Genomic DNA, 288,358 nt, shown 5'->3' with positions numbered 1-288,358 from the left:
CACATCCAGTTTGGCATGCAGAAATATTTTTGTTTAACTTTATATGTATTATTTCTTTTTTTGGTCACATGACTGTGGAAATATGTACTTGCCTTTGATAATTACTATTTCATGAGGAAAAAAATGTATCTACATGAAAATTACTGAAAAGATAGCAAAAACACCATAAATTGAATTCAAATTCTATGTACATTGGAGTCAATGTACTGAAATTTCACCTGGGGGTATTTCATAAAGCTGTTCTTAAAGTTACGAACGACTTAAGAATGACTGGTAATCAGTTATTGAAATTCTGATAAGTATAGCACATCAGAACTGATCACCAGTCATTCTTAAGTCGTTCGTAACTTTAAGAACAGCTTTATGAAACACCCCCCCCCCCCCCCCCCGATTATGTATCTCTAACTAAAGCTCAGAGACAATTTCTATGTTAAACATAGAAATTGTCTCTGAGCTTTTGGCAGAAAAATGAAATGAAACAATGGTAATAGGAGATGAAATCTACAACTTCTGCAGGCAACTGTGATGAAAAAAAAGACATAGCTTACATACATATATGCAAGAAGCATCTCAGGTGGGAAATGAACTGCACGGAGAAGGGTATGGAGCGATAAATTTCCATTTTTCTGTTTAGGTTGTGGAAAGGTACTGTCATTTATTGAATTAGCAGTACGGACTGACAAGCTCATAATACATTACACAAGAGTGTGCTGCACAATTTCAAGCCATGAACTGGAGGTGAGCGACACCATGCAGGAAAAAAAGAAGTGGGGGAGGGGGAGGAGGGGGTACTGTTCTGAGATGGAAGCACGGAGAGAGATAGAGAGAGTGTGTGTGTGTTCGTCTAATAGATGAGGTGTTTTTATGGAGGGGGTCACCTTTTGCTCATATGTGGTAAGAATGGGGGGGGGCATAACAGCCAATGCATCACCTAAAAGCTGCTTCATTACTAATGATAATTCTGACAGGAGATACATTGATGCACTCAGGAGTAACAAATAGGTATGCTCTGCTCGGTTTTAATGACTGACTACTTGAAGATGTCCACGTTCTCAGCAATGTCTCCGGGGAGGCGGTCGCTTAGAAACCGTTTTTTTTTTTCCTCCATTGACAGTGACATTGAACTCCGACTTTCACCTGCTGCAATAAAGTTCTGAAGAGAAGTGCTACATTTTTGGCTACAATGAGTAAATTTTGGAATAAGCGCATAGCTATGACTGGTAAATATGCAATGAAGTAGCTCCATTTGATCAGATTTAGCAAAATTGTGCATTTATTTGAAAATTATTCTTTCTCATTTAAGTGTCTATAGTTGGTTGGCCCATACGAATTTCATCTTTGGAACTACCAACATTACACATTATTACATTCACTGCTGATCATTCAAATTTCCTAATTACCATCAAGAGAATTACCAGTACAAAGGAGAGGAGTTCTATACACCTTCACTAAAAATCAAAATATCTGAACAGACACAAAGTGACTGAATGCCAAATAACCTATTTCAGATGTTGAGAAAAGAATGTTTGAATACTTGTTGGTGCTAATGGAGTTTGTTGGGTTTTTTTTTTCTCTCTACAAAAATGTAACATGTAGAATGTTCAACAAATGTCTGTGGGACAAAATACAGACGGTTATCTTAATGGGTCAAGAACACAACATGCTTCTTGTCTTTTGACAGTTACGAGGGCAAAGTGGCAAGAATAATAGCAAAAACAGGTGCATAATGTTGCATGGAATTTCACCTACTTGCAATTTGTTTGAAAAACACTTTCAGAACTGCCCTTCAGCACTATTAAAGGCAAAACATAGTTTTCAGAAGGGCTCAAAATTCATCTTATACCATTTGGAATTTGCTTGCAATATATTAAAAGGTTCTACTAAGAAACTTGTCTGGCTGATACAATTTGCCAGGATATCGAGATGTTTTGGAGTATTTTGAGATCAAAAGCACTTGTAAAATAATTTGGATTGAGGTATGTGACTATTTTTCCTGAAGAGTTCTCCCCGTTTATTAGTGGGTAGGTAGAACGTCATGTGATGATCAATCGTGCCCTAACAATAGTATCAGCAAACTGCATGTGATTTTCTCTTACACATGCTCAGAAGATAGATGGATAGTGCTGTGGCCCAATTTGTTGATCGTATCGATTATGATTACAAATCATCACATAGCAACCACAACTGGATATGTTCTCAGACTGCAATATTGTCAGTGAACCTTTTTAGTCAATATTTTTCACTTTCATCTTTACCCAACCAAAACTGTGTTATTAATTGCAGAATTATTTCACACATTTCTTATGCATTATGTGTCCATTTCTAAGCAAAAAGAATCAAGAGTTTCTACAGATGGACAGGAATTATTTTTACCTTTATTTTAAAATACCACTAAGCAAAAGGAAAGACTCCATGCAGAAGGGCAGGCATTTTTGCACTATTCCATATTCTATTCCCATTGCACTGAACAGGATCATATCACATACATTCATGATAGATCCTGCCCACAGACTATGCCCATACCTGGTGACACATCTTTAAAGGGATGGTATAGTATTGGTTGAGATGAGGACTCAGCTTTTAATCATTTGTGAGACACGTAGAAACCACAGTATAGAATATCAAAGAGCATATGATTCTATTAAAGAGGAATTCAGTTTATTTGATGAAAATGGATTTTGAAATGGCTGAGATATCTCCAAAAAAGTAAAACAAAGCAATCCTAATGAAAAGGTGGGTCCCATTCTCTATTAGGATTGGGTTTTGTTTTTTGTTTTGTTTTTTTGGCAATACCTCAATCATTTCAAAACCAATTTCCATCAAATAAACCTTTAATTGCTTTTAGAATTATATGTTCTTTCATATTTCATTTTAAGAGGTTTCTCATTATCTCACATAAAAAGCTGGAAACCTCAAGCCCCATTTCAACCAAACCTATACCACATCTTTAAAGGCAAACGGAAGGAAGAAGGTTAAATTTCATAGTGTTTTGACACCTGGTATGTCGCAGACCACATAAAAAAAAAACAGCTGGCTGACTTTATTACACTGTACTCGGCCTACAATTTTTAATCAAGGAAGCTAAAGAGGATTTCAGCTGGCCATCAGGTTGGTTAACTCAACACACTTGATTCAAATTACCGTAAAATGGAGTAAATAAATCAATATCAATGATATCTTCACCTGAAGACATTGGAATGATGAGTCTGATGCATTAAAAGAAAAAGAATAGCCAGAAATACTAGAATGAATAAAGCAAAAATCATATACATACTGTCAAAATGATATAATTTACAACTGGAAATGAAAGATCAATTTCCTTAATGAAAGCTATGTTGTGCCTTATGATATAAGATAAGCAGTGGTGTCTTGATTCAAAATGTGAAATATGTATCCATGCAGCTGTGGCACTTTTATCAACCATTCTAAAAACCCCAATTTTGTCACAGGTGGGAAGGCTTGCGCTGAGGGGCTAACCGACACCTTTAAACAGACACCGTGGCGTAAACCTGCCAGAGTCGGTGTCACTGACACAGTTGTACGCAGGAACCAGCGCTGATGGGGGGGGGGGGGGGGGGGGGGGGGGACTCGATAGGGAGATAATTCTCTCAAATTAATCCATAATTCAGTCATTCTCTTTCCTTAACTGGCCGTGCCACTCTTCGCTGGCATCCTGTATGCAGTGTCATTCCTCCGGCCCCACTTTCTCCGTCTTCCTCCCTGTATCTACTCTACTGGTCCCCCCCCCCCCCCCCCCCCCCCCCCCCCCCCCCCCCCCATCCCTCCCTCTCTTCTTCTCTTTCCTCTCATTGTCGGAATTCTGTCCATTTCTTCTGTCTTTCTTTCTTCTCTCTCTCTGGTGCTTTACTGTAAAATTCCCCTGTGGTTACAGGTAATCTAACTTGGCCCCGTATTCCTTACACACAGACATGTACCAATCATGGACATCTCTCTCTCTCTCAATCTGTCGATCTCTCCCTCTCCCTCCATCTACCATGCATTCTGGATGTCTCTCTCTCTCGCTCTGTGAATTTTATGCGCTATATAATCTACCGTAAACATTATAATATGTCTCACCAAAATTCACAAATTGGAATTAAAAAACACACAAAAATATTAACTATGATTGTGATACATGTGAAGTGTATTACATACATTTCTCTGTTCAGTACTGTATGTACTCCACAATCACTAATCCATTAACCACTCGTGAAATTGTCAGGAAGTCCCAATTCACAAAAAAAAAATAGATTTGCTAAATATATGGCACTTTGCTACATGGTATATGTTTTTCTCTCTCCCTCTCTTTCAATCGCTCACTTTGTATCATTCTGCATTGCAACAGTGGTACATGAATTGTCATCTCCTCATATTTATCTCTTCATCTCTTCTTCTCTCCCTCTCTCCCCTCTCTCTCTCTCTCTCTCTTTCTCTCTCGCATTCTCATGTAATTCAAGTACTAGCTAATAGATGGTCATACACACATACTGACACTCACACACACACAGACAAACACCAGATACAAACATACTCATCATCATAATTATACACTTAAACATCGGTGACATTTTATAACCCTTTCTTCGAACTCAGCGGGGCCTCTACCACGCACCTGCTAATCCAAAGTCATAATACGATGGGGCAGAGTTCACTCAGTCAGCCGTTGAAGAAGCTGCCACGATGCGACAGCTGTTTGACTTGTAAGTGGATGTTTAATTTACATCATACACATAATACATGAACTCAGCATCCAGGTTACAATAGAGAAAAACATGGCATTACAAGTCAAATGGTTCTCTTCTCATTAATGATATCAATTTTCACACCTATACCCCTGAAGACACTGTTATATTTTGACTGTTTGTTCAATAGCAGAAAATATTCACTTCAATCAATTAATTTTTCATCTCCATGGCAAAGGACATCATTTTTGACCCCATTTGTATATTCAGTGTTAGTCACAAATTGACACAAATTGTTCAATTGACTGACTACTACCACACAGTGCCATATGTATAAAACACAGCCTATGGTTCATGGCTAGTCATATGAGAATATAAAGGCAGGTATGCCAACCATGTAAACAGCATAGCAATGTGTTCTAAAGGCTGTGAAGGGATATTTGAGGTGGAAAACAGTATTTTTACCTTTCCTGCAATACATACAATGCAGTAATACAATTTGAGAATGGAAAAAAAATCCATGAAACCTCCATTTTTTATGGGGGTGCAAAAAGAGTACAAAATACTGCAAAACATAACAATTAGCATCTCTGATATATCTCTGATAAGCAGAAATTTTTGCAGTATTGAAATATTTGTGCATTTCGCACAACCAGAAACTAGCCCGAAAATAATAATCATTTGAAACAAACTGTTAACAAGTTTGACACAGGAAGTGAAAACTGCATTGTGGGTTTACAAGAACTGCTGTTGTGTCCTCATTACATGTGTGAGATAGTTGACCAGAATACAGCCTAGCATTACTGACTGTCGCAGCACATTTCAACAGTTCATCTGCAATGTTCTTGCTGAACATTCCATGTGATATTGATTTGTATTGACCTTCCGGACCCACATTTTTGATGTGATCGAGAAACATGCACGTAGCTCAGTGAGCTCACACTGAAGATTAAACTCTATTTAATAGAGCACAGGCTGTTTTATTCTCACAGGCTGAAAGAAGTTGTGACAGATACATCAGGAAGTTAACTTGCCCATAAATGTCCTTATCAGATGATCAACTTAGGCCCACACATTGGGCCGCAGACAGGCAAGCAATTTGAGCGTAGCTTAAAAGCCGCCAAAGAATTGTAACAATGCTTCTGGACCAGGTCTGCATAGCATTATTGATTTGCTTTAAACCATTGTGAGTTGGCTAATCGCAGCCATGCTGAGCTCGGAAAGTTGATACTAATGGACAGAAGGATGACGTCAGCGGGACTTCGATGAGAGAGAGTGCGCTAAAAGGAGTTCACACCTCCAACAAAACACTTGGAGTACTAGCTAGCCACTTTTATGTGTGTGTGTGTGTGTGTGTGTACTATGATGTTGAGCCAAAGGCTATTTTCATTGACCATTTCTGTACCAGGGACTTTGGACAGTGTGTACAAGGTTATTGGGTTTTCTGTGCCAATCAGCACTCAGTGCACACAAAGGGTTAAACTGGTCTCGCTTCAACCAAGACTCGATTCTCTCAAACCTCAAACATCCACTTTAACCCGTTGAGGACGGTTTGATTTTGCTACAACATGCATTTCCCATAGACGCTTGCCTGAGTATACTCGGGACTCGTCCTCAACGGGTTAAACACATGAAATTCATGAACACAAGAACACACACACACACACACACACACACAAACAAACATACAGCCAGAAAATTATTTCATCATCAAGGCCTCGAACTTGGGGTCAACAGTAGGCCTACACATGTACACCATCGCTTCCTTCGTCCGAAACCAAGGACAACTGAATTGTCTTCAAAATGAAAGAGGAAAAATACCTTCAAACAACAACTACATCAGGACCATAAATCAAACTATTTAACCCATCTACGGCCAGTGTTGCCTTGGTGTCCATCAGATACATGTACAAACATTATGTCTGGTTGGCTTTCAATGAAAACATGACTTCACTATTAAAGGCACATGGTCCCGGTGGTTTAGTCAAAGTTTCCTATAGAGACCTACGCTATCGACTCCTCTTTAGCGCTTACGCTGTGACCCACTTCCCCGAGTCCGAAGAAGTCCGATCCACTGTAGTCAGTGGTCCGATCACAGTTCGGCTCATGATTCGGCTGAGGGGGATGACAGCTTTAGCAAACTTCTTTTGTGATGTCATAATAAGAAGCACGTATGCATGCACCCTGGCATTACTACAGACTGCGTGGTGCGCAGAGAAGACAACGAAGGCAACATTACCTAGCAACACCTACGCGCTTTACTCTTGATGACAGCTCAACTTCGGCAATCTTCGTGTTAATGCTAACGGTGATCGGCAGTATCATCAACAGCGCCCTCTACACTACCAGGACTATGCACCTTTAATCGTTGATGGCAGGCAAAAGTACGAAACACCTTAAAACATCTTAAAACATCTTGTATTCAGGATAAGCAATGACATTGTTAGATCATAAATTATGCTATAATAATGTACTAGGTCCAACATATACTATGCAGCAGGTGATGCTTTATGTCTTGATGGGAGTATGTAAAATCCCATAATCATTAAAATTAGAGGTGTGTTATATTAATCCTATGAAGAATACAGATCTTGGTGGGCTATGGGTTAAGAGCTCATTTATGATTTGCCTCTATGGGTGGGACAGCCTTCTTTACTAGCTCACCCACACCCCTGCACAAATACTATGCACATAAGATGAGTACTATCTTTTTTCCTCAGATCTCCTTGCAAGGCAATTAGGTAATTATCTTGAAGCTTTAAGGTTGTATGATGGTATATGGGCCAGCGAAATGGAATTCATATCAAACCGCCACTATCCATTAACCGATTTATTAGTTATGATAATGTTCTTTGACAGCATCTTCTTGTGTTAAATAAGAAGTTAAGAGTGAGTTACAGAATTAGCAATTTAGATGATTTTGCAACTATGGTAGACAAAAGCATGTGACCAAAATACAAGGGTTCATATGAAAGACAGCTTTTTTATAATTCTATCTATTGAAATATTAGCCATTAATGATTGAAAATATGATAAAAAGACACAATGTTAAATGACAGAAATGTGCAGGGTTGGTCTTTTGTTTTAGTTTTTTTGTTTTATTTTTTTTTTCTGAGGGGGGCTTGATAGGATAATGGAACAGACAAAATAAAAGATGAAAAAAGAAATGACTTGACCTCAGTCCATCATTAGCAAAAGTGCCCTTGGCAAAGGGGACTTCTATGGACAGGAATGACAGCCCAAACACACACTCACACATCAAAATGCGTCATGTGCTGTAGTGCATGACAAATTAAAAAACTGACAAAGACTATAGGTCAAAGAAGAGTAGGGGTGGGGCAGAATGAGACTGGAAAAGGTTTGACAAATGCACGCCAGCAGCGTAATTACAACAGGCTGAGTAAAAGGTCGTACATGGATAAAAAGCTGATCACATCGCGACAAATGTACTCGCCAGGGTAACCGACATTGATGACTTAATGATAGAAGTGCTGTTTGTTTTACCTTTAAATTACCAACAAAATTTCCTACCACCCTCGAGCCTGCTATTTCATAGAAGCACCATTAATGTGAATGGACAGGTAGCCAGTGGTAATGGAATGGTAAACTGAAGATTGTATCTCCTGCCCCCCCCAACAAAAAAAAAAAACTACAACAACATATATATATATATACATATATATATATATGTATATACCTATATATATATTATATCACAAAGCCTAGATTAAAAATGCCTTGAGCTGAAGAGCTGGGAGTTGCAAATATTTCTCAAATTTTGTTCTGTCAAAAGCAGTATTGGCAGCATAAGGTCCCACATAATGATTGATAGGGGAGCCATGTAGTTATTAGCAGTGCTCATTTGACTGCGACATGAACACTGTCACTTGAACACGAAACATGTGTAGCGATAGACGCATGGCACGTTCCACCAATTTATTGATTGCTACGTATAGATGAACATATCAGCTCTCATCCATGCCAAACGGATCTTTTATCGTGCATTGCGAGTGACTCCATTATATATTACTGCCACAAAAATGGATGAGTTGCAGCATTTCCTGACACATTTACTGGTCCAAACTCCCACGCTTTCATGCTTTAAAAAAAAAAAAAATCATTTCTTGTCTTCCATCAATACACTGAAGCTTTTGATTGCTTCTCTGAGGTGGCTGTACACTACATGGTATATGAATTGTTTTTTCTCCTTTTTTTTCTGTGTGTGTTTTTTTTTTTGTCATTCATAGATGACATGTACACCACTCCTGATATTCTACAATGCATCATATTTCCTCAGTAATCATGAAGTCATCTTTTCTCAACCACCTGTTTTTGTTCTCAATTAACTCATGCCAGGGGGGCAAGGACTCTGACGAACAAACAAGCAAACAAAAAAAAATGACAAAAACAGCCACTCCACTATCATTCTCATTACTAGATAAGTCTGGGCTTGCTCATTAATCTTCCAGGTACTAGATGAGTATCATTAAATTGTCACTAGATTATAACCATTTGCACTTATTGTGCTGGTAAACAATTAAACATATACAATAAATCTTTAAAAAAAGAAATGCTGTATTCTAAAACTGATTTGTCATTTCTGATGTACCCATATCAAGTACACAGGTGTAGATGTGCCTTCTCATCCCCCCCCCCCCCCACCCCCTCCCTTTCAGAAAGAGAGAAATATTGCAGTGGCAGATCCAGGGGGAGTGCGCCAGGTACACACACCCCCCTTTCATTTTGTTAAAACAAAAGAAATAAAAAGAAGGAGCACATGTGCCCCCACCTTTGATTTTGTAAAGGTGCCCCCCCTCCCTTTACAGAATCCCTGGATCCACCCCTGTATTGAAGAGTTGAAACTGATAGGACTTTTAGGGGACAATAGAAACAGAATACACATTTTGCATCGTGACACAAAAATCAATTTCATTTGCTCCCCACCATTTACACAACAACAACAAAAAAAAAACAAAAACAAAAACAAACAAAAACAAAAAACAAAAAACAAACACAAAATACTCAGCTGCAAATAAAGCATTTTGAACCAGTATGCTGTGCTTGCCTAATGTAGGATAGGAGCATGACCCCCGGCCCCCCGAGTGTGGAGTGTGCAGTCCTATGTCTTCGCTGCCGTTCATGCACATAGCACACTTAAAATGATCACGCATGTTTGTTTTTGTTTTTTGTTTTTTTTTAAGAAAATCAAGCTGGCCCAATTTTCGAGGGTTAGTGATTTTATAGTGGCCACACACAAGATTTAACAAATTTTTTCATTGCATTTCAAAAGAGGGATTACAAAAAAAAAATCATTTTATGTTCAGTACGTGTTAACAAGCCTAATCAGAATGCATGGACCAGCAGTGGTTAGTTGCGTGAAGGACATTAGCGCAGAATCCTTTTTCTCACTGAAATCCTGAAAACAATCCTATATGACAATGATCTTGTCTACAGGTAGTACAGCTTCTACTCATTCCTTCCGTATCATGAGATTTTGGTAGAGAACATAACATCCACCTCACCATACAGTTAGAAAGAGAGGGACACTTATTGATAACTAAGGGTGCATTCGAGCGCTCTAAAGTGAACCAAAGCGAACTCAACCAGAGCGTATCGTACTGAACTGTGCCAGATATGGAACGTTCGAGCGCTCTGTTGAGAAAGCGTACCTCACGACTTATTTTTAGAAAAGGTCACACATTTTTGTAGCAAGAATGTCATTCACCTGGCACTTGAACTACTTACAGCTGTCCTGAACAAAGAGAAAGATGTCTTTGCATTGTGACGTATGCGCATGATACGCGCATGCTTTACAGCGAACTTTTGGTACGCTTTTGGTACGCTTTTGGAGCACATTGGGAAGTGGTCCACTTTTGGCTCGGTACAGTACGGTACTCTCTAAAAAATATAGAGTGAAAATATTCACTCTTAAAGGAGTGAATACAAAAAAGAGTGAATTTAGAGTGAAAATGGAGTGAATTTCAAGAGAAAATGTTCATTTTCACTCATTTTGGAGTGACCTCGGGATAACTCGAAGATTTTGGAGTGATCCCTGAGGTCACTCTAAAACGAGTGAATGAACATTTTCACTCTAAATTCACTCCAATTTCACTCTAAATTCACTCTTTTTTGTATTTACTCCTTCAAGAGTGAATATTTGCACTCCATTGTTGTTAGAGAGTACAGTACACTTTAGGAGCGTTCGAGCGCTCCTCTGGCGTGGGTACGGTACGGTACAGTTCGCTTTAGGAGAGCGCTCAAACGCACCCTAACACTGCTTACTCAAGGAAGTACAATTAATTTCTCAGGTACTGCATGCATGCACAGATGGAGCTGATTGCAAAGATGGATTTAGCATATATGAGTCTGCAGATATGAGCAGGGTATCTGCACATACAATTGTATCTGCTGCATCAAATGTTACATTAACCCCATTCATGAATTCAGAGATCATAAAAGGAAGAAAACAATGCATGTGAAGCCGACTTTGACAAAACAAATTTTCCAGTTGTCTAATTTTGAATGAATTCTTTGAAAAAAAAAAAAAATTTCCTTGTAATGAAGTAGGACAAAGAAATTATATTTTGCTTTAGTAATGAACAAGGACATATTATGAATTGATTTAAAGCTTTTACACATGGAAAATTCATATGTTTCAAAATAATATATATTTTCCTGACATTACACATATGTGGCTTTCATGATGATGTATCACATGTAACCCTGCCATATTCTGCCATGAAAGATATATAAAATCTTCAAAATAATGAAGATTTCTTGGTATTGCAGGCATAATAACCATCACACAGTAAGTACAGCTTGTTCAAATTAAGCCATTGAAGACTAGTCCCAAGTATAGGTCTCTATGGGAATATGTGTGTTTAGTAAAATAAGCTGGTCTGCATTGCGTTAAAAAAACATTATCACATACCCATTACAAAAGAAGAATTTTATAAACTTTTCATACAAAGCTTAAAGATTTCTGGGAATATCCATCCTTTAATCCATTGGAGACTAGTCCAAAGTATACTCGGGCAAGTGACTATGGGAAATGCATGTTGTTATAGCAAAATCAGCCTGTCCTCAGTGGGTTAATTAAAGGAAACCAGAGGGTTCTGTTCAATCACCCAGCTATTGGAAGTCATGCTCCTGATTTGCAAATTGTGTATTTACACAGCTATCCGGATCTGCATGATAATGATTTTATTGTGTTTGCATGATCCCTTTAAAGTTGGGGCTGAAAAGTGCTCTTTGATGTAAATCCAGTCCAGCCCCATCATAAAGATCAAAGTTCCCTGTTTTTCAGAGTGTTGAGCATGCTAGAAATCATGCCCCATGGGAGTCATTTCCATTACACGTTTATAATTTCAACAATTTTTAATGCATGTTTTATGCTCTTTTAATGACAATTTAATGTGTTTACAGAGACTCCATCTGTATTTGATTAAAAAACAGGCTTTCAAGGTACACCATTTAACTTGTAGATTGTCATTGGAAAACAGACATTATGCCGGCGATTCTGTCCCATTAATGAGGCGAGCGGTAAGTGGTGGTTTATTCAGTCTGAAGTGCTGAGCTGAAGTAGGAAAGCTGAAAATAATATCCCATTTCATTACACACTGTAGGTGTGGTTCATTATTTTTAGCATGTAAATGGTATACTCATCTTTAAAGTACAGTGACACAAGTTCAAGCTAAATTGGATAAATAGATATTTAAAAAAAGAAATCATACAGAATGGAAGGAGCTTCAGTAAAATTTATTAAAAAAACAAAGCAGCAAACTTCAAAGTTCTGAATACTCTCATGACATTAATGATAGTTCTCACAATTACATGCAATTAAGTAGAGGCGGTGTTGTTATCACCTCCAACACCCCTTTTGCTGCGTACACAGAAATATTATGAAAAGTGTATGTCTGATAAAAATGTACCAACTAAATCCCTTTCCATCCCACCCCTCCCCCCCCCCCCCCAGTCATCATCACTCACTTATCACTGGACAAAAATAATCTAGTCATATAATGACACATATATATTTAAAAAAAAAGATTTATGAGCAAGTTTTAGAAACATTCACTACCATATCGTAATACATCATATTACTTAAATTGTGGTTGCAACCTATATCACTGCCTTGTATGAGATCATGTGAGTGTATAACTTTGTTTTTATTATTTTGTAACACAATTGATAAACCTTCGATCATTCTATTTGTTAAATAAGTGCTAGCATAGTGACATCATTAATCTGATGGGCATCAAGGAAACATGCAATTTGGAAGACATACAACTAGTACAGATTTTCAGTCAATTTCATCAGATGACAACAATGGATTCTATTTAGTAAAAATATTTTAGTTACAAACAAGCAAATTACGACTTCAAGGAACTCTGAAAAGTGAACGTACTGTCTAATTATATCTCTTTCATTTCATATATCAAATGGAAGATACAATATATGAATTACATTGTTGGGTCTGGTTTAAAGGATCTACTTGTCTTTTAGAAGTTTATTGTAAATTGGCAATATGACTCCAATGTTTCATTATGTCTCTTTTACATGCTATGAACTGTAATTTCTGAATCCTATTTTTCCTCGATGTCTCAATACATCTTTGTTATCTGTAATAACAATAATTTCTGTAATGTCTTTCAGAGGCAAAAGCTCCACTTTATTAAATGCTAAATTGTCATCATGAATCTTGTACTGTGACATGCTTACTGCAAGCTGTCATTTTACAATCTATTCCTTTTCAAACTCCCAATGAATAACTTTTCAATCTAGTTTCTTTTTCAGAATGTAATGACTATGTTTTCCGCAGGGATGAGCAAACAGACCTAGATATGGAACTACAGGCAGATGTAGGCTGCTTTTAGGCATATATTCGTATATATTAACAACATGACTCTAATGTCACTACACGTCCCCTACTATTACGGAGCACTGTCATTTAAGAATCCACTTCTTTTTGCAGTCCCATTAAATTCTTTGTGCATTTTGTGTGTGTGTTGTTTTTGCTTTTTGCTTTTTCATCTGACTACATTTTGGGGGGAAGTTGCCCCGAGGCCAAAAGGGTCTTCTGTTTTAGGTTAATGTTGGATTGCCAACACGAATCCGGGGGCTGTGATATGTCTAGCCATACCGAATGGAGCTGTCAGTTTACAACCCATTACTCTTTATGTTCCCAACTGATTCTTGGTTTATGAAGGCACATATCTCTAAGATCAGGGAGAATTACACAAAATGGCCGTCTCTTCCTGCCAGTAACAATAAATTAATTTCAATTCCTCTTTCTTTCTTTCTTTTTGAACAACTAGGACATAATTGTGTTCCACAATGTACTGCTCCATGCATTTATACAAGTTTATATCTTGTCCGTCTCTCTTATATTCATGCATCAAAATATTACCAGTCATTTAAACTTGTTTCTTTGTTTGCTATGTTTTTACTCTCTGTCCAAAAAAAAAAGAAGAAGAAAGCAGAAATGAAAATTAAATCAATGGCAAGAAGAATACGGAAGCCAGTGGAAGTCCCATAGTTGCTAGATGAAGCCGTTAGCTTGTGATAGCGTATTCCCTGAAGCTCCCAGACATGCAGGTCTTGTTTTGTTTTTGTTTTTAACAAAAGTATGAATTGAAGAACTAGGCGAGGTTGCTGCCCCCCCCCCCCTCCCCCCACTCTGCAAGTACACCCAACCAACCTTTAGGCTGTAAAGATGATCAATAATAACTACATTTCATGATTACAAAAACATGAGTACACTTCTTAAAAAAATGCAAGTCCACTACAACCCTGGATCTTTTTAGCATTCTCACCCAACTATCACTCCTAAACATTTTAATCAAATTAACATTCTGCAGCCCAAGAAAATTCTTAGCTATTAGAGCAATAAGCCATTGTTTAAACATGAGTGTTCCCATTACATCAATAAGATGGAATTTACAATTCTTTGGTTTCTATCATGATTACTAAACATGAGGCCTGCAGCAGCCCTGAAACATGGACAATTCCCAGGTATCCAAGGTGCCTGTGGGAAAAAGTTCAAAAGCTGCTATACAAATATAATTTGTAAGCATTTCATAATTTCAGATGAGAAGCCAGTAGGGAGCAGTGGAAATATTCTCTGAATATCTTTTTCAAAATAGTTTTGACAAATGAAGAGGAAATGTTCACACTTTTTTATTTTTCTCACATATATCCCTGATAGTGACTTGACAAACCAAAACAATAGTCTTTCTTTCTTCTCTTTTTTTGAATGAACCTTGATATAGGATCATCACATAATCTTTATGTATTTTATGTCTCTACTTTTCAGAATTTAGATGAATAATGACAATGAAAGCAAGAGATATGGTTTGTCCGCCGTAGAATATCTTAACCCATTGAGGAGTCCCGAGTATACTCGGGCAAGTGTATGGGGAAACATGTGTTGTAGTAAAATCAGCCTGTCCTCAACGGGTTAACATTAACGATGTCGGAATTTCAGAGTCTGGGTGTTTGTTCCAAGTTCATTGCGTCACTGTCGGCATCCAAGGATAGCCTGGTGGTTGTGTCACTGCCAGGAAAGCAGTAGATGACAGGTTCAATTCCGCTTGGTTCCTTTCTCTGATATCTTTGTCAAAATGTAGATCAGCAGTGGCGATCTTACAAATTTCATTTAAGTACAGCGGCAAGACAAACTGAAGAACAATCATACTACAATAATGATAATGTTCAATCTTTGGAATCCAGCCTTTAAATTTGCATTTTTATGTGTTGAATCATCCAAACATTATTCTTCTATCTTGAATACTACACAATGACAAGCAATTACTCCTCACTTTCTAAAACTCTTTCTCTCTTTTTCAATCTCTCTATATCTGTCAAAAAGAGAGAGCTCTTATAACTACATGTAATTCCGACCTTCAATATCTCTACACACTGTGCAAAGAGAGGATAGAGCGAGATAGAAAGAGAGGGGGGCGAGAGGTTTATGATGTGTCATTTTGTATGTACACAGCAGTACAACAGAACATAAATGATTGTCATGATTAGCCGTCATTCGAATGTAAATCAACTCCGACAATCTCTCTGAAATTTGCCCTTTCCTTGAATACATTTCGCATATCATCACCTCCCTGGCAATGCTGCCATATAACAGCAGTGTCCTTCGCGAGCAAATGCGCATTGGTTATGAATCTCATTCTTTTTCTAAATGTGAGCGTACACAGTATTTATGTGGCCTTTTATGTAATGTCTTGATACATATGAGTATTATCATGACTTTATCAATATAGCTATCAACTTATCATCATCATTATCTATTATTATTCTTATAATTATTTAATTGATTCATTCTCTCCTTTGCCTACCTTGTCATGCAATTTTTATCATTCTTATTTTTATCATTCTTGCCAATATATTGTTATTATTGTTATTATCATTATTGTCAGTACTGTCAATATTACTTACAATATTCAGAATTATTGCAATCATCATTATAATAATTACATTATAATCATCATTATTCCTAGAGTGGTAATTTCTGCAACTACCACTGTTTCTACCAATCATCTATCTGTATCTCAGAACAACCCAGGGTCAGTGGCAATTTCCGTGAATTGTTATTTTCATTGTCACAGTAGGTAATCACCATCCAAATCCCTTGAATACACATATAACACTTCACTTGAGGCTCTGGAGGTTACTTACAATAAATCTTATTTGTCTCAACTTATTACCCACTTTTATACCAAGAAATAGTGCAATTTAATGAAGGACAAAATATAGCAGTCACATGTCCAAGCATGCATTGTCTCTCTTTCTTTTTTATCAGAGAAAGACAGCCTTACATTTTATTTTCTCTTTTTTTTCTTGCAATGTTAGCCTTAGTTTCACCCTTTCACATGCTTTCTCTTCAAATAACAATATTCGGACATACTGTTCATATTCTATGAAATTCAAAATGCAATTCACAGTCTTTTATTACTTGCTAGGTGAGCAAATGAAGAAAACATACAAGATAATGATTCTACTCAATGCATAGCACAGAGAGTGTTCAAGAAGCCATATTTTCAAACAACTCAAAAAATAAAATGGTGAATCCAGGAGAAAGGTTTTGTAGATAGCAGCCACATAAACCCCAATGTTGCAGTCATCTGTCTGGAGAACATCTACGTGGAAAGATTCACTATCAACTGCCTCATCATGTATATCAAGGGCAAATCTGAAATGGCTGACGCCATGACGATATAATTCAATCTGATCAACTGGGCATTAGTCACAGCCAACAGCCGCTAATGCTGCTCATACATGATATCACCTTTGACAGAGTTGTCATACACATCTCAAACCCTCATTTATATTAATGCAGCTTATCAACTCTTTTGCATGTATAGTCATTCAAAATGGAAGTGACCCATGGTAATTTCATTATGTTTTCCAAAAAAAAAGAGAACTATATACCGATAGTTTACATCAGAGAGAAATATGAGGAAATGGCTCTCATGACAGCTCTTCAAGGATGTCAGTTTCATAGTAAAAGGTCATTGTCAATCATTCTACTGCATCTATCATGTTTCAAAATGACAAGTTTATTTGCAAACAAGAAATAGTACACAATCTGCACCTAATGTACAGTATCAGATATCATCATCACTCATACAGATCTCCTATTTCACTACTCAGATTGACCTAGTTTCCTCAACACAACTGAAAAAAAAAATCAACAAATTGTATACCACTCAAGATAAACTGGAATTCATACTGAAATTAGTCCTGGTTAATGGAGATAGCCAACACAGTGTGTGAGAGAAAGGAAAAAAAAGCGAGAGAAAGTCTACAAACACTTCTCTTACTTTACTGCTAAGTTTGACTCATTTTTCCTCAGTTTGCCTTGCAATTTGTTATAAACTCACTCTCTTCAAATGAATAAAAAACTAAAGAACAAATAATAGACAAACATAAGTGGAGAAAATCCCACACAAGATATTAACCCGTTGAGTATACTCGCACAGGGGTGTATGGGAAATGAGTGTTGTAGTAAAATCACCCCGTCATCAACGGGTTAAAATTCATACTAAAATTAGTCCTATAAAGTAATGGACACCAATATAAGCAAGAGAGAGAGCGTGTGTGTGTGTGTGTGTGTGTGTGTGTGTGTGTGTGTCTACAAACACAACATCCCCATCCCCTCAGTCACAGGGGTTTTCACCTAAAAATCAATAGGTGGAGAGAGAGCCCCAGATCAATAATTGATGTGAAGACACTGTTGATTGTCGGCCTTGACAAAAGCCAGCCAATGCAAGGGGGGCAGCTGAACACCTCTCCATTGTACGTCATTATAGCGGTTTACAATACGGCCGAACATTGTGCAACATGCAATGCGGTTAAGGTTTACACGATTCCCAAGCTGTTGGTTGTACAGATGTGTTCTACATGTGTTCATAGGTTATATGTGACAGCTAGCATCCTCACTTGAAGGTTAGACTGGTGGCTATAGGATAGGTACCGGTATTAATCTAGAGTATTCAATTCTTTTTTTTTTAATCTCTAGGACAAGGTTAAAGCCAAACCATGAAGTTAGCGGAAAGAAACGGGGGCATGAAATAGCTCAGGAGTGATGTGGTTCAACAGCTCTAGATAAGATATATGCGGAAGCACAGGAAAAGCTTAATGACCATTATAGACAACACTCCAGTTTCAAATGCCTACTCTGAAAAAAAAAAAATGTATACAAAGAATTAGACAATGGTGAGGTCGCAAACAATAAGAGGACTTAATGTCTAGGACACAGCTAATGGCATATTAATTCAGAATGGTCCTATTGTAAGTTTTGATGCCCCAAATGGATTGCAAGTGTTATCTCAAATCGTGTTGCACTTGTAGTGGGCTCATTGCAAGGTCATGTACCTTTGAGGCATTGACTGACGATCTTAGGGTAGAAAATCAACCTTTTACAGCAACAAAGCACGATGAAGGTGACATCTTTTCCGGTAGAAATCAGGCAATTATGTACACTATATTCATGTGACTCTCTGTTTTCATATTTGTTGTTCACTGTAAAATTTTCCATGCATGCACCAAGGTAGTGGTCTCTTTGAACAAGTTTCCGTGATTTTACTGAAGAGCTACTTGAACATAGCAATATCAGAACTATAAATATCTGGTACATATCATTTTAAGGGCACTCAGAGTTTTAGGTTTCTAATTCCCACACATCATACAACCCTCTCACGGGGCGGATCCAGGAATTCTGTACATGGGGGGGGGGGGGGGGGGGGGTGCAACTAATATTTCTGGTGCCACTTCTGGGTTTCATTTCATCTTTTTTTCTTTTTATTTCTTTTGTTTTTAATGAAAAATAAAGGGGGGGGGCGTTCGCCGGGCGCGCCCCCTCTGGATTCACCACTGCTCTCAGATGTTGCAGAGCTACAATTGTAGCTAGGAGAGTGAAGATGTTCATGTAGGATCATTAGGTTTGGAGGGGATTTCACTTCCAGGAAGTTTACTGTTAAAAACATTATGTAGAGTTAGCAGACTTTTGGACTATAATGACAATAATCATTAATCATTAATAAACCAGAGCATCATCATCACCACCAACAACAACTAATGTTGATAATAACATTGATCATGATATAAAGTCAGTATCTACACATAATCATGACCTACATAAGATTGCCTTGGATGTACATCACAAACATTGCTCTTCCACACAAATCTTTCATTATACACATCATGTATATTACCCAAGCAACATCATGAACCTCAGGGTTTATTCAACCCTTTGGCCCGAATTCACGAAGGTGGTACAAATGAAACCATGGTTTAAACCATGGACAAAAATCATGGAGCGCCAAGTGTCGCACGGAATATTTCGTTACGAAATCAGTCATTTCGTCGATGAAATGATTATTTTGTGACGAAATGACATTTTGTAACTAAATGAACATTTCTTCCACGAAATGACAATTTCGTTAATGAAACGGTCATTTTGTCGACGAAATGACCAATTTCGTAACGAAATATTCCGTGCGACACTTGGTTCTCCACAGTTTTTGTCCATGGTTTAAACCATGGTTTCATTTGTACCACCTTCGTGAATTCGGGCCTTAATGTGTCAAAGAATCAAATGGGCACCACACATTCCACACACATACCTATGTACAGGAGATGATATGGCATGCAAAGGGTTAAACCAGGGCCATAGGAGACACAAGGAGTAACACAACTTGTCCAGGGACATTTGCACCAGGCAGGATTTCAACTAGGGCTATCCTCTTTTTGAACTCAGAGTCTAATTACTCTGTGACAGTGTCTAACACCATGATAGGCCAAGATGACCTTCCTAGGGAACCTACAGTGTAATTCTCCAACCATTACTGTGCTCAAGTTGCATTTGATAATAAATGATAGTAAAATCAGTTTTCAGGCTGTTTGCAAGGTTAAAATAAGGTTCAAAATAAAACAAAGAATTAGAAAGCTGTCAAACGTTGACACTTCACATTTGCCTTCACTAACAGTGATTTTCATCATGACCATCACACTACACAAAGTAGTTTAGATCACAGGCTATTCCAAGACTACCATGGTTTGATGTAAACAATACACAGTGAAGGAGATTTGAATATGAAGATCAAAGTGAGGATTTATGTGCAAGATAGTGTAAGAGCAGCCTGTGAGATAAAGATTTTATCCTCCTCATCACCTCCATTGGCTCAAGTGGCTGCGATCCATACCACTGATTGGGTGGGAACATGCGAAAATTTGACTTTCTTATTTTAGAGCCGATTTAGAAGAAGCCATATTATTGCTCCGCTTGTATAATTCTACTTTATATAATCAAAACCCAACTTGCATAAGATGCTGAATTGTACTTTTAGTATAGTTTGAACTTTGTCAAACTGAGTCAAACTCACCATCTTTCTTGTAGAATGTGATCTCCACTTGGCACTCCTCGCCCTTCTCCAGGGCATTTTTGATTTGATTTATTCCTTCCTCGCTGGTGTTCTCGCCGTACAAGAATTCGCAGGAGCACGACTTCTGCATGAGCTCGGCCCGGGAGAACCCGGAGAGCTCCCCAAAGCCGTCATTGCAAAAAATAATGGCACACCCCTCCACCTGAGCATTTCCAATGATAAAGTTCCGATCTGGAAAGGGGGGAAGAAAATGGGGGGTGGGGGAGGGAGGTAAGATGAGAGGAACATATCAAGATGACGAGATTACGAGGCGGAGGGCGGAATCTGAGCCCCGTGAAAATGAAAAGTGACAGCTTTGGGGAGGCTTTGATCGAAAAGCTCCCCATTGCTGTGAGTGCAGGTACTGTGACGAGGTCAACAGAGTATTTGATATACTTCTCAATCAATCACTGCTGATTGACTGCATAAAAATGCACAGACTGCTTTGGAACATTTCCTCACATACAGAGTGTGATGCGGCCGGAATTTAAATGAGATTTAAATGATGCAGCCATAGCCTACTTAGCTCAATTCAAGCCAACCACATCAAACATAATTATCCCAAAATCAAAACAAAGCAAAAATGAACTGGTAGACTTCAAAATATTCTTACGAAAGGTGCATTTAAAAATCTCAGAGTTCAATTTATTTTTGACATTCGTGACTTTGTATGAAATTTTGTGAAGTATTGTCACACTGATTTATTTATAAATACACCTAGTGGTAGTCTTTCAGACAAAACAGAGTATATAGGGGACTGAAGTGAAAGGTCAATGGCTTGAAATAGTGCCACTTTTATCTGTCAAAACAATTAAAAGTCTTACTACTGTGAGTGAATAGTCTACTGTCTATCTTTAAGCTCTATATTTGTGAAATAAACTTCGTACTTTCAAATGCAGAATTATCTATAGATAAAATACATTCCAGGGCATGTACGCTGCAAAATCTGAAAAACAGTCCCTGAGACTACTACTCTTGGAACACAATCATTATGCTTGCAATTCTGGTAAATGGTTGTGCATTATGTAGACATAAATTCTGCACATAACTGAATTATATCATGTGAGATATTACAAGTCATTATCCAAAGTTCTTTTAGAAATGCTTTCCATCTCTTGTCAAGTGTAGTAAGTTTCCTTTTCTGCATATCAAAGAAATATTCACATTTATGAGAAACTTGATAATGGCAGTTCTTCCCTCTATCAACTAATAATGGAGAAATGTATCATTACTGAGACAAAATGACATAATCATTTTCTTTTAAGCAAAACATGTCTTTTGGATTCATTTGATTATGTATTTTGCATACTTTGCATCTTATGTTTATATAATATCAAGCTCACAAGAATCTATTATGATTTTATAGCAGAGCTTCATTTTGAAAAATAATTATGTGGATTTTATTTTGCAATGAATTATAGTGTGTGGAGTATATCATGTAATTACTCATATGACTTAATGCACCTGTAATTCACATCTTCTATGAACAAATATCATAATTCATCATGCAAATATGAAAGTCTAAAAAGTTCATGATAAGTCCCAAATCATGAAGAAAGAAACCCAAACGCACTACTCTGGACAATCATAAGGCAGTATATGATATTTTGGTAAGCTATTACTATGCAAATCACTCTAGAAATTCTATCCATTCAAGGACTGGAATGATATATTACCATATATACCTAGAACATATTCTGATCCTTTTGATTATATGTCATATTATACACCTTCTCATGGAATGAGGCCAAGGAACTGTTGCCAATGAAATCTTCCAAAGAAAACTAACATATTACCAGCTGAGTAGACTAAAACATAACAATCTTGGATTGCATCTGTCCTCTCTCTACAGGGGTATAAATTTCCCTTTGAGGACCACAAGGAGATGAATAGGGCCTACTGTATTACATTTTCTTACTTTTTACTAGTTCTTCATTGATAACATAACTATTGGTGATTTTGATCTCTATTTCCTCTCAAAACATATCTACAGAGTAAAAAATAAACCAAAGCATAGGAATACGGTTTTGAAAAAAATATATGTGGCATACTATTATGCACAAAAAGGACTTGGTATATAACCAGTATCATGTAAGTCTTGTTTTGACATTTGCTGTCAATGCTATTCCACAATAAACAATATTATGGTCACCGTAAAAGTTATTCACAGTAATGCCAAACAAAGATCATCACTGACACTGTTCTATATCCTGTATAGGCTCATAAACAAACGGCTGATGCTTACACCTATAGTATGAATGATTACTATGGGTTGTCAATTCACTTTCCCCTGACCAAGCTAGCAGTAAAAACATGAATTTAAGGTATCAGTATTACTTCGTCATATCGTAAGTCCGTTCTCTTGAAAAGAACTAATGCGATAAGTGCCTTCAAACGCTGGAATTTGATGGAACTGGCTAATGTGGGAATTAGCTGTGTTTCAAGTCAAGCACGAGAGATCAACCCGCAGGCTGGCGTGGCGGTGGGGCTTCTCGCATCCCGCTGCTGCACGTGCGTCGTCACATCACAGGGGTGATAGTGTACTCGTATTATACATAATAGATCTATATGTTGCACGGAATTGTCAACTCTCTAAAATACGAACAACACAGCGCGGTTTATACTCACTTTGCCCGTCAAATTTCCTGATGATCGTGTCAATAAATGTGTTCTGTGGGGCAACATGACCCCTCCGGACAGGCATGATGTATTTTACTTATCTGTGAGACATTTTCCAGTAACAATCCATGGGGTAAAAATCCAATAAGGGGAAACCAGGGCTGTTATCTACTCGCAAGGCGTCGCATTTCGATAGTACGTCGGTTGTCCATGTCATATCGTCTGCTACCGTACATGATGCGCGCAATAATAGCAGGGCAGCTTCATTCCTGTGTTTTCCGGTGCGTGTGCGTCATCTCTCTGCGAGTGCCGCAGTTTCTAGGTCCATGGAAGAAAAACGCACACGGTCTGCGACCGCCTCACTCTCACGAGCAAGAGGAGGACAGTACTCTAGAATTCGAAGAGAAAGTCTTCCTTTGTTCTCCGCCTTCGCGCCGGGGTCGGTCAATGGAAATTCTGCATGACGATTCCGTCGTGTCGGAGTGGCGCTTTCCAAAATCGATAACGCTTTGTCGTTGATCGCAGCCATACTATCACGTTCTACACAGGAGAGATAGTTTAATTTTTTTATTTGTTTAGCTTTTAATCACGCACACTCGCTCACATCAGCTGGTAAATATTAATGACACGGTTAATTGCTGGAGAGTTCCCAATATCAATCAATCTAAATAGATGACGTCAGCTTGCTTCTGTAGGCGGTTTACTGTTTTGTTTTGTTTTCTTTTTCCTTTGCAGACAAACGTCACACTTTCTCATCACTGGAATCCTCTATGTGTTATTAAATGAGTTATTGTTTGTTTTATAATCGAACAAATTACACACAAGTTGTTTGAAATATAAAGATGCTAGCATTTTTATACAGAGAAATTGGCAAGCAAGAAGGCATAGCGATCATGTCATATGAATCAGTATTACGTAATAACCCTCTGACGTACGGATGCCGCAGAAAAAAATGATAATTAAAACATGACCTCTACTCGTGTCTGTCTCTAGCTCTATCCAGCTCCCTCTCCTTCTCTCTCCTCTTCCTTCTTCTCTCCTCTCTCCAAGATATTTTCTTTTTCTTTGAAGAAACCATTTGGCAACTCGACTACCAGTAATCATTGTCATCACGGTTACCATGACAACCGCCAAAAGGAATTCGTCATCATCAATTTCGAAAAGTAAGAGAGTATAAAGAATACTAATACACAAAGTGTACAACTTTACACAGTCACGCAGGCTATATAACCCCATATAATATGACAAGCACTAAATTTTCCTTGTTAAATGATACATAAATAATTATAGATTATAGGACCGACCTTGTGCGTTGTAGGAAGTAGGCCCCTACATGTATATATATTTAGCACGAACACAGAACATTAAATAATGGGAAGACAACCAATTCATACCAACAAGAGGCGTGTATTGTCGGTCACATTTTATAACACGCGAGACAATCCGGATATTTCGCACTTTTTTTTTAATTCACATTACTGTTAAAGTACGAGTGCGAGTTATTATTCCCGTGGCTTTAATAGGTATACCTAGAGTTATATAATAATATGTAACAGAAATGGTAGGAACTTGATCAAAATCGGGCCTAAGAATTAGACAAATATGAAAATTTAAAGCAATTTAGAGCAATAACACGCAAAGCGGCGCAGAGGAAAAAAAAAATGAAGTAAGACCATAGTCCATTACCAGATGGAGCAAAATGACGATGCCGCACTTGTAGCAGGATAAGGTAAATTCTCGAAGCTATGGTTAAACTTTATCAAATGATATCATATCATATCATATCATATCATCATTCCTGCACATAATTTCAGACGGACCTAGATAAATCTTCAATATTTTTTTTCTTAATAAATATACGAATTGAATACAGATACAAGGTTTGTTCTTCTCACTACATTGTTGTAGTCTCATACTATCCCTACAGCGCGATGAGTTTGAGGGGAAGGGGGTTATGAATGCCGAATCATCAATCGAGTGAACTGATTTGATTGATAATATTGTGACTCCTGTGGGTTCAATAATATTACTGGAGTAGCCATAGAGAGGTTTTGAGTGATGACATCATCAACTCTTCACTGAAAGTTATGAAGGCCACGGAGGGCTTTCAAAATAAGAAGATGATTCAATGGGTTAAACAATGAGAATTTGCAGCTATGCCTGATGTCAGTGTAAAAATCAAATAATTATTACATTGATAGGCATCTTAACACTGAAGACCCCCCCCCCCCCCCTTTTTTTTTTATGGCTGAAATACTGTACATGAACATAAACAGCACCCAAACCGGTGGAGAAAAATCGCATTATGAATCTCATAATTCAGGGACGGATCCAGGAAATCCGTAAAGGGGGGGGGGGGGGGGGGGAGGGAACACGCGCCCCTCCATTTTTTCCTTCTATTTCTTTTGTTTAAAAAAAAAAAATGAAAGGGGCGCACTGTGCGTTCCCCCTGGATCCGACACTGTAATTGCGTTATATTGCGCTATATTTACGATTTTGAAGAAAAAAAAAACTTTTTTCCCCTTACCATCTGATTGCTTTATTCTGTTTATCAAAAGTCAGCAAGGTAAAGGGGATTTGCACTTTATTGGTATATCTTTTCATTGAAACAAGAAAAGAACGGTAACCACAGGATAACGATAAAAGACTATAGATGAGTCACAACGACCCGCTAAGTCCCTTTTATAAACACAAGCTAGTATACTTTGATATACCCCCAAAGGATGCTATACTAACCCACTATATAGCCAACTTGCCCATCAGGCAACTGAAACTCATTTTATCATTTTGAAATAGGTATTATACTGTATGATATGCAGGAGTACAAATATCTTCTTGTATAGTATGCGAGTAGCGACGCTACGCTTAGAAACGAAATAATACTCCAGCTGCGTAAAAGTCCTGAACCCAAACAACCCTCGCCTGAGACTGAAACAGAATAGGCGTTTTCACATCAGCCCGATGTTTCGAAATAGCGCGCTATTTTCTGACTTGGGAAGTGAAAAAATATCTCGAGCTTGGATTTTTATCGGGCTGATGTGAAAACGCCTAATGAGAAAGAAGTCTGTCAGTGAAATTTCCGGTATGTCTGGTATTTTGCTATTTCCTTTTTTATGTGTGTGGGTATGTGTGTGCGCGCGCATATTTTCGAGGTCAAGGACCGATATACTTTAATACTAAACTCTTTTTCCCACTCTTCGAGTAAGCTAAAAAAAAACTCTGTGATATTTCATTTTTCTTCTTTTCCCACGAATGCCGATCCTCATGTGGGGAAAGTTTTTTGCTCTTGAATTATTCAACACGTGTCTTTCCGACGCAAACTTTTCTACCGGCACGTGCTCGCAAAAGATAACCACTTGCCTTGATAAAGGAAGACGAGAAAGGAAGGCTGATCTAGACAATACAAGCCTGCAGGATGTGGTTTGGCACGGAAGTTTACCCATGAACTATATGAGTTGGTCCTCCCTCCCTCTCAGCAACTTTTAACTTCCCACCCCCCCCCCCCCCCTCGCCAGTTAATGGAGAAACATAATCTGTCTAATTCAGTCCTATTTAGTTGTTTTTACGTATCTCATTGTTGTTTATTTTGTTAGTTGTAATCATGGTTGACGTTACATGAAAACCCGTACCTTAAGTACAGTATGTCCCCCCCCCCCAAAAAAAAAAAAAAATACAATCAAATTTTCGCATTGATAACACCCAATGTGATTAAACTGTCTAAATACTACTTCAGGGTCTTAAAATATAACATCTTAGCTTTATTTTGCAGAAAGCCCCATTCAATTTGGTTAAGCGGTCACAGAGAAATGTGGAATGTTGTAAAGCATGTCATGAGTCTGATTCTTCCAAGTTTAGCACTTTGATGCTTTTGTGTGTGAATACAATAGAAAGAACTTGGAGGGAAGAGATTCTTGACATCCTCTACAAAATTCCTCATTTCTCTTTGACCACTGAAGCAAATCGAATGGGGTTTTCTGTAAGATGTGGGCAATGAGTTATAGTTTCATACTCTGAATTTGTATTTGGATTGATTCACTATTTTTAAAGATATCATTGCGGAGGGTCCCGTTGTAATTTTTTTTTTGGGGGGGGGGACATACGGTACAGTGTGTATAATACATTTAAAAAAAAGGTATTCCAAATTTCGAGGGCTACTTTTTTCATTGTCAGCTATATGGAGAACGCAATGTTCTTTGTGAGGTAAGGGGAACTCTTTCTCTTTCTATCCATACCAAATAATGTTGACAAATGTCATCCATGACGGAGCAAATGAACTTTAAAGAGAACACAAATAGAACTTTTGTTCCAAGTTTGAGTGTTATGGTGAAGGAACAACGACTGTCTCACTGAATGGGTTGGATCTGTCAATGAAAGTGGTCAAATTAACAACAAATAAGTAGAAATCAAGGAACGTCTCTTTTTGTAAAATTGTAAGCGTGTTACACTTCAATATTGACTTTAAAAATATTGTACGATCTATGATAGTTCTATTCCAACAAATGTAATTGAAGACTTGAATACAAGAAAGACTCAAGTCCACATTTGGCTATGGCCTTTGGAGACCCTTATATACAAAGTCATGCAAAGATAGATAATCAGTCATATTATGACTGTTTGACATTTGAATTTATATGAATAACATTCCACTATACTGAAAGATAAAAACATAAGGAAATCAATATTTTTTTGTATTGATTTCTATTTCTGTTTTCTAGATTCTCTATAATGCACTTGGGTCGTTCTTATATCCAGTATACAATTATCACAATTTAAAATTGCTGCTCTGATCACTCTACTTGAAACATGCGTAAGGTCATTCTTCGTTGACAAGACAACATAATGTTCTTATTATTTCAGGTAGATTTTTTGGGTCGTTTTAAATGCTCATATTGATTAATCCGTATGAAGGCGAACAAATATCATTGTCAAATTCTTAGGTTCAAACTGTATGTAACTCTCGCTGAATATGCTGAATATATACAGTGTAGACCTTGTACAGTTCTCCTTTAGGGGTTTGTGGCCGGGCATCTGAACTGTCACTGGGGTGGTTCTTTTTTTTTTCTGTGAAAAATTTCATTCTTCTGATGATATTCAAGATGACCACTGGAGTTTGTTTTTTTTTCAATGTGAAGGATGAAAATTAGCAGAGAAGATGGGGGGGGGGGGGTAACCGTTCCGCAACATCGGAATTACTTAAATTGAACGCCGGAGCACCAATGACACTGAACGCTATGAGCAAACAGAAGTCTCTTGAGAAGACAATGATTCATCAGCATTCTTGTGACCTCTGCGTCACAATGCCAGGCCATCAGAAGTCAACCGTAAGACCAGAAAAACAAAAGATGAAAAATGCATTGCGTGTATCAGTAGCGATATGCACTTTTTGTGCTTTAAGTAAGACTCTATAACGAAATTTTTAATACTAGGCACGGTAAAAACCATATTGTTTTGTATGTCGTAAATAATAAGACGATTATTAAAAGTATCATCAATGCATTCCTTCCGTCATGCAGCTGTAAACCTGGTATTTTGTGATGAACTTTGCTTATTGGTTGCTATCATGAAAATCGCTTTCCAAAAACATGATCATAAAGTAAATATGGTGAGGTAAAAAGAGAAATGCTGTACTAGTTTTTTATAAGAGACTGAATTAATTTGATCGAATTAATAGGAGGAAAACGCAGGGAGGTGGCAATACTTCGAGATGGATTGTACTGATTCTATCGATAGAGGGCAGCGTGAGGAAAATTCTGCCCACTGATTCTGGCAAACGGAAGAAATAGCGTTAAGCATAGAATCGGGAAGAGTTTCGTAAAAGCAAGGTATCATCATAACTATACAAACTACTCGACGATTGGAAATGAAGTTGATATAATCATAATGAAAGTTCTTCTCTCTTGATGTCTTTTATTAATATCATAGTTAAACTATGCATGTTTTTAGTGGTCTCGTTAGGTGCTATTTACAATAATGTCGTGCTCATTATTGCAATTTGTATATTAAATTTGCTCATTATCAATCACCTCTCTTTATTAAACGTTTAACATTAATTAAAACACTTTGTATACACAGTCTTGTATTAGACCAGCCACTCAACCGACTATCATCTGTGAGAACCGCGCTTCTCAAGCTTTTTTTCTTTTTTCCAGCTGTGGCTCCACTTTGGTTTATACAGACTCTTACAAGGCCCTGTTAAATCATAATTATTTGAACTTTTTCATGTTATTATTGACCAACATCGCGGCCCACTGGTTGATAAGCACGGGTCTACTGAGAAGACTCAAAATAATTCTAGTTTTAAAGTTTATCAGAAACTCCTGCCCAAGTGTTTTGGGAAAGAAAAAGCGAACAGACAAACAGACAAACAAAAAGGTATATCAACACTTTGTAAAAAATTATACTTCTTTATTTGCATATGTGTTGTGTGTGTGGCCGTTGTGTGTGTATGTTATACTATGGTGGCAATTTTCGCAGAATTCTTCCAGCTACACCAAGTCTGTCACATCTTTTTATGAAATACACCGTGTGAGACATCTGCAAGATTGATTCATTAATTTTTATTTGCATTAGATTCATTCATTCATTCATTCATTCATTCATTCATTCATTCATTCATTCATTCATTCATTCATTTATTCATTCATTTCCTTGGTTTGTTTCGTTCCTTATGTACTTATTCATGTGTACACCTATCTATCTATCTATCTATCTATCTATCTATCTATCTATCTATCTATTAATCTATCTATCTATCTATCTATCTATCTATCTATCTATCTGTCTGTCTGTCTATCATCCATTAAATGTATCTTTGCTGCCGTATTATCTATTCGATAAAATGCCTTCCTCACCTAACAAATGTTATAGAGGTATGTACAGTCACGATCTATAATGAACCTTTATCAATGCAGAAAAATAGAGGGAAACACGGAGAGACGAGAGGGTCACATTGCTGACGGATAGAAGAAAGAGTATAAAAGATACTCTTATCTGAATAGAAAACTGAAGGTCTGTTCCCGTATTTGTCATGTCATTCCCTATCACGTACGCACTGTATGACAACGCCGCCCCTTGCTTTAATCTGATTATAAATGAATGATACAGCCTGGTCCGTGATGAGACTGATCAAGAAATATTGATAACTTTTGTTGATAAACGACACCCAAACTGACAAGACCAAGGTTGAAGCTTTCTCCCATTGAGCTGGCGGTCGCGAATATACACCACTTAGCATGATTATTCCCCAGCCTTTTAGCGACATTGGCCGCGATAATTTTTTTAACCCCTTGCAACTCAGAACTATGCACTTGTGCCATATAGTTCTATGTGGTGAAGAGCAAGGTGCCGTGCTTTTCTCTGTGGGACCTTCGTAAAAAAATCTAGGCCATTAGATGTAATGATGATTCCACGCATGGGTGACAATGACATGTTAATTTGTTGTAATTAGGGGTATGGTGCAATGTACGCTGGTGTACAAAATTAGTAATGAATAGTCACGTGCGTGGTGGTACAAAATTTCTCCCGAGGGAAAAAGAAAATCAAAACAAAACAAAACGAAACGAAAAAAAAAAAAACCGGAGACGACACCGACCATTCAACGAGGCGAACAGAACCATTGTCTTTCACTGGATGTAAAATCTCGCCCTACCATTGCACAGAGACCATTCATTATTTGTTTTAATAACACATCCCTCGTCAACGGACGTCGTCTGAAAACAATGCCTGAATATTATCACGAAAGCGGGAAAGTAATGAAACTGCAAGTTTGATGAAGAGGCTATGAAGATGATAAAAATGATCGCTGATGTCGTCATGCACCCTTCAATTAATTTTCTCGATATTCGATTTCAAACAAACGTCACGTGATGACTAATTGGGTTGCAAGAATTTTTTTTTCCAAGGTGTTGTTTTAATAGATGACTTGTATAATATTCGACGTCGTTTCTGACTGTAGACAGGACTGGAGAAAGTGGTGAAGGAGGATTCCAAATAAAGAACCAGGGAAAAGGTATGACATACTAACAAACAGTACAGTAACGCGCATGCGCAGACAGGCGGAACAATGCTATGTGGTATATACATCATTACTCAAGTAGGGCCTACATACGCACAATCAATCTTTAATGAGCTCAAGCTGTCAACCTTTGCCCTTGTACTCTTATGTGCATATTTTCCGTTGTTGTCTTCCAGATTACTCACTTTATTTTTCATTAATGGTTAAGTGCACGATCCACAAAGTGATTCGAATATTCTGGTTGAAGAGAAAAATTCGAAATATCAACATATATTGATTCTTTAAAGAACAATCTTTAAACAGTTAAAAACCTTACAAAATAAATGTATATTCCTGAATTCATGTATTGCCTTATTTTTCCCCAAATGGTAGTCAAGGAGATAATTATTATCATTATACAATTGTCATGTACTTTGCATAGAGAAATTAATATCGCTTGAGTGGAAATATATAAAAAAAATAGTTCATGAATATAAAATTTGTCGTTAATATAATGCCGTGTGATTTATGAATTATTGACGCATAAAAGAGTATGATGAGGAGGGACGTAGTCTTCAAGGAAATACATTTGCATGCGGTATGCAGGGCTGCACACTAACCCATTTTTTCTGCCGGTCCAACCTGTCTCTGTCGGACCGGTAAATGCTCCGTTTTACCATTTTTTACCGGTCTGAACAGAAAATTTACCGGTCAACAACGACAACCTCAAAAAACATTAAATGACTTGCAAACTTATTTTCTTGTTTTTTATGGATGTACCCCCCCCCCCCATGTACATTTTACAGATTAATACTTTTTTGTAAAACTTGCATTATTTATTGCACAAGAAATTAAAAAAAACGAGACATGAAAACTCGTCACATTGAGGACGGGTTAGGTGATACGCTTGTGGTCATGAGATGACAGTCATCTGTGATCGACAAAGAAAAGAATGTGATATAGGCACCTTGAAGTTATATTGAGCGTGCATGCGAAACCGTATCTGTAACCACTCGACCACGGGTCATCCACGGAAATGGTAAGACAAAAAAACAACAACAATGTATAGATATAACGGGGGGAAAGTCAATGCCCACTCAACTAACGTGGCCGTGTGAACATCTATTGCATTGCTAGACGGAAAAGCGGCCTTGTAACGACTGAGATCGCTATGCCATTTCTGGCAACTTGGGAAAAATACGTCCCGCAGACATAAAACCTATAATCGGCTGGTTTTGATACCTTGCCTTTAATCACAATTTTCAGTGTAATGACGTCATCAAATTACAAAACAATGACATGGTCTTGAAAGAAAATTGTTCAAAGTACAACACCTCAGTCGTCGTCATTACATACTATGATCGGTTTGACAAAGTCAACCTGCAAAATGTTGCTGCAGTCGAAGCAATGTGGTCTCCAACACACAAAAAAGAGGGATATGGCGTGTGTGTGTGTCTGTGTGTGTGTATAGGTGCGTTTATATACGAACGTGATTTCTACATGGACGAATATGTAATACAAAATTGAAGAAAAAAAAAACAGTAAAGTAGCTAATTATTTTGTTTCGTGATCTTGTGGGGTTCGAACCCGCAACCTCACGTCTCTGAGACGTCGCCTTTAACCACTCGGCGACACGTCTCGACGGGAAAATATGGGGAACGTTATGGACTTGAAAGACAGTTGTTCAATATATAACACATTCATCGTACGTTGTCAGTTTGCTATTGACATGACGATCTATCATTTGAATATGAGGCAGGCATTAGTACCTGTATGAAATTATTATAGGCATGGTTATCAAATTGCCCTAAAATATCCTTATAATTGCCTTATTTTTACACACAGTTACGCTATCCCTTTAAACTCGTCACAGTTTAATCAGAATCATTAACATCATACATTAGTACCATATTCAGTTCCATAGCTGATCACGTTTGCTAATCAATTAAGAGTAATTGTCTAGCATGTGTCATATGGCCAACCTGTATACACACGTATATACACACACACAATGCTAAATGTATGTATCAAACATCTGTAACACAGCTTTGAACTAACTATAGGAATTATCGCTGCACTTATCATCCATACTTTTTATCACTATCTGAAACTCCACAAAAACCACTAATTGACAAATAATCATCAATACAGAAGACTGAATACCTTTTTTACAATGTATAGCTTGTTACATGTATAAATCAGCACAAAGTAACCACGACTACATTGTGTTACTGAATTAATATGAACAAATTTCATGTTGTGACAGTATACTATATCAGTTTGAAAAGCCCAACCTGCAAAACTATAATTTTGCAGCAGTCGAAGTAATGCAGTCTCCAACGCAAAACAAAGGTATACTGTGTGAGTGTGTGCGTATAGGTGTGTTTACATGCAAACGTGATTTCTACATGGACGAAGGTGTAGTACTCTATTGAAGAAAAAAAGTAAAAAAAATATATTATTTTCTTTCGTGCTCTTGTGAGGATCGAACCCGTACGTGTGCAACCTCACGTTTCTAAGACGACGCCTCTAACCACTCGACCATACGTCTCGACGAGAAAATTAGAGGAACGTAAGCTTATGTACGTGAAAGATGAATCAGGAATCGTTTGGTCCGCATTCCATTCTCATTTTCAGTTTTAAATTGCAAAATTGTCAACCTCATGAGGAGATTTCAAAGAATAAAATGCATGATTACTGCAGCTTATTGTCACAGCTACAACATAAATAAGTTTCAGAGGAAATGAAGCAAAATCAGCTGAGATAAAGGTGCTTAAACGTTGTCAAGTCAATGCATGGTTTCTAAAAAAATCACCTCCCATAGACATAACACGTAAACTTGTCCGATTTTGCGTCTTTACCTTTAAACACAATTTAAAGCATGATGACGTCATCAAATTTCAAAACCATGACATGGACTTGAAAGGCAAATGTTCAAAGTACAACATATCTGAATTTGGGATAATATTGAGCTTAAACAACAGAGATACGAGCAAATGAATGTCAGAAACAGTACCTCAAAAAAATTAATTCCACTTTTTTGATTTCAGATGACGATATGATGACGTCATAATGTAATTATGGAAATAATGATACTTGAAACGTCATGTCCAATTTATATGCTTTTGTAATATGCAATAAAAACATAGGGTCACCTGACGTTTTAAAGAGCTATGGCGAAATAAACAAAGACATGTTTTTTCACTATATTTGCACATAGACGCGCACGCGAAATTTAAACTTTGACGCAAGTGCATTGCTTTGTTATTTGTAGGAATCGATTAGAAATCAATGGATATTGTTGCTCAAAGTATCAGGAATCCAAATCTGTCAAAAAAAGTGTATTTTCATGTTGCTGACGCGCTGTGCGCGCGAAAATGCGCGGACGGACGCGCACGCGCAAAATTGTTTGAAACGCATAAAATTGTCTGAAACTTCGAGATTTCCCATTGGAAAGTTGTTTTGAGCCTTTTAAAATTTTGACGCGCGCTTACGCGCACTTAATGATGTCCTAGGTAATTAGCATCAAAAGAAGTAAGATAGAACGTGACCTGAACTTTATGTCCACAAAAAATGATACAGAAATGACCTTTAGTTATGAAGTTATGATCGATCATGTAACATGGTCCAAAAATCACAAAATGGCGCCTAGACGACGTCATAGATATGTTACTGTCATGAAAACCTTATTGTGGCTAGATATTGTCATGAGACATGTTCCCTGAAAATGTCATGTTATTCCGTAATGTCATTCTTGAGATATTGATGACACAAAATTGTCCAGAAAGAAAGAAGAATAAAAAGAAACGAGATATGAAACTCGTCACGCTGACGAGTTAGGTGATACGCTTGGGGTCATCAGGTGTCGGTCATCTGTGATCGACAAAGAAAAGAATGTGATATAGGCACCTTGAAGTTATATTGAGCGTGCATGCAAAACCGTTTCTCTAACCACTCGGCCACGGGACATCCCCGGAAATGGTAAGGCAAAAAAGAAATGTATAGATATTACAGGGGGAAAAAGTCAATGTCCACTCAACAATCGTGGCCGCGTGAACATGTATTGCATTGCTAGACGGAAATGCGGCCTTGTAACGACTGATGTCGCTATGCCATTTCTGGCAACTTGGGAAAAATGCGCGCCGTAGACATAAAGCCTATAATCGGCTGGTTTTGATACCTTGCCTTTAATCACAATTTTCAGTGTGATGACGTCATCAAAGTACAAAACAATGACATGGTCTTGAAAGACAATTGTTCAAAGTACAACACCTCCGTCGTCGTCATTACATACTATGATCGGTTTGACAAAGTCAGCCTGCAAAATTTTGCAGCAGTCGAAGCAATGTGGTCTCCAACACAAAAAAGAGGGATATGGTGTGTGTCTGTGTGTCTGTGTGTGTGTATAGGTGCGTTTATATACGAACGTGATTTCTACATGGACGAATATGTAATACAAAATTGAAGAAAAAAAAGTAAAATAGCTAAGTATTTTGTTTCGTGATCTTGTGGGGTTCGAACCCGCAACCTCACGTCTCTGAGACGTCGCCTTTAACCACTCGGCCATACGTCTCGGCGACAAAATATGAGGAACGTAAACTTATGTATGTGAAAGATGAATCGGGAATCGTTTTGTCCACATTCCATTCTCATTTTCAGTTTTAAACTGCAAAATTGTAAACCTGATGATGAGATTTGAAAAAATAAAATGCATGATTACTGAAGCTTATTGTCTCAGCTACAACATACTTAAGTTTCAGAGGAAATGAAGCAAAATCAGCTGAGATAAAGGTGCCTAAACGTTGTCAAGTCAATGCATGGTTTAAAAAAAAATCACCTCCCATAGACACAACACGTAAACTTGTCCGATTTTGCATCTTTACCTTTAATCACAATTTAAGGTATGATGACGTCATCAAATTTCAAAACCATGACATGGACCTGAAAGGCAAATGTTCAAAGTACAACATATCTGAATTTGGGATAATATTGAGCTTAAACAACAGAGATACGAGCAAATGAATGTCAGAAACAGTACCTCAAAAAAATTAATTCCACTTTTTTGATTTCAGATGATGATATGATGACGTCATAATGTAATTATGGAAATATTAATACTTGAAACGTTATTTCCAATTCATATGTTTTTGTAATATGCAATAAAAACATAGGGTAACCAGACGTTTTAAAGAGCTATGGCGAAATAAACAAAGACATGTTTTTCGCTATATTTGCACAAAGACGCGCACACGAAATTTCAACTTTGACGCCAACGCATTCCTTTGTTATAGGTCAAAATTGATCGGAAATCAATGGATATTGTTACTTAATGTATCAGGAATCCAAATCTGTCAAAAAATGTGCATTTTCAGTTTGCTTACGCGCACTACGCGCGAAAATGTGCGGACGGACGCGAACGCGCGAAACGCTTAAAATTGTCTGAAACTTCGAGATTTCCCATTGGTAAGTTGTTTTGAGCCTTTTAAAAGTTTGACGCGCGCGTACGCGCGCGTAATAATGTCTTAGGTAATTAGCATTAAAATGTATGATAGAGCGTGACCTGAACTTAATGTCCGCCGAAAATGATACAGACATGACCTTTAGATATGAAGTTATGATCGATCATGTAACATGGTCCGAAAATCACAAAATGGCGCCTAGATGACGTCATAGATATGTTACTGTCATGAAAACCTTATTGTGGCTAGATTTTGTCATGAGACATGTTCCCTGAAAATGTCATGTTATTCCGTAATGTCATTCTTGAGATATTGATGACACAAAATTGTCCAGAAAGAAAGAAGAATAAAAAGAAACGAGATATGAAACTCGTCACGCTGACGAGTTAGGTGATACGCTTGGGGTCATCAGGTGTCGGTCATCTGTGATCGACAAAGAAAAGAATGTGATATAGGCACCTTGAAGTTATATTGAGCGTGCATGCAAAACCGTTTCTCTAACCACTCGGCCACGGGACATCCCCGGAAATGGTAAGGCAAAAAAGAAATGTATAGATATTACTGGGCGGAAAAGTCAATGCCCACTCAACAATCGTGGCCGCGTGAACATGTATTGCATTGCTAGACGGAAATGCGGCCTTGTAACGACTGATGTCGCTATGCCATTTCTGGCAACTTGGGAAAAATACGCGCCGTAGACATAAAGCCTATAATCGGCTGGTTTTGATACCTTGCCTTTAATCACAATTTTCAGTGTGATGACGTCATCAAAGTACAAAACAATGACATGGTCTTGAAAGACAATTGTTCAAAGTACAACACCTCCGTCGTCGTCATTACATACTATGATCGGTTTCACAAAGTCAGCCTGCAAAATTTTGCAGCAGTCGAAGCAATGTGGTCTCCAACACAAAAAAGAGGGATATGGTGTGTGTCTGTGTGTGTGTATAGGTGCGTTTATATACGAACGTGATTTCTATATGGACGAATATGTAATACAAAATTGAAGAAAAAAAAGTAAAATAGGTAAGTATTTTGTTTCGTAATCTTGTGGGGTTCGAACCCGCAACCTCACGTCTCTGAGACGTCGCCTTTAACCACTCGGCCATACGTCTCGGCGAGAAAATATGAGGAACGTAAACTTATGTATGTGAAAGCTGAATCGGGAATCGTTTTGTCCACATTCCATTCTCATTTTCAGTTTTAAACTGCAAAATTGTTAACCTGATGATGAGATTTCAAAAAATAAAATGCATGATTACTGAAGCTTATTGTCTCAGCTACAACATACTTAAGTTTCAGAGGAAATGAAGCAAAATCAGTTGAGATAAAGGTGCTTAAACGTTGTCAAGTCAATGCATGGTTTAAAAAAAAATCACCTCCCATAGACATAACACGTAAACTTGTCCGATTTTGCATCTTTACCTTTAATCACAATTTAAGGTATGATGACGTCATCAAATTTCAAAACCATGACTTGGACCTGAAAGGCAAATGTTCAAAGTACAACATATCTGAATTTGGGATAATATTGAGCTTAAACAATAGAGATACGAGCAAATGAATGTCAGAAACAGTACCTAAAAAAAATTAATTCCACTTTTTTGATTTCAGATGATGATATGATGACGTCATGATATATTTAAGGAAATATTGATACTTGAAACGTTATTTTCAATTCATATGCTTTTGTAATATGCAATAAAAACATAGGGTCACCTGACGTTTTAAAGAGCTATGGCGAAATAAACAAAGACATGTTTTTCGCTATATTTCCATATAGACGCGCACACGAAATTTCAACTTTGACGCCAGCGCATTCCTTTGTTATAGGTCGAAATTGATCGGAAATCAATGGATATTGTTACTTAATGTATCAGGAATCCAAATCTGTCAAAAAATGTCCATTTTCATGTTGCTTACGCGCACTGCGCGCGGAAATGCGCGGACGGACGCGAACGCGCGGAACGTTTAAAATTGTCTGAAACTTCGAGATTTCCCATTGGGAAGTCGTTTTAAGCATTTAAAAACTTTGACGCGCGCTAATGCGCGCGTAATGATGTCCTAAGTAATTAGCATTGAAAAGTAAGATAGAGCGTGACCTGAACTTTATGTCCAACGAAAATGATACAGAAATGACCTTTAGTTATGAAGTTATGATCGATCATGTAACATGGTCCAAAAATCACAAAATGGCGCCTAGATGACGTCATAGATATGTTACTGTCATGAAAACCTTATTGTGGCTAGATGTTGTCATGAGACATGTTGACTGAAAATGTCATGTTATGCCGTCATGTCAATGTTGAGATATTCACGACACAAAATGTGCCAGAAAGAAAGAAGAATAAAAAGAAAGAAAGGAAGATTTTGACAAACACAATAGGTGATACGCTAAAAGCGTATCACCTAATAAAGAGAGATTTTGACAATCACAATAGGTGATACGCTGATAGCGTATCACCTAAAAAGAATGTATAGATATAACAGGGGGAAAGTCAATGCCCACTCAACCAACGTGGCCGTGTGAACATCTATTGCATTGCTAGACGGAAAAGCGGCCTTGTAACGACTGAGGTCGCTATGCCATTTCTGGCAACTTGGGAAAAATACGTCCCGCAGACATAAAACCTATAATCGGCTGGTTTTGATACCTTGCCTTTAATCACAATTTTCAGTGTAATGACGTCATCAAATTGCAAAACAATGACATCGTCTTGAAAGACAATTGTTCAAAGTACAACACCTCAGTCGTCGTCATTACATACTATGATCGGTTTGACAAAGTCAACCTGCAAAATTGTGCTGCAGTCGAAGCAATGTGGTCTCCAACACACAAAAAAGAGGGATATGGCGTGTGTGTGTGTGTCTGTGTGTGTGTATAGGTGCATTTATATACGTACGTGATTTCTACATGGACGAATATGTAATACAAAATTGAAGAAAAAAAGTAAAATAGCTAAGTATTTTGTTTCGTGATCTTGTGGGGTTCGAACCCGCAACCTTACGTCTCTGAGACGTCGCCTTTAGCCACTCGGCCATACGTCTCGACGAGAAAATATGGGGAACGTAAACTTATGTATGTGAAAGATACATGAGGAATCGTTTTGTCCACATTCCATTTTCATTTTCAGTTTTAAACTGCAAAATTGTCAATCTGATGAGGAGATTTCAAAGAATAAAATGCATGATTACTGCAGCTTATTGTCTCAGCTACAACATACTAAAGTTTCAGAGGAAATGAAGCAAAATCAGCTGAGATAGAGGTGCTTAAACGTTGTCAAGTAAATGCATGGTTTTAAAAAAAATCACCTCCCATAGACATAACACGTAAACTTGTCCGATTTTGTGTCTTTACTTTTATCACAATTTAAAGTATGATGACGTCATCAAACTAGAAAACATCGATATGGATTTGAAAGACAGTTGTTTAATGTATAATATATTAATCGTACGTTGTCAGTTTATTATTGACATGACGATCAATCACACGAATATGAGGCAGCTATTAGTACCTGTATGAAATTATTATAGGCATGGTTATCAAATTCCCTTAAAATTTCCTTATTATTGCTTTATTTTTGCACACAGTTAAGCTATCTCTTTAAACTCGTCACAGTTGAGAATCATGAACATCATACATTACTACCATATTCAGTTCCATAGCTGATCGCGTTTGCTAATTAATTAAGATTTATTGTCTAGAATGTGCCATATGGCCAACCTGTATACACACGTGGACACACAAACACAATGCTAAATGTATGTATCAAACCTCTGTAACACAACTTTGAACTAACTGTAGAAAGTATCGCTGCACTTATCATACATACTTTTTATCATTATCTGAAACTCCACAAAACCACTAATTGACAAATAATCATCAATACAGAAGACTGACTTAAAGGAACAATTCAAATACCTTTTTTTACAATGTATAGCTTCTTACATGTATAAAATCAGCACAAAGTAACCACGACTACATTGTGTTACTGAATTGATATGAACAAATTTCATTTTGTTACAATATACCATGATCAGCTTGAAAAGCCCAGCCTGCAATATTTTGCAGCAGTCGAAGCAATGCAGTCTCCAACGATAAACAAAGGGATACTGTGTGAGTGTGTGCGTATAGGTGTGTTTACATGCGAACGTGACTTCTACATGGACAAAGGTGTAGAACTCCATTGAAGAAAAAAAGTAAAAAAAAAATATTATTTTCTTTCGTGCTCTTGTGAGGTTCGAACCCGTACGTGTGCAACCTCACGTTTCTGTGACGACACCTCTAACCACTCGGCCATACGTCTCGACGAGAAAATTAGAGGAACGTAAACTTATGTACGTGAAAGATGAATCAGGAATCGTTTCGTCCGCATTCCATTCTCATTTTCAGTTTTAAATTGCAAAATTGTCAACCTGATGAGGAGATTTCAAAGAATAAAATGCATGATTACTGCAGCTTATTGTCACAGCTACAACATACTTAATTTTCAGAGGAAATGAAGCAAAATCAGCTGAGATAAAGGTGCTTAAACGTTGTCAAGTCAATGTATGGTTTAAAAAAAAATCACCTCCCATAGACATAACACGTAAACTTGTCCGATTTTGCGTCTTTACCTTTAATCACAATTTAAAGTATGATGACGTCATCAAATTTCAAAACCATGACATGGACTTGAAAGGCAAATGTTCAAAGTAAAACATATCTGAATTTGGGGTGATATTAAGCTTAAACAACAGAGATACGAGTAAATGAATGTCAGAAAGAGTACCTCAAAAAAATTAATTCCACTTTTTTGATTTCAGATGATGATATGATGACGTCATGAGTTTTCCTGGCAATATTGGTACTTGAAACGTTATTTCCAATTCATATGCTTTTGTAATATGCAATAGAAATATAGGGTCAATGGACGATTTAAAGAGCTATGGCGACATAAACAAAAACATGTTTTTTTCACTATATTTGCAGAAAGACGCGCACGCGGAATTTCAACTTTGACGCCAGTGCATTCCTTTGTTATAGGTCAAAATCGATCGGAAATCAATGGATATTGTTACTCAAAGTATCAGAAATCCAAATCAGTCATAAAAATTGCATTTTCAGGTTAGTTACGCCCTCTGCGCGCGAAATTGCGCGGACGGACGCGCACGCGAGAAAATGTTTGAAACGCTTAAAATTGTCTGAAACTTCGAGATTTCCCATTGGGAAGTCGTTTTGAGCCTTTTAAAATTTTGACGCGCGCTTACGCGCGCGTAATGATGACCTGGGTAACTAGCGTTAAAATGTAAGATAGAGCGTGACCTGAACTTTGTGTCCACCGAAAATGATACAGAAATGATATCTAGTTATGAAGTTATGATCGATCATGTGACAAGGTCCGAAAATCACAAAATGGCGCCTAGATGACGTCATAGATATGTTACTGTCATGAAAACCTTATTGTGGCTAGATATTGTTATGAGACATGTTGACTGAAAATGTCATGTTATTCCGTAATGTCATTGTTGAGATATTGACGACACAAAATGTGGCAGAAAGAAAGAAGAATAAAAAACGAGATGTGAAACTCGTCACGCTGACGAGTTAGGTGATACGCTTGGGGTCATCAGGTGTCGGTCATCTGTGATCGACAAAGAAAAGAATGTGATATAGGCACCTTGAAGTTATATTGAGCGTGCATGCAAAACCGTTTCTCTAACCAATCGGCCACGGGACATCCCCGGAAATGGTAAGGCAAAAAAGAAATGTATGGATATTACAGGGGGAAAAAGTCAATGCCCACTCAACAATCGTGGCCGCGTGAACATGTATTGCATTGCTAGAAGCTCGCTAGACGGAAATGCGGCCTTGTAGCGACTGATGTCGCTATGCCATTTCTGGCAACTTGGGAAAAATACGCGCCGTAGACATAAAGCCTATAATCGGCTGGTTTTGATACCTTGCCTTTAATCACAATTTTCAGTGTGATGACGTCATCAAAGTACAAAACAATGACATGGTCTTGAAAGACAAATGTTCAAAGTACAACACCTCAGTCGTCGTCATTACATACTATGATCGGTTTGACAAAGTCAACCTGCAAAATGTTGCTGCAGTCGAAGCAATGTGGTCTCCAACACACAAAAAAGAGGGATATGGCGTGTGTCTGTGTGTCTGTGTGTGTGTATAGGTGCGTTTATATACGAACGTGATTTCTACATGGACGAATATGTAATACAAAATTGAAGAAAAAAAGTAAAATAGCTAAGTATTTTGTTTCGTGATCTTGTGGGGTTCGAACCCGCAACCTCACGTCTCTGAGACGTCGCCTTTAACCACTCGGCCATACGTCTCGGCGAGAAAATATGAGGAACGTAAACTTATGTATGTGAAAGCTGAATCGGGAATCGTTTTGTCCACATTCCATTCTCATTTTCAGTTTTAAACTGCAAAATTGTCAACCTGATGATGAGATTTCAAAAAATAAAATGCATGATTACTGAAGCTTATTGTCTCAGTTACAACATACTTAAGTTTCAGAGGAAATGAAGCAAAATCAGCTGAGATAAATGTGCTTAAACGTTGTCAAGTCAATGCATGGTTTTAAAAAAAATCACCTCCCATAGACATAACACGTAAACTTGTCCGATTTTGCGTCTTTACCTTTAATCACAATTTAAAGTATGATGACGTCATTAAATTTCAAAACCATGACATGGACCTGAAAGGCAAATGTTCAAAGTACAACATATCTGAATTTGGGATAATATTGAGCTTAAACAACAGAGATACGAGCAAATGAATGTCAGAAACAGTACCTCAAAAAAATTAATTCCACTTTTTTGATTTCAGATGATGATATGATGACGTCATAATGTAATTATGGAAATATTAATACTTGAAACGTTATTTCCAATTCATATGTTTTTGTAATATGCAATAAAAACATAGGGTAACCAGACGTTTTAAAGAGCTATGGCGAAATAAACAAAGACATGTTTTTCGCTATATTTGCACAAAGACGCGCACACGAAATTTCAACTTTGACGCCAACGCATTCCTTTGTTATAGGTCAAAATTGATCGGAAATCAATGGATATTGTTACTTAATGTATCAGGAATCCAAATCTGTCAAAAAATGTGCATTTTCAGTTTGCTTACGCGCACTACGCGCGAAAATGTGCGGACGGACGCGAACGCGCGAAACGCTTAAAATTGTCTGAAACTTCGAGATTTCCCATTGGTAAGTTGTTTTGAGCCTTTTAAAAGTTTGACGCGCGCGTACGCGCGCGTAATAATGTCTTAGGTAATTAGCATTAAAATGTATGATAGAGCGTGACCTGAACTTAATGTCCGCCGAAAATGATACAGACATGACCTTTAGATATGAAGTTATGATCGATCATGTAACATGGTCCGAAAATCACAAAATGGCGCCTAGATGACGTCATAGATATGTTACTGTCATGAAAACCTTATTGTGGCTAGATTTTGTCATGAGACATGTTCCCTGAAAATGTCATGTTATTCCGTAATGTCATTCTTGAGATATTGATGACACAAAATTGTCCAGAAAGAAAGAAGAATAAAAAGAAACGAGATATGAAACTCGTCACGCTGACGAGTTAGGTGATACGCTTGGGGTCATCAGGTGTCGGTCATCTGTGATCGACAAAGAAAAGAATGTGATATAGGCACCTTGAAGTTATATTGAGCGTGCATGCAAAACCGTTTTTCTAACCAATCGGCCACGGGACATCCCCGGAAATGGTAAGGCAAAAAAGAAATGTATGGATATTACAGGGGGAAAAGTCAATGCCCACTCAACAATCGTGGCCGCGTGAACATCTATTGCATTGCTAGACGGAAATGCGGCCTTGTAACGACTGATGTCGCTATGCCATTTCTGGCAACTTGGGAAAAATACGCGCCGTAGACATAAAGCCTATAATCGGCTGGTTTTGATACCTTGCCTTTAATCACAATTTTCAGTGTGATGACGTCATCAAAGTACAAAACAATGACATGGTCTTGAAAGACAAATGTTCAAAGTACAACACCTCAGTCGTCGTCATTACATACTATGATCGGTTTGACAAAGTCAACCTGCAAAATGTTGCTGCAGTCGAAGCAATGTGGTCTCAAAAACACACAAAAAAGAGGGATATGGCGTGTGTCTGTGTGTCTGTGTGTGTGTATAGGTGCGTTTATATACGAACGTGATTTCTACATGGACGAATATGTAATACAAAATTGAAGAAAAAAAGTAAAATAGCTAAGTATCTTGTTTCGTGATCTTGTGGGGTTCGAACCCTCAACCTCACGTCTCTGAGACGTCGCCTTTAACCACTCGGCCATACGTCTCGGCGAGAAAATATGAGGAACGTAAACTTATGTATGTGAAAGATGAATCGGGAATCGTTTTGTCCACATTCCATTCTCATTTTCAGTTTTAAACTGCAAAATTGTCAACCTGATGATGAGATTTCAAAAAATAAAATGCATGATTACTGAAACTTATTGTCTCAGCTACAACATACTTAAGTTTCAGAGGAAATGAAGCAAAATCAGCTGAGATAAAGGTGCTTAAACGTTGTCAAGTCAATGCATGGTTTTAAAAAAAATCACCTCCCATAGACATAACACGTAAACTTGTCCGATTTTGCATCTTTACCTTTAATCACAATTTAAGGTATGATGACGTCATCAAATTTCAAAACCATGACTTGGACTTAAAAGGCAAATGTTCAAAGTACAACATATCTGAATTTGGGATAATATTGAGCTTAAACAACAGAGATACGAGCAAATGAATGTCAGAAACAGTACCTCAAAAAAATTAATTCCACTTTTTTGATTTCAGATGATGATATGATGACGTCATAATGTATTTAGGGAAATATTGATACTTGAAACGTTATTTTCAATTCATATGCTTTTGTAATATGCAATAAAAACATAGGGTCACCTGACGTTTTAAAGAGCTATGGCGAAATAAACAAAGACATGTTTTTCGCTATATTTCCACATAGACGCGAACACGAAATTTCAACTTTGACGCCAGCGCATTCCTTTGTTATAGGTCGAAATTGATCGGAAATCAATGGATATTGTTACTTAATGTATCAGGAATCCAAATCTGTCAAAAAATGTGCATTTTCATGTTGCTTACGCGCACTGCGCGCGGAAACGCGCGGACGGACGCGAACGCGCGGAACGCTTAAAATTGTCTGAAACTTCGAGATTTCCCATTGGGAAGTCGTTTTAAGCATTTAAAAACTTTGACGCGCGCTAATGCGCGCGTAATGATGTCCTAGGTAATTAGCATTAAAAAGTAAGATAGAGCGTGACCTGAACTTTATGTCCAACGAAAATGATACAGAAATGACCTTTAGTTATGAAGTTATGATCGATCATGTAACATGGTCCGAAAATCACAAAATGGCGCCTAGATGACGTCATAGATATGTTACTGTCATGAAAACCTTATTGTGGCTAGATATTGTCATGAGACATGTTGACTGAAAGTGTCATGTTATTCCGTCATGTCAATGTTGAGATATTCACGACACAAAATGTGCCAGAAAGAAAGAAGAATAAAAAGAAAGAAAGGAAGATTTTGACAAACACAATAGGTGATACGCTAAAAGCGTATCACCTAATAAAGAGAGATTTTGACAATCACAATAGGTGATACGCTGATAGCGTATCACCTAAAAAGATAGGAAAAAATAGAATGTTTGTTTGTGAATTACAGTGTAAATGATAATGAACAAAATCAGATTGTATCAAATGCGTTTGTGACTTTTTCTAAACATTGGCGCACGAACTTGCTGCGTAACCTGCTCTTGGTGGTCAGTTGGTTTGCGAAGATTTAATGAATTATTTTAGCTGTGATATTTTCTGATGCACGCGCTACAAGGGGTTCTTTATTCTTCTCCCGATAATCTATTCGCATTTGTGCATGCGTTCTTGAAAGGTACACGACATGCAGGGCCGAATTCGCAATCCTTTTTGCGCCCACTTCCACCTCAAATATTAGCGGGATTGTAACGATTTCATAAATTACTTCGGCTGTAATATTTTCTGATGCACGCGCCAAAAGGGGTTGAAAATGTGTCCTTTATTTTTTCCCGATAAACTCTTCGAATTTCGTAAGTGCGTTCTTATAAGATGCACCACATGGCCGAATTCATGATACTTTTTGCGCCTATTTCTACCTCAAAAATATCAGCGGGATTGTGAAGATTTCATAAATTACTTCGGCTGTAATCTTTTATGATGCACGTGCCAAAAGGGGTTGAAAATGTGTCCTTTATTTTTTTCCCGATAAACTCTTCAAATTACGTAAATGCGTTCTTAAAAGATGTTCCACACGGCCGAATTCATGATACTTTTAGCGCCTATTTCTACCTCAAATATCAGCGGAATTGTGGCGATTTCATGAATTACTTCGGATGTAACTTTTTGTGATGCACGCACCGGCTAGAATGGTTGAAAATGCGTTCTTTATTTTTCTCCCCATAATCTCTTCGCATTCCGTACATGCGTTCTTTAAAGGTATACGACACGGCCGAATTCACGATCCTTTTTGCGTCTATTTCTGCCTCAAATATCAGCGGGATTGCGATGATTTTATGAATTACTTCGGCTGTAATCTTTTATGATACACGCGCCAAAAGGGGTTGAAAATGTGTCCTTTATTTTACCCGATAAACTCTTCGCATTCGTAAATGCGTTCTTAAAAGATACAATGTATATACGACACGGCCAAAAATCATGATTCTTTTTGCGCCTATTGTTTCCTCAAACTTCAACGGGATTGCGATGATTTCATGAATTATCATTCGGCTGTAATTTTCATGATGCACGGGCCAAAAGGGGTTGAAAATGTGTCCTGTATTTTTCACCCAATAATCACTTCGGATTGCTTACATGCCTACATTGTATAAACGTCACGGCCGAATTAACGATCCTTTTAGCGCCTATTTCTACATCAAATATTAGCCGAATTGTGGCGATTTCATTACTTCGGATGTAATCTTTTGTGATGCACGCACCAGCTAGAATGGTTGAAAATGCGTTCTTTACTTTTCTCCCCATGATCTCTTCGCATTCCGTACATGCGTTCTTTAAAGGTATACGACACGGCCGAATTCACGATCCTTTTTGCGCCTATTTCTACCTCAAATATCAGCGGGATTGTGGCGATTTCATGAATAACTTCGGATGTAATCTTTTGTAATGCACGCACCAGAAGGGTAAAAATGTGTTTTTTATTTTCTCTCGATAATCTCGTCGCATTTGTGCGTGCGTTTTTGATAACCAACACGGCATGCAGGACTGAATTCAAGATCCTTTTTGCGCCTATTAGTTCCTCAAATTTCAATGGGATTGCGTTGATTTTATGAATTGTTATTCGGCTGTTATCTTTTATGATGCACTCACCAAATGTGTCCTTTATTTGTGTTTTTTTCTCCTCTATAATCTCTTCGCATTTCGTAAGTAAGCTTTTGAAAGATACGACGCGGCCGGTCGAATTCATGATCCATTTTGGGACGATTTCTACCTCAAATATGTAAGCGGGACTGCGATGATTTCATGCTTTTTTTTTCTCCCTAGTATTATCTCTTCACATTTTGTGCATGCGTTCTTAAAAAATACACGGAAGGGCCGATTTCGTGATCCTTTTTGCGCCTATCTTCATTATGAGACCATTCTGTACGAATGAAAATATTCATTTGTGAAATGACTGTGTAAAATGAAAATAAATGCAATCAGATCCATTTACTGTATCGCTGAATATCGAATGTCTTTTTACTTTTTCTAAAAATCGACACAAGCAAATTAGTTATAACATAACTGCCACGCTGCTGCGAAGCCGGGATCGGATCGATCTTGTGTTAAAAAATCATGAGTAAAATGACCCAGAAATGCGTGCGCTTCTATCAATGTTTCTTGTCCGGCATGACCACCGATCGCAAGCAAACGAAAAGCAGTTACACTGTACATGCTTTGCATGTATTGCATTGCATGGCAGTGCCTAAGCAGCGCCAAATGCGCAAGCGAGCGCGAATAACTGGTCGACTGCTAGTGCTCAAAACTAATACTATGTTCACTGTACAAATTGCACCGGTAGACATAAACGAAAACTTGCGTAAAACTTGTTGAACAGTGCGATATCTTGCATTCTGTTTCTCCCTGATCGGGGATGCTCTTTTTCTTTCTACTGACCCCACCAACGCTTTTAATTTACTGGTCATGTCGGACCGGTAACTTGTGGATTTCCTGAAAAGTTACCGGTCCGACAGTGACTTTTACCGGTCTTTGACCGTCGGACCGGCGCCAGTGTGCAGCCCTGCGGTATGCCAATTTCGCAGTGTTAACAAAGTAACAAATATTCTACACTAATTTTCTTTACCCTCGTTTTTCACGTTTTGCTGTTTTAAACACTGAATTTATTGTTATCGCGATCATTATTACCATCTGCCACGTCACTGCTATCACAGCCATTTATCAGCTACAACAGAAAGGGTAGATGTATGAAAATTAAACGAAAAAATAAGAATCATTATCGGAACGTTGGACCATGTAGACGTTGTATGCGTACACAGGTATGAGGGCGTCCTACATAATTCGTATCAACACCTCATTGCTTCGAAAGAAAGACCAGTGTCATAAACAGCGGTTATCAGTAACGGTTGCTGCGTTGGACAGGTAATGGGGAGTTGATTTCTGTAACCACGACGTACCCGGGAAAGATTCATGCCAGATTTTGGACACAATAAAACAATTTTAATCATGTTAATAGTTTGTAGACTGGATTATAAGTTCAAGCTTTACGTCCATTCACTAGGCCCTATAGATAAAACAACAGACAATTACAGTGCTAGGAAACAAGCATTACGAAGACATAAAACAATCATAAATACTGAGGATAAATTATGAAATACAGGAAAAGAACAAAAAAAAAACAACAACGAAGAATATATATCTATATATCTATATATATATATATATATATATAGATATATATATATATACATATATATGAATATAATCACAGAGAGAAAAAAAATGAAGAATCGAAAGGAATGTATTCTACACGTACACTAGTTTTGACAGTCGTTTACACAGAAATAATCTAATTCTGATTTATCATGCAACGATTTGAACAGAATCGTAATATAATATGCACAATTTCTCATGTGTCTCCAGACGTATTTGTCTTCGCAATAGGTATGTACATAAACATATAACATACAGGGACCTCGTTATTGTTGGTCGGCGTGTATTCTTACCCACTGAACCTCAACGGATCGATTAACATGCTTCTATCTTGAGCGATTAAAACACAATCAAATGCAAAATGTAATAGTGAACATTTGGAAATGACAGAGTGATACAAAAATGATACAATAAGGAGGACATAGGCCTAATATTGTCATGGAGATTTTTGGATTTCCACATTTGGCGCTATCTAGCACGATCAATAACAATGATATCAAGCAACTTTCAATTCAATTATAGTTTTCCTTCAATAAAATGAAATACATTATACAAGGTGACTTTTTTATGATGTAGAAGGACAAACCATTTTATATGATACAAACTTTTGCTCAGGTGTTACTGAAATTTCTACAGTGTACTTGATCACATCAAAGGGATCTCATATGGAATATGGTGCCCGAGGTTGGTTTTTTTTTTTCAAAATCTTTGTAATACTACTTTGTATTCAACTGCATGAGTAACTTAACTATACATTGAAAGCAAGAAATGGAGCCCGTAACTTGTGACTCTGCCGTATATAGTTACTGTACTCCCATCATCTTTACTAGGAGATATCGTCAAGACTTCAAGAGATCTGATGGAACTAATCTTCCTCTTGGGACTCTGGCGCTTGACCATAAACTTGAACATGTTTTTTTTTTTTTCATTTCTAGCAAAGGTATACTCCACCAGTTGACGAGTTACAATAAAAAATGGAGTGATGTTCGTTATTCCGAAGAACACAAATTCACTATACCTTTTATGTTCGTTAATGCGAAAATGAATAGGTTGTATGTGCACGTTTATCCGAACATTTTTTTTTTGCGCTATTCCCAAGATCCGTTATTCTAATGGTTCGTCAATCCAAAAAAAAAAAAAAAAAAAGTCAAAAAATCAAAAAATCGAAAAATCAATAGATAGATAAATCAATAAAATAAGCTTCCCCCACCCAAAGATTCTTTAATTCGAAAAAACAAAAGATTTGTACTAACGAACCATCGGAATTATGAACCTTATTTCGTTTTTGGATTAACGAACCTTTTTTTTTTTCATTTTCAGATTAACGGACCTTTGAAATTAACGAACCTTCGGAATAAGTAACAGTGTTTCATTTTCGGGTTAACAAACCTTTGGAATAACGATCTGTAATCGAAAAATTAATGATACATTTTGGGAGAGAAAGTAAAATATCAATTATCACTATCAATTTGTTGTTGTTGGTGTTGTTAATAATAATAATAATAATAATAATAATAATAATAATAATGATAGTGGCCTCTTATAAAGCGCTGAAAGTCCATCAATAATGATGGTCATGGCGCTCTTACATATGAAATAGCGAATGAAAAATAAACAAAAACAAGATGCTTACTATACATAACGAAATCAATCTCAGAACATGAAAAAAAAAAACCTTCATGGTATACAAATTATACAGTAACTTATACAGTGTACAAAACGATTCAATTTGTAACAATCACGTTCATTCACGATTGGGAATTAAACAGATGTGTTGTTGTTGTTGTTGTCGTTGTTTTCTTTTTCTTTTATTGTGACTGACAGTATAGGAGTATATAATAAGTATACTGTAACGCCAGATTCGAAACAACGTACCCGGCATCGAAAAAAAGGAAAGAGATTGTTCAGTTTGCTGAAAGTTGGATACACTATCTGTGGTAGGCATGACCTAGTGCTGATTTCGGTGCGGATAGCACCAGGTGTAAAATATATACACTGTAGTTGATTCTGTCGCCTTGATACCAAAGGTCATTGGGGAAACAAGAGAGAAAGTTTACACACATCATCCGAATGCCAATTCTATATCGTTATCTACTTATCCCTCCACCCAACTGCCGATATGGATGAATGACAAAGTTCTTCCCTCTGGAAACGTGCTTGAAACCTATGAATCTATAGGAAGCATGTGAAACAGAACGCAGGAAAATAAGCCATAAAAGAAAATAATTCCGACACAAGGATGCACGACACTTAAAAAGAAAGGGTCAATCGGAAAGGGAAGGACTTTAAAAAAGATCAGTGATAATTACAAAAGACGAGAGAAGGCACCAAGCATATTACCATAAAAGGTGATGATTAAGGTTGCTCTCCTCATAAACAAACCTCCTTACTGTTAGTGCTATACTATTGGCCTCCGTTGCAAATCACACTTTCATCCATTAGGGCCTTAGAGCAATATCTTTCAAACAGTTTCAAGATGCTGTTTCAAGTAGCTGTGGATGATTGATAGGCAAATAATGAACACTACGAAAGGAACATGTACATCACGATGGTAACAAACAAAGTGTTTCCGTCCTGTAAATGTGGAACTTTCTCTGAAAGGATTTTGAGGAAAGAGTCAATGTTTGAGAGGTAATTAAGTTCGGATGACTAAGAACAGGTTTGACACCACCTTCTTTGAATGTTGTTTGCGTTTATTGTGTCATTAGCTTAAATCAGATAAAGATGGAAGCAGAAAACTTAGTGCAAACTAATTAAAAAAACAGTCATTAAAGGTAGATCCTGAACGAAGAATCTGAGAGAACAAAAAAAAAAAACACCTTAAACCAGAAGAGTGACATTAGGGATTACAGTATTGTTTCTTCGAAAAGCGAAGGACTGAGGCCACATCTAAATGATTAGATATCGCACAAATGAAAATAATTATGCAGACGAAGGTACAGGCGCTCACACACGGAGAATAGGTCCTAGTTGGTAGTCGATACATTTGGCAGCAAAACGTGTTGGCATCAGTGCCTTGAAGTTTTACTCGCATCCTCCTCCACCTCCCACGGTGATGATGAACACCAGCGAAGCTACAGGTGGATACGAGCCGGGGTATTTCAGCTCGATTGGATCCTTCATCAATCTGGCCCTGACACCACCGTTTGGCATATTAATGCACGTTCTTCTGTCGAAGCAGCGAACAGTGGAAGACGCAACGAGATGGCTCTACAGAACGTTTGCATGGTTGAACATGACTATGCACACGTCCTGGTTCTTATGGCTGACTTTCTGGTTCGAGTCGAGGAGCGAGCGGATGTGCGCTGCCACAAATGCTGTCTTTCCTTTCCTCCACCACAGTTTGTTCACGGCCACATTGATCTGCCTGTGTTTGATCAACATTGACAAGTACCTCCAAGTCACCCGTCCCTTCCGATACCCGTTTCTCATGTCAGTCGTGAGGGTGAAGGTCATCTTCGGGGGTATGGTGGCTATGTGGACTTTGCTATGTCCTATCATGTTCCCGTGGCCGCGACTGCCCTTCTACCGGTATTACACTGACAGGTGTTACGGGGCGACATCCACTCGGGATATCCCGACCTGGGTTACCGCATTCCTGCGGACGCTCGGTTCCGCTCCAACGATTGTCACTGGGGTGATCGTAACCACGATCAACGTCGCTCTCTGTCGCCTCGCCCTTAGTCATTCTCGCCGCATCGACGCCATGAATAGGCCTACTGTGAAGTCGACGACGACAGAAGTGGGTCGAAATGTAGATTCTGATGTGACGGGCGTTCCCTCGTGTCGACCATTCCCAGCCGGTGCGGGGACTCATCGACCTCGATCCAAGCACAAAACAGTTAAAACGGTGATTCTCCTTTCCAGCTCCTTATATCTCTTTTGGCTCCTGTACATGATCCACAATGTTTTGCCAAACTTCATGAAGGAAGTGGCAATAGTGCTGGGCGGTGTGAATGGATGGCTACAGCCCACTTTGTACATCGTCACAACGAAAGAAGTTAGAGAAATCATTGCACGTCGATTTACTTCGATATTCGCTCTGCGTTCTTAAATAAGATGATCAGAATGCAACAAAGAATTATCAGCATGTCCACATTTATAATCTTTACTCAGGTTTATAGTTATCGTCATCTAAAGTTCACTAATTATGTATGCATGTACTAGTAAACCATTTAATTAAGTTAAGCGATTTTTTTTTTTCACCCGAGGTCCACTTTGGGCCCTGATCGAATACGATTTTTTTTTTTTTTTCATTTATGGCCTACATCTCGGCCCACCAGTGGGCCAAGGACTGGCGGTTGAGAAACACTGATTTAAACAATCAATTGGATATTTCTGCGTACTTCCCTTCGAAAAAAAAAAATGAAAAAGATCATACTCATGTAAAATGTACTTATTTTTCTTACGAATATGGAATATCTCATACAGTTATAAACCCATCTCATATTTTATTAGTGTATGAAAATGTATGTATGTTTGTTTGTTTGTTTGTTTGACAGATAGTTTATTTTCTGCAAATCAATATATACACAAATTACATAATCATGAACATGGGAAACATACAAAGTATATTTGAAACAGAGTCGTTTGACTTACATAAACAACAATATAAAAGGAAATTAATGATGTAATATTACAGTATGCATGTCTATGCAGCTGGGATTACAATAACAATATTATATTTAAGAAGCGATAATGCAGAGGGCCGCCATTGTAAGCATTGCTTGAAAAGATGGCCGGCCCGAGGAAAAGGTATAGGGACGCATTAAATTCGTAACAATATCCTGCTGCGAAGATAGCAGGGGAAAATAAACTCTGACGTGTGATGGTGATGAATGTGCGTGCAAGTGCTTGAAAGTGCATAGGGGCAGATAGGATAATACTTTTGGAGAGTGGTGTTGTCGTGGAAACGACTGAATATCAGTTATGGCTTTGGACTTTCAAAGCTTTGGTATTGATTCTATGGAATGTAGTTTTGAATTAATCAACATTTGATTTATAATTTGCTTTACTCTTAAAATCTAATGCAATGTCAACCATATTCAAGTTGACTTTGAAAAAAAAAAACCAGTTGAACACAATTTTTCTTCTTCAGAAAAAGGCTCTTCGTATATGCACACATTCAAATTTCTTGGCTCACACTGATCCCACATTTTATGGCCTAAAAACTTTCAAGGCCCATACCATACATTTATACCTAACTGCCATATTTATGTATAAACACATTCGAAATTTATTACCATTTTTCCATAAGGTCCTAGTAACCAATGACCATATTCACCCATACCCTACCCGTCTGCATGCTTTTCCATCTGTATCTTCCTTTCAGCGTGACGTGTCAAGGATAGGCAGATAGGCTGGACTTTAGAATAATAAAATTGGTTTGCTGGAAGACGGAACGACTTACGATGTTGCTATCGGGAGACCAACATGAGTTATACAAATTATTCGTGCTTAATTCGTATTTGAAGTATACTGTAGTAAAATATGCTTCTTTAAGTTTGCTTTGAGTGAAAACAAGGAGGCACACTGTTTCAACTCCTCAGGAAGAGTGTTCCATGTATCCGGATCGTGATATCTAATCGACTTTTGAGCAAGTGAAAGCTTTGGATTACTTAAATGAAAATCATGGGAACGACGGGTAGGGTATGGGTGAATATGGTCATTGGTTGAATGAAAACTTCTGAATGGAGTGTATTCACATAGTACAAAATAATTGAAAAGTGGAGAATAATAAAGTTGTTTTTTTTTCACAACTCATGTAATTTCACAAATGAAACGTCTTTCTTTTTGTAAATGAAACTTCACCATTATACTTATGGTATTGATTTTACTGGGTTTTTTCTTCAAAGTCAACTTGAATATGGTTGACGTTTCATTAGATTTTAAGAGTAAAGCAAATTATAAATCAAATGTTGATTAATTCAAAACTACATTCCATAGAACCAATACCAAAGCTTTGAAAGTCCAAAGCCATAACTGATATTCAGTCGTTTCCACGACAACACCACTCTCCAAAAGTATTATCCTTGACACGTCACGCAGAAAGGAAGATACAGATGAAAAAGCATGCAGACACACATTGTATTTCGTCTGTTAAGAAAATGTGTATATCAATAAACATAATGTACATGTGCTCATTCACACATCATGGGAATGTTCGTGTGTCTATTATGCCTGTGTATATAAAGGAACACCGGGAAAGCGTTTTAAATAAAGGAGCTGAAAGGTGGTGGTGTGGTGGTGGTGGGGTTCATGCAGGGGCAATACCCGAACCCCCGGCAATGTTCGGACGTCCTGAGTTTTAACAGCTGTATCAACACTCTCTGCTCTTCCGCATCCCTGGGAGCCTATACTCTTTCCGCAATAGTAGAATCTGAAGTACCCTCTCTATTTTGAGCTGGCTTGATGATGAAGTATTCTTTAAGAGGTTTACGGAACCTCTGCTAGAAATCGGCTGGGGAAATAAAGTGCAAATCCACAACATAGTTACGTCGACTCTCATTAGTGGATAGAGTAAAAAGAGACGAATGTAAGCAAATCGGATATGAAATGAAAACAAAATGATATCTTAAGTCTAAATTGTTTTCATAGAACATACTCTTTTATGTTGAAAGAGGCGGCACATCCCAATATACTGTTTTTTTAACTCATTATTTTGTTTGAGAATATAGACTTGTTAAAGTTTTTTTTTTAATAGTTTTTGGCTTAATGAATGATTTAACAACTGTATCCTCTTTCTCAACTTGTTTCTAAAGTAATCACAAGACTACAATGATATGATGCGAAGGATACAATATACTCATCATAGTTTATGTCAGAAAAGGAAATTATTCGAGTGAAGATATGAGTTCAACACAGTGTATAGAGATGAAGAACAGTGATCGCTTTATTACCTGTGCCAATTTGAGCATGTAGCTGGAAATAAAATCATCGATTTGAGAAAAGAAAAGAAAAAACCTTTGAAATGCGTATTTCGGGTCAGACTCTGATGCATTCTCTTACTGTTTCTATGATTATACATGTATCTCATTTTTATAACCAACTTGAACAAAGTGTGTGAGAATTGCATTTACAGATGCCAAATATAATATACCGGAAATGTAGTACAAGATTATGGCGACAAAGAAATAAGAAAAAAAAGTGCGAGGAAAAGTAAAGGTAAGGATATACACACACCCTCACACACACACACACACACACACACACACACACATATATATATATATATATAGAGAGAGAGAGAGAGAGAGAGAGAGAAAGAGATGGGCTATCATCACCAGTATTCATCATGACGTCATGCATCTCAACCTTATTTTTTCATAATTGACAACACGTATTGTTACGACCAAAATCACACTGAGAATGATCGCACAAAAGAAACAATCAACTAATGTTCAGGCGGTTTATTAATAGCGATAGTGTGAGTACAGACGGATTTCACATCAGTACAATAATGATCAATAGAAACAATTATAAATCAGTAATGGAATCACTTACACGGATTACAGCCGAATCTTAAATCAGAATGTTCATGTAATCCCCTGGAAATGTCCAGATATCATGCTCGATACACAGATGAATGAGCCCCGATGCACCGATGAATGATTCCTCCGACGTAAATCCAGAGGCACAGGTCACAATAGTCCATGTTATAGATCCAGGGTATAATGTCCACAGCGAAATGTGCAGAATCCAACGTTATGACGACCGCGTCCAATCGATGCGTTGAATGATGATTCAGCCAATAATCTAGCTAGGAATCCAGCCCGTCACAGCTTTGCCGTAACAATGTCCATTGACATAAACATGGAGTCTATCTCCAATGAAGGCAAATTAATTCTCTGCAGACAAAATGTCTCCCAGGCCTTATCTCCACAAACATAGCAGGTCAGCAGGTAACACAGGACTGACTATAACAAGTCGCTTCAGAGCCAGAAGTAACGTAACTCTCAGAGCAGAGGTGTTGGGTACTCTGCCTACTGCAGAATTTCTCCAGCTTATATACCATCCATTCGCCCCTTTCTTGAACATTCTGTAATTTTCTCCAACCTGGGGCCACACACTTGTATATACTAGCAGGTCCAAGACTGTTCCAGAAATCCTACCTGACTCACTGCCTATAACTATGTGCGTAACAGCCTACCAAAAATAACTACCAAACACATTGGGCTCCAGGGGCAGTGCCTCACTCAGCCAAACATTTAAGCACTTCCTAGTACATTCTGGACTGGGTGAGAAATCATTCTATTGAGTGAGCTATAATGTATTTCCTGTTACATGCATGTATTGTAGCTACATTGTATACCACCTAGAAAATTCTCCACTAATCTGGTCAGCCTGTATGTACTATATCTATACCAAATAGAATGTTCTCCATTAATCTGGTCAATCTGTGTACATACACATTAAAGGGGATGACTAGTAAGTGATCAGTGGGAATCAGTGCGGATGCTAGGGGATGATTGTTCCAATTCTTGTGGGATTCATTTAAGAGTATATTATATATATATATATATATATATATATATACATATATATTGTTGTGTAAAAATTATTTGCTTCAGAACGGTCTCATATTCAAGTAATGTGCGGTTCAATGCCCTGTCACTGTACAGGCATGCTAACCTGGAAACATTAAACTGCACATTGCTTAAATATGAGACCATTCTGAAGCAAATCATTTTCACACAACAATAGATATATAATTTGCTCTTAAATGAATCCCACAAGGATTGGAACAATCATCCCCCGGCATTCGCACTGATTCCCACTGATCACGTACTAGCCATCCCCTTTAAAACAGTCATGCATACAGTACATCATACATGCACATAACTACTAGTGTGTACATTTGTGACAGTATACACACTCATGAATGCGGCCGTTTGATTTGGATTACGACTAACTGTACAGTTCTGTCAATAATCTATAGGGTACATAATAAACATGCGATGCTTCTTCGATGTTATAGACGTTTGACATCTTTTCGTTTATGTCATAACATGCATCTTCCCTTCAGATTGAAAGTTAACCTCCGCTCCACGTTCATTTCGACTTCTAATAAACGCATCAAATTGAAACAAAATTATGGATAAAAAGTTTCTCTAAATTGAAAACAAAAAGAAAAGTCAAGTCTTTGAAGTTCAACAATGTTTTTGACGGTGTCTTGTTGATAGGACACATGATATCGAGGGCGGTTTCATTATCTTTGCCCTTTGTACATTAAAGGACAAGTTCACCTTCATAAACATAAGGATTGAGAAAATGCAACAATATTAGTAGAACACATCAGTGAAAGTTTGAGGAAAATTGGACAATCGATGCAAAAGTTATGAATTTTTAAAATTTTTGTGTTGGAACGGCTGGATGAGGAGACTACTACAGCAAGTGAGTCATATGCGTACAACAGTATAAAGAAAATATAAAAGAAAATTCAACATATTTTCACTTTTTTCGCATAATAAAAGAGCAATTGACTTGCCTCTTTCTAAAGGCAGGGGGAATAATATTACTCATAACATTTATCGGTAACGAGTCAGGGGAATGTGTACTTTTTTCAAAAGATGGAATTTTGTGAAATTCTCTTTATATTTTCATTATATTGTTGTACGCATGTGACATCTAAGTTATTCATACACTGCAGTAGTCTTCTCATCCAGCGGGTACTGCACAAAAACTTCGAAAATTCATAACTTTTGAACGGATTGTCTGATTTTCCTCAAATTTTCAATGATGTGTTCTACTAATATTGCTACATTCTCTCAATCCTCATGTTTATGAAGGTGAACTTGTCCTTTAATTGCATGGGAAGTGATTGCGATTCTCCGACATTAAAACTTAAAACTTATCTGTTCCTTTCATACTGAGGACTGTAATTGCTGTATGTCATTAATATTGGATCAATATTGTATTTTTAATTGGTATATGTTGTATTCTTTATTTGGTATATATTTGTTTTGGTTTACCATTTTCTTCTTTGTTGAATTTTTGAATATTATGTATATGCATATAAATATATGATATCTTTTCATTTTTGAAGCGCCATGAGCACTGAAAAGTGGACCTGTGCGCTATACAAGTAGCCACTATTATTATCATTATCATTATCATTATTATTATCATTATTACAGCCAGTGAAAATTTGTTGGAACTTTTCAAAGCTGTGACCGCTAATATTCTGTCCGGGATGAATAAAATACTAATTTCTTTTTTTCTTTTTTCATCGGTACAATGTAGGTCTACAGCTCTGACGTACACACGGTCTAAACGGTTACCAACTACAATGGCACACGGTTATGATTTGAGTGACTGGTGAATCACAAAACGTACAAAATAAGAAAAAATGCTACTTTTTTAATGAAAATTAAAGATAAATAAGAAGGCAATAGAATTGGTTAGTCTCGAAAGCTTTTTTTAATAGGGACAAATGTAACAGTTCATAAAAAAACAAAAGAAATACTCACAACCCACTTTCACAAGAATTTGGTCAACCTATAGTCAATCTTTAGTAGTGTAGTTGGAGAGCAATTCTTCTTCTGTAGTGTGATTCTTAAAAGTTAGGGGAACATAAATAATATCAGGAAATTAAGTTTTTTTGCAGTCTTCTCAGGAGCATTTTCCCTTTTTATTTGTTTTTTTTCGAACAACCTGAGTAGGGACGCACCAGAAGTCCTCTTTCATTTCTTACAAACATTAGCTACGATAATTTACACACTACATGTATTTCTTTAACTCTTAATAAATTTTTGAAATAGTGATGCCATACTGATTAAGTAACTGGTATCATAAATAGAATGTGCTTAGTGACTGCAAAAAAAAAAAAAAAAAAAAAAAAAAAAAAAGAGACCCGGGGGTCACGCGCTCACCTGAGTATCGCAATTTCAACGTCCATGCATTCTTGCACACTCTTACCTGAGAACACTGGAAACTTAGGTCTGCATATGGATCCTATGGATCCCCCAACTCCGGGGTGGGGGGGGGGGGGGGCAGAAAGCCCTGGATCTGCAATGAACAAACTTGGAACTAAAGTCATCAATGTACAAACTCATGGTATTAACTTTGCTTTATCATTTCTGGTTCTAGAGTAGAAGATTTTAAATATTCCTTAATGTGGGGGGGGGGGGGGTGGGACCCATAGGGACCCCCCCCCCCCCAAGAGGGACATGGTGCCCATTTGAAGGAATTGAGATTCTATCCCCCTAGGGATGCTACCTGCTAAGTTTGGTCAAAATTCATCATGAGGTTTTCAAGAAGAAGATGAACATGTACAATTCAGGCTCCATTACAACTGTAGGACTTCTCCCCGTCCCCTCTCCTGGGTCGGGGGGGGGGGGGCACCCCTGATTCCGCCAACCCAATGAACAAACTTGAAACTACAGTCATCAATGTACTAACTCATAGTATTATCTAATCCCTATCACTTCTGGTTCTAGAGAAGATTTTTAAAGATTCCTTAATTTTAGGGGGTTTGGGCCCCCTGGGAGCCCCACAGGTGGGCCATGGTGCCCATTTGAACAAATTGAGATCCTATCCCCCTAGGGATGCTACCTACCTAGTTTGGTGAAAATCAGACATGGCAATCTCAAAGTGAAGATGAAAATGTACAATTTAGGCCCCATTACGACCCCTCCCCACCCCCTCCCCTGGGTCCCAAGGGGGGCACCCCTGATTCCCCCATGAACAAACTTGAAACTACAGTCATCAATGTACTTACTCATAGTATCAAGTAAGCCCTATCCCTTCTGGTTCTAGAGAAGAAGATTTTTAAAGATTCCTTAATTTTAGGGTGTTTGGGCCCCCCTGGGCCCCCCAGGTGGGCCATGGTGCCCATTTGAAGAAATTGAGATTCTATTCCCCTAGGGATGCTACCTGCCAAGTTTGGTGAAAATCGGTCATGGGGTTCTCAAGAAGAAGATGAAAATGTAAAAAGTTTACGCACGACGGACGACGCACGACGCACGACGCACGACGGACGCCGGACGAAGAGCGATCGCAATAGCTCACTTGAGCCTTCGGCTCAGGTGAGCTAAAAAATCAACACGTGAAGTAATTGGATAGACACCCTTCAAATCCTCTATTTTAAACACTTTTCGAGAGAGTGCATGCTTTCTTTCAATTACGCAGATAAATGAAAGTCTCTCTGTGTGTGTGTGTGTGTGTGTGTGTGTGTGTGGTGAATTACATCACGCCCGTAAATAGGATTTTTTTTTTTTTTGGGGGGGGGGACCTTATATAGTCAAAGTTTAGATTCAGATGCGCTTTTTTGTACACATACCGAGCAACATCAAGGAGAAAAAAGAATATAAAGATAATAGAAAGATTAAACGAGAACTTACCAGTTTGAAGTTTGATCTTTATTTTATGAGGGAGTTGGAGAAAGAATTCACAGTGAGAGAGCCCGCTCAACGCGCGCGCAGTCATACTTCGTAGCAACAAGATGTGACTTCTGTCAGAGTGGAAAGATTGAGAACTTACTTGAAGTTGATCTATACATTTTTGGAATAGTATTCATGCCATGGGAAGGGAGAGGAGGGACTGTGAATTCTTTCTCCAACTCCCTCATAAAATAAAGATCAAACTTCAAACTGGTAAGTTCTCGCTTAATCTTTCTATTTTATTTCGTGAGTTTACGCAAGAACTCACAGTGAGATTTTGTAGCACAGAAGTCACATTATTTTGTTCCAACTGAACAAACTCAGGCATGCACAATGGCAATCAAATTGTAGCCCAAAATTACCTGGGTCTGAGGCCATTATTTCCTCATAATCAGCTGTGACAGACACTGTCCCTCGTCTTGCAGAGGCTTGTCATAGAATTTGCGAAATGTCTGTTCTTTCGACCAGCCTGCTTTTGCGAGGATAAGAGGAATAGGTGCATCCGCGCTCTGCTTGCTGAGCTAGATGCTGCTCGGGTTGAATGTGCACTGAACATTGTGGTGTCAATGCCAGCGCCAGTCATGATTTCCTTGATCCATCGAGAAATTGTCTGTGCCGTTACTCTCTTGAAAGGCTTGCGAAAACTAATGAAGAGATGACTTTCCTCTCCTCGGATCTCTTTAGTTCTCCGAAGATAGGCCTTACACACAAACGTCTGTCTGGGGGGTACGCTTTCAAAAGTACGTCAAAACCAAAATTCCCAGGTCTAGACTGCTTAAGATGTTCATTAACTTTGAATGACACCATAGATTGTTTGAGAATCATGCTGTCTAGATTCAGGCAATGCAAAGTCTGTACCCTCTGGGTGGATATCAAGGCCAGTAACATGCACAGCTTCATCGTTAATTGCTTCAAACTAAGCGAGTTAGCGGGAGCTAGCATTCTCAAATACCTAAAAACAATATTCACGCGCCAAATTTCCGAATACCGCGGCCTTGGGGGCCTGAGCTGGAACACACCTCTCATAAAACGAGAGAGAAGCGGATGAGTGCTGACAGTAAATTGTTCACTAGAAAGGTAGCAAGCGCACTCCGTGCTGAGTTAATAGCTGAATAGCTCAAGTTCTCTTCATAAAAAACATGTGCGTAAAAAACTCCAAAACAAAATTGATCTTGGCATGAAGGTGACTTTCCTTCTTAAGTGTACAAAACTTTTTCCATTTCCTTATATATGTACAATACTGTCTTTGGGTTGATGCCCTCCAAGATGCTGTCAAGATGTCCACTGTTCTACTGCTCATGCCAGCGTTCTCGAACGGCAGCTTCATAGCCTGCAACATAACAGATCAAGGCAAGCGTGTAAAGGGTGCGGTTCCCCAGATACTGGTTGCGTAATCAAATTCCTGTGTCTAGGAATAAAGAGTGGTTCATCTTTAAGCATTCTCCTCATGCGAGGAAACCACGCTTGCGTCGGCCAGTTTGGGACAATCAAGAGACCATGCCTTGTCATTTTATGATATGATAAGGTAAAAAGGACGAATAAAACTTAATTTAGATTGCGATGAGGGAACTTATTCCCTCGTGCAAAACGTGCGAAGAAGCGATATGACTGCGCGCGAGATGAGCGGGCTCTCTCACAGTGAGTTCTTGCGTAAACTCACGAAATAAAATAAAGATATGAAAGTGCATCCAACAACAGAAATACGCATAACCCACTTTCACAAGCATTATTAGAATTGGTCAACCTATAATGGTCTTCTTCTGTAATTCATAATATGCTTCTATGATATACTTGTATAATGTTACAATATGATAATATTTATATAATACATTATATATATAAAAATATGATTGTATAATGGTCTTTTTCTATAATTGGTCTTCTAAGAAGACCAATAATTATTATTTGGTCAACCTAACAGAGGGTTCCGCGGAACCCTCTGTTAGCAGGCCTGTATCATTGGACAGTACATATAGTTCATTTATCCGACGAAAACCCACCACATATATTCCAAGCGAATAACTTGGATTTTATTTCATAAAAATACATATATATAACTGAAGACATTGCATAAGCGGATTGACAGCAATAAAGGCAAGTATTAAGCAAACACATAGGGTACACTGTATCGGGATTCGAAACCGCTAACTACACCTTCATGACTTTTTTAAAGGTACATATATAGACCCCTATATATACTAGGTGTGACAAAAATATTTCCCGCTTTTGATCCTTAATAGTTCAAAAACTATCAGATACCACTGATATTGAAATGAGCAAGAACTGAATACAGGGCCGACGGAGCGTTTTCAACACTGGGAAGAGGCCCACTTCCGGGTTTCATGAGCTAACAAGCAATAAAAAGCAAACGTCCTCAGCCAATCTCTCCTCTTCCACTTCCGGGTTTCTTCAGCTGGAATAGTGCACGATTTTGGTGGAGGTATAATGAAAAAGGTAAAGCATAAACCAGCTTCATTAAATTCAAGATTCATTTTTAAGTGAGGTTTCAGATTTTGCTCTATTTTCAGCCCTTTGTACGAAAACTTAAACTTTGCACTAAGGTACTGTTTGCACACTGAGTCTTTTGGTATGTGTGGGAGTGTGTGGTTGATACCGGGACAATGATGGTCTAAAACAATGACAAGGGTTTCAATGCTCTATCAGATAACAATGAGAAATTCCACTATAACAGCTAGTTTTTATTCATCCTGAAATAAAGCGTACGCCAGCATATGAAAACATGCTGACTTTTTTTTTTCTTGTACATACCATGAATTCAGACTTGTAGTGCCCAAGGCAATCCATCATGAATTATTAGGCCTATCATTAATAAAGCCTCGTCACAGTTTCGCATCCTCATAGTCAGTAGAGCCCGGAGCGACGCTCACCTGCGTATGCTTGAGGCTACATTCATTCAGCATATGCAGGCAAAAGGAGTTTGTACGCACATTGGCGCTCTTTTGATTTAGATTCTGACTCATGTTGACGTCAGCCAATCAGCGTACGCACTGTTTTGCTTGCTTGAATGGTTTGCTCGTTTTGCATATTTATTGTTATGTTCGCGCTTCTTGTTTCATACGGCGTAACCCTGCATCGCATCTCTCTCCATGCAGGAGTAGGCAGATGACATCATTTCCGGAACCCTGTCCCCTTTTCCTTCCTTTGTAAATATATCTCTTGTAAATATTAAAATAAATGTGATTAGTTTTTTGTAAATAATTTGAAGTAGTATAGGTTTTGTAATTGAATTTAAAGGCACATTTGAATAATTATATTTTTTGGAGCAAATTGCCCACCCGGCAGAGAGTTCCATCAAATCTAAAACAACAACAACATCTTGTTTCATACGTGCGGTTCTCCTCCGATGAGTGCACGTCGAAAACGTTCAGTAGTATGTATTTGTTTAACGCAATATTAATAAAGCATTCAAGTACCTTGGAGCAAGAGACCAGAAGCCGAGTTAGCAAAGCTCTGAAAAGGTGGCATCCGAGGTGATATTCATGTCTATTGTTCAGGGTCATTGTCGGCACACACTCACATAGGCCTACACATCACTGGTTCTTGTGTAAAGTTCAATTTTGTACAGAGGGTTCAAATTCAACCAAAATATGGAACCTAACTTTAAAATTAATCATGGATTTAATGAATCTGATTCACACTTTCATACTCAAATCACCTCCAACTAAATTGTGCAAGATTATTCAGCTTTTACTAATATCAATGACAGTGTCATCCGATAATATAGTTTTCGAACTATTAAGGATCAAAAGTGGGAAATGTGTGGGGTTTTTTTAACAGTGGTATAGTTTCGAGGTTTAGTGAATAGCGGCTAGTCCTACTACATGTAAGCATTGACTACTAGTAGTACATGTATTTGGTTTGGCTGTCTATGCTATTATCATGCCACGGAAGGGAATGATTATGCATGAACACACACACACACGTACACAAGTGCTTCCGCTTGAGCCGAGCATATAGCCATTGCACAATAGTTAGTAGTACATGTACTTGCACTACACGCTCCATGCGAGGAGCCGTCTTGTATCCCCACAAACGCTCGACCAAAGGCGCCAAGCCGCTGCGTGAATCGATCGCCACAACAAGCAGTAACATCCATCGTGGCATTCCCCAAATGCTGGGATCATTGTTCCCCGTATTCTCCACCTCCCTATTCGCGCTGTTGTCCTGAAAGAGGTGCCGCAGTCTTCAACATCTAAAACGCATCAAGGCAATCATGAGGTCGTATGTCGTACGCCGTGCAAGAGTGGACGATTGTGAGGAGATAATATCGTTGATCAGGGATTTTGCCGTCTACGAGAAAGCTCCGCCGCCGGCACTCACGCTAAAAGGTAAAGTGAAATCGAGGAGGTAGGCCTACAGGCCGCTTTACTTGCATGGTGAAGTGATCAAAGCGGTGACAATTATGGTCATGTGAATAGTTCTTGGTGACTGTCATCGTCCCTCACCTGTTCATGTGTCATGTAGATGTTATAGATTGGCGCTCGGCTGAGGAAATACACGTGTAGTACAGGTATTATATAGGTATACGTGTACTCAGTACATGTAGTAAATTGTACCTCGTGCCCGGACGCAGACCTCGTGCTGAGACACATTATGAATATTTATTAGCATGCTGGCCATTGCCAGCAGCTGGGACGTACATGAATATTCATCGTATCAACACTGCGTCCAACGCGCGGTTGACACAGATTCAGCCGAAGATATCGATGATTCATGCAATCATCGTACATAAACGCATATAATTATCATACACAGCAGTGGCGGGTCCAGGGAGGACCGCAATCGGCGCACGACCCCCCCCCCCTTTATTTTATTTTTATTTTTTGTAAAGCGCACCCTCTTTATGGAATTCTTCGATTCGCCCCTGCACAGTAATGTGTCCAAATATGAATCAGTGTACTTCATTTGATATGTTGAATTGACATCGATTTAGTCGATAATTAGGCCTACTGTTCGTATGTAATTCATTTCCATGATTAGTACATTAAAGATAATACATGACAGGCCCGTAGCCAGGGGGGGTGCGTCGGGTGCGTACGCACCCCCCCCCCCCCCCAAATTCTGAAAGGTCCACTTTTTCATAATAACGGTTTTTAGCAATTCTCAAGATAACAATCCAAATAAATATAAAGACACATTATATGCTACGTAAATGTGGAAGAGTACGTTTAACAATGTTAAAAATAATTGTACGAAACCCTTTTGTTGTATGAACCATCGGATCGTCCCCATGCACACAAACACAAATGTTATGTATCAATTTGTGCGAGCTATTGTTATATTGGCACTGCATGCCATGGCCCTTGGCGCGTGTGACCGGTGTTTTTTTTTTTCCACTGGCCGCCCGAGTACGTGCGATTCGTGGATGACATTGAGGTTGACAATTGCATTTTTTCACAGGAACAGAGGTAAGTGGATGAAAATCTAATAGCCTCAAGTTTACATATATGATAAAAATTAAAGAAATTTCCTCGAAATTACTATAATCGAAAACCTGAGACATTTTATATCTACGTCTCACAAAGATATAGTACATGTATATATAAGTACATGTTGGCATGATAATGCCTGGGGATAGATTATTATGTCAACTATTTTCCATTATGAATGCATGCTCCAATCAAATTGTGAAAAGGTGGTCATGAATTAGCATTTCTTACGAACGATCAGGAGAGACAAAACAAAATGAAAGGCCTGTCTTACTCCAGTTCTCTTGTAACACTCATTGGGCCATTATGCATGCCTAACGAATTATAACAGCATCTTTTTCTAGCCCTTTTGCTAGTACCAACATTCGAGAAAAGATCATCTATCAAGTAACTGTACGATCTCCGTGCATAAACTAATGCTTTTAAACACACACTTATTCATATTTTTCATAAAAAACACAGGTAATGAGCCGGATTGGGTTAAAATTCTCACTTACAGCTTTGTAGAAGTCTGAGTCAACAGTATCACACAGTACTTCAAGACGTATTAGGCCAAGTAAAAAAAGAAAGCAGTTTCTCGTCCGGGTTTTTTGAGCAAGGCGATGAGGGAGGTCCTTACTATTTAATATCTTACTATTTTTTCGTGGATTGTCAAAATGTAAGTAATATGTGTTTCTCGTCCGGCAATTCTGAGAAAGGTAACGAGAGAGGGGTTTAACTACTATTTTCTATATCCAATTTATGAAATGAAATATCACTCTGGTAGCTGTGTTATGAGAGACCAGGTCCCAAGTGTATGTCTTGCCTGCTCTCTGTGCATTTTCAAACAAATAGATATATTATGTGCCATACTTGAAACGAAACTTCATGCATGCAGAAATACATTTGCTTTTTCTTTCCACTACAGATGTCAAGGGAAAATGACCATCTTAATACTGGCATTTCTGATACCAGTGTACTTGCAATTCTGATGTATTGTGCTATTAATTGAAACAGGTATAAAACATGTCTTTCTACAAATGTACGACTGAAATTAATTCCATGATATTCAAAACACTGCTTTATTTATCATTTGTGTTTGTGACTTTTTGAGTCCACACAGCTGGTAAAACTATGTATAGTTCTTCACAGTACAATTGTAGCACATTCAACTGGAAACTGGCTTGTACAATTGCAGATGGATGTCAAAATGATACTGATATGGCATTATAGCATTAAACATTTAAAGATGTTTCTTCATGTTCTAAAAAGACATTTGATAATCACTCATCATTTGGATGATGAATGATTGTATACCAAAACTACATAAATGTAGTAAAACATGTACCTGTGCAGGTAAGTCACATTCTCCCTTCATTTCTTCCATGGCCATCATTACAGTGCTACCAAGAAGCAGCAGTGATATAAACAGCAAAATACAACGTGTAATGACAATTTCAGTTCACGCTCATCAAAACTGCTTATTACTTTTCAAAGTTTTGGCTATCAACATTCGTTTGTGGGTGTATATTGTTTGTTTGTTTGTTTCGTGTGTTTTTCCCTCGTGAAAGACGTAGTGATTTCTTCGTATCGAACGTAAACTGCATGTTTACCGTAAATAAGCCATTCAGCTCAGGGGGGCGTTTTATCAACGAGTTCGTCGGAGGTTTTCACCGACAAATTTGCTATCAGCCAATCAGACGCAAGGATTTCATTAGCTTTTAACAGTTGTCAGTGTAAATCCTTGCGTCTGATTGGCTGATAGCAAATTTGTCGGTGAAAACTCCGACGAACTCGTTGATGAAACGCCCCCCCCCCCCCCCCCAGCTCAGCTACGGCGCATTTGATTCATCGAACTTGCAGTAACCTCTTATAAGCAGGAGCACATGGCGCATTCCTTTAAACTTGAAAGTGAAGCCACGTGTTTGCACATCGGCGCTTCCACACACAGCGCGGCATTTTGCGATCATTGTTATAGCAGACTTTCCGATTCCAGTCAGGGGAATAGGAATTGGAATACTTCGGAAAAGACTGATGTTTAAAATCCAATAAAATGAAAAAAGCCTGAAAACAACGCGTGATTATGTTTTCATAGTAAACGATAATTGGAAACAAGGAACAGAGTACCGGTATCGCATCCGCTCACAAAGAAGCTCTCTTGAGAAGATGAAAGCATTCCACGTCCCCTGCTAGATAGTGGAAGCTTCCATAATCATCCCAGCAAGTTTTTGGAGGTACATACTTGCACTTGTACACATTCATTGCGAGAAAGCAATCAATCAACGTTGAACATTGCGTAGTTTGGCATCTTTATCGTGCTGGTGACCAGCTCGATGCTTCGGCATGTGTCATAACGTTATGTTTAGAGCCTGTAGGCCTCATAAGTCGACGAGTTTAATTCAAAATAGCAAAAATTGAAAAAATACGAATTCTGGTGGAAAAATACGAATTTTGGAGCTGCTGAGTAGTAATTTGTGCTTCCAAAGGTTGGCAGGTCTGGGCCCCGTTTTATGAAGAGTTAGAATTGATTATGAAGTCGATTTCAACTGTAAGTCTATGGCAGACTGTGTAGTAAGGAAAATTGAATTTTGATTTTATCTTTTGATAAAACGGGGCCCTGGCATTAAAGCCGTTCGCTGTGCACACGTGCGCTTGAGATCGGTTCTCTCCATCACTGCACTTCACGATTTTTTTTTCCAGCTCCAGAACGCGCGCATGCTATGCTGGCTGGCTGGTCTCCTCTATGACTAGTATGTGGTTACATTGCGCAATCAATCTAGCAGCACATGAAGCGGGCAACAGCACGAGAAAAATGTACAGAAGGTGCTCAACGTCCTGTCTACACCACGACGTACCGAGTGCGCTGTACATCACAGCCCAGGCCGCGCCCGCCCGCGCCCATCCAATTACAGTTCAACTGCTTTGTGGGTCATTCCTTCTTGCCGAGCTCGCAGTGTGAAATGCATGCGTTTTTACATACGCACTACAGAAGCTACAGCTGTACTACAGCTATAAAGTAGAGGACGCAAGGCGTAATTAGAAATGAGACATCACGATTGGTAGGTGAATTGTCAATTTATTTTTTTTTTCGGCGGCCGAAAAAATAGTAAAATATCGAAAAAGTCGATGCGGCAACTGAAAATCGATGCGGGCGGGGAGCGGGCTGGGACGAGAATTATGAATTTCTTGGTATTTTCAGCGCCATTTTGAAAATAGTAAATAGTAAAAAAATCGACGCGGCGGCCAAAATCGATGCGCGCGAGGACGAGAAACTGTTTTCTTTTTTTACTTGGCCTTAGTACAAACGATTTCTTGAGCCTGCACCGTTTCAGGCTCTGTTCTGGATACGGCGGTAGAAACTCATTCTTTTTTGTTGTTTATTTTATCATTATTTACTAATCTCTTTTCTAACTTACAGGTAGCGGATTTCTTTGCAGGCCAAATTCGGAAATGAAGTGTTGATTATTACTTATACATTTTCTCATGTTGTGACAGTTCTATTGGTTCTCATTTTAAAGTGAGCCAAAACCTAAGAACATTTTCACTTATAATATTTCCAAAGAGTATTATGCAGGCACGCAAACTCATTTTAGTTGTATTTCATTTAAATGTTATGGGTAAGAGGGTATGAGAGAGAATGGAAAGTGCTGAGCTATGAAGTAAAATGGTAAAGTAAAAAGTTTGTCAGATAGTATTACAAAAGAAACTAATTCTTTTTTGTTTGTTTATTTGATCATTATTTACTTATCTCTCTTCTAACTTAAAGGTAGTGGATCTCTTTGCAGCCCAAATTCGAAAATGCCTAGAGACAGCTAGTAACCAATTATGCTACTATAATTTAATAAATAAGAAATAACCATTCCAGCATGTATCTTAGTGTGCACAGTAAGACAGATCAAATCAAATAGGAAAACATCTGAGCACTAAGCCTGAGGTCTGAATTTGCACTCAACTTCTTCCAATGGCTAACGGATGTTTAATTTTTGAATTTCACTGACCTCCAAATTTCAGAAAGAAAACCTTCTTAGCATGATGGTTTATATGACATTTGACTGATATTGGAGATGTTTGCGAATCGGATCTACTACCTTTAATATTATTAAATCTAAAATGATTATTTGAAAGTTCGGAAATGCTGGAAATATCCTACCACAAGGAGGCAAAATATAAATGGTTCACATTTACAATTCATTTTGTTTAAAAAATTTTCTTATTTATTTTCGTTTTTGACAAACTCGCATATACCAACGGCAAATATACTGTATAGTAAAGTGAATGTTTCATCTTCCAAACAGCATCCAATGGGATGGAAAACTCCAACTGAAAGGTGGACACCGTGACCATACTCGCTAAAGAAAACGCGTAATAGGGGTCGTTTTTTCTCACGGATTAGATGGAAAGTGTGATGTACGAGCGTATATAATCAAAGGGTATCAAAAAGGCCGAAATTTGGGAAAATGGTATATTGTTCAATCATGATGAAGTACTTCTTTAGGGTGCAGGAAACATTTAAGGAATACTTGTTTTTAAGGCCCGAAAAAATCATATGATCATTACTCGTTTAGGGGCCATTTTGAAAGTCCATGTATGAGCATGGCGTCCACCTTTTAATTGTTGCTACCCCTCCCGGGACAGTATCAAAGGACCGTTTTGTTATTTAACGCCATCCCCCCTTCCTTTAAAAATCCTGGCTTCAGGCCTGCTAACGCGGGTATACAATAGAAAAAATAAAAGTTAAAACAACACCAGGAAAATCACTATTCTCAATTTTGCGGCGCGCTACGCGCGCAGAGTCTCGAACACAATTAAACTTTGCAACTTCCTGGCAAAATGAGTTTTTACTATTTCCTAGATGAAATACCGTAACGCGATTGCATGCAACAGACAAAAATACAAAATTCCTCGAGACTTTAAAACGTCATTAAAACAGTCAAAATTCACAATTTGCGGCGCGCTTCGCGCGCAAATTCTTATACAACTTTTGTAGTTCGGTCGTCCAAAGAATATATATATATATATATATATAATTGTGTGTGTGTGTGTCATCATTGGTATTGGTACCGAAGGTCCGTTTTTTTAGTGACCGCACCCCCCCCCCCCCCTTGAAAAATCCTGGCTACGGGCCTGCATGATAGTATTTTTGATGCAATGCTGGAAAGAGTTGGCGCTTAATTTAATCGAGAATCAATTTTCCGATGAATGATTTTAGAGATAGATGTATTTATCATGGTCCAACCTGGGACGAGTTGGCTCTCGATTTAGCCGAGTATCAATATTTATGAGATATAGTGTATGCACAGGAATATGATATTATGCATATTATTGCGGTGCAACACCTGGAAGGGCTGACGCTCGATTCAGTCGAATCTAGAGTAGATTATAGATATAGAGGAGATACTCTATAGCTGTATATGACAACGTATTGTGGTGCAACACTGTTGGGGCTCGATTCAGCCTGGGAGGTGAATTGATAATCAATATGAATTTGAGGTTTAACAATGGGACGACTTGGCGCTCGATTTAGCAAAGAATTAATTATGTAGGCCATAAGTGATACAAGCATAGATAAATTGCTTGATTGATTGATTGATTAAAAGGTCTTTATTCAAATAAAATCTGAGTCGGTGACAAAAAGTCGAATTACACAGATATACAGAGATTATACAGCAAAACAGATAAAATAATAACATAATCATAATACATAAAAAAATACATTACATTCAAACATTCAGTATACACAAATAATACAGTTTTAACGCTCCAAATTGTCATATAAATACAAAAAGGAAAAAAAAATGAATGCACATTTTATAAACAGTAACGGTACACTCCTAAATCATGCACAAGTGGAGCAACACACAAGGGAATGAGAGCCGAGAGGCGCTCGATTTAGCCAAACATCAATTCAATGATAGTAATTTGATATGATAGTTTTGCTGTTGAAAGGCATTCTTGCAGCCTATAATTTCACACAATATGCTGGAGTGTAATCCCGTTATAATGAAGTCCTCGGGGCCCGCAATTTTCTTTGGTTATAACAAAGTTCTTTATAACCGAACAGCAAGTATAAGATGACAATAGATATTAAAGGGTTTAGGACTTGGATTTTCGTTTCATTGTAACCAGAATTATAATCATGTTCGTTATAATGGGAGTGCATTGCATCAATGGTTAGGTTAGAGCTCGAAGAGTTGATCTTCCAATTCATTCAACCCCCCCCCCCCCCTCAAAAAAAAAATGGCAATAAGTGCGATAACATTCAGTATGGAAGCTTTCTTGTCCACACCCGATACGGTCAAGCCCTTGATTTAAGTATCTTTAAGACGGGATCTCCTTGAGGGCCTAATTGATGTTTTTCAATTGCATGTTTTACATGTATAGCTAGGTCTAGTATTGTTCGAGGAGGAGAAAGGTGTCTCTACTATACCTTTCATTCCGGCCAAAACTCGAACAAATTTATTCTTCATAACATTACTGTGGGGCTAATGAGGAGTCATCAAATCGACTTTATTTTCCCAAGCGCCATTTTATGATGTGCATGCGTCTGTCGAAACATGAAATTATGTATATTCATGACAATCATCTATTTGGATAGTTTTATGCCTGATTTGATGAATGAGAATTTGCCCCATCCATTCTGCAATATTGTACATTAATAAGTGGTTTTCGTGACATATTCAGATTTTATGTACACCTTTTAAACAAAAGTTGTTGGCAACCTTGACAACATAAAAAGCTTGTCCGAGACTTGTCCAACCTATAGCAACAAGTAATATTTCTTTGATTAAAGCAGGTTAATGGAATAGCTCGTCTCTGTGTTCCCGGGAATAAAACATCCATAAATTTGAATACATTTTATGAAAACGGTTTTTACAGAATATATGCATGTAATTATCAAAATTTTAGACAGGGCAAAGTAATTGAATCATCAAGGTACACATTTTTGGAATGACCTACACCAGTCAGAATAACCGGAAGAAAACATCAAGGTCAGGTTTTCGTAAAGCTGTCGTAGAACAGTTTTTGTTAGAAAGTTAATATTATACGCTCTTGACATAATCATCAACATAGTTTATGTTTGTTTGTTGTTGTTGTTTTTTTGTCAGAAGTACTGTAATCGACGTCGTTTATGACATACTGTAAGCCTACGTATCGCGTATAATGAATTTCTAGTTGATTAATTTCCTTTAACACTATCATATAGAATAGTATTAATGATAACAATCTGACAGTATATTATGACTGGATAGTACAAGAAAAAAAAAATAACAAAGAAAAATACTGCAAGGGGCCGGACTCGACTAGCATATTTTTTGGCTTCCATTTTATCGGGTGTAATTGTGTTTTTTCCATGTGACTGCATCATTTTGCGCAAACATGTACAATGGTTGTTACTGCATGGGATAATGAAATTCATTCATTCCATTTCACTTCAACAGTTCACAATGAAGAAGTATTTGAACTTTGATCCTTCTCCCAATCAAAGGGATAGTATACAAGTAGTTCTGGTTGAGAAGATTTCTTCAGGTTTCAAACTTTTTTGTTGTTGTGCACATGCGCGAGACAACTCTGGAAAGTGGCACTTCATAAACATTTGCGTCGCAGATCTAAGACTTGTCATTAACATGATTAAGCTGTGGAATATAGCGGAAATAAAGAAATCTTTTAACCCTCTCATCTGCTTTATACTCCTGTTTATACGAACAAAACAGATCTCCGCGAAGACTCTTTCGGTAGTAAGGCGTGCCAAACGGTCTACGTCGCGGAATACCTACCATCCGGGGACTCTGGGCAGGCGGACGTGTCGGAGGGAGCTGGTAACCGAGAGAAGGAGCTCGTTGGGTACGCGTCCGTCAGTTACATGCACGCCACTTTCACCGGCCGAGCTGGCTATCTTAACGCACTTTACCTGAAAGAAGGACATAGAGGTATGCCCTATCATGTTATGTTGGTCAAAGCGTTTATTTTGATTTGTAGTAAAGCGAGCAAAACGCAACACAAACTAACAGAATTACACACCAAACAACAACTATTTTACAAATGGCTGTCAAAGCTGTATCACCAACATGCCAGTATACTCACTAGGGAAAAAAAGACAAACAAATTCTTATGTAAGTTGCGTGCACGTGTTCTTCTTTGCAAAGCACATCGTGATATCGTATCCGGGCTATTACCCCGAGAGGGCAATTACCCCCCGGCTAAATACTGGTTAGTGGTAAGCTTAGAGTAACGATTAGGGTTAGGGTTAGGGTTAGGAGTTTGGGTTAGGGATAGGATTAGGATTAGGGCCAGGGGAAGGGTGCGGGGTAATTGCCCAGGGGGTAATTGCCCTAGACCCTTGTAATTCAAATAAATAGATAAACGGTCCATGCGTTAGAATGCTTGGGGTTGGAGTCTCTGTGGCATAAAGACATGATTCAAAGTAGGGCCTACTGTACAGGCACTTGATGCAGTCATAAATATCTACCTGAATTGTCTCTATAGTCAGACAACCCAGGAACTACTCTCTTAAAAAAAATCGAGTGAAAATTTTTACTCTTAATGGAGTGAATACAAAAAAGAGTGAATTTTGAGTGAAATTGGGGTGAATTTTGAGTGAAAATGTTCATTTTCACTCGTTTTAGAGTGACGTCAGGGATCACTCCAAAATCTTCGAGTGATCCCTGAGGTTACTCCAAAATGAGTGAAAATGAACATTTTCACTCGAAATTCACTATAATTTCACTCGAAATTCACTCTTTTTCTTGTATTCACTCCTTTAAGAGTGAAAATTTTCACTCGATTTTTTTTTAGAGAGTAATCGCCACCTCGTTCGGTGCAGCGGAATGGTGATGATGACGGTAAAAAATAACAATGATAATGATTATAGCCTGTAGGCCATGGTCAATAAAGCGCCAAACCAGTGAAGACTATTACTTTCATAATAGTATATGCCGCTGCTGATCTGAGATGGTGGACTGAGAGGTAGCTTCTTACATATTCAGGTTGATTAAATTAATCAAAAGCAAACAAACGAGAAGAAAGCATAGCGTCAAACAAACTCTACTGAGAACGTTCTCTAACTATCAAACAGTATATTGATTATCAAAGAGTTATAGATCCTTCCAGACTGTCATATTTTCATGAAACAGTTACGCATGCATTTGTCTCAACTTTTGCATTAGGCCAAGTAAAAAAAGAAAACAGTTTCTCGTCCTCGCGCGCATCGATTTTGGCCGCCGCGTCGATTTTTTTACTATTTACTATTTTCAAAATGGCGCTGAAAATACCAAGAAATTCATAATTCTCGTCCCAGCCCGCTCCCCGCCCGCATCGATTTTCAGTTGCCGCATCGACTTTTTCGATATTTTACTATTTTTTCGGCCGCCGAAAAAAAAAATAAATTGACAGTTCACCTACCAATCGTGATGTCTCATTTCTAATTACGCCTTGCGTCCTCTACTTTATAGCTGTAGTACAGCTGTAGCTTCTGTAGTGCGTATGTAAAAACGCATGCATTTCACACTGCGAGCTCGGCAAGAAGGAATGACCCACAAAGCAGTTGAACTGTAATTGGATGGGCGCGGGCGGGCGCGGCCTGGGCTGTGATGTACAGCGCACTCGGTACGTCGTGGTGTAGACAGGACGTTGAGCACCTTCTGTACATTTTTCTCGTGCTGTTGCCCGCTTCATGTGCTGCTAGATTGATTGCGCAATGTAACCACATACTAGTCATAGAGGAGACCAGCCAGCCAGCATAGCATGCGCGCGTTCTGGAGCTGGAAAAAAAAATCGTGAAGTGCAGTGATGGAGAGAACCGATCTCAAGCGCACGTGTGCACAGCGAACGGCTTTAATGCCAGGGCCCCGTTTTATCAAAAGATAAAATCAAAATTCAATTTTCCTTACTACACAGTCTGCCATAGACTTACAGTTGAAATCGACTTCATAATCAATTCTAACTCTTCATAAAACGGGGCCCAGACCTGCCAACCTTTGGAAGCACAAATTACTACTCAGCAGCTCCAAAATTCGTATTTTTCCACCAGAATTCGTATTTTTTCAATTTTTGCTATTTTGAATTAAACTCGTCGACTTATGAGGCCTACAGGCTCTAAACATAACGTTATGACACATGCCGAAGCATCGAGCTGGTCACCAGCACGATAAAGATGCCAAACTACGCAATGTTCAACGTTGATTGATTGCTTTCTCGCAATGAATGTGTACAAGTGCAAGTATGTACCTCCAAAAACTTGCTGGGATGATTATGGAAGCTTCCACTATCTAGCAGGGGACGTGGAATGCTTTCATCTTCTCAAGAGAGCTTCTTTGTGAGCGGATGCGATACCGGTACTCTGTTCCTTGTTTCCAATTATCGTTTACTATGAAAACATAATCACGCGTTGTTTTCAGGCTTTTTTCATTTTATTGGATTTTAAACATCAGTCTTTTCCGAAGTATTCCAATTCCTATTCCCCTGACTGGAATCGGAAAGTCTGCTATAACAATGATCGCAAAATGCCGCGCTGTGTGTGGAAGCGCCGATGTGCAAACACGTGGCTTCACTTTCAAGTTTAAAGGAATGCGCCATGTGCTCCTGCTTATAAGAGGTTACTGCAAGTTCGATGAATCAAATGCGCCGTAGCTGAGCTGGGGGGGGGGGGGGGGGGGGGCGTTTCATCAACGAGTTCGTCGGAGTTTTCACCGACAAATTTGCTATCAGCCAATCAGACGCAAGGATTTACACTGACAACTGTTAAAAGCTAATGAAATCCTTGCGTCTGATTGGCTGATAGCAAATTTGTCGGTGAAAACCTCCGACGAACTCGTTGATAAAACGCCCCCCTGAGCTGAATGGCTTATTTACGGTAAACATGCAGTTTACGTTCGATACGAAGAAATCACTACGTCTTTCACGAGGGAAAAACACACGAAACAAACAAACAAACAATATACACCCACAAACGAATGTTGATAGCCAAAACTTTGAAAAGTAATAAGCAGTTTTGATGAGCGTGAACTGAAATTGTCATTACACGTTGTATTTTGCTGTTTATATCACTGCTGCTTCTTGGTAGCACTGTAATGATGGCCATGGAAGAAATGAAGGGAGAATGTGACTTACCTGCACAGGTACATGTTTTACTACATTTATGTAGTTTTGGTATACAATCATTCATCATCCAAATGATGAGTGATTATCAAATGTCTTTTTAGAACATGAAGAAACATCTTTAAATGTTTAATGCTATAATGCCATATCAGTATCATTTTGACATCCATCTGCAATTGTACAAGCCAGTTTCCAGTTGAATGTGCTACAATTGTACTGTGAAGAACTATACATAGTTTTACCAGCTGTGTGGACTCAAAAAGTCACAAACACAAATGATAAATAAAGCAGTGTTTTGAATATCATGGAATTAATTTCAGTCGTACATTTGTAGAAAGACATGTTTTATACCTGTTTCAATTAATAGCACAATACATCAGAATTGCAAGTACACTGGTATCAGAAATGCCAGTATTAAGATGGTCATTTTCCCTTGACATCTGTAGTGGAAAGAAAAAGCAAATGTATTTCTGCATGCATGAAGTTTCGTTTCAAGTATGGCACATAATATATCTATTTGTTTGAAAATGCACAGAGAGCAGGCAAGACATACACTTGGGACCTGGTCTCTCATAACACAGCTACCAGAGTGATATTTCATTTCATAAATTGGATATAGAAAATAGTAGTTAAACCCCTCTCTCGTTACCTTTCTCAGAATTGCCGGACGAGAAACACATATTACTTACATTTTGACAATCCACGAAAAAATAGTAAGATATTAAATAGTAAGGACCTCCCTCATCGCCTTGCTCAAAAAACCCGGACGAGAAACTGCTTTCTTTTTTTACTTGGCCTTATGCGAGTTATATAGGTTAAGCTGTTGAGAAAATTTGATGCCTTAGTTTACAATGATTTTAATTACTCCAGCTGAATTACGTTGATCGCTGTGTAAAGATGATATTGTCACCATCCAAGATCGTCTAGTAAGCTTATGTGGCCCTCAAACGGGTAAAACAAAAATGCGCGGGGCAAGCGAGAAACTGTGGCTATGAACGCCAATGGACATCAAGACTAGGATACCCTGATTAGTTACACCTCGTTGCAAGAGGGCGCTTGTCGAAATGTTACTGCAGCTGCGGCGAGGTTCAAAAATACCCTGCATTATTCAAGACTAGGATACCCTGATTAGTTACACCTCGTTGCAAGAGGGCGCTTGTCGAAAATAATGTTACTGCAGCTGCGGCGAGGTTCAAAAATACCCTGCATTATTGTGTCACTCTTAAATCATGGGTATTCCCAGCGTTATGTGTATTTTGTTGGACTGTATCTATTTCCTTTAAGTGACATTCACTCATCATTTTAAATGGTTTGACATAGAGAACGACTAAAGGAACAGAATTGTATACAAAAACGTCTCAATGGAGTCGGCAGAGAAAGTAAAGTTTAACGATCTTTAGTTTTTCAACAATCAACGATACAAGTGCTTTATGTCTCTTCCATTGAACTATTGACACAAATCTCTGCTTTACTTTTTTTCTATTAGTTACATTGAATGAATCATATTAATCGCAATAATGATTACAATAAGCAATGACTGTTTTTGACGGAAAGGTTTATCAATGAGATTGATAGCTCTTACATTTTAATCATTACGAACAGGATTATTTTAATGGGGATCAAACCAATGGGGATAACTGTGGTGGGCAATGAACTCCATCTAATTGACATACTTGGTTTTGACTGCCACTGATTTTGAAATCAGAACACAAACACGAACATCAAAAGAACTCACACACACACACACACACACACACGCCCACACACACACACACACACACACACACATGCAAATCCACAGTCTATATGTGACTGCGTTCTGCATATCGTTTGCTATAGCATATAGAAACTGTGAAAGAGCGTTTTGGTATAGGATTAGGGCAGTTCACTTTTCCACGCCAATGGTCCAATGTTTCTAAATTTTCAAATGAGATTAAAGGGTGTCTTTGAAATGACCTTTCACCTGCTTATAGAATTGGCTCTGTGTGTTGCTATTGTTGTTGCAGGCACACGTCTGGGAACGGCTCTGATGAAGGGAATAACAAAGGTGAGGAATGTGCTGGTAGTAAGCCTGTCCCCTCTTCCTCTTGGCACCCAGCTTTTACCTTATTTACCTTATTTCAAAAATTGTTGGAAAGAAAACTTCAAAAACACCAGCTTTGTTGTTAGATCTTAGTACGTTTCTGTGAGTTCCTGAAAACATAACATTGAAGTTATTCCTGTAGGTCCAATAAGCGATTGCCTAGGATGTGCACTATATGTATGCATTTATGTACAGTTGTATAGTAATACTGTATGTATTCATGATCAATAAACAGTGGCCTGTCTTTATGACTTCAAATATTATTTTGGATCCCCATCTCCCCCCCCCCCCCCCCCCCCCCCCCACAGGAATGCCTGTCGTGCGGCGGGAAACTGATGAACTGGGACGTCCTGGGCTGGCACGATGACACCAAGAGATTTTACTCCAAGATCGGCGCCACCAACCTGTCCGAGACTAAACAGTGGGAATACATGCAGCTTCAAAAAGATGAATTGAAGAAATTCGCGTCTGACACGGAGTTTCGCTGTCCGCCCGGAGTCAGCATCACCTTTAACACAGACTAATTCGGGTGCGCGTCACTAGACCGACACCCACGAGTCATACAGCCTACGAGTTATACAGCCCACGAATCATACAGCCCATGAGTCCGACGCCAAGCAGACAAGGCTTACGAGACTCCATGTTGTAGGCCTATCTATCGAACTCGTGGGCTGTTTTTACCTATAGTGTCGGTCTCATGGGCTTTATTTGCTTAGTGTCGAACTCGTTGCCTGTAGGACTCATGGGCTGTATGATTCATGGGTGTCGGTCTTGTGGTTGTGATGACCCCGATACCCATGCTGCACACCTATTGTAGCTCTTTTTCACCATTACCTCCCGGACTTGCGATAACAAAGTTGTACTCGATACTATGTGAAATAGGTGGTATATGTTAGGGAAAAGGGTGCAATGCGGTCCTTGGTACCTGCATATTATTGGTCGATGCAATCCCGTTGTGCTTTTTTGTCTTTGTTTGAGGTGTTTTGACTCACAAGTGATCAGAAATGATAAGAAAAAAAAAAATGCTCATTTAGAACGAAAGAAAAGTGTATAGTCTTGTATCATGGGATATAATTATCTCGTCATGTCAGATCACATTTTCCATAATGCTATACTCGAGTGGAGAAAGCCATCACCCATTTCACTCACTAGCACGTGTCTGTCTGAGCAGTGCATTGTGTTATACACATTTACATAATGCATACTCAGACTAGACCGATATTTCGCTTTCAACAGTGAAATTTCGAACCCTTATTCCCTCAACAGCAACAACAACAACAACGTTGTTAATGTAGCTTGCAGAGTCGAGAAGGGGAAAAAAGAGAACTATAACCAGGGATGCCAAGTTCAAAAAAAAATTATGAGTGAGATTTTCATGGCTCGGCATCTTGGCATGCGAATGTGCGCGCTAGCGAGGGTGTGGGAGGGTTTTTTTTCCCCTGTGGCCTCCCACGGTATGGAGCTTTTTCAATTTTTAGCTCTTAATGGTGCGATCAGGTGCATACTTAAAGTGACTATTTTTTACTTATTTTGAAAGACAAAAGGGAAATATACCTTCAATTGTAACTATCACTTTAATCTTTTGAGCTATGCTCATTATTATAGGCCCAAGTTGCAGACTTTGCCCGATGCGTGAGAAAAATGGGTGCCATGCGTGAGATCGTGAGATGGCCCTTAAATGCTTGAGTCTCACGCAGAATGCGTGAGACTTGGTAGCTCTGTATAACTGAAATCGGCGCTTGTTTTCTTCTGCATTGCTATGAACTACAGTACGTTTAAATCATTGTACATGTATGTATGGAAGCCCACAGGTAACTGCGAATCCAAGGAGAGTATTGGACAGGTTTCTATGATGTTCTATATACCGTATAATACGTAGTCTAGGTGTTGTGCAATTTGCCATTTACATTTTTGGCTTCCCTCTTCACTTGCTTTCTTTTTCTTTTCTGTACGTTTTTCATTACTGTTACATGTAAGTATACACAAAATCCATAGTAGGGTATATACCGGGTGTCCCAAAAAAAGCGGAACGGTGGATTTTCAGTACCTTGCGTTCTAAAAGTGATATATTTTTTGACATTATTAGAAAGAGCATCTTCCGCAGAAGACCATGATACCAAAATCATTAAATTTGGTTCAGCACTTTTTATTCTACGCCAATTTCTGTAAATGCAGTAATTTTCAATTTTTTGCGACTTATATGAGATAATAATTTGGGTGCGACACGCGTTCCATACGGTGAATTGTGTAAGCTCGTTGATCCATGTCAACAAAAGATAACGCTTTCATATTGGGAGCGCGCGCACACACACACACACACACACAGACACACACACACACACACACGGGTTTCCCAATGTGAAAGCAGTATCTTTTGTTGACACGGATCACCGAGCTTACACAATATTCACCGTATGGATCGCGTAGTGCACTCAAATTATTATCTCATAAGTCGCAAAAATCCGGCGAAATTTGGCAATGACTGCATTTTCAGAAATTGGCGTAGAATAAAAAGTACTGAACCAAATTTGATGATTTTGATATCATAGTCTTCTGCGGGAGATGCTCTTTTGAATGATGTCAAAAGATATATAACTTTTAGACCGCAAGGTACTGAAAATCCACCGTTCCGCTTTTTTTTGGGACACCCGGTATAATGTCCATGTACCGTGTATCAGACACTGACGTTGTCGTGTTAGGCGACTGATTTTATGATTTACAATCTTTGAAAACAAAACCTGTTTTCTTTTGTGTGTCACATACAGTTTAGTTCCATTGAATGGCTCATGCGCCCATCCATGTCACTGATCACTTGGCATTCGTCATTCTATTATTGTTTGTACAGACGTCATTAATTCACAACACACCTGACGTTACGTGGAACACAGCTTTGAGCAAACCACCAAAGGAATGTTGTATACAATGTCCTTGGTGCGCATGAAAATTAGACAAACATGCTGACAAATCACTTTGGTCACGCTTCATTTCTAATAGTGATCTTTTTATACCTCCGCCAAATAGTCCATGAGCCAAGACCCGAAAAATGGGTTGTTGGTACCACCTGAGGTGGCAAAACCTTTTTGGTGTCATTTTGTTTGTCGGGCATAGATATGCTTATCAAGCTATGATAGCATTTCCAAATGAGTAGCTTAGTCATAATAAATGATTTTTTAACCAATTTGGTCTCGTTTTTATATCCCTATACTTCTGAATCGAAACTAACCGCTATACAAAGAAGAGCACTGTCTTCCGTATGTCCACAGGTGTTCTGTTGTAAACGCGGTGCGCTAAGTCTTTATTCAAGGCAGCGAAGGGAATATCCAAAGGGTTATGATGTCCACAACTGTCACGCGGTGCGCTTAGTCTTTATCTAGACCAATGTACCGTTATCATATCTAAAGTTCCTCATAAAAGGGATTATCTATACTGTTTTATACTACCCTCTCAACAAATACATCAGTCTTAAACAAAAACACTCTGTACATTTACAATATTATTCATTATAATGTATTGTAGTGTATATCAGTGCATTGTTTTTGCATTATCTTTTATTGTTGGATGGAAATAAAGCGATATTGGCGTGGTGTTAGCTTTTTCACCGTAGCGTTTTCGCCGGAAAATGATAAATAATTGAAAAATACGGTAAAATTCACGAGGAATTGCTTTTTTGTTGTTGCTGTTTTTAGATAAAAGAATATACACTGTATCATAAGATTTGGATATTCCCTTTGCCGTCTTGAATAAAGACTAAGCGCTGTGGACATCATAACCTTTGGATATTCCCTTCGCTGCCTTGAATAAAGACTAAGCGCACCGCGTTTACAACAGAACACCTGTAAACATACAGAAGACAGTGCTCTTCTTTGTATAGCGGTTAGTTTCGATTCAGAAGTATAGGGATATAACAACGAGACCAAAGTGGTTAAAAATTCATTTATTATGACTAAGCTACTCATTTGGAAATGCTATCATAGCTTGATAAGCATATCTATGCCCGACAAACAAAATGACACCAAAAAGGTTTTGCCACCTCAGGTGGTACCAATATCTGGCCTGGCCCATGGACTAAAAGTGTCGCAAGAGGCATGATGTTTTCGGGTTGTCGTCCGTCCGTCCTTCCTTCTGTAATCACTAGCGAACTTTAGATCTGCCGCACGAACATACTATTGGGCTTACGATGGTGTTTTGCATAAGCACGAGGCAGTTGTTTTTCTTCGTCCAACCTGGGAAGCTGCGTCGTCTGAGCGTTTGCGTCCCAGATCTAAAGCTCGCTAATTTTGTGGACAGCGTAACTTAAAAACCGATCTTGATGAAACTTTACATAAAACTTTACATGAAACTTTACATATTTATCATTATGTATGTATGAGTGGACACAGTTGTGCCTATCAACTTGTGGGTGCACATGCCTAAGGTCAAAGGTCAGGGTCAAATTCTTCAAAATAAATGTCATTATTTCTCCCATATTTATTAAATGCCACCAGGAATTTTCTTGAATTTTACTATATAAATGTATTACCATAAAGTTTTAGGCCATGGGTCAAAGGTCACAGGTCTAGTAAAATGCGAAGATTTCACATTTATTCCATATCTCGGAAGTGACTCTATAAGGTATCTTTATGAAACGTAGTAAATTATGTATATATTGCCTCACAATGACTCTCTTTGGAAGTTTAGGGTTATGGGGTCAAAGGTCAAGGGTCAATGTAAGGTTAAAATGCTAAAATTCTGCTACTAATGCTGAAATTACACTTTTACTCGATACGTAGCCTACTACATTGAAGATTATTCAATGCATAAACTTAAACAAGGTAGGACCTACTTGTATGTACATGCATTACTGCACAGTTATTATTCTGTTAGGAAAGACTTGGTCCATGGGGTCAAAGGACGAGTGAAAATGTTAAAATGTCACAATTTCCCTTATTTTGAAATTAGCTTTGAAGTATTGTTTTGAAAATGGATGTTAACAGTTAGTGTTTATCTGAAGGATTGGAATCATGGGGTCAAAGGTGAAGTGAAAATGTTCACGTTCCTGAATACTTGCTGTCTTAAAGAATGTAACCATCCATCCAAATGAAACCTAGTTCAAGGAAAGGATATGTATTGTATGTTAATCAATGTCGTGAGCTAATTCTCCCCTTCAAATTATCATTGTGATATTGTCGTTGATGCTGCATGTCTGTTGCGAATATTATACATCGGGATAGTTTAAAAAAGTGATGATCTGGAAACCAGTTTATTTTTGAAAATTAGATGGTCTTTCTGTTAGAATTGTGCTTGGGAACCAGGGGTCGGTTTCATGAAAGTCTGATCTCTGATGAGAGACTTTTTGCTAATAAGACACAAGAGAGACTGTTTGAAATGGATTTTACTTCTCTTTTTAAAGTCTCTCATAGCTACATGAGCGACTTTGGCCATTCTGAGATTTATGTGAAAACTTTTATGTGATAGCTTCATGAAACAGACACTTGGTTTGTGGGATTTCAGAACACTTAGAAAGTCCAGTTCCCAACTTGCATATCAAAATGCCTCTTGCATTCACATTTTCCAAAATCCTTCTAGACTATCATGTACAAGTACATAATTATTAGCACATTCTTGCCAGCTTTGTTTTTAATCTTCATATAATATGAATCGTTAAGCGCCTCCGCAAGAAGTCAGGCAAATTTACAAAATCAATGTAATATTCAGAAATTCAAACCCCCAGATTAGGGATTTTATTGTTTTCTACTTGAATACACTGCAAACTGTATGTTGAGCATGACTGATTATGCCTGACTGTTCAAATATGTATACAAGAACGGAACTGCACATGAAAACAGAAATGCAAGCAATATGAAACCGTATACGCTTGCGAGATGTTGGCATTGTGCTGCTCCAATGATTATGAGAGCAGACATGTTTGTCGATGCTACACTGCAAAAACATCAGTGTTATATTTAACACCATGGGTGTTAAATCTAACACCGATCAAGTGTCAATAGAGGATCTCACCCACGGGTATAAAAAGTATGTTGTGATGGTGTTGAAAAGTGTTCACCTGGCATTCGTGGTGTTGATTTGACACTGCAGCTGGTGATCGGAAAGTTCTTGATCGTCTTAAGTTCAAAATCAACAAGAAGAACAGTAACTAGCAAAGAAACTATTCAAAAAACAATTTTATATCTTGAAGTGATACCCGGAGGTGTTAGTCTAACACCACAAATGAGCACCGGTGTTTCATATTTAAAACCGAACTTTTTGCAGTGTAAGAAAACAATCAAACAAAACATACAACAGACGCGAAAACGTCAAATATCACAAAGTTTGTAAACATGCCAAGTCAAGGAAAAGCTATACTATTGCTCCGCTGTGCATATTTGTATAGTCAGGCATAATCAGTCACGCTGCACATACAGTTTGCAGTGTATCCGCTGTGTTTATATTAAAAAAAAAATTGCATAAGACTAAAAATTTGCCTATTTCTACAAATTAAACCGTATAATCAAGGCAGATTTCATCATTTTGAGAAATGACAGTAACTTCTGATCATCAGTATGTCAGTGCCCGGTCAGTGTCAACAAAAATTTGTGAAAATTATCAGCACAATTAGATTTTTGAATTTTCACTAGAACGGTATAAAACATAGTAAAAGACTACAGAGTTTTGCGGAAATGACAGCAAAATTTATGCAGCTGGTGCCCAATATGCCTCTACAATGGTCTTAGAAATTAGTCGGAGAAAAAGCTATAATAAAACTGCTGTCAATACCTTCCTAGAAAGCTCACCAAATCTTGATGATATTTCAGGAAGTATAGTAAAACTATATATGCGTGTGTGTGGGTGTGTATGTGTGTGTATATACCGGGATGTCACCGTCTGTTCTATTATGATCTCATGATGCACATAATGTGGTTGGTAATTGGGGTTGATTATATCACCGAGGCTTGAAAACAATTTTTATCTCAGGTCCGACGTTGACAAAATCAGCACCATTCAAAGTTCGTCTGGTGATATTCTATTGTTCTAAAATCCATCTTGAATGTGGGGACGGATAGCTGTAGATGGGCGATTGGCAGCTGCAATGACATGCACGTAATAAACGTAAGATATTTTTATCGAACAAACAGGGCAAAAATCACAAAAGCATAAACTTATACAAACTGAGACATGCACACCATTACTTCAAATAGTTCTGAGATGTGAACAGACAAAAACAAAATTGATAAACACACACACACACATTGCATACGCACGCACACACACACGCATTGCATACGCACGAACACACACACACACACACACACACACACACACACACACACACACACACCAGCCCCTGATCACTTACATATGCAAACAATTATCATGATATAATGGGCATTTTAGTTTTTGGCGGTTGCCTTGAATATCTCAAAACCCTCAAAGATGCAAGAGTTGCATCATCCAGGTTCAGTTTCATCACTCTCGCAATAGGTTTACACGAGTCTCGAGTCTCACTAGTCGAGGAGTGGTCGAGGATACGTCTCCGCGACGTCTCCTGGAATGTAGCCGAGTCTCCGCGACGTCTCCTGAAATGTAGCCGAGTCTCCGCGACGTCTCCTGGAATGCAGCCGAGTCTATGGGGAGTCGCGGGAGAACAGAACATGATGTTCGATTCTTTTTGGGAGACTCTTTCCATACTCTTTCCAACATGTCCTTTAATCTAGTCTTGACCAAGTTCACGTTGCAGATTCATATACATGTATATATATATATATATATATATATATATATATATATATATATATTTATATATATATAATATATATGTATATAATATATATATCTATATATATGTATATATTAACCCAGTAATACTGTAAAACGAGGAATTTTCGCGTGCACTTTAAATTCGCGAATTTCGCGAGCGCCAAGATTCGCGAAATTAAAATGCACGCGAAAGTTCTTGTTTACACTATTATGCATTGAACGCCAGTGTGGCACTTCGCGAAAATTTCATGCCATGAAAAAGGCTGTCAGCTCCAATTCGAGAAAATTTCATGCCGCGAATATATCATGTTTTACAGTATATAATTTTTTTTTCATTTTTTTTATTTTTTGCAAAACATGACGGCATTACATGCACGAAACAATAGGATAGGAAGGAAGTTGTTGCAATCGTACAGTGATTGCTCAAAATCAATGCGGGATGTCGCGATATCATGCTGTTAAGGGTTGCGGGGGAATGTTTGGACGGACCACCAATTTCAGAGCGCAGTCGAGCATAAGAATTTTATTTGCACAGACATAACCCATTAAATATCATTATATGGAATAGCAAGCTTATTTTAAAACGATGAAATATAGATGCATAATCAAGTTTTTTTTTTTATATATATACATACAATGCATACAGCGCATCGACAGTGCGTGTGCGTGTGTGTGTGTGCGCGCGCGCATGTGTGTGTGTGTTTGTGTGTGCAGAGGGGGATGAGCCAGGGGCGGAGGCACAGGACTGGTGGCGGGGTCACTGTCGTTTCTCGTTTCACAGCAAACAAAGATGGACATATTCTCGGAAGATCATTAAAACCAGTCAAGTTTGGAAAACGAATTATAACTGCTGCCTACAACCACTCGCTAAGGAGTGATGGTATGGGGCTTGAGTTCTCTCACGCTTTTAGAGCTTCAACCTGTGAATGCACCAAGAAGTTTAAGAGAAAGAAAACTCACAACGTGGATTTCTATCGGCAAGATAACATTGGAGGATTTTTATTTAATTCTTAACGGCATTATCTACCGTCCTTCCTCTTCTGTTTAGGCAAGCGTTGAATATTCCGTGACTTCAAGATCAAATTTACGCAAGGTGTAATCATGAGGGCATATGTCGTACGCCGTGCCCGAGTTGACGATTGTGCGAAGCTGATGCCACTAATCAGAGAATTTGCAGTTCACGAGAAAGCGCCGCCGCCTACAATTACAACAGAAGGTAAAAACATGTCAATAATGATGATGGGACAAACGTCTATACATTTGATCTTTAATAATTGTAATTGCCTCCTTTACCAATTTTCGTCTGTATGCGCCTTATATTTTTGGACGTTTTTATTCTTGCGAATTTCGCGAGTCGGATGCTATTCGCGAATTTAAAAAGACGCGAAAATATCAAATCTGATGATCCCAACATGAATGCGACGTGAACTTGTACATATCAGTATAGTCCAGTCAGAACAAGTTTCACCCACCACTAATTGCAACAGTATAGGAATTCCACTGCAGTGCAACTTGTTATGATCTCCTATATACTAAATTAAGTCCCAAGAAATCGGTATGGCAAATGGTTAAATTTGTATAATTTGCAAATTAATTAGGACTATGATAAAGATACAGTGTTTCCATCAAAGCTGTTTAAGGGTGGATCCAGGAATTCCGTAAAGGAAGGGGGCGCAAAAAAAAAACATTCGCGAAAAATTATAGATTCGCTAAATATTATGACGTACATTGTATATATACAGTGTTTACATGTCCCTGTTCTATAACGTGATTGACACATGAGTATACTAAGTAGATGTATACAAAATGTACCAGTAGGCCAAAATATCACTGAAGTTAAGTTCTGATTTGTGATTTTGAATTCAGGTTGATACCTCCGCCAATTATAATGTTTTGTAAATAGAATATCTTGCAATTCGAATTTTGATGAACACATTGCTAAGATTATACAGAAGCATTCTGTAATCAATTAATCTCATCATAGGCGAAACGTCATGCGGGGTCGCTTTTTCACTTATTACACAGTAGACTATTGGGGAGGTTGAATGCTGATTCAGGCTTCCATACACGTAACGAAATCTGTGCTTTGTTCATAGTGTGTTTATAAACTGTAGGTCCTAAGCACAAATTATATAAGGAATAGAGATTACAATGTAGTATTCTATTATTACATAATCCCTGGTTAGGCATGATTGTGCTGATAAATGAGTGTGTGTGTGTATGTGTGTGTGTGCATTTTTGACACGTTTGCTCGCAGATGTAATGTGTTAGTCTTCAAGTATACAACGATATATAACAAAATTCCACAAATACGGACATTTTCACATATGGTTCTCAGTGACGTATTGTTAAGGGAGGGGGGGGGGATAAAATGACAGAGTGAATTAGTATTTTGGGACCTATATCTCCCTTATGCCCCCAACTGACCTGTTGCTCCACCCACCCTCACTACATCATACGATGGAAAGTAGCAAGTAATAGATTTATTACTATTTTATTTTGTTAGTTCGAAAGCAACTTTAGTACACATTATTATAGCCAAATCAGTCGTTTTCATGTTAAAAAAATAATTGTCTCTTTAAGATTGTTGATCTGAAAAATGTAATGATTTTTCTTCCATTTTGATCGTAATATGTCTCGGGCATACGAGCACTGAGGGGGATGCTTGGGTTATTTTAACACCACCCCCCCCCCCCCCCCCCCCCCCACCGTGAGTGAAAGAAAATGGTGAAAATGGGTACTTTGGAGTGTTTGAACATATGCAGTAAACAAACGTCGTTATGTAATATCAACCCAATGTTGATAGGCCAAGGAACTCCTTGAACTCCAGAATGATAGGTAGTGTCAGAGACAATAGGGGGCTTTAGATTTTAGACGAGCGGACGTTCAGAGGGAAAAGAAACATGTTCTGAGCGTGCGCAAAAGCGTGCGTCAACTTGACCCGCGCTTCTGCGCACGCTCAGAACATGTTTTTTTGCCCTTTGAACGTCCGCGCGTCTAAAATCTAAAGCTCCCTGTCCTGATGAAAGGATGAAAGAGACGAAATGAATTGCTTGTTCATAATCTGAAAATGAAAGGAACATGCACACCAACGAACTTTCTGAAGAATGTGTTTGTGTGTGTGTGTGTGTGTGTGGGTTTTTTTTTGCCATTTTCGGATCTACGAATCTTAGAAATTACGGACCTAATGTCATTCTCGGATTAACAAATCTTACTTCGAATCTTATTTCATTATCGGATCGACAAACTTTTAGAATAACGAACTATGTGGTTCCAACTTAAATTGCTATATCAGTAGAAAAATCATATATTTTCATAACGTGTCTCATTTGGACTACTGACAAGAGTTTCTTATGTCAGCTTTTTGGATATTATGTTACATTACGTCCTTTTTTATTTCCGCTATTCGTTTGCTTGCCACTGTTTAACCAAAACAGATATCCGCGAAGATACGTTCGGTATCAATGCATGCCAAACAATCTACGTCGCAGAATACGTCACACCATCCGGGGACTCTGGGCTAGCGGGCGCGCCGGAGGGAGCTGGTAGCCGAGCAAAGGAAATCATTGGGTTCACATCTGTCAGCTACATGTACTCGGTTTTTACCGGTCGAGTTGGGTATCTGAATGCGCTCTACCTAAAAGAAGGACACAGAGGTATTATTCAGTAATATATGCCTATTTGTCAGTCCAAGCAAATACCCTGTGAAGGATAACGCCGAAATCCCCTATAGAGGATAAAACGGGAGGACCGAGCGAACTTGCAGAGTCTGGCTCATATGGTGGTCCTGAAGGGACATCGTAAATCGTGAATATCGGCGCCGATATTTGCGACTAAATCTGCGATATTGCATATTTTGACGCAAATATCGGCGCCGATTTTTCACGATGAGTCGTGAATTTCGCCGCGAATATTGGCGAACATATTATTCACGACGAAATTTGCCACAAAATTTGCAATATCGAGTTAGTCGCGAAAATCGGCGCCAATATTCACGACGAAATTCACGACTCGTCGTGAATATCGGCGCCGATATTTGCGACTAGTCGCAAATTTTATCGTGATGTTCGCCAATATTCACGACGAAATTCACGACTCCTCGTGAATATCGATGCCGATATTTCACTTGCAATGTCTTGGTTCATGAATAAGTCAAAAACAACACGACGACCAGTTAATACTTTGTTAGTTACCTTTGCAAGCCCAACTCGCCGCACTGCCACTGCCACACATTCAAATGCTTAGTTATGCCATGTCATTGAAGGGAGAACCCGACTCCATAACTGCCCTTCATGATATACAATGTACTACCAACAAATTCATCGGAAAAAAATGACAACAAAGATATCATATAAATGCTGTCCTAGCTTGTCAGAAAATTTGAAGTGTGTAATCCTTCATTTCTTTCTTTTATCTTTGTACTTCTGTCTGTCTTTGCCAAATTTGCATTTTTTCCCCCTGTCTTTGCCAAATTTGCATTTTTTTTTAATGTTACAGACTCTTCACCATATCCATCAGCTACGGTGAAACAGTGTCCTTGGAAGGCAAATTAATGTCCACCAAAACATCCAGATCTCTCTTTACCTTAGTTTCACCACAGACAACAGTGATATACCTTTTCTTCATGACATATTTTGGGTCTGGACATTGCTAATTTTCATCACGATTCATTTATCAGGGCATAAACAAAGGTGTATTTTGAATTCCATTTTTTTTTCAAGTCCAAGTTTGATGTAAGTCCATTATTCTACTATTCCTAGTAGGCCTGTTACTCTATAGAGCAACCTCAAATTTTGTTGAATTGCACTTCAATGAAGCAAGTAAACAAAACTAGAAATATAACTAAAGATGATTTATACCCCCACCTAACATACTGGTGCTCTCCACTCCGTGAACCTGACCTCGAAAAATGTTTTGTCTTCCATGGCTTTCCATGGCTTAACATTGTTTCACAATCACTATTTATACTGAATGAGTATACCGATTTAGAAAGAATTTCACCACTCTGCACAGACTGTTCTACACTCAAAATTTTGAATGATTTACATACAAAAATGTTGTTACCATGGCAACACAAATCTTGACGTTCAAACAAAAGTGTCAAGCACAACTACACATTAAATAGATCTTAGGCCTATATGCAACTGAATTTCCAATTGAGAGAGTATTTCTATCCACAACATATTGGTTTGATGCTAATTAAAATTTGCCATTATCATGGCAATGTGTTAGTAACGAGGAAAAATGTGTCTCGCACATCTGCCAATGATTTAACTGTTACACATGCCAAATATTAGGTTCACTGCCATACTGAAAGATCGAGAGTAGTTTGATCCACTAGATTTTGCAATGAACTGACCAATGGACCGTTCAATCACCTGAATGCCCTGCCCGGCCACCCAACTTCAGAGTGATTCCTGCCCCTTATCTGATGCTCAAGATTCATCCTTTATTTTTGCTATGTCACTACCATAGCAACCAAAGTTGGAACACCGCAAAATGTGTCATGGACTATTGCATATCAAGGTCAACATGACATTGTGTACCAAAGTTTGAGAGATTTGCTTAAGCTATAGAACAGATTGTAATACATTATAGATTGAATTTTGAATAGAATATAGTTGCATAAGTGCAAGTTTTACATTGATGGCTTCATTAGTCTTCATTGCACCTTCAAGAGAACTGCACTGCAAAGACACACACACACACACACACACACACACACACACACACACACACACACAAATAATGCATGTCACATTTTCAACCCGTGCACACATTGCTGTTATGATACATGATTGGAACAAATTGTTCTGACAACACAAGCAAACATCTTTCAGAGTAAGGTGATCACTAAAGTTTGATAGCAATTGTGGAAGATAAATATACAAAGGGGAGAATTTCAATCTGCACAGAAAGTCACGATTCATAAAATGAAAATAAAGATGGTTAGAACAGGGAGGTGGAAGAGAGAGATTTCCACCTTCCTGGTTGGTTAGAAGGCCTAATTCTTCAACAAGTCAAGGACTTAGATAGTTTACCTGATTCAGAATGTAGATATTAACCATATTTGCATTTATAGCATGTGTGTAAGTTGATGTGTGTAAATGTATGAATATGCTGTAGAACAAGAAAAACACCTTTATTTAATGGTGCCCTTATATAAACAAACATACAAGCTTTTAATAACAGGATGAATTTCGCATTTCCAACCCTTATCCATATGGCCGTTTGTTTTCATAAACAATTGCTAAGATAACACAATCTGGTACGTATTAAAATCCAGTGATCAATCATAGTTTGATAAACATTGTGGAAGATAAATCGAGATGGGACAGGCAGTTGGAATTCATAAAATGAAGTGAAAAACTATCAGCAACTCTTAAAAAACATTAACTAAGTTGGCTGAAAGTACTTCAGATGGTAAATTGTTGGTAAAGTTATGATGTTACAATATTTTTATTTTTCATGTGTGCATGTGCATGCATGTGTGCTACATGAATTACTTTTAGAAGCAAAGAAATATCATCTGATCACTGGTATCATCAGAATATTGCAGTCACGTCGCTCAAAACAAATGTCCAACATGACAGGCTCACAGGCTCATTGTCATTTCTATATTCTTCATCCAAGTTCAATACATGCACACCAGAAAACAAAAGAAAAACATACAAAACAAAACAGAACAACGAGCAGAACAATGAGAACATGACAGCAAAACATCAACAACAAATCATCATCCTTAATGATGTTAATGTAAAGATTACTAATAAATGCAACCTGACTACGTGGTATCCACAAGGAAAAAGTTACACAATACTCGAAGGATTGCTATTCAACAAGGCAAGTGGCAAAATGTGTCTCACCCATTTGCGTAGAAGAAATTAATGTTTTTCTAACTCCCGGAAGTTCATTGACCCCGCCTATTACCTTTGACCTTGTGGTGACCTTCAACTCCCCAAGGGACATATTTTACCAGCCAAGTTATTGGTCACAAACGGACATATGGATCAAAAGTTATGAGCCATAATCGAAACGCGCCGTAAAAACGTAACATTGGGCCGCAGGCGATCCTTTAGTCTCCCCGCACCTCCGGTGGACTCAACAAAAATATTTATATAATATTGACTGGCCCTGAGGGAGGTACCAGAAAATATTGCCCAAACTGAAAGCATATTGCCCGAGTCGAAGACGAGGGCAATATGTTTTCAGTGCGGGCAATATTTATCTGGTACCTCCCGAAAGAAAGGCCAGTTAATATCATAATTATTACCTATCCCCCTAGGTAAATTAAGAAAAAATGTAAATACGACTACACACTATATATGATACAGATCAAGCCACATTTGACTACCTGTAGACCATCAACATGTTGAATAATTGCAAAATTGTTCATCAATGTATATCATTCAACTCCAACTTCAAAGATACATGTAGTTATAACAGGCAAACTTCAAACTTCTGAACGTTCTTACACTTTATTTTTACTTCTCTGTTAAAAGTTTGAGAGTTCAAACTTATGGTCACTGTGCAATTACTGATCACAAATGGACTAGTCATTGCCTAGTGCTGCTGTAAGTGGTCGACCTTGTATGAGTTGATTTATCAGCGTTCTTCTGCGGTGCGTGTAACTGACACCCTGGACGTCCTGGGGTCCGTTGCATAAAAGTTACAATTATGGTAACTTTACCATCCAGTGGTAACTACCATTGTAACAATACTCAACAGCCAATCAAAATCGAGAATTCCATGGAAGTTACCATTGGATGGCAAAGTTACCATAATTGTAACTTTTATGCAACGGGCCCCTGGAATGTTTTCTTTTCGTGGTCGGAGAGAGATTCCACTCTTTCTCTTCCCACCTCCCCAAACCGGAAGATTGCACTGTTTTCACATACTGTTACTGTTACGCAGCGACGTGGCGAAAAGCATATTGACTGCTGACCTTAAACCCTGCAAAATAACAACCGGAATTGCCTCGCAAAACTCAATCGTATAGGTAATAATTTACGATATTCTCTAGCCTGGGGATTTGGAGGAGCTAGAGAGACAGAGAGCCTGCAAAGTATTCCATGGGCCAAGACCCGAAAAATGGGTTATTGGTACCGCCTTATGTGGCAAAACCTTTTTGGTGTCATTTTGTTTGTCGGACATAGATGTGTTTATCAAGCTATGATAGCATTTCCAAATGAGTAGCTTAGTCATAATAAATGAATTTTTAACCAAGTTGGTCTCGTTTTTATATCCCCAAACTTCTGAATCGAAACTAACCGCTATACAAAGAAGAGCACCGTCTTCTGTAGGGCTCACACCCATAAATATTCCCCCATATCATAGGGATGTGTGTTAAAAATCAAATTTCAAAAAATTCTGTAAAATAGCTGGGAGAAATGAGGTGTTTCAGCTTCACTAACCTGGATAAGTGAGATATACCCTTTCATCCATCAAATTTTCAGGGTGGATTCTTCTGTTCAAATTCTGTCCAGGGGTCCGCAAAGCCAGACTACGAGTTCTTGTCACTAAAAAACTCGCCTATTTTCCGTACACGTACTCAATGAAATATAGTCCCCTCAAATTCCATCAGAAAAGCTTTCATCTTCCAACCAAAATGTAGTTTGTAGAGGAATTCATACTCAATATCTACAGCCATTCATTTTTTTGCCAAACTACATCACTGATTTTTAATCAATTTTTTTCTTCATTTATTTTGGTATCTTTGGTACGAATTTGTGAAGGGGTCTGGGACATTCCATTGTATTTACGGGTGTGAGCCCTGTATGTCCACAGGTGTTCTGTTGTAAACGCGACACGCTTAGTCTTTATTCAACACTGTAAAAACATCGGTGTTAGATTTAACGCCACGGGTGTTAAATCTAACACCGATCAAGCTTCAATAAAGGACCACACCCACAGGTGTTGAAAATGCACTGTGATGGTGTTGAAAAGTGTTCACTTGACACTTCGTGGTGTTAATTTGACACTGTACCTAGTGTTATTTTGACACTGTACCTGGTGTTATTTTGACACTGTACTGGTGTTAATTCAAAAATGACACCACAAGGTGTTGATTAAGTTTGATATTTGTTTGTGTTAATATCAATGGTTTAACACCCGTCCAGCTTCAATAAGAGACCACACCAGCTGGTGTTACTTTGGTGTAAATTTATTTTCACATTTTATCAAAAATCTAGTATTTTAATGTAAAATTCTTGATCGTCTTGTTTAAATTAAAAATCAACAAGAAGTGCAGTTACTAAGAAACTCTTCAAAAAACAGTTTAAAATTTGGAAATGACACCCGGAGGTGTTAATTTAACGCCATAAATGAGCAGCGAAAGTTTAAGACCAGCTCGGTGTTCACTATTTAACACCGGACTTTTTGCAGTGAAGGCAGCGAAGGGAATATCCAACGGGTTATGATGTCCACAGCTGTCGCGCGGTGCGCTTAGTCTTTATCTAGAACAATGTACGGTTATCATGATCTAAAGTTCTTAATAAAAGGGATTATCTATACTGTTTTATACTACTCTTTCAACAAATACATAAGTTTTAAATAAATATCACTCTGTTCATTTACAACATTATTTATTGTAATGTTTTGTAGTGTACCGGCACATTGTTTTTTTCGTTATCTTTCATTGTTGGATGGGAATAAATCAATACTGGCGTGGTATTAGCGTTTTCACCGTTTTCACCGGAAAATGATAAATAATTGAAAAATACGTTAAAATTCACGAGGAATTGCTTTTTGTTGTTGTTGCTTTTTTTAGATAAAAGGATATACCCTGTATTACAAGCTTTGGATATTCCTTTCGCCGTCTTGAATATTAGACTAAGCGCTGTGGACATCATAACGTTTGGATATTCCCTTCGCTGCCTTCAATAAAGACTAAGCGCACCGCGTTTACAACAGAACACCTGTGAACATACAGAAGACAGTGCTCTTCTTTGTATAGCGGTTAGTCTCGATTCATAAGTATAGGGATATAACAACGAAACCAAATTGGTTTAAAATTCATTTATTATGACTAAGCTACTCATTTGGAAATGCTATCATAGCTTGATAAGCATATCTATGCCCGACAAACAAAATGACACCAAAAAGGTTTTGCCATCCCAGGTGGTACCAATATCTGGCCTGGCCCAGAGAGAGATGAGTGGCGGTGGTTGTGGGATTGATGGTGGGGGAGTGATGTTGTTTTGTGTTTTTATTTTCATTCCCAAGTCGGGTTTCCGCGATACCCCTCAGATGCCAGTGAGATTACCATGAGTAGAAGCACGGTATACGGTTTATCCCTGTGCACTAACCAGGCATAATTATATTCTCTTTCCACCTCCCTGAATCGTTGAATATATACGCTGCCGTGACTGCATCGATAGCATTTTTGGAAGACCAAGGAGGCATTTTGTGTTATACGTACTTGGGACTGTGGGAGAATCATAACTGAAAGTTCCATGTGAGAGCCAAGGAGATGTGTGATACCATCTTTACAGTTCGGAAAGTGTGCCACGCCCAGGTCTCTCTCTCTGTTCTGCCGTGGACGTCACTGTCCGTTGGCGATCACTGATGCAGTAAGCCTCCTCCAGCTCCCTCTATTGTCGTACGAGCAGTTACGAGAATGAAATCCATTCAGGTGCCAGAACTGGATTTTGAATTGCGTTCCGTCTATGTTCTTATGTGCTAGATGCTTATGTCCACACTGCTGAAGGTTGTTTTCTCAGTCACTGAGTGATGGACCTGATACTGTAATTAATAAAGATTTACTAATTGAAACATCGTGTACAGTATCATGATTAAAAAAAAAAAAATTGGTTATACTCCGCAAAGCATTGGATACTTCAATACTACACTTTATCAATGATGACATTGTTTTTTGTTTGCGTTTCTTTGCGTTCGTGTGTGTGTTTCTGTGTGTGTGTGTGTGTAGGACTGTGTATTTTGTTTGTGTGTTATTATCCTGCAACGACTATGTGCACTTAGTGTAATAGTTTGGATTGTTCGATTCGTGCAAATTGTCAAAACGTCTAAGACCGGCCTTTATTTTATTGTAAACGTGCAAAAGGCTATATGCGGTACCCAAATCGGCCGCTCTGGAGGTAAGCTCGGCCGCGGCCGAGCCGCGGCCGAGCCCGGCCTTTTCTCACTGTAAACGCAAACTGGGCCAAATGCGGTACCAAATCTAGTCTGTCACATGATACCCTCTGCCGTACTATTTCGCTATTCAGGACATTAACGCCCTCAACGTCGAAAACTAGTATAGTTTAAGGTGGTTTTGTCCTGCAGAGGTCTTTGCCTTCGGGAAAGGCGGCGATTTCGTCGCGGGGCGGCGACTTCGTCGCCGCGGAGTCCAGTTGGCAAAGGGGCTAGAAACCGGACTATACCACAGTGCCCTCCCAATAATAGTGTTTGTTTACAAGCAGAGCGCCACCACGACGAAATATTGAAAGGTTGAGCCGGGCCGAGCCCGGCACTGTAAACGGACAAAATTGCGGGGCCGAGTACTGCAATGAGGCTGGGCTCGGCTGCGGCTCGGCCGCGGCTCGGCCCGGACCTGCCCTGTAAACGGGATCTATAGGTGTATGATGAGTACAAGGCCACCCAGATCATGGCGAGCGTGCAGCGCTCGCACGAGCCTGCAAAATCGGCAGATTTTAAGTCATAAATCGGAGCGACCTGCGACGAGAATAGAGATAACGATCGCAACGCTGAATAGCCCTGAGAGGGAAATTCAGGTTATTCCTTCACAGGGCACTTGCTTGGCCTGTTTGTGTTTTGTAGTTGTGAAGACAAAGAAATTAAGTTAGACAATCTAAAAAAGATAAAATTTGAAACATTATAAGGAATGAGAAGGAAAATCAGATGGAAAAAAGAGACATTATTATTTTTAACAATCGTCATTGAACGTACTATGGCGGTAATATAGCACAGTCACAGAGCGTCTACCTTCCGATCTAATCGGGTTCGATTCCCGAGTCTCACCATGGAGCGATTGAGCAATGTTGTGTGTATAAGCATGGAGCTACATTAGCTCCATTCTACAAGCATTCCGCCACCTATTATAGTAAAGAGGCAAAGACACTCTGTCCCTGGGATAAGACATTAAATGGAGGTCCGTGTGTGAATTAGCCACAACTCGAGCATGTGAAAGATCAACTTCATTCATTCATCGCCAAGAGCAGAGTGCTAAGCCGGTGAATACCCCCCCCCCCCCCCCACACACCCTTAAAAAAAGGGGGGCGGGGGGTTAATGATGCCGACCCCTCATGGTTCGCCCCAGGTGACTATAGTGGTAGTCAGGAAACGATATCAACCAGGCATATTCATACGCGTGAACGAATAAATTGAACCCAGTAAATACAAAAGGAGCGAATTGTTAATCATGCCCAGGTTCTTGGCTGGCCATAAAAGTAGGCCTTACCCACCTGAAGCAGGTGCTATTGCATGCAAAAAAAAGTGTCCTTTTTTTCTGAATTGAAAATATAAAAAATATCATTTTATGAGGAGGGGGTGTACCCATATTTGCAATACCTATAGTCTTCTTCAGAAGTTTTTCGTTTTTCTTTGTCCTTGAAATCATTTTAATTCAATTTCAATATTTATTTTCTTCTGTCTATCGTGCATTTTATCAACATGACATGATGCTTCAATGTAAAAATGTCCTTCAAAGATGTCATCTAATTGACTTTATCATTTGACCGTTCTCTACTTTTGTTGTGTTTGATATCTGACTTTGCAGGCATGCGCTTGGGGACGGCCCTGATGAAGGTAATAACAAAGGTGAGGAATATGCTTGAAATTATACAGCCCCCCACCCCCATATTCCGGCCTCCCTTACCTCGTTTCTATTGGAAATTCAGAATTTTTAATCGCTTCTATTTCATGTACAGAGGGAATTGATAAACCGATATGTTTAAGTGTGGTAGTCATCCTGGGGCCCGTTTCAGAAAACTTGTCATCAGCGACAAATTGTCATAGATGTGACAAGCTACTGAAATCCTTGCATCTGATCGGCTGAGAGAAAATTTGTCATATATACATATATATATATATATATATATATATATATATGTATAAGATCTTAGTATGTCGTCTATACTTGTCTGACAACGTAATTATTTGATATATACGATCAGGATATATATATATATATATATATATATATATATATATATATACATATATATATATATAGGGTTCATGTGCTATTACATTTAATAAATTCGAACTATATCGCTGTGTCATTTCTCAATGATCACCCTAACCCCCCTTTTTTAAATCATTTTTGATAGAAATATAATTGCCCGTTGCCCGTATCCGGTTCAGAAAAGTGATAGAGTGCACATATTAATCCCGTTATACATTTGTAGTTATAAATCAACAAAACATACAGTCATGAGCTTTCACTGAATTGTAACCCATAACATTTCCCCCTTACAAAGGAATGCCTGTCGTCTGGCGGGAAACTGCTGAACTGGGACGTCCTGGGCTGGCACGATGACACCAAGAGATTTTACTCAAAGATCGGCGCCACCAACCTGTCCGAGACCAAACAGTGGGAATACATGCAGCTTCAAAGAGACGACTTGCAGAAATTCGCGTCTGACACGGAGTTTCGCTGTCCCTCCGGCGTCAGCATCACCTTTAACACGGACTAATTCGGGTGCACGTCACGAGACCGACACCCACGAGTCATACAGCCTACGAGTTATACAGCCCACGAATCATACAGAGCCCAAGAGTTCGACACTATTAAAGCAAACAAGGCTCACGAGACCCCGTGTAGTATCTATCGAACTCGTGGGCTGTTTTTACTTATAATGAAGTGTGGGTCTCATGGGCTTTATTTGCCCAGTGTCAAACTCGTGGGCTATATGATTCATGGGTGTCGGTTTTGTGGGATGACCCCAATACCAATGCTGCACACCTATCGAGCTCTTATTCACCGTTACCTCCCAGACTTGCGATATCAAAGTTGTACTCGATACTATGTGAAATAGGTGGTATATGCAGGGAGGTGCTAGAGAAGGAGAGGCAACTAAAGCTCTCCTTTGAAGTCATGCGCGGCGCCGCCGAGAAGTTATGCGTTTAACTACAGGTATTACCCATGTGCTTTGACAAAAGAGAGCATCAATAATCGGGACTAGCGCTCTCACATCTAGAAATACTTGCCCCTACTGCAATTCGCTCTCTCTTTCAGTGTGATGGCAACAATGAATTTGTGTACCTTGAATTGGAGCAGCGAATCAAAATGCAGTGTAAAACTCACAATTTTAACAGCAAATAGTTTGAAAACACGCTGGAACACGCTTTAACGGAGTACTTTATTTGAAAGATCAAAATATCCCTTATCAAAAGATAGAAAATTAACATGCGGAAATGTGCGCATTGTAGAAAAAAATTAGTTTTTAAGAGGGCCTAATTTTCATTTCCTTTCGATTTGCGAATTACGAAGAAACTAGAATTACATGTTAATGATATTGAATTCTTTCCTAAACTATTCTAAATCAATTCGAGTATTTCATTAAAAATTTTGCGGTGAAATAAAGCTTGTAATTCAACGAAAGGTGAAATGCGTTCTTCGTCTCCGAACTTCGTCTTGCAACTAGCGGTGCCGAGCATGACTTCAAAGCGTAATGGAATGCTAGACATTCCATTGCAACGCCTTGAACCCAAACATGTGTTCGCATGAATTACGAAGAGTTGCAACTCCATCTCTGTAACACCTCCCTGGTATATGTTAAAGCAGAATACTAAAGGAAACGTATATTTTGTTGGATTATTCCCCCATTTAATTCATCCATTTAGAAAATTGCGTTTTGGAGAACGGCTGCTTAGAAAAATTGTATCCTGGATCATGCTCAATCGGAAGATCCGTGGTTATTTTGGGGGCGTGTCCATGACGTCATGGGATGAAAGGCAAACCCGGAAGTATCACACAACAGCCTAAGCTTACCTATATCATGTATGCTCTCGATGAGAGCGTGATGTCGAGGCTCATACCCCGAAATCCCGAGACATTTTTTATCAGAATGTCACAAAAAATGATATAAAATTGTTTTCTACTTCAAGTCTCCTGTGAAATCACACATTTCCTCGTTTAAATAGAGTCTGTTACGTATTATTTAGGCCACGAATACAGAAGCTGTCAGGCCTAGTGCCTGTACGATGGTGCTTCGTAGTCGATCAGTCACATGCATGCGCCCATCACCGGCCGCGTATGTCGCAGTGCAGTAGCCTCCGTGTATCAAAGAGCGGGCGAGAAGCCTGAGCTTCGTACCTCTCTGGTACGTACAATGTATTACACGTACTTGTATATCGGCAGTTCCTCGGTAGTACTACAGCTGTGTACGCCATATACATTGTACATGTATTTAGCGAGTCTATCTTTTCGCGAATTGGGACTTGCCAATAATTTCGCGAGTGCTTAAATTCGTGGTTGTGGAGTACACCACGGAAGGGGGAAATATATACGGAAAGAGAGTTAATATTTTCTCGTGTTTTTAGATTCGCAAAAAGCACCAGGTTCGCGAAATTGGCGAAAATAATAATAATAAAAAAAAAAAACTCGCGAAACATTCGGCGTACGTGGATCGCTAATGCTAGATACCACGCAATCAATGCGCGGGCATCGGCTAAGTCGAAGTCTTGACTAGGCCGGCCGGCCTATCTGGTGATAAAATAAACGATACAGAGCACTGCGATTTTCATCGATAGTGATAAAACTTTGATGGATTCGGTGAAGTAATGAATGGATCGTGCAGTACCTAGCTCTTGCTAGATAGCACTGGCGTAGCCAGGGGGGGGGGGGGGGGGGGCGATGGGGGCGATCGCCCCCCCCCCCCCCTAAGATTTGGACCGGGGATTTGGGAGGCGGAAAAAAAATGCGTGTATACTGTATGCATGCACATGAAGCTGGTCTCCTTTGCAACCTTTCATGAAATAAGATTTTTTTTTTTTAATATTTCACTCAAAGTGTGCACCAGATCGTTGAATTTCAATTCAAAATATGCAAAATCTCTCATGCTTGGGAGGGGGATACCCACTCCCAAACCCTCCCCCTCTATGCCTCTTTCCCTAGCTTAGTACACTTTTTAGATTTACAAAAAATTATGAATAATTCTGAGTGCACAAGACTTATCACTTATATTTCGAAAACTTAAGGTTCCCTCATGTATAAGGGGAATTTCCCCTTTTAATTTCCCCTTTCCTCCCTCAGTCCCCCCCCCCATCATTTTTTTTTGTGTGTGTGTGTGTGTGATTTCCCAAATGTTGATTCCATCAAATATGCGTGGACGAGATGTCTCAATTTCAACCTTAAAAAGGCAAAAGCTCCATCGGAAGGGAAGGGTGGAGATAACACTCGCCCATGCCTTCTCCCTGCTCGCCCGCCCCTCCCCCCCCCCTCCTTCCGCCATGCATAGAAGTAGACTGTGGCTATACCCAGATCGCTTTATTTCAATTCTAAAAACGCAAAAGCTCCGCGAGCGAGAGGAGGAATCCCCCTTCCTCTAAGCTCTACCTCACTAGACTTTATACATACACACAGATGGTGCACATTCGGAATAAGAGCTAAATTCCGTGATTTTATCACTTCGATGAAAAAGTATTGCACCAAAAATTTGCAACAGATCGCTGAATTTCAGGTCTGAAAACGCAAAATCACCTTCGTGTGGGAGGGGATATGCCCCTATCTACACCCTCGTGTGCATGCTTTTTCTGTTTGACTGATGAACACACAGTGTTCATGATATTCAGTCTAAGAATATACAAGAAGATTATTTAATGATACCATTTTATAGGCAAATTGCAACTTTAAACAAGTGGGACTGTTTCAACTTGTTAAAACACGCAAAAACATGCATCAAATTGCACCATTTGCAACATCAAAATGCAAAAAGTTCTCACCGTGGGAGGGGGGGGACACCCCCTCCCCTCCTCCCTCGCTCGCTCCTCTCGCTAGGGGTCAGTCGCGTTCATGATATTTAGTGAAAAGAATTAATACAAGAAGTGCATTTAAATTATACCATTATATAGGCAAATTGTTCAATGATAATCTACATCAAAATATACTGCAACCTTAAACAAGTGGGACTGTTTCAACTCGTTAAAACACGCAAAAACATGCATCAAATTGCACCATTTGCAACATCAAAATGCAAAAAGTTCTCACCGTGGGAGGGGGAACACCCCCTCCCACACACCCTCCCCTCCCCCTTCACTCGCTCCGCTCGCTCGGGTTCAGTCGCGTTCATGATATTCAGTGAAAAGAATTAATACAAGAAGTGTATTCAACTTATACCATTTTATAGGCAAATTGTTCAATAATAATCTACACTAAAATATACTGCTACCTTAAACAAGTGGGACTGTTTCACGTCGATAAAACGCGCAAAAACATGCATCTAATTGCACCATTTGCAACATCAAAATGCAAAAAGTTCTCACCGTGGGAGGGGGAACACCCCCTCCCACACACCCTCCCCTCCCCCTTCACTCGCTCCGCGCGCTCGGGATCAGTCGCGTTCATGATATTCAGTGAAAAGAATTTATACAAGAAGTGTATTCAAATTATACCATTTTATAGGCAAATTGTTCAATAATAATCTACACTAAAATATACTGCTACCTTAAACAAGTGGGACTGTTTCACGTCGATAAAACGCGCAAAAACATGCATCTAATTGCACCATTTGCAACACCAAAATGCAAAAAGTTCTTACCGTGGGAGGGGGGACACCCCCTCCCACACACTCCCCTCCCCCTTCGCTCTCTCCGCTCTCTTGGGTTCAGTCGCGTTCATGATATTCAGTGAAAAGAATTAATACAAGAAGCGTATTTAAATGATAGCATTTTATAGGCAAATTGTTCAATGATAATTTACACTAAAATATACTGCAACTTTAAACAAGTGGGACTGTTTCAACTTGTTAAAACGCGCAAAAACATGCATCAAATTGCACCATTTGCAACATCAAAATGCAAAAAGTTCTCACCGTGGGAGGGGGGACACCCCCTCCCCTCCACCCTCGCTCGCTCCTCTCGCTCGGGGTCAGTCGCGTTCATGATATTTAGTGAAAAGAATTAATACAAGAAGTGTATTTAAATTATACCATTATAGGCAAATTGTTCAATGATAATCTACATCAAAATATACTGCAACCTTAAATAAGTGGGACTGTTTCAACTCGTTAAAACACGCAAAAACATGCATCAAATTGCACCATTTGCAACATCAAAATGCAAAAAGTTCTCACCGTGGGAGGGGGAACACCCCCTCCCACACCCTCCCCTCCCCCTTCACTCGCTCCGCTCGCTCGGGTTCAGTCGCGTTCATGATATTCAGTGAAAAGAATTAATACAAGAAGTGTATTTAACTTATACCATTTTATAGGCAAATTGTTCAATAATAATCTACACTAAAATATACTGCTATACCTTAAACAAGTGGGTCTGTTTCAAGTCGATAAAACGCGTAAAAACATGCATCAAATTGCACCATTTGCAACATCAAAATGCAAAAAGTTCTCACCGTGGGAGGGGGGAAAACCCCCCTCCCACACCCTCCCCTCCCCCTTCACTCGCTCCGCTCGCTCGGGTTCAGTCGCGTTCATGATATTCAGTGAAAAGAATTAATACAAGAAGTGTATATTATTTATACCATTTTATACGCAAATTGTTCAATAGTAATCTACATCAAAATAAACTGCTACCTCCTACAAGTGGGACTGTTTCACGTCAATAAAACGCGCAAAAACATGCATCAAATTGCACCATTTACAACATCAAAATGCAAAAAGTTCTTACCGTGGGAGGGGGGACACCCCCCTCCCACACCCTACCCCCCTCGCTCGCTCCGCTCGCTCGGGCTCGGTCGCTTCGCTCCCTCGCAGACTAACCGCCCGCCCTAAGATGAAATCCTGGCTACGCCGTTGCTAGATAGAACGCTGATGAGCTGTGAACGGGAGCACGCAGTGAGTTAGCCCGACCAGACGCTGCACGCTGTGCGAATACCTGTCGCGACGTACCTACGTACAGCGACTGGGCTGTGTATACTCGTAGTTAGGAGTGAGTGTGATGTGATTGATAATACGTAGCCCGACCAGACGCTGCGCTGCGCTACTTACAGCGACTGGGCTGTGTTCAGTTAAGTTAGGCCTACTGCTGCTCTGAAGTACGAGATCAAGTCAGCACTAAGCTCGGTTCATTTTCAGTTCAGAATAAAGAAAACTCTTACCCATCTAAATTTTGAAGTCTACCTGGCATTGGTCCTGCGTCACCAACATTGTCCCCTGGCCTGCCGTGTGGCAAGGGCTCGTACTGCCAATCTCCACTATTAAAGTCCGTCCGCTTCAACCGGACCGCCCTGGGCCTTCCCCACTAGCTCGCCCGTAGCGTCTCCCTCCTGCGCCCTGCCGTGCGGCTCGTCAGCAACATTTATCTCTCCAACTTCACCAGGGTCATCATCACTAGTTTCATCATCGTTATCATCACTAGTGTGTACTGTATCACTCAGTTCATCATCGCTCCCACATTCAAATTCCACCAAGAAATCATCCTGATCATCACTGCATGGCCTTAACGTACGATGTCGTGCATTATCGAAAAACAAACTTTTAAATTTTGTATGCAAATACTATCTACAACAACTTGTATGATACAATGCATGCATTATGCGCGCGGGGGCCTGTGGCGCTCGAGACCTTGCGCGATTCCTTTCATCCCATGACGTCATCGGCAAAGCCTCGAAATTTACGCTGTGACCTAGATTTCAGGGGGGTGACAGGTGTAAATTTTCAAAATCCTCTAACTCCACTTCAAAAAGGCCATTTTAAACGATGTAAACGACAAATTGTTCTATGAGTCCCACTCTTTCACTTCATATATAATTCTATTTCTTTAGTATTCCCCTTTAAGGAAAAGGGTGCAATGCGGTCCTTGGTACCTGCATATCATTGGTCGATGCAATCCCGTTGTGCCTTTTTGTCTTTGTTTGAGGTGTTTCGACTCATCAATGATCAGAAATGATAAGAAAAAATGTTCATTTAGAACGAAAGAAAAGTGTATAGTCTTGTATCATGCGATATATCTCGTTATGTCAGATCACATTTTCTATAATGCTGTACTCGAGTGGAGAAAGCCATCACCCATTTCCCTCACTAGCACGTGTCTGTCTGAGCAGTGTATTGTGTTATACTATACACATTTACACAATGCATACTCAGGTGCTAGACCGATATTTCGCTGTCAACAGTAAAATTTCGAACCCTTATCCCCTCAACAACAAAAAACAACAACAGCAACAACAGCAACAACAACAACAACGTAAATGTCGCTTGCAGATTTGAGAAGGGATAAAAAAAGAACTATAAATAAAATCGGCGCTTGTTTTCTTCTGCATTGCTATGAACTACAGTACGTTTAAATCATTGTACATGTATGTCTGGAAGCACACAGGTAACTGCGAATCCAAGGATAATAGTGGACACGTTTCTATGATGTTCTGTATACGTAGTCTAGTTGTGTAATTTGCCATTTACATTTTTTACTTCCCTCTTCACTTGCTTTCTTTTTCTTTTCTGTTCGTCTTTCGTTACCGTTACATGTAAATACACAAAATCCATAGTAGGGTATATACACGTACTATAAATGTCCATGTACCGTGCATCGGACGCTGACGTTGTCGTGTTAGGCGACTGATTTTATGATTTAGGATCTTTGAAAACAAACCCTGTTTTCTTTTATGTGTCACATACAGTTTAGTTCACTTGACTTGCATATATGCGCCCACCCATGTCACTGGTCACTCGGCATTCGTCATTTTATCATATTTGTACAGACGTCATAAATTCACAACACATCCTGACGTTATGTGAACACAGCTATGAGCACAGCACCAAAGAAATTGAACAATACTCTTGGTGCACATGAAAATTGTACAAATCACTTTGGTCACGCTTCACTTTAATTGTGATCCATGCCTCCGCCAAAGTGTCGCCAGAGGCATGATGTTTTTCGGGTTGTCCGTCCGTCCGTCCGTCCTTCCGTCTGTCTGTTCCTCCGTCCGTCCGTAATCAATAGTGAGCTTTGGATCTGCGACGAGAAGGCTATGGAAATAAGTACGACCCTACTACTAACTACGCTAAAGATGATGTTTTGCACATGCGCGAGGCAGCTGTTTTTCATTGTTCGACCTGGGAGGCTGTGTCGTCTGAGCGCTCCCGTTAGTATATAACGCTCGCTGATTTTGTGCACAGCGTAACTTAAAACCGTTTGAGGTATTGGCATATGTTATGAGTGGACACGATTATACCTATCAAATTTTGGGTGAACATACTAAGGGTCAAAGGTCAAAGGTCAGGGTCAAATTCCTCAAAATCAATTTCATTATCCCCCCCCCCTTTCATATCTATTCAATGCTGGCATGTGTTTTCTTGAAATTTAGCGTAAAAGTACATGTGGATAACCAGAAAGTGTTAGGCCAAGGTAATAATGTATTCAATGTTAATCTATGTCGTGATCTAATTTTTCCCCTTTAAAATATCATTGTGATATTGTCATTGAAGCTGCATGTCTGTTGAGAATATTTACATTGGAAAAGTTTTTAAAAAAGTGATTCTCTGGAAACAAGTTTATTTTTACAAATTTGATGGTCTTACTTCCGAAATGCGCTTTGGAACCAGGGGTCGGTTTCATGAAAGTCTTATGAGAGACGTTCTTCTCATAAGACACACTTATGAGAGACTGTATGAAATGGATTTTATTTCTCTTTAAAAGTATCTCATAGTTACATGAGCGACTTTGGCCATTCTGAGATTTATGTAACGACTTTTATGTGATGACTTCATGAAACGGACTCTTGGTTTGCGGGAGTTCAGAATACTTAGAAAGTCCAGTTCCCAACTTGCATATAAAAATACCTCTTGCATTCACATTTTCCAAAATCCTCATGTACAAGTACATAATTATTAACACACTCATGCCAGTTTTTTTTTTTTTTTTAAATCTTATGAATCGTTAAAAGCCTCCACAAGAAGTCAGGCAAATTTACAAAATCAATGTAAGATTCAGAAATTCAAGTCTCCAGATTATAGAGAACTTATTAAATTCAACTTGAATACACTGCAAACTGTATGTTGAGCGTGACTGATTATGCCTGACTATGCAGATATACACAAGAACAGAACTGCATTAGAATATAGATGAAGCAGTATGATACAATTGCATAGATATAATCAAGTAGAAATATCTGCCCAGTTATATGATTAAATACATGTCAACTCTCCTAACACTGGGCACAAAAATGTAGTGGGAGATCAGAATAATAACTCAGATCAAAGTATCGCCTCAACATCAACCGTAGGTCCTCAAACCCACCATGAAGTGGTACAACACCTGAAGAGGGGAATCACAAATAAGAATGTGTGGCTGCCCAAACGCAATGTCCCCCCATCGCTAGCGCTGCTGTATCTAGATAAAATTGATGAATCATTGGAGAAATTGAGTAAGGTAGATTTAGTTACATGTGGAAAAAGCGACGTTTATCTCATATTTTGCTGTAATGACAGCAACCTTTATACCTTGTTCCAAGTCAGACCGACAAAAGGCTCAATTTAACAAGAGGATCGATGAGCATTTTGAAGGGAATCTTCGAGAAAAAAAAAATACAATGCTTCGGGAACGAAGATTTGCGTGAAAATAAATGGGATCCTCGATCGCGGACATGCAACCAGGATGTTACCGTCTGTTCTATATTGTTTTTTGTTTGTTTTTTATTGTTCCATATTCCACATTTCAACAAATACATAAAACATAGACATCACGATACAAAAGCCTGGATGAATTGTCACGTACAGCTTATAAGACAATAAAACATGTGAAATATGAGGAATCTACATAGAAGCATTGCTTGTAGGGTGTAGATTCCCAGATGCGGATGTGAGATTATTTCTTACTTGGGTATGTAATTAAAGGAATTACAATTTCTGAATTGGAGAAATATAAACGCCAAAAAGTAAAAAGAAAAAGAAAAAAGAAAACAATGAAAACAATGTCCGCGGCACAGACTTCTTGAGTGTTGCGTGATCACCCGAGCGAGGTACAAGTCAGATGCAGTGTACAATAGCAGAGATACCAAATGTGTACAAAGGAAGTTCAGGAGATAATACAGAAATCACGAGCGAGGCACATGTTACATAATCGATAATGTCAGTAATGTGAAGTATGAACAGAGAATATCGAGGAGGATTGAAGAATAGCTATAGATATGAATTCAGAAAAACTAGTTTAAGTTTATGTTTAAATGAATAAAGAGACTGAGATTGGATTATTTCTCTATCCAACTCATTCCAAAATTTAGGTCCTGTAGTGGTTATTGTTTTTAAAGCAGATACGGTTCGTACAGGAGAAAGATGAAAAGAATCTTTTTGTCTAGTAGGGTAAGAATGAACTTCAGTATTTTTGACAAACATCGAAGAAAACACATCAGGGAGACCACCTGAGTTTAATTGATACATAAATGACCCGATATTAAAATGATATAAATCCTGGATCTTAAGTGTTCTACTGGAAAAGAATAAGACATTAGTTTGTTCGAAAAATGTGGCGAAGTTAATTATCCGTATAGCTCTTTTCTGTATCAATAATAAAGAATTAAGTCTAGTTGTACAGCAGTTTCCCCATGCCAGGATTCCATAACCTATATAAGGCAAAAATAGAGTAGAATACAATGAATGCAGAACATGTTTAGGAAAAAACTGTTTTAACTTATACATAACACCTACATTTTTTGATAATAATTTACGCAAAGAATCAACATGAACTTTCCATGTCAACTTACAATCAACATAGAGACCAAGGAATTTTATATGTTCCACCTGGTTCAATTCTACGTCGTTTACAACCAACTTACCCGGTAAAATATTGATTATATTGCTAAAAACCATAAATTTTGTCTTGGTCAAATTCAATGACAATTTATTAGCCTGAATCCACTTAGATACTGATTTTAATTCAGTATTTACGGTATTCAGTAAAACATGAGGGTTTCGATTTGAATAAAAAATACTGGTGTCATCGGCAAAAAGTAGAAAATAGAGCAGAGAGGACGAACTGCGAAAGTCATTCATATAAAGAATAAACAATAAAGGACCTAAAAGGGATCCTTGCGGTACCCCACAAGTTATAGGCTGTGAACTGGACACATGGCCATTCAAACTAACAAATTGAGTTCTTCCAGTAAGGTAACTTCCAAACCACTCCAAGGCCCTCCCACGAATCCCAGTGTTGTAATTTGTATAATAACATTTCATGGTTGATTGTGTCAAAGGCCTTGGAGTAGTCAAGAAAGATACCTACTGTATGACACTTGGCATCGATCGCTTTGATAATTTTCTCTATCATGAGTAAAATAGCATGAATTGTGGAATGCTTTTTACGAAATCCAAATTGATTTTCATCTATTACATTACAGTCATTTAAGAATCAAAACACAGTGAGCTGAGTGAGCGCCTAGGCAGCTCCTCTCCACGCTCTCTGTCCTACCTGTGTTTTTGGTGTTTGTCTTGTGCTGTCACCCTGTGTTTTTGTAACTGGTGTTTGATGTTGAAGTCTTGGAACAAGCAGGACCAACATGAGTGCTTCTGATTTCTGAGGGAAAGTATTATTTGGAGTTTACATTTTCGATGTTCTCGTATGGTTGAGACTGCAGGGAGCCATACTACAACACATGGATATACTTCAGTGACTTTCTGCCCACTCACCCTTGCAAGGATGACTGTGCCAATCACTGAATGTCTGCATTGTTAAAGGAGGGACCAGCTATCAACTCTCTATTCACTGACCCACTGTGCATCTGTAAGTAGGATGGAGCTCTATAGAACTTTCACCATTGTACTTGCTGTCACCCTTTTGATAAGTCAAAGCCAAGATTGCCAGGCATTGACTGACTGTAGCCCCCATGAAGTGCCTAGTGAACTAATGTGCAAACTCTTATGTAAATATGGGAAAGCAAGGATACAATACTACGCAAACTCTACTGCAACCCACCAGTTGCTTTTGAAATCGGGTGACATACATCCTAACCCTGGTCCCAATTCGAAAGGTAAAAGTGAACAACACGTCAGTGAACACAGTTCACAGCGAACAGATAGAATATGTTACGACACTAAATACCTGCAAAGCCTTAACGTAAATCAGAACATACGCCAGCATCAGCGACTTCCACATGAACTGTGGAAGACAATATCTGAACTCGGAATAGCCCGACGACACAAGACTAGAAGGGGGAAACGAAAGAATGCTCAAACTACAAACTTACCTCCTACAAACTTACCTCCCACACTGGAATTCGAGGAAGGTCCCATACGGGAAGAGCTACTGGACACGGGGGGTGCTATCCACCTGAAGGAGAAAGGACTTAAAATCGCTCACCTTAACGTTTGCAGCCTCACCGCAAAGTATGATAATTTGAAGGAAAAAATTATCAATCGGCCTTTTGACATCATAACCATATCAGAGACGCACTTGGACTCAACCGTCTCGGACTCGGAAGTTGCTTTTGAAGGATTCTGCCTTGAAAGGCTGGACAGAAATCGCCGTGGTGGTGGAGTAGCAGTATACGTGGACGAATCAATATCCTATCACCGTAGAATTGATTTGGAATGCAGCGGTATTGAAGCCCTCTGGATAGAAGTAAAGATTAAGAACTGTAAAGGTATACTTATTGGAACAATTTATAGGCCACCAAGGGCACCGTGTGAGTACCAGCTCCTTATTGAACAGATGATTTCTAGAGTGTCAGACTCAAACGTAGAATTGATTGTACTCGGTGATTTAAACTATAACATGTTATGTACCAAAGAATCAAAACCAATAAAGAAGCTCTGTAATCAGAATAGTTTGTATCAGTTAATTGAGTCTCCAACCAGAATAACAGAGACAAGTTGTACTCTTTTGGACGTAATACTTACCAGCAATCCACAGAATGTTAGGGAAAGTAACGTTATATCTCTTGGTGTCAGTGATCACAACCTTGTTTATGTAATTAGAAGACTGTACAAACCAAAGTTACCTCCTCGTACCATAAGATACCGCTCATTTAAACGATTTGATGATAACGTATTTACATTAGCCCTGCAGGACGTAGACTGGTCGCCAGTTTTACTGGAAGAAAATCCTAACACTGCTTGGGAAGTTTGGAAACAGAAATTCCTCGATATATGTAATAAGTTTGCTCCTGTGGTAACACGTAGGGTAAGGGGAAAGAAAACTCCCTGGGTCAATGATGAATATATCAAGCTCTCTCACGAGCGGGATAGACTGAAAAAGCTTGTAGACTCTGGAAACAATCCTGCTCAATGGGCACAGTATAAACAGATACGAAATTATGTAAATAACTTAGGGAAGATACTCAAGAAAGAATACTATCATACAAGCATTGTTGAAAACCGTAGAAATTCCAAAGAATTATGGAAAATTCTCAAAACTGTAACACCCTGTAAGAAATTGAATAGGAAGGTGAATTCTTTAATTATTGATGGTGCATCTGAGCTAGATGAAGGAAAGATAGCTGAAGAGTTCAATAAGTTCTTCATATCTGTCGGTGCAAGGTCAAGTTGTAAAGACAAAAATAACACCGCAACATGCGATAAGCCCTATAAAAGAAATTATGTGAATTCAGTTTTTTCCTTTCATGAAGTTGATGAAGCATTTGTACAAAAGGAACTACAAAACTTGCAAACGTCTAAATCAACCGGTCCTGATGGGATACATCCAAAACTGCTGAAGGCAGCTGCCTCTATCATTTCCAGCCATCTAGCTCACCTGTTTAATGTTTCAATGCGTACTGGGCTCATCCCTGAAGAATGGAAGAAAGCCTGTGTCACCCCCATACACAAAGGGGGCAACGCAGACGATACAAATAACTACAGACCCATATCAGTTATTTCTGTTGTAATGAAGGTCTTTGAAAGAGCTGTACACCTCCAGTTGACCGAGTATCTTGTGGCACATAAAATGCTGGCACCCGAACAATCAGGTTTTCGAAAAAATCATAGTGCAGACACTGTTTTAGCTTTTCTTACTGATCTATTGTATAAGAACATGGATGAACGTTTACTTACTGGAGGGGTGTTTTTAGACTTCCGAAAAGCATTTGATTCGGTAAACCATGAAATACTCCTACAGAAAATGACATCCTATGGAATAAAAGGGGTTGAACTCATATGGTTTACAAATTATCTCTCAAACCGCCAGCAAAAAACAACAGTTGGGGATACTGCGTCAACTTGGGGTACAATACTGTCAGGGGTACCGCAGGGCTCAATCCTCGGACCCCTACTGTTCACCATAATGGTAAACGACTTACCCAGTGTCACTTTCAAGAGCAAGGTCATAATGTATGCTGACGATACTGTTTTAATATACAGTGCTAAGCATGTCGATGAACTTGAATTTCATCTAAATTAGGATTTAGATCTTGTTAACAACTGGGTACGAGAAAATGGCCTCACACTTAACCCTAGTAAGACACAATTTATGATTTTCGGAACGCCTCAAAAACTAGCTGCTATCCCAATTCCTGTCAACATAAAGCTGGAGAGCCACACACTCTCCCAAGTAAAGTCTTACAAATATCTTGGGGTACACTTAGACCAAGCTCTTAACTGGAAGGAACACGTATATCATACAAGTAAGAAAATAAGTTCCAGATTAAGTCTGATGAGTCGTCTGAAAAAATCCCTACCTCTGAATTCACTCAAACTTCTTGCAAACTCTTTAGTTCTCCCATTGTTTGACTACTGCAGCATCGCCTGGTCAAAATGTCCCTCTACTACGAAAGATATTATTGTGAGACAACACAAACGAATGGCCAGAATAGTCTTAGGGGTAGACACACGTACATCTACTGACTACGTACTAAGTCAACTAAACTGGACCACGATAGAGGATAGGTGGAAGCTTCAAAGGTGCAAACTGGTTTATAGGGCACTAAATGGGGACGCTCCAGAGTACCTGTCACTCTTGTTTCAGAAAGTTTGTAATACACACAACTACCAGACTAGATCAGCAGTCTCTGACGGGCTAATAGTAACTAGAGCTCGAACGAATGCTGGGAAACAGTCTTTTTCATACACCGGCGCACTCGAATGGAACAGTTTACCAATAAACTTAAGGCATGCTCCATCTAAACATTCGTTCTCAGCCCAATTTTGGAGGGCACTCCACTGTGCCCAAGTATAGTTCTGTTGTCATTTCTTTTTTTTTCTGTTTGTTTTTTTTTTTCTTTCTGAGGTAGGGGAAATTTAAGGATATGAGGATGTAATGTGTTGCATAATATTTGTTAAATTTTGAGTTTAATATACATCAGTATACAGTATATTAAGATATATACAGATTTGATACTGCAAATATGATTTTGTTGTTGGTATTGTATGATTATCATACATTTTTGTGTTTATTTGTATGTATGTGTTCATGCAGGGCCTCCAAGAACAACAGTGTTTAACCCACTGACGGAGCCACCCTGTGAAAATAAAACATATAAATAAATACATAAATAAATAAATAATCGGAATACACGTGTGTACACAATCTTTTCAAGTAATTTAGAAAAAGAGGTTAATAACGATATTGGTCGATAATTTCCCAGTTCGTCCTCTCGGCCCTTTTTATATATCGGGATAACTTTAGTGATTTTCATCCTAGTAGGCACTATACCGTTCAGCAATGACAAATTAAATATATGGGCGAGAGGTACAACAACCTCATGTATAACATATTTCAGAAGATAATTAGAAATTCCATCATAACCAGTACTTTTTTTGGCTTTAAGATTATTTACAATGTCAGCAATTTCGGATTCTAATACAGGCATAAAAAACAAAGATTGATTATTGCGATGACTTAAATACGTAGAAAAAGGTATATCCGTTTCCGGAATAACATCAGCTAAATTAGATCCAACCTTCACAAAATATGAATTAAACGCTTCAGAGATTTCATTATCATCTCTTAACTCGATGTCATTTACACAAATCTTATGGATATCCGATTTATTTCGTTTCTTCTGAAGAACATTATTAATAACTTTCCACGTGGATTTAATGTCCTTCTCATGGAGAAGAAACAGTGAAGAAAAATATTTCTTTTTTGCCTCACGCAACACAGAAGTAAGAACATTACGATAACTAGTATATTTGCTTTTTGCAGCATCAGTTTTTTGAGACTTGAATATATAAAAGAGCTTATTTTTCTTATTGATAGACCTCAACAAAGATTTCGATATCCAGGGGGATCGTGGTATCTTTTTATAATTTGATCTAAATTGTGATCTTATCGGAAAATGAAAAGAGAAAAGAGGAGCGATCAGATCAACAAACTTATCATATGCATCATTAGGCTCATTCGCATTGAGAACCACTGACCAATCAATATTTAACAGGCTTTCCTTAAATCTTATAATATTTTGTTCAGACATAACACGAGCTGTAGAATTCATTTCCCAAGTTGCAGGCTTAAAGCGATTTAGTATAAATGGACTGGAAGCAAACACTGGGAAATGATCAGACACATCCGAAACTATTATACCTTGATCAGTTGGATAATGAATATTAGTGAATATATTATTAGTGAATATATGAGCTGATAATGCACATGATGTGATTGGTGATTATTATCACTATTGCTTGCTTGAAAGCAATTCTTATCTCAGGTCCGATATTGACAAAATCAACACCATTCAGTTCGTCTGGTGATATTCTATTGTTCTAAAATCCACATTGAACGTGGCGACGGATAGCTGTCATAATATAAATGATGGGTGCTCGACAACCGCAGTGACATGCTCATACAAACACACATGGATAATTAGTTTGATTGCATTAAACGTAAGGAAATACTTTTCTTTGTGATTTTCGCAAGATTTTTGCTCGATAAAAATATCTCCCGTTTCTCACCCATTAAAACGTGAAATACGGGTGATATTTTTATCGAGCAAACAGTGCGAAAATCACAAAGAAAAGTATCAGCTCGTATATACTGAACCATGCACGCCACTACTACAAAAAAATATTGTGAAATGTGAGTACACAAAAACAAAATTGACAAACACACACACACCCACACACACACACCAGCCCCTGATCACTTACATTTGCAAATATGCCAATTATCATGAGAACGTTATGCATATTCGAATCCCTTAATCAAACTTGAATCTCGAATCCCTTAATTTAAGGCAAGAGGGAGGGGGGTAAGGAGTTTCGTAACTGAAATTCATCCGAGCCAGGATACGAACTGCGGCCCATGCACAAATGTGTTTTTTTTTTTTTTTTTTTTTTAAAGTCTGTGTGCCAGGGTCTAAACCTTTTTTGACCGTCCGTCCAATGTTATTTGAAGGTTTTATTACCCTATTACGAGGATGCTGAATCAGAATCCGGATGATGCAACTCTTGCATCCTTGAGGCCAGGGGTTTGAGATATTCAAAATGGTTGCCAAAATCCGAAATTCCAATGTATTTCCTTATAAATGGTGAAAAATTGGAAACAAAACTGAAGGTCTTTATACCACATTTCGAGAGTGCTCAATCCGAATCTGGATTATGCAGATTTTGCTTCCTTGGGGGTTTTTAGATTCAGGGCCGTCCACCTTTTTTCTGTTTTTGTTTTTGTTTTTTTCAATTGGGGTGCGTTTGGACCCGGGGGGGGGGGGGGGGATGGGGGGATGGCCTGTACAATTATCCCCCACTGAAATTGAGAAGAAAAAATTTAGGAAGCAGAAATGTGATTGTATCAATTTTGACATATTGCATGACGTTCGTGTGCCCGCCTTCAGACAGGTAACAGAGCCGACCAGAATTCTATCTTGTAGGAAAATGTAATACTTAATTTTCTCAAGCTCTCGCTCGATTCGCTCGCTCGCGAAGAAAATAATATCGACATAAGGTATGGTCTCGATGTTGAGTTGTTGACAACGTCAAATAGTAAAGGCCTACATGTAAACATGCTATGACGCGTGCAACTCGGGACCATCTGCAAATTATATACGAAAACAAACAAACAATGACAAAAACTATACCGCAATAATTGCCCCCCCCCCTCCATTTTCTGAATCATTCCTGAAACGATGATGACTCCGATGACTCAGTCGGGATACATCTATGGGCATACCCAGGAATGATCTGGAGCGTCGAATCTATGGGGGGGGGGGGGGGGGGCAAAAGGACATTTGCCCCGCCCCTACGGAAATGTTAGGGGCAGACAAATCATTTGTCCCCCAAGCAATTCCCGAGATGAGGACAGATCTCGATTTTTCTTTATCGAAAATTGTCCAAATACCGCCAGAACTATGCACCAGATCATTGAATTGCAATCATAAATATGCAAAAGCTGGGTCCCTTTTCGATAGACTTTGTACACTTTTGAGATTGACGTATTTCCTAATATTTTATCAAAGAGTGTGCAGCAGATCTTTCTCTTACAAAAGCTCCCTCGTATATGCAGGGGGGGGGGGGCGTGTGGTTCCCCCATAAAAGTATTGGGGACAAACATATTATTTTGCTCCTCCTCGTAACTAACGAGATGTGGAAATGTACTTACTTTTTTTTTTATAGAAAATTGTCTTAATATTTCACCCAGAGATGGCTGAATTTCAATTCTGCAAATACAAAATCTCCCTCTACCCCCTTCCATACCCTCCCCGTTCAGTCCGTTTTACTTAATACACTTTAGATTGACAGATTTTAAAATGTTTCATCTAAAGTGTGCACCGGGTCTGTTACTTCAGTTAAAAACAAAAATGCAAAACTTCTGTGGGTGGGAGGAGATATCTAGATACTTTCAATTAACGGAGAGTCCCCCCCCCCACCCCCATACATTTAGTATAATAAGTACTTGTGGGATTGAAACTTTTCCAGATTACATCATACGTGTTTATGAGATATTTTCATCTGAATTCTACAAATGCAAAAGCACCCTCGTATGAAGGGTCGTCGATCCTGAAGGACTTGGGGGGGGGGGGCAAACATGTCATTTTGTCCCCCAATAATTACCGAAATGAGGACAATTTTTTTGCGTTTTGTCCAAATATCTTATCCAAAGTGTGCACCAGATTGCTGAATTTCAATTAAAAACGATGCAAAATCTTTTGCGTGCACAAGACTTATCACTTATTTTCCGAAAACTCGAAAGTTCCTTCCTATACAGGAGGAATATCCCCTTTTGAATCAACCCTTTCCTCGCTCACTTCCCCCGTCACAGATCAGGGTTTTTTTTTTCTTAATTTCCCAAATATTCCATCAAATATGCGTATGCGAGATATTTCAATGTCAACTTTAAAAAGCGGCAAAAGCTCCCTCGTACGGGAAGGGTGGTAATAGCACTCACCCACGTCTTCTCCCTGCTCGCCCCCACCCCCATCCATACAAGTAGACTGTGGCTACACTTTGCACATAGACAGTTTTCCTAACATGCCACAAAATGTGTGCACCAAAACGTGTAGATGCAATCAGAATGTACAGAATCTCCCTCGTGTAGGAAGGGGGAATAGGACTTATCCCCTCCCACCTTCTCTGATTGACAAAATAATTTCCAGATATTCCAACAAAAGTGTCCACCAAATTGTTGAATTTCAGTTCTAAAACTAAAAAAAGCTACCTCGAACATGGGATAGTATGTTGCCACCCTCCCATTGCTTGGTACCCTCTATAGATTTAGTACACTTTGGGGAATGACAATTTCCGAATTTTCCACTAAAAAAGTGTGCTTCAGATCGCTTCATTTCAATTCTAATAACGCAAAAGCTCCGTCTTGTGTTCCCCTCCCACACCCTCCCCCTAAGCTCTACCTCACTAGATTCATACACACAGATGATGCACACTCGGAATAAGAGCTAAATTCCATGATTTTAACACTTCCCTGAGAAAGCCCTATTTATTTCCATTACTATTTTTTTTTTTGGGGGGGGGAGGCCGCTGGAAAAAAAAGTATTGCACCAAAAGTTTGCACCAAATCGCTGAATTTTAGGTCTGAAAATGCAAAATCACCTTTGTGTGGGAGGAGAAATGCCCCTTATCTCACCCTCATGTGCTTGCTTTTTCTGTTTGAATTGCTTAACAGACAACGTTCATGATAATATAGGTAGTAAAAATTAATACAATGAGTTTATTAATGATACCATTTTATAGGCAAATTGTTCATTGTGATCTACATCAAAATATTGTGCTACCTTAAACAAGTGGGACTGTTTGAAATCGATAAAACACGCAAACATGCATAAAAATGCACCATTTACAACATCAAAATGCAAAAAGTTCTCAATGTGTGGGGGGGGGGGAAACACCCCCTCCCACACCCTCCCTTCCGCTTCCCTCCCACTCTCCGCTCTCTCGGGTTTGGTCGCGTTCATGATATTCGGTGTAAGAATTAATACAGGAAGTATGATACCATTTAAGGCAAATTCTTCAATAATAATCTACATCAAAATATATTGCTACCTTAAACAAGTGGGACTGTTTCAAGTCGATAAAACGCGCAAAAACATGCATCAAGTTGCACCATTTACAACATCAAAATACAAAAAGTTCTCACCATGGGAGGGGCAACATCCTCCTCCCACAACCTCCCCCTCCCCCCCCCCCCCCTCCCTCGCTCACTCCGCTCGTTCAGGTTCGGTCTCGTTCATCATATTCAATGTAAGAATTAATACAAGAAGTTTATTTAAATGATTCCATTTTATAGTCAAATTGTTTGGGAATAATCGACATCAAAATGTATTGCTACCTTAATCAAGTGGGGCTGTTTCAAGTCGACAAAACGAGCAAAAACATGCATATTTACACCATGTACAGCATCAAAATGCAAAAAAGTTCTCACCGTTGAAGGGGGAAACCCCCTACCCCCCCCCCCCCTGTCGCGTTCATGATATTCAGTGCAATAATTAATACATGAAGTTATTTAAATGATACAATTTTATAGCCAAAAGTGTTCAATAATAATCGACATCAAAATATACTGCTACCTTCAACATGTGCACGGACTTTTTCAAGTCGATAAAACACGCAAAAAATGCATCAAATTGCACCATTTACAACATCAAAACGCGAAAAGTTCTCACCGTGGGAGAGGAAACCCCCCTCCCACACCCTCCCCCCCCCCCCCTCGCTCGCTCCGCTCCCTCGCACCTAACCGCTCCCACTATAAAGATCAAATCCGGGCTACGCCGGTGATAAGCCCTACTATATAGTAGGCCTACACAGTGATGTCGCACAGGCGGAGCCAGAGCTGAGAAACCACGATTTAGTCATGCAATTATCGATGAATATTTCTTTTTCTTTATTGTTTTTTGATAGGAAAAAGATTTTAAATTTCACCAAAAGTGTGCACCAGATCGCTGAATTTCAGGTCTGAAAATGCAAAATCTTCCTTGTGTGTGTGTGAGGGGGGGGGGAACCCTCCCACACCACTCCCCCCCCCCCCCCCCCCCCCCGCTCGGTCGCTCCGCTCCCTCGCAGAGATATTCCAACTTCAAGTCCCTTCTCCACCCACCAAATATCATCATCATCAAAACGGAAATTACCATTTTATTGAATTTATTTGGGCATTATTCAGGGCTACGCTACGTTTTTGAAAGGGGGGGGGGGGGGGTCAAAATCGCCTGTCAGTCAAGAAGAAAGAAAATCAAAAGACAAGAGAAACAATAATAAAAAAGTCTTCATCCTTTAAAGGTCTGATTTTCCACCGAAAGTCGGCTGACAAGCAAAAACAACCAAAACAAAAACAAGAACTTGCTATCACTTCCCTCCGACTTTATATTACATGCAAAAGAGTGGGACATTCGATCCCTGTAAAGTGTGTGTGTGTGTGTGTGTGTGTGTGTGTGTGTGTGTGTGTGTGTGTGTGTGTGTGTTGGGGAAGGGGGCACTAAGCTTCTCTCCCTCCACTCCCCCCCCCCCCCCCCCCCCCCCCAAGGCTGCGCCGGTCCGGTTATGGGCTTGTAATCGTGGTGAGGATGGTGACTATCGTCGATCATCCCCCCCCCCCCCGCCCCCCACTCCTAAGTACGGATTTACGCCGTTGGTACACGCACAGACTTTTTTACTTGTCCATGAAAACTTACCAACTTAGAAAGGAACGTAACAAAATTACCCAAGTACTGGTAAGAAATACCCAGGTTTAATATGCAAAATAATGTTGGTAAATTATATAAGGCGAATTTCTACCCAAGTATCAGTTGCCCAACAAAAATTACCCAACACGCAAAGGGAATGCGTCACTTACACAACAGCGGGGCAAAAGTACCCAACTCTCTATTACCAATTCTGTTGGTAAATATTCGCCCAATATTCAAGTAAGAATAATTGCCCAATGTTTGTTTAATCACCTAAAAGCTCAACTGGGCGATAATTGCCCAGAATGATGACTTTTTTTTTTTTTACCAACCAACAATTACCCAACTAAATTTACCCAATATTTTAAGAGTATAAGAAATCAATATAAGAGAATTTCAGTTTTTGGCGGCCATCTTGAATATCTCCAAATTCCTTAAGGATGCAAAAGTTGCATCATCCAGATTCGGATTCAGCACCAGCAAAATATAGTAAAAACATCATTTCTTTCTTTCTCTTTTTTTTTCACCATTTTAAGGAATTAATATCGCAAATCTCAGTTTCTTGGGGCCATCCTGAATTCCTCCAAACCTTCAAAGATGCAAGAGTTGCATCATCCAGATTCAGCTTCATCACTCTCGCAATAGGTTTACACGAGTCTCGAGTCTCACTAGTCGAGGAGTGGTCGGGTATAGACGTCTCCGCGACGTCTCCTGGAATGTGGCCGAGTCTATTCCCGAGGAGTCGCGGGAGAATAGCTGTTCGATTCTGTTTGTTTGAGCATGATGTTCGATTCATTTTGGGAGACTCTTTCCATACTCTTTCCAACGCGTCCGTCTAGTCTTGACCAAGTTCACGTTGCAGCTTCAGGTTTTTGTGCGAAATCATGACGGCATTGCGTGCACGAAACAATGGGAAGCGAGTTGTTGCAATCGTGCAGTGATTGATGAAAATACAGTCGTAAATGCGCATGTCGCGATACTATCACAGAGATTATGCTTTGAAGGGTTGCTGTGGAATGATTTGATGGACGGACCACAGCCAAAGTCACAAAAGTTCAAAGCGCAGTCAAGCATAAGAATAATAGTACGAGTATTCTATTTGAACAGACATGACCCATCGAATATAAATATGGGAATGTCAAGGTCATGTTAAACAATGAATTATATAAAATAAAACGTACATAAAACGCACCGACAGTATCATATGTGTGTGTGTGTGTGTGTGTGCAGAGGGGATGAACCATGGGGGGGGGGGGGTCACTGTCGTTTCTCGCTTCACAACAAACAATGATGGGCATATTTTCATAAGATCATTAAAACCAGTCAAGTTTGGAAATAATCTGCTGCCTGAATCGTCAGCTCGTTACGACCACCCGCTCAGGAGTGGTGCTGGAGTTGTGGAATTCTGTCACGCTTTTACAGCTTGTAGCTGTGAATGCACCAAGAAGTAACAACGTGGATTTCTATCGCCAGGATCACATTGCGGGATTTTTATTGAATTCTTAACGGCATTATCTATCGTCCTTCCTCTTCTGTAGTAACATTGAACTAGGCAAGCCTTGGATATTCCGTAACTTCAAGATCAAGTTTACTCAAGGTGTAACTATGAGGGCATATGTCGTACGCCGTGCCCGAGTTGGCGATTGTGCGAAGCTGATGCCATTAATCAGAGAGTTTGCAGTTCACGAGAAAGCGCAGTCGCCTACAATTACAACAGAAGGTATGCGTCAAGTGATGATGGGACAAACGTCTATACATTTTGATCTTTAGTAATGGTTATGTCTCCTTTCCCGATTTTCGTCTGTATACGCCTTATATTTTTGGACTTTTTTATTTTTGCGAAATTCGCGAGTCGGGTGCTATTCGCAAATTTTACAAGACGCGAAAATATTAAATCTAATCCCAACGTAAATGTGACGTGAACTGGTACATATCAGTATAGTCCAATCAGAATAAGTTTCACCCACCACTAATTGCAAAAGTTGGATTTCCATTGCAATGAAACTTGTTATGGTCTCCTATAACACTATACTAAAAGTCCCAAGAAATCCAGTATGGCAAAATGGTTAAATTTGTATTATATATGCAAATTAATTAGGACCATGATAAAGATACAATGTTTCCATCAAAGCTATATTTAGGGGAGGATCCAGGAATTCCGTAAAGGGGAAGGGGGGCGCAAAAAATATTCGCGAAAAATTATAGATTCGCTAAATATCATGACATATACAGTATTTAGGCCTATACATGTCCCTGTTCTAACGTGACTGATATATACACGAGTAGGCCTACTGAGTAGATAGATGTATACATTAATGTACCAGTAGGCCTAAATTTCACTGAAGTTAAGTTCTAATTTGTGATTTCAAATTCAGGTTGATATACAGTATACCTCCGCTAATTATAATGTTTTGTAAATAAAATATCTTGCAATTCGAATTTTGATGAACACCGTGGTAAGATTACGCCTGTAAAATTTATGTATAGAAACATTTATAGTGTAATGAATTAATCTAATCATAGGCGAAACGTTATGCGGGGTCGCTTTTTTCACTTATTACACAGAAGACTTTTGGGGAGGTTGGTAAAATTATCAATTTATGGTTCATTATTCCATAGATTTTACATGTAACGAAATCTTTGCTTTGTTCATAGTGCGTTTATAAACTGTAAGCACAACTTACGGAAGGAATAAAGATTACAAGTAGTATTGTATCATTACATAATCCCTGGTTAGGCATGATTGTGCTGATATGTGTGTGTATGTGTGTGTGTGTGTGTGTGCATTTTTGGCACGTTTGCTCCCAGATGTAATGTGTAATAGTCTTCAAGTACTCAACGATATGATATAACTAAATTCCACAAAATACTGAAATTTTCGCATACTATGATATTATGGTTTTCAGTGACACATATAGTTAAGGGGGAGGATAAAATGACAGAAAATTAGCATTTCAGGGCCCTGTTTTATGAAGAGTTAAAATTGATTATATAGTTGATTTCAACTGTAAGTCTATGGGAGCCTGTGTGGTATTGAAATTTAAAATTGATTTTATCTTTTGATAAAACGGGGCCCTGGGCCCCGTTCTGGGCCCTGGGCCCAGGTCTTACATCTCCCTCATGCCCCAACTGACATGTTTGTCAATCCACCCTCACTATACACCATTACGATGAAAGTAGCAAGTTGATTTATTACTATTTCATTTTGTTGTTAGTTCGAAAGCAACTTTACTACACATTATTACAGTAAAATTAGTTGTTTTCATGTTCAAAAGCAAAAATTGTTTCTTTAAGATTGTTGAGCTGAAAAATGTGATGATTTTTCTGCATTCCATTTTGATCGTATGTCGCTGGTATACGAACACTGAGGGGGTGCTTGGGTTATTTTAGTACCGCTAAAAAGATGAAAAAAAAAGAAAGATTAAATGAGTTTCCTTTATATTCCGGAAATGAAAGGAACGTGCACCCCAACGAACCTTCTGAGTAATGTTTTTGTTTTATTTTGTTTTGTTTTGTTTCGCTTGTTTGTTTTTTTTTTCATTTTCGGACAAACGGACCTTCGAAATTACGAACCTTATTTCATTTTCGGATTTACGAACCTTCGGAATTATGGATCTATCTCATTCTCGGATTAACGAATCTTATTTCATTATCGATTCACCGAACTTTCAAAATAAGGAACTACATGTATGTGGTTCCAACCTAAACTGCTATCCGTAGAAATATCTTATGCTTTCATGATTTGTCTCATTTGGACCACAGACAAAGAGCTTCTTATGTTAGCTATTTGGATATTATATTTTATTTTACGTCCTTTTTCACCGCTGTTCGTTTGCTTGCCACTGTTCCACCAAAACAGATATCCGCCAAGATACGTTCGGTATCAATGCATGCCAAACAATTTTCGTCGCAGAATACGTCACACCATCCGGGGACTCTGGGCTGGCGGACGCGCCGGAGGGAGCTGGTAGCCGAACAAAGGAAATCATTGGGTTCTCGTCCGTCAGCTACATGTACTCGGTTTTTACCGGTCGAGTTGGGTATCTGAATGCGCTCTACCTAAAAGAACGACATAGAGGTATTATTCAGTGAAGATATGCTTATAGTTGTGTGTTTGTAATTGTGAACACAAAGAGAAAGTAGATTAGACAATCTGGAAAAGATAAAATTTTAATTTGTATAAGGAATCAGTGGAAAATCAGATTAAAAAAATAGACTCATTAAAATCAGATGGAAAAAGAGGTATTATTTTAGCGATCGTCATTGAACGTACTAAGGTGGTAATATGGCTCAGTCGCAGAGCGTCTGCCTTCCGATTTATTAAAGGGACCGGGTTCGATCTCACCATGGAGCTAACAAGCAATGTTATGTGTATCAGTACAGAGCTACATTAGCTCCATGTGGTATGAGCATTGCGCCACTATCATTATTGTCAAGAAGCTACGACACTCCATTCCTCGGATAGGACATTAAATGGAGCTCTGTGTGTGGGTTAGCCACAACTCGAGCATGTGAAAGATCCCACTTCATTCATTCATCCCAAAGAGCAGGGTGCCAGCCTGGTGAAATGGTCCTCTACCCTCCTATACATGTATACACAAGAAAACAGGCGATTGAGGCGAATGATCATGCCGACCCCTCGTGGTTCGCCCCATGTGACTAGCAATAGTCAGCAAACGGTCAACCACGCACATCGTGCCATACGCGTGAACGAATAAATTGAAAGTATTTATTTTTCGACGCAAACCGCACTATAAAATACAAAAGGGGTGCATTGTTAATCACGCCCAAGTATAGTGTCATTCTTGGCTGGCTATACTAGTATCCACCTGAAGCGGTGCTATGACATGCAAAACGAATGAATGAATAAATGAATAAAGATATACATATATCATTTTTTACGGGGAGGGATGTGCCCATCCTACTGATTGCAATGACTATCCTTCAGTTCGATTTCTTTGTCCTATAAATTATTTTAGATCAATTTCTCTTTAATTTCTTATGTCTACATTGGATGTGCTTAATCACGACTGATAATGCTTCTACGTAAAAAAGTGCTTCAAAAATGTTATGTAATTAACTTTATCGCTTGACCGTTCTCTACTTTTGTTGTGTTTTGTATCTGATATTTCAGGCTTACGCTTAGGGACGGCGCTGATGAAAGAAATAACAAAGGTGAGGAATGTGCTTGTAATATTACAGGGCCATCCCACGAGACCGACACCCACGTGTCATACAGCCCACGAATTCGACATGAAAAAGGTCCATGAGTCAACCCACGAGTCACACAGCCCATAAGTTAGACACTAGGCAAAAAGGCCCGTGGTTGTGTTCGACTCTATGTATAGCTAAAAACAATCCAGAGTTCGAAATTAAAATACCGGACTAAATGTGTCGGTCTCGTGGGCCTTGTTTGCGTAATAGTGTCGAATGCATGGGCTGTATGATTCGCGTGTCGGTCTCGTGACGACGTGCACCCGTAATTACACCCCCCCCCCCCCCACCTCGTCCCCAGTGCCGTATAATATACGGCACTGCTCGTCCCTATTAGAGTTTCAGCATTTTTCATCGCATCTACTCATGTTTATAGACGGATTTGATAAACCAATATGTTTTAAGTGTGGTATGACGTCCTAACCATGCAAAGTACGTCTTTTTTCTTTTTTAATTTCATTTATTACCTGGTGTAAAGATGTGTACCTAGTTTAAGTGTGTCTGTGTATGGTTGTCTGTCTATGAATGTGTTTCTTGTGTTTTTGTTTTAACATGTAAATGCAAGAAAGATGAAAATTATTCGAATCTTTTTTTAAGACAACTCAGAATCTTAAGATGTTTTGGAAGATCTTAGTATGTCGTCAAAACTTGTCTGACAATCATTTGCTTATCTGCTATACATGACATATTATTAAAATATGTGTCCGTGTGTATGTGTGTGTGAGTCTATAGAAACATTATATATATATATATATATATATATATATATATATATATACATATATACATATACATATGTATATGTGTGTATGTGTGTGTGTGTGTGTGTGTGTGGAGAGATAGATAGATAGATAGATACATGTAGATAGATAGATAGAGAAAGAGAGAGAGAGAGAGAGAATCCGTGTATAGATCATGATATAATGATATAAAAACGGGTTCATGTGCAATTGTAGAAGCATAAACGTATTTGACTTACACTAATTGTATGTCGCTGTGTCGTGTTTTAATGATCTCCCTGACCTGAAATTAATGTTTAGTTATCTCTAAACACAAAAAAACATACTTACCCCTATCCGTTTCATGGAAGAGACTGAGTGCACATTTTGTGGTCATGAATAAATAGAGCATAGTGTCATGACCTCTCACTGACTTGTAACCCATCCGATAACATTTTTCTCTTCCCAAAAGGAATGCCTGTCGTCCGGCGGGAAGCTGCTGAACTGGGACGTCCTTGGCTGGCACGATGACACCAAGAGATTTTACTCAAAGATCGGCGCCACCAACCTGTCCGAGACCAAACAGTGGGAATACATGCAGCTTCAAAAAGATGAATTGAAGAAATTCGCGTCTGACACGGAGTTTCGCTGTCCGCCCGGCGTCAAAATCACCTTTAACACGGACTAATGTTACACAGTCACCTATAGCTCTTTTCACCATTTTTATCACACGTACCTCCCGGACTTGACTATACATGTACTCTATATATCTAAAAAATCTGTTGTAATCATAATAGGAACCGGGAGACCGTTTGGTTGATTTAATCGGGGCTTATCTTTTAACTCACCATCCAGAAACGGAAAGAAAAACGAAAAGGCAATTGCATAGTCTTGTCAGGTATCTCATTAGGCCTATACATACGTGAGATTTTGAATTGCTACTAAATTAGAGAAAAAGTATTCCCTTCTCTGTTTTGAAAACCCTTGGCTGACTCTTTAACCTCCTCCCCCCCCCCCCCAACAAAGAAAGAAACACAAAACAAATATACAAAATCGTGTATGAACATATCAGAAGAAAACTTTGTTTGATGTGTCAATATTATCTGTCTTCAGTAGGGCCTACTTAAGTCTGCTGTTCTAAACTACCTGATTTGAATAAGTTTGCTAACTTATTCAATTTTAGTAGCAATGTCACTGTATGTCTTATTTGAAATACAGCTCAAGTTCGTGTACAAAAATAAAAATTACACGCTTTGCGAAAACATGCATCATTTTTCCATTTATCATTCTCATGGTTCTTTCTTGATAAGATCTCCAGAGCCATTTATTGATTTAAAAATGGAGTTGATTGATAGCCGAACCTAGAATGTCACACTATATTTTGCCTACCAAAAATACACATGACCCCACCTGGGGGCCCCCACACAATATCATATCATAGCTCGTATGCTAAAGTGAAATGAGACACTAACTTTTAGGCCCCGTCACCGTGACTATAATGTAAAGCTAGCGCTCACTATTTTGTTGGCAAAATTTGGTACAATCCACATACGCTCGAATATCCTAGAAGTCTCACGGCGTGCAAAATCTGGTTTCCAGATGTTGACCTAAGGAATGATGCTAATGATAATTGTTACTCGTGTACTTTAATGCCCCTGTCAGTAAAACGCTTTGCCGGATAGGCCCACCGTACAAGAAACGGACGATATTTTGCTCATCCTTTGTTCAAATCGGCAATCCAGTGTACAAAGTGTAAAGTTTCCGTTTTAGAGGAGCGCACATGCATGGTCTATAGGGCCGAACAAAGCGAACAAACAACGCACCTGGCATTGCCTGGAGCGATTGTGAATAGGCCGGAGTAACGTGTACAAACGCATGAGAAACGAATATGAACCGCATGTCCTCAGGACAAAACGCACGAGGACCAAAATGGATGACGTATGAGACGTACATCGAACGTCAGAAAACAACATATTTAAATGTCTTTGCAGGAGTCAGTAGCAGCAAGGCCTCACGAATACGTCCCTGTAAGAGAGCATCATTCCTGCATTTACACGTTTTTATATCATGACGTTGTTGTTCCAAATGGAATGAAAGATGTCAATGATTAGGATAGGGATGTTTGCCTTCCCTGTTTCACTGCATCATAACTACACGGTTTGTATAGGTGCATTTTTTTTAAAATTTTATCTTAAAATGTATTCGTCTAGCCGTCAGATTCTTACCTTGTAGTGGCAGGCTTTTGGGAATGTCACACTATATAAAGTATACCGCTAAGTAAAATGATATAAAATTGAATATGTTTTCCCAGTATACTACATATTCGTTGTACCAGCAATAAAACATGAATGCTCATTCAAAATTCACTGTAGAGAAATAAAGCTGCATTGTTAGATGACTATATTGATTAATATGCACTAGTACTCGAAAATGTACGGGACAATTTACCTCAAATTATGTGCGGATCCAGCGAATGCAGAACCCGTCAGTGAAGTTTTAGGAAAATCGGATGATGTGATCAAACCTTATGATTATTTATAAAAATGTTCGTATGATTTATGCCGCGCGTCGTCACTAGATGACAAGACTATGAAAACTCGTGATATCATCTCTCTCTCTCTCTCTCTCTCTCTCTCTCTCATTCTTCTATAAAAGTAAAAGAAGTGAAATCTGAAATATGCATAACTCAGGATGCCTCCGACTACGAGGAAATATCTCCAAACTATTTTCCTGATAATGTACTTTTAAAGCAATTGTAAACATCGTGTAATATCAATCATAATGCAGCTATAAACCTGCCCCCCACAAGATGGCGCTGCACAATGTTTAGTAAAAGGTTCAGCACATTCAAACTAACTGCTACATGGAATAGTTGTCGTTCTTTTTCATTTTTCGGTCTGATGTTTTTCTTGTTGGTTGTTGTTTGTTTTATATTTAGTTTCTGATTGGTTCTTTTTGTGTGTCAAGTTTGTGTTTGTTTGTTTGTGTGTGTGTGTTTGTGTGTGTGTGTGTGTGTGTGTGTGTGTGTGTGTGTGTGTTGGGGCGGGGGGGGGGGGGTAGACGAAATTTACCCATTCCATTTCAATCCAGTCTCAGTATACACAATGCGTAATGACCTTACTAGTCGAAAGGTGATGATGACGACGGTCATCACAACACACATCGTGATGGCTAAGACCTCGTATTCATTATGGCATTGACCTGCTTTATATCTAATCTGCTCAATTTGCAGGTCATAGCAGCTTTTATATTGCTCAGTCTGACGGGAGGCTTCACATTTGTTTTTACATCCTTATTTTTTTTCTTCCTTGAGTTCGGAAGTGATTTGTGCTAAAAATATATCATTATTCCCATTTTATGGCTTTTTAATAAAAGGCGCAATACACTCAACAGCAAAATAATATAAGATTGTATTAATGGCAAAAAAAAAGAGAGTAAAGCTAAGGAGATAAAAAGGAAAAAGATAATAACTATGTCCCTAACCGGATAGTCATCCGACCCGTCCTGCCACGCCATCTAATCCACCCGTCAAATTATTACGACATTGGTCAACACACTTGTTCCTCAAAAATATAATTTCATTAATCTTTAATATTCATAAAGAAAGAAAAAATGTACAACTTAAAAAGAAAGAAATGAATTATGTTTCTAGTTTAACAGCATCCTTCCTGATTTAAGTCAGCAGCACTCGCTGCAGTGAGGTACTATTCGAATGCATAAGCTCTTTCAAAGAATCGCAGACAAGATTATCTTTCCGCACATGAGGAATCGTTAACTTTGTTTGCTGCCATCTGGTGATGCTAACCGGTCAGTGAGACCTGGCTCTCGACTCCTTTTCCAGCAGAGGAATCAAGGTTCAACGCTGATTTTTTTTTTTTTTTTTTTTTGGTTTGTTTGTTCAGTTTGACTTCAGAATGAATTGTACAAGATGTGTTTGGTATTGACAAAGGCAATTAAGTATTTCTCAAAGTAAACTATTTTGAAATGGCTGAGATATTAAAAACAAAGCAAACCTGATCAAAAGTGGAACTCGCCTTTCATTAGAATTGCTTTGTTTTATTTTGTTTTTTGTATATCTCAGCCACTTCAAAACCAATTTTCATCGATGAAACTTTGAATTCCTCTTAGATTTGTATGCTCTTTAATATTTCATATAAGTGGCTTCTAATAATGTCTCACAAAAAGTTAAAATCTGAGAGCCCATCTCAACCAAAACTATACCATCCCTTTAAATTCTACTGACGATAAAGCAACACGTAATACGAAGTATACATATTACTAGTATGTCAATTCATATTGAGAACAAATGTGAAAGATTTGTACAACTTATAAGGAATTATACAAAATGATAATATACTAACGATTACATAACGAGAAAGCAATGCATACTTAGCGATGGTGACTGTATGTTTCTAGAACATGGTGATCTTGTGGGGAAGTACGATCATGCACAGTCGGTCGGTCGAGAGAGAGTTAATGTAAGGATGTTTATAAAAAATCAACAAATAATTTGCAGCGAGTTACAAACTTTAAACACGCATGCGTGTGCATGCGCACGTACACCCATGCACACCTACAGAAGAAAATGAAGACCTGAATATAAGAACGACCCAAGTCCAAATTTTGGCCAAATTCAGTTTGACATGGTAAATTGTAGCTTATGCATGGACTCATCTTGTGTATAAATGATAAATCCTAATTACCCCCGGAAGTGCCTGAAATGAATGAGTTAAATCTTATATTAATGTAAGAATGAAGGACTTCGGTCATTCTCACATTCATATAATAGCGCCCTCTCTCATCCTTCTCTCATCTCTATAGCAGAATATCATGTATATGAATCAAAGAACGACCCAAGTCCACCACACAAAATGGTCTCTCCACAATTAATGTAAATGTTAATTGTCTTAAGAATATATGTTCTAATTTGTATATACAATGTTGCCTTCCCATCACAGTTAAAAAGAATATTATTGGACAAATAAAAAAGATATGAAGTTTTTTTTTTAGTTTACTCGAAATGGTCTTCCATGGACTTGGGTCGTTCTTATATTCATATACTCAAATGACTAGTGAAAGCAATTCTCACTGTTAATTCATGTCTGCATCTTCTAAACTTCAAAATGTTTTGTGCTTTTTTCCACCCTATCATTTTCACATTTTTTAATTGTTGACACATTATTATATATTTACGTTTTACGTGACATAAAAAAAATGTATTTACAAGTTCTGTTGGAGATGAAAAAAAAATGAATGAATGAATGAATGAATGAATGTAATACAGATCAAATCTATAAGCTTATCTATATACATAAAAATACAATTTAAGAGATTAAAAAGTGGAACTTTTCATGTGCTTATTATATAAATATTGGATATTCTAATAACCATTATGAAAAGAGTTTGGTGAATAAGTGCGCATAGTGGAGGTTAGTTTTCCTTGCGCCACTGACACGTGGATATCAGCTCTTCAAGAGGAGAAGAATTTTCTTTTCTTTCTTATTCATGATCCTCTTTTTTTGGTCATCTTCAAACAGTCTATAAGATTTTATGATGCCTAAAGGTTATTATCATTTATTCTGCGAGAGGAGAGATAATTACAAGGCTTTTACAAGGGCGAAACGTGTGTACCTGATAAATAATTAGTATCAGAGGCGAGTTTAGAAGAGAGAGAAGAGATGACGGAAATGAAAAGAAGACCAGATAGAAACCTTTAAAAATGATAAAAGCGGTATACGCATGCAGAAGCAGGCATAAGACGCGATAATTGGGAGAACGAGTAAGAGATGGAGGGAGATGGAGAGACTGTATAGATACTGAGGGATGGGGGATAGACCGCTGAGAGTCAGAATCGCCATTGCAGAACGCATCAAAAGGTCAAGTATAGCCCTAGAGCACACACACACACACACACACACACGCACACATACTCACACACACACACGCAGACACACACTTCTTGTTTTTCCTTGATATTTATTGATTTCATTCAAATTAACCCATTCTGGGTGTCACATGTACCAAAAAAAAAAATACAAATACAATTCAAAACACAAACGAATCCATTTTTCAATTTATACTGCAAATAATCTCTCTTCAACAAATAACTCTATAATAATAACTACTAATCAATCCCACTGATAATTTCTTGACGAGAAAATGTTAACATGTGGAGAACATACATCCCTTGAATATAGTGAATCATGTAACTCATTCTCACTTACAAGAGCATACATAAAAAAATACATTACAAATCTATACAAATTATACAAATACACACGCACACACACAACGCACACACACACACACACAACAACAACAACAACAACAACAACAAAGACAATAATAATAACAACAAAGTCAACAACAACAACAACAAACCACCCTTAGGGGTATCTAAAAAAAAAAGACGAAGGTGCTGGAACAGTCTCCGTGGAATACACTATGTAGAGACATGCAACGTGTGTTGGCTCCACAGAACTCTACACAGAGTTCTGTGGTTGGCTCTTAGAATGTATGATTATAATGGAGTTGCCGAAGAGGGCGGGCACATTAAAGGGGATTGGAGGATTTTAATGACGTAATAAAGGAGCACTATTATGTTTTTTGTCTTTAAATGATAACAACAATGCAAACTTGTCTTTCGATAATAACAAATGAAAAACTTTCAAATGTGTTAATTTGAGGAAAATAGAGGCGTATACTTTTGTCCCCTTTCAACTTGAAAGTGCACAACACAAAGATTATTATCTTCATTCATAAAATCTATCAAAAATGATAGGTAAAGGGTGCTCCATATACGGTTTTCCCAAAATGCACGACAATATACTGCTATATATACGAATATATAATGATAATATGATAATAACATTGATAATGATAATATGATAATAATTGATAATGATGATGATGAAATAGGGCTATTGTTTTTACACTGACACTCTTTGTTGAAAATAATTACAAGCAATCTTATATCTTAAAATGGAATAAATCTTAAATGAATTGAGAACAGCAATATTGATAACAACAATTATATCAATTCAAATATCACACTATATTAATGATAATGCCGATTATAATATCGATAATAAAACTGCAATAATGTAAGTTATCATTGACGACCCTGAATCATTCTTGAAATTATTTGATGTTTCTTCTTTAATTGGGATGACATGACCATGGATGGTATACAATATCATCATTTTTCTGTCTATCAATATTGCTATGTTTGCTTTGTGACTCGGATTTTTTAATTCTTCTTTTACTCTTTTCTTTTTGAAATTTGTCCCTCTCGAGAAAATGGTTATGCCCGCTCAGCAAAGTGCAGAGAAATCGCCATCAGTATATTACGATTATTTTCCGTTATTTTGGAGAATTAAAAAAAAATCTCATTACTTTTTTTTTTTTAAATTACTGCGCATGAAATAGGATATCATGGTATGAGTGCGGACAAAAGATGGACGATACGGTCTGATGGGTATATACCCGGGATGAGTAGCAGTGCACTGAAGCGTTTTGTCACAGTGCGACCCTCGTGGGAACCTCCTTTGTGACGTGAGGGAAGATTGACCTGGGGGAACGCGGAAACATTACGAACAGGCCTATTCATTCACAAAAAGGGAAACAAAACAAAAACAAAGGAGGATATCTTTTTTTCCCTGTATAGTTGGAAATGCCGAAAATTCCCACAATCGGAAACCCCGATAGTACTCATGTGTGCGAATTGAAAGACTGCAGAAGTTATTTGTATTAAATAGAACACATCAAGTTTGAGGAAATCGGATAGTCCTTTCAAAGATATCATTTCTTAAACCTTTTTTTACAACCATTATTGAATAAAAAGACCGTAACAGTTTGTGATGTCACATAGGCCTATGGACAATGATAAATAAAGAATGTTCTGCGAAATTTCATTTTCTATTAGCATGATTAAAGAACACTTTGCTTAAATCTTTCAGAAGGCAGGGGAATGACCCTTAATATGACAGGGGCAGATCTAGGAATTCCGTAAAGGGGAGGCGCCTTTACAAAATTACAGGGGGCGCACGCCCTCTCCCCGCATTTTTTTCTTTTTATTTCTTTTGTTTTAACGGAAAATAAAGAGGGGCCCGCCCGGTGCGCCCCCTCCCCCTCTATGGATCCGCCACTGTATGATATGACAGAATATCAAGTGGAAGGAATTCATTCGTCCAACAAAAATTACTTTGTTTTTCTCTATCTCTCTATAAATTCTAAATGGTTGTCCATGTATATGTCACATTATAGTGTTCTCATTCGGGGATTTCGGTACCGAAACTTCGGTAACCGAAAATCATAACATTTGCACGGATTGACCGATTTTTCTTAAAATTTCACGTATGTATTTATCAATGTTTGCATTCACTAATACACGCAGTCATTTGGGTTACATTTCCCTTTGCTGTTATTGGGCCATTTTAAGTCCCAAAAAACGTTCCTAGCATATAATAGAATTTACCATATCAGATTTAGTCATTATAACTATTTAACCCCTTCCCTGCTTGAGTTCGAAATCACGGTAGATTTGTACAGGACAAGACCAGTTACATAATGAAATGTGTAATACATTAAGGTCATACTATAAAAAAACAAAACAAAACAAAACAAAACAAAAATGTTCTCGGGCCTTTCCCAGAGAATTATGCCACTACGCAGTTACATTTAGATTTACGATGCTGGGACGGACATTCTAATATCGGCAGCAGGAAGCGGAAAAATGATCTACAGCACCAACGATACAGCAAATTAGATGAAATTGAATGCTTGGTGATTATGAGGACAGCATGCATGGTTGCAAAGTCCAATGAATGGACCGTACACCATCGCTTGTTTACACGAACCGGCTTACTCGCCCACCTCATTACATTGCATATACTACCCATCAAATGACATAAGCCCACGCATTCCTCGCTCTGACGTCATCCACTGTGGGTCAATATTCAAACCGAAAGACATGTAAAGATCAAACAATTATGTGTTATTTTCCACTTTCCTACGTCCAAACGTTATATGGGAAACATGACCAAAATCTTAACGATAACAGATTTTTCATTCATCACCGATCCTTTTGGAAAAGGCACAATACAATACCGTTGGCGTTTGTTGAAGAAATCAGCTGCTTTGATAGTTGTTAGTTTCAGCAAAAAGTATGAAACATTGGAGACTGCTTTAAGATTTACATCAAAATGAGATAGATGCAAGCATCATTGAACATGTAAGGATCTCTTTGATATAAAATAAACCATTAATCCGTATCATCTAGCGGATAATACTCTTCAGATAAGAATTTATTTTAGAAAAACTACCACAAAATATAAATCAAGGTATAGTATAGAGACTACAGAACTCGTATGGCTGTATGGCTGCAGCCAGCTTTTATTTTCAGCGTGAAGTCATGTGTGTGTGTACGTGTGTGTGTGCAGTGTAAGCTGATGGTGCCTCGCTTCCCAGTGCTAACGGTACTCCTACGCCAGGCAGGCAGCTCCTAACGTCAGGGCCGGTGAATGCTCATGCTGTGCATGTGCAGTGTGTGTTCGTCTGCTGCTGGAGGAGCCAAAAACCGGAGGAGGAATTTATCATCTCCGTGTGAAGGAAGGCATCACCTACAGACGATACACTCCGCGAATCTCTGCGTTCTCCATTTTTCCTGCAAGGAAACGGACCATAGTAGTGGACCATATCACATCAAACATGGGCAGGAGGAGTTAAAGGAGCAATGTTGCTGAATTTTCTTCGCCTGGCGTGGCTTTTTAACGCTGTTTTCGCTTCTTTTGCCAACCCATATGGGAACATAGGTGAGTGACGGTATCGGTAGAAGGCATCTCGTGTACCCCTACCCGTACTCAGTATCACGTCTTGAATGTGGGCGCAAACAGGTTGTTGTGTATTCGCTCATTGCCGAGTATACGAGACAGTGGCAGTGTGGTTATCATGGTTCGTGAAAAGAATTACCAGCTGTTTTGTACAGTGTACTACAGACGTGTTGTGACACTAGGGCTTATGCTGTAATGGGTTTTGCTGTCATTTTAACCCTCTAGAAGACAATACAGTTCCCTCATTGACAAAATCAAATTTTCATAAATTCTGCTGCTTTGAGCTTTAATGTTACATCATCAGCACTAGTAAACGTTAGACACTGTCAGGGGCATCCTGATTTGATGATGCGTTTGAGTATACTAATGTAGATCCAATCTGTTTTATGGTGTTAGTGTTTAATGCAGTACTCAAGCTCCATACTGAACGGTTGACGTCTGTCTGATAGAATGAGTGTAGCGCTAGATTCTGTGTTCATTGACTATCGATTTAGTCAAAAGAGTTTTAGTAGCAGCAGTCAGTGCATATATGGTGCCAGGGATGCCAAGTTCAAAACAAAATTATGAGTGAGATTTTCATGACTCAGCATCTTGGCATCCCATGCAAATGTGCGCGTGAGCGAGGTTGTGGTGTTATAAAAGAGGAAAATATGGATTTGGATGTTTATCAATAATTGATATGAAATGTAAATGTTGACTGCGGTGAGGGCACAATGATATGATTATGAAATGAATACTGAATGATATAGTTTCTTCATGTTCACTGTACAAGCCATTTCACAATAGAGCTGAACAATGAAGTTTTTCATTGGTGAGTTGCACAGAATCTCACAACATCCCTCTCCCTGTTGGTAGCATGCATACAGATCAGCAAGATTGTTACTTTGTTAAAATCTTCATTGTGCCTGTGTACTATGTGAAGCCTTCTTTCATTTTTGTAACAATGATGATGGAACAGAGTATGAGTCAATATGAATGGGTTTGTGTCATTCAATGCTGTCAGTACTCCCTTTCTACGCATTTGAGATTGGTGTTTAAGGGGACTGATGTTCTGTGCCAAAACACAGTACCGGTAAATTATTGAATTTGTGCATTTAATAGCATCTTGAATGAACACAACCCTTTGACTAATTTGCCCAGTGAAAGGAACTTCTTGATATACTAGTACATGGTTGTGGAGTGTCATGATTGGTTTGGCCAAAAAGGGGAAAAAAACAATACCGGTACGGTCGGCAAAAACAAAAACAAAAACAAAACAAACAAACAAAAAGGAAAAAAAAAGAAAAAAGAGGAGGGAATCAGATGAAAAGGCAGTTATTGATTTCTGCTGCTGAGAGTGCAAGACCATGTAAATCTGGCGGTGCATTGTTCATCACAGTCGGCTTGTGAGATATTGATTTCTGCTGTGGCAGAGGTGCCGATGTAGCGGGGCATTACGTGCAAATCCCCCCACCAGGCGCCAGTTGCGAATTATCGGACTAAGTCCGTTGGCCAACTCTTACCTAAAGAGATGCATCCAGGGTAAATTAATTGTCAAAAAAGCAAGAGCTTTTGGTATCCCTGGAGAACTTGTTATTGAAGCAATTATATGATATTTCATTTATGGGTGCTGGATTTGAAAATGCCAATTTCGACAATGCCAATTTCCTGTAATTTCTTCACAAGGAGTAATGGTACAGTTGGGCTATGGTGGAATTGCCTGTGATGGCATTTAATTGTAGGGGTCACTTACTGCATATGATCTGTTCTGCTGGGGAAAAATTAGTGAAATCATTGGAAAGCTTTACCTTTTTTTAAATCAAAGTTGGTGTGCTGCAGGAGAAAAGATGTCAATCAGTGACATAAAAAGCTTAGGATCTAAGCACAAGGGTAAAATGTTCAGATGAGAAACTGATAGATGAAAAGTGTAATCTTTGTCACTGATTTGTGCATTTTGATATTATTTATATGACCTTGGACCTGTTTCTTGAAGATTGATGGTAAGAATAATCTGAGGGTTGATACATGTGTGATTTGAAAAAGTCATGCTCGATCTGCTAAATTATAAAGTAGATACTGTGCCTTAAAATCAAATGTTGTTTTATCTGTGAAATATTAGACATACAATCACTTTATTCAGTTGATCTCTTGCTCAATTCGCAGAGTAATGCTCAATAAATCGAACGTAAGATCAATAACTCTTTATGAATATATAATTTATGAATAAATCAGTTTAGCAACATTTGGAAATTGACAATTAAAGAGAAAAGTATTAATTTTGTTTAGATTGCCAATCATGCATTGTATATATGCAGTGGAATTAGAAGTCATTATCTTATAATCAAGAAATCAAGACTACATGTATCAATGTTGTGAAAACCGAACAGTTAAAGTGTAGTGCACACAGTGAATGTCTCCAATATGATCATTGGACAATCCATGCCATCATGCCCATGCTCATCAACTGTATCTTCCGTAATACTCTGTCGTAACGTGATGCATTTTAATGTACTCTGTTCTACAGTGCCATGAGTATCTTTTGAGGTAGAATACAATGAGCGCTCTATAACGGTCTCTCTATAAGTGTGTACAGTACAGTTTATACATTGTACATGACTCAAACAAACAGAACAGTTATTTACAAGATTCATTAAATTCATATCTTTGACACAAATACAGGATGATGTAATTTGTTTTACTGTTGACATGAAACAGTGATATTCACTGGAACCAATTTGAAATGCAAATTACAAAAAGAGGCAATGCAATTGGACCTCGGCAATGCCATTATCTCAGTCTTCCTCCAGGGAATAAGCTGCATGATGAACAACAACTACTATTTTTATCGCACAACTGAATATTTCCACGCAGGATTCTCCTGCCTTTCATAATGTCATCTGGAGCAATTTTAGGAAGTACCCTAGACGTGCTAAATACCAAAATAGGATTATTTGTCTCTGATGCATTGTTGACTCCTTTTGGGAATGTTTAGTTTTCAGATAAAACTCTAAGCGCCATTCTATGCCTTGCCAAGGCAAAGTCCTAATCAGAGATGATCAAACAGTCAGCCAAACCCTTCTAAACAAGGAAAATCATCTAAAGGATAAAAGCATTGATTTGTGCATCATTTCCTTTTCCTCTCCATGTACATTTTGTACAGTACTCAGGGAAAGTTGACTGATGTATGATATGAAATGTGACTTCATATTACAATTGTATGCTCTAAATTTGCCACATAACAAGCATACAATGTACAGTAGTACAAATCTGTATTTATTGTTCTGGACCAGCCACATCTACAATGTATACAGTAGGATTGGAGCTAAGAGCAGCCCGTATTGGCAAGCCACAGTTTTCTGTGTTATAGATCTACCAATGTAAACTGTAGCAAGATATTTTACAGACCCAAAGGGGTAATGCTTGAAGAAACTTTTAGATAAGAACTAGTAATCACACTTTCTGGCATGTTTTAATAGCACACGAAAGGCTTTCTTCACGTAAGTGTAATATTTTTGTAAGCTACGATATGTTTTTTTTATTCATTTTTTAAATTTATTTATTTATTCTAGCGGTATGCAGTAAAGTGTCCATACAGTTCATGTCATCTTTGTAAGGTACATTGTACAGCTGTACAGAACAAAATGCTATGTATACAACAGTTTGTAGGTGAAGAAAATCCAGAGACAGTGTTGTGCCCCTACATTGTGTAACATACAATAAAAAGAGCTTGGTTTTAAATGTCAATTACACTAATCCTTAAAGAGATTTGGCCTAAGTTCTAGATGTATCATAATCCCCTTAATGACGCATTCCAACACTACCACTACCCCAATCGTGTGTTTGACCCCATGAAAGTTGGATCTAGAAATCACATGTACTGTACCTTTTGTGATCTTATACTGGACACGTTTGGGAGAGTGAAGGCAGTGATTCATTGCAATTTGTGTATTGTATAGGACCAGTGAGGTGTGCGATGCATTCTGCACTGGCCCGTTGTATTTGTAGGATCTTATACGGTTGAAGAATTTTAAAAAGCCCCCTTCCAAAATCCAGCACCTGGGCAGCTATTTTGCCTGTCCTTCGTGGTGAAGATAAAATGAGATGTTGATTGAAAGTATACATTTTATACGAGTGAGGTGATGTCTTGCGTCCAACCCCCCCCCCCCCCCCCTCCCCCATGAATAGCTACATTTGTACATTTCATAGCTTTTGCAGACTTGTGGTATTGTATAAGTACCATGAATTGAATAAAAGCCACAGAGGTTTGCCCACATGGGCGTGACAATACTGTTATATTCCTGCAATGATACACAGAATGCTGCCCGGTCTGCTTTGTACCATTGTTCAGATTATGACCCTCCTCAGTTGATTTGGTGAATGCTGTTCACTTCTATTTGAAACAAGATCCTTTCATCCAGATCTCATAGTTATGAAAGTATAGTGTAGGTATATGCTGTAGTATTTTTTTTAAATGAAAGTATCCTTTGGTAGCTTTAAAACTGTACAATTGTGGTGCTTCAAGAAATATTTTCAAAAGGCTTGCCCATTGGACCTAACAATTGGAGGTCAGAAGATTTCTCAATGCTCAAAGTGTTTAAAGATACAAAACAAAAAAATAGAGAGGTTGAGTCATAGTCTATGCTTTAAAGGCATGATTTACCATTAATTTGCAGATGAAACAAAAAACCAGCATTAGTGCTTAAAAATACATTGTAGATTTCTAGAATGTGAGTTAGGGAGGGATAGAAACAACCAGTGTAAAACTTCAATTACTGCAATTGTTGATTGCGATTAAAAGTGTTCAGGAAATCATTTTTTGATTTGCGATTATAGTACTTGGCGATTACAAGTGCTCAGGAAGTAATTCCCCTTCTTAAAATTGAATAGCAATAGTCTAGTCTTTGGACAAATGTTTTGAACAAAAGAATATTGTAATTCCATGTAATGAAATTGCTACACAAGTAATATTTTGTATGTATTTAACAGTCATACATGTATCCAAAATGAATTTTTAAATAGCAAATTGCTGCACGTGTACAATGCGAAACCAGGAAATTTATTCTCTGACAAAGTTGCCATCCTTGGATTAAGGGTTTCCCTCTGAGATCCTGATGGATTTAAGTATTGAATGCCATTTGTGGTGAAGAATACAATGTACTGTACAATGTATGCAGTAAAATTCAGAATTTTCAATCTGACGAAAAATGAGGTGGATAATACAGGGCTGCACACTAACCCACTTTTTCTACTGGTCCGACCGGTCTGTCGGACCAGTATCCATATCCAATTTTTCCATTGTACACTAGTTCATTCCTGAAAATGTTATTGGTCCGACAGTGACTTTTACTGGTCAGGGACCATCAGGGGGGCATTTCATGAAGCATTTTGTCCGACAAAGTCGTCGGACAAATTTGCTCTCAGCCAATCATATGCAAAGATTTCAGTAGCTTGTAACAGTTTGTCAGAAAAATATCCGACCAAAATGCTTCATGAAACGCCCCCCAGGCCAGTGCCATTGTGCAGTGCTTGATAATACAAATGTGTAGTTCTGGGGGGCGTTTAATCAACGAGTTCGTCGGAGGTTTTCACCGACAAATTTGCAATCAGCCAATCAGATGCAAGGATTTCTGTAGCTTTTCAAATTTGTCGGTGAAAACCTCCGACGAACTCCTTGATGAAACACCCCCCAGGAAGTATCTATCAGTGAGAAACGTGCATGGTGGGTGGAGAGAAAGACTGTCCACAAGGAGCACAGCTTCCTTTAACTCTTTATGTGCCATGTTCGCACGTCCGACTCACTCGACAGCCTGCCAAATTTGCATATTCTGCTCAGACGCACAAACTCGCCGAAACCGATCGATGAATCGCCAAATGCAGCAGTAAAGTCAAGGAGTTTATCGCGCTTTTGTTCCTTTCACTGTACACTGTAGCTTGCATTTTATGTTTGGCATTTGGTGATTTATCAATCGGATTGGGCGGGTTTGTGCATTTGAGTAGAATATGGGCAAGTCCAAGATAACGCGCACGTTACGTATGGGACATTCAGAGACTTTTATGACCTGAAAAATAGTGTTAATGGCCTTTGATCATATTGAACTTTATCATGGTGATTGATATCCAGAAGAAGTATAATCATGTAAAAAATTGAGAAAAATGACCATGACAATTATATTCTAGAAGAGAAAATATCATGTGCCGTTACATGTACGTATGGGACCAGAAAAATTTCGTTTTTTTGAACATTTTTTTCAACCTCAAAACTCTCTGAAAGTATATCATTCTACAACTTGTAACTCACTGTGATGAAAGTCACAACACTCAAGATTATCACAGGTAAGTTTCATGTCATTAGGCAAAAAGCTCTAATTACAGGTTCTAATTAAAGACAGACATGACGTGTTACGTATGGGACAGTTACGTATGGGACAGTTTGTCCCCCATTCATTTAGTGTGTGAAGAACCATGTTTATGGGTATTTTGCATAATTATTGTAGTAAAATCAGTTGAAACTACTCAAATACTGATCCAGATTGTCAAGGAAACAATATTTCCCAAATATTCACCATCATAATCATATTCAGTCATATTTTTATATTTTTATGACCAACTTGGGTATGCATGCCCTTTGTCCCCCATTCGTTTAGTGTGTGGAGAACCATGTTTTATCGGGTATTTTGCAAAATATTTTGCAAAATACCCATAAACAAATTTTTGCATAATTATTGAGGTGAAATCAGTTGAAATTACTCAAATACTGATCCAGATTGACAAGGGAACAATATTCCCCAGATATTTACCATCATAATCACATTCAATCATATTCTATATTTTTTATGACCAACCTGAGTATGTATGCCCTATTTTTATCAGGATAGTTACTACTGAAAAATTGAATAGTAAAAGTGTTTACATCCATTGATGAAGGGCAGTTTGCCATTTAGTTTCAATAAAAAACAACTTGACACAAGAAATATTAAGTTTGATAAATAAGCAATACCTGCTGCGTGGAACCCCAGTGATCAAGTAGATGTCTGTCTAGCAGTCAGGTCATTGATTCGAGTCACTCCTCAGTATATATACCCATGAATTTTGTTGTGGCTACTACTGAAAACTGAATAAGGACAATTTGTGTATCACTTTTAATAAAAAAAAAAATCATTTTACTTTTTTATATATATATATCACAACCATTTCAAATTGGATCTCCATCACATAAACTTTGACTTCCTCTAGTCTTAGGATTTTATGCTCTTAAGTGATTCATATAATTGGTTTCCAGTCATCTCTTTAAATGTTGAAAACTGAATCCCCATTTCTACAAAAAACTACACCATCCCTTTAATGCTGATTTTTCATTGTGTATTTTGCCATTTTCCCTCCCACTTTCTGAAAATTGTTCAGTCAAGTTCATGTATTGTTTCAAGTGTCTATAACTCAAAAAGTACCTACAATGTTGGGATGCTTTCTTCAGGATGATTGACCATTTGTGTACTGAGAGACCTTTCCAGCTAGCTACATGCATTGACATGCAATATGTATGAGGATGTCCATACGTAACGCATTTGTCCCATACGTAACATTATTTCAATGCCTAATAAAAAATATTTCTTTTACTTTTTTTTTCTTTTTTCTCTGGTATTTAATTTCTCTAAACAATAAATTAGAACTTTCCAAAAGGGCATTAAAATAACCTTAGCAATTTCAGAAAAAACCTAAAAAAATGACCTCATTTTGTTACGTATGGGACATGTCATGATAGGACACGAGCTAATTTGCATAATCATTTGCATAATCCCTAAATTTTTATACCAAGTTAAACTATGTGATGAACTTCTTATGTCCACATATTAATCAAATATTATTTGCTTTCCTTTGAATTAATATGAATTTTTATAAATGTCCCATACGTAACGCTGTGTTTCACATTTATGCAAATGAAGCCCTTAAAATTTGCATAAATTTACATAATATCATTTTTTCCTCCATGGAAATCAAAACTTCAACTCATAAGCTTCAAAATGATACCAAGCATGTTAATATTGAGCAAAGATGAAATTTTGCCTTCTGAGGGGACCTTATCTTGGACTTGCCCATATGCAATGTTGGCACACTGTTGACTGAGTCGGACGTGCGAACATGGCACATAAAGAGTTAATCAAAATATCATCCATGCATGATTTTGTCTTAGGTTTACTGACATCAGGTGTCAATGTGATTGAATTGTAAATTTGTAGTCAATTGTGAGTGTTTTTGCAGCCCTTCCACACAATCCCCGAGATACACACGTGTATACTGTAGAGGATTATACAGTTTTACGTATAAATGCCATCAAATTAATACGTACATTAAATTTCCCCCTTCATCTTCATTCAGAAAATGAGATTGTAGCTTTCCTCGCTGTCAGCAGTTGTTTTTTTTTTATACACTGTAAATGCATGTTGTCTATTATCTACATAATGCTGCTATTAAAGTTAATGGATTAAATAAACTTGAAAGGTGTGCCTGTTGTGCACACAGAATTCTGTAGTGCTGATCAAAAATGTGCATTGAGGTGAGAAAGTATGTGTTCATACATGGTTAGTGTTGGGTGACAAGAGTGGTATTAAAGGCAGATGACATGGTTTGTACACCTGTAATTTGTGTAGTATTCAGTGTGTGTACATCCACATTGTACTTTAACCCAGAAATAGAGCCCCGATGAAGTAAACATTGTTTATGTGGCATCATTTTTTTTTAATAGATAAAATAACAAGAAAATGTATGTTGTCAAAATATTAGCTGTGCTTGATAATGTGGGAGTTTAAGTTAACATAAAATAGAAACAAAATAAACTTATAATAAACAAAAACATCTCTTAAAAAGATTTAGTCATTTTTTTTTAAATCAATAATGAATTGAATGGAACTCCTTGGTGTTGACAAGGACTGACTAGTTACTGTACACATGTACAGTTGTACAGTTGCTTCAGGGAGGTGGAACCCCTCCTTGGTTGCGTGTACATTGTATACAGGCCTGTGAGTTTTATTTGTACTATAGGTTTACTGTGGGTAATTTTTCATGCTAAATATCATCTGTTGAGAATGAGAAGGGCGTTAAGTTGTCTCGAACACTATGGGTTTAGTGACAACTTCACGCCCATTCTTAGCCGACGATATTAAGATTTGTTTCATTTGTAGATCTATCTTTGTACAGTGTATTTCAACTTCCATCCCAAAGTTTAGATGAAAGCCAATCTGAGGGAGAATGTGTGAAATTTGCCTGTCACTTAAGACAGAGTAGTAATAACCATCACATCATCAAGGTAGATTCTCATTCTAGAAACTGACTGACAGAAATGTGTAAAAAGAATTAACACAAACATGTTTTGCACATCATTGGGTACACGCATCAGAACGCCTTCAATTTGACAGCACCTTGAAAGTGGCAGATGTATGTCAACTATGATTGACAGTACGTGTACCCCACATGATGTTTGTAAAAATATGGACCTTCGTGTTTTGTTTTGTTTTGTTTGTTCTTCACAATGTTGTATCTCTAAAACATACAACTGTATTTATAAAAGGGACATCTACACGTATTACATGGATTCATTGCTACTGAGTGATCTGTGGCCTTCTGCAGTGATGTGTCACACATGTTCATACTAACTATTAAAGAAGGAAAAAAAACAACTAATAGGATTTAGAGAAATAATTGCAGGATTTAGATAATGTAAGAAAATGATAAGATTTTATTGATGAGAAAATGTACAATGTAGAAGGTGATATTGATTCTCACAAAGTAAACTGAATATACTGTATTTGCGATGTGATGTGAATGCAGTAAACCCATTCCTTATTTTATTTATTTTTTTTTTTGGGGGGGTGGGCGGGTCTTGAACGCAGAGCCTTGAAGGTAACAGGTATAAAGGTATTCAAGCTTTGAGGTACGTGGACATTGTATGCATCTAAGGTTATTTGTCACAACAGCACAATCAAAGTTGTTACTAAATGGGAATTGTACTGAATGCAAATGGTGTGCATTAAGTGTCTTATCATGCAATGTAAAGCATTCCATGTTTGAACAGCCATGCTGTTTTTATTTGTCTTCCCAAAGCACTTTAGTCTCCTCCCCGCCATTTGTTTTTCTCCATCTTCTACCCCAGTTTCCCTTTGCTATTTGCCTCAAATTTGTCCCCCCACCCCACCATTCTCTCTTTCCTTCATTTTTCCTCCCTGGCTCCTCTTCTCTTCCTACTGTGACCATCCCCTAAACATCCTGTCGTTCCACTTCACCGGCAATCACTCAGGGGAGCTTGCCTCACAGAAGAGCAGCTCTTTAACCCATCTTGTCCCAAGGGAATTTTGCTGCAGAATTTATTATTTTGTCCTTTTGAAATTGACAACTCCGCTATTATTTACTGTGTACAAATTGTACATGTTCTACAGTACACCCATTTATGTAAATATTAGAGAAATGGATCTGGTATAACATTTTAAGTTCATCAAATCTGCTCAAAATCAGAAAAGAAATTACAAGTTTTTGACAGTGTGTTGCCAATTTAAAGGGATAGTACAGTATCGGTTGAGATGAGAATTGGGCTTTTAACTTTTTGTGAGATACCAAGAAAACACTTTTAGTACAGAGCATACCATTTTAAGAGGAATTCAAAGTTTATTTGATGAAAATCAGGTTTGGAATGGCTGAAACATCCAAAAACAAAGTAAAACAAAGTAAAACAAAGCGATCGTAATAAAATGTGGGTCCCACACTTTATTGAATCACTCTGTTTTGGATATCTCAGCCATTTCAAAACCAATTTTCATCAAATAAAAGTTGAATTCCTCATGGAATTACTGTACATGCTCTTTCATATTTCATAAGAGGTTTCTCATTATCTCACCAAAAAATGTCAGAAACCTGAACTTCGGTCTCAACCAAAACTATACAATTTACCTTTAAGGCCCTTTTTCAATTTAACTTTTTAATGTATATGGTTTTTTTTATAGTAATTTTGCAAGTGGTGAAAAAAATCTGCCCAAATTATACAAAACAAAGACTCAATTGAAAATGATATTTTATGCATCCATATGATACTACAATGTATTCATATAGTAAATTTTGTATTATAAAAATGATACATTTGTAATGATGAAAAGTTAATAACATTATGATATACAGTATAAAACCTCTGAAATGTGTTTTGTGGGATTTAATGGGTTTCAATCTTATGGGTTTTGAATATTTCCACATTTATCATCAAATACCTTCACATCTTCATCTGCTGTAAAAGTTGAAATTGGGGGGGGGGGGGGGTGTTGAAATTTTCGCTCATTTTACACAACCAGAAACTAGCAAAAAAAGAAAATATAGAGCATATGAATGTTTTTGCTTGCCATAATTATGTTCCAGGCAGTAGTTGATGCCTGGATTCAGTGGAATAAAAAAAAAAACAAAACACACCCAAAACTCATCTTTCCTGGCCCTAAGGAGTGAAAAATTACTGTCATGAAAATATCCACTTTTACAGTTCCTGATGGATTTAATGGCATGTGACACAGTTCATAAATTCAGTATTCCAACCAAAGTGCAGTTTTATTGCAGAGAACTTGTAAAAATCTTCGATGTGTATTCAGAGAACTGTACAGCTGTACCAGCTTTCTTCCATACCTTTATAGAGTGTTCTCTGATTTTTGTAGAGCTGATTGTGCCATGTGATGTATGTTGACAACCCTAAGAAATTGGATCAATTGTACTCTTTCTCTGCATGTGGTGGTGAATTGTCTTGCAGAAAAATGGGACCTTATTGGATTTTATATGCTGTGACGTTGAATACATTTGGTACTCCTCTTCGTTTGATGGGAACAATTTTAAAGTAATATAATGATATGTGCTAAATTCAAAAGGAATACCAATAGTAGGGAAATTGATATTGCTGAGATGAAACATTTTCTGATCTCCTCAGCACTGAAAAGGAATCATACCAGACTACCGGTATTCAAGTTCATGAAATCATAGTAGAGCTGAAATGTAGGAAGGTTTGGCTTCTAGAATGCACAAATACTGTTTTACAATAGCATGGATGGAATTTTAGGGTGCCATCCTCCCTACATGTCTTCATACCTAAACTTGATCAAAGAAAAAAAAAAGTAAAAGAAAAACTCTCACCGTCCTTGCACAAATCTCTTTCTTGCTGTTTATATTCACTATTGGCTGTATTGCATTTGTCCCAAATTATTAACTGTGGTTATGTACATACAGTTGTACATTGCATACATTATATACATACATTGTATGATGACTCTTTTAAAGGGGATAATAGTACAGTAAAAGGGATGAAATTATCACAACAAAATGTAAAGTTATATTATGACATGTACATGTACATGTATGTACAATGTAGCTACATTAACGTTTATAAAATGCACACCCTCTCACATGATTGTTGGTTGATGATTATTGTACCTTAACTCACCCAGCAATTGTGTCTGTGGTTCTTGTTAAAGTGATTGTTACAATGTAATCTTACAAAGAAAGAAAACAAATGTAGTTTGTTAATCTAACAAAGAAAGAAAACAAATGTGACCCGCTACAACAAAATGACCCTAAAGTCGGGTGAGGTCGATTATTTGAAAATGGCATGATATAATCCCCTAATCTTTCTGCTTTAAATTGATATATAACACATTTTATAAAAATAATCGGCTGCCGAGATATCGATGTTTAAAAGAGAGCATGTCGAGACGTCTGGAAAATCACTGTTTCGAGAAAAGCGCCCTAAAAGTCTTCCTTTCGACGCAATCAAGGGACACGCAAGTCAGTTTTCACCTCTGGACAATAGAAGGTAAGCCCTAGCAACCCCCGAAGAGTTCATTCAAGCACATCAGCGTCGGCGGTCTCCTCACCAACCAATCAGTGACCAGGATGTGAGAAGCGGCTGAGCATAGCGCACCCCGCCCGCACGCACCAGTCGACTGGGTAGTGTGCGAGCTTCACGCTTCGGTTAGAAGCAAGCAGCAAACTGACCAATGAGATCACTCTGGTCGTTGTTAGGGGCGGAACCTATCTGTGGCGCTCAATCCAAATTTTCGAACCAGTTTCTGCTTCGTTGAAACGCCAAAAAACATGGTTCAGAAAAACGCTATTTTTAAATCTTTCCTTTCATCATTTTGCTTCAAAATTTCGACATGATAGAAGACATGTTAGACTCCAAAAATATATCAAAATCAGAAAATCGTAAGTTTTGACCAATTTTAATGCTCTGACTTCAAGCTCGATTTTCACGGCTTCGCCCATGCGCGACTTTAGGACCTTTTTGTTGTAGCGGGTCACAAATGTTCATTTGTGTTTCTATGATGTAATTTTTGTTGTTGTCTTCAGTAGGATTCCAGGGCCACTTGCTAGCTCATTTTAAGTAAATGTTTGCAGGGCACAACAAAATATTACAGACATTAAAATAATCCCCATCCCCATTTTTGACTGTCACTTCCAAAATGCCTCTGAGAGTGTATTGCCATTGTTTACAATTTGGTTTACTATACATGGTATTAACAGCATAAATCTAGCTGTCAAGTCTTTCTGATTCCCCAAGATGCGCTATGAAAAATTAGATTAATATTCATCACACTGTATAACAAGAAAATGTAGGAACCTACCTTATTATGGAGATTTTTTTTTTCACCTTCTGAGTGCATTTAGGAATTCATTCAGAAGTACACAGTTGTACACTGTACACAGTTGTACACTGTACAGAATGTACAGCTGTACCTCTGTGATTGCTCGAGCTGTAGCCTGCTCAATTTGGATGCATAAAAGTTGGCAGCCCATTTTAACCGTGTGTAATAGCTGTAAAAACCTGTCCTACCATAGAAGCAACTTGCATTAACCCGCTGGATACTGGAGTGACGTGGTCTCCATTTAGGGTGGCCACCACTATTAACGTCACTGGCAGCATTGATTATGACTGTGACAAAACTTCATACGACAGTATTGATCGAAACAGGAATAGGCACATGCAAATGTCAGATCTGTGATCCTTTGCTACGCTTTGGTACCACACATTGGTAGGGACAGTGATTTTCCGCGATCGCGGAAAACGGACGGAAAACGCGGAAACGGCCTTTTGAAACGGAAAAAATATTCCACACGGAAAATCACGGAAAATCACTTTTTAACAAAATAAAACACATAAAAGTAAAAATAAATCCAACAGAAGCTGTGAATTAATCATTATTACATGTCCACGATATTCACAGACTGCGGAAACTGAGTTTCTAAGCCAAGTTGTGTTAGTTGCAAGTTCTAGCGATGTCTAACGGCGTTAGATCTAGCGATGTCACGATTTCAATAACTGTTGAACACTTACTCAGTTTGATCCAACACCAACAATCATAACCATAGAAGAAAGTCCATTTATATTCCAAAACACAACGTGTGTCTCGCCGAATAATGTGTGATGATAAAGCCAGTATTTTGGCAGTAAAAGTAGCGGCAACAGAAGAAACTGTAACTGTCTAACTGTTATCTGCTCGCGGTAAGCTGTCAGCAGGTGAGTGGAGTGGTGACTTGCTATGTAGCTATGCCTGCCTAGCCTAGCCTGCTATGTCGTGTGTAGAGCACAGCGCACAATTTCAGGAGAGAAGAGTGATCAAACTCCCAAGTTCACGCAGAAAAAAGAAAAATCCCACGATGCCAAGGTGCCATGCCAGACTGGCATGGGTGGGGTGGAGAGAGAGAGAGACCAATCAACAGAAGAAACCGCGCGTACTGGCGCATTCTTGGAGGTCATGAACTGTCTGGGGTGTTGGAGATGAACAGGGAAAGGGGCTGTTCCCAGGCCCTCTCTCCAGTCAAGAAATTGACACGCGCGCGCAAATTCTTCTGCCAACCAGCCAGCTGTCGGAATGTGCTTTGAAGTTTATGGCAGCCTGGCCTGGCTGGCATGAATGGGTGTTGAGTTTCAATCAATATCTACTGCTGTTTTATTTTTGTATTTGAACATGTCGTTTCACCTGACAGAAACACGGAAATCGGGAAGGTGTAGGGGAGAGGTTTTTGTTGTGTTGCAATGTGTGTGTGTTTTCCTCGGGTTTTTTTTTTTTTTTTTTTTTTTTTTTTTTTTTTTTTGGGGGGGGGGGGGGGGGGGGACCGAGGCCAGAATGGGGAAAGATCAGAGTGAGATGAGTGCTAGTTTCTTGTCTGGATTATTGACTGAAGAAAGATAAATTGATTGTTCCTTTAGTGCTGAAATTTTTCATCTGTTTAGACCTTCTGAAGGAATATAAAGACTTGACTAGACAGTACACTGTAAGTCACTTGACTAGCAAGTCAAGAAAGAGGACATTCATAATGATAGTTGTTGATACTGCAGGCCAGGCTTTGATAGTGATACACAAATATGTACTGTCCCACGGCATGATTAACTGGATTACAATGTATTGACTGAAGAAAGATTCAGGTAGATTGATCGTTCTTTTAGTGCTGAAGTTTTTATCAACACTGCTTATTAAACTGATTATCATGTATTCTGTTTGCAGCTTCTAATCAAAGGAATAAAAACACTTGACTAGCATAAAGTCACAAGCTGAGACTCAGAGACATATTTTACTTTGTATATTTTTTTTCTAATTTGTAGACAGCAGTGTAAACAGTCGTGTAAACAGCAGTGTAAACAGCCCTCTTTATCATCGCCATAATTAACCTTGCAGATTTACACATTATGCAATACTCTTCGAACATTATCACTGTGGCAACCTATTTGTTAAACCGCCATTTGGCAACCTAAAAAACTCTATAGGTTGCCCGGCTGGCAACCAAGGAAAAAAGTTAAGTGACAGCCCTGTGCATGTTTTGACAGTCGAAATAAATAAATTGTCGTACTGATGTTTCATTTCATTTGTCTTCATGGGTGTGTGGTATGTACAGAGGTTGGAAATCATCAGGTATACACTATGCATAACATGTATGAATGTATACACGATTACACAGGCACACAAACTTCAAATAGCAATCTTTTAATTTTTGTTCATTTTTGCATGCAAATACATGTAAACGGAATTTGCATTTTTTGTATGTACAATTCATATGGGAAAACGGAATTTCCGTTTTTTCACCATTTTGAAACGGAATTCATGATTTTGTGAAACGGAAAAGGCAATTTTTTGAAACGGAAAATCACTGCCCCTACATTGGATTTTGACTTGCACATTAGCACTCCCCAGGTGCTCGTTAGCAATTGGGGTTTGCCACATCAATACTGCAGACTTTCAGAAAATGAAAGGTCAGGAATTTTTTGTTGTTGTTGCAAGTGTTCAGAACAACTGAAAATGCACATGTGTTTGCTTTTTTGTTGTTACAAATTTATGTGTTGCTTTGTATTTTTGTTGAGCTGGAAAGATTTTGTCATGTTTTTGTTTTGTTTCTGAGATTGCACTGCAACATCTCTTTAGGGAGCATTCAACTTTGACTGTGAAAACATACATACACCTTGTACAATTTGTATAATATCTGTTCATACTTACATACATGGATACATACAGACAGACAGACACATACACAGAAAAAAAACGAAACAAACACGGGGATCAGTATCTACATGTACCACTTTAATCTCAAAGCAACAATTACAACACAATCTTTGAGGAAAAAGGAGGGCTTTATTGAATTCAAATTCATGAAATTCTACTGTCAAGATGCTTTCATTGCAACTGATTGACAAATTGCCCTACATCGACGTAAATAAGCACTGAATTGATCAGTGTTTTGGTAGTGGCCATGATAAAAAATCATGGGCGTATACTCGAGCAGGATTCGAACCTATGACCTCCTGATCACCGGACAGGCATCATCTCCACTAGACCACCGAGCTTTCGCCTGACAGCAAGTGTTGGTTCTAATCCTTATAGCACGCAGCGGGTACTGCGTAATTATTCAAATTCATGAAATTCTTCTGTCGAGATGTTTTCATTGCAACTGATTGACAAATTGCCCTACATCGACGTACATTTGTCACTTTACATGTACGAGGTACAGCATTCAATGCAAGTCTGTAACATGCATGTCATGAAATTTACTTTTGTAATTTTTTTGTTTAAAATATATGACTAATGTTTTTTGTTATTGCATATCAAAATAAAGAAAGCAAGATAAAGATAGTAGAAGAGAGAGAGAGAGAGTGAGAGAGAAAATCAGAGAAATCAAGCATTTTTATTCTGGAAGTATATATATGATAAAAACTAGAGGATGGAGAAAACTAATTTGTCAGTCCACGAAGCATGGAGAGCTACAGTTTATAGTGTATACCATGTGTCCTTCATAGCACTTCAGACAAAGGGCTGAGACTTACTCCAGCTTGAATGTGGCTGTCATCATGTATCATGTTTCTCAAGGGCAAGGATGTGGAAGATTGAACCCCCGAGACGATTGGCGATGTCATAGGGGGTGAAGATGGCGTGCCACGCAGGGTCAGTCATGCGCCTAATGAGAATGAGATTGTGCTAGGAGGCCTCGCCTCCAGCGAGAACAGGTTCCGGCCCCTCCGGTGTAAAGGTTTAAAAGCTGATGAGTTGCAGGGATGAGGTCACTGTCTGTGGAGCAGTGGATTTTTACTATCTTCTGCGATGAAATTTCTTTGTTAACCCATTGATGATGGGCTGATTTTGCTACAACACACATTTCCCATAGACACCTGCCCAAGCATACTCGGGACTCGTCGTCAACGGGTTAAGTGACTCCGCGGAGACTTTGGGACAATGGTAGTTACTACAGCAAGGGCAGAATCTTGATACTTGAGACTGTTGTCAAGGAAACAAGATGAGGTTGCTGCATCTATTCTTTAATTATTTTATGGACGTATCGTAAATGTTATTGACATGTGATGCATACACGTATTACACATGTATACCATACATCTAGCATGTTGACAGCACCAATGCTCTGACTTAGGTCTCATAAAAGAGCACCAAACAAAATGTCTGTTGTTAGAGCACTAAAATGCCAATTTTTTCTTCAAAACATCGATACATGTATCAATGTCAAATGTACACTGTGCATATTTGTGTGAGTAGTGCTAGTCTTATACTTCAAGGCCTGTTTCCTGCATGTGAAATTTCATGCATTAGAGTGACAAATCTTGTGATTCTTTGAGTGTAAAGAAGGATGCCATCTACCACCGTCTCATTTGGCTGCCAATTAGTTGAGTCGACAGTGACTGCAGACTAAAGACTACAAGTGGTACTTCGGTGATTAGATGGATGGTGTAATCACATCCTACTGTAAACAACATTAACAAAAAAATGGGAAGGAGAGGAGAGAGAAAATAAGGAAAAATAATGAAAGAGATGAGATTGGGAGGGTGGAAAGAGTAAGATATCAGCAGTGAATAAAGACAGGAAAAAGTAGAGGGAAAAGGAGAGTTAATTGAAAGAGTGGCACTGCATATCATTAGACAAAGGCTAGTAGTCATCAAAATATGATTGATGGGGCTTGAAATGTTTCTGGCAGGTGGACATCTGTGCATCCATTGTTTCGACAGAGAAGTGGGAGGGGATTGGCTATATATGTGGGAAAAGGACAATAGTGTGGCACTAATTTCATCCTCTTTCTCACTCTATTTCAGCATGCCACCTGTTCAGGTATAGAAGTTATTTATAGAGAAAGTCATGGCAGTGGTTGTAAGAGCCCAAAGGAAAAACTGATTATGAATGAAAGTGATGAATATTGCAGCCTCAGATTACCTGAAATTTTAGTAGAAACAATGTATGGGGTCTTCACAGTTTTGAATAACATTGGTAAATACTACACAGCCTCAAATTGTACAGAATTTCAGTTTTACAAACAATTGTCAGCAAACTGTCCATCTGTCTTTGTACAAAATGTATCTTGTATGTGGGAACATTCTTTCTTTTAAATGACAGGCGTAGGAATAACATTTCATAATATTGGCACAAATGGACAGAAACTACTACCTGTAGGTAGGATAATGGTAAATGCCTAAGTTAACTTTGTTGGAAACACAAATTGTACACTGTGCATGTGAGCTCTGATTGATGTGAGTGTAGTGTATGCAATTGTTTCAACAAAACTAAATTGGTACATGCACAGATTTCTTGTTTCTCCTGTGACTGGTGAATTTTGCCAGCATCAAAGAAGAGAGAGTTGGCAGGTACTCTTAACACATCCTTGGCATTTCGTTCTTAAAAGGGAATGGCATTGTGGCGTGGAATGGTGATATTTCGAGTGAAACCTGTTTTACCAATTTATCTGAATCAGATCTATGACATCGCAACATTAGGGAATTTGATCTTACCAAGTATGAAGAGCATGTTCAAATGGCTCCGAGTCGTTGGAGTGTTAGGGATGGGGGAGGGGAGTGGTATTAAAGCAGATAAAACTAAAATCAAGGGAAAGGAAAGAAAGAGTCAATCCCCAAAATGGCATACAAGGATAAATTCATCTGAAGACCTGTGCGGTCATCAGTGCATGACTGCTAACACGAGTTGTAAAGGTCAGGGTGTGTACAGCAAAAAAGGTGAACTCTCTATCAAAAAGCTGTAGTTTCCTGCATTCTTTTGTGATTAAGGACAGAGAAAGAAACAACAGCATGATGCAGAGACGCTGCCATCTGAGGCTAGTGACACGACTTGCTGCACATTCTAGGGGCAGCTCCAGCATGAGGGAATTCAAGTAATATCGCGATGGCACAGACAAATGCCCTGAATTTTTCAGTGGTCCCTATAGATGCACAAGAGGGTCACGTATGGAGTGTGTTACATAAGATATGAGAAGAGATGGAGAGAAAAAGAGTGGAATACGAATGCGAGATCAATTCCACCTGTGTCAGTTTTAAAGGGACGGTGCAGTCTCAGTTGAGATGGGGTCTGAGGTTTCCAATGTTTTTTGATGATGATTTTTTGAGATAATGAGGAAACTCTTATGAAATATGAAAGAGCATAGAATTCTTAAAGAGCAATTCAAAGTTCATTTGGTGAAAATTGGTTTTGAACTGACTAAAATATCCAAAACAAAATGATCTTAATAAAAGATGGGACCCACCATTTCTAGGATCACTTTAATTTACTTTGTTGATGGATATCTCCGCTACTTCAAAACCTATTTTCATCAAATATTCATTGAATTCCTCTTAAAATTGTACGTTTTGTAACATTTCATTGAAGTGGTTTCTAAGTATCCCACAATAAGTAAAAGCTGAATTCTCACCTCAACCAATACCATATCATCCCTTTAAGCCTTGACATTGTGAGGACTTCCTTGTCATTGCTCTTGCACAAGTTGAAAGCAATGAGAGAGAGATAAAAACAGAAACAAAGACATTTGAACAGGAAGAGGAAGAAAAGAGGGGGGGGGGCTAAGAAGGAAAAGGAATAAAAAGAGACAGAATGAAGAGAGATAAGGAATAAAAAGTGAGAGGACAGAAGAAGGGGAGATGAAGAAAGATAAAGAGAAGGAGAGAGATAGAAAATGAAAGGGATGAGAGGTTTTTCCAATGTTTCGTACGTCCTTTGAGCTATTGAGGATGTGGAACAATGAGCAGAATGTCTGATACAATGTACAGTCTACACACAGGGTCAGAATGGATTTTCTCTGTTATAAGAAGTGTCATTTGTGTACTTGGCAAGGGAATGCCAGTCTTGAATGATGTATAGCTGAATATGTCCGTGGGATACATTTATTTGAAGAGTTTGTTTGCAAAAACCGATAAGTCCATTTTTGAAGATTTTGGAGTAAGAACTCTGTCATAAAGTACAAAATGATACCTTTTAAATGATATATTGGTCACTACATATAAAGGTACATTTTTGAAGTTATGGTCTAAAGAAGCAAAACATTTCCTATTATTCTCTTTATTTTTCTTGACCTTTAATCGCAAATATCTCCATTTGGCAAATATGGACTTATCGGTTTTTGCAAACAAACTCTTCATTTGATTACTCAGAGACATTCGTGTGGTCATTGCTTTTGTTTGTGTCATTTTCATTGTTTAGTCATACCGTCCCCTTTTACCATATCCATTGCCATTATTTTAAATGTATTTTCATGTAAGACCACTTCTAAGGGCTTTGTAAAATTGACAGAGTCAGATGAATGATAAACAGCTACAATATGCTCCTTTAAAAATAGCTACCATATATACAGTTGTACATATTTTTTCTATGTTAGATAGCAAAGATGCTGTGTAATGGGCATTGAGGAATATCAAAAGAGAACACCTTAGATGCTTTCCATAATGGAAAAGAAATCAATAGTTTTATATCTTACCAAGATGAAAACACACAGTGGCTGCTTTGTGTGTGTGGTTCCATGTATTATGTATGTTTGTGTGTGGGTACACAGGGGAGAGAGGAAGGACAGGGATTAAGATAGAGGATGTGTGTTATATGTGTTGTGTGTGTGTTGTGTGTGTGTGTGTGTGTGTGTGTGTGTGTGTGTGTGTGTGTGTTAGTGTTGGTGTGTGCATGTATGTGTGGTGGTGTGTGTTTTCTCTTGTCTATTTACAAACATGTACCCCATCTACCCCTGATGATACTAAACCGCTATCCCTTGCTGAACAGGCATGTATCTTGTATCTTCACGATAGAAATCCCCCTTTTTCTCTTTCTTTTTATATTCAAATGTTAATGAATTATTCATTGATATTTACATATTTTATGTGTACTTGTGTCTTAAGAATAATGTTTTGTATCTTGAGGGTGACAGAATACTTCAAAATGTTGTGTTGTAAATGCCACCTTTCATTTAATATTCAAGTGTATTATCCTTTGTACTAATAATGAAATCAGTTTTCATTTCTGCTCATTGTCGCGAGCAATGGCATAGTGATTTAGAGAAGGAAATCAGGTATTAAAGGGCACTCTAATTTTGCTCTAGATGGTTGCGTGTATACATGACAGTAGCTTCCTGATTCGATGGTCATTTGTATTCACGACATTGTGTTCCAGATTTTGGGATCAGCTGTAATGAATGAATCCAAGGTTTGCAGAAGGACGTTGCGATATTTCATTTATGTCATCAGGTTGTATTAATCATCAAAAAGTCCTTGTTAGGTGGAGGGATATATATTCTTGCTGAATTAATTACATGTTTATGCAAGTGCTGTATGCTCGAGTCCTGATTTCTCAAATATTCAAGGTGAGAATGTGTAGTATTGTCATACCTTCTTTACTTATTGTTTTTCTCTGGAAATTTCTCCCAAACCTTTTTGATGCCATTGCATTATTTTGAACCAGTGCCAGTCACTACCATCATCCAGCTTTTAACCTGAAAAAAAAAAGAGAGAGCAAAACCCACAGAAGTTATTTCATAGTGTTTTATTGATTATTCCTGGAAGAAAGAGGGACAAAAGTGAAACTGCCAAAAAGGCATCCAATCTTGTCAAATTGCATTTTTTTTTTTGCATACTGTGTTCCCTGTACTGATACTGATAGTCAGAGTAGCAAAAGCAAACAAGACAGACACAAAATTGTAGAGCATCAGAGAGAAAAAAAAAATCCAGATTGACCAAAGGAATTACAATGGCAACAACCTTACAGTGCCTCTCGGGGAGAGAGAGAGCTCGCCCGCACCTGCCGCTGTTTCCATTTCAGTCTTGGAGTGTGAAATGCATGATGACTTTCAAAACCCTGGGCTCACCGTTAGCATCGGCGTGCAAAAGACTTGCCTTGCTCCGGCTCTGTAGGTTCCGACTGGAGGAAATTTCATCCTTTGCTGGTAATGAATGTATCGATTTAGTTCTTACTTGTACCCTTTATGAAGCGTGGACACTAGAGAATCAGCGTTTTGAAGCGGAGCAACCTTTTCTTACCCCTCCCTCTCCCCCTCCCCCATCTCTCTTTCTCTAGAGCCCTACTTCTTTGCGTTCAATCTCCGTCTCTCTCATTTGCCTGGCACTGTCCCATCGAGATTTCTAGCCCGGGAGTGTAATGATGATAATGACAAACAAATAGTGGTGGAGAAAGAAGAATTGAAAGGCAGGTGCCCTGCAGCTATGAGCAGCTCAAGCAGCCTTAAAGGCACTACTAACCCATCCCAGTTTCCACAAGATTTCATCGGTAGATGCAGATGTGGATTCACAGTTCAAATATCAATCAGATTCTGTACACTTTGAAAGACTGACCCGTCAATATATATGCAAGCACATTTCCTATGCTTTCTAGATGATTGATTCATTTGTTTCAGTAAAAGCATTAATGTTTTATATACTGTGTCTCTACATACAGTGTATGTATCCTTAAAATTGGGCTTGGTGCTAACATGTTCTGAATGCACATCATGTTACTGCAAGAGCACACGTAGTGGAAAGATGGGTAGAATACTCTGTTTAATCCGTTGAGGACAAGTCCCGAGTATACTCGGGCAAGTTTCTATGAGAAATGTGCGTTGTAGCAAAATCAGTCCATCCTCATTGGGTTAAATGCAGGATCAATTTGTCTTGTGTGGACTATCATACGTACATTGTAAGAAGTGGACGGGCGAGGCTTTAATACAATGTAGGTCATTAGTCATAACAGGTGCTCATCTGCATTGGCCTTTACCACTTTGTGGCCATTAAGACGTTCTGCAGTTCACCCATAGAGTTGATAGGTTAGAATCATTGCCTCTTGCCACCAAATAGCTCCTGTACAAAGTCAATGATGATGCCGTAATCTGGCAAGGAAAGGGTTAACTATTCCCATAAGAGCAGCAGGAGTCCAACCCATGAAAAAAAAAAATCAGTCTTTAAAGCTAATCTTTACGTTTAAGTCCCTAGGTGTTTTCCTCTCAGAAGCATTTAAACTTTAAAGGGGAATGAAATTTGCCTTGAGCATCTTATTAAAGATGAATATGAAGATGTGCTGTACAGGTGGAAAATTAATAAACTGAAGCTAGGCTGGTGTTTAATGAATGGGTTTGTACTGTTAGGATCAGTTTCATAATGTTTGAATGAAATGAAACTTGCCTTATTACCAATTTGATCAACAAAAGGCATTGGAATACACCTTCCCGTAAGCATAGCATAACTGATGTGTTCACTGTTTAAAAACATGCGTGTTTTTTGCAGTTTAATGGAAGGTCCAATATTTTTCGTTAATCAAATTAGTAATATAGCAGTGATTAACAGGACGTGATATCCTTGACAGAACTTTGGTTTGAAAGATTTTTTTTTTTGTTTCAGTTTTTTAGGGCAGCTCCAAAATGTCGAAAGAAAAATAGCAGAAAATTTATTTAAATCAAATTGATGACACATATTTAGAAAGTGAATACTCTTGGCAGCATAAGTAATGATCAGGGTATCTTCAATTGACCCAACTCAACATGGAAAAGAAAAGAAAAATCTGCATCTTGCAGGTCCTTTTGAAGCAACCTTACATCATAAACACTAAACTCTGAGAATGCATTTGATGAAGGCAGAGATGTGCCAAGTCATGATTTTCATGTCTCTGCAAAAATGGTAGCCATGATGTTACGGCCTTGTGATAAAGCCCGGTCACACAGCGCTTTACATGTATGGCATAATCATGGCCAAAACCCATCAAAAAGTGGTCTCCCGTTAAGCAGACGATGTTGTTCGCATTGATGTTGAGTTTAAGACGAGCTACGGTCGATTTATAGACGTGGCAGGACGCTGGGAAAAATCTGAATGGCGTCTGACGCGGTAAAAAGTTTTGAACTGCTCAAAATTTTATTCCGCGGAAAACCATGGGCGGCATATGTGGTAAAGACGTGCAACACACGTGAAACACTTGTGATAATCTGTGATCCGGCAGTGATTAAAACTTGAGGAGACGCGGTAAGACGCGAAAGTTTAGCGGTCTGTCACGTTCAGAGCACGGTTATCTGGCTCGTGTTACGTGTTGGTTTCATGTGAAATAATGTGTGTTTAGCGGCTCATCACTGACAAATGGATTTTTTGCGTACATACACGTGGCTGGACGTGGTTAGCCGTGCTTAGGCAGTGCTTCAGCAGTGGAACAGCCGCCAACGGCCATACCCCGTACAAAGCACGGCCAAACCAAAATTGACCAAAAAATTACCACTTACGACCATGTCCACCAGATTTTTATAACTTTTTGTACGTGATTTAGACGTGGAGTGCTGTGTGACTGGGGCTATACACTACAGTATCAAGTCATGTTTAGTTTTATGTCTGATTCGCCATATAAGATGTACAGTAACATACCAGGTTTCTTTTCTGCCATTACATTCAAAATATTCAAACTTTTGGAATGCATTTAAAAGCCCCAGGGTGGTGCCAAACGTACAATTTTGTTTTTATACCCAAATATCATGGATACATGTACATTTTTGCCTCTGAAATGTATTGCTTTGCACAAAAAGGAAGTGTAATGATGCACAGATTTTGTACAAGTGTTTGCTGCCGTGCTGTAGTTCCATTTATGCATACTGCGGTCTAAAGTGGTTTGTAAAAGCATTATAGAGACATTTTTAGATCAGCCTTCCTGTACAGTGAAATGAGATGAAAGAGAATGCGTTGTCATATCAAAGGCATAGGAGCATTCACATATGTCAAAATGCCTCTGTTGATGTGGTCCGTCAACTGACGTCACATCGCATAAACAATTAATCTGCGTAATGCACTGTCACAGCTGATATTTTTAGTCACATTTTCATCCATTCAATTACATTGGGATTTAAGGCCAGGCAGTCTTGCCAGTGTCGCTCTGAATTTCTAATGAAATTTGACACTGCAGTTGAAAAGGGATAGCATACAACATTGGTCTCTAAAAACCAAGGTCAAAGAAGCATACCTGTGAATGCATTAAAATAACATTTAAAAAATGTCTCCTGTGAAAATGAAGTGTGACAAGAAAAGTGATTTTTGAAAAAGAAAAGAAAAAGATATTGACTGCCAATATGCATTTCCTGTATTGTTTTATGTCTTTTTGTCTCTGCAGCATGAGGTACATTGTAATTTGCCTCATCAATTTAAAATGCAATTCTGCTTCCCATCAAAACTGGCTGCAATGAATGAATGAAACCAGACCGACAGCAGTAAATCAGCTATATTGATATGAGAAAATTAAGGAAATTTGTAGGTTTTGTCAGTGTGGGGATATTTTTAAATACTAAGTAGTGTCATTCTGCGTACTCACTCACACATACAGTTGAGTACGAATAGATATGAAAATCATACTTTGCTTGATGATTTTCCAATGTGATTCTAATCCAATTCGATCTGTATAATTGCCAATTCATTGTATTTAAAGTACACACGAATATGAGCAATTACAAAGGATTTACAGGTAGTTAAAACATTAACAAAACAAACAAGACATCTATGTACTTCATAACGAAAAAGTTATTTGGAGAGGTCTGTGAAGCCGCCCTTGAGCCGCCCTCTTGGTAAGAGCACACGCCATTTTTTATTTTTTCTCGTCTTTTGAGTCGTACTATTAAGTCAATAGCACTTGCAGTGATGTCTCCTCCAGTGAGATACTGTATATGCCGTATATTTGCGAGGTTTTTATTTTTTGCAAATTTCTCGAGTCTGGTGCTATTTGTGAAATGAAATCTGATCCTGACATGAATGCAACATGCACGCATTATATTGTACATTTTTCCGTTCATCACTGTACATCTCGATGACGAATTTAACCACTCGAAAAATTGCCAGGAAGTCCCGACTCGCAAAAATTTAAGTCTTGCCTGATATGCTTACAAGTGTTTCACAACTGCTGTATTTTCCAATGGAAATTCAGAATAGATGATAATGGTAATTGAATGATGATAACAATGACATTGAGGATGTAAAATTTTAAAGTCTGTCTAGCAGTGTTCCTCTGCAAGACTTTGCTGAAACAAGTACCATTGTGTTCATGTTATTTTTTAAAATCAATCCTAATAAATTCAGCAGTTACATTTGTATGCAGAGTCAATCTCTGGTGTAAATTGAAATTGCAGAATACTTTTTTTTTTTTCACTGTTGACCACTCTTGGTGGAAGCGTTCACCATATCACCTTGATGGGTCACTTGTTCATCATGTTACACATACAGTTGTATGTGGTATATTTTGTGGTGTTTTTAATTTCACACAATGTCGCATGTCGACTTGATATACCAATAAATTGTGAAATTGACTACTGACCGCCCATTACCCATCATGTACTGTATGTTATCTTTGTGGCGGGAAATTACTAAATTTTCTCCTGAAAAGAAATAATTGTTAATTCTGCCCTTGTGGTTCTAGATCATGAAATCAACCACTGGAGAAATTGTCTATCACAGTCTCAATTCGTTTTGATACTCACAAAACATATGCCATATGGCTGTACTTATACTTTCACACTGAGCAGTGCTGTATGCGTGACCTGTTTTTGGTGTTTTTTTATAAAGATAAAATGCATTTTGCATGAAGACCATGTCCATAAGTCCCCTGTTGATACTGCATTCTGAAATGGACTGAAATGGACCAAAATAGAGTAATGAGCTCTGCCTTATGCAAGCAACAGGCTACCAGCTATAAGCCAGAGCCACCCTTGGATATTAAAAGGGCTTTTCACTGGTTCCTGTTCGAAGCACAGAGATGTGCCTTGGAATTCTCCCTATCACAGACTGTAAAAGTGGATATTTTCGCGTGACTAATTTTTCGCGCTTGACCGGGTAAGAAGAATTTCGCGTGTTGTTAATTCCGCGGACTCGAGATATCATGCACAGGAGCATATGGCAAGCAAAAATATTTGCATGCTTTTATTTTCTTGCTAGTTTCTGATTGCGCGAAATGCGCGAAAATTTCAACACCGCGAAAATTTCCGCTTTTACAGTATATAGATAGCTCTCCGAATCTGAACGTGTGTGGCACTCTATTTTTATGCCTCCGCCACGAAGTGGTGCCGGAGGCATTATGTTTTCGGGTTGTCCGTCCGTCCGTACGTCCGTACGTCTGTACGTCTGTACGTCCGTACGTCCGTACGTCCGTACGTCCGTCCGTCCGCTTTCGTTTACGCGATAACTTGAGTAATATTTATTGGAATTTTACCAAACTTGGTCCAAGTACGAAGTATGACGGGGCAATTATTTGATTAGATTTTGGGTGAAATCGGCTGAAGGTCAAAGGTCAAAGGTCAAGGTCAAATCATGAAATTGTATCCGTTTACGCGATAACTCGAGACTGGATGGAGTAGATTTCACCAAACTTTGTTGGAGGATGATGTATGATGGAACAATTACTTGATTAGTTTTTCAGTGAAATCGGGCAGAGGTCAAAGGTCAAAGATCAAGGTCAAATCCTAAAATCTATCTGTTTACGTGATAACTCAAAACTGGATGAAGTAGCTTTCACCAAACTTGGTCCAAGGATGATGTATGATGGGAGAATTAGTTGATATGATTTTAGTGACATTGGCAAGAGGTCAAAGGTCAAAAGGTCAAGGTCAAATGCTACAAATGTTGCAATTTCCCCCATATCTATGCAATGCCCAAAGGTATTTTCTTGAAACTTGGTGTGGACATGTACTACTGCGTAAAGAGTCTCCAGAGAGAGTTTCATGTCATAAGGTCAAAGGTCAAAAGGTCAAAGGTTAGGTGAAAATGTTGCAATATCACTTTTGTCGCAAATGGTTCAATGTATCTTCGTGGAACTTGGTACATACGCATGTACTGACTGGCAGGGATTATCTAGGGAATTTAGGGGTCATGGGTCAATAGTCAGGGGTCAAAGGTCAAGGTCAACTCCTCAAAATTTCCCTCTCCCTCTCCCTATTTCACTCATATACTAGTATATACAATGCTTGCATTATTAGTTTAAAAACTTATTATGTGCATTACCTAATGGAGATTCTCTTGGAAATTTCCAGCCGGAAGGTCAAAGGTCAAAGGTTAAGGGTCAAAGGCCAGGTTTCAATGCCCCCCTCCCCCCCCCCCCCCCCCAAAAAAAAAAAAAGATCATTTTGTACCGTCATTACACTCTTTTCTTCATACCTTGGAAATTACTCAATGCATAAACTTATAAAAAGGTCTGTCAGAATTCAAGTAAAAATTCTCAATTCCCCAAATATGTGTACCTGCACTCTTAGAAAATTAAAGCAAACCCAATTCAAGACATTTCTGACAAACCTGTCTTTTCAATATTTTGCCAGTTATGTGAAACTGTCATGGATCACACATTGTGAAGACATTGTACTGTACGCCTATTGGGAGAATCATGCATTATGGCGGAGGCATCAGTCGCCATAGCGACATTTCTAGTTTTAACCTTTAATTCTTGGAATATAAACTTCCGGTTATGAATGCGCAATGTGTAAATGTATGCTTTCATGCACATTGAACACCAAAGTACTAGCTAGTATTCATAGACAGGGTTGCCAACTCTCACGCATTGAGCATGAGACACGCAATTCAACCAATTTTGACTGCCGCACAGCAGGCCGCCAGGCGCTAGCCAGGAGGTCGCTCCGCTCCCTCGCAGTGTCTCACACCAAACTCTCACTCAAGGTTGGCAGCCCTGCATAGATCGTATCAAATTTGTCTTATAATCTTGCGAATAATAGAGTTATCTGCTAATCTGTAACTGTACATTTGATAAATGGGATTGTTCTGCAAAGCAGCCAAATGCTGTGCCAATGATGCCAAACGACGAACTTATGGAAAATATCCATAGATGAAGGACGTTACATGGGTGAAGTTCCCAACAGACGAAGTTCAGTGGAGAGGGTGAAAAAAATCTGCTTTGCAGGAAAGACCACTTTGACCTGAAGTTAAACTTGCGTATTTGTTCAAGACATTTCCAGAAAGGAATGTATGATCAAAGATCCTGGCACGATTTTCTAGAACCACAAAACTGGCAGTATATGTCCCAAAAGCAATCGATCAGATATCGGTATAGCAAGGTGATATCTCGTGATATCTTGTGATATCGGCTACATACGACAGGGAGAATTCTGCCAACGTGATTGCTTTAATTCTTCCTAAAAAAATACTTTGATGTCACTGGATGATGGTTGGTCATTTTGTACATTGAAGTGACCAATGTAAACTACAGCCAATACAAACAATCATGTAATTTGTTACTTTAGCATTAACTCTTTATGTGCCATGGTGGAAACCCCCTATGTGCCACGTTATTCTGAGACAGGAAGGTAGTCATGCTCTGAGAAAGAATTCTGTTTTTCCAATTTGTATAACTCGTACAAATTTCTGTTAAGATGGGCATACTAGTAGGTAAAGTTAAAGAGGAATGGCAAGCTCTGTTTTGATATAATTTGTATGACGAATCTATATTCAATTTTCTTTGGAATGACCAGTTGCTACATTACTGTAAAGACATGACTTTTGCACATAAAACCGTGACAAAAACTTAGAATGTACGAGCAAATCTATGTAGTTGGGAACGCCGCTTGATAGTGAATCGCCACATAGAATGCAAGCCGTATATGAGAGGAACAAAAGCACGAGAGACGCTTTCATTGTGTCGCGGGATTAGCAGTGATTAGTGATTTATCGATCGGTTTTGGCGGCTTTGTTTGTTGAGCAGAATATGCGAAGTTGGCACGCTGTCAACTGAGTCGGACGTGCGAACGTGGCACATAAAGAGTTAATTAGTGTAATTGGTACACGTTGTAGAAGGCACTATTCTAAGCATTGGGGGAACCTCTAATTTTTATCAGTACCACTCATGTAAAACATGGCAGCTTTGGGTTTCAATATATTACTCGATGCATACACAGTAGTTCACAAACCATTGAGCCCTATTGCGTACTGAGTAGTGGAATATTTGAGAACCATTCTTTTAAAACATCGTCTGTAATAGTTGTGCACCAAATCAATGATTCTGGAATGGGGAGTCCCCTTACAATTATGATCAAGATTATGAAAAAAAAATCCTGTGCAATGAATATTTAATACTTGTTTGATGTGGAACATGGTACATATTCTCTGTAATGAGCTATTTTACACATTGTCAACTCAGAGTGCAAAAGGAGTCCTTTTCAATCAGTTCTGACTCAGTGATGCGGGGAAACAAATGCACTGCAAACAATACAATGCGCTGTCCATGCACATAATCTGATAGTGCATTCAAGATTATGCACTGTGAAGTGCACGTGTACAACAGTATCAGACCTTGACTGGCAAAGTGCAAACACAATGCCACAGTGATTATTTTATGGTTACGGGTACTGAGGATGTGGACTTTGTTGTGTTTGAGTAGAAGGAGATTATTTGCTGACAAAGGTACAGCGTATATTCTGCTTTGAATAGTAAATTTGTAATTGTGTCAATAGGATGGAAAAAAAAGGGGGGGGGGGGGAAGAGACCTGAGAACAGCTGTCATTCATAGATTGTGTGAATCTTTGACCTCCTCAAACATTCTCTCATGACTTCATTAGAAAAACAAATCGAAACAAAGTAAATGCTATATGATGGAATGATGATATTATGATAATATGACAAGCTACATGTACATTATATACAGCTGTACATATCACCTGCAAATTTACTCCAAATTTGGTACTAATAACCTGTTGAGGACGAGTCCCCAGTAGGTATACTCTGGCAGGGGTCTATGGGAAATGTGTGTTGTAGCAAAATTAGCCCATCCTCAACGGGTTAATATTCTTTGGAACCTGAGCAGACTGAATTTAGCGTATTCACTTTCTTCATTCATAGAGTACACTATGTTTAAGAGTGATTGCATGATTTCTTTAAAGAGGGATTTTTAGCTCACCTGAGCCAAAGGCTCAAGTGAGCTATTGCGATCGCCCTTCGTCCGTCGTGCGTCGTGCGTCGTGCGTCGTGCGTCGTGCGTAAACTTTTTACATTTTCATCTTCTTCTTGAAAACCCCAAGACCGATTTTCATCAAACTTGGCAGGAAGTATCCCTAGGGGGTTAGGAACTCAATTTGTTAAAATGGGCACCATGCCCCACCCAGGGGGCCCCCAGGGGGCCCAAACCCCCCAAAATTAAGGAATCTGTAAAAATCTTCTTCTCTAGAACCAGAAGTGATAGAGTCAAGTTAATACTATGAGTTACATGTAGTACATTGATGACTGAAGTTTTAAGTTTGTTCATGGCAGAATCAGGGGTGCCCCCTTTGGGACCCAGGGGAGGGGGGTGGGAGGGGTTCTAATGGGGCCTAAATTGTACATTTTCATCTTCTTCTTAAGAACCCCATGACCCATTTTCACCAAACTTGGCAGGTAGCATCCCTAAGGGGTTAGGAACTCAATTTGTTAAAATGGGCACCATGCCCCACCCAGGGGGCCCCCAGGGGGCCTAAACCCCCCAAAATTAAGGAATCTGTAAAAATCTTCTTCTCTAGAACCAGAGGTGATAGAGCTAAGTTAATACTATGAGTTAGTACATTAATGACTGTAGTTTCAAGTTTGTTCATGGCAGAATCAGGGGTACCCCCCTTGGGACCCAGGGGAGGGGGTGAGGAGGGGTCCTAATAGGGCCTAAATTGTACATTTTTATCTTCTTCTTGAGAACTCCATGACCCATTTTCACCAAACTTGGCAGGTAGCATCCCTAAGGTGTTAGGATCTCAATTTGATAAAATGGGCACCATGCCCCACCCAGGGGGCCCCCAGGGGGGCCCCACATCCCCAAAATGAAGGAATCTTCAAAAATCTTCTATAGAATCAGAAGTTATAGAGCTAAGATAATACTATGAGTGAGTACATTAAGGACTGTAGTTTCAAGTTTGTTCATAGGAGATCCAAGGGTGCCCCTCTTGGGGGCAGGGGTGGGGGGTGGTTGGGAAGGTCCAAATGGGGGCCTGAATTGTACATTTTCATCTTCTTCCTGAAAACCTCATGATGGATTTTCGTCAAACTTGGCAAGTAGCATCCCTAGGGGGTCAGGATCTCAATTGATCAAAATGAGCACCATGCCCCACCCAGAGGACCCCAGGGGGCCCCAATCCCCCCAAATTAAGGAATCTTAAAACATTTGGGCCCTTATCATACATTTTCATCTTCTACTTGAGAATGCCTGGTCAAATTTTGGTAGAGCTGTGAATAATTTAGATTAGTAACTGCGTGAAAGGTGAACTTGCGATACTCAGGTGAGCGCTAGACTCGCGGGTCTCTTGTTTTTTTAAAGAGCCACAGCAGTGTGAAAGTATACTCTATGATTAAAGTGTAGTAATAATGATAATTCTCATAATCAAAAAGTTTGATGAAATGAAGTAATTTTCATGAAAACATACTGTGATGACAGATTTGTACTGTAAGCTTTACCATTATGCTCAGTCAGCCTTGATATGTCCTGGATGCAGTAATACTGTTCAGTACAATTATTGCTGAGCTTTATGAAATATTGCCAGATGGACAACTGTATTGTCAAGACTGTCTTGCAAAGTTGTATGAATTCATTGCCTAGACCAGTATGTGAACATGCTCATAAAGTACACTGTAGCAACGTGGACGCAATGTAGGAACATCAAAGTTCAATTTGTACTACATTGTATACATGTGTCTTCAAAGCACATCGCATTGTCTATTCTCTGTGTCCTTTCTCACACTTTCTTCTTGGATGGTATTGTTAAGATTTATATATATATTTTTTTCTTAATTTTACTAGTATTGGATGCAAAGAGGGCTTTATGTGGGATATAAACCTCCCTTCACTCTTTTGGGTAACATATTATTTCTACAGGTGCATTTATTTGTTTTATTTGCTCTTTGATATTGATTTGTTGACATGCTTGTGAATAATTTTTGTTAATCACATCAAAGCTGATGGATAATTGTTTGCAAGGTGAATGAATCCGTTGCAGAACTAGTCACCATTCTGATGTGACAGTTGTTTTTTTTTTTCAGGTTCAAAGAAAACAGAATTTGTTTGTGATTTGCTGTCTTTGTCACATGATATTTTGAGATATCTAGTAAAAGCAAAAATGAATGTATTACTGAGTAGAACTTTGCATATTGAAAAAAAAAATGTCCGATGTAATTTTGATAATTGTCACAATCAGTCAAGTAATTCTGTTGGAAATATTGAATAGATGGTTTTGATGTCACATGGTCTGAAAACCAAATCGGCTGTAATGGGCTAAGCATTTGTTGTTGTTTTTTATTTACTTAGTGATGCATGAAAAAAAAAAACACTGTGTAAATGGCATTATAAATGATTATCGTTCAGCCTTGTGGGTGGTGTGCGTCAAACCTGGCTATGAAGATGAACTAATTCTCGGTAATAGTGTTTGACGTGTCACAGTGTGTGAGTACACGTGTGTGTGTCCACGCTACACTTGTACATGTGTAGGTAAAAGCGTACACCTTGCACATACGATTGTGTACGTTAGTACTGTACAAGTACATGCAATTTTACAGTGCATTGCCCTTCCACGTTGAAATTAACATCAATGATATATAGTAAAGAGCAAAGTAATATGGTGCAAATTTCATTGTAGTCGGACACGAACAAAGAAAGAACTTTACAATGTAATGGGAGGTTTAAGCTTTTACAAACCAGTGATAGCTGGTAATTCCCCAAGCCCTGCAGACAAATGCATGTATTTCATCTTGAGTATTCAATACTATTTGGATATCATATCTGAATTGTGATGTCTGCAAAAGCTATACTATACAATTCTAGACAACCTCTGTCTAATTGCAATATACATGTACACCTCGGCTACAAACATTCCTGCTAGAGTTGTAATCCTTCGTGCACAATGCCAATATTGATTTTGGAGTACTTAAGAATGTTGGCATTGATTTCTGAAGGAAATTTCAGTTTGTTTGTTTGTTTGTTTGTTTGTTTGTTTGGTTTTATTTCTGCAGTTTCCGTCATTTTAATTCAAAATAACATCATGAATGATATTTTTTATAACATAGTCAATACAAAATAACATCATCAATGATATTTTTCAACATTATGGACGAGAGAATATGGCTCGTAGTGTACAGTGCAAACATACAGTAACTTACAAATCTATTATTATAAAACAACAATGATAATCGACGCCAGATAAAAGGGAATGTTTGTAAGGCGAAAAAATGCATCAGACCACATAAGCGTGTGCTTGAAATGATAGTGGCCCGAGGAAGTTGCTTCCTTCTGTCAAAGTAAAGGATGTGCAGTATTGCAATTTAATTTACAATGTATTGACTTGTAGTAACATAACATTCCTACCTTCTTACGAATGCTGCACCGATAATAGAGAATTACTAAATAGTAAGAAAATGGAGGAGTTGTGGCTCTAATAAGAAAAAGACAAAATAATCTGGAATGTGATTAATTTGCATTTGTATGATAATACCAAATATTTTCAGTCTTTTTCTTTACTGCCTCCATCTTTTTCATCTTCATTCTTGGTGCCAACACCAGTACAGTGGCAGTGGCAAATAGATTTGCTAACAGCTACACGGGCTTTGAGTTGGTGTTGGAAAAAAGATATGATGTATTTCCTCCAGAAAGATATGTGTACATGAGACCTACTCTTGAAACGTGAGGCATGAGTGATTAATTTAGACATTCGGAGTAAACGTTCCAAGGGATATCTGCTTCCCATCCTTGGATTATATCGTATTTGTGGGAGAGAAGAAGTAAATATTCATGATTATTAAATGCGCCAACGTTGTGCATTAGTGCCGCCGTCGTGCCATAAGAATTTGTGTGGGTGTGAATGTGCGTGTGTGTACTCTGCTGCGCTTTATCTGATGATATTATGCATTTTGTGCAGAATTTGGAATATTGCATGAGGGATGAACGGAGAAAGAACAGGAATGAAACCGAACGCTGGTGGGCACCAGCATCGGCAGGCTGCTGCAGAGGTCATCTTGCAAATATTTGCATGGAATATCTGGTTGCCATGGAAACTGTGACTGCAGTTTCCTCCCTTGCGGGATCCGCACTTCCCTTGGGTCTTGTCCGTCGTACAGTTGCTGGAGTGAAAAGCGATCTGACGCAAACAGAGCGCAAGAAACGAGTGATTGACCTTTACACGAATAGAAATGAGAAATATACCAGAATACAATAGGAGAAGACCCACATGGGGAATGCCTCTAAAAAGCAACATTTATCATTCCTCAAAAAAGCACAAAAAACATGTCACTAATGCCATTGTTCAAGTGTACAATATAGGTGTATTGAGCTTTTACACTTGTTTTTGCTCTCTTTAAATGTTTGCATGCAATACTTATTGCCCAGTGTAGAGTATGTAATGTAATGTAGACACACATATTTTTGAATTCATAAGAAATTCATAGTCCTATCTCTACAGTGACATTATTGACTCAAGTTATTTCTATAAAGTGTTTGTCAGTAACCTGGAATCTGTGAGTGTACTTTATTTTTGTATGTTTATGCAGTAAGTAGATGATGAAGTATGGTCACAGATTTCAAATATTGATTTTGGAAGATGATGTTTTGGTGTCAACAAAAGTTACTTGGTTATACGTTTGTGTATGTCATGAAATGAGTGTTTTTGAAATTTTGTACGTGTTGTTTATTTATTTTTTTTGACGTCCACTCACCAGCATTCTTCTTTCTCCTTCTATCTTCTCTTTTATCTACAGGGTGCCATTTTAGTGCAGTATGTAGAGAGAATGAAGAATGTGTTGATGGTGAGTATAACCAACGTATTCCAATCTTTATCTCGTAAACTGCACTTTGTTGTCCAGTTCAATGACAGTTCGATGGAATTGGTTTAGTCACGTTTGTCCAATGGTTTGTATGTATGTATTATAAAGTAGTGATGAATGGATTTCAGAAAGAGTATTCGAGCATCTTGTTATTTTGTAATGCGCAGTAGAGTATATTATTATAGTAGCTGTACAATATAAATGTCCTTTAGAATATTTAATATTTTTTTTAATCAGATATTTGCAGAGTAATACAAGATGGGAAAATGAATTTGCAGTAATTTCATACAATAATTCAGTGTTTAGAAGAGATAGTCTCTTGATTACAAATACTAATTTTCTGTAATGCATTATTACTACTTTCCTATGAAGCATATTTATAAATAACTGCATGATCAGATTTAAAGGGTTGGTATAATTTCTGTTGAGATGGGGCTTCTGGTTCCAATACTTTTTGATGATTATATTTTGAGATAATGAGAAATCTCTAATGAAATATAAAAGAGCATAATTCTAATTCTAAGAGGAATTAAAAGTTTATTTGATGAAAGTTGGTTTTGAAAAGGCAGACATCCAAAACAAAGCAATCCTAATTATTATGGTGGGACCCACCTTTTATTAGGATCGCTTTGTTTTACTTTGTTTTTAGATATCTCGGCCATTGCAAAACCAATAGACCTTGAATTCCTCTTAGAATTGTATGGTCTTTAACATTTCATGAAGTGCTTTCCAAGTATCTCATAAAAGTTAAAAGCTGAATCCTCATCTCAATAAATGTACTATACCATCCCTTAGCACCAGCTCTCTCTTTATTCCATTTAAGCTTAAAAACTGTTCTTGGTACTGTTGAGTAAAATTGAGTATAATTGGAGGAATATTGAAGTGTTGTGTAACATTGTGTAAATGATATTAAAAAAGAAAATTTTGGAATGAAAGTTTAGCATGTGACCTTGAAATACTAGTAGTGTAATTGGACATAATCACATTTGCAGAGTGTTGATGATTGTCATAGGTGAGGTGATGATGTCATTGGTGAGGTGATGATGTCATAGATGAGATGATGATGTCATAAATGAGATGATGATTGTCATGTGGCTGAGAAGTGTCACATTTTCCTCCGTATTATTGTCCACATCATTCAATGTTTTTTATTTCAAGAATGGATTTAAGACAAACAGCATTATGTCTGTCACTCTGATTTAGTTTAGAGGTGTCATACCTTTAAAGTAACTGCATTTGAGTATGTTTCTGAAAAGCATTTGGATAACACATGTTGTAATTTGCCACTTAAGTCAAAATCTATTGGGAGCACTCTCTGAAAACATACCGTGCATTTTGGCCAGGCCACGTAATGAGGAATCAAGTGATAGAGCAATTTCTGCATACATGTATTTGATTCCAGTTGTACAACTATGGAATCACCATTTGAAAGGATTTTTTGCTTGCTGGACTGTTTTGCAATCATTGTACATTGTAGTTAATCATGACTGAATGCCGAATTAATTCTTTTCAATAAAGGCGATGTACAGAATATATTATCAAAGGTCATTGGTCCAAAGGGATTGTTATGGTGCAACGCATCCTCATCATTGGCAAGCTGTACAGGTGTACTGAAAATATACCTGTGTGTGTGTGTGTGTGTGCGTGTTTATGTGTGTACGCAGAAGTGTTGCATGCTTGTGAATGTCCAGTATTAAATGCACATTTTGCAGTCCTTGTACGTGCTGCCAAACCTGGGCTTGAAGATAACACGATGAACTTTTTTTGGGGGGTGGGGGGAGGGGGGGAGGGGTGCTAAAATGGGTCTGTAGAAAGGAAATCAATTGAGAATGCATTAGGCATGGCTCTAGGTGAGACGTTGCATGCCTATCATGGAATAACTTTAAACTTTAAAGGTAAAAAGTGTGCATTCTCTGTTGTATACCATGATATTTTGTTGCCGGGATGTGTTCCCTTTTTGCAAGTTGGTAGCAATCTATTTGTACATGGAAGAATTAACTGTGTGTTTGGCCTAATAAAAAGTGTGTATGCATATACTGTATATATATTTTTTTACTGCACATCATGTTTGTGTGTGTGTGTGTGTGTGTGTGTGACTGTTTGTCACATTCTGTGGATGAAATGATTGGTTCGAGGAAGAAAGCACTAATTGCATGTCGTGTCCATGCTCTCACATATTTCGTGAGATTGGTGCATCCGTAGCTCATCAGAACACTCCGCGATGGGTCAGCCCCAACTCTAATAATAGCTGATGTATGCAATTACTTCATTGTGTGCACTGGGAATACTCCAGACACAAATCTATTCAGCCTGAATTCGTAAAATCATTTCAGCAGGATTTGAATGAAATGGACCACGACTTGAAATAACATATAAAATGATTATGCCTAGAGTCAGAAAATTAAAGGAGACAAAGGAAAAAAGGAAAATATATCCAGCAACTATTAGGGCCTGCAGCCTTGATTTACAGTACGAGCAAACACCAGAGCTCATGAGCACTATACTAATGAATCTTTGTTATTGTATCGTTTTCCATACATCTAACACTGCAATCACTTTAATGAGTACATGTTTTGACGTTGGAGATGGAATGCCCTCCGGTTTTCAGCTGCTGCGATCCTTTCTTTTTTTCCATCTCCTTACCTTGAGATGTCTTCATCATTTATGGTACCCTTTTTCTGCGGCTACTCTTACAATCAGAAGCCACAATTCTTTTTTTTCCCACCAATATATTCATGAATTCTTCTGTAAGTCAAAGTGCTCTTACATGTGTAGGGCAGAGAAATTGAAGTCAAACTTAGTATGGGGTACTGGTAATTTAAATGCAAAGTTTGTGTCTTCATAAATGTACATGTAGAAGCGATCTGTATTTCTGTTTGAATGAAAAAATGTAAACCAGTCTGCTTTTGGGCAATTACTTGAGAGTTACAGTATGATATGATATCAAATTTTATGATCTCTTATTCTGATTCCCTGGAACATTGTCATTTTAACTTTCACCATCCTGTCTGTTCAAAGAGATGAGATACTTATCCCCTACATAAATGCTGGTTCTTGTACATGATCGCTAAAAGGCAAAGAGAAATGAAACCACAACAAATAAACCAATGACCCTACAAAGTCGTAATTATGCTTTTATAAAAAATGCAATTATTTTAATTATCATTTGATTTTGCAATTTTGAAATTTATGGAAGATTTGTGTACAGTTCAATACTAGACCTCTGCTATTTTGAGTACATGCAGAATGTACAGTTGTAAATAATGTAACTAATCATGTTTATATTAACATGGAAAACTACATAGAATTCTGTAATTTTCTTATTCTTTGCTCTTTAGAATACATGTACTTTTTACCTCCCTGTCCTCAATATCATGAACTTGTCTGTGATCGTATGTTGGCATTTAATCTAATTCAATTTCATTTTGCTTTCACAAAAAAAAAAGAAGTTTATGAAGATACAACACAGTATAAAAGTCTCTGCAATGTAAGAGCAGTACAACAGTTTTGTCATGGGATAGAATTTTCTCTAGAGTTCTTTGGACATGCTCTCACACCTCTCAAATTTAGATTTTAGGGGAGAGATTCCCTTTAAATCCAATCTTATCAAATCTCAGGAATTTTAGATTAGATTACAAAGTGACCAAATTGAAACTAGATTTATGAAAAATATTTTAGCATGAGAAAAGTTCTTTGCACAGTAGTTTGCATGTTGGTTTGTCATGTCAGTAGTGCTTTTGTGTGATTTGTGATGATATTCATCTCTTGTAGTACATCTAATTGCCACAGATTGAGGCAATGTTACAATGTATACTAGTCTTATCAGAAAAGGGAAAATTTATTCCAAGGACACCATTAAAAAAAATGATTTAAGGTTGTCGTACAGATTTACCAAGATTATGAATGATACATCAGGAACAGTGTAAAGTCAAATGAGCTGTTTTGATGACAAAGTTACATTCTATGCAATGTGATATTGAAATGTCATGTCATGTAATATGGCTTCCTATGGAATGCCAAGCGTACCTTTTCTGGTCAGGGTTTTTAGGGCTGCTTCCAATTTGCCTTGAAGTACTAAGAACACACACAATCAAAATGCATACTGTAGTTTCTGAATCTGGATTTAAGAGAGTGACTTTCAATGGCTCAGTAGATAGGAAAAACATGATGGCCTTTATTTCCAAAAAGAGAAAAAAAGAAATCATTTCTGTGGAGGAGCTGTAAAATAACAGACCTTAAAGTGTATAAGACTTGTTGAAGCATAGCATACAAGCATCATTGATTAACAGCTGTGTCGCAAAAACAAGTTTTATGTCTGTTAAAAATATCCTTGCAATCAAAGTGTATGTTGACCTCTATAGATGCCTTTTGGTCTGTACATATAACCAATTCCTTGAATCACTTTTTGAAATATAGTTACTGAAGGTGAATGCTATTAAAGCAGATCTATACAGTGATCATCAAACCTTGGAAATTTGGTACTGCTGTGTCTTTTAACAACAGTTCTAATTATATTTTGCACAAGTTTTTTTTTTCTTTTTTATATGAATCTTTTGACTGGTTGTGTTGTCCTAATTTTGTTCTGATTCTGATTTTCTCTTCAGAAGTATACTTTGTGCTTTGACGAGTACTGTCTTGTGCGAGTAGTGATGTGGTCATTATGACTGCCAGTTGATAGCAATGGGGATAAACACAGTGGAACCATTAGATGAAGAAAATGGCTTCACTGTAGGTGTTACTTTGCCAGATCCAGATGTAGCCTAAATGTCATGATCATGCGTCATGAGCATTATTCTGTACGTCAGCTGCCTTCCTCAGTACTATTATTTTGCTGGAAAATGAGCCATTTTGCAATCATGTAATGTGATGGGCCAGTGTATTGCGTTGTTTTTAATACTCCCCTGAATTTTCTCCATCTCTGTCTTTCTCTTTCTCATTCCACTGTTGCTTGATTATATAATTAATGAATAAATGTCTTTTTTGATGAATATTACAGACTATTTATCATTTCATGCAAGATGCTTGAAATTACTATCAGTGCAGTAAAATAGAAATGAAATGTTTCATATTTTCCCTCTTTTCAAAAGAAAGAAGAAGTATGTGCTATTTTGATATGATCCAGACAATTATCAGCAGTCAAATTGGCAATGCCACCAAATAAATGTAGTTTAGTAAAAAAGTAAACAAACTAAAGATGACAACAGATTGCTGAATGCAGAAGTCAACAACTGAACATGATTTCTGTACTGGTGGTGCTGCTTTGAATTACGTCAGAACACCAGTGTTACAACATGTGCAGCGAATATTGCTACTGCGTTGTAGATGAGGCACAGGTATGGAATGCTCTGGTGCCGCCACGATTGCAAAATTGAAAAAGAGGAGCTGCTGTTGTGAGCGCGGCATGTAAATTGACCCACGGCACGAGGATGCAGTGGTCACTGCCGGCCAATTCACCGCAATTTTCCCCGCGTGCACGTCATGAATCATAATGAGCAATGGCTGCTGATGAATAAAAAAACCCTGACGGAGGTGGGGGGGGGGGGGGGATAAACAACGGGCTCAGCTATGTCGCAGTGGGAAAACACCGTGTAATGAAATCGTCAGCTAAATCGTGAAAGACACATTAGCGTGAGTAATACTAGTTTAGGCTTGTAATTATGGTGGTAGTGGTCATTAGTGATTGTTTTCACTAGGCATACACCTCTTTTAATCCTAGTAGTTATTAAGTGTGGTCCCATGAACCGTCATTTGTGTGGGAGGTAGGAGGTGTGTTTGCAAAACAGGCTATGTTAATGAGGCTACGTTAATTAGGGTATGGATAGGATAACCACGTGGAGTACTGACCTCGTTTATTTTCAGCCAGCCACCTTCCCCCTCACTCTCTCCCCCTCTCTACTACACCCACCAACCTGTTTCTTTCCTCTCACCTTTTTTCTCTATTGTCCATTTATCCGTTTCATCTTCTCCCTCTCCCCCATCTCCTTCCTACTTTCTCTTCCTCAGACTCTTTCTTTCGAACGCTGTATAGTTTCGATCGATAATGCTGCCTATAAAGTGTGCTAATATCCAGATTACTAGGTTACATTATGTATGGGCCGAGAGACTTGTCTCATGCACAGACATGGATGTCGGGTGTTGCTGATGGCGAGAGGATAATTGGAAAATTAAGCCTGACCACTTTGTCGGTTCCCCCCCCCCCCCCCCTCCCATAACACTTGCCCATCTCATGATAAGAGTCTCATCAATAAGAAGGGATTTTACCAAGTTCCATCACCACTTTCCTTCCCACCCAACACCCTAACCATGGAATTGACTGTCGTGCAAAGAGGATTTTTGATGCGGTAATCCGAATGCTGAATGTGTCCAATTTTTACTCCAGTCTCCTCCACTGCAAAAGCTTTGCCTCTGTGCATCTGGTTCCTGCATCATCTTCCCTCTGAAAATAGAAGAAAATTATAATTCATAAAGTGCCTGCCTCATCATTAGCTGCCATTATATGGATAATGACTGGCGTGGGAGCAAACACACAAAGTTATCCATCGGAAGGGTTTGAAAGGCTATGGAGGGGAAGTGTTAAAAATCCTGAGACAAAGTCGATGGACTTTAAACCTCCCCAACTACAATGTATATGGCATTCAAGCCATGAGGTTAGTTTATTTAAAGGGACTGTACAGGGCTGGTTGAGGTGAGGAATCAGGTTTATAACATTTTTTTTTTTTTTTTGGGGGGGGGGGGTGAGATAATGAGAAACCTCTTATAAAATATGAAAGAGCATGTAATTTCAAGAAGGATTCAATGTTTATTTGATGAAAATTGGCCTTGAAATGGCTGAGATATCCAAAAAAGTGATCCTAATAAAATTGACGGGCCATGCACGACTTTTATTATGATCTCTTTGTTATTCCTTATTTTTAGATATCTCCGTCATTTCAAAACCCATTTTCATCAAATAAACTTTTGATTCCCCTTAGTATTGTATGTTCTTTAACATTTCATAGAGTGGTTTCTAAATGTCTCACAAGATGTTACAAGCTGAATCCTCACCTCAACTAGTACTGTAGAGTCCCTTTCTTCTTACGACCAACAGTCATTATCTAATGCTGACTCCTTATGTGTCCAGGCATGTGTCTGCCTTTACAAATTAGCCAAGCTTTTTCAGCAGCATTCAGTATATCCGTCCAAACTTGACCTAGCTGTAAAATCTATATTCAGCCCACTCATTCGTAGCAATATGTCCCACAGTCCATTGCAAGATTAAGACCATGGTGACACTTTGTGAGGATTAGGGGGATTAGGTAATCTCTATTAATTGACAGTCAAGTTTCCAGACATTTGTGACCGTGCACCTCAAAACGAACATAAAGTCGCACACACTGATTTTGCGTGAGGACTGAAAATAAGTGAAATGGGTCAACCTAGCCGAACTTGACTTTTTCATATTTTCTGAAAGAGCAGGTCTTCTTTTACATTATGTTAAAATTTGGTATCATAAAATGGGCAGGAAAGTGTGTTTTTTAGCAGTTTATCTCGAACATTTTTGGTAGAATAGTGTGATTAGGTGTGTCTTTAGAATCCCTTTTTCATTTCTGAAAAAACCTTGTCCACTCTCTTCACTTTCAACTCTAATAACTTTTGAAAGGATAGTGCTACTGCTTTGAAAGTTGGCATTAATTATGGACAGAATGTGTTAATGAGGCATGCTTAATTTCAGTGTAATCTGATAATCCCTTCATTGTTGTTATTCTGGTGGTTTACTTCCTCTTTTTGTCCCATTCATCGCACAGCCAGCATGGTTTGGTAAAGATTAAGCGCTTGAATAGACACTGTACTTCAGAGCCTCTTTCCTCAGTTCACACTTTTCCTGAGTTTGTGCTTTCTTTCCAATATTTAGATAGGTTAGGAGAGTCCATTTGATTTGAGTTATACATCATTTTAAAGCTTAAAGTCTGCTCTTTCAGAATATGGTCTTAACTAAAAATTCATGTCTGGCGACTTTTTGTTTGTTTTGAGGTGCAGGGTCACATTTTTACCATCCAGCGAAGAATGCACTCCAGCATGTACTGTAAAATCCAAATTGTTCGCTTGCTTTTTAGTTTTGCGAATTTCGCTAGCAACAAGATTTGTGAAATTAGACTGCTTTAAAGTCCTTGCTGCACTACATGCATTGAATGCCAGTGGCAATTTGCGAAAATTTCATGCTGCCATAAAGGCCGTTGGTTCCCATGGGCGAAAATATCATGCCACAAAAATATCATGCCACGAAATTATCTTACTTTACAATATGCCACTTTGCTATTTAAAGCCCAGTAAGGGCTGAGTTTTAAAAGGATTTTTTAGACCATGTAATGGAGTGGTACATGCTTCTTGACCAATAAGTGGTAGCCATGTTTGCGGCATTACCAACCAAGCCCAAAGCCAGCTAACTAATCATGCTCAGCCTCAACTATAATTGGCTTCTGAGTGTGTATGCCTCATGCGTGCAGTGTGCACCCAAACCGTGTCCCTGAATATTATCATTTACCTCTCACTGTTTCATAATCGTATCATATCTGTTCTACCTGCCACAGATACAGCACAATGATTAACATCTGTAACCTTTCCTTTTCGTGACAATGAGAAAAGATAAGAAAACAAGAAATTTATATACATCTATAGGGAGATGCTCATTTGTTTTTTTTTCGACCAAATGCTATGAGTGAGTAGCCCCAAGACACTCATCTGCCATTTGTGCTCATAAGGTAGCTGACTGTTTCTATATATTTTCATCATTTCATGAAATTCTTTCACCTCAAATTCCTAGAGAATTCTGGTACAAAGACTAAAGTACTGAGAGGCATCCTATTGTCATACAGGGAGTTGGGTCAGTCTCATTTATGTGTGAAAAATTCAGTGCTGTTAATGTCATGGAGTGTAATTCAGATGGGATGTGTGTGTTTGCTGGACATGGATTTAATGTCTCAATAGAGGCAGAGAGAAATTCTCCTGGAATTTTGTAGACATTGTTGTTGTTGTTATTTCAGTGATCACAACATACTATCAAGTTTTTTTTTGTTGTTTTTTTTTTTGTCTTACCAAACAAGGGTGAGAAAAAGAGTCTGATTTCATATGAGTTGTGTATGAATGTTTTCAGATCTTAGGAAGATAGCATTTTGCATGTTTTGTGTAATTTCCATACGTAGAGCTTGAGGCTTACTGTCTTGTCTTGTTTGAAAGCGATTTTCTCCTAAGAATGTGATGCCTGCTATACAGTGTATATGTATTCATATTTTGAGGCCATCAATTGAAGAATTATTGTAATTGGGTTTTTCAACCAGTTCTAATCATCCGTTCATTCTAATCAAATATGTGTACATGTGATTACATTTGGAATCTGTGCATATACATACTGGCAGGACATTCTAAAAAAGGGGTAATATCCTGCTCTAAAAACAAAACAAAACAAAACCAAAAACCATCCTTGTACTTGCACTGAATTTATCCCAGAGTGTTTACGTGACGTAAGTATAGCGAGCACGCATAAATAATGGATGATTTTTATATAACTCACTAGATTGATATCGTATTCCTCAGCCGAGTGAGGGTGCAGAGTGGCTGACAAGTACTGCTCCTGGATTACCTTATGGGTGTTTATGTGTGTGTGTGTGTGTGTGTGGCCCTTATAAAAATCTTAGGTTGCGGCAAGCTTGCAGCAAGCTTGCGGTAAGCTTGCGGCAACCTTAATTAGCTTGTATTAAAGAGTGCAAGCTTGCGCATGCTTATTGCCATCTTACTGCAAGCATGATACAAACTTGGCATCCCCTGGTAAGCTTGCTGCAAGCTTGCGGTAAGCTTGCTGCAAGCTTGCGGTAAGCTTGCAGCAACTTACCATTAGCTTGTGGATGATTGCAAGGTCGCAGATATGATTGCAAAAATAATCGCAAGCTTGCAGATTGTGTCGCAAGCTTGCAGATAAGTTTGCAAGACCATATGAAAGCTGTGCAAGCTTATGACAAGCTTGCGGTGAGACAACTAACAGCTCTGCAAGCTGGCCGTAAGCTTGCAAGTAATGCAGAAATCTCCGCAAGCTTACCACAAGCTTGCAGGCCATTATCAGAATTTCTGTGAGCTTGTCGCAAGCTTGCAGGTTGTTAAAGAAAACTCCTCAAGCTTACTTAAGCTTGTGAACTGTGATCAAAATCTTTGCATGCTTGCTGCAAGCTTGCGGGTTAGAACTTCGCAAGCATGCAAAATGCAGTCAAAATCTTCGTGAGCTTGTCCCAAGCTAAAGCTTGTGGGTAAATTGTTAGAGCAAATTCTGCAACCTTACCGCAAGCTTATTGTAACTGTATGGCCACAATCAAAATCTTTGCAAGCTTGTCGCAAGCTTGTCGCAAGCTTGTCGCAAGCTTATAGGTTAATTGATAGAGAAAATTGCCTGGTGCCCTCTCAGTTACAAAAAAGAAAGTTACTTTGTTCACTCTGAAATTCAAAATGGCGGTTTGACTGTTTCTGTGTGCAGCTTAGATTTAAGGACAATAATTCTGTTAAAGGTATGAAATTGATTAATACTATTATAACTAACTGCATGCATTAACATGCTGAATAACTTCACCATATTTTCATTCCCCATAAACCTCAATAATCTACACATTTTAACAAAGTAATCATAGTAACTTCCCCTAAATGTGCAATACAGTCCCACCCATTGTAATTTGTGTGTGTATTAACAGGTATTTTTATTGTTACATATAACTCAATACAGGTACATTCTGCATACCTCTTTTTTTTTTTAATAGTAAAATAAATGAATGTACAACAGATTTGAGTGTATTATTTATACTTCATCCTTTTTTTTTTATGTTTCACTTTTGTGCAAATTTCAATTAAATTTCCTAATTGTATCCCCCGAACAGAGTTCGGAGGATACTATGGATTTGGCCTCGTTGCACCGCTGCGTCCGCTGCATCCGCGTCCGCCACAGAGATTTTCTTGTGAGAGCGCTCTACTGGCTGCAGTTCTTCGTAGATCATCTTCAAATTTGGCATGAAGGTGTATTATGGTACAACGAAGATGTCTGTTGTTTCTGGTGATGGCGCCCTCGCTTGTTCTGTCTTTATACATGAAAATAAGGTCAATTTAACAGGGTCTGCTTGTGTGTGCAACGTACGCTGGCCTTGTTTCTTGACCGATTTTTTTTTTTCAAATTTGGTAGGCCTATGTATTAATGTATCATAATCAAATCTATACACCTACGTGTATACCTATTGATAATGCTGCCCTCACTGTTCCACCTTTTACAGGGTCAAAGGTCACCCTGATCATGTCAAAATTTGCAAATGTGCTTATATATGCAATAACTTGATTGTTACTCAAGGGATTTTATTCAGACTTGCTAAGGAGGTGTATGGGTGGTCATTCTACATGAAGGACACAACAGTTTGTGGTGATGGCGCCCTCAGTGTTCCGACTTGGATGCCATGTCACATTTCTTGTGTGTGCTCTATCAGCCACATTTCTTATTAGATTTTCTTCAAATTTGGCAAAAAGGTGCATCATAGTGAAATCAAGGTGCCTATTGTTTTTGGTGGTGGTGCCCTCGCTTGTTCCGTCTTTATACATGAAAAGGTAAATTCAACAGGGTCTGCTTGTGTGTGTGTGATGCTGGCCTTGTTTCTCGACCGATTTTTTTCAAATTTGGTATGTGAAGGTATCATAGTCAAATCTATACACCTATACCTACAGTGTATTGATAATGCTGCCCTCACTGTTCTAGCTTTTACAGGTTCAAAGGTCACCCTGACCATGTCAAAATTTGCAAAAATGCTTAAATATTTATGCAATGACTTGATCGTTACTCACTGGATTTTACTCAGACTTGCTATTTTAAAGGAGGTGCGGGTGGTCAATCTACATTGTACATGAAGGACACATAACAGTTTGTGGTGACAGCGCCTTCAGTGTTCCGACTTGGAGGCCATGTCACATATCTTGTATATGCTCTATTCGTAAGCTATTTAGAAGCGACATTTCTTGTCAGATTTTATTCAGGCTTGCTATGGAGGTTTTGTGGGGGGTTATTCTAGGTACCGGTAACAAAAGTTTTCATTGACAGCGTCCTCATTGTTCCAACTTTTAAGGATATGTCATATTTCTTGTATGTGCTGTATGGTACTACATGTAACCTCAATTCTTATGGGATTTAATTATTCAGACTTGCTAAGGATCGGTAAACGAATGATCATTGTACATGTACATGTAGGACACAACAGCTTGTGGTGGTGGTGCCCTCAGTGCTCCAACTTAGATGCCAGTCACATTTCTTGTGCATGCTCTATCAGCCACATTTCTTGTTGAATTTTGTTCAAACTTGCTATTGAGGTTTATGGGGAGTTATTCTAGGTAACAAAAATGTTCATTGCCAGTGCTCTCATTGTTCAAACTTTTATAGGATGACATGTTATATTCCCTGTATGTGCTATATACCAGCCTCATTTCTCGTCAGATTTTATTGTATCCTGCGACAGTTGCCATATTATACAACATTCTGGCCTAAAGTAATCCAGATGGGGAATGGGAGATTGGTTCAGGGGATACAATGTATGTGAAGAGTTGTTCGCAAAAACCGATAAGTCCATATTTACCAAATGGAGATATTTGCGATTAAAGGTCAAGAAAAATAAAGAGAATAATAAGGAAATTTTTGCTTCTTTTGACCGTAACTTCAAAAATGTACCTTTATATGTAAGGACCAATATATCATTTTAAGGGTATAATTTGTACTTTATAACAGAAACCGTACTTCAAAATCTTTAAAAATGGACTTATCGGTTTTTGCGAACAAACTCTTCAAGTGCTCGAACGGGTCTCCTGTGCGAGCGCTCTATAGTAATCAAATTTCTCAATTTCTTTAAAAAACTAAGCTTGCAAAGGCTTGCGACAAGCTTAGCAGCAAGCATTCCGCGAACTGGTGGCATAGCACACAAGGTTGCAAACTCCCTGCAAGCTTGCAGGTCAGCTAGCCCTGCAAGGTTGCCAGAAGTCAATACACAAGGCTGCAAATTTGCAGGTCAGCTACCAGTAGCCCTGCAAGGTTGCGGCAAGCTAATATGCAAGGTTTCAAACTTTGTGCCAGCTTGCAGGTCAGCTAGCCCTGGAAGGTTGCAGCAAGCTAGCATGTTAGGTTGCGGCTGCTCATTTGAATATTTGGAACCCTGCAAGCTTGCCGCAAGCTTGCCACAGACTGGCCCGCAAGCTTGCAGCGAGCTAGCCAGTAAGCTTGCGGCAAGCTAAAAACTTTGTGCAAGCTTGCAGGTATGTGAGCTAGCCCTGCAAGGTTGCAGCAAGCTAGTATGCAAATTTGCAGCAGCTCATTTAAATATTTGGAACCCTGCAAGCTTGCTGCAAGCTTGCTGCAAGCTTGCTGCAAGCTTGCCACAGGCTGGCCCACAAGCTTGCAGTGAGCTGGCCGGCCAGCTTGCGGCAAGCTAAAAACTTTGTGCAAGCTTGCAGGTATGTGAGCTAGCCCTGCAAGGTTGCAGCAAGCTAGTATGCAAATTTTTGGCAGCTCATTTAAATATTTGGAACCCTGCAAGCTTGCTGCAAGCTTGCCGCAAGCTTGCCGCAAGCTTGCCAAGATCTGGCCCGCAAGCTTGTGGCAAGCTTGCGAGGCATGCTTTACAGATTTGTATAAGGGGGGGGGGGGGGGGCAATGGTGGGCTCGGAGATTGTTGGAAAAGAGGTTAATGTATATGTATGCCATTTTGCATCGGACCAGAATTGATAGCTATGATGTGTTATGGCTATGATGTGATTGTCTACTGAGAGAAGGTGTGGGTGCCGCGTTTCGTAATGTTCGAATGTGATCTAGCTGTCGTAATTCTTCACTCGTATGGATTTCGCACTCTCGCGACTAATATAGTTGGGTTAACTGCATTGGTCTTGCATTATGCAAAAGTTGTCATTTGTATTCATCCTCCAATGTATTCTCTCTCTCTCTCCCCATTTCTCACACATCCAGATAATTTATTTGGTTCCTGTATTAATTCAGAGTCTGTCACTCTGCCATACTACGATGTAAGCGCTAACGGGTTCCGCGATCTCAAGATCGTGATTAAGCTGCTGCTCAACCGCGGCTACCAGTGGAAAGATGAAGCAGCCCAGGTGAGTTCTCCCTTCAACCCACTTCCTCGGTGATGCCTCTAAATCTAATTTGCATACATAACCTCCTCTCATCACCACACCTCTCATCACCACACTTGTGTAGAAGTCAACGAGAGCAACGATGAAGGAAGACTTGAAAAACTCCAGAATTGATGCAAGCAGCAAAAAAAAAAATCATCTTGGTGGTTTCACATGGCTTGAGTTTTGTACTGAGTGCAACTGATATATACTTTGAAAGACATTGTTTTCATGTGATTGTTAGAAATGGTTATTACGTTGTAGTAGTAATATTATTGCTTTACAGTTGTTGTTCTTGTTGTTATGCCATCTCGGTTATCACCAGCAGTCGTGTGTGTCGTGTATTAAAAGGTAGATTATCTTTTAGTGATGGTGACTTCCGTAATTTGATTGGTCAATCAACCACACAATTTTCCCCGTATTTTGTGAATGATGTCATTGCTCACATTGTAGTTTGTGTTCTGTATTGTTCATATTGATCATTTGCATGCATTGCAGCTGGGTGCACTTGAACTGTTACAATCTACTACTAGCTACATGTAGCAGCACTTCACTACAGCAGTCAGTTATAGTGTATATGAAATAAATGAATTTAAAAAAACACACACACAAAAACAGAACAAAACAAAACAAAACAGAGCACAAGTGGTGGGTGACCAGAGTTTTTGAAATGTGAAATTAGGGATCTATGTTTTCATTTAAAAATTTACCAATGCAATTATACTTAAAGATAGGATTGTCGCCCCCTTCATGTTCTTACGAAATACAGGAAATATCTGTGGTCAGGTGGCTCAAGGAATATGGCAGCAAACTAGATATTTCCAGTATTTTGTGAATAATCAGAGGGTAACTAATAATAACACATGATGTTTCTTTTATGCGATGCAGTATTTTGACACTTTGTGTTTCATGTTGCAAGCGTATTTTCTATTCTTTTTTTCATTTCTTGAAGCAACAGCTTTATGAGAACATATTTAAAGCAGTATTACACTGTGCATCATTTACTAGCAAAAAAACAACAACAAACAAGAAACAAAAAAGCAAAAAACAGTAGATTGCCATCAGTGATAAAATTAGTGAGAGAAGAGCTAGATTTAAAGTCTACTCCCTAGGACCATTTTGTGAAAGTGGATGATTGTTTTCTAATTCTGTGCACAAGACATATGCATATTGTGGTAAAAATCAATTTTTACCAGCATTAGACTTAGGGCAATTCCGTGAAAAATGTTACCCGAGGGTGGAAAAATGAAAATCAAGGAACAACTTTGTTTTACCCTGGAAAGTATTCAGGAAGGGTCATATCAAACTGATATAATGAAAAAATTTGGTACAATTTGGAAAAAATGTAATTTTTTAGGTATTGAAATTGTGTGTTTTTTGTAAGACATTGCAGAAAAATTCAGTATAATTTGTATGTAATTCTTGTGAAGTAGAAATTTTCCCTATAAAATGACTTTCAGGCAACCATTTTTATGCTGTGATAAAGCTGATGACTCATTTTTACATCATCCTCCTTGGTATTGAAAGAAAATAGTTCTTTCTTAAAAGATGAGCATTTCAATTTTTTGAATTTTCACCTCTTTCAAAGTGTAATGTCCGTAACGTTTTAGATGTAAAAGTTCTTGTAACTCACTGTGTTTTGGGCTAATTTTGTTCTAAATTCAAATGCAAAGCTAAAATGTGATATCACACAACATGTCCCCACAGTTTTTCGGGAACCTGCATAATTCCTTTTAAAAAGCGTTACGGACATTACATAACCAATGCGTTACGGACATTACACATTTGTGGCAAAAGTATTAGCTACATATGATTATTAGGAATAGCTTGGATTCTACCCTACAATATTGATATCTGTTACAATGAATGCCCTAGCCCTTGCATGAAAATTGATTTGGGACTTTACTCAGCAACAAGTGCAATGTTTAAACAAGGTTTTGACTAATCTTCTGCATTCCTCTACAATCTTATTTCTTGTGTCTACTTATTTCTCCCATCAAATATGTGTACATGGATGCAAGCTATCTTTACAGCAACAGCATATCAAGTTGAGTAATTATACTATGATGGCAAGAATGTATGTTAAAACAATGTTAAAGAAGAGAAACAGTCAAAAACATCTCTGGACAAGGCCTTTTACACAATGTATGATCAGTTGTGGTCTGACTAGAAATACTGTACAGTCCAACCTCAAGTTCTAACCATGTCCTGAACGGTAGCCATCTGGATAAAATGATATTGCTGGTTAAGGGAGATAAGCCCACGCATGACACTTGTAGGCAAATTGTGTAGGACATTATTGACTATTCAATATTATAATGTACATGAAAATTTCATGTTTTGTTATTCAATAATGTGGAAATCAAATTGAATGTGAATGAAATACACTTCCTCATTATTCCTTCTAGCAACAGTATTTTGGTTGTTAGAAATATAATGTTGTACCATAGCGAACATTTATGTCCTGAATCACAATTATCTTGTAAAGAATTAAAAAGTGATATGTACTTTTAGTCATATTTTGCACCGAATTATGCAAAAAAAAAAATAATGTGCCTGTCCCTATCTGGATAATAGAGCAATCCAGAAAAGTGATTGCTGGATAACTGAGGTTGGACTTTATGTAATGAGGACAGTCCATCGATTATGAAATTTTGAAAAGACAAGGATCCATGAATATTTCCTTGAGTGTAGTGAAGGAGAGCCATTTTTAGAACAGGATGGAATCATTAGTATTAGACCCTCTCCAACAATTGGTCAAGAACACCTTTCTTGCTTCCAAGGTGATTGATTTGGAAGCAGAATAAACAATGTTCTCCAAAACAGACTTTTCTGACCCTGGAAAAGACTGATGTACTTCAACAAACTGTTGGGGGAAAAAGAAAGTAAAACTAAACATTCATTGTGTAAAAATACATACTGAGCATTTGTTGAACCATTATTTTATTTGATTTTGATTATGCATTAGTTTTGATTAAAATAAAAATTGTTTATTCGTGCAGAGTTATGCTCAGTGATGGCTATGTAGATGTGAATAAAACGTGTAATGTCCGTAACATTTCTTTAAAATTACATTTTGAGTAATTAAAAGTTTGAATATCATATTAGAAAGTCAAAAGGCTGAGCTGTATGTTATTTATAGATCACAACTTTATTGCAGGCATTAAATAAGTTGATTAAATTCCAATATGATAGAAAAGTCAACAAATTGTTAAAGTAGGGGTCCATACTGACCAAATAGTCCTCAAATTGGCAACTCCTGAAATAAAAGATCTCCTGAAAGGGCTATAGTAGCATTGTCCAATGTGTATTGATTACCATCCAAGTGAAAAGGATAAAAAATATTAATATTTGCATGTGACTCCTGCCACTTGATGAAAGTGGACAAATCTGTAATGTCCGTAACGCTTAGAATGTAATGTCCGTAACACCACAATTATGGCTATAGGAGGTACATGTGCCATCTGTTTCAATGAATTTGATTTTATTTTCTTTAAACATTTCTTTACCTATCAATTTATTCCTACATTGGTCTAATTATGTGCTTAAACTCACAGACTTTTCAATGATTGTATAGGCATGCAAAAAGTCATGTCCAAAAAATGTAATGTCCGTAACGGCCAACATTTTTTACAGTAAGTGCCATATGATGTGGTGAAATGGATTGAAATTTTTACTGTTTATGATTTAGCCTCATATGTGAGTGATTCCATTGTATGAGTTCAGAATGAAAATATTTTGTTATCTTAATGACCTTTTGAAGTTGCAAATTTTGTCTGAAATGTAATGTCCGTAACGCTGGAACTGCCCCTTACCCTTTATCACCGCATTCATTGCCTTTGGCACATCTGTGGTATAATCCCTAGAAATCTTCGTGTGGGAAGAACTACAGGCGAGTTTCTTTTGTCAGTGGAAAAGAGATGAACAAGGGGGTTATTACAAAAAAGAACCAAACAACTTGGAATCAAACCAGATTAAACTCAAAATAAGATTTCCGAAGGGGTAAGGTTCACACGCAAACACACCCCCACACACAATTGGAAGAGTTCACCAAACGCAATTCTGGAATGATGGAAACAGGATGCGGTTTTCACCATCTCTTCTGTGGAATGTGCTACCAACATGGTACAGTGTGTCTGGAATATTGTAACACTTCTGTCTATTAAAATAGAAACTCACTGCTTAATGCACGTGTAGGGAGAAATTTCATTTCCGCAGGGAGCGTTCAAGGTTTACTGGTCACAAAACCGGATGTCATTGCGCAAAGTGATTTCTGCAGGCCTTCTCTACCCTTCGCTAGAACTGAACATTAGCTATATATTATCTATGTATTCTTTGACAGTGATATTACTTTATATCTGCACACATTTTGTGTGTGTGTGTGTGTGTATGTGTGTGAGTGTGTGTGTGTTTGATACTTGCCACCTTCCCATTGAGAATAATAGGCTTTGTGCCAGGTTTCCCCAGGTGATGCATTAATGCTTTGGTGGATTGAGTTCTAATCATATTTGTAATCAGACTATACTGGTATGTCATGGCATGATGTAAAGGAATAATACCAGTGCAATTTTGCTTGCTCGCCATTGAAGTATGCTTTCCGCGAAACGGTGTCTTCCTTGTGGCTTTCAATGCCAGAACATGATTAGCGCACAAGGTGTTTGCCCTGCAATTAAATCCGTGCTCATATTGAGTGTATGCATCAAATCTTGATGACTTTTCACTCCCAATGCAATCCATAATGGGCACTTGTGTAGAGCGGGAGGAAAGAAGAGACCTGAATTATGGTGATCGTAAAAATGAGAAATTGGGTTGCTGCCCTATTTATGCAGTTTGGATGTGGTTAATGGCGGGAGTATTGAAATTGGCGACAGGAGAAAAAAATAATGTGTTGTAATATGATGTACCCTCATCACCATAATAAGATGGGGAATAGGCAGATTGCATGTAGTTTTAGGTTCCAATGACTTTAATCAGGATATTAGTTATGGGGTAACTTTGCTGTAGAAATTACAATTTGTTCTCATTGAATGTTAATAACTCCAAATTTTGCTGTGTGTTGCACAATGCATATTGGAGAAAATTCTGAGGGAAATGATTTAATTCAATAAGATCTGTTCAAAATCAGAAAAGGACTTAAAAAAAATTGCCAGTTTGAGAGAGAAGCAGGAACTTTAATCTTCTAGTATTTGTTGCCAATTCAAGGATCAGTTAGAGATTTACCTGTACATTGTAGCAATTCAAGGCTTTTGAATATTCTATATCCAAAACAGATGTAAATGAACAACAAAGGACTGAAATAAATTGTGGAATACTTTACCTTTATGAAACACAAATAATGAGAAGTAAAAAAGAAAAAATTGTTTTAAAAAGATACAGTATTGAACAAGAGAAATATGGTGTCTTAGACATGATGGATAAAAATTTTCATATGAACTCAAGATGCTCAAGTGGGGATGAGCAGAGACAGAGAAAGGACATATTTAACCCCCTTCCCACCCCACCCCCAAATCAGTTTTCAGCTATCAAAATGTAATATGATTGAATATTGTGATGCAATATGATAACCACTTGCCATAAAATGGAGCCTCATTGTCCCGATATGTCGTGGGATGATTATTTTATGTGAAGAAGAAAAACGGAAGTGGGAAGGAAACAGCTTCTACCTCGAGACCTCAGTCTCCAAGTCTCTGAAATGCATGGTGAGGGAAACTTTATCTGAACCACTGAGAAAGGGCCTTGCTGTATTTACAGAGTTGCATCTGAGCAATGAAAGCACCCTCCTCCCCAGCTTCATAGGCACCAAGTCACGGCCTAGTGTTAGAATGCAAAGGTTAACATATTTATGTGCACAGAATAGTTCCTGAAAGTGTGCACTGTAACTCCCCCATTTAGCATCTTATTTTAAAACTGTCTGCAAAACTACACTTTGTATTTAAACCTATTGTTTGAATTTAATTGAATTAATTTCTTGTATTTCACAAGAAAATGCCGTACATATCACTGAACCAACTGGACTGTTTCTATCTCATATTAGGAATTTCTTTTAAAAATTGGTCTTCTGATTTTGTGCAAATATCATGAACTAAATCAGTTCTTATAATCATCCACCAAAATGATATATCATGCATGCAGTTAGATTCAATGGTGCTGATCTAATGATGACAAACTGTTAATTTGTTGAGCAAATGTTGCCGGAAGCTGATGGGTTAACCAAATTTTAAGATTGCATAACATCTTAACAGATTTTTCAAATTTTCTCCTACATGTAACTCTCTGAATGTTACTCTAATCTTTCTGCATAATTGATGCATTCATGTGTATGTTTAGGTTCAATTTCTCCTTTAATGTCCCAAGACTGTTGCTGTATGATAGCTTGACAAAGGTTATGTTGTAACCCCCTTGGATGATGTGGATGATGTAGGACTACAGATTTGTGAGTGTATTCATTTTCATTGTGCTACAATGTGGATGATTAGTAAGGTTGGCATCATTATACATTGTACATCAGCAAAGTAATTGCACAATTACAGGGTTCCATTCTAGTGCTTTGGTACCAACATTTGCTAGTGTGATGTCATTTGGCAGTTGCAAAATATCTACAAGTTACCTTTGATAGAAACAGAGAGACATTTCTTTTGGGGGGATAGTGTTGAATATCGACTTCAAAAATCAGAAAGTTTAAAGCTGTAAGTTCTTCTTTATATAAAATGTTAACACTTCATGGCCCACTATTTTTTTTTTCAAAATATATATATTTTTTTCATATTGCGATTTCAAACTTCAGTAAACTAATACTTACAGTCATTGTAACAAAACTTCCATACTTGCAAACTGTAAGTTATATTAAAAAGATATAATAGCATTGATTGTGATCATTAAAAAAAAATCAGTGTGCATAAAGACACAGTCATATTAGATAAAACTAAGTTAAACCAGATAAAACTAAGTTAAACCAGATAAAACAAAATTGATCAGTTTTGAGGTGAATGAAGTGAATGTACATTGCAGCAAGCCACATATTTTTGAATGAATCTGAGATTTCAATTCTAATATCAGTCATCCTCCAGAGTAAAACCAGTTACTTGCAAGGTATCATAATTAGACTTGAGACTGGTTTCTGTTTGTGATTCATTATGGTTTAACAGTGGTGCATGTTAATCGTAGATAGGTGATCATAGAAAAAACTGCAAAGCCATAATTCACCAACCTACTATGTTTACTGGAATGAGCATAAATCACTAGAATGGATGAATAAAGCTCTCCTTAACACAACCAAGCATAATGTGGATGACATGATACTACAAGCCAATGTTTTGCGATCACTTTTCGTTCAGTGTTCACGTTGGACGTACAATTTGCATACATGCAAATTGTACGTCCAACGTGAACACTGAACGAAAAGTGATCGCAAAACATTGGCTTGTAGTATCATGTCACCCACATTATGCTTGGTTGTGTTAAGGAGAGCTTTATTCATCCATTCTAGTGATTTATGCTCATTCCAGTAAACATAGTAGGTTGGTGAATTATGGCTTTGCAGTTTTTTCTATGATCACCTATCTGTGCGGATTGATATCTCCAATTGCAGAAGCCGGTGACCTGATATACGCTGAAGAGAGACAAATCCATGCAAGATATTCATTCATCTTCAATTAACCGCAGTATACAGCTCTCTATCACTCACTCTCACTCTCTCGTTCTGTCTATCTTTCTTCCTCTCTCACGTCATCTGTATCCTTCTATTTCTCTGCCTCCTCTCTCTCCATTCCTCCATCTCTCTCTCTCCCTTGGATTGCCTTTTAACAATGGGTTAAAGCTTGTGAGGTTCAGTATAATACACTCTGCCTTGGTTTGGGGAGAAATAATGCATTGAGCTGGGGGAATCGACACACGTTTGCTCACTGCGCGCAAAGCAAAGATCCATCCACACAGCAGTGCCTTGAATGACGTACCCGAGGTGATTAGGAATGGATGAAGCAACGATGTCAGAAGGTCTATTTTTATCGGGGAGGCAACTTTAAGACAGACAGCAGTGGGAAGGAGCGGTGATACATAGGAGAGAGTCGAGATCTGGCTAAATAGTGAAAGCTAGTGAAAGAGGGGGAGCGAGAGAGAGAGAGAAGGAGAAAGGTAGGAGACATATGGAGACTTTTTTTTAGACAAAAGAGAGCAAAGAAATCGAGAGTAATAACTAGAGAAGATAGAAAAAGAATATTAGAGAGATACAGACATGGAGAGAAAGACATACATTTTTAAAACCAAAATTGAATTAAAAAATGAAATAACAAAACAGATCAAAATAGAGACAATGATGAATAATAGGTGATGGATGTGATAGACCAAACATGCAGGAAAAGAGAGAATAGATACAGAGAGACAAAGGAGAGATGGAGAGAGATAGAAGGATGGAGGGGGGGGGGGGGAGAGAGAAGAAGAAGAAGAGAGATAGAAAGTCTATTTTGGTAATGATGATGAACAGAAAGATGACGATGAAGGACCAAACATGAGGGGAAAGAGAGTGGATACAGAGAGAGAGAGGAGAAACATATATGATATATGTATTTATATATTTATGTATTTATATATTTGTATATTTTATATATGTACATATACATATATATATATATATATAGAGAGAGAGAGAGAGATGGAGATGGAGGAAGTGAGAGAAAGAGTGAGAGAGAGAGAGAGAGGAGAGAGAGAGAGAGGAGAGAGAAGAAGAAGGAGAGAGGAAATTGGGAGGAGATTGGAGACGAAAGAAATTAGAAGTAGTGACGTGGGCACCTGCGTATGTGTGCTTTTGGTTTCCCTCTTTCAGAGAAAGACGACCTAACCATCATTGCCTTACAGCTGTGCCCATTCGCTCAATTCAGAAAAAAAAAGAGGAAGAGGAAAAAAAATAACAGCAACTAACTTCCAGTTATAGAGAGTCAGGGGAAAGGGAGGGGAGAAAAAAAAAAGCAGCACAAAATTGTTCGAGCGCACGGGCACGAGCAAGTGCAACTGTTGTTCAGTGGCCGGTTGCTAGCGAAACGGTGACGTGAACATGTCATAAAGCAATCTGCGTTATTTTCACTGTAATAGATGCATTTCTGTGGGGGTGTTCCTACTGCATCTCCTTAATTAAAGTAAGGAGATATAATGTATTTATATATATGTGACATAATAATCTCTCATCACCAGGCAACCCATGTGCCTTTATCATAAGTCCCCATTTTTACGTTGCTGCGAGGTGAGACAAGGATGAGATATTCAGCAAAGTCTGTTTATGAATATTGATTATTTTTCTTGATAAGGAATAATTCTTCATGTTTCCTCATTTTTTTTTCTTTAAAGAAGCACTATATACATTATATACACTTCTGTTCTGTTTTAAGTGCCATGCTTGTTCCCAAAGGGTAAAACTGTATTCTTAAGTTTGCTACAAAGTATGTAGACTCACAGTGTGCATCTACATGTACATAGTCTTTTTTATGCCTCCCCCACAAAGTGTCGCTAGAGCCATTATGTTTTGGGGTTGTTTATCCGTCCATCCATCCATCCATCAGTCTGAAATTTATTTTGTGGATGGTTTAACTACAACCATGTGAGGTTCTTTAACCAGAATGCTTACATGCATTTATTAATTTCACGAATTTTGCGAGAACCAAGATTCATGAAATTAGAATGCACATGAAAGTTCTTCTCCACTTTATGCATTGAATGCCAGTGGCAGTTTGCAAAAATTCCATGCCACTAATGACTGTCGGCTCTAATTCACAAGAAATTTTATGCTGCAAAAAAATATCTTGCTTTACAGCAGTCACATTGCCTTTGGGATGCATACACTCAAGGTCAGAGGTTAAGGTTAAATTCACCTAAAAATTTCACCATTAGCATTTCCCCCATATCTCTGCAATGCATGAAGGCATTTGAAAAAAAAAAAACAACCAACTAACTTTAATAGTGTATACGTGTATTACCTGATAAAGGGTTTCTAGGGAAAATTTTGGATCATGGGGTCAAAGGTCAAGAAAAAATGTGAAAATTCCTTTTTTTCTCCATATCAGAAATGACTTTATTATCGTCATGAAACATCCATAGTACTTATACTTGTCTTGCTTGATAATGATTTTTTGGGAAGTGTTTTGGTCATGGGGTCAAAGGTCAAAGGTGTTGTTAAAGTGCTACAATTATACTATAGATGGAATGCTGAAAGTGCATCACTTGCTCCATGCATTGGAAATAGCTCAGTTGATGTACACAATTAGACTTAAATACTTCTGATACCACAATTTTTTTTTTTGCTTTTTAAAAAATATTTTAGCTTTGCGGTCATCAAAGATGAAATGTTTAATAAAAAAAAAACAGTATTTATTAAAATGATTGATTTCAAGCATTGTCATGGAAATTGGTCTATAAAGATGCATATTATTTGATGGTGATTATTTAGAGAAAGTTATGGGACATGGGGTCAATGATCAATGGTCAATGGTCAAAGTTTTAATGAAACTGTCAAGGCATTATGTAAAACCCCTCAATGCATTTTGGGATTGTGCCATCAAATTGTCCCATCAAACTTATGAACATTTTATTTTAATTTCTTTCCAATCATACAAAGCTTTCATCTGACATTGACTGATTGATTTGAATTTGTTTCCACTTTGTGTTCACGAAAACAAAGAAACAAACATAACCAAACTACACTGATTTTAACAATGATGCAATTACATTTAGTTTAATTACATATCAAAAGGAAGTGGTAGTCAAAATATGGTCAATGGTAATACAGAATACAAGTTAGAACATTGTCAGAATGTACTGTACAGGCTTACTGGGAGAATAATGCCATATAGTAGAGGCAGGCATACAAGTCGCTGTAGCAACATTTTTAGTTTATAAAAAAAATGTAAGTTTATGTCTTTATAGTGTATATTCATGTATACACACGCACACATATGTGTGCATATGTGTGTGTGTGTGTGTGTGTGTGTGTGTGTGTATGTGTATGTGTAAATATGTATTCATTTATTTTTTAGCAGTCAGCTTGTTTTTCCCTTTCGTCAAACCAACCAATCGACTTTGTGATTGAAAGTATCATACGTGGTGTAGCCCAAAATGCCAAGGTTTGACCTGATCGATGTTCTAGTGAGCAGTGCCTCGTCCAGATTTGCACCACTGTGTGAGGCTGCACCTGCCTGTGGTCATGTGGTGGTTCAGCTGCAGGGGTTGCTGACGCGTGCTCTGAAGTCGCTTATCGCATGGGATGATCCACGACAGGGAAATGTATGTGTGTGGGGGGGGGGGGGGGGACAAGAACAATGCAACTGTGTGGGAAGGGATTTTGGTCGATGATTCACTGGAAATTGGTGTTTTGCTTGTGCAGTCCTTGCAGGGTTTTGGCTCGGTTGTAAATCAATTCCTCAAGATGCTGTTTTCTGACTTTGTCTCGACATTAGCTATTAAAAACAGGAGGTGTTGGTGAGACAGGATGATTCTGGATGCTTCTGCACACTGATTGGAAAAAAAAATACAAAAAAGAGAACATAAAAAACTAAGAAACCTCAACATGAACAAGATGTACAACACTTTACTATTCACTTGATTCATCAACGTTTGCTCTTTTTTTTTTGCATTTTTGCATTAAAAAAAAGAGCACAGAATTCAGTAAAGTACACTAGATTTGGGGGGATAGGGGTGGGGTGGGTAGTAGTCACTGAAACTCAAATTATCCGATAGTTTCTCATTCAAAAGAAATATAAGAAGATACTACTATTTTTCTCAATAAACCATAACTGTCGATGGTTAAATCTCAAAACAATTTCAATAAAACTATTGTTCACATTTTGTATGTTTTAACAATACATTCCGCTGATTATACTGATTAACATTTTTACATTCATTCAAGTGTTTCTATCCCTACCTCACATTTTAGGACTATTTTAAACATTAGAGCTGGGTTTTTTTTTTTTGTTTCATCTGCAAATGGTAAATAATGCCTTTAAGAATGTCTTATTTTTAAAGAGTATTCCTCCTTGACCATATATCTGACCACTATTGACCACTCCTGGCCGTGCTCACCACAATTGCATCTAAATCGTGCACACTTTTGCACTGAGCATAGCAAAATGAATGGTAATGGTCAGAGCGTTTTGCGCATACACGATTCGGTCATCGGTCGGCTCTCTGGGGAGAAGCCTCCGTGAGGAGGTCATCGCCTAGTTGCCACGGCAACATGATACCTTGCATCTCGTGCAGAATAGGGCCACTGCCAGATGATTGAAGAATAAGTAAAAAAGTATGATATGAGTGATATGAGTGAGGGAAAGGTAGGGCCAGGAAGGGAAGGGAAAGAGTGAAGGAGATGAAGGAAGAGAGAGAGAGAAAAAAAAAGATAGAAGGAAGATGAGAATTAAAAAAAAGAAAGAAAAAAAGGAAGGGAGGGTTATAAAGTAACAAGCGAAATAGAGAGAGGAAATGAGAGTAACAAAAAGAAAAAAATGAGAATACAGACCATTGGATAGAGCTAAGAATAGAAGATATGATTATGTGTGTATAATTTTGTATGTATTAATATATTTGTATTTAATGTATTTTTACAGAGAGAGGGAGAGAATATTTCACTTCATCTATTCCATTTTTGTCATTCCAGTAATGATTTGTGTGTATATTGTGCTTCATCACTTTCGGAGGAAAAGACAACTTTTCTCTTTGCAACAAAATTCTGAAAAATCGAAGTACTGCCAGCATAACTAGCAACACTATGCAGATTTTTCTGTCAAATCCACAGGCATTTTTTTTTTTCCTGTTATCAATGATCAAGATATGAAACTTCCTGTTTACTGGTAACAGATCTGAGGAATGATTTATGGCACTGAAGAAGCGATGGAAGATGACCCAATGGAGAGAAGAACATTGTAGAAATTTCCGTTGCTGGTGGGTCAGGAGTTTTCAGCTTGCGCAGTCTTGACGAGTGAAGAAATGGAGTTACAGTAGATCAAGATTTTGGCAATGTTTCTCTTTCTTGCTGTTTTTTGAATATCCGTGGCTGTGGATTTGTAGCTTTCTCGGGTTCTGTATGGACGGACCGACGGGAGACTCGGGAGGCTGAATGAAGAGGTTGGTGAGGATATTGGGAGCCAGAAGAAGCACCCTGAAGGACAACTTACCCCGTCACTCAATGATGGATAGAGGTGTTCGATTTCCTCCGCCTCGAGAGATGCTTACGCCAAGAGGAGTTTAGTGGGATGTGTGTTTGTGGGGGGGGGGGGGGAGGGGAGGCAAAGGGAGGGGGGCTGACAAGTAGAGAAGAGAGAGAAGAAGAGGATATAATACTAGTTTAGAGTTTTTGTTGTTGTTTTTTTAATGGGGGTGGGGGAGGAGGGTGAAAGAGATGAAGAAAGATGTCATGAACTTTCGGGAGTTGGCCAAGCATTGATGACGACGACGGTGTGATTGCGCAGTGGAAAAGGAGAAGGCGAGATCAAGGGGAATTTCTGGAGATTAGCTGGGGTTATGAGAAAGGCTACACCCAGCCAAGTCATTTGAGCATGTGGGAATAGAATGGAGAAAAAGGAAGGTAATTCCATTAGGTGAGATGTGTGGATACGGTGACAAATATTGAAAAGATGGGAAGGCATTATATGTCTTCATTTAACATGTATGCATAGATGAGTGAATAAAACGAGAAATGTATTGATAGATAGATAGAAAGAGAGGGACTGAAGAGGTAGCTGGACTGATTCAAATTAAAGTATATTTAGATAAATGAAAAAATATGAGTAGATACAAAGAGAAAATATAAAGAAGAGTTTGACTGATTGTTGAAAGAAGCTGTTATTTTTGCATACAGATATAGTAGCAAATGAGGACATCACAGACATTTTCATGAGATGTTGTTTTTCGTGAACTGACACCGAGGCTATCGTAACTGCGCTATTACCCTAGTGCATGGCAACATTTTCATGGGTTGTTAAATTCACGGCCTAACTGTGATTCGCAAAAGTTGCGAAAATTTAGCCTTTGCGAAAATTTAGCCTTTGCGAAAATAACACTTCATAAAGTATTTAAATGTTTCCAAGGGGGTAAAGTTATCCACTCGCAATCTATGAAGAAGCTTCTGGTATCCTTCCCAAAAAGGGAGAAAATTGAAAGACGGGCTTGTCAAACTCTTTGTAAAAGGCGATGATTATAATTTTGAAACACATTGCTGTAAATCATAGTCTCACTTATAGTGCCAACAATATTTCGCTTGCCATTAATTTTGCTTTTTTGTATTTGTTTTGTTTGTTTTCTTTGTTGATAGGCTCAATGCACATCTTATGCTTTTTACACATCTTACCCTGCAGAAAATTCTGCAGAAAATTCTGGACACATTTCCAACCTTTCTGCACGGAACGCCGGGGAATCCACACGGTATATGACAAGGCCGGTATTGGAGGAGACCAGAATATAAATCTGAATCGATTTCTGTTTTTTGGGGCTTGTTGTGTTTTGTTTTTGCTTCCTCGCGAGGATTCGTTCCCATGTGAAATTGTGAAAACGAGTAAATGTAAACAAAATGCAGATGACTTCAAAATATACTGTAGACAGATATCTGCATCTGTACGCGTCCCCTCTGCTCACATGCTTGTGCGGCTTTGGCGTTGGCATGTGTACTAATAAACTCCTATGGCAGTCAATATCCTTATGAAGAAGGCTTTGTTTTTATATCAGCAGTAATGAAAAAAACAACAACAAAAGAACTGAAATAAGCTCATTTCCTCCCTGGGGCACACTCATTTTTTTCCTTGTAAAGATTCTAGTAGATTTTGTTCGTTCTGGTTCAACAGAGCCAGAATATTACCAGTGTGCTTATCAAATCTTGCGGTGTTCTTAAGTCATAAGGCTACCCTTCTATATAAGATTAAAAAGCATTTTAGATACTTTTTTCTTGGCATTCTTGTACCATTCTTTGAGGATTTGTGTTGTAATTTGTTGAAACTGCTCTCATCTTGTATTAATGATGATGAATTCTTCAAAGACATACCTCCACCCTGAAGGTGAACAGACAACACCACCAAAAAACTATTGATCAAGTCATTTTTTCCTTCCGCTCTTTTCCAATGTTACAAGGACATTTTGTTCCATTTCCATTCACAAGATATGGTGTCAAGTTGCCAATAAACAACTCATTACTGGCATAATTTAAACCTCTGTGGCACAAATAATTATTGATGAATCAAAGATCAAAGCAAAAAAAAAAAAGTGTCTTTGTCCACATTCTTTAGTTAATCAATTGGAATTCCACCAGATCAGTACATTTAAAGGACTTACTGTATGCAAAATTTCATTTTTTTTTCTCTCTTTGATGTTAGAATTCCATAAGAAACACAGTCAGCATACCATCGTTTTAAAGTTGTGCTTAACTGTAAGATGATCTTAAACCTTTGTGAAACACCCTTTAATAGTGTCATTATGGTGAAACCACTGCCATTCTGTTTGTCTCATTTTACTCTGTATTGGTGTAGATTTACACTTGAAAGGTTTTATCACTTCCCTTTTTGGGGCATCTATGGGCCTCAGTCAGCAGCACATCTACAAAATGTACCTCGCAATCTACTGACTTGGGTTCAGTTCCCATTGAGTCTTGCTGAGCAATGTTGTGTGTCATCATGCCATCCCCTCTTGTAAGAGTGAAAACACTGTCCGTCTGATGAGACATTGATGGAGGTCCCTTGTGTGAGGGAGTTGTGACTCGTGCACGTGAAAGACCTCGCTTCATTTGTTCATCGCAAAGAGCAGGGTGCTAACCTGGTGAAGTGGTCCCCCTACCCACCCACACTGTAAAGTGGGGGAACGATGCTCACCTCTCATGGTTCATCCTGGGTGATGACTACCAATAGTCATCAAACGGTATCAACCAGGTACATTGTGTCGTATGAAGAAGAGAAAGAATGCGTTTGAGCGCTCTCATACAGCTTACCTCACTGTACTGTACCTGCACCAGAAGAGCGCTTGAACGCTTCTGAAGGTTACCATACCATACTATACCGAGCCAAAAGTGAACCACTTCCCAGTGTGCTGAAAGTGTATCATAAATGGATGAGAAGTCGGCATGAGAAGAATGCACGTAACAGGCACATACATCATAATGCAAAGAGTTGATTCTCTATGATCAGGACATGTAAAGGTGGTATAAGTGTGCCAGGGGCATGACCCTGCTGCAACAAAACTTGTGACCCCCTCTTAAAACCATGCTTTCTCCACACAGCGCTCGAATGCTTCAAATATTGCATGGTGTAGTACGGTACTGTAAAAGTGGAAATTTCCACGGTGTTGAAATTTTCGCGCTTTTCGCGCAACCAGAAACTAGCGTGAAAATAAAAGCACGCGAATATTTTTGCTTGCCATACATGAATGTTCCTGTGTGTGATGTCTTGATTCCGCAGATTTAAAAACACACGAAGCTCTTCTTACCCGGCCAAGCACGAAAAATCAGTCGGGCGAAAATATCCACTTTTACAGTATCTATGTGTTTGGTTCTCTTCGGGTCACTTTTGACTGCTCAAACACGGCCGAAGACTGCCCTTTTGAACAGTTATTGATTAATGTTTTTTTTTTTCTCTACCCTGTTGTGCAACTAGTGTATCCAATGGACGTGAATACCAATTCTGCTCATTGAGAACCAGGGGGTTAATGACTCCATTTATCATTAATAGGGTATTGATTAGCTGATATAAACCACCTTTTTATTAACCTTGTGAAGATAGTAATGCTCACTCATTATCCTTCTTAAAGGTGTGATTAGATACTGAAAAGGGCATGGAGAGTGCCAATTTTGTATCTTATTGAACAAGAAGGATGTTAAATGCAAGTGCTTTTCAAGGTTTTTGCTACAATGAGTACCTTGTGGTAATTTCTGCTGCTCTGCTCTTGTGGTAATTTCTGCTGCTCTCTCTAAAACAACCAGGCAATACACACACACACACACACACACACACACGCACAAACACACACACACACACACACACACACACACACACACACACACACACACACACACACACACACACACACATGCACACACAAATCATAGTCATCACATGCATTGTTTGTTTCCATGCCAACATCTTGACATGGGCACTAAGTACGAGAAAACGTGGCAATGTATTTTTGATCTTTGTTGCCCGATTGGGCCGCCAAATGATGTGCTTTTTGAAAGTTTGGTGGCCTGACATCAATTCTTAATGGCGTGGGCCACTGGGCTACCAACAGTGGTGAGCCCTTATACACGTACACACACATGGTATGTACATTGTGTATTAAAAATGTATGCTTGCCTGTAATGGATAACATTAATATAATCTACAGAGGTTGGGTGCCCTAGTACCAACATTGAATCTTCACAACGTATGCTAGGTCTCCTTGTTTGTTTTGCAAGTTTACAGACCACCATGTAACTTCAAGAGAGTAGTTTGCTGTTATGTCTGTGTTGTATGGTTGTGGGCGGCAGCCCTAGGGATTGGACAGGCCCTTTTCAGGGCCACACACTTGCCCTAGAAAGAATACGTGGTGCACCGTGAAACCTTCTACCACCCAACAGCCCTACATTTAGCTCTGTTCATTTTTTTATAGAATACTTAAACTGACTGTTCGCAGAGTTCTCTGTCTATTTTGGGCAGTTAGTTTGAAAAATCTGGGCTCATCTGTCTGGGGGTGAGTTGCCCTCATTAGAGACGCTTCCGTGGCACGTATTCAAGATGGCGCCTTGTGTAGGCGAAGAGATACGTAAATATCAAACTGTAGAGCTGGCTTTGGATTTGGCAAAAAGAAGAAAGAAAAATCAATGACAGAATATGCCCTCTAAAATAATATTCTTAGAACTATTTCTAGATATATTTTTTAGTTTCTTTGCTAGGTTCACTATGAAGGACAAAAAGATGCACATAAATGCACATGCAAATGTATTTTAGTCCTGGTGTGTTGTGGGATTTCAGTAGTTGAGCCGTGATCATGTTGAATAAAACCAGTCATATCAAGCGCAGTCCTTAAAAGGGTTGAGTAAAAGAGGTATGCGGAGTAAATTGATTGCAGATGGGTCGGGGGGGGGGGGTGATGGGGAGGCAAACACTTCTATTATGAGCCAGTTTTTCCAGTTTGTTGACCCAATTTCATGAACCCTTACCTTTACTCAACCAGCACTCTCTTGTTAGAAGATTTGAAAATGAAGTAAATGTAGATATGCGCTGGCATTACTTACGATGGCAAGGAAAAAAAGGAAAAATTAAATATTTTTATCAGTTTTACCTGCTTTACACCTTTTGGCATTTCATTAAAAAAACAATAATCGGCTAGCACCAAATCTCACTGTATTTGTGCCTCTGCATATTTATCTATTCCACTTATTTCTTTTCTTTCCTAGTTGATCTCTGTAAAGTTTGTGCTGATCCTTTGATCTTTTTGATTCTTCTTAAATGTGCTATCGATGATAGTTTGCATTTTCTCTGTCTCTGCTCTTGTGCATTGACATTATTGTGTTGTCCCTCTCTTTCTGTGACTCTCCTGTGAACATATCTTCTTTATCTTTATGCGGTGCTAACAATAGGCCCATTTGTGTAACCACTGGTAGTTGGATTTATTTGTGTCATGATTTGAATTGCACCACAATAAGTGCTTTCTTTTTATTTGTGTGGACATTACAGTCTTGAATATCAGTCAGATTCAATTCATGATCCATGCACCACTAAAAAGTGTGACACTTCTGAAATAGTTGTGATTTTTTTTTCTTAAGAATGGCCATTATTTGCTGCCCAAAGTGTCTATGAGCAGTGTGCAAAATCATATTAGGAAACCAATTGTCAATGTATAGAGATTACCTAATCCAGTGCTGCACACTGGCACTGGTCCAACGGTCCAGGACCAGTAAAAATCACTGTCGGACCAGTAACTTTTTTTTTTTTTTGGCAGAAACGGACCAGTAAAAAAATGGAAAAACTGGGTTCCTACTGGTCCGACAGACAGGTAGGACCAGTAGAAAAATTGGGTTAGTGCGCTGCCCTGCCTAATTTCCATGATCCAAATGTTGTGTGCCGCCGTGGCTTTCCTATTGGTCTGAAGAACATTGCTACACGTGAGTGGGCTTGCTACAGTACCTTCACAACTGGGTCAAGTCAGGGAAGATCAGTGAATCCTGGTAAAAGAGCTCTGCAAGTTAAGCCAAGCTCTTTAAGTTATTACCTAAAGTATATAAGTTAAGTACCTGTGCTCTCAAAGGGTTAAGGTTAGATCTCTCCCCCTCTCTTTCTCTCTCTCTAGAGCTCTCCATCATTTGCTCCCTCAGTACTCTTTTTCTCTCGTCCCTTTGTCTAAAAGTATCTGTCTGTTTGTTTGTTTGGTGTCTGTTTGTGTGTTGTCTGAGTATGTGTTTGTTTTTTCTCTGTGTGTCTGTATCAGTTACATATCTGGCCATCTCACCCCTCCCTTTACTTCTGTTTCTCAGTCTCATGCTCACACACACACACACACACATACATACACACACACACACACACACGCAAACACACTTTTTTGTTTTTCAATAATCTTTATTTGATTTCTATAATTTCACATGACAAAAAAAATTCATCTTGAATGTATAAACACAATATACAATCAGCAATGTTTGATTTAAAAAGAGAAAGGAAAAAAAAAGGGAAAAAACCTACACACACATACACACACACATTGTTCATGTTTTTCTTTCTTTCTTTTTTTTTTTTTTTGTAATGCAGAAAACACTTGCCACCATCCTGGAACCGTACCAGATGGAGTACGTCAACCCCCAGGTGGAGGCGTTGGAGAAGGAGGTGGAGCGGGAGAGGCAGCTAGAGGCCCTGGAGGAGATGGCCCGCCAGTACCGGACCCTCTTCCCGGGCCCTAGAGGCCACGCCTTAATCCAGGCGAGTAGGGTAAGTATTCAGGGTGAGTGCACATATCATGCACTCTCCAGCCCATTGCACACTCAGTGCCGGGCAACCACACATAAATTATACATGTACATGTAGCCCCAGGTCAGACCAACTCAATCGACTCGCGACTTGACTGCACTTTTGTAGTGTTGATTCTAGGGTGAATAGCAGTGATTAGATGATGGGGTGTAATGAAGTTTGAAGTTCAGAAGGGGTCTGCAGAATACAGTGAAACGTGATATTTTGTTATCATTCATTTGACCATAGAAAGTAAGGTATTGTGAACAGCAGTCTTGATCATACAACAGTATTCTATGGTCAGTGGATGTTCAGTCCCTGTTGCACAATGGATTGTGGTCACTGATCAAGCAAGGGGGTTGCCCAGGGTAGGCAGATTTTCTGCTCCATCAACAATGCGTCTCACACACTTAGACAATGTCATTTGTGATGGTTCACATGATATCAAGATCTGGTGAACTTTTTGTGGACTTTTTTCACCTGTAGACCCAAGATTTGTTTCTTTTTTTCTTTGCATTTGTTTAAAAAGCACTGTCGCTTCGACATCATCCCACTATTGTATTCTTTCTTTTCTGGCTTGCTAATCTAAATAATAACCCAACCTAGGAGCCAGAGCAAACACGGGTGTATTATGACGACCAAAACCAGGCAGCTAGGGGGGACAGGGGCCAGAATGCTGAGCAGTTGATAGAAGAGTACGTGCAAGCCATTGAAAATTCAGCCAACAATGCTGAGATGGAGGAGGAGGAGAAGGTCAATTGGCTGTACCAAGAGTACTACCAGAAGTACCTGGATTTGCTGGAGCAGTACAGAGTTATGGAGGAAGCAGCGAAAAATGGGTAAGGGTCAATCTCTATCCTATACAAGTAATATTTTGAGAGTTAGTGCCAGCAGCTCTTAACAATGGATAAGTGTATAATGGAACAAGAATGTCTTTATTGGCAAAAACTTCTCCAATGAAGCCTTTTCTTTTGATATTATCATTATTGTGTAGTTGACTATAATGATGGAGCATATTTCTTTTTTTTTTCATTCTTTTCTTGTGGTTGTGGCAAGGGCCTGGATGAATTATGTTGAGTTTTATATCTATTTTTTAGATGGATGAGCTAAGGATGTAGCGAAACATGTAAAGCACATGAAGTTTGTTTTTAGACAAAAGTTAACATTCATCAAAAAGTAATGGACAAAAAGTGTTTTTGTGTTTGTTTGTGTACAAATGTGTGTCTGTGCAGTGTAGGTATGTATGTTTGTATGTATACAAGTGTTTCTATGTATGATTTGTGTGTATGAATATATGTCTGTATTATGTGCATATCGTCGCTGGGGTGACAAGACCTTGTATCTGAAATTTTGGTGAAAATGACATTTTTGGATTAATGGTCAGATAATCAGTTGAGTGTCTAAATCCTAGCTGTCTAGCTGAATGTCTATCCCATTGGATACAGTGCTTTGGCTGCCATGTTATTTTACTCTCCTGAACATTTTATATTTTGTAGATACAAGGTCTTGTTGCCCCAGCGACGATATAAAAAGCTCTATATTGCCCCAGGGATGACAAAAGACCTTGTATCTTAAAATCATGAATTTATAAGATAGCACAAAAAAAAAACCCAACAACAACTTGTTATCATTTTGCAACATCAATGTTGACGTCAAATAATCTAGAAATGTTGTTATTGATGACCTCAATAATTGCTCTGTTTTCAAATCCGTCTTTTTAATATTCAAAATCGAGTTAGGAGGTTTTTTTTATGCCTATTGACCGATTCTGTGATGCGCTATGTGTATTTTTGGCATGGGCAGCGCCATTACTCGGTGTCTCAGCCGACCCCCCCTTCCCACTCCCCACCCCTCTCCCTACATTAGCACGCGCGCAGAATGAAAAACTGCTTTAGCCAATGGGCGTCTCGTACTGAGTGCGCGAATGCTTGCTTAGTGCGCGAACCTTTGTTACAAGTGCGTGATAAACATGTTGCCTGGGGTGGGGGAGAGCAGGGGGGGGGGGGGGGTCGGCTGAGACACCCACTATGGCTGCGCCCAGTACCATGAAATGTCTGCTGCCCTCAACGAACCCGAATCGGTCAATAGAGATAGGAGGTCTTGTCACCCCAAGGATAACATGAAACACAATGTGCATCCTTCTCTTCTTGATTTCAGGAGTTTTTAGCTAGAATTCCTTTAAATTAGGTGCAAGATTTTGGTATTTTATAGCAAAGCAAAGTTTAGTTTTATAATTTGTTTGCTAGCACCAATACATCATTGATTCTTCGCATGGATACGATGTGACTGTGTAAAGATGGCATCAAAGCAGAAGACAGAAGCATGGATGAAATGCTTGTTTTGCTTCTGTTGTGGCTGCTGTGAGCACCAACATATTTGCGGGGATTTTATTTTCATGATTTGGTAACTGGTGTCTTAGCCCATTGAGGACAGGCTGATGTTGCTACAACACGCATTTCCCATAGACTCCTACCCAAGTATACCCGGGACTCGTCCTCAACGGGTTGATTGTGAAAATGTACTAGACAAAAATGAAAACAGTAATATTCTCACATGCACTGTCCAAGGTGATCACTGCAGAGTGGCACGGTCAAGTTTCTACTAGAGTACTTTTATTTTATTTTTTCTGAGAGATTTGATCTCATTTCAAGGCTTTCAGCAATGTTTTTAATAACAAAAAAATATGTTTTTGAGTAGTCACATTTTTTTCTGAGGGTATGTAGTTTTTGTTGTTGTTGTTGTTGTAAAATTGTAATGATAATGAGAATGACCACAAAGTACGAATTGTCTGGTGAAAATGTCCAATCAACTGCCATTCACGAAAACATCTGTATGTGAAAATATCAGCATTCACAGCGTATGGCTTCTTGACAGCCATAAGTATAAGGACACAAAGAATATACTCTATGGATTCCACAAGACTTGTGTTCTGGTAGCCCTACTTGCAAAATATTCTCAGTGATACTGATATGCTTCAGACAAGCCCCCATCAAGCAAAACAAAAGAAACACCCACATTTGCATACGTGTATTATTTAAGCTGCCATGTGGGAGGATATGACAGATACAAAAGCTGTGGATACTGTTGCCATAGCAACATGCATCTTAACAATACCATCCATTCTGGAGCGCTCTTTTTCAGTGTAGTGTGTACAATTGTAAGTTGCTCTTGCAGTACGCATTGCCTCTCATAGATTACGTGTGCTGTTCTCAGTTTTCAGAGTACTCGAACTTGAGATGAATAAGATAGAGAGGGTAACAGTTCTCAAAGTCACTTACCTTGGCACTTCTTCCCCCCCCCCCCAAAAAAAAAAAAAAAATCTCTTTGTGCCACAGTTTTGTAACCCCCTTCTTGCGACATTATTCTGAGACTGCAAGCTTGAGCACTTTATTGGAAAACATTTTGTTTTTCAAAGCCGCAGATCTTTTTATGGAGAAATTTATGCTACAAATGCAGTACAGCTAGGGTGTCTACCAAGAAAGTGTGGCAGTCTTTGCTATGATGTAAATTCTACCAAAAAAAAGAAGAGCAATCGCTATGACGCTTTTAGCGTACTGTGGCATATTATGGATTTATCGATCTGTTTGTGTGTGGTTGCAAGCCATACAAAGAGTTAAAAGAATGAAAGTGGGATGAAAACCCTGGTTCCCTATACGTGTTCAGAGCCGAAGTGCAGTTACCAAAAAGAAAAGAAGGAAAAAATAGTAATGAATAGATATAATATAACAGTTCTAAAATCAAATTTTGAAGGCATATAAATGACTGGACATTTGAAGAGTTTGTTCGCAAAAACTTATAAGTCCATATTTGCCAAATGGAGATATTTGCGATAAAAGGTCAAGAAAAATAAAGAGAATAATAAGAAAATTTTTGCTTCTTTTGACCATAGCTTCAAAAATGTACCTTTATATGTAGTGACCAATATATCATTTAAAAAGGTATTATTTTGTACTTTATGACAGAGACCGTACTTCAAAATCTTCAAAAATGGACTTATCGGTTTTTGTGAACAAACTCTTCATTCATATTGAAAAGGAAAAAGTATTCAAAATATACATGAGACATTCTATTCCTGTGCCTGCAATCATTATCATGATTGATTGATTAACCCGTTGAGGACGAGTCCCAAGTATTTTCGGGCAGGCGTCTATGGGAAATGTGTGTTGTAGCAAAATCAGTCAGTCCTCAACGAGTTAAGATCACACTTCATGTTGCAAGTAACAAAGTATGACTTCCTCGATTGAATTCTTAGGCCAGAATGTGTTCAAATAAATGAACCTCAAAGTGATGTTTACATCTGTCTTTCTGAAAATTCATGTCGGCCATGTGGCATTTTTTTTTTAGGGCATTGCATTGATAGTAGAACATGTACACCCATGTTACATTATTTCCAATGTTTTAATGGTGCTTGGATTCCCCCCTTTTTTTTTTGCTCTATTTGCCATTAACAAAGAGTCCTTCAAAAAAATTCAAGAAAATTCCTTGAACCACATGGTGATCTTGCTCTGTTCCATGTGATATATTAACTTTTCTTGTAGATCTCCTCTAAAATCCATTCAAAACTTTTTAACTTTATTTTGCTAACAGACAAAACAAAGCTGGCAAAAACATAACTTCCTTGGCAGTTATAGGTAATGAACAGATACAGCACCAAAAGTACAGAAATGTGATTTCTTTGACCTCATAAGGAAGAGGGGAATTGTATTCATTTTTGTAAGTGCTTAAAGGAGCAGGTCAGTAATGGGAGGAAGGACGCCACTGTAAAGGCACAAAGCTTTGCGTGAGTGAGTTTTCACGCCTGTCTGGGTGATATGAATCGTGCATGTTTAAATGATTATTTTCATGAACAGCCACAACGAGTGAGCGGGGACTTCAAACAGCTCACCGCTTCCACGGTGGTTAGTGCCTTTGGCGGCACATACTTTTAAAAGGTTAAAAAAGGCCTTTAAAAGGTTAATTGGTACACATAATGACAGCAAATTCACTCGCGCTACAGAACCAGCGAACGTAAAGAAATATTCATGAATGTCATTGTTTGTTTGTAATGTTGTACAGTGTATGTAAAACTGCATGTTTGTGTGTATGGAGTTTAAATCATTGTGGGAAGATGATAATGGAGATACTGTAGGCGGGAAGGCAGTCAAAATATATTTTAGGAGGTAGATATAAAAGTAGATGGATAGATATATCTATCAACAACATGCTTACATTAAATATTGATGTTATGGAAGAGTTTTAGTCCTTTCTCGTGTTGCTATCAATACTCCTTTGACCTGTAGACTCCTCAGTGTTGACTTGCCGGGAGGCGCCAACCAAGAGGATTATGCCAGGGTGATGGAGAAACTGGACTACTTAAAACAGTACTTAGAGGAGCTGGACCGGGAGCAGGCAGCGGCGGAGGAAGCTGCGGCGGTGCAAGAGGCGATGGAGGAAGGGGAGGAGGTTGCCATGGCAACGGAGAATGGGGAGGAGGGAGAAGAGGGTATGGGAGGGATGGCATCAGCGGTGATGGCGGCGGCGGCGGCGGGGGAAGGAGAGATGATTGGGGTCAGCCAGAGTGAGAGCAGCTCATGGTCGGAGGTCGGCAGCATCAGTGAGGCAGGTCTGGAGGAGATTCTGGGAGAGGGTGAGTGGATGGGTAGGGGGGGGGGGGGTGGTTGAGGGGGAGGGGAGGGGGGATGGAGGATGCAAACCTGAGGGATTAAAGAAAGTGGACCAGACTTGGGATGGATGAAATAGGCTTCAACGATGATGATGATGCAACATGATTTGTTTTTTTGACAGTTTATTCATATATATTTTTTTCCCTCGTAGAGAATAATTCAGAGCTGCCAAGTCTCCCTGATTCTGCAGGATTCTCCCTGAAAATATCAAAGTCTGCTCCTGTCTGAATAAGAGAATATTAAAATCTCCCTGGTTTGAGAATTATTTTCGCCCATTGAAATGCATATAACACACAGATATCTCCTTGATTGCTGTGTGGAATCTCCCTGATTTGGATGTGGGAATGTTGGCAGACCTAGTAATTGCCACAATAATTAGCTGCCAAATGGAGCAACTTAATGCAACACAATAATTGGCTACCTTAAAAAGCAACTTTAGTATGAACCCTGGAAGACTTGTATGATCACAATCACAAATTCATAAGAACCTTGGTAACACATAGATTACCCCTTTATCTTCTCTGGACCTCAAGGGTATTGAGAATATAATGTAATTGCAGTGGAATGGTGAAAAACAATGCTCTGAGCAAAATTGAAGGTGTATGAAAAAACTGAATGCAACAGTTAAGAAAGTTTAAATTACAGTAGCTGCTCATAAGGTATCAGGTTCTTCCCCATTTGAGAAGATGTCAGTAAACCAACACGTCTTTAAAGACATAATATGCAGTATTGACAGGATTAAAATCAGATTCAACAACATTTATATGTGGTATTTATCCAAGAGTCTTTATAATGAAGATATAATATGTCACTGTTTGTTTTCTGTGTAAAGGCCATGTGTAACACCAAATTGAGCAAATCATGAGATATATGATATGTAACAAGGATGGAACTACTGAAAAATGTAGTGCCTTTGATGAGAAAAGCATACTTGTGAAGAAAAATAATGTGTCCATTGAGTGAATGTTGCAAGGATGCTGTTTCATCTAAAGAAGATGTGAACTTTGCTGATGGTTATTTCAGATTGATATCCATTGGTATTTAAGGATGCATCACTCATATTCTCTGAAATTCTAGATTTAACCTCTTCCCAATGAGAAGTAGGCACAGAAACAACTAGTTCCCTGTATTCAGCGAGTTAAGGAGCAATGTCACTGAATAGGTTTATAGGGAACAGAGCCTAATGGCCTGTTTACACCAAGCACGGTACGGGCAACGGCCGGGTATTTGCTATGGTACACCTAAAGGAACCATGTCTGGTGACGTTCAAAAAAGAATTGGTAATTCGGTACAAAATCACCCAAAATGTTATTCTTATGTCAAAATCAAGAGCAACAAAATCAACAGTAGAAGATTAAATTTGTAACAAAATTATTAGTGGGGAAGTGATATTGTAACAGGACTAGACATGGTTCCTTTTGGCGCACCATAGCAAAAAGCCTGTTCCGTGACCCGTGCCGGATAATGTGTAAACACAGCTTTATGGTTGTCCATCAGTGAGATTCTGATGTGAAGCTGTGGACAAGTTAGTGATATCATCATTTAGAGATGAGGAATATGATTCCAGTACTACCCTCGTCTCTCTCTCTCTCATGCAGAAATCCGATCAGCTAGCCATCCAATATATTACGAAGATGAGATGAGAGCATGGTTTAAAGAAGAAATCCACCCCCGAAATGAATAAATTTCAAAAGAAAGAGGAAAATTTTCCCCACAGAATGATACAAAAATGACAAACTCTGATAAGAATTAAGGAAGATATGACATTTTGAAATTTCACATTTTTTGCGGAAAACACTTCTTGACCAGTTCTTATGAATAGTTGAATGAGCGAGTTGATGATGTCATACCCTCACAATTTTTCATGTTACATATTCTATATGAAATTAGAAAAAAATATTTTTTCATCTAATACAAGTAAAAGCATGTTCCCATACAAAGATTATCAGAGTGAACATCTGTTCTTTTTTCTATTGGGTGATTTTAAGGCAAGTTTTATATTTATTCAGCTGAAATGTGAGATTTTTGTCATTTCTGTATATGAAGTGAATAAGAAATTGGGAGAGCATGACATTGTCAACTTGCTGATTTGAATATTCATAATGACTGGTTCAGAAATGTTGAATGATTTCAGTCATAATGACTGGTCGAAAGAAAAATGTGAAATTTAAAAGTGTCATATCTTGCTTATTTCTTATTCCATTTTGGTCATTTTGGTATCATTCTGTTGGGAATATCTTTCTCTTTCTTTTGAAGTTTATTTTTGGGGTGAATTTCCTCTTTAATGCAACTCTTTGATTCAACCTTTTCCAATCTCTCTCTCTCATGCAGAAATCGATCACCTAGCCGTCCAACTAATCACCAACGAGCTCATCCCCCAGATGTCTCCGGCCGAGCAGGCGCAGTGGCGGCTCCTCAACGAGGAGGAGAAGGAGGCCATCATTGAGGAGGCCCTGGACGCCATCGACTGGGTCGCCATGGAGATGGACGACCAGCAGGGCATCCGGGAAGAGTTGGCGGAAGAAGAGGATGCTGGACAGGGGCAGGTGGATGTAGCAAAGGAGATGATGATGGAGCCACAAGTCGAGGAGGAGGAGGAGGAGGAGGAGGAGGGGAAGGAAGCAGCCATGGCAGATGGAGGAGATGAGATGATCTTGGATAACAGGGAGGAGGCGGTGGCAGCAATGGAACCGGAGGACACAGAAGGTTGGTGACTCGAGATGTGGTGTTTGATGTCATAAAGGCAGACACATTTATTCCTCAGACTAATCCCCTTTAGAGAATCAATCCCCTCCATCGTCAAGTTAAAGTCCTACTGGTATCTGCTATTTGTATGTGTTTTTTTGTTGAATGTATGATTTTGCCTTCTTGGCTGTCTTCCATCTGGGCACAGTCAAAGATGTCAACTTATTCGACTGATAGGGTTTTCTATTGTTTTTCCATGGTGAGAGGCTGTTGTCTCATTTCCATATTGTGTAACCTGCAATCCATCAGGACTTTCAAAAAGCCTCTCTCTTGCCATTTCTAGAGTAATCTGGTACTTTTGGGGGGATTGTTTGCTTTGTTTTGTCCTCATTTTGCTGGACTTTATATTTATGACAAGTACATGGAACTGTGCATTCTGCAAATGGTGACTACTTTCTGCAAATCTGGTTTTACAATTGTAAATCACTGAGGAGAACTCCATTTTAGTGTAATGATGCATTTTATTATGTCTGTGATATCTTGTAGAGCAATGAAAGCAATAAGAATAATGGTAGAAACTCAAGATGTGTGTTAGAGGTAATGTGGAAATAAATTAGATCATGGGAAAATAATATGAAATAACCTGAAAGCTTGACCATAGAGATCACATTGAGTTCTGTTACGACATCTTGAGTTTGTGAAACGGCGTCCAGCTTTAATCAATACTGGATTGTCTCAGCACTGTAATGTAGATTCTAGCATAGTGCCACAAATTAGACCTAAGTGAAGAGGGATTGTTTCAGAGGCATATCGTTGCAAAAATCAGGCATTGAAGATCTTATCACGCGTCGCAAAAGGAAAGCGGCGCGACACGTACGGCATCTTGAACGAGATGGGAGCAGAGGTCTTCTCAGCTGAATAATTTCCTCCCCACCTCGGAGGCGTTTTTCTGAATATGGAGGGGGTTATCTGATCGTCGAGGCGGTTGCGCTTGAAGACGGCGAGAGCACGTCAGATCCTCTGGACTGTCAAATCGCCATGGCAACGGGGCTATATTGAGAGAGAGTCAAGGCCACTGGGTAAACTCGTCGTGGCCGAGGCCTCGTCTGCGCGATGTGTGCATTCCTGCACATTCAATGGATGGGAAACACCAACAAGCAAACATTCTTACGGCCCTGGAGCAACTTGAGGGAGAAAGATTGAGAGAAAATGAGAGACATGAGAGAGATGGGGCTATATATATATAGAGAGAGAGAGAGAGAGAGAGAAAGAAAAAGAGAGGAAGAGATAAGGAAAGAGAGAGAGAAAAAAAACCCTCACAAAACAGACAGAGAAGCAAGAGACAGACAGTATTTGACTGGTTTAAGAGAGATATATCTTCCATGATGAAGGGCTGGTAGTTTATTAGCAGGACACTAAGTACATAAGATGGGCGGGAAGAGAGTTTCATGAAGGTAAGATAGATAGATGGAAAAAGTGAGAGATGGATAGAGAGAGAGAGAGATAGAGAGAGAGAGAGAGGGGGAGAGAAACAGGCATAGAGGCAAGAGGACAAGAGGCAGATAGCATGAGACGTATTTAAGAGAGATGTATCTTCCAAGATAAAGAGCTTCTGGTTAATTAGCAGACTGCTATGTACAAAGGATGTAATGAGAAAGGAAAATTACAAAGGTAAGATCAACAGAGGAAATAGAGAGATGGAGAGAGAAGAAAAGCAGATAGACAGGGGAGAGGACAAGAGACAGATAGCATTAGATATATTTTAATAAGAGAGATGTACCAAGATAAAGGACTTTTGGTTTATTAGCTGGATGCTAGGTACATAAGATGCATGGGAAGAGGGTTTATAAAGGCAAGATAAATAGAGAGGAGATAGCTATAGAATGAAATGAAGGTAGTGAGAGATAGACAGATAGATAGAGAGAAAGAGACATGGAGAAAGAGATAAATGTTGATATAGACACAAAAAGAATAGGAGCAGGATATAAATGGATGAATGAAAAGGAAGAGGGTTTACAAAGGCAAGATAAGTACAGAGGAGATAAATATGGACACAGATAGAGATAGATAGAAATATAGAAAGGGAGAGATAAAGAAATATTTCATTTCATTTCGTTTCATTTCATTTCGTTTATTTCCATCATTGCACAAGGATAAAAAACACATGACATATAAAAAACAAAACAACGTTAACACAAGGTATTGTTACATTCATATGCTATACAAATCAGCACAAAGAACACAACTGTAATGATGAAAAATAGAATGCACATAAGAAAGCCTTTAAATGGCTTGTAAGACTGTGCATACCTAATAATGTATAGAAACAGATTTGACATATTGATATAGATTGAAAGAAGAGAGAGAAATATTGATATAGATAGAAAGAAGAATAGGGAGCAGGGTTTAGATGGATAAATGAAATATGCTAGAAAGGAGAGCAGACTATTAAAGGAATACAGCGAGAGACATTTTGTAGATACTCCAGACTGCATGTATGAAAGTGGAGATAGACAGACTTACAGGCAAATACCTATTTGGAGATATTATTAATACCTATCACAGACACAATTTATTTGCTAGGCCCATGACAGTAACCAGTATATTCCTCCTATGTTGCAGGATATTCTTTTCATGAAATGATGAGGGTTCTACAGTTCTACAGACAGTTTAATAACAATTGATGTAAACCTGAGAGCATCCTGGTGTAAATTGACCTGAATTTGGTGTGTTGTACAGCTATCAGTGTGTGGATCCTGTGTTACCCTTTTGCTAGTGATACCTTGAAAGGTCATGAACTACATTGTAACCATGAACTACAAGTTTACATCACTGCAGTTCTACTTTAAATGGAGACATCAAGATTTGTCTCAGATGTACATGACAGTGCTGTCAGACAAAACAAAGAAGAATTTTGATATTTTTTGTGACCTTTTTTAGCTTCAACAACAATAACAACAACAGCAACAACAACAGTAACAAGAAAACAAAACAAAAAATAACAACTAAAAACTCCCACAGAACCCATACGCTGAAATAAAGGAGTAAATCAGTGTGGTCGGCCATGCACCTACCTCGCTGTAACTTGCCAAACTGTCTGATTGATACATGATTCATTCTTCCCAGTCCTATTCTCCCAAAAGCTTTATTCGCATCATCAAAGCCAATATGTGGGACTGCTGTCTTGTTACATTAATTTTGGTCTTCCTATTGTTTTCGTCACTCTAGCGAGCCGGGCTGCAGCCGAAGAATTAGAGGGGATTGGGTGAGCAAAACAAGAAAAAGCATCACAAAATTTGCTTGGCAACTTTGGAGTTCAGTGTGTGGTTACACGCAGAAGTGCTAACAATATCCGGATACATGGCTAATCACTCTAATGTGCAACTGAAGCGCTTTGATGGCACAATAGCACATCCCGTGCGTGTTCGGATTACACCGGTCGTGTTTATCACAGAAAACTCCAAATGTATGTGATGCGAGACACATTTATCCTCTCTGTGCTGTATCGCATTTCCTCAAGAGGGGGATCCCGTGGGGGAAAGTGGGGGGGGGGGGGTAGAACGAACTATAAAGAGAAAGAGAGAGAGAGAGTGTCAAGGTAATGAGATGTGAGAAGGAAATAAAGGAAATACGATGATGGAAAGGAGAAGAAACAAATCTAATCTAGTTGAGTGGAAGGAAGCGGTCAAGAAGACGGAAGTATATTGTTCTCACGCTCGTAGTTTCTCTTTTACTGTCCTGATATTGGAGCGGCCAAGTCTCCACTATTCTGCAGGAGACTTCCCGAGAAATTTACGATTTTGATGAAATAATAAGAGAAATGAAAGCCTCCGTGATTATTGCTTAGTGAGGTGCATGTAACAAACTGTAATCTCCCTGTTATCCCTAATCCCTCTGATTTTGATATGATTATGTGAATGATGCATGATCATGTGTATGTGTGTGTGTGTGTGTGTGTGTGTGTGTGTGTGTGTGTGTGTGTGTTTGTGACAGTGTGTATGCATGAGATTTCTGGGATGAAATAGATTTTTAAAACCTTTGTGTGTGTGAGTGTGGTGGAGATGTTATTTTCTCAACCCATTGAGGACAAGCTGAATTTGCTACAACACACATTTCCCACGGACACCTGCCTGAGTATACTCGGGACTAGTCCTCAACGGGTTTAATGTTTGGTAATTAAGAGTGATCAGGAAATTTGATGCTGACCTCAATAACATTACCTTATCCTGCTGAAGTGTGTGGTAATTAGTCTGTGTACTTTTGAATCCTTTGCAAACTTCTGCCGAAACTCTAATGATCCAGTGTCATACAGAATGATGCTACAAAATTTGGTATCTTGATTCTTTTTTTTTTCTTTTTTTTTTTCATGTTGTTATTGAGAGTCTAGTTTGGCACATTGATTTCCATCCAAGGTCTATTCAAACGCACCTGAAATTAAGAATGCTTGATAGTGAATGATTTCAACACAATGCAAATTATGTGCAGTTGCACTACCCCCCCCCCCCCCAAAAAAAAAAAAGTTAACTCTTGCAATATGCGTCGCCATGCGAAAATCGGTCAAGCTTAATTTTGTGTTGGAAACTCTTATGATGATGAGCACTGTGCTGCTTGTGTGAATGGTACGCAAAGAAATCCTCATTTTTTTTTTTTTGCAATCTCATAATGCAACTCGCCACACTATGTATGTCTGTACACTTGGATGCCAGGGGTCAATCTCTGATAATACAGTTTAGGCATACACAGTCTGGAGATTCAAAGTACTTCTATCATCTGCAGTCAAGTGATTTGTTTTTCTGCCATGCGTGAACAGGGAAAAATAAAATTGATTTTTGCATCGCGATGCAAAAAAAGAAAAACCCCCAAAAAACCCCCAAACAAAACAAAACAAAACACGATAACTCCCATGTGTGAATTGTGACTACAGCAAGGTTATTGAACTCATGACTAAAGAAGTGGGCTCCAACTGTAGTATAATCATCGTAAAGTTTTACCAAGAAATGGAAAAAGGAGGAGGGACAATCTTTAGGCCTACTTGGGGAGTGATTAATGAGGTCATTAATCAATTGATGGGAATTAACAAATCAACGAGGACCATAAAGCTTTTGTGTGTTTGTGTGTGTGCGTGTGTGTGCATGTTTGTGCATCCTATTCTGTGAGTGTGCATGAATACCTATTCTATTCCATATATGTTATGGTGTATGTATGTGTATGTGTGTTTGTCTGTACGTGTATGTGCGTGAGATGGAAGGGGGGCGTAGGGGAGGGGATATTGCAATTTCGTAGGTCCGTGGAAGGAAAATTAGCAATGGCCAGGGACTCGGCAGAAGTAGGTCACTGACCGTTTGGGTCTTACGTGCCATCCCTTTGTCCTGGTGTTGTCTATCCCTGTTTGGTCTTCTACCTAGGAATTGTAAAGGCACTCCTGGAAGCATACAAATGCACATCAATATAGACACGCACAAACACGGACACAAACAGACAGACAGACACAGACACACACACACACACAAACACACACACACACAAACACACACGCACACAAACATATACACGCACACACACACCCTGCACCCATACACATTGTCACATGCACATATGCACGGACACACACATACACACAACACACACACGTACACATACAGATGGTTCATTTCAATTTCTTATTCGTTGTCCCACTGTGTATTGTGATTATTGGCGGCAATTGGAATGATAGGTCCCTGCTCTTAGCACCCATTAAGGCAGAGTGCTATGGGAGGAAAAGTATGGAGAGCTTTGGTCAGAGCCTTGTGTACAGTTTTTGCAAATTTTCAGCTGGAATGCCGGGTGAGGATACCATGGAAACTACGCTCCAAAGAGAAGAAGGGACCGCATCATATGAAACGATCGATTCGTCCAGGCCCCGTCTTTTCCTTCCACATTAAAAGCATTTAATCAAAAGAAGAAATGAAACAAATTTAATGGACGGTTTTAGTGCAGAGTGTTAGCAGTGCTTCAAAGAGGAAAGTCAGAAAAAGTAAATCAGAGGTTTCTCCAGGAGGTGTTGTGCTTGCATTAGGGTTTAATGATTTACAATGACCCCTAATGGCCCTTGCTGCGGGTAGGAGGACTGTACACACAGCAAGACTTAATGGAGGTAATTTTCAGTGGAGCAGAATGACACGATGAGTAGATAAACCCCCCCCCCCCAAAAAAAAAAAAAAAAAAGCAAAACAAAACAAAACAAAACAAAAACAAAAATAAAATAGGAGTTGGAGATAGTGGGGCAGGTAGGAGTGAGGCTGCCAAAATGGGCAAGGTATGGTGGAGAAATTAATGAAGTCACCGGTAAAGTGCAGTGGAGTGGATAGAGAGAGATATAGGTAGATGTATAGATAAACACTGATAGGTAGAGAGAGAGAAAGATATAAAGTAGAGATATATAAATGAGAGAGAGAGAGAGAGAGAGAGAGAGAGAGAGAGAGAGAGAGAGAGAGAGAGAGGAGGGGGAGAGAAGGAGAAGAGGGAGAGAAGACAGAAAGTGGAAGAGAGATATAGAGATAGATAAAGATGGAAAAGAAAGATAGATAAAAGAGAAATAATAGAGATAGGTACATAAAGAGAGAAGAGACAGAAAAGGAAAAACAGAGAGAGGTAGATAAAGAGAGAAGAGAGATAAATAAGGAGAAAAACAGAGAGGTAGATAAAGATAAAGGAGAGATTAAGAAGAAAACAGAGAGATACAGTAGCTAGATAAAGAGAGAAGAGACAGATAGATAGGGAAGAAAAGAGAAAGGTAGATAAAGAGAAAAGAGAGAAAGAGACAGATAAGAAAAAACAGAGAAGTAGATAAAGAGAGAATAGAGAGATAGATGAGGGGAAAAACAGAGAGATATGGAGATAAAGAGAAAAGAGAGGGATAGATAAAAAACAGAGAGAAGTAGATAAAGAGAAGAGAGAGATAGATAAGGAAAAAAACAGAGGTAGATAAAGAAAAGAGAGAGAGATAGATTTAAAGGAGAAAACAGTGAGAGAGATAGATTAAGAGGGAAGAGAGAGGGAGTGAGGTAGATATATGAGAGAGAGAAAAAAAAGAAAGAAAGGTATATGGAGAATAGGAGAGGGAGAGTAAAGAGATAGAGATAGCAAGAGAGAGAAAGGGGTGGGGCAGAAACGATTCACAAAATCAAGTCAGTGTTGAGATGAAGGAATTGATAATTATGCTGAAGAGGTTGTCATACCGTTAGGTTCACATCTGGCTATGAAATAAAGAAAAACTAGAACTCAAGAACAGAATGTGGCATTGCCTCACAACACTTGCATAACTAAAACAAAATTTATTCCTGTGTACATGAAAAATACAGTTGATTTGCCTGTGGATGAGAGGAATTCATTAACATTTCTGTTTGTAATTTTTACTTGTTTTTCTTGAATGGTTTATATCTTATTCTGCCGCAAGGGATGATGGTTCTTTGGCAAACTGGGAATGCCCCCAAGTTGCCATCTTGCATCTTCTTTTAACCCGTTGAGGACGGGCTGATTTTGCTACAACACACATTTCCCATAGACACTTGCCCGAGTATGCTCAGGACTCGTCCTTGGTGGGTTAATATTCATTTGCTTCTGTAACCTTATTTAATTTTTTAAAGGGTGAGCGAGTTTCTAAGTAGATTGGAATCATGTTTCATACAGCATGGATCATTTTATTGACAACAGTAGATACTGTTTGGCCCATATCTACTGGAAATAAATATTGTAATGTCAAACGTGATGATCTCTGCCCATTTCGTTCACTCTGCATTGAGAAATTGCTGAGGTATAGCACTCAAAAAAAAAAAAAAAAAAAATCACAAATTTTTGCCTCTTTAAACAGGCTATGCAATTACGACTACTGTGATGGAAACAGCACCCTTGGCGAAGTAGCTGCGACATTTCGTGGGTAGCAGCAGGGAGTGGGTGTTAAAATTACTTGGCAAAACAGATACGTTTTTTCCTCAGTTACTGTTCTCACTACAGATCTTGGCAGCAAACCTCATGCTGACCCACAAAGATGTTTCCTTCAATTTTGGATTTTTGTGATATCTCTGTGATTGGTCACTCCCCACCTTCTTATACATTTATTTATGCTACTTTGCAACTATTTTGTATTGTTTGGATATGGAAGCAAATGAATGAAATGACATGAAAGAGGATATTCCAACCCACATGAGTATTGTCTATACTTGTTACTGTTTTGTGTGAGTGGCCCTGTATCTATATATTCCCATCTAAAGACATAAATTTGTAAAAGGTACACTACATCAGCCCCTTTGATACATCCTTATCTGTCTGTCTGTCTGTCTGTCTGTCTGGTTGTTTGTCTGTCAGTTTTCTTTCTATTCCTTCATATTGGAATAATTCTGTGTCTTGTTATTCTGTTTCATAGCTACTGGGCACATTTTAGTGACAGCCCTCTTTCAACCTTTTCACTGTAGGATTTTTGGTCCCTAGCTTTTGTATGTTTGTTTGTTTGTTTGATTGATTGGTTGTGTTTTACATGCTTCCTACTGACTTGACCTACATTTTGTTGTTTAACCAAATATTTCTCTCATTTGTGCATTATCATTTTTTTTTTTTTTTTTTTGGGGGGGGGGGGGAGGGGGAGCTTAACAGTGCAGTTTATCAAGTTTATGGATGTAACCACTTCCCACATGCTCCAGTTTATGAGTGTTCACCCTGAGAACAGCAAGCACTGCTTTATAATGATGATAACGGTTGGTGGGTGGGGACGGGATGAGGGTGGGGGTGGTATGGGGATGAAGGGGATCCCGAACGGAAATTAGCTCATCAAAGCAAACAGGGCAGCAGCTAGGTTTTGCAAGCCTCCCCTGGCAAACAAAGATCCATGAAACTTTATTTGATGATTTCTGAGCTGCAGGTTCTAAATCAAGGCCCTGGCTCTATGACATTTTTATACCATTGAGAGTGAGAATGCACCTCTTGACTTTTTTTTTTCAATTTTTCTCTGACAGCCTGAAATACCTTCAAGATTCTTATAGAGGAAAGACTGATCTTATGATCAAATGTTTAACCCGTTTAGGACGGGCTGATTTTGCGACAACATGCATTTCCCATAGACACCTGCAAGTTGATTATGATCATTGTTATTATTCTTGCGTATACCTTTATTACAATTTTCAGTCATATTTTTTTTCTGTTGTATGCATAGTACATGGCAGAGAAGTCACCTGCAATAAAAAGTAATATGCTCATAATATTTACCATTCCATACTTACTAGTCTAGGCATCCCTGGTTTGGGATCATTAAAGGACAAGTTCACCTTCATAAACATAAGGATTGAGAGAATGTAGCAATATTAGTAGAACACATCATTGAAAGTTTGAGGAAAATCAGACAATCCGTTCAAAAGTTATGAATTTTTGAAGTTTTTGTGCAGTAACCGCTGGATGAGAAGACTACTGCAGTGGCTGAATAACTTAGATGTCACATGCGTACAACAATATAAAGAAAATATAAAGAGAATTTCACAAAATTCCATCTTTTGAAAAAAGTACACATTCCCCTGACTCGTTACCGACAAATGTTATGGGTAATATTATTCCTCCTGCCTTTAGAAAGAGGCAAGTCAAGTGCTCTTTATATTATGCGAAAAAAGTGAAAATATGTTGAATTTTCTTTTACATTTTCTTTATACTGTTGTACGCATATGACTCACAAGCTGTAGTAGTCTCCTCATCCAGCGGTTCCAACACAAAAATTTTAAAAATTCATAACTTTTGCATCGATTGTCCAATTTTCCTCAAACTTTCACTGATGTGTTCTACTAATATTGTTGCATTCTCTCAAACCTTATGTTTATGAAGGTGAACTTGTCCTTTAACCTATTGCTTTAGGAATCACGAGGATTTTGCATATATCTAGGTGGGATTTCAAGAGTCTGGTAGGGAAATGGTTAAATGATTTATCGTAGTCTGTGGACTGGATGGGAGGAGATTGCATCAGTACATTGCAACAGGGATTTACATCGTGGGTTAAAACAGTTACTGTAAAACGAGGAATGTTCACATGCATTTTAATTTCGCAAATTTCGCCAGAGCCAAGATTTGCGAAATTAAAATGCACGTGAAAGTTCTTGTCTACACTATACGCATTGAATGTTAGAGGCAACTTGTGAAAATTTCATGTCATGAAAGAGGCTGTCGGCTCCAATTTGCCAAAATTTCATGCTTCGAAAATATTGTGTTTTACAGTATAAGAAACCAATATGCAATGATAACCATTCTTTCCCTCCCTTCATTGGTGATGTAAAGTGAATTCTGAAAGACAATATTTTCTGGGAAGGACTGCAATTTTGTCTGCTTTTCGATTATTTCTGTTTGCGAGCTCCTCGATCGGTTTGTGCTGCAAAGCGGGATTCTTCCTTTAACCCGTTGAGGACGAGTCCCGAGTATACTCGGGCAGGTGTCTATGGGAAATGCGTGTTGTAGCAAAATCAGTCCGTCTTCAATGGGTTAAAGAGTCTTTGGTGCATCTACCATGCTCTCTGCATGAGGCATTCATGGTTACATTTCCTGCGCCTGTCAGGCACTTATGAAAAGCAGCATGAAAAATTGGCTGTTACCTTGACTTTATGGGAATCAGCTCGCGAGTGAACGGGACGAGAATATCATTCTTGCATCAGTTTCAGACGAAATGAAAGAAAGCAAAACAAAATGTGTGAGCTTGGGAGGAGTGTGGCAAAGCTTAGTCCTAGCAATTCTCATCATGCCCAGTTTTTAGGAGAGTGTGGGAGGAAGGGGCTTATGTAGGTTGGTTGGTTTGTAGATTTGTGTCTGGGGGAAAATGTGTGAGGGGAAGAAATGGGTTGGATTCCCAGAGGATCAGAGATTGTTGACTCTCAAAGTGGGTCAAAGGAAGAGGAGGCCATCAGACATTCTTCTTTTCTTCTTCTTTTTTTTTTGCCACTATGGCAGACACTCCTGTATTCCTCCCTCCCACACATTGATTTTAAAAATCTAGGTTAAGTCATTGTGGAGGAAAGGAATAGCCTCTTTGTAATAATATCTTAAGTGCCCTGATGCATGCATTTACTATCTATTTCAACAACAGCAACAAAAAAAATAGAAAAAAAAATACTGGATTAACCCATTGAGGACGGGCTGATTTTGCTACCACACGCATTTTCCATAGACACTTGCCCGAGTATACTCAGGACTCGTCTGCAATGAGTTAACACCTCCTCCTCCTCAATAAAGAAGAAGAGAACCAAATATCAGTAGAAATATTACAATTAGTTTCAGCAGGCTGTATGATTAAGATGTACATGTATGTGATTTCTTTGGACCAGTGGAATTCCACTGCAGTCGAAGTATATTTGGGTGGGTGTGAGCCAGTCGCAATATCTGTCATGCATTCACTGTATGCATGTGCACAGTAATGGCGGCCATGCTGCCAAGTTGAATAGGTTAATGATAACGGCTCAAAGCAGTGTTCCCGGTTGTGTACCTTGCAAATCTCTGGATGGTCACATTGCACAGTAAAGATTTGAGGTGTGGGGGAGCTGGGTAGACAATGTTTGTGACAAAGTTTTATTATAGAAAATTGAGTGGGAGTGACGTACTCTTCACTATAACAGCAGAGACAGGCTGTAGGTTTCATCATGTGTTATGGCATCATCTAACATGGAGCATGGCGGTATCAACCAATATTTTTTTAATTCTCGTACTTGAGCAAAGCTTTATCACATCATAGCATGCACTACATGGGGGCAGAATGAGGATAGTATTACCTTATTCCACAGTGATTCACCGAGAGCCATCACAGGGTGGTGACATGCCATCGTTTTTAGTCGCTTTGCCCCGTAAGGGGCAAACTGACTGATGAAATGAAGGAACACCAAAAACAGTGTGTGGGACTGAGCAATAACATCTTCTTGCTCTTAAGAGGGTGTTATTCATGGAGGTGGTATTCTCGGACATACTGTAGAAACAGGATGAATACATCTGCACAGGCAACCATCAGCCATTCCCAAAGGCTTCCGAAAACATCCGTATCACCCCCGTGCCCATCATTCACCCTCCCCCTCGCCCCTCTCTTGATCCCTTTTCCCCTTCCGAGCCCTCAAAGATGCGGCAGTTCTTATGTCCTCCACTGCCGCGGGCTTTCCGGAGTGTCGGTAACCCGATCCATGGCGTTACAAAGGGCTAGAATTACAGTACCAACATCACTTTTCTTTCTTTTTTTCCTTAGCTCTTCCCCAGTTACCCATCTTTATTAAGTCTGTGCCCTTATAAGGGCTAAGGATAAAGCGCTTTCACGTCATAAACTGCAAAGAAAAAAAAGAAGAAAAAAAGTTTAAATATAATCCTGAGAGCAGAGGAGGATGATTTAAATCTTGACTTAAAGGCAAGCACGGAGTGGTTTCGAAATAAATTGCCACTGTGACCTTATCCTGCCGGATGTCATAAACTGAAATGGCAAATGTCTTGCTTCAGACCCATCTGGTTTTAACACATCCCATGTCATCTGTGATTATAATGCAACCCCTTTTAAAGCCCTTGGAAAATTTTGTTAAAGGACAAGTCCACCTTCATATACATGTGGATTGAGTGAATGCAGCAATATTTGTAGAACACATCAGTGAAAGTTTGGGGAAATTGGACAATCCGTTCAAAAGTTATGAATTTTTAAAGTATCTTCACAGTCACTGCTGGATGAGAAGACTACTAGAGTGTATGATGTCACATGCGTACAACGTTATAAGGAAAACATAAAGAGAATTTCACAAAATGTTACTTTTTTAAAAAAGTGCACATATCCTCGACTCGTCACTGACGTATGTTAAGGGTAATATTATTCCCCTTGCCTTCTGAAAGACGGAAGTCGAGTGTTCTTTTATTATGCGAGAAAAGTAAAAATATCGTGAATTTTCCTTGTACTTTCTTTATATACATGTAGTTGTACACATGTGACATTACAAGCTTTAGTAGTCTTCTCATCCAGCAGTGACTAAGCAGAAACTTCAAAAATTCATAACTTTTGAATGGATGGTCCAATTTTCCTCAAACTCTTGCTGATGTGTTCTATTAATATTGCTGCATTCACTCAATCCACATGTCTATGAAGGTGAACTCGTCCTTTAAAGAATAAAGAAGGCAATATGCTACAAGTAATCTAATACTGTAAAATGAGGAATTTTCGCGTGCATTTAAATTTCGCGAATTTCGCGAGAGCCAAAATTCGCGAAATTAAAATGCACGCGAAAGTTTTCGTCTACACTGCATGCATTGAATGCCAGTGGCAATTCGCGAAAATTTCATGCCATGAAAAAGGCTGTCGGCTCCAATTCGCGAAAATTTCATGCCGCGAATATATCATGTTTTACGGTATTGTGTTTTCAGAATAGTTGCTGATGTAAATGTACACTATTTGTAATCAAGGCAGGTAGCAAAAAATTTACTGATTTTAAATGTGCTCTATACTGTTTTTGATGTAAAATACTGTATACGCCATACATTTCGCGAGTCTAAATTTTCGCGAAACGAGACTTCCTAGCGATTTCACGAGTGGTTAAATTCGGGATCGTGGAGTCCTGTACTGAACGGAGAAATGTGTACGCGTTACGTCACATTCAAATCAGGAACAGAGTCAATATTATTTCGCGTGTTTTTAATTTCGTTAATAGCAGCTGACTCACGAAATTCGCGAAAATAAAAACAATGCAAAATATTCGGTGTATACAGTAGTCAACACCACGGGCAGTGTTTCTGTCAGTCATTACTGATCCTTTTTCATTTTCAGTCGGAAATGAAAAACAAACAAACAAAGAAACCAACATGGGTGCCACTACTTTGTTGTCAATTACATATGAAAAATAACCAACAAACAGACAGACATGATACTACCGGATTGCCAATTAACTTGTTGAAGACTATAGTCCCGATAATTCTAAGGCTCGGGTAAATGGGAAATGTGTGTCATAGGAAAATTAGTCCATCTCCAACGGGTTAGCTTTTAGCCCTTAGTGATACTGTCATATTTTTCTGTTAACCCTCACCTGTACACTGACACTGTTTGAATTGTCTTTTCTCTATCATGCATTTGACTATGGAATAAAGACACTGTTTTGCAGACTCCTCTTAATCTTTCAACATCATGTTCAAAAAGTTCTCAGCTGTGAACATTTCTTGAAAGAGCTTCCTCTCCATTCCTTTGAAGGAATATGATGGTTTCAACATAAACTTTATAGGGACACGATAGCTATATTTCAAATGTGATCAATGCTGACAGTTAAAGGAGACCTCCGGATGATTTTCAGACTTTTACATTTGAACAACTGTAAACTTAGTATACAGAGTATAGAGTTTTAGAATTTATAGTGATTGGGGTGCAGAATAAGAATGTTTTCAAAATTTAAAACAGTTTGCAATGAACAAGGATGATGACATGGCAGCCTCAACATAAGAATGCATGAGTTGGGGCTCAAGGAAGCAGAACAAAAGAAGAAGGCATGCATAGATTTCACACAGGTGAATGTGTTGAGCAAGCGGTATTGTAGTGGAATTACAAAACAGCTGCTATATTTCTGAAATATGTAAGGCTCCTTTGTCATCAACACTATTCAGTGTGATTTGTTTCAGATTTTTCAGAGTACTAGTTTTTCTGCCCAAGAACTACAATAAATTCCACAAATCTATATGTGGAGCTGTTGATTTATGAACTACATGATGTGAAATTATGAAAATCATCTGGAATGCCCCTTTAATGCATTGTTTTGATACAAGACCCAGATAAGCCATGCATCCATGCTAAACAGAAATTTCTGCAATGTCTGGGAGGGAGTACTTCAACTGTAGTAGTTCAATTACAATTTATTTGTAATGGTTATAGAGGTGTATGCTATCTTCAAGTAAGAATGTGAAGTTGGATGAAAAAAAAAAAATCAAAGATGATAATTGACCCAGATGACGATGTAATAAAGACGATATAATTAACCCAGATGATGACGTAATAATCCCACAGTCATTTCCAAAAGACAAGGAAATGACTGGCAGTCAACCTGTGAACCTCTCAAACGGGAAATGGACCCAGGTCGCTCATCAGAGTCTGGCATCTCAAGTAGATGTGAAAGTACCACTCAACCGGTATTAGCGCTTCCGTGACCTTTGGATGCCAACTGTGCAAATGCCAGCGATAACGGCAAAAAGCTGTTAGTGCATACATATCCTGACAGGTATGGGTTTGAAGTACAACCCGCAGTATAAATGAAAAAGGTGTGCAAATGTGGGAACCTACGTCAATCAGGACCGACTTGACAACTCTGACAAGAATGTGAGTCAATCCTTAACCCGTTGTGTGCGCTGAGTGCTGAGTGCCACAGAAACACCCATTATAGTTGAACACTGTTACCGTCTAAAGTCCTTGGCGCAAGAAGAGTTCAAAAAATGTGATAAAAACTGACGATAACCTCAGTCATTTATATGTATTGTGTGTGTGTGTTTGTGCATATTAACTCCTGGATTGTGTTGTACAAGTTTACTGTATTTTCATTTGCTCTGTGGGCTTTTGAGCCAGAAGGGCATTAATGCCATCAGATCTCTGCCCTCCTGCTTGTAACCTGATGAAACAGATGGGGATTATATTCTTTAGATAGCTGAAATGCATGTGTGTATCTGTAAGGAAAATGTGTGGCAGAGATGAAAATATACAATTGTATGTCAATTTTGTATTGTATTTGTATGTTAATTTCTGTGGTACTGTAGCTATAAACAGACATGCTTTATGGCGATTTTCTTGCCCAATGCTACATGAGGCTCCCTCACTTACTTAAATTGATTCTTTTTACACCATCTGGCTAGGTGTAGCATAGACCCCGCTTACAGTGAGTGAAAAGGCCGGGCTCCGCCCAGGCCGAGCCCGGCAGGCCGAGCCCGGCCTTCCTTTCACTGTAAACGTGCAAAAAGCCAAATGCGGTACCAAATTGCGACCGGCGCGCTCCCAGTAATAATCGTTTGTTTACAAGTAGAGCGCCACTACGAAAAAATATTGAAAGGTTTGAATAAAAAGCCCAGGCCGAGCCCTCCACTGTAAACGGACAGAATTGCGGGGCCGAGTACCGCAATTGAGACCGGGTTCAGCCCAGCCATGCACTGTAAACGGGGTAAAATGGTTTGTGTTTATGCTCAATTTGCGAAGGTAGAATCAGCGTTTTGAAACGCTGATTCAAAACGCCGTTTACGGGAGCACTGTTTATGCTCACTTTCTTCGAGCCTTGGAAAGAGCGTTTGCGATTGCTTCGCTGACCTCAGCAGAGGCAGGTCAAATTGGGGCGCGCGCTGCGATCGGTGGCCTGGCCTGGAGAGCAGCTGAGAAAGATATGCGTATGCACAGTACATGGGAAAACTGCACAGGCCAGGGTAGCTGGCTGGCCGGGCGCGCGCTTTTTCACTGAACCGGAAAGGTGTTTAGATTACGTCACTCTAAACGTGTTAAGAAACGCTGTTGCGTTCATGCTTCCCCATCAAACGTGATTAGTCAGAAACGGCGATCGTAAACGCACCTGTTTGTGCGTTTTGGATCGGCGTTTTGAATCAGCATTTCTATAGAAGTGAGCATGAACGCAACAGTGTTTTGCACTAATCACGTTTCAAAAGCCTGATTTTGGCCCCCAAAATGGAAGCATAAACGCACCCTAAGACTCTCCCATTGTAGCATATTCAGGGAAGTTTGGATGGGAGGGCAAAGGGTGCTGATGGAGTCAGCAAATGGCTGCTAAACTTTGCCGATGCTGTCGTAACAACCAATATCCAGTACCAATACGAAGGGATTACATTATTGTCTGCGTTCCTTTTGTCCTCATTAGACAATTTAAACATGAGTTACCCGGGTATTTGGGACAGTCTAATGATCAAATCTCTGTCCTGTAATTTTGTGTGTGTGTGTGTGTGTGTGTGTGTGTGTGTGTGTGTGTGTCTGTTCTGCACCTTTCTGTCTGTTGATGTTTCTCCTTGTGCTTGCTAGTTTCTTTGTGCATTTTGCAGTTTTGTTCAATCTTTCATACATTTGTATGATCTCTGTATTCCTCTTTGATTTTTGTTTTTCCAGTTTGCCCTACACGACAAGATTTCTTTCATTTCTGTGCTGTTATCGCCTCGCTCAGTGTTGATGCAAATAACTCTGCTTGGATGCTGTGCTTACGTGAATGATGCTCATAGCACTGTACTCTGCAAAAGCATATGTGTGTATGAGCATGTCACAAGGAGGTCTTGCAGGTTGTACTACACCCTGAAAGACTTTTTATATAGTGGAACCTATAGCCATTCATCACCAGTAATGGTTGTCAATAACGATTCCAGAGGAGAGAAGACTAGACACTTCAACGCAACGTGCAGTGGTGATGACGCACGTACATTCAGCGTCGTGTACAATAGCGGGCAAATGCAATCAACATCCAACTATGCAGCAGGAGTGGATGTGAGACCCGCACTGTAATTGTGAATAGAAACTAAACTTGGGATGTGCGTAGTGCTTTCTTCTTCCTTTGTCAGTCCCACCTGTACTTCTTCGTGCTGTATTGATGTTATGGCATCCATTTCAGTTGTAGGAACCTGTCAGTTCTCTCTATTCTATATTTTCGTATCTGGCATCATGCCATGTAATCTGTTCTCTCCTCTTTTTCCTTACTCTCAAATGCATGCCACTAGCCTCAGAGAGTAAGCCATCGATGCTGAGAGTTATAAACAATAATGCTGTCTGTCGTTTCCTGAGGTATTCCACCTTGCAAGATTACAGGCGTCGACTCCATTCCCTTTACGTTCCTTCCTCATTATGATATGATCTATCTTGCCTACTGTCCCATAAAGTGGGGACTAGAACCTCACCCAATCATTAAAATGAGCGAGTAAGTTAGGAGGAAAATGAGTAAAGCTCTGTTTCTTTTACAGCATTCCTTCCTGCCATACATTATCCTCTTTAGCATGTGTGTACTGTAAAATGAGGAATGTTTGCGTGCATTTTCATTTCCCAAATTTTGCAAGAGCCAAGATTCGCAAAATTTAAATGCCCATGAAAGTTCTTGTTTACACTATACTCATTAAATGTTCGAGGCAACTTACGAAAATTTCATTCCGCGAAAAAGGCCGCCGGCTCCAATTTGCGAAAATTTCATGTGGCGAAAAGGTTGTGCTTTACAGTCATTGAAGAGGGTGAAGATTGGCATAACATACATACATGCATGCACGTGTTCATACATAATATGCACATACACACATATGTGCATACATGTACATACACACACTTTTGTACAAACATTCATTTATACATGCATACATTCGTACATAGATATAATCACATTATATACCTACACACATACATACACACACATACATTTCGAAAAATGTATTTGTGATTGAAAGCGGAATAAATAATAATAATAATAATAATAATACACACATACATACACCCATACATATATACATGAATACATAAGTACATACCCACACACAAACACCTTTCAGTAGCAAGAAACTATACTCCTTCAATCTTTATAGGTTTAGAATCTTTTGCTCCCTTTGAATAGGCCATTTGCGTTAAGATGTGAAATGAGTACTTAGTGGATGTTTATAAAAGTGAATGACTTAAAAAGCCAGGAAAAGGGGATAAATAAACCCCCCAAAAAACTTATGTGGATAGAAAGGGAATACTTGTGTGCATCAGCATTCTTTTTGTATTGCATCTGAAAACGCATTTGTAATGCCACGAGTACAATTGCCCTATTGCCATTTGCACTGACCTACAACTACCTCAGAATTGGTGAGGCTGCTCATTAAGATTGCTGGCATGACCTCACTCACTCACGGTAAACAACCCAAGACGGAACGCCCGCAGTAATCCGACTCGCACAATACGGACTGAAGCAGCAGCAGCATTATTCACATTGATAAATGATGTTAGATCAGAAATGGTCGTCAGATATCTGGAGTATCTGTGAGTGGCTGCTTTTTTCTTTTCTTTTCTTTTTTTTCTGTTCCCTTCAGTATGCCAGTCTTTGGAAAGAAAACCTCTAATTTATGGATGAGTGGGTAGATCATGCCATCAAGAATGTGAAGGAAAGGATGCAGCAGAGGAGAATCTGTTTTGATGAAATGCCCTGATTCCAAATAATGAGCTTAAAGGGACTCTCCACTCTAGGACTTTGCGAGAAAAAAACGAAGAAGAAGTAAAGTCACAATACATTGATAAGTAAAAGTTTCATTTGATTTGGAGAGCAATGACAAAATGATGGAATTGTTTTATCCACTTTAAACATATTTTCCATGAAACAGTGGTATCAATAACAGTCGATTGTACATACAGTATGTACAAAGGAAGTGATGTTATTTCCTGACTACTCTAAGTAATGGTTTTTACATAGGAGAACTATAAACTAATTTTTGTATTTGTCAATCATTCAGCAACTATAATCTTCCACCTTCACAAATTCAATGTTGCTAAATTTGTGCTAACTATAGAAGAACTCAGGATGCAGAATGTGATATCTTAACTTGACTTCATCTCAGTAAGAAAAAAAAAATCATATTTACTTGGGATCCCTGTCATGGGTAGATTGAAGACTAGTGGTGCTATGTCATCTGGCTGCATATATGACTGTGATCGATATATCTGTTCCCTTTAGAACATGTGAGACTTTGAAATTATATTACTTTCATTTTTTTTTTCTGACTGAAACCTTCAGTGTTCTGTTTGTGTAATTTTATTGTTTGTATATTAAAATCAGCTGGACCATGGGCTAGTTTTTTTCCCCACTTTAAAATTTAAGGGCAATGGAACAAACCTGTATAAAGTATGTTCTAACCATGCGAGTACCAATATCTTGTTGATATGGGCAACTCAACAGGACTTCTGTAGCCTCATACATCTTAATTTGATGCTCATCTGCCATTTTAACAAGTTCAATTTCACTAATTTCTCTTTTACTAGTGTATAGAAATTGCCTTTTTGGCTCATGCCCATGTAACACTGAATTACTTTGTTTGCTTGTTTTGTTTGTTTGTTTTGTTTTGTTTTTTTACTTCCAAGGCAGAGAAAATCAAATGTCACTTTATCATCAAGTTGGTTGAGATTCTTTTTTATGCCTCCGCCACGAAGTGGTGCCGGAGGCATTATGTTTTCGGGTTGTCCGTCCGTCCGTCCTTCCGTCCGTCCGTCCGTCCGTCCGTCCTTCCGTCCTTCCGTCCGTCCGTCCTTCCGTCCGTCCGTAATGAATTTTGTGGACAAGGTAACTATCGAAACCTGTTGAGGTATCCTAATGAAACTTGGCATGTATGTGTATTAGGGGGTGAAGTTGTGCCTATCAACTTTTGGGTGCACATGCTCAAGGTCAAAGGTCAAAAGGTCAAGGTCAAATACATAAAATTTCACTATTTCCACCATATCTATTGAATGCCTGAAGATATTTTCTTGAAACTTAGTGTATACATGTATTACCCAATTAAGATTCTCTGGTGAAAGTTTGGGTCATGAGGTCAAAGGTCAAAAGGTCAGGGTCAAATACATAAAATTTCACTATTTCCACCATCTATTGAATGCCTGAAGAGATTTTCTTGAAACTTAGTGTATACATGTATTACCCAATTAAGATTCTCTGGTGAAAGTTTGGGTCATGAGGTCAAAGGTCAAAGGTCAAAAGGTCAGGGTCAAATACATAAAATTTCACTATTTCCACCATATCTATTGAATGCCTGAAGATATTTTCTTGAAACTTAGTGTATACATGTATTACCCAATTAAGATTCTCTGGTGAAAGTTTGGGTCATGAGGTCAAAGGTCAAAAGGTCAAGTAAAAATATTAAAACTTCTTTTTTTTCTCCGTACCTTGGAAAATTGTTCAAGGTATCTTCATGGAACATAGTATATACATGTACTGACTGGAAGTGATTATCTAGAGAATGTAGGGTTCATGGGGTCAAAGGCCAGGGGTCATAGGTCAAGTGCAAGACTTCAAAATTTTACTATTACCCTCATATTTATGCAATGCCAGCAGGGTTATTTTTTTACACTTGGTGTATGCGTGTGTAACCTAATAGAAATTCTCTGGAAAGTTTTTTTTTTTCTCTTTTTGCCTCAAAGGTCAAAAGGTCAAAGATGAAGTGAAAGTGCTGAACTAACTTTTTCCTCCATATCTCGGAAGTGACTCAAGTTACCTTGAAACTTAGTACATATTATGCATGTTCTACCTGAAAGTAATTATCTTACGAATTTTAGGGTCAAGGGCCAGATGAAAATGGTAACAATTTACTATTCAATTCAGAAATTGCACTTTTTCTCCACACCTGTACCTTGAAAATTACTCAATGCCTAAATGTATGAATGGGTCAAAGTCAAGTTAAAGTCCTTAAATCCCTAGATACATGCTCTCCTATTCATCCAATCAAACCTACGTCAAGGAAGGTGAACATTCAATACATTTGTGACAAACTTGTCATTCCAATATTTTGCCAATTTTGTGAAAATGTAATCATACTGTGTCCACATGTACTATCTAGACCTATTGGGGAAAATCATGCATTATGGCGGAGGCATACCAGTCGCCAAAGCGACATTTCTAGTTTAATTGCATTTAATACAAATTAGTAGTGCATACTACATTGCAGAACAAAAATTCTTACTATTAGTGAGCTGACCAGTTTGAGAAAGCTCCAAATAGTCGATGGGAGTAAGCCAAACAGTCATAAAATTTCTGACCAATCTTCCACTTTTGCGTGCATACTTTGTGCATAATACTATGTTTGTTTTTTTGTGGGTTTTTTAACTCTTTATGTGCCATGGTGTAAACCCCCTGAGTGCCACATTATTCTGAGACAGCAACGTAGTCATGCTTTGGGGAAACATTCTACTTTTCAAATCTACGTTAGTTCAATAGATTTCAGTTCCCCTGGTCATGTAATGAGCAAAGGCGTAGAGAAAAATGCCAAACTTTCCTTTGATGTAAGTTGTAAGACAAATCTATAACCGTTATTCTTTTAAATGACCAGTAGCTACATTATTGTAGAGGCATGACTTTTGCACACAAAACACTGCCTAAAACTTCGAATTTACTCACAAATCCAGTTGGGAACACCACGTGATAGCCAATCATCATACATAAAATGCAAGCTACATGTGCCAGGAATGGAATCTCGAGAAACGCTTTCATTTTACTGCGGCATTTGACAATTTATCGATCAGTTTGGGCGGGTTTGTGGGTTTGAGCAGAATATGCAAAGTTGGCGTGCCGTCGACTGAATCGGGCATGCGAACGTGGCACTTAAAGAGTTAACTGGCCTTCATTCTTATTTCATTCATACAGAATGCTTTGAAGTGACTACTGCTGACCAATTATTCATATGCTTCAGTCACCTTATTCAAACACGAGGCCGCATTCTTATTCTGCATCATTGCTGTCCTTGTGTCCAGCAGTGTTTACTACTTTTCAGTGGAATGTGTGATTATCTGCCATTCCTTTAAATAATATGTCACATTTCAGCCTTCTAAAATGTTGTCCCCCCGTGGTAGGATTATGAGGTGCACAATTGGGGACCTCGATAAACTCCTTGTTGTTGTTGTTATTTGCTTGTTTGCCTTTGTTTTGATTTTGTGCGGTATGTGATCACTGGACAGAAATGCTTCAGTGGGTTTCCAGCTAGATTATAGATAAACTTTGCATTCGGAAACCTTTTACCTTTTTTTTTTTAAAGACTAGTCACTAATCCTGTTATTTATAATACATGGTCAGAGAAATGGAGAAAACCAATTTTGTGGGAATAATCCATGGAGTGATTGCTTTTTTCTTTTTTTTTTCATGAAAGTCTCAGAGATTATTGCTTCATCTGAGCTTTAAAATAGAACTTTAGGGAGAAGGAAGGTGGCATTAATGCAGCCACATTTTTTTTTTTCGCCGAGACACCATAGAGTATCCTGTCTGTTTATAGCAGAGGGCATACAATGCCTTGCACTGTGATATTTAGACAGGGCGCCCACCACTAAACCAAGCTGTGATTCAATCAGTAACTTGATTCTAGCAGAGACTTTCCAGCCTCATTTCCATCTGGCTTTTTTTTTTGTCCCCTTCTGGCTATGAGCAGAATAGCTTGGAATGTAAATATATATATCTATATATATCTATATATATATGGTGTATAGATATATTTATATCTCACTCAAACATGAGGCCATATTGTTATTCTGCATCATTGCTGCATGTGTCTGTGCTGTAGTATATACTACCTTTCAATATGATACTATATATGTCATACTTATGACTAGTCTAATTTTGGAATAGGGACTTCCCAACAATGGCGCGAGTGGGTGAATTTGCGATAGTGGGATATGGTATTGCACAGAAAAATGTATGCATGCACGTCACATTAATGTCGGGATCACAGTCAATATTTTTGCATGCCTTTGAATTCGCAAATAGCATGCAAGTCTCAAAATTCTCGAAAGTAAAAACCTTGCAAAATGTTCACCGTATACAGTATTCCTCTTATACAGTGTACATTATGTATATATACATGTATATGTATATATAGAGAGACAGACAGACAGACAGACAGACGGGCAGGCAAACAGACAGAGAATGAAAGAGAGAGACAGAAAGAGAGACAAACAGACAGACAGACAGACAGACAGACAGAGATTACTTGTTGGAGGATGAGATGTGATCTTGTGGAGGCTTGAGGTTTAGACACTCTGTCTGTCCGGGTATTATTCTGTCAGTTGACCACAGTACTACTCTTGTCCACAAACCCATCTCATTTACATCTGATCATTAGCCACCAATGTGAACTTCAACTCTTCCACACTTATAAATAGTATCACTACTTGATAGGATAATTTAAAGTAAGATATTTTCACAGCATGAAATTTTCATAGATTGGAGCTGATGGCCTTATATGCGGGATGAAATTACCACAAATTGCCACTTACATTCATTGCATATAGTGTAGACAAAAACTTGCTCATGCATTTCTGGTTTTACAAGACATTGTTCTCTTTGATGCTTGCTTGTTGTTTTTTTATATATTGTCTCCCTTTCATCTTGTAGAAAGTTGATCCCCTTTCCAGTATTTAATGACCTCATATTTGATTCAATCAACAGAGTGACATACTGAAGAGCCTGCCAAATTTCAATCACACACATACAAATAATGCAGTGACAAATTGATGCCATTGTCAATTTAATAAACTGGTTTTTTGAGTAATCATAAATATTCAGTTCGACATTCATCATTACTCTAAAATTCCCCCTTAAAAATTAGCCTTAATCTGTGAAAAATCACATATTTTACTAGTGTATTATTGGACTTAATAAGTACAAGCTTAGTGTTCATTTATAGTTCTGTTCATCAGAAGAATGATATAAAGTGAAGGAGGCATTAAAAATGGCATGCACCCTCAGGGAAAATGTGGATTTTGTACGCATCAATCATCTTGGGTAGAATCTTGCATCTCATTGTCCCCATGGCAACCGCCATGACAACTGTCTTGGCTGCTTAATCCACCGAGTGGGGTGCGTAATCACCGGGGGGCATTGCAGCTATTTTAGCAGTCGACTGTCTCAGAATCAGGCTGATAGCTTTGAACCACCAGAGTCTGGAGTTAACTTGCTTAGATAGAATTAGAAAGCCATTCTTGGTGTAAGCAGAGAAATTCTGTATATGAAGAGATGGAATAGATACAGTTTGGGAGAGAAAGATAGACAAGTGGACAGATAGATAGAGATAGAGGAAAAAAATATATGCAGATAAGAGACAAATGGAAATAGATGGATAGATAAGAAGATAGAAGAACAGATAGAGGTAGATAGATGGATGGATTGGTAAATATTAAAGAGAGAGAGAGAGAGAGAGAGAGGGAGAGAGAGAGAAGAAGAAGAGGGAGAGAAGTGGGAGAGAAGTGGGAGCAGAGAAATATTGAAAGACAGTGGTAGACTGGGAGTATAGGAAGGAAGAGATTGGAGAGAAAGATATACTCAAAGAAGAAGATATGAATGAATATCATTGGACGAGGGAAATAAACATAAGGGAGGAAAAGAAATGAGTGGTAAGAAAACACAAGGAAAGGCGAGGGGCATGGGAGAGGAAGGGATGTAGGTGACAGAGCAGAATGGAAGGACGTGTATTTGACTTGGCTGCAGGTATATGGTATTTGGTTTTTGCTATATGGTATATGATATATGGTATATGGTATATGGTATATAGTATATTGTATATGGTACATATGGTATATATTACCACCCTAGTTACCAGTGAGACATATACAATATTGTTGCATCCCCATGTTTTACAAGTTTTACTGCCGATGAATTGCTCTTCAAGTAGGCATCAGTTAAGATGAAATAGCTAGCCCACTTCGATGTCAGAGCTTTGTGGTTAACAGTGTACATGACCACAATAGCTGGATGAAATCGCCAAATGTTGAGTTCCTGATGTTGATGCCCTCAATTTCCTTGAACCTGATCTGTCAAATGATATATAATGTGTCCCATTATACTTCCAAAATCCTACCACAGAAGCTGCAAAAGACCGCTCAACAGTCTAACAAATCTTGAAGAGAAAATTGGGACTGATATTAAGATGCAATCAAGCCCCCCCCCCCCTCGAAGCATAGTACTAAATTCAACTGTTGTACTTCAAATTTCTTTTTACCAATGATGCAGAAAATGGAGAGAGTCCCCTGTTCCAGCCAGATGAGGAGGAGGAGGAGGAGGAGAATGGAGGGGAGAATGCACTCCAGCTCGATGTCCTCCCACCACCAGCCAAGAAGGATGAGAGTGAGGATGACACCGGTGAGTCTACACCCCCTCATCTCTTCATTTGCATAGATGATCCTATGAGCCGCTCCTTCTTGTCTGACAAGATTTATCCTGGGATTGTGCCTTGCATCAGCTTTCCTGCATCTGTATTAATTTTCTTATTGTTAGTAGAAATAAGACCTAATCATGGTCTTCAGCAACTTTTAACAACTTTCTTAGACATGTTTCCCCACAAATTAATACCTGCCCTCTTTTATGAAAGTCTGAAAGAACTAGATTTTTTGTTTTGCTTTGTGTTTGAGTTTGCCTGTTGTTTTTCAACAAAACTTTAAGCTTTATACGCCCAAGAGAAGCTTGGATAGGGAAATTATTCCAAAATATATAATATTGCCCTAGAACCTGTGTTTTTTAATTTGTTATTAATTTTTTTTACACTGTCTGGGTTGAAAGAAACACTTTTGCAAAAGATAGTAAATACGGAATTTGAATTACTTGCATCATTTGCTACTTTTCAAACTCTGTATTTTATTATTTTGTTTGTAAACTGGCTTGAAATCTAGTATGTATAACTGAAGGTCATTCCCAACTTCAGGATATAGTGTGTTTTCCTTTTTCCTCTCTATTATCTACCAGCCAGTATGAGAGTTGAAAATTAATAAGAAACATACATGTAAGATTGAAAGATGCTTTCACTGTCGTATTGGCTGGGTAAGAAAAAGAAAGTATATTGATCTTAAATGGATGTATCTCTGAGAGCGAATAACTCCCGTCAGCTACACCTTGTATTCAACACAATGTCACGATGTTGTCAGTCCTTTCCTTAATATAGGTTGCTGGACAACAAGCGTAGATAACCTGATAAGATCGGCATTGCAGATTCCAGGTCATATTGTGATTTGTGATGGATATTGTTGTATCCTCCAGCATCATCTGTAGAGTCTTTGAGGGATTTCTCTTTTTTGTGTGTGTGTGTTTTGTTTTTAATAATCTTGCTGGGAACAGGTTAATCATCCTGTGCAATCTGTACAGTATGTCCCCCCCCCAAAAAAAAAAAAAAAAAAAAAAATACTATCGGATTTTAGCATTGAGAACTTCCAATATGATTAAACTGACTGAATGCTATTTCAGGGTCTAAAAACATAACATCTTACATATATTTTGCAGAAAACCTCATTCAGTTCGGTTAAGTGGTCACAGAGAAATGTGAATCATTGTGAAGCATGTCGTGGATGTGATTCTTCCAAGTTTAGCACTTGATGCTCTTGGCTATGCATATTAGTGTGTCAAACACAATGGACAGAACTTGGAGGGAAGGGATTCCTGACATGCTCTACAAAAATCCTCATTTCTCTTTGACCACTGAAGCAAATTGGTTGGGATTTTTGCAAGACGTGAGCAATAAATTATAGTTTCACACCCTGAAATTGTATTTGGATTGATTCACAATTTTTAAAGTTATCATTGTGGAAGGTTCCGTTGTAATTTTTTTTTTGACATAATGGTACAGTTCTGCTCTGCAATTGACAGAGTCTTTTATTTCTCTGATCATTCCTTTAATGAATATTGAATACATGGTACATATCATTTCCTCCATTCAGGCTAATTTTCCTGCTGACACCAAAAGCATTATCCCATTCTATCTAACTCTGATTTACCAATTCATTTGATTTTCTTTCCCAGTCTAGCCACCAAATGCTTTTTTTTTTAAAGTAGCTGCAGTTTAACATTAAAAGCAGATATACTAAAGAAAAAATATTAAACACAGCCATCTAGTAAAATATCAGTGTAGCAGTGCTGCACCTACACACATGTATGACATGTAACTCCATGGAAATGAAGAACCATTTGACTATAACTTTTATTCAATTAACAAAATAACATTAATAATAAAACAAAATTTCTAAAGCGCCTTTACGATTATGATTAAATGCTTGAGGCGCTTGGGTAAATAAAGTAAAATCAATAATTTCACTGCCCTCCCCTTTAATTTTTTAATGAATGTTTTAGTCTTAATCTTCAATTTCTTGAGCATATATTTTTTTTATATGTCAAATCTTTATTTTCAATTTCGTCTTAATTTCTGATACAGTGGACTCCCATTATAACGAAGTCCTCGGGACTGGCGGTTTTCTTACGATACATCAAAATTCTGTTGTAACCAAACAGATAAACAATAAAATTACATATACAATAGTAGATAATCTTGGGGCCTGAATTTTTACTTCATCGTAACTGGAATTTCATTATAACCGTGTCGTTATAATGGGAGTACACTGTATGTAGCTGATAATGCAGTTCATTAAAGTCTTATACGGCGTAGCTCTCTCTTTTTCTTTTGTGTTTTTTTGTTTTTTTGCCTGTTCTTGTTTTTTCCACTTTCCCTTGCAGTCTTCTTGACTTTCTCTTATCTTTCTGTCTATGTCACCGTGTATGTGTTTGTCCCATGTCTGCATCTTCCTTGAACACATACACAAGCACACATACTCTCTCTCTCTCTCTCATCTTCTCTCTTATTTCTCCGCCCCGCCTGTTCCAATATTGAATGTGGTTTCTGGTTGGAAAATCGAGTCCCCTCTCCATGAGCAATCATGCAAGGCCAGGGTCATTGATTTTGCCCAACGAAGTACATGCATATCAAATTGTGTAATGCCAGCCATGTCACTTGGCACAAGTGATCGTATTTTGATTGGTACTTGGTGGAAAGGGAGGGAGAGAGAGAGAAATATGAAAGTGATTTGAGACTGAGAGTCAGAATTGCAATAGCCCCACCTTGTGGTTGAAATTTGTGCAGTGTATTTGTTACCTCCACAAGCTGTAATAAGCATCTAGGCTGGTTTTAATAAAGGAGAATGTTTGCAAAGAGAGATGCTAATAAACACTATGCAATGGACTTGCTCATACATTATATGTGTAATCCATACCTTAGAGTAGGCATTGAAACAGATGGATGATAGTGTAGAATGTGTGTTGGCAAGACACTCTGCCACATAAATTGTATACTAATATTGACAAAATATGCACAAATTTTGTACCTGCCATAATCAGGTTAAAATAAAGACACACACACACAAACAAACAAACAAACAAAAGAAGGTACATAAAGCGTTGGAAATGTTTCCTGGCCCTCGACTCGTGCATGACACAAGATGTTCTGTCGACTCCAGCTTGATCCCTTAACCCCTTGCGGACTAATGTTTCAGACCATCATTGACATTGTGTGCAAGTAGGTTGTTCATGGCAGTGTTAGAATTAATCGGAGCCGTAGGCGACTTGAAGTAATATCTGGGTCATATTTTTTTTTCTCATGTTTTTCTTCTTTAACAAGTGTTTTTAGTAGGACAAATGCCTGTGGCGCATAGTCTAAGAAGGTGGGCGTGCTGTTATCGCCAAAATGGGTCACAGTAACAGGTCAAGGAGAAAAAAAAAAGTCTTATCAGATGATGCATGGCTAAAGGCATTCTGTGCGATTTGGTTGTAGTTTTGTTTTCGTCATTTCATTTGTCATAGCATTTCCAGTAATCATACATTCTGTAACATCCACTTGTGGCAGTCATTTGAATTATGAATATGAATATTAATGAGATATATGGATAATGAATATGTGATATATTGATAATAATTATGAATGTTGATGAGACATTTGGATGATTTATATGCATAATTTTAAGACAAATGGGGTTCAAGCTCAAGTGTATTTTTTTCCATATCCAGCATAATCAATGCACAATGTTAAAGGTCCTTGTGTAACTTTGGGAACAGTGATTTCAAAAATGTTCAAGATATCACATTTGATGCATATGTGTAGGTCTGTTGTATCACAAGACATCCTACCTTATAAAATTTTCACAATAAAACCTAAACTATAAGGAGATATCAGTATTTTCGTCAATAAACCATAACTGTAGAGGGTTTAGTCTGGAAACATTTTTGTTATAATTATTGTTCACATTTTGTATATTTAGCAATACTTAACATCGATTATACAGATTCAAATTTTTACAGTGGTTGTTTCTGTCCCTAACTCACATTTTGGAACTATTTTGAAACACTAATGCTGGGTTTTTATTTCATCTGCAAATGGTAAATTAAATGCCTTTAATCAAAAGAAACAGATGTCAGCATGAGTGATCCAAAAAGCTATGTATATTATACTTTGAAAAAGATGATATGAATGAAAAGTATAAATGATTAGTGGGTAGGACATGGGTCATGGCTATTCATATTGATCAGCAAGATGCAGGAAATTCTGAAAATTTAGGGAGAAGACTTGAGATTTTGAAGTTTTTCTGACATACATGTAGCACATTGATATGTGCTGATAATGCTTCATAAGTTTGCTAAATTTCCGTTGTCTTGATCACTGTATTAAAAGTGATTGCTGGACGAAGAACTAACATGTACATACTCTCTGATAAAACCATGGTAATGGCCCACCCCCTCCCCAAGAAAAGGAAAGATTGAAATGGGAAAGAGTAAGAAGTGAAAATGTCTTGAAGGTGGAGTGTTTCAGATTGAAAGTGTGTACCATTAAGCGAGCAAGTCAAGATTGGGAAAACCTCCCAACATTTAATAGCAAATCGAGATTCTGGAATTGTGATCGCAATAATTTGCTTTCAGACACTGGAAATATCTCACTTACAGTCATGATTCTTCTAATGGAGATTACAGTCATGATTGTTAGAGAGATTTCTATTTCATCTGAACGGGGCATAAGTATGATTGAGGATGTTGGGCGTGGAGCTTCTTTGGAAAATCAATACTTTCCACCTGTATCCTATGAAGAAAAAGGACTGTAATGGATTGATGGAAAGTGTTTTTTTTTTTCTTTTCTTCCATCTGCTGGGAGCCTAGAAGTTGATCAGCAAGACACAGGAAATTCTGAAATTTAGGGAGTATACTTGAGATTTTGAAGTTTTTCTGACATACATGTAGCACATTGATATATGTGCTGATAATGCTTCATAAGTTTGCTAAATTTCTGTTGTCTTGATCACTGTATTAAAAGTGATTGCTGGATGAAGAACTAACATGTACATACTCTCTGATAAAACCATGGTAATGGCCCACCCCCTCCCCAAGAAAAGGAAAAATTGAAATGGGGAAGAGTAAGATGTGAAAATGCCAGAAGAAGAGATGAAATTATGGTCCACCAAGATACAATTTGTACATGTACACAGTACATGTATAGACCATAAATATGAATTTAAACAAATGCTTTGCACTCATCTTGTTCATCTACCGAAAGATGTAGCTGCCTACTATTAGTAAAATTTAGTGCTTATGAAGTCAGCATGTGACTTACTGTTTGAATAGCCTCTTAAATTTTTGCGCATTTAATTAGTATTTTTTTTAAAAGATAGATACATATACTATTTGCTTCCATGCAAAACAACCCACTATTGGTAATTTTCATATGAATGGTCAGTAAATTGTACACAGACATGTTTATAGCAGCTATGGAAAGAACATGTTTGGGACAATGCGTGCCACTACTTGGTTATGCTACCAGCCAGTGTAATGTCTGCATGGATGCTATGTTTCTATGGCAACCTGACAATTACAGCTTAATTGTGGCGATGATTCTGTTTCGGCAACACACGGGGCATCGTATACAGTGAGTTGAATGATCTCTGTGTGGTCTGAGAATGGACACGTTGCTTAAAAATCTCTTCTTCTTCATCTTCATCTTTCAGGGGATGTTGTTTCCATGCCGACAGACAAGTCTGGAGACGCTCCCGGAAGGTCGGAGGACACAGACAAGGATGACTCGTCGGACCACGCCTCGTCTGGCTACATCTTCATCACATTTAATGAAACGTGAGTCCCATGGTGTCCCTGTGTACAAAAGTCGGGTAAAACACTGCTCTAAGCTTACAGCTGTAATTTCCAATACATTATATGCCAGACCTATGATTCCCTCTTTATACCATAAATCTTTAAATGTCCTTTTCCAATAAATATTTCCTTCTCTAAATGACAGGGCAGAGATGCCAACTGTTATTTTTTTCCAGAATCTGTACTGTTTTGTTTGCTTATTTGTTTGTTTGTTTGTTTGTTTGCCAAAAATACTCTAGGTTTCATTGAAAAAACTTCTTCCCCAAATTGTATCACTATACATGTTTATTGCAGGAAATAAAAAAAAATATTGTTTTTCCACCAAAAATATGCCTTTACAGCCCTCAGAATACTGCAGTGCTGTTGACAAGGTTGGCATCCCTGGGCCATACAGAGCATGGGATCAGTCAGAAATTCTACTGTGAAAAAAAAAAAAATAATAACAATGATAATAATAATTATCATAATGATAATGATAATAGTAAAAAAATAATAATAATAAGTGTAATGATAATAATAATAATAATAATAACAATAGTAATAATAATAATATCAATAATTATAATAACGATAATGATAATAATAATAATAATAATAATAATAATAATAATAATAGTAATAATGATAATGATAATAATAGTAATGATAATAATAATAATAATAATAATAATAATAATAATAATAATAATAATAATAATAATAATTTCACAGTTCTTCAGCTGTGGGTTTACTTGGAGGGAGCAAACTTTTCTCCAAGCTCATGCTTTCATTAATCCTTTGAAGCCCAGTCCCGAGTATACTCAGGCAGGTGTCTACGGGAAATGTGTGTCGTAGCAAAATCATCCCATCCTCAAGGGGCTAAAGGAAAGCAGAGATAGATTCAAAGTTGGGCAATGATATGAACATCAAGATTAGTATGGAAGAGCCTCCATGAATATTGAGTGCGGCGCTTTCACATCTGTGGTGAAGGAGGGTAAAATATGAAATAGCTTTCTGTTGTTTTAAACAATCCTTTTCACCTTTGCGCCTGACACCAGAAAAGAAAATGAGATGCTAACAAACAAACTTTGTTTATCTTGCAATTTTCCTCTGCGTACATTACTTTCTCATGATTACTGTTTATAGTTGACCTATGCACTTGTAAAACTGCAATCATTACATGTTGCCCTGCCAGTGGAATAAGTGTGATTGCCCGAGTGTTTAGTAGTAATTTGATTTATTCCTAAACATAAAATGTAATGTAGAGAAAAAAAAATAGAGGAAATGGGAAGTTTTAAAGCCTGATCATCCAGTTTTCCTTCTATTTGACACAAACTAATACATTTGTACCAAACTTGAAATCATACCTCGGATGTGGTAGTTTCACATTGTGCAGGCCAACCATCAAACGACTGCATTCTTCTAACGACAGTCACCCTGGGAATTCCAGCTAAAAAAGCCATATCGTATCCTGCTCATGGTGACCCATTTGTTTTCCATGGCTGTGATTTTCTTTTCATGCACATGCCCAGCAGGCAACAAAATTTCCAGGGCTGTCTTTTTATTATGAGGTATTCATTCCTGCCATAACACCAGCATATTATACTTAAGATTTGATGATATATATATCAAATTCCTGCAATTCCTCGTTTTAAGAGATAACGAGCTACATCAAATTCATTCAAATCATTTTTAAAAGAATACGGAAATATATGAAATTTGGCCAATATCTTTTGAAGGGATACTGAAATATATAAAATTTGGGCAATTCCTTTTTAGAGGGATAGTGAAATATATCAGATTTGGGCAATTCCTTGTAAAATGATATGAAGAGAATTACACCAAAATTGCACGAGATGAGATTCCGATCTACTGGATATGTTATCCTGCACTAGCCTTCATCGAGAGCAATCCTTGGGCAAATGCTGGTAAAGGGTACTACTCATTATCTTTCACTGGGAATGAATTTTAGCCTGAACTATGATAACATTCCTTCAAACGCAAGCAAGAACAAAGTACTGCTGAAATGTGTTTATGGCTTTTCATGATTTAAGAGATTAACAATGTAAATTTTAAAGTGTAGTAGAACAAAAGGGGTGACAGTAAGTCTTCTAACTTGCGCACTTTGTGGTCCGCCTAGAGTAATTTTTAAATTATGTGCACCCAATTTTGATTTAAGAGTAATATCTGACATTGAGTTTTAAAAATTCTTTTATTTTGCACTTCAGGGCCATTCACACTTCAGAAGTCAGAGTTTCTGGATAGATTTTATTCACCACAAATCACACATCAGCAAAGAATAGACCTTGTGTCCAAGGAAAGCATATTGAATTTGAACTGCGTGTGCCTAAACAATGTGTATAGCATGACTTACATGTCACCCTTGTCCATGCTTAGTGCTGTGAATTGAACTATTGTTTTGGTTATTTTTAGGTGTATTTTCTTGTGTGTGTGTGTGTGTGTGTGTGTGTGTGTGTGTGTGTGTATGTGTGTGCGCGCCATTCACACATTGAGAGGATTTAAAAAAAAAATAAAGGTATATACAAAAACTGTAGTAGATCATATTTTACCACAAAATATAAGATATATAGACAGTAAAAATGCAGCATATATGTCCAAATAGATAATATATTCTATTCAGGAAATTTTGCACTGAATAAGCAGAGGGAGGATCAACATGTACACTGCATTCATGTTTAAATTTTTGATGCCCTTTGTATGGGTATATCATTTTCACTCCAAAGAAGTATACTTGTAGTCAAAGCAAGAATATTAAACCACTCGAAAAGTTTGCAGAGTTGATATGTTTAAATAGCTCCCTCTAGTGGTAGGTGGCTGTAAGGCATGTCATTAACCCATCAATTATCAGGTCATAAGAGGATGCAAAAACCATTTTGCTCCAATGCATACAAGCTGTCTAGCCCAAGGTTTACTCATTTGAAGGCCTTCCCAGATTTTGGCAGTGATAACCCCCTCTAGTGATGAGATTGAGTCCAGTCTATAGATATAGTGACCTTTACACAGGCTGGTTCAGGTTGCTGTGCTTTCCTTTGTGATAGAAGAGTGTTCAATGTCAGTGAAATTTAGATATGTAAATTAATGAAACTGTCAAAAGTATCATAAGATTTTTAGAGTCAATGAAATTGAAATGAATTTACTATTTTTTTCTTTTTGTTGAAGACACCATTTCATCCAAAGTATTTCTGTGAGGTTATCGTATGTTTTAACTTTAATATAGGCAAAAATATCTTTGCTTGACATCCAAAAGCAAAGAACCAAAGTCAGGTATGACAGACTGAAAAATCAAGATTTGATATTTGTGATTGCTTCAATAGTTTTACAAGCTGTATATTCTACAGTTGTTGTAGATATTATAAGGCATCTTTATGTCATGTGTTAACCTGTTGAGGACGGGTCCCGATTATGCTCGGGCAAGTGTCTATTGGAAATGCATGTTGTAGCAAAATCAAACCGTCCTCAATGGGTTAAAATATGTAGAGACTATTAGATGTGTGTATGGTCAAAGCATGCATGTAGTGATGATTAACTTGATAATTTGATTAAGTGAGCTTTTACAAAGCCTCTGTCAAATTAACAATCAGCAATTCCAATTAATACTCTTATGAATATTAAAGTAACTTTCAGTTGTAAAGGACAGTTACTGAAATGTGATATGTACTTGTACACAGAAAATAATGGTATAAACTTCCTAATGTCTCAGTCCAAATGATGCTCTATCCACTTTTTCAAACTCAAGTTTAAAGATATGTGTATCAGATTACTTACATGTCACCTCTAACAATAACTAAATATTTTCATTGATAGAAGCCAATTTTATAGATGAAAATCTTTATATTGTGTATCACATTTAGAATGCCACTTGTGCAAGAACAAAAGGAATTTATTTTCTGTTTGTTTTTACCGATTCCACCCAAGGATTTCAAGTATTCTGGAATCATAATGGTCATACAAAATATATGCCGTGTGCGAATGTTTTATATGATATATTAGTCAATTATGATTACCAAATATGCATACTATTTTGATTATTTCTCCCTTTTTTTTTCAATCTGTGATAGAATTAGATATTAAAATCAATACTTCATTCCATCCAGAAACTGAGAGCTCTTCCAGACAAGAGAAGAATATCTCTTTTTAATCATCTTTATGAATCTTGTTTGTAATCTTGATTTGAATTATAAAACATTCAGATGCTCAAATGAAATTATCTTTGTAAATCTTAGCTGTAATCTTGATTTGAGTTTTGGAGTTACGGGGCGCTTCCTGACCTGTCAATGAAACTGGCAGAGCTTGTGCTAGCTGATGCAGTGCAGGCAGATGGCATGACATTTTGCACTGTCTGTGGGCGGAAATAAATGTAAAGCCAAGCTGAGCCCCACCTCCACAATCATGCCTTGAAGTAGGATTGTTTCAGATTGAAAGTGTCTACCATTAAGCGAGCAAGTCAGGATTGGGAAAACCTCCCAACATTTAATAGCAAATCGAGATGCTGGAATTGTGATCGCAATAATTTGCTTTCAGACATTGGAAATATCTCACTTACAGTCATGATTCTTCTAATAGAGATTACAGTCATGATTACCAGAGAGATTTCTATTTCGTCTGAACGGGGCGTAAGTATGATTGAGGATGTTGGGCGTGGAGCTTCTTTGGAAAATCAATACTTTCCACCTGTATCCTATGAAGAAAAAGAACTGTAATGGATTGATGGAAAGTGTTTTTTTTTTTTCTTTTCTACCGTCTGCTGGGAGCCTAGAAGTTAAGGTTGGCTTGATTGATTAGTTGTCATGCTTAATGTATTAGTGGAGGGGGAGCGAGAGTTAGAGAGCGTAAACATTGGGTATTGATCCAGAACATGTGATGTATGTTTGCAAATTGAGTCGCTCTCCGTCTTTCATGATTTCTTTTTTTTTTACAGCATTTTCCTTGTGTGTGTGTGTGTGTGTGTGTGTGTGTTTGTGTGTGTGAATAAAACTCTGAAGGGGTGGGATGGGGCTTGGTTATGGGTCGGGCAGCGGGAGGTGTAATAGGAAGCAAGAGGTTGGGGTGGGTTACGTTACCAAAACTTTTCACAAGTTTAAGCCCCTTTAGAAATGCATGCTTTGGAGATGATAGAGGTTTGCATGTGGTTTGTGGATCTCACGTGACTATTAAAATCATATGATTTGTAGTGCTTTGCTGTGTTAGTAAACTGAAATCTAGTGGTGCAGGAATTCTAATTGCTTTCTTAATCGTGTATTGAAATTCATCCATGATTGAAGTAGATATGCAAATTGTACAAGTGTACAGTGATGGGGGAATGTACTCATGAATTTATTGGTGTCTTGAAATTAATTTAATCCTTAGTTTTGAGACATTTTTCAATTGGAATAGGATGAAATATGACACACTTTGCTATAATCATCAGGATTACATGTAGTTCATATTATTTTAACTGAGAACCACGTGCGAGACAGTCAGTACAGAGACATTTTACTTTAAACCTGCTTGAATGTAAATTAAAACCTTTATTATAAGACCGGAACTGCTATACTCCTAATGAATGTAATGTGTGCATGGAATGGTGTGTGTAGGTATTTGGTAATTAGGGGTTGGCATTGTGTATGGATCTTTTTTTTTTTTTTTGGGGGGGGGGGGGGGGAAAGGGTAGGAATTTTGTGGGAGATGGGATAATACTGGCAGTAGCAGACATTAATGTTGTCCAACTTGAGCCACTCAGGCGCCTGGCCGGTGGCTGAGGTTCAAGTTGCAAAGCGACACTGTGTTTGTGGGCAAGTTTATCTTTGTCATAAACAACTGTCAGACTAGAGTTTGCCCCGCCACTCCAACCATGATGGAGGGGGACGCAGCCACTGCCAAAACAAACTCTCTTCCGGGGCGGCGACGGGCGCAAACACATGATGGAACTTGACACGGTCAGATTCCGTTTAACCCCTCGAGTCCCGAATCCCAAATTTATACAGCACATCGGAATTTACGAAAATGAGTGTATAATGCACATTTGCTAAGCCTTTCAAGGATGATGGTGCAAACAAATCCAGCGTGCCCTTCATCAAATCTAAAGGGACCAGAGTACGTGTATGAGAGGATTCCATTGGATGAAAATTATCTGTTTTTGTTCAAATTCACTCAATTTTTGTGGGACTTTTTTTCCCCTCTCTCTCTCTCTCTCTGATTTTTTAACATTTCGATCATTCTAAGAGTAAGTTATCCTGTGTGGGATTGAATGTGGTCCATTTGTGGCAGCTCCATGATCATGTGATGTGCTTTAACCTTTTTACCAACAGTGCATTTGGCTGTATTGAAATTTGCCAAAGTATCAAAATTCATCAATACATCCAAACAAAGAACAAATAAACAAACAACAAAAAGTTAGCTAGAACATTACACTTGAATGAAACAATTGCATAGTGTTGCATATATGGGTCACTATGAGACGCTATTTATCTGTTTAAGACTAGTCCTGAGTATACTCCGGCAGGTGTCTGTGGAAAATACTTGTTATAGCAAAGCCAGCCCATCCTCAACTGGTTAATGGACAGTTCCAGACCAGTTAAATGTCAGTCTAAAAGGAAAGTCAAATTTTACAAATGCATTAATGAAAATTTCATCAAAAGTAGATATTAAAATGTGGGAAGTTATAAAATTGTGCAGTTTCACTAATTTTCACAAAAGTTTTTAAACAGTCAATATGAATATCATGTAATTAGTGAGTTCATAATGTCATTGTCTCACAAATTGCAGTGTAGTTCATACATGGAATTGTGGAGGGCTTTCAAGTGCAATTATGCCCCAGTGTCACATCTTGATATACTTGACTAATAATAATTTCAGAATTCTTCACCAAGGAATCACATTGTGTTATTAAAGGACAAGTTCACCTTCATAAACATAAGGGTTGAGAAAATGCAGCAATATAAGTAGAGCACATCAGTGAAAGTTTGAGGAAAATTGGACAATCGATGCAAAAGTTATGAATTTTAAAATTTTTGTGTTGGAACCGCTGGATGACGAGACTACTACAGCTTGTGAGTCATATGCGTACAACAGTATAAAGAAAATATAAAGAAAATTCAACATATTTTCACTTTTTTCGTATAATAAAAGACCACTTGACTTGCCTCTTTCTAAAGGCAGGGGGTATAATATTATCCATAACATATGTCGGTAACGAGTCAAGGGAATGTGTACTTTTTTTCAAAAGATGAAATTTTGTGAAATTCTCTTTATATTTTCCTTGTATTGTTGTACGCATGTGACATCTAAGTTATTCATACACTGCAGTAGTCTTCTCATCCAGCGGTTACTACACAAAAACTTCAAAAATTCATAACTTTTGAAGGGATTGTCCAATTTTCCTCAAACTTTCAATGATGTGTTCTACTAATATTGCTACATTCTCTCAATCCTTATGTTCATGAAGGTGAACTTGTCCTTTAAACTGTTATAGCAGGAGAATTGAACTTTCATCTTTTTTTTTACATGTGCTCAATGAAAAATTTGGAGTTGATGACATCATCAGATCAGTCAGTTGCGTATTCATATCAACTACTCAGGGATTGTTTTGCCGAAATTGGCAAATTTTTAAAAATCTTGAAATTTCATCACCTCCTTACTTCAAATCAGATTTCTATCAAATTTTCACCATTGCACTATCAAATTTTGTACTATCTTTTGAAACTGCGAACTGATCCAGAATTTCCCTTTAAGGGAAACTGACCAGAAATATATAAATTTTCAGTGAAAAATTGAGAGTTACATCATCCCAAATCACAAGAATGCAGAATGCACATGAAGCATGAACAGGGGATGCAACCAAACCTCAGTATTAAAGCATACAATGTGTGGGCTCTATGTGTCTTCTACACGGAGGACATCCTTGGTTATAATGGTAAGGAATTATATTATTGATTTCGTGTCCCAATTAGAGCTAGAGCTTTTTGTCTCCGGACCAGATGGCCTGCCACAGCATCTGTTGCATGCAAACATAGAAGCTGTGGCTAATTTCTATGTATGCATTTTTAATTGGGGGGGGGGGGGGGTGGGGTGAATTGAACAGCTTGCGCAGTGCCAGCAACTCTGTATGTACATTATGGTATACATGTATGTACATTATGGTATACATGTACATGGTATGTATGATTGATGACTCCTTATCATGAAAAAACCTGATAAAGATTCCAAACAGCAGCTTTAGTTCTGATAAGCAATACCTTCCATTTTTCTAGGCATTATGCTTTCAATGTAGGTAGATTTGCCTCGCTGTATGATCTGTAACAACCTGCCAAAGACATGGTGGTATTAAGAGCTAGCCACTAGATAATACTATGTATGTAAATGAGAATATTTGCTGTGAAGTTGAGATGCAGTTTTGCCTGTGGGGAAAACAATGTTCACACACAATATTAAAGTAATTGCAAGACACCACAGTAACATATGTCAGATAAAAGCAAAAAGTGTCTTAGTTCTCAGATTTCAAACTTTTATTTCTGTATTTAACCAAAAAAAATGTCATTAAATTGGCTTTAATATGCAGTTTTGCAATATTCAGCTTGAATCTTAATGGTAACTTCTCAACGTAGCATAGAGACTGATCACATGCATACATTTACAGCATGTATGTGTATGTACATCTGTATAACTTTTGAATTAACATGGTTTGTATATATTGTAATAGTCCTTAAAGGTATTTAATATCTGCACATTTTATATGCATACACACATGCACTCACACACACACACACACACACACACACACACATATGTGATTATATTGTGATTAACCTGTTTAGGACTGGCTGATTTGCTGCAACGCGCATTTCCCATAGACACCTACCCGAGTATACTTGGTACTAGTCTTCAACGGGTTAAACGTCCTGGAGACAGAGACAAATTGTTGTTTGTCATTTATTTTGTTTTTCTTCACTTGCTTGGGGGAAAATCAAGATTGACTGCTGTCTGACCATCCGAGTCCACTTCGTAAAATTGATCGTAGCATACGGCCCTTTTTAAACTCCTGCAGCCAAACGGAAGAAGGGAGAAAATCCTGTGTGCTATTTTGCACACTTTTTTCTGTATTCCATTTGGGTTTGCACTGTGGCGATGAGCTATTAAGTCTGTGTTTACCAAGCTTTAGGATTTCACTTTGGGGTTTAACACACACACAGCGTGCAGCTACTCAGGACCCACATGTGCTTTGTAATGTGAATCAAATATTGACACATCTGTCCAAAATGTGACAACAGAGGGCAGTATACTAGTTTGGCTGCAAATGGTATGGTATCAACAAAGCATCATCTGTGTGTCTGTGTGGCGGGGGGGGGGGGGGGGGGGAATTTCAAGTGTATATGTTAAGACAGTACATACAAATGTATGATTTTTTGTGTTTTATATTCCTGTGAAGTAAGTAAAGGCATGAAAAACAATACCAATTTTACTTTTAAAAAGTAATCATGAATGTATAAATAACTGCAACCCCATTTGAAAATGCAGGTGTGAAAAGTACTTGGTAAACTCAGAGGATGTATGCATTGATTAGTTGTGAACACAAACCAAAAGAATTGACTTCAATCACTCCAGACATTTTGTAGCAAAAAAGATAACAATAGGTTAAGATCAATATGAGCTGTAGTTCAGTGACTAGCTGTTTGCTGAACTAAATTGTGATCAGTTGTGATTCTATTAATGCAAAACTCCAGGCTCCCATATTGTTGAAAATTGAATTGATACTACTGTTGGTACTACTACTATTACTCCTCCTCCTCCTCCTCCTCCTCCTCCTACTACTACTACTACTACTACTACTACTACTACTACTACTACTACTACTACTACTACTACTACTGCTACTACTACTACTACTACTACTACTACTACTACTACTACCACCACCACTGCTATTACTACTACTTCCACTGACTGTGATGATAATGATAATGCTATTAGTATTATCATATTTATTATTAATTTTGTAGTATGTACATTGCTATTCATACCATTGCTAGTATTATTATTATTATCATTGATGATATTGACATTATTCATATCATATTATTTTGGGTGTTGCCATTTCCTATCCTTATGCATGACCATGCTTCGAATGACGCTCACCGCTCGGCCAAGACTACCATTGTGTTGGGGGAACTCAATGCTTTTAAACACAGATCACGTATAACAACATAAATGATGCATCTACTTGTAAAAGGAGGTCTTATTCACTCTGGGTAGTCTCGTGGACGCAAGGATGCTCTCTCAGAGGTCCTTGTCTTCATTCATACTAAACCCAACATTGCTAGGCACCCATTCCTGTGCCTGGATGAAGGGGGCCAGGTTTGATCAGGATGAATGGGCTTGGCGGGCATTGAACCCAGAATTTTCTGTCTAAGATCCCAGAGTTCTCACCCTGAATAGACTCGCAGTCACATTTTCTCTATTATGTCTCCGACAGTGAACATGAATTGACATTACAGTACATGTTTCTTCTCCTCCTCTCCCCCCCCCCCCCCCCCCCACCCCCTCCGGTTGCCATAGGATACCAGAAGAAGAAACAGACCTCATCGTCGATGAGATTGCCCGGCTGTTACAACTTCCCGCCAGCATATTCTCCGTTGTGAGGTAAGCCTCTCCCCCGTCTCATTTTGCATGCTTCGGGGGGAAGATTGTGGGGGTGCAGATGAGGATGAATGTGACCACACGAGCAAACATAATGAAAGCTTATGTAGCATATGCCAGAGATTTTTCTTTTTTGCTGTTGTCTTTGCTGTGGTGTAGTTCTCTCAGTGCTTATTAATGTGAGTAATTGTGCATTTGTGCGTGTGTATATATGTGTGTGTCGGCCACGTGATGTTTCACTGAGAGAGCAGTGTCAATGAACTGGCACCTTCTCAACCCGTTCGATGCCAGGGACTTTGAACAGTGTGTACAAGGCTATGGGGTTTTTCTGTCGCAGTCAGTACTCAAAGCACGCTTAGGGTTAAACAACAGGGAGGCAGAATGGTATGATGCCTGTGGATATTGTTCGGTGCGAATCAGTTGTCTTCTATGGCTAAGGATTTCTCCCATAACTTGTTCCCAACATCTGCAAGCATTTCTGCTACTGTGCATCGATATTGGGTCAAACTTTGGACTGATTTTACCGTGCTAGCAAAGAGAGCCATCACACACTTGTAATCGGTCTCAAGTCCCTTCAGAAAGACTGGACAGCTAGAACTTACATTTCCTATTAGTGCCTTGCCCGGGGCACCACCACCTGAGCCAGCAGACTCAAACCAGGATTCTTGTGATTGAAAGTCTGTGGTCTTGGTCTTGAGCTACAGCTTCTCCCCTGTAATATTAGATACACGGCCCGTGTCTTCTTGTGGATGTACCGAGTCTTTCAAGGCCTGGTATTATGTAACAAAAATACAGTAGAAAATAGAAGTACCAGCATGAAGTGTATCAGAGATTAAAACTGGGGTGAATGTTTAAGTGTGTTTGACGTGTTGATGCTTTAATCTGCAATATCTGTCAAGAGTAGTTGGTTTGCGTATCAACCTATAACTTTTTTTACCAAACCCTTACCATTCTTTGTTCACCAGTTGGTATGCATGCTGAAATGTGACCTGCAACAACAAAAGGATCCAAAAGTTGAGGGGGGTCGATTTCTGAAAATGGCATGACATTATTCCCTTACTCTTTTGCTTTAATTTCATAGAAAACATAACTCATAAAAGTTACCTGTTGCGGAGATATTGATGATCTTATGAGACTACGTTGAGTTGTTTAGGAAATCAATGTTTCGAGAAATCACCTTCAAAGTTTTCTTTCTGATACAATCGTGATCAAGGGGAAGTATTCCAGTTTTCACCTCTTGGCAATAGAAGGTCCACTCATAGCAACCTCCCCGATGTTCATTCAAGCTTAGCCCTGCCGGTCTACGCACGACCAATCAGTAACCGGGATGTCACCAACTGACCAATAAGATCACTCCCTCGTTGCTAGGGGTGGAGTCTATCTTCAGCGCAAAATCCAAATCTCCAGACATGTTTTTGTTCCGTTGATAGTCGGAAAATCATAGCCCGGAAAAATGCCAATTTCTTGCCTTTCATTTCATCATTTAGCTTCTAAATTTTGGCAGATGTAGACAAAACATTAGACTACAAAATAATACCAACAATAGAAATTCGATGGTTTTGACCAATTTTGATGATCTGACCTCAAACTTGATTTTCTTGGCTCATCCGTCAGTGACTTCCAGATCCTTTTGTTGTGGCGGGTCACAAATGGTCTCATTCCCATTTGGCACAGATATCTAGAAACTAGTGGCCAATGAATAGAGACTGCATATTCCCCCTTAACCCCCATTGTGCCATCATGGTGCACCAATTGGACTGGGCACATTGCTACACCTCAGTGAGCCTGCTACTGTAAAAGTTGATATTTCTGCGCGACTAATTTTTCGCGATCGGCGGGGTAAGAAGAGTTTCGTGTGTTTTTAATTCCGCGGAATAAAGACATGAACTACAGTACTCGAACATGTGGCAAGCAAAAATATTCGCGTGATTTTTATTTTCGCGCTAGTTTCGGGTTGCGCGAAATGTGCGAAAATTTCAACACCGCAAAAATTTCCGCTTTTACAGTAATCTAGAATTAGGTCAAACTTGGATGGATAACCGAATGCCGATGAAAAAGCTTGACAAGTTCTGGTTTGTGCCTGGATGCACGATGCCTATGGAGATGATGGAGATAATTTCCCCTTCTCCACAAATAGTGGTAGGATGTGTCTGATTGTACAGGAATCAGTGTCACTATAGAATCAAAGTTAAGATGACAAATTACCTCTAACAGGGTCCCCAAAACCCCAACAACTTAACTATGCTTCTTGTTGTTTGAAATGAGCAATCAATTTCCCTACTCTTTTCATATCTAACTAAGATTGAAGTAAGAAAAAAATAATAATGACATGTATTAGTACAATTCCTGGCCTGTAGTTAGGAACATTAAAGCAAGGATTGTGGTAGAACTTTAAGTTGCTGATCTATCAGACTTCTATAGGATTTTTATTTTTTTTAAAGGATTTATTTATCACTTTTGTGTGTGTGTAGGAGGGTTGGGATTAGAGTTACATGTTGTTATAACCTGTTGAGGACGGGCTGATTTTGCTACAACACGCATTTCCCATAGACACTTACACGTGTATACTCGGGACTCATCTCAACAGGTTAATGAGGCAGGATACATGTGATATATTATCGTATGAATGTGGTCTGTTTAGTTTCAAGGCTGTGCTTTAAACAACTGGTAATGTCAGCCAACCTGTGAAGCTGGGATGCGAATGGAAATGCCTCTGATATTGCTCTCTGATTGGCAGAGGTAATGAGATGCGCTGATGCAAAATGTATGATTTGGTGGATGTGCAACATAGACGCAGTTTTTGATGAAGATAATCCTGATGTCATCGGCGGTCGGTGTTGAGTTCTGCTCATACCTCAACAGAACCTGTTCAAACCTTAACAGAACCTGCTCTACAGGCTGCGTTCACACTTACATGTACAGTACAGTCCATACAAACACATCATGGTTGTATCAATAATTTTATGGATACTGCAAAATGGCCTTTAGACGCTATCATAGTATGTCACATGCACAACTTGTTTTCAAGTTTCAACAAAGCGGAAGTATCTCATTATGATTTTCAATACTTCATTGAGGTCATGTTCTGCCTACTAAAGTAGACATTTTGAGTCGAGATATAATGCAAGTTTCATATCATAATTTTGCTCTTTGCTTTTGTAAAAGTGGACAAGGTGACTGCAGATGCTCATTATCAATCCCCTTCCCCACCGAGACACTGTTTAATATTCAAGGCTTATGTTGATGAAGAAAATGTAGCATGTGTACAACAAAATGTGATGGCTGGTTTAGAAAGCATACTTTTACTGGATTAGGAAGACCACTGCCTGAATTTGTATAGAGGTAGGACTAAAATCTTCATTTTCTTTATATTTTTACCAACATGTACTGTTCGTGACATTTTTACTATTATGCTTTTTTTGAAGCTGACCAAAATACTTTTTAACATTATTGTTTTGGATTTATGGACTATTAGTGGTAATGAGTCAGTGCAAGGTAAATGTAGCATTGTTATTCACTTCTCTTTTTCTTTTTCTTTTTTTTTTTTTTGCCGGGGGGGGGGGGGGGGGTGACTGACAAATTAGAAGTGCTGTAGCATGCTCTATTTTTTTGCCAAAATAGTCAATTAGGGGATATAACTGTACAATAAACATCACACACACACTCACACATAAATATATAGATTTCACATTAAATTATATATGAATATATTTCGTAAAATTATTTAGTAAAATATACATTTCGCTCATGCATATAAAACAGTTTTCTCATTTGTGTGTGGTTGTGAATCTGTGAGATCATTGAATTATCTATCAATCTGGTTCTCTACTCTACTCTCTCTCTTTGCCGACAAATTTCCTCAATCCACCCACCCCTTCTCGTCATTTCTGCTCCGACCACAATTTTGAGAAATTCAATCGAGTGTGTCGAATGGGAGAGGGACTGCTAAGAGGAAAAGGGAGAAAGTGAAGAATCATTATCGTCTTGCGTCTTACTCCCTCGATCTCCCCCTCCCACCGTCCCCGTTTTCCTCCGTGTCGGTAATTGTTTACCGTTGATATCCACTCTAAATAAATCCCAGAGTGCATGGGTTGGGTTGGGGGGGGGGGGGGGGGGCTTTGGAGTGAACGTAAACAACCAGCTAGTGTTGCACGAGGAGAATAAGGAAGAGATTTAGAGAGACGGAGAGGGAGAGGGAGACATTTTGTTTCATAGATTTCATCCTCTCTTCAATCTCTCGGTGGTCGGCCGGGGACTAATTCACTTCACGCGCCTCCTTCCTGCTGGCGTTGGGGGCAAGGTATTTTCGACACACATGCATTCCAGTACAGGCTTCAGTCCCATTCAAACAAAACTTACTCACACACACACACACACACACACAGACACACACACACAGACACATTTATCCCTCCGTGGTATCTTCATATCATTACATCACCATGCGCAATGTGCCAAGCGGCAGGTCCCACTGATTTCACCGTTTGCCTGTGGCCGTCGGCGACAACAACAACGTGCACATCGGGCCGACCGCACCACCAACATCATCATCACTCAACCCGCTTCGGCCTATATTCAGTCACAAGTGGCTTTGGCTCCCGGAATGGAATAGCAACGGCAAGAGGGATTCCTGAACTTGGCGTCGGGATAGCTGTATTATCACTGTGGGTCTTTTCCCGCTTTGGCTGCTTCATTCTCACCGTCTTTCTCCTATCCCTTTCACTCTCATCTCTCTGTCTCACCATCCCTCTCTCTTCTTCCTACACCTTGTGTGTGTGGCTGAGTGTCTATTCGGAGCCGTCATGCTTGCATGTGATCATTAGCTGTGAGGTGAGTTTTGTCAGAGATTTTCGCACTTTCTCCTGTCCTCATAGTCCCATCCATTCAAAATATTTTTAATCTTTTAGATAACAAGGTCATACTCAGAGTTGTGTATATTTGTTGTATTCTAGATTAAAAGAGACGATAACAAAATGAAGTGACTAAAGTAACTCAAGTTGAAGATTTGACCACTTAAACTTTTCCCCTCATCGAATCCCACATCAACCTCACAAGCATTACTCTTCTTCATCACCATATAGTGCGCTTTGTATTATCCTGCAGTGTAGCATGCATGAGCATTTGAGAAAGTGAACAAACTGGTTGTGACCATAATGGCCAAGTTAAGTTCATAATAATGGCATTACTTAAAGATGCTATTCATGAGTCTGCATTGCCATCTTGAAAAAAAAAATAGTGAAGTGAGAAAGTGTGGTATAAGTTTAGTTTGTTCCCAAATTTTATGCTCGTTTGTCATTTTAGAGAGATTTTGTCAAGTTATTTTTATGAGTGTTCATTTTTTTTTTAAATTAAAGTTATTCAGCAGAGCTGATTATTGACTACATAAAACTTGTATGCAAGGAAGGTCAAAAGTTTTACTACTACCCACTGTATGCAGCAATCTGCAACAAGTTGCATTTTTGCTGCGGACCGCAGACTCCTTGGCAATTTCTATACAGTAGCAAGGTTCACCCAACATTTCTTTATAGAAATTTTAAGATTAACTCGCTGTTTTAAGCTTTGATGATTAGTGTCCGCACAACACTTAAAGATAATATAAAGTTTTGGTACCTCAAAAGTTTCCCTGAGTTCCCCTGTCTTAGTTTGTGTTTCAGATAAAGTGCCTTTCATATAACTAACACTGTGAGAATTACTCGCCCCAAAGTGCTCTCATGTCTTAGTAATCATGCAATAATGGTTTCGTACCAGAGCAGAGCGGGCTCTGAAAAATTCGAACGAGCCGTTAGTTTGACTCGACACGGTACCGCGACAATCAATATACACGTATTGTACGAAACCATTATTGCATGATTACCAAGACATGAGAGCACTTTGGGGCGAGTAAGTCTCACAGTGTTAGTTATATGATAGGTACTTTAAACTGAAACACAAACTAAGACAAGGAAACTCAGGGAAACTTTTGAGGTACCAAAACTTTATATTATCTTTAATCTTTAAGACTAACTTTACAGTTACACTCAAATGATTGAATCACAGAACCACAAGACATACATGCTTCGTTAGTGATAAATCTGATGTACAGTATGACGATACAGTAGTGCACAACAATGCAATGACGTTGACCGGAAGCTGAGGGAGAGTAGAGTTCACAGAGAGGTCATGCAAACTTTTGAGTTCATTGACTATCCTGTCCACGCGAAGCTAAACTGTGAGTGCTGACCCTACATCGACGTAAATACTGTATGCACTGAATTGATCAATGTTTTGATAGTAGCCATGATAAAAGAAATGGGCGTACATACTCAAGCAGGATTCGAACCTACGACCTCCTGATATCCGAACAGGCGTCGTCTCCACTAGACCACCGAGCTTCCGCCCAACAGCAAGTGTTGGTTCTAATCCTTATAGCATGCAGCGGTTACTGCGTAATTATTCAAATTCCTGAAATTCTTTCATCGAGATGTTTTCATTGCAACTGATTGACAAATTGCCCTACATCGACTCGAATAATAAAAGACGCTTCTGCTGTTTGTTTCCTGTATTGGCCACAGCTGCTACACCCTGTCACATGACTGGGTCATGTGACCGTTGTGAGTCCTATCTCTTCTTTGAATGCCAGTTGGTGCATCCCCTGGGGAATGCGGAGTCACCATGTTTCTCTGATTCTGTAGGAGGTTCCTGGAAAACATCAAATGTTTCTTTCAGGCTGGGCAAAAGTTTGTAATAGCCTCCTTGTGTTGTGAATCATTTCTGCCAGTTGAGATGCACGTAACACATACATTTCCTAGTGTGGCTTTGTGGAATCTCAGTGAGTGTGATGTGTCAATGTTAACAGCCCTGGGAATGGTTTGTTTGCAATATGGGGGGTAAATGTTTTGAAGCTTGATCTCGTGGATGAGGAATTATGTAATCCTTTTACTCTTTCTTTGCAAATAGATGACTTTTGTGATTGTTATTTTTTTCCATTAATGGTCTCTTATCAGTTACATGTACATTATGACTGCTTTTATGTTTGTTTGTTTCTTTGTTTTTTCAGGTGTAGATTTGTTAGTATCTCATGGCCAGAGCTTTTTTTTAATGACACTTTGTAGGTTGATCAGAGATTTGCCCAGTAGTTACTCGGATATATCCAACCTCCCCCCCCCCCCCCTGCAACATTTAAAGTTTTACTCATAATAACCTGTGGTATTTAAAAGGCCATATTTGGTCATATCTTGTCACTGGCCTGTTTGACATGTGTGTGGTATTGCATATGTGTGATACGTTGTGTGATATGTCGAGACATAAAATTCAGTCGTCATTCATATCTTGTCCATCTTATCTGAAAGTGAGGCATTGACTCAAATGTTCACATATGTGACCGTGCACCTCAAAACCAACATAAAGTCGCACACACTGATTTTGCGTGATGACTGAAAATAAGTGAAATGGGTCAACCTAGCCGAACTTGACTTTTTCATATTTTCTGAAAGAGCGGGTCTTCTTTTATATTATGCTAAAATTTGGTATCATAAAACGGGCAGGAAAGTGTGTTTTTTTAGCAGTTTATCTCGAACATTTTTGGTAGAATAGTGTGATAAGGTGTGTCTTTAGAATCCTTTTTTCATTTCTGAAAAACCTTGTCCCCACTCTTCACTTTCGACTCTAATAACTTTTGAAAGAATAGTGCTACTGCTTTGAAAGTTAGCATTAATTATGGACAGAATGTGTTAATGAGGCATGCTCAATTTCAGTTTAATCTGATAATCCCTTCATTGTTGTTACTCTGGCGGTTTACTTCCTGTTTTTTGTCCCATTCATCGCACAGCCAGCACGGTTTGGTAAAGATTAAGCGCTTGAATAGACACTGTACTTCCGAGCCTTTTTTCTCAGTTCACACTTTTCCTGAGTTTGTGCTTTCTTTCCAATATTTAGATAGGTTAGGAGAGTCCATTTGATTTGAGTTATACATCATTTTAAAGCTCAAAGTCTGCTCTTTCAGAATATGGTATTAACTAAAAATTCATGTCTGGCGACTTTTTGTTTGTTTTGAGGTGCAGGGTCACATATGCTATAGGGTCATTTGCTTCATATCTATCCAGTTATATTTTGTTAGAATCCTGTCAGGGTTATTTAAAAGGGCCCTCATTACACAGAAATGTGTGTTGCCTGTGTGAATCGTTTATGGTTAGTCCTACATACCAATATCAAATATTCAAATTTGAAATATAGCACTTGTGACTGCTTTTAGGTTGAGATGTGCAAGACATATTGTTCTATGGTGAAGTTTGCTGTTACACAAATTCATTGTAGCCATTGATATCAATTTTTAGTGGAATAATGCATGCATACAGGTAGACTTGATTACTACGTTCCACAAGGAATGCTGTTTTTCAGGGAATTAAACACATTCAGATATATTTGATATTTTTTTTAAAACCTCATCTTGAGTTTCATGCCCTCTTCTATTGCTCATTCATTCTGTTTTGTATGTTGTTTTGTATTTGTACAGTGTGAAAGGGAAGGAAATCACAATCCGAGTTAATGCGTCTTCAGAGGGCCTGACTCTGACCGACATAGCTACCAAGATCGGTAAGTGATGCTCCGATAACTTCACCCCCCTTTTCCCTCCCCAGTTTCTTTAAGGGATATAAAATGGGATGAAAAACCCAATCCTTGATGGATTTTAAGAGGATCGGCCTGGATTGTCCTAATCTGAGCTCTAATAGCTTGTCTTTTTTCCCCTTCTTTTTCTTGAATGGAGTGCTTTTTATGCTGTATGATAATAATCATTGCTAGGTAGTTTGAGTTTGCTCCATTTGGATGAGTTGTTTTTGTCATCTAAAAGTTGAAAACATGGCTTTGGAATAAAAGGTACATGATGTATCTCTGCTATCTCACTGAGTGTGCTTTTTATGTAGAATATCCCTTTTGTTTTTGCCTCTTATCTTTTATTCATTTGTTTTTTAATATATAGAGGCTGTTTGCCCTGCCTATTCTATATCTTGAAGTAGTTCAAGGATGAATAAGAAAGAAATCTATTCTCAAGATTCTGTGCTTGATCATTGTATCAAGTTTTGAGAATCAAGTATATGATGCAGAGTGGACAAAAAATGGGTGCGTGTGAACGGGCCTATTGTCGGATCTTTAAAGGAAGATTGTCGAACCAACCAACCAACCCACCAACCAGCCAAACAAACACACCAACTAAAAAGAAATAAATAGGCTGTGCAGCTGACCTACTTCATCACAGACTCAGTATGTGTGATGTTGCCCAGCATCTGATGTCGCCAGCGTGCTATGCCAAGATAATCATGTCACCTGTTAAAGCCTGCATGAATTCCTCGCCCCGCCGAGATTGGAAGTGGAATCGGCTTTCATCTTATTACCCGCGAATCGGGCGAATCCCGATGGTGGTCCACTCCAGCTCAAGCGATCGGATGACTGCTGCTCTGTCCGATCCCTGGGCGAAAAAAAACCAAAACAAAAAAGCTGTCTTGGATGGCCTGTTTTTCTCCTTCTTGCCCGCTGGCCAGCGCGATAAAATACAGTTTTGCCCGCGAGACATAGAGGGTATTGTTGTGAGCATAGACCTCGAACAGAATGACGTCTAGCCGGAGGCAGTCAGTCTTTTGCTACCGTATCCATGGCTTTTATCAAGCAGTGTTGACTTGGGTCCCCCCCCCCAATTTTTTTACATTTTATGGTTGTAATCCGAACATCTGCTAATGCATGTTGAGGTATTATGTAATGTTGACTACTGTCGCCCCTTCTTTTGGTGTGTGTGCTTTTTGTTGAAATGACAGGAATGAAATACAGCTGAACTTTGATGTCATTTTTAACTTATGTGAAAAGACATTTGATATTATACTTGAAGAGTTTGGTGTACATGAAGGCATGACTGTAAGAACAGAATCCCTATGCTGAACTACCTAGATAATGTATCTTTAATAAGTATGAAAATACAGAACCCAGGCACACAAACAAATATAGGTATTGCCAGTTCTTAGAATGTATGGGTTTCAATATTCCATGTATGCTTTTTCGTTTGTTTTTGTTTTCCTGATTGGAAGAATTCGTTATGTGTGGTTAATTCCTCAATACACCATTCAGACCCATCCTCATCCGGTGATGGGGCGGCACCAAACTTTAAAAATTCATAACTTTTTAACAGTTGTGTCCAATCTTCCTCAAAACTTCACCGATGTGTTCTAAAAATATTGCTAAACTCATTCAATCCACTTGTGTATTTGATGGGGCTTCTCCTTCGAAAAGAAGAAGAAAAAAAAAAAGGAAGGCAGCGAATATAGGCAGTGTAAAGATATCCTTTCTATTTTCAGGACAAGATATTTTGTGTGTCAGCCTCATGCATAGGAAATGAAAGAAAGAGACAGCCTGCTATGCTTCGTGTCTCTGAGGATATCTGTATTGATTTTGCTTTTCTCCTCGAGGATATTTGTTTCAGCCCTCCCATTTTTTTTTTATCGCTTTTCCCTTTTATTTAACCTCATTTCATTTAACACTGCCATATTTCTTTCTCTCTCTCTTTCTCCTTTTTTTTTCTCTCTTTCTCTCATTTTGTGCAACACAATAATGACACAAACCTTCATGCAATCCAAGGTCGAAATTACTGTACGAGCTGAAATTTTCGCGGTGGTTTTATTTTCGCGAATTTCGCGAATCGCCTTTGAACCACGAAAATAACAACACGCGAAAATAACAATACGCGAATAATTAAGTTCAGTTAGACCCTCGCAACCGCAAAATTCACAGCATGCAAAAATGTCCTCCAAGTAGCAATTCACGTAAATATCTGTATGCGAAAATTTCAGCTCGTACAGTAGTCAGTGTAAGATATGAAACTGTTTGCCGTAGCTTATTCCTGTAAATTTTTAGGTCTGCAGTTACATGTACGTTTCATATCATCTCTGTTCCATATATCTCTGTGTTCCTGTCTGTATGTCTGTCTGTCTGTCTGTCTACCTGTACTTCTCTTCATTTCTGTGATTCACAGCACCTCACCTGTGCTATAGAGTGACCCCATCAGAAGTAGATATGAAACTACTACTCCCTGTTCAAACTGAAGAATATTAACTCTTCATGTGCCATGGTGGAAACCCCCTTTGTGCCACATTATTCTGAGACACTAACAGTTTCATGCTTTGAGAAAACATTCTGTTTTTCATGTCTGTGTGACTTCTGTAGATTTCTTTTTACCTGGACAAATAGTGAGTAAAGTTGTAGAGAAAATGCCAAGCTTTGCTTTGATGTATGATTGTATGACAAATCTATGATCGTTTTTCTTTCACATGACCAGGAACTACATTACTGCAAAGGCATGACTTTTGCACACAAAACAGCGACAGAAACTTAGAAATTACTCTCAAATCCAGTAGAGAACACCTCTTGATAATCAATTACTACATGAAATGCAAGTTATATGTGAGGGGAAGGGAAGCATGAAAAACGCTTTCATTGTACCGCGGCATTTGGCGATTTATCGATCGGATTTAGCGGATTGGTGCATTTGAGCAGAACATACAAAGTATGTTCGACTGAGTCAGATGTGTGAACGTGGCACATAAAGAGTTAAAAGTAAAACAAAAAACAAACCTTGGCTGTCATTTCAGCAAAATTTCGTCCAGTCTCTCTTTTTGTTTCTTCTTCACTCCCACTTTGTTTTATTTTTTTTCTCCTTCTCTCACTAACTTTTTCTAAAATCGTTTCATTCTAGACATAGGAATAAATATGAAACTATATGATATCGTATATATATCGTCTACATATGTGACCCGCTACAACAAAAGGATCCAAAAGTCGGGGGAAGTGGATTTTCTGAAAATGACACGACATCATTCCCTTAGTACTCAGTTGCGTAGATATCAATGATTTTATGAGAGCATGTCGAGTGGTCAAGGAAATCAGCGTTCTGAGAAAACCGCCCTAAAGGTTTTCCTTCCGACGCAATCGTGTTCACGAGGGGGTAAGACAACTTTTACCTCATAGAAGGTATGCTCCTAGCAACCTCCGCGATGTTCATTCAAGCTTAGCGCCAGTGGTCTATGTGCGACCAATCAGTAACCAGGATGCCTCACACTGACCAATAAGATCACTTCCTCGTTGCTAGAGGCGGAGTCTAGCTGCGGTGCTAAATCCCAATCTTCGGACACGTTTCTATTCAGTTGTAAAGTCGGAAAATCATGGCCCAGAAAAATGCTTTTTTCTTGCTTTTCCTTTGATCATTTAGCTTTGAAATTTCGGCAGATGATAGACGATACATTAGACTACAAACATACGCCAAAAATTGAAATTCGATGGTTTTGACCGATTTTGATGATGCGACTTCAAACTCAATTTTCTCAGCTTAGCTGCGATCCTTTTGTCGTAGCAGGTCACATGTGTCAAAAGAGCATCAGTTCCAATATGTTTTGATGTCAATTAGTGATATCAGCGCAAGCTTTTTTTTTCTTTCCTAGATCATTTTTATGAAAATTGGTCAAATCCCAGGGTTTTTTCAAACACTTGAAGAGTTTGTTTGCAAAAACTGATAAGTCCATATTTGCCAAATGGAGATATTTGCGATTAAAGGTCAAGAAAAATAAAGAGAATAATAAGAAAATTTTTGCTTCTTTTGACCATAACATCAAAAATATACCTATATATGTAATGACCAATATATCATTTAAAAGATATTATTTTGTACTTTATGACAGAGATCGTACTTCAAAATCTTCAAAAATGGACTTATCGGTTTTTGCAAACAATGCCTTCACTTTTTCATGGGATTGTGAAATCTCTGTAGACTTTTCACAATACCCACCAGATTCCCAACAGGCCTGTTCACACACAACCTAACAGTTTTTGAAAATAATTTTTTCATGTGATCCGTAGACCATAAATTCTTATGTTTGGGTGCCAAGAATAGTCAAACTGTCCTTAAACTCAAATAATTGAAAATTGGTCCAACTTTATTTGCAATTTTCTGGAAACTCTCATAATTTGCAGGTGGTTTGTATTTCAGTTGCACACGAAAGAGCCAATTTTTGTGTGAATGTGGCCATTAGCAGTCGTTTAACTTATACTGTACTGTTTTAAATGTGTAATCCATATTTAAAACTAAATCCCATGTACAGTAGGCAGTGGACATGCTGCTATGTTGTAATGAACACAAAACTGTAAGTGGATGTTTATATTTGCATGGGAGAGGGCTGTCAAAAATTTATTGTTGTAATGAGAAAGGCAAACTTGAGAGGCTTTTTTTGTGTGTTCTTTGAAAGATATATATTTGAGGTTCTAGCCACTGCAAACATACAGATTACATGTATGGTAATAAACATGATTGATTCTGGACAAACTCGACATCTCAATTTCCCCCGCTCGTCAAATTCCGAGATTGGGGCTTAAGTCTCATCTGGAGAGCATACCGTTTCCTCCGTCGGAGTTGACTTCCTCTGCGGAGCCCGCCCGAAATCTTTGCCGGTCACTATTTATGGCACTCTCTATATCTTCTTAGTGTTGGCTGCCCCGTAGAGATAGTGTAGGAGAAAAGGGGGGGGGGGGGGATGGAGCGCAAGAGCGCCAGTCTAAATATTGAGATAGCCGGCGGGGGCCTGCTGCATCAGGCATGGGGAACCAGCACAGCACTTGGGAGTTAATCACATGTATCGCTCATGGTTTATCTCATTTCCCTGCATTCTTTAGCACCACGGAGGGGAGATACGGTAACGAGAAAAATACTGGGTGAGTGATAGTTTAGAAAGATAGAGAGAACGTGAGAGAAAAATACAGATCTTGTTTTTGTGCATTTGTCTTTTTAGCAACATGGAGGAGAGATAATGTAATGGGAGAAAGACAAAATAAGAGATACACGGTAGATAGCTGAGAAAGATAGTTGAATAGAGGATGTGAGAGAAAAGTACAGATCTTATTTCCCTCTATTCTTTAGCACCATGGAGGGGAGATATTAAGGTAATGAGAAAAAGATTGAAGGAAGAGATAGATAGTTAAAGAGATGATCAAAGAATGTGAGAAAAAAGTAGGCATCTTTTGTTTCTGCATTCTTTAGAACTATGGAGGGGAGATCAGGTAATGAGAGAAATTATACTGAAGGAAGTGATAGATAGTTGGAAAGATAATCAAAGAGAAAATGTGAAAGAAAAATACAGATCTTATCTTTCTGCATTTTTCAGCACCATGGAAGAGAGATGACGTAATGGGAGAAAGACAAAATAAGAGATACACGGTAGATAGCTGAGAAAGGTAGTTGAAGAGAGAATGTGACATGAAAGTACAGATCTCATTTCCCTGTATTCTTTAGCATCATGGAGGGGATATAGATAAGGTAATGAGGAAAAGACTGAAGTGAGAGATAGATAGTTAAAGAGATAATCAAAGAGAGAATTTTAGAGAAAGTGTAGATTGTATTTCTCTATGTTCTTCATACTACCATAGAGGGGAGATAAAGTAATGAGAGATAGACTGAAAAAAGAGATAGTTAGAAAGGTGATCAAAAATAGAACGTGAGAGAAAAGTATAGATCTTATTTTTCTATATTCTTAACACCGTGGAGAGGAGATAAGGTAGTGAGAGAAAGACTAAAGTACAAGATGCATAGTTAGAAAGTTAATCAAAGAGAAAATGTGAAAGAAAAATACAGATCTTATCTTTCTGCATTTTTCAGCACCATGGAAGAGAGATAGTGAGAGAAAGACAAAATAAGAGATACAAGGTAGATAGCTGAGAAAGGTAGTTGAAGAGATAATGTGATAGAAAAGTATGGATCTTATTTCCCTGTATTCTTTAGCATCATGAAGGGGAGATAAGGTGATGAGAAAAAGATTGAAGGAAGAGATAGATAGTTAAAGAGATGATCAAAGAATGTGAGAAAAAAGTACACATCTTATGTTTCTGCATTCTTTAGCACTATGGAGGGGAGATAAGGTAATGAGAGAAATTATACTGAAGGAAGAGATAGATAGTTGGAAAGATAATCAAAGAGAAAATGTGGAAGAAAAATACAGATCTTATCTTTCTGCATTTTTCAGCACCATGGAAGAGAGATAATGTAATGGGAGAAAGACAAAATAAGAGATACAAGGTAGATAGCTGAGAAAGGTAGTTTAAGAGAGAGAATGTGAGATAAAAATACAGATGGATGAGGATACAGAGGATGTGAGAGAAAAGTACTTATCTTATTTCCCTGTATTCTTTAGCATAATGTAGGGGAGATAGATAAGGTAATGAGAAAAAGACTGAAGGAAGAGATAGATAGTTAAAGAGATAATCAAAGAATGTGAGAAAAAAGTACACATCTTATGTTTCTGCATTCTTTAGAACTATGGTGGGGAGGTAAGGTAATGAGAGAAATACTGAAGTAAGAGATAGATAGTTAGAAAGATAATCAAAGAGAAAGTGTTAGAGAAAAGTACAGATCTAATAGCTCCAAAGGAAATAAGGTAATGACAGATAGACTCTGGTAAGAGATAGATAGTTAAAGAGATACCGTAACCAAAGAATGTGAGAAAAAAAGTACACATCTTATGTTTCTGCATTCTTTAGCACCATGGAGGGGAGATAAGGTAATGAGAGAAATACTGAAGTAAGGTATAGATAGTTAGAAAGGCAATCAAAGAAAGAACAGAGAAAAGTACCGATCTTATTTCTCTGCATTCTTTATCACCACAGAGGGAAGATGAGGTAATGCTTATCTGATGGTGATTTAGAATATATCCAGTACTTGGGGGAAAAAACAATACAAATGGTCGCAACTGATTGACAAAGTGCCCTACATCGACAGAAATAAGCTCTGAATTGATTGATCAGTGTGTTAGTAGTAGCCATGATAAAAGAAATCATGGGTGTACATACTCAAGCAGGATCATTTTATTATGGCTACTACTAAAAACACTGATCAATTCAGTGCTTATTTACGTCAATGTGGGCAATTTGTCAATCAGATGCAATAAAAAAATCTCGACAGAAGAATTTTTCGAATTTGAATGATAAAAAAAGAATTAACAGAAGATATTTGGTGGAATTTGTTAAAAATGGCCTGACATACTAAATGGAGCAGGAAAGAAGCATTGAGGATCACAAATGCCTGCAACCTGTAATTTAGGGATGAAAGCTACTGACTCATTGCGGTGCCCCATTCTGCGTATGTGATCTTCCCAGAGGGGGGACACCTGTTGCCAACAATCAATGATATTCTTGTTTAACCGGGATACCGTTACGCATTGCCAATTTGAGTCTTGGAATGAGCTGAAGTGTTAATAATCGGTAAACAGAGATTCATGTAACTCATTATATCATATCATGTACATATTTTGTTTGATAATTGTATGTACAAGTAATATGTTTACTTATCTATTCATTAATATATTTATTTATCTATTTATTTATATTCTTGTGCTGCTCCAGTGGGTAAATGTCTCTAATCTCGTCTTCAGGTCACTTGGAGGCCATTGTGTATTTATACCAATGCTGTAAAGATCAGATAAATAAATTGACTTTATCTACTCTTGCAGCAGAGTACTCTTTAGTAACATTTCTGATGTTGGTCTTATGTCAAACTGATGTAGCATTTTTTTACTTTTATCCCTATTGTGCACAGGCAGTGACAGGGTAAATGCCAAATTCCTAATTCTGTCTGTGTCAAGTTTATTCTGAGGCAAAAGTTAACAAAAACAGGATGATCTAATTCTTCAACAGCATGAAGATTCCTTCTAAAACCCAATAGAGTGCAGAGCTAGAGACTGCATGTGCAGAACAGTTTAGCTTGTGAATGCATTCAACATGATCCATTCATTACATTGCCATATTCACTGGCAGATCATTTCACTATAATTGAGAGTGACAAGATAGGAAGAAAAAATAAATAAACACAGTAACATGTTTTCTAGTGTATATTACTGAAAGTAAACTTGATACTCTGTTACTTAAATGCATACCCATAACATGGTATGTTAAGGATTAAGCAGGAGAAAAAAAAAATATTGCATCCATTCCTGTTGTTGAGGTTCTTTAGAGTTTCTTCTACCCCTCTGGATTTTTCTGTTCTCATTTTTTCATTTTTGTTTTAACATTCCTGTTGTTGTTTTTTCAAGGATGACTGCATCATCTCTTTTTTTTTTAATCTTGAGGTAAAAATGTCTTCTAGTCATACATTTGATGAAGCCTTCTGGAGGGCGTCTGCGTGGCAGGTTGTTTCTATTCTCCTCAGGGCAGCCACCCCGCTCTCAGCTTAGATAAAGCAGCACCAAGCATTAAAGGCTCTTGGGATGCAGTCTCCTGTGACTTCAAACTGGCTGTAAAATGATAATTTTTGGGATTGAGAGGGAGGGAATGGAAGGGGAGAAGAGTGTGGAAAATGAAGATGGTGGGATGGAGAGGGATGACTGGAGTGAAAGAGGATGGAAGTTGAAGATGATAGGAGGAATGAATGATTGAAGGAAGAGGATGAGGGGATAGAAAGAAGGAGAGGAGGAGGAAGAGAAGAAGCTTTGAAAGTGTGAAGATTTTTTTTTTATGATGAGGTTTGAATTTGAGGAGAGGCAATGTAAGTGAATCAATGCTAACGATGTTACACAAGATTGATTCATGGAAAAGGAGGAAGAAAACTTTGAGGAAGATATTAAAAAAAAAGGAAGTAGGTTAGGAGAATATTGCTGGAGAGAAAGACTTTAGGCAAAAAGAGAGAATTAAAGTAAAACTTTGACAAGGAAAGTATGATGAAAATGTAGCTTACAAGCAAGCTCAAGGAAAGAAAATGAAGTTCTGTCAATGCAAAGCTTATGATAATGGAACAAAGAGAATCAAAGAACACTTAAAGGCATCAAAGATATCTAATGGCTTTTGTTTTTCTCTCCATGAAAGATTAAGAAGATGTGCACTCATATTTGGTAGGGAGCAGATGACTTAAGTTGGGAGACGATGATGTACTCATCAAAAGAGGATTTAAAGAATGATTTATTTTGAGGTTGAGATGGGGAGGGCGAGACCACCAAGTACAACAAGAATGCTGAAACCACAAAAGTAAAGCGCAAGGGGAAGATGCAGTGGATGAAAAATGGGAACTTTTTAGTGAGAGCAATTACAATGTGTAGGAGTAGGAGGAAGAAGTAGAAGATGTAGAAGGAATAGAAGAAGAAGAAGAAGAAGAGGAAGAAAAAAGAAGATGATGAAATCCAAGAAGGAGGAGAAAGAAAAGAAGAGGAAGAAGATGAGGCAGAGGAAGAGAAGGAGAAGGGAAAATGGGAAAGAAAAAAGGGAAAAGGAAGAAGGAGAAGAAAGAAGAAAGGAAAAGGAAGAGAAGAAGATGAAGATGTAAAAGGAATAAAAGAAGAAAAGGAGAAGATGAAGGCAAAGAAGAAGAAAGAAGAAGAAGAGGAAGGAGAGGAGAAGGAGAAAGAAAAATGGGAAAGAAGAAAGGGAAGAAGTATAGGAAGAAGAAGTGACGTAAGAAAGGAAGAGGAGGCAGAAGATGAGGAGAAGGAGGAGAATAAGAAGAGGAAGAATACCATGGAGGAGAAGAAGGAGAAGAGGAAGAGAAAGAGGAGGGGGAAGATGTAAAGAATGCTCAGGCTAGAGCAGTTTGGATGCAGAATGAAACGAGATGCTTGATGGCCGTTGGGGGTCAGGAGAGTGCGAGAGCATCACTCTTATGTTAATGTATTCTTCCCTTGCTAAATGCGTCAATCGTCGAACGGGGGGCTGTCATCTCCACTTCTCTTCGTCCTGCTTTCACCATCTTGTCTCACTGGGGTCTTTCAGCATTTTTTTTTTTCAATGCCAGCCAAGCCAAAATGTGGCATTTCCAATAATGTTTGCTCAAATGCCACATCTTTTGCATTACACATTACTGCACAGTAAAAAAAAAAAGAAAAATGAGAAAAATACTTTGTAACTACCTGAATTGCAAGGAGCTAGACTCAACCAGCATTCATGCTATTTTCTGGTTCTTATTATCCTTGCTTTCATCCATGTGACTGCATATTTTAAACGTGTACAATGATTACTATTGCATTGGATGATAGATTCAAATAAATGGGTACATTCATTCATTCATTCATTCATTCATTCATTCATTCATTCATTCATTCATTCATTCATTCATTCACTCACATGATGCCTGCTGAGACGTAGTCCGGCCCATTTTTATTTCTGTATTGTTTTACATCAAAGGCACATCACTCTCCACATAATATCTGTATTTTTTTCCTCTTGTTTACAGTGACATTACTAGTACTGTCATTCAGGAGCAACTTACATTTTTGTTGTAGCTCTTCTAGAAATTGTAGTCATGCGCTTCAATTTTTTTTTTAATATCTATTCAATAAGCCCACATTTCAACGTGTTGGTTTGTTCTGAGTTTTGTGTTCAATGATTTGAGCCATGTAGACAGAATCACAGACATCAGTGGCAATGATTTATGTGACAGCTGCCTGTGTTCGTTGTGTGACATTAGTGGTTACATTCAGAGTAATTATTCTTGGTGTATTCACTCCCACCATCCAGCAGCGAACAATAATTACAGTCACCACAGTATACTGCTGTGATAATTTTAGTTTCTCCATGGCAATTGCAATTGTCATGAGTTGCAGTAATTGCATAGTGTTGCTGTTTATTCTTTGTTTTGATTAGGTAAGATTAGATTTGGTTTTATTCAATTCTCTGTATATGACATTGGTTTACAATAACATCAATTTGCAATTTGATCACGATAGCGTTGGAAAGAAAACTTTGAAGGCGGTTTTTCCAAAATGCTGATTTCCTAAACCACTCGGCATGCGCTAATAAAATCATTGATATCTCCACAACCGAGTACTTTTATGAGTCGTGTTACATAATCAAATTAAAGCTGAAGAGTAAAGGAATAATGTCATGTCATTTTGAGAAAATTTTCCTCCCCCAACTTTCGGATCCTTTTGTTGTAGTGGGTCACAATTGTTAATGAATAGAGATTGTCTAATCCCTATCGTGTCACCATGGTCTTCAAGTTGGACTGATGAAGCCCATTACTACTCTTGAGTGGGCTTGCTAACGTTGCAGCTAGGTCAAATTTGTATGGATACTGAATTCTGATGAAAAAGCTTGGCAAGTTAAGCTAAGCGCCTGGACACATAAATGGTAATAAGTTGCACAGTCAACTGAAGACCATTTTTTTTTAAATCATAAGGTAAGATGTTCAAGCCATGACTTTACATAATATAAATACAAAGTATGTCTGCATGATATCACCCAATACACCATTAGCCGGTTGGAGATAAGTTCCCCCCCCCCCCCCCTTATTCTCGAGCAGGTGTCTGGGAAATGCTTGTTATTGCAAAATCAGCTCGTCCTCAATGGGTTAACGAATGAGTTTTGGCCTCAAATCCATGCTCTGTAAAGATGGCAGCTGGGTCTTGTAATGCTTCCTTGGAAATAGAGAATGGTAGGGATACACAGTATATAAGAAACCATATCCTATGACCCAGGTAGTGTCCTTTTCGCAGTGCTAGCATCGAAAGGCAAAACACCACGTGAAGGAGCAGTCCCGTGCACAAAGGAGACCGACCCAGTTTTGCCACACTTCCCTTCTTGCCTTTCACACCACTGGCCAGGTACTTGACCCTTTGTCCTCAATATTTGTGGGGCATTGGGGAACATTGTCCATTCTCAGATTTGCCATTTTGCAGCCCTTCCCCCCCCCCCCTCATTTTTTTCCTCTCTCTCTCTTCCTTCTCCTTCTTAGTTTCATTTCTTTAACCCGTTGAAGACGAGTCCCCGAGTTATACTAGGGCAGGTGTCTGTGGGAAATGCATGTTGGAGCAAAATCAGTCCGTCCTCAACGGGTTAAAGCAGCCGTGATTGGAGTCACCGTCTCCCTCTATTATTCATGGGGAGATGGCAGCCAATTTGGTTGGGATGTGATGGGGAACGGAGGAAGAGGTGACATTCATGGTCGACAGTGATTAGGTTTAATGCTGCGCCATTATCAATGCTATGCTTTCATTTCTACATAAGCCTCCAATGCACTGCAGCTATTCTCTACATGAAGAAAGTCTCTTTTTTGTTGTTGTTGGTTTTCTTATGTTATGTTCTTGAATGGGGAAGAGGGGGATGTGAATTCTCAAGATAAAAGAAAGGAAGAAAATGTGGTTAATAGGGATTATTAGGGTGTTGGCTGTAATTGCATCCTATCAGGACTGAGGTTAGATTATGATGGTAATCAGTCTCGACGCCTCCATCATCCAGAGGACGCAAGATGAGGAGGAGAAGGACGAGGAGGAACGAGAGATTGAATAGGAGAGTAAGAAGGTGAAAATGAAAGAGGAAGTAGAGAAGGAAATGATGAGAAAGGGAGGAAGGATGATGAAAAAAGAATTAAGTCGCTGGAGAAGAGAAATGTGGAAAACTTGTACCAGGGAGGAATAGAAGAAGGGGGAGAGAGGATTACTAAACAAGGAATGTGATGAATGCAAAATGTAAAGAAGGGGCAAAAAACAGTTGAACATTATTTGCGATAATCATTTCAGAAGGTCTATAAACCCCATTTTAATAGAATGAGCTGTTTTTGCTGTAACACATATCGACACTTGTCAGAGTATACTCGGAAATAGTCTTCAAAGAGTTTAGACAGCATACATGGACACACATCTACATAGTGTCCTCTGTAATGTCTCTCTAAATACTTGAGGTTTATAGGGACACTACAGGTGATAGTATGGCCTTCGAAGTTCTCCTGTTTTGCGATGTTCTTGCGCTCACAGTGATAGTCTACCTTGAAATCACAAGACTTTTTAGGACAACTTTGTCTTGAAGATTCATTAATGCACTCTGACATGTATGACACCAAAAAAAAAAAAAAATAGAAATGGCTAGGTAGGATTGTAGATGTATACGTTCTTCCGTTATTCTCATCTTCAGCTTTGTCCCAAGTTGTACCGTCAGTGCCCTCAAACATGGATTCCAGTGTTATTACCACGTCAAGATCTGTGAATCTTATCGATAACCTTTCCCATGAAGGGCTTCTCAAATACCGTAGCTTGCAAAGCTCACGTTTAGATTAAAGGCAACTACTTGTGGACAAATGCAAATGCTTACATCCAGTGAATATTGATAGCATCGTTTTCTGCATTAGAAGAAAAAGGAAGGAGACTGAGAATAGAGCTAATGTACAGAGTACATGCAAATCCTTCTTTCTTGGTAACTGTTAAATTTCTCTTGTCTCTATTCCACTAAATCTCTAGCCTTTTTTACTGCACAGTAGCATATACAGCAAGACAGGAAGGAGGGATGCACTTTCGCATGCAAATCTGTCTTTTTCGAGAGGGAAGCGGCACGCCAGCGTCGCCTTCGCCGTAAGTGGGTCAGCGGTTTGCGGGGCGATTCTAGTCATGTCGCTTGCCGAGATGATGCCTGAGATATCCCTCCTTCCACCGCCCCACAAGAGTGCATCTGCCTAATTTGCTTTCAACTGAGGAATCCACCCATTCTATCTGCCTTGTCCCTCCCGTTTTATCACCCCCCCCCCCAAAAAAAAAAAAAAGAATCTCCCACCACCTGTCTTACATTTTGCATTTGGCGTTCTTTTTATAACCGAAGCACAGGGGCCACAAGGATGTCACATAACACTTGCAAGTGAAAAGAAGAGAGAAATTGAAGCTGATCAGCACACTGATAGAAAAAATTACTTCCCTCTTTCCACACCCCCTTCAGTTTCAGTGTGGGGGGGGGGGGGGGTAAGGGGGAAGAGATCCCACAGAATTTCTTAAGTTTAAGTCATTACAGACTTGGGGAAGAATTTATGAAATTAAGTTACGTGGCATAATTTTGCTGTGAAAAATTACAATAGCCTTTCCTTTCATTGTTTCCCATAATATTGACCTGTTTTTCAGTTAGAAATGCATTCCATCACATGTAGCTATTGTACCATATTAATACTTGGGATTAATCTCAACTGTGCAGGTCCACAAAGGAACTTAAAAGATATCTGCAGAGTTTAGAGACTCAAATTCATTGTTCTGATCATGATGCATGTGGAGGTTTTTCTAAAGCTATAGGGTGGTCTAAAGTGTGAGCTACCTAATATGCATGTTTATCATAGATAATTGTAGTTGTCTTTTCTTGTTGTTGTGACCCATTGAGGATGGGCTGATTTTGCTACACCTGCCCGAGTATATTCTGGACTTGTCCTCAATAGGTTAAGTACCACTCTTGAGAAATTGTAAAGGCTTTGAGGTGCATTGTTTTATTGAATTTTGATTGTTTTTATTCCTCTGCCCTTGAAGGTAGTCAGATGCATTAGTTTTTCAGTATTCCTCGCTTTGCAATGAGCTTGATCGTAGTTATTTTATAATATTCTTTTTTCAACATTTTGAGACATGTTCATGCAATTCCAATTGCCATCCTATACCACATTCTAACCTACCAAGAGCATGATTGCTATTGATTCCATCTGTACTGGTTCTATATAATGCTCAATCTGAACATATTCCTGTTATGTAATGCTGCTGTTTTCTTGAACAAACTTTGGCATAAACAAAAGGAGTTTGAACCTGGAGAGAATAAATTGCATTTAATACAGGTATACTGTTCCAGTTAATTTCATACACTGTAGAAACTATTGCAAGGTAACTGCTTGAATTTCTGCTGCGACATCTTTGCAGTATTTCTTTACTTTCCAATCTTTTTTGCCAACCTGCATCCTGGTCGCCTCTGCAGCCCCACCTATTTGTTTTGCACAGCCACAGATGGTGCCCATACACTGTGTACTCAGTGCACACATACACAGACCCCTGATTCAACATACTAAGACATGGCGTTTTGCCACGTTGACTGGAAAGTACCATTTAATTCGGGGGAGATAAAAGAAGAAGTGCTTACACTGTATTTCCTGATGGACCTTATCAAAGTTTTATCTTTTGTGGCACTTTTTATTTTGCTGTAACATCAATTAAAAAGTATTATAATCCTTTTTTTTGGTCATGATTTTCTTTCTGTAGCCATTGCTGAAGACCTTGCATCCTTAATTTGAGATATATTTCTTATTGTTGGGTGAGAAAAGTGGTATTATTAGATATTGCAGTGGAGTAAGACTGCAAAATTAGATTGCCTAAACTGAAGACTGTCTTTGGACCTGTTGTGGCACCAAACTCCCATGATCACATCAATCTTACCCTTATATTGTCTGGAAGGAACATTTATATCATTAGACCTAACTTGCGTGTGTTGTGTAGTGAAACATACAGTTCAAAATAAAGTTATGCTGTCTGCATTTGTATAGGTACGTCAGCAGACACATTGTGTGATTTTAGAAGAAAACGACAACAAAACAATTAGTCTATATCCGCTGATAAAAATTGAGGCACAGACACAATTAAACACACCCAAAACACACACACAAACACATACACACACATACACACACACATACATATGCAGACATTTGAGTATGCATGAACAAACACATCCTCCCATTTCTTTATCTTTCTCTCTCTTATCAACGTGGCCATACATAATAAATAGCAAAAGTATGCATACATACATACATGCACATACACACACATCCATGCATACACACATACATACATACATGTATATAAATATAGACATGTATATAAATATATGCATACATCACCTTTATTAATTAGCACTTTCCAATATACTAGGACAGACATCAGACCAGTGTGTTGTCTGTCAAAGAAAAATGTTTTGGGTATCACGTCTTTAATTAAATGCCTGATTCATTGTCTCATCTCGAAGTGGATAGATTCCGGCTGTCGTAACCGACAAAAGATAGGAACACATCTCGTGACAAAAGCATTTCGTGACAGGAAAAGGAAAAAAAAAGAGATTGGAGGAGAAATATGATATGTTACGAGTGCATTTTTCGCCTGAAGTACTTCCTCGGTTGACGGGGCCCCTTTTTCGCTATTGATGGAGTGGAAGCCAATATTTGCTGTAGAGGGAGATAAAGAAAACAAAGGGAAACCAGGGTCAACATTGATGTTATTGGAAGGATTGAGAGAAAGTGGAAATGAAAGGGAAGGAAAAAATTACCTCGACCTAAATTAATATATGCATGGCACAGATGCTGTTAAGGTCTGGAAGCTGCGGTGTTGAAAAAAAGAAAAAAGAAAAAAGAAAATAAACGAAGAGTGGTTCTGCCATCCACTCGACGATTTCGGATTTGGACGCCATGGCAGATACACTGTGGTATAGGGGGACTTTGTGCGTAAGTGTTTTTTTCACTTTCGAGAATTCAAAATTTGGCAAAGTTGACAGATTGAAATAACTTTGGACTTAACTGTTTTATTTTGTTTTCTTTTGATATCTTGTTTGTATGAGATTTTGATGTACATCCAGCTTTACTTCATTTGAGCATTTAGTGCATTCCTACATTGCTGTTGCTCAGAAGTATTTTTTTGGTTTGAGGGATTGACTTACTTGCATCTATTTTTCACTTATATATATAATATATGCATATATTTTTGTCGATTTCAATTTTTTTTTTTGGGGGGGGGGGTGGGAATAGAAGGGGAGTAGATTGAGTGGTACAAGTGTATAGTCAAGAGCTAGAACAAAATAGGAAAAAAAAAAAACATGTTTGTTAACTGTGAGATTTGGCATATATCCCCATGCCTAAACACTTGATAAGTGTTTGTTTCTTATTATCTAATAATGCTATGCCATTAAACACTTTAATTTTATTGAAATGAATGGATTTCACCTGCCAAAATCCATGTTGACAGTTGGACAGCAGAGTTTACTCCAAATTGTCGACTTCTAATGCATTCGGTCCATGCAGTCATTAAACTGCAAATTCAGTTAAGTTTCATGTCTTTGTTGTTGTTTCTAACCATATGTTGGGCATCCAGTTTTCATAATTTGATATTGAAAGATTTAATCCTATACAATTATCTTTGAATCAAATATCAGTTTCCTCAACATGGAAGTGCGGTCACATGTAATGCTTTCTTTCTGAACAGTGTTGGGTATTCCAAAGTGTACTTTATGTCATAAAAAAAATAGAAGCCAGAATAGATGAATAAAAAGCAAGAATGATCCACTTTTGGAATTTCTTGAGGTTGGTAAAAGAAGATTTCCACCTGCTTCAGGTGATCCTGGAAACATTCCAAAGGCATGCAAACGTTTTCACAGGTTTTGCATAAATTTTCGAGCAATTTTGCTAAAAATAGACCATGTCTAGCCACTGGGATTTCTCTCTGTTCCTTACTGATATCTTTTCCTCTCCCTGAAGCAGCTGCTTTAACTTTCTGCAGATGAACACAAATAGCATAGTTTGAGCCTCTTGTTTGAGACTGAAGTGTTATTGTTGTTGTTTTTTAAACTGTCTATAATTAGAAACAAAAAACCTGAAAATGCCTCAAAGCTTCTTTTTCGTAGTCACACATCTAGAGACAATGTTTTACATCTGTGCAACTATAGACAGGTTATGACTTTCAGGCAAATTGCAAGAATTTGAGTTGTTGATGTGATATTTGTTTACAACATACACACACATTTTCTGTAGTATTTTTTCCTTTCCATTCAAATACTTCCAGAAACAACTGGTACTGCTGTATCAAAATAAGATAATTTGGACACACATAATGAGAGAATTATATCTTTCCATGTACGCGCATTTTTCCTTTTCACAGAAGTAGAAGTTTTAACTTGACAATATAAACAAATAGCGTCGTATTTGTCCAATGAATATCAAATTGAACAAATTGAACAAATTACACAGCAAGAAAAATGGAAACATGTTCTATATAAAACACACACACATACACACAGACGTACACCTGCTTTCCAGTTTCTTGTACCCATAATCACATTTATGAAATTTACCATTCCATTGTTGCATGATTTTCTTTGATGGCAATATTCCTTGTGATAAAGGATGTTTGGGGTTGTTTGTTTGTTTGTTTGTTTGTTTGTTTGTTTGTTTGTTTGTTTGTTTGTTTGTTGTTGTTGTTTTTGAGAAGGAGGGGGTATTTTTTGTGATGTAATATCCTGTATGGTACCAAATGCAGCAAAATTTCTCATTACTTGGCATTCTCTTTCCGATGGGGGAATCTACTTTATTACCTCTAACAAGGAAGGAGGTTATGTTTTGTCGGTGTTGGTTTGTCTGTGTGCAAAAAGCACAAAAAGTTGTGAAGGGATTTGGCTGAAACAATACAGGAAAAGTCCAGAGTGACACAAGGAACAGATGATTAAATTTTGGTAGTGATGCAGGTATTTTTATGAATTTTTGAAGGATTTTTTAATATTTTGGTAAATAGGGTCAATGAACTTGGGAGTTCAAGCTGCCTGTTCTCGAGGTTTGCATACCTGTACTAGAGCGTGTGCTCTGCTTGAGGTGCAGGGCAACATTCAGAAAGCTGATGAGGTAAACAAAGACTTCTTTATCATTGGGAAAAAGGGCAATTTTCAGCATGCGTGTATGGATGGAAATAAGCTGCTTGGCGGAGGTCTGCGGTCTTCAAGTTCTTTTCTAGTTTTTTTTTAAGGAATTCATGAATTCAGATCTTGCCCTCTGCCATGTCATTGCCCTTTATGAGACTCATAATCTTTATACATCAGACATCAAAAAACAAAACCAAACAAAAACAAACTAGGTTATCCAATCAGCTCATTATATTCTTGAATCCTATTGTTGGTTTTAATAGTGAGAAGGTCTTTATGCAATCCAATAAAGGATTGACTATAGTTGTTGTTTGTTTGTTCAAAATGTTACCAGAAACAAACCAAAACATTGATTTGTTTTTGATCATCTAGAACTGATAATTCAACATGACAGCACAGACAGCGTAAAACAATTTCATGTATGATTGTAGTGTGTGATTTCAAAATGGCAATTTAATTTGAAAGTATATTTTAATGTGTTTGTGTGTATTTGAGTATAATGCAAATGTAAAAAGAAATCCATGCAAGCAACCAGAATCTTAAGTGGAAATGACAGATATACAACTG

The 288,358-nt window shown here is 38.4% G+C and overlaps 3 protein-coding genes across 4 annotated transcripts in view; 2 read left to right on the top strand and 1 right to left on the bottom strand.

Moving 5' to 3' along the window:
* LOC139741674 (voltage-gated inwardly rectifying potassium channel KCNH6-like) overlaps positions 1-23,369 on the bottom strand; it is a 175,590-nt gene extending 152,221 nt beyond the window's left edge. Inside the window, exons 1-2 of the mRNA XM_071652254.1 lie at positions 23,249-23,369; positions 20,582-20,812 (exon numbers count right to left, since the gene is read on the bottom strand). Coding sequence (XP_071508355.1) covers positions 20,582-20,812; positions 23,249-23,324 — 307 coding nt within the window. The 5' untranslated portion in view covers positions 23,325-23,369. The remainder of the gene's footprint in view (positions 1-20,581; positions 20,813-23,248) is intronic.
* A 42,726-nt stretch (positions 23,370-66,095) lies between these two features.
* On the top strand, positions 66,096-82,432 carry LOC139741682 (diamine acetyltransferase 1-like). Of its 2 annotated transcripts, none has more exons than XM_071652263.1 (4): positions 66,096-66,411; positions 75,204-75,333; positions 80,592-80,632; positions 80,977-82,432. In XM_071652263.1, the coding sequence occupies exons 1-4, from the start codon at positions 66,297-66,299 to the stop codon at positions 81,033-81,035; spliced, it is 345 nt and encodes a 114-aa protein (XP_071508364.1). In that variant the 5' UTR covers positions 66,096-66,296; the 3' UTR covers positions 81,036-82,432. The 2 variants fall into 2 exon arrangements, with proteins under 2 accessions (XP_071508364.1, XP_071508363.1); XM_071652262.1 differs by having other exon boundaries at positions 75,204-75,419.
* Positions 82,433-138,994: 56,562 nt separating this feature from the next.
* LOC139741673 (uncharacterized) lies at positions 138,995-269,151 on the top strand. Its single transcript, XM_071652253.1, has 11 exons — positions 138,995-139,251; positions 175,706-175,753; positions 189,768-189,910; positions 209,659-209,835; positions 210,460-210,692; positions 215,133-215,479; positions 217,848-218,222; positions 243,875-244,003; positions 249,664-249,787; positions 260,336-260,419; positions 268,908-269,151. Exons 1-11 carry the CDS (start codon positions 139,173-139,175, stop codon positions 268,993-268,995), a joined length of 1,827 nt encoding a protein of 608 aa, XP_071508354.1. The 5' UTR covers positions 138,995-139,172; the 3' UTR covers positions 268,996-269,151.
* Positions 269,152-288,358: the final 19,207 nt, after the last annotated feature.

The sequence above is a fragment of the Diadema antillarum genome, unplaced genomic scaffold (assembly GCF_040938485.1).
Source record: "Diadema antillarum isolate AM-2024a unplaced genomic scaffold, OU_Dant_1.0 seq00000945_RagTag, whole genome shotgun sequence".
Taxonomy (NCBI): domain Eukaryota; kingdom Metazoa; phylum Echinodermata; class Echinoidea; order Diadematoida; family Diadematidae; genus Diadema; species Diadema antillarum.
This window is presented reverse-complemented; position numbering and strand designations above follow the sequence as displayed.

Excerpts from the sequence above, each read along its gene's own strand:
- LOC139741673 (XM_071652253.1), top strand. The coding sequence starts at position 139,173 with ATGTTGCTGAATTTTCTTCGCCTGGCGTGGCTTTTTAACGCTGTTTTC. Across the intron at positions 209,836-210,459 it reads CCTTAATCCAGGCGAGTAGG|GAGCCAGAGCAAACACGGGT; the intron begins GTAAGTATTCAG and ends AACCCAACCTAG. Across the intron at positions 215,480-217,847 it reads GGAGGAGATTCTGGGAGAGG|AAATCGATCACCTAGCCGTC; the intron begins GTGAGTGGATGG and ends TCTCTCATGCAG.
- LOC139741682 (XM_071652262.1), top strand. The coding sequence starts at position 66,297 with ATGAGGTCGTATGTCGTACGCCGTGCAAGAGTGGACGATTGTGAGGAG. Across the intron at positions 66,412-75,203 it reads GCCGGCACTCACGCTAAAAG|ATCTCCGCGAAGACTCTTTC; the intron begins GTAAAGTGAAAT and ends CGAACAAAACAG. Across the intron at positions 75,420-80,591 it reads CCTGAAAGAAGGACATAGAG|GCACACGTCTGGGAACGGCT; the intron begins GTATGCCCTATC and ends TTGTTGTTGCAG.